This window comes from Aotus nancymaae, unplaced genomic scaffold (genome assembly GCF_030222135.1).
Source record: "Aotus nancymaae isolate 86718 unplaced genomic scaffold, 86718_ANA_hifiasm-v0.15.2.pri h1tg000057l, whole genome shotgun sequence".
NCBI classification, from domain to species: Eukaryota; Metazoa; Chordata; class Mammalia; order Primates; family Aotidae; genus Aotus; species Aotus nancymaae.
The window spans coordinates 23,286,584-23,523,038 of NW_026988471.1; the positions used below are offsets into that span (position 1 = coordinate 23,286,584).

Genomic DNA, 236,455 nt, shown 5'->3' on the forward strand with positions numbered 1-236,455 from the left:
TTCAGTTTAGTTGATTGCGGAGAGTATAAAGTGAGAGAAAGATGTCAGGAGAGAGGTCACTAGGTACAGTATCACACAGAACCTTGAAAGCAATGTTAGGGCAGTTGGACTTTATCCTGACAGGAATGGGAATCTATTGAAATATTTTAATAATGCAAAGTTATATGATCTGGTTTGTTTTTTTAGGAAGATTATTCAGGCTGTAGTGTGAATTTATTAGAGCCAGGTAAAATTAAAGTTAGATCAATTAGGAAGTTGTCTTGGGTAGTCATTTGTTCTAACAATTTTTCTAGATTGGAGGTAATGTTAGATTGGCTACAGTAGAATCATAAGGATGGAGATGGATTTGAGAAAGATTTAGGGTTTGGTGGTTGGATATTAGGAAGAGTAGAAAGAAGAGGACCAATCTAGTCTTAAATTTCTGGCTTATGCGGATAGGTAGATGTTGGTGTCATTCAGTAGATAAACCTTGGAGCAGAAGATTAGTGAAGGATGGTTGCGTTCAGTTTGAGGTGCCTATGGGACATCTAACTTGAGATCCAGTTCGTATTTGGATAAGTTGGTCTGAATTTTAGAAGAGAGATGTGGGTTGGAGATTCTGATTTGGAGAGTATCAGCATTTGTAAAATAAATAAAGTTGTGGATATGAAAGATCACCCAGGTAAAATGTGCAGAGATAGAAGAGGTGATCCAGATCAAGGATCTTAGGAACATGTGCTTCTAAAATGAGGGTTTTGACTGAGTGTGGTGGCTCATGTCTGTAACCCCAGCACTTTGGAAGGCCAAGGTGGTGGACTGCTTGAGTTCAGGAGTTTGAGACCAGCCTGGGCAACATAGCAAAACCACATCTCTACAAAAAATGCAAAAAACTAGCTGGGCATGGCAGTATGCAACTGTAGTCCCAGCCACTTGGGAGCTGAGGTGGGAGGAGCACCTGAGCCCAGGAAGTTGAGGCCGCAGTGAGCCATCATGATTGTGCTGCTGTACTCCTGCCTGGGTGACAGAATGAGACCCTATCTCAAAAAAAAAAAAAAAAAAAAAAGGATTAAGACTTTCAGAAGAAAAAAGGTAGGACAGAAATTCAGTATAGTGTGAGCTGACAATTCAAAAAACATTGTAAATGTATGTTGGGATTAAAAAAAATAAGTAAATGAATGGTGAATGATGGGAGCTAGTTTTCTCATATTTAGGGAGTGAGATAACCACAGGCAGGGGGAAGGCTAGAATGAATCATGTGGTACTGAATTAGAGTTTGAAACATAAGCATTGAACTCATGTTTACCTTAATATTGATACAGATTCAGAAATAAGTATAGATGTATATGTATACATAGCCTAGTATACATACATTTATTTCCTAGCTCTGTTTGCTGGGAGGGCCTAGGAGAAACGACAACCCAGTAGCACAAGCACACCCAGCATCAGATCTTGGTTTCTAATACCATTCTCAGGTAGAAAGAACTAAGGCTCCTTAGAAAATGACTGACTCGAGGGCTGGGGCAGGGAATTTGCAAGTTGAGCCTGGAACGTTGTAGAGTGCCAGAAAATAAGAAAATATGCAAAACGCAAAAGGACAGGGGCTTGGCAAAGGGATACAGGAACTGATTTAAAAAAGCACCCAATAACTGAAGCTGGAACAATTTGCACAATAAAATAAATAATATTGTATTACTGGGTTATGACTCAAAGCATAAAATAAGTATCCCTAAGTCCACACTGATTAAAATAAACAGTTAAATAAATAATTGTCCCCACTTACTTATTTATCTTGTACAGAAGAATTCCAAATAATTTGTGCAGACACTTCTCAAGGAAGTGGAACTTAATCCCCTACCCTCCCACCACCCCCTTGAGTATGGGCTGCACTTGGTGACTAAGAGGGAATAGTTAATTATATGGATTCTGTTTGAGATCAAGTAAGTCAAGAACCAAGGTATTTATGTAGGATATAGCATTAAAGAATGCTGGTCAATCCCATTACTGGGTATATATCCAAAGGATTATAAATCATTCTATTATAAAGACACATGCACACATATGTTCGTTGAGGCACTGTTTACAATAGCAGAGACCTTGAACCAACCCAAATGCCCATCGATGATAGACTGGACAGGGAAAATGTGGCACATATACACCATGGAATACTATGCAGCCATAAAAAATGATGAGTTTGTGACCTTTGTAGGGACATGGATGAATCTGGAAACCATTGTTCTCAGCAAACTGACACAAGAACGGAAAATCAAACACCGCATGTTCTCACTCATAGGCGGGTGAGCACACGCAGACACAGGGAGGGGAGCATCACACACTGGGGTCTGTTGGGGAGGTTGGAGAGAGATAACATGGGGAGAAGTGCCACATATAGGTGATGGGGGGATGGAGGCAGCAAACCACATTGCCATGTATGTACCTGTGCAACAATCCTGCATGATCTGCACATGTACCCCAGAACTTAAAGTATAAAAAAAAAATGCTGGTGATCTCAGAGGGGACAGTTTGTGGGGAGAGGTAGCTACTTGTGCTCTTAATGTATATAGCTCTAAATTTAACCAACCTTGTAGAATATTCTGTGCTTTTATTAGATTTTTTTTTTTTTTTGAAATGGAGATTCACTCTCTTGCCCAGGCTGGAATGCAGTGGTGTGATCTCAGCTCACTGCATCCTCTGCCTCCCAGGTTCAAGCAGTCCCCCTGCCTCAACCTCCCGAGTAGGTAGGATTTCAGGTGCCTGCCACCACACTCAGCTAATTTTTGTATTTTAGTAGAGATGGGGTTTCACCATGTTGGCCAGGCTGCTCTTGAACTCCTGACCTCAAGTGATCCCAAAGTGCTGGGATTACAGGCGTGAGCCACCACACCCGGCCTGTTTTTATTATATTTAATCACAAACTGACAGCTCTTTAATGTGTATCAAAACTTCACTGAAGCTATGATTGTACCACTGTACTCTGGCCTGGGCAACAGAGCAAGATCTTGTCTCTTAAAAACTTTACTTAATAGCAAAAAATCCACATCAGATATGAGACAGACTAATGAATATCTTAATTATGCATTCATGTAGTTTCTTGTATTAAGTCTTCAGAGAACAAAAGTATCAAGACCACATCATCTTAGTCTCCTGTGACATGAAAATGCCTGTGCTGAGTTCTGATTTAATGATATTATCTGTCTATATAGAATCAATCTGTAAGACACATCATTTGAATGATTTGCATTTTCTAAAATTATATTTGAAACTACAGTCCTAGGTTCATTGTTCTTTGTACAAGTGCATCTCGTTCAGATACAAAATTTACATGTTTTCTTTTTCTTCTTATTGCAAAATGAAAATTTATAACCTGGAAAACATGGACCCAGATTTAACACTTGGTGTTTTTAATTTGCTGATATCATGAGCTTGTTAGTATCTATTTGAATTGTCTATTGCCATGTAACAGATCACCCCAAAACCTTGTGACTACAGCAGTGATTTATAATTTTTACAATTCTGTGGATCAGGAGTTTGATCGGGGCTCGGATAGGGGATTCTTCTGCTCTATGTGGCATCAGCTGGGATCACTTAGTTGGTAGCTGGTATGGGTTGGATAATCTCAGGCTTTCTTCACATGTCTGACACTTTTGTATGCCTCCACATGGCGTCTCCACAGCATTGTGGTGTCAGGGTAGTTGGATTTCTTACATGGCCTCTGGCTTCCAAGAAGAGAGAAGAAGGGGAAGCTACCAGTCTTCCGGATTACTGCAGTTTCAGAACTTCACTTTGACCACATTCTTCCTGCTGGTCAAAGCAAGTCACAAGGCCAACCAGGATTCAAGGGACTAGGAAATAAAGCCTCATGTCTTCATAGGTGGAATGACATGTGCACATTAAGAAGAAAATAATCAGTGCCACCCACGTTTGGAAGATAGTATGTGGCCATACCATCTATTATGGTGTCTAATCTTTGAATTTTATTTACATGATTTTATTATGATTAATCCTATTTATCTTCTATTTTAACTTGTAACAATTTAAGTTCTTTTAGAAATTATGTTAAGAATCTCAAATTAAAATTATTACCTTAATTTAATAGAAAAGATTTTGAGATAATGGGAGGCCTGGATAAACCTCTTTTTTGTTGTCATTGACTATACATTTGTCTTGTCATTGACTATAAATTTAATAAGTATCTTGTATTATTTCATTGAAAATCTTCAAAACATCTTTGTTTAGTAAATGCAGCTATATTAGGAGAATTTGTTCTTTCATTTTAGTTTTCCCTGAACTGGAAGGCTTACTGACATGTGTCCATATTTTTTTAAGCCCTGATCAATTATGTAGAGCACCGTTTAGCACAGACTATCATAATTTCTCAGTAATTCTGCTTTATGAGTACAGAGATATAGCATTGTCTGTATGGCAAAATATTGGAAATGACATCATCAGTGAGAGACTGATTAAATTGTGATATATTCATATATCATGAAATTGTTAAAAAAAGGATGAGGGAATACTATAAGGAATGTCATGAAATGAGTGGTAAGCTACACTATGTTAAAAAGATACAAAACTCTATAGTATTGTATTAATCTGTTTTCGTGCTGCTGATAAAGACATACCTGAAACTGGGAAATTTACGAAAGAGAGAGGTTTAATGGACTTACAGTTCCACATGGCTGGGGAGGCTTCACAATCATGATGGAAGGGGAGGAGGAGCAAGTCACGTTGTAAATGAATGGCAGCAGGCAAAGAAAGAGGGCTTGTGCAGAGAAACTCCCGTTATGAAACCATCAGATCTTGTGAGATGTATTCACTACCACAAGAACAGCATGGGAAAAGACCTGCCCCATGATTCAGTTACCTCCCACCAGGTCCTTCCCACAACATGTGGGAATTCAGGATGAGATTTGGGCGGAGACACAGCCAAACCATATTTCACCCCTGCCTCCTCCCAAATCTCGTGTCCTCACAGTTCAAAACCAATCCTGCCTTCCCAACAGTCCCCCGACTCTTAGCTCATTTCAGCATCAACTCAGAAGTCCACAGTCCAAAGTTTCATCCAAGACAAGGCAAGGCAAGCTCCTTCTGCCTATGAGTCTGTAAAATCAAAAGCACGTTAGATACTTCCTAGATACAATGAGGATATAGGCATTGGGTAAATACAGCCATTCCAAATGAGAGAAATTGGCCAAAAGAAAGGGGCTACAGGTCCTAAGCAAGTCTGAAATCCAGCAGGGTAGTCAAATCTTAAAGCTCCAAAGTGATCTCCTTTGACTCCATATCTCACATCCAGACACGCTGATGCAAGGGGTGGGTTCCCGTGGTCTCAGGCAGCTCTGCCCCTGTGGCTTTGCAAGGTATATATAGCCTCCCTCCTGGCTGCTTTCATGGGCTGGTGTTGAGTGTCTGTGACTTTTCCAGGTGCACAGTGCAAGCTGTTGGTGGATCTACCATTCTGGGGTCTGGAGGATGGTGGCCCTCTTCTCACGGTATCACTAGGTGGTGCCCCAGTAGGAACTCTGTGTGGGGTCTCTGACTCCACATTTCCCTTCTGCACTGCCCTAGCAGCGGTTCTTCGTGAGGGCCCCACCCCTGCAACAAACTTTTGCCTGGGCATCCAGGTGTTTCCATACATCTTCTGAAATCTAGGTGGAGGTTCCCAAACCCCAGTTCTTGACTTCTGTGCACTCACAGGCTCAACACCATGTGGAAGCTGCCAGGGCTTGGGGCTTGCACCTTCTGAAATAATAGCCTGAGCTGTACCTTGGCCCCTTTTAGTCACAGCTGGAGTGGCTGGTACATAGGGCACTAAGTCCCTAGACTGCATACAGCAGAGGGACTGTGGGCCCAGCCCACAAAATCATTTTTTCCTCCTAAACCTCTGGGCCTATGGTGGGAGGGGCTGCCACAAAGGTCTCTGACATGCCCTGGAGATATTTTCCCCATGTCTTGGTGGTTAACATTGGGCTCCTCGTTACTTATGCAAATTTCTGCAACTGGCTTGAATTCTCCTCAGAAAATAGGATTTTCTTTTATATCACATTGTCAGGCTGCAAATTTTCCACATATTTTAATGCTCTGTTTCCCTTATAAAACGGAATGCCTTTAACAGCACCCAAGTCACCTCTTGAATGCTTTGCTGCTTGGAAATACCTTCCACCAGATACCCTCATTCATCTCTCTGAAGTTCAAATTTCTATAAATCTCTAGGGCAGGGGCAAAATGCCGACAGTCTCTTTTAAAACATAACAAGAGTCACCTTTGCTCCGGTTCCCAACAACTTCCTCATCTCCATTTGAGACCACCTCAGCCTGAATTTCATTGTCCATATCATTATTGGCCTTTTGGTCAAAGCCATACAACAAGTCTTACGGAATTTGAAACTTTCCCACATTTTCTTGTCTTCTTCTGAGCACTCCAGACTGTTCCAACCTCTGCCTGTTACCCATTTCCAAAGTAGCTTCCACATTTTTGGGTATCTTTTCATCTAACCTCTGCCTGTTACCCATTTCCAAAGTAGCCTCCACATTTTTGGATATCTTTTCAGCAGTGTCCCACTCCCAGTACCAACTTACTGTATTAGTCTATTTTCATGATGCTGATAAAGACATACCCAAAACAGGGCAATTTATAAAAGAAGGAGGTTTAATGGACTTACATTTCCATGTGGCTGGGGAGGCCTCACGATCATGGCAGAAGGGGAGGGGAAGCAAGTCACATCTTACATGGATAGCAACAGGCCAAGAGAGAGAGCTTGTGCAGGGAAACTCTTCCATATGAAACCATCAGATCTTGTGAGATTTATTCACTACCATGAGAATAGCATGGGAAAAGGCCTGCCCCGATGATTCAGTTACCTCCCACTGGGTCCTTCCCACAACACATGGGAATTCAAGATGAGATTTGGGTGGGGACATAGCCAAATCATATCAAATATGCTACCACTTTTGTTTAAAAAAGTGTATGCTTTGGGCTGGACATGGTGGCTCATGCTTGTAATCCCAGCACTTTGGGAGTCCAAGGTGGGTGGAAAACAAGGTCAGGAATTTGAGACCAGCCTGGCCAACACGGTGAAACCCCATCTCTACTAAAAATACAAAAATTAGCCAGGTGTGGTGGCAGACACCTGTAGTCCCAGCTACTTGGGAGGCTGAGGTGAGAGAATTGCTTGAACCCGGGGCTGGGGGACAGAGATTGCAGTGAGCTGAGATTGCGCCAATGCACTCCAGCCTGGGCAACAGAGCGAGACTCAGTCTTAAAAAAAAAAGTGTATGCTTTTATATGCATAGAATATCTATGAATACATTAAGTAAACAAGGGAAGGGAGCTGGATGATTGGAGGGAAATTTCTGTTCACCGTCACTTGTTTTGTACAGTTTTCTTTTTGTACCAACTACTTGTGTTACCCAACTTTTAAAATGCTCTGATGGGATTTCCTGTGCAGTGGTTCTTGCCTGAAATCCCACCACTTTGGGAGGCTGAGGAAGGTGGATCTCTTGAGGTCAGGAGTTCGAGACCAGCCCGACCAACATGGTGAAACCCTCTCTCTACTAAAAATACGAAAATTAGCTGGGCGTGTAATCCCAGCTACTCAGGAAGCTGAGACAGGAGAATTTCTTGAACCTGGGAGGTGAAGGTTGCAGTGAGCCAAGATTGTGCCACTGCACTCCAGCCTGGGTGACAGAGGAAGACTTTGTCTCAAAAAAAAAAAAAAAAAAAAAAAAAAGCTCTGAGAATTATCATTTGTAGGTTTCTTTTTGTGTAAGGCAGAACACTGTATGCTCTATCTAGGCAGCATTGGTCCTGTTTCAGATAGCAGAAAGACCAGTAGGAAAGATTAAACATATGTACCATGTCTCTAGACTGCTCGTTTGCTTGTTAAGAGTTGTCATTATTGCATTGTCCAAATATTCTGTCTGTTATTTTTATTTACTGTTTTTTTTTATTGTGTTGAAGAGTTCTTTATATTCTGAAAAGTTCTTCATCAGATACTTGTTTTGCAAATATTTTCTCCAAATTTGTGGCTCATCTTTATATAACTATCTTTTGAAGAGTAAAAGTTTAAAATTTTAATAAAGTGTTATTAATTTTTTTCTTTCATAGTTTGTGCTTTTAGCATTATATATAAAAACTCTGCTTCACACTGGAATAAGACCAACCTGCATATGAATCCTGGCTTACCAGCTGTGTAATATTGGGCAAATATAAGTTTTCTCATCTGCAATGACACTAATAATACCTTCCTTAGGAGAATATTGATGATTAAAGGAAATAAAATATATGTCATGCATTTGTTCATTCTTTTGTTTAGCAAATGTTTACTCTGTGCCATCTATATGCCAAGCATGATGTGAATGTTCATTATTCAGCAGGGCATAAAAAAACAAAAAACTCTGCTTTAGTGAGAGGCTGGCAAACTAATGACCTGATTTTCAGCGCACTACTTACTTTTGTAAATAAAATGTTATTTGAATGCAGCCATGAACATTTGTTTATGTATTGTCTATGGCTGCTTTCATGCTACAATGGCAGATAGTTTCAGCAGAGACTGTTTGGCCCTCTGCAGGATAAGTTTACCAAACCTTGGGCTAAGATTTTCTTCTATATTTTCCTAAGTTGTATAGTTTTGAATTTTTTATATTTAGGTCTGTTAATTTTTGTGTAAGACATGAGGTGTGGGTTGAGGATTTTGTTTTGTTTTGTTTTGTTTTAGCATATGGATTGCCAGTTGTTCCAGCAACATTTGTTGCAAGACAATTCTCTTTCCATTGAATTACCCTGGTACTTTTGTTTGAAATCAATTGACCATAAATATGTAGATTTATTTCTGGACTATCCCTTCTGTTCCATTGATCTTTGTGTTTATTGTTATGGCAGAATCACAATGTCTTAATTGCTGTAGCTTTATAGAAAGTCTTGAAATCAGTGAGTCTAAGTCTTCCAACTTTGTTCTTCTTTTTCAAAAGTGTTTTGACTATTCTAGTTTCTTTGCATTTTCATAAAATTTTGAATCAGCGTGTCAGTTTTTAGAAAAAGCCTGCTGGGATTTTAATTGGATTTACATTAATTTGGGGAGAATTGACATCTTAACAATATTAATTGATCTCATCTTTGAAAATAGTGTATCTCCAATTATTGAGGTTTTTGATTTTTCTCACTGTGCTTTGTGTGTGTGTGTGTGTGTATGTGTGTGTGTGTGTGTGTGTGTGTGTGTGTGTATATATATATATATATTTTTTTTTTTTTTTTTTTTTTTTGAGATGTAGTCTCACTCTGTCGCCCAGGCTGGAGTACAGTGGCGTGATCTCAGCTCACTGCAACCTCCACCTTCCGGGTTCTAGGGATTCTCCTGCCTCAGCCGCCCAAGTAGCTGGGACTGCAGGTGCATGCCACCACACCTGACTAAGTTTTTATATTTTTAGTAGAGATGGGGTTTGACCGTGTTAGCCAGGATGGTCTCAATCTCCTGACCTCATGATCTGCTTGCGTCGGCCTCCCAAAGTGTTGGGATTACAGGCAAGAGCCACCACACCCGGCCTGTGTGGTTTATATTTTTGAGCACACAAGTCTTTCATTTATTTTGTTATATTCTATTTCTTTTTAATGCTTATGTAATTGCTACTATTTTGTTAATTTATTTCTAATTATTCATTACTACCACTAGAAGTACAATTTAATTTTGTGTGTTGACCTTGTCTTCTGAAATTTTGCTCAATTCATTTACCAGTTTTAGTAGTAGAAATTTATTAGATAAATTTAGTAGATAAATCCTTTGGGATTTTCTATATAGACAATCTTGTTATTTGTGGAAAAAACTAGCATTGTTTCCACTTTTAAAACCCATCTTCTGGCTTTTATTCCTCCTTCTTGCATCACTGTATTGACAGTATAGTACAATACAGTACATTGTTGAATAGGAGTGGTGAGAGCAGATGTTCTTGCCTTGTTCATCGTCTTAATAGACAACGTTTAGTCTTTTGTGATTATCTATATAGTATTAGCTATAGATTTGTAGGCTGAGGATGTTCTCTTCTGTTTCTGAGAGTTTTGAATCATGAATGATTATGGAAGTTTTTCAAATGCCATTTTTGTTTTTTTGAGGCAGAATCTCACTCTGTCACGCAGGCTGGAGTGCAGTGGGGGGCAATCATCTTGACTTACTGCAGCCTCCGCCTTCCAGGTCCAAGCAATTCTTCTGCATCATCCTCCCCAGTAGCTGGGATTATAGGTGTGCGTCACCATGCCCAGCTAATTTTTGTATTTTTAGTAGAGACGGGGTTTCACCATGTTGGCCAGGCTGGTCCCAAACTCCTGACCTAAAGTGATCTGCCCACCTTGGCCTCCCAAAGTGCTGGGATTACAGGTGTGAGTCACTGTGCCTGGCCCAAATGCCCCCCCTTTTTTTTTGCATTAATTAAGATGATCATTTATTTTTCAGTGTGTTGATATGGTGGATTACATTGATGAATTTTTTTTTTCATGTTGAACCAGCATTGCATTTCTGGGATAAATAGTATTTGGCTATGATATATATTTCTTTTTATATATTGGCTAGATTCATTTGGTTAAGATATTTTCCATCTATGTTCATGAGAGGATGATGGTCTGTAGTTTGTCTGATTTTTGTATCAGGGTCAATGCTCTTTTCATAAAATGAATTGGGAAATGTTTTCTTCTTGTTTCTGGAAGAGTTTTTGTAATATTGGTATGATTTCTCATTAAATATTTAGTAGAATTCACCAAGGAAGCCATTTGTCATGGAACTGTTTTCATGGGAAGATTTTAAATTATGAGTTAAGGAATTGGTATGTTTTACCTAAGTTGTAGAATTTATTGCCATGAAATTGTTCAGAATATTCCCTAATTACTCTTTTAATAGCTATAAAGTCTCTAATGATGTCTTCTTTTCATTACCAGTGTAGGTAATTTATGGCTTCTCTTTCTCCTTTTTTTGATTCCTCTGGTCAGAAATTTAGTTTCACTGAACTTTTCAAAGAATTATATTTTTGTTTCATAGATATTCTCTATTTTTTGTTTTCAAATTTTTTCCTTCAAATTGCTTTGTGTTAAATTTAATCCTCTTTTTCTGCTTCCTTAAGGTAGAGGGTTAAATTATTGATTCAAGCTTGACCTTACTTGTTTTCTATTGTAAGTATTTCATGCTATAAGTTTCTAAAAACTACTTTAGTGGTATCCCTGTTTTTTTAGGAGCGGAGCTGTAATAGGCAAGAGAAAGAAAAAGAGAGAAAGGAAAACAGTCCTCTCTCTAGTGAGAGACAGCAGACTTTGGGGAGGGAAAGAGGACAGGAGATAATGGTGATCATGGACAGGAAAGGAGGAAATTACGATAGAAAATGTGGAGATCCTGTTGCTGACACCCCATTGGAAGGTTGAAGGCTGGAGTCAGTCCGGAAGCCTTTGGATAACAGCCAGAAATCCTCAGTTACTCCAGAACCTCTCCTAGCCCCATACCACAGCTGAGTCCTCCTTGAAAGGAAGCTGGTTCAAATGTGGCCAACATGCCCAGCAACCTGTGGGTGCTGGGGGATTCTCAGTGTTCTCCCTAGTAAGCCACACATCCTAGTCTTTAAGAATGGCAGCCACTCTAACCATGTTTTTAACTGGCTGATGGATGCCTGTTATTGATTTGATTTGGTTTTAATATGGAGGCTGAGAGCACCAAAATGAAAGGACAGAGTTGGAGTCCATTTCTCTGCTTACGTTTTGATGAATGTTGTACCTTGGTATCCCAGTTGAGGTTCCCAATATGAAGCAGCTCCGTTGTCTAGGGTAAGTACCTGGGGTCATCTCACACCAAGAAAATTTAGGACCTAGACACACACAAGAAGTTTAGGAGTGAAGGTTTAATAGGCAAGAGAAAGAGAAAGAAAGAGAAAGGAAAACTGCTCTCTCTCCAGTGAGAGAGGAAATTGCGATAGAAAATGTGGAGATCCTGTTGCTGACACCCCATTGGGAGGTTGAAGGCTCGAGTCAGTCCAGAAGCCTTTGGTTAACACCATGGGGTAGACCCAGCCAGAAATCCTCATTGTTCAGCTCCCAATTACAAGTGAGAATATGTGTTTGGTTTTCTTTCCTGTGCTAGTTTGCTGAGGATAATGGCTTCCAGCTCCATCCATGTACCTGTAAAAGACATGATCTCATTCTTTTATGGCTGTATAGTATTCAGTGGTGTATATGTACCACATTTTCTTTATCCAGTCTATCACTGATGGGCATTTGGGTTGATTCCATGTCTTTGCTATTGTGAATGGTGCTGCAGTGAACATATGCTTGGATGTACCTTTATGGTAGAATGATTTATATTATATTCCTTTGGGTATATACCCAGTAATGGCATTGCTGGGTCATGTTTACAGGAAGAAAACAAACAACCCTGTTAAAAAGTGGGCAAAGGACATAAACAGACACTTCTCAAAAGAAGACATTCATGTGGCCAACAAACATGGAAAAAAGCTCAACATCACTGATCATTAGAGAAATGCAAACAAAAATGACAATGAGATACCATTTCACACCATTCAGAATGGCTATTAAAAAGTCAAGAAACAACAGATGGTGGTGAGACTGTGGATTAATAGGAACACTTTTATGTTGTTGGTGGGAATGCACATTAGTTCAACCATTGTGGAAGACAGTGTGGCGATTCCTCAAAGACCTAGAACCATAATTTTTTCTTTTCTTGCCTTGTATTGAATTACTCATTTTCCATGATTTCATTTTATCTCTACTCTTAGCTATTTATTTACCTTGCTCTAGGTCATTGTTCCTAAACCTTGACACTACTGATATTTTGGGCCAGCTAATTCATTGTTGTTGGGTTGGGGGGTGACTATCCTGTATGTATTGTAGAATTTTTAGTAGCATCCTTGGCGTCTACCTACTAGATAAGAGTAGCAATCACTTCCCATTCCCAATTGTAACAACAAAAATGCCTTCAGACTTTGCTAAATGTTTTCATGGGGGTGGCAGTGGTGGGTCAGGGGTGGGAACTAACCTTGGCTGAGAACCGCTGCTCTAGAGTTTAAAAGATATGTCTTTAACTTATCGCATTCTTCCTTTAAATAATATTAATACCACTTTATATGTCATATAATACTTTACAGCACTGCACTTCAATTTTGTACCTCTCCTTTTTATGCTATTTGTGATATATTTTACTTCTATATGTTACTAACCCCACAATACTTTTTGCTTTAGTTGGTGAATAACCTTTTACAGGGAACAAAGAAGAAAAAGTAGTATTTTATATTTATCTTCTAATGCTCTTCGTCTTTGCCACCTCCTCCTCTCCTTCGCCCTCGTCCTCCCCCTATTCCTCTTCCTGTTCCTCCCCTCCCTGCCCCCTTTTTTGGTAGATCCAAATTTTTACCTGGTATTATACTTCTGCCTGAAGAACTACCTTGAACATATTTTGTGTCTGCAGGAAGTGAATTATCTCAGGTATTATTAATTCAAAAAAACCCTTTATTTTCTAAAAGTATTTTTGCTGGTTATAGAATTTTGTACATAGAACTGAATTCTATGTTCAGTTTTTTTTTTCTTTCAGTCCTTTTTCTTTCTTTCTCTTTTGGCTCGCATAATTTCCTGATAAGAAGTCTTCTGTAATTTTAATCTTTGTTTTTTTGTATGTAATATTTCTTTTTTTCTCTCTAACTTTGCAGTTTTTATCTTCGTTTTCAGCAGTTTGACTACGATATATCCATGTCTGTTTGTTTAGTGTATGTGCATTTGGTGTTTATTATGAAGGGTTTTTTGGGATATTTTGGATCTCTGGTATGTTTCCTTGGGTTCAACTGGGAAAATTCTTGGCCATGATCTCTTCCCATGTTTTTTGTGTTCATTTTTTTTTCTTCTCCTGGGGGTAATAGACATTTTGATATAATTCCACAGCTCTTGGATATGCTGAACTATATTTTTCCCCCTACTCTTTTTAACTTCGGTTTCATTCTGGGTTATTATTATCATTATTATTATTATTATTATTATTTGAGACGGAGTTTCGCTCTTGTTACCCAGGCTGGAGTGCAATGGCACGATCTTGGCTCACTGCAACCTCTGCCTTCTGGGTTCAGGCAATTCTCCTGCCTCAGCCTCCTGAGTAGCTGGGATTACAGGCACGCACCACCATGCCCAGCTAATTTTTTGTATTTTTTGTAGAGACGGGGTTTCACCATATTGACCAGGATGGTCTCGATCTCTTGACCTTGTGATCCACCCACCTTGTCCTCCCAAAGTGCTGGGATTACAGGCGTGAGCCACCGCACCCGGCTCTGGGTTATTTTTATTGCCCTGTCTACAAGTTCACTTATTCTTTCTTCATCCCTGTCCAGACTACTGTTGAGCCAGTCAAAGTGCTACTGAACCGAACGGGGTTTGTTTGCCTGTGTGCAATGGAAAGCTGTATTATTATCTTTTCACGCTGCTGATAAAGACATACCCGAGACTGGGAAGAAAAAGAGGTTTAATTGGACTTAATAGTTCCACATGGCTGGGAAGGCCCTAGAATCATGGTGGGAAGTAAAAGGCACTTCTGAAATGGCGGTGGCAAAAGAAAATAAGGAAGAAGCAAAAGTGGAAACCCCTGATAAAACTCATCAGATCTTGTGAGACTTATTCATTATCACAAGAGTAACACAGGAAACACTGACCCCCATGATTCAGTTACCTCCTCCTGGGTCCGTCCCACAACTTGGGAGAAGTCTGGGAGATACAATTCAAGTTGAAATTTGGGTGGGGACACAGCCAAACCATATCAGAAGCCCAACACTGAAGCACCAGGTTTTTGTAGAGAGACAAGTTTATTGTAAGGCTGCCGAGCTAGGAGACAGGAGAGTGGCTCAGATCTGTCTCCTGAGCCGAGGTTTGGGGCATGTTTTATAGTCAGAGGGTAATGAGGCATGATCTAATTGGATCTTGCAATGCGGTGATACCTAGAGGTGTGATCTGACTGGATCCTGTCTTGGGGTAATGCCAGGGCTTGATCTGATCGGATCCTGAATCCTGCCATATACTATCTGCTGCTTAATTCAGTCCCTGTTCCTTGGTCTGAACACTTAGCTTCTACTTGTGGTTGCATACTTGGTTTATCTGGGCATGCTCAGGTTATATGATATCCAACCTGGAGGGTCTATGGCAACTGAAAAACAACTCACAACTTTATTACATAAAAGTTGAATCAGACTGGGCTAGTGCCGTCAGAAAAGAATTTTTTCACCTCTGATATCTTTTTGTTTTTAGCTTTCGTATTTTACTTTTTGAACTTTCCATCTCTCTGCTCAAAGGACAAGAGAGACTAAGGTGATCCTCTTTTGCTGCTGCCTCTGTCAGGTTGTTTGTGCTGGAGGTTGAATCAGTGTACTCAAGAGTTGAACTGATTTTGGGTTTTGTCACCATCATTGCCCTCTCAGTGCACGACAGGCTTCGTATTTCTCCTGCAGTTGGCTGCTGGTCCCTTGTGTTTAGAGAATGGCATGTCACTCTGCAAGATTTCTCTCTGTGTTCCTGTATCATCCTCATCTTCCAACAGTTTTTGCACATCTGTGCAATACAAGTATCAGTATTTCTCCTTATGTTATTGACCTTCTCCCAGTAATTGCCTATTGTTGGTTATTTAGTGCCATGCTTGTGGTGCAGAGCAGGCTTCTCTTTTGTTCTGGTTCAGACTCAATTATATTCAGGCCATTTGTCCTAGGCATCAGTTGGGCTCTCTCAGCCTCAGCATTACTGCCCTCTCTTCCTTGTAGCCTGCCCTTTGTTCCATGTATTTGTGGTAGGTCATGGACAGGAATATCCTTCTTTCCCCTAGTAGTAGTAGAAGTCTCTTTGGTATTGGTGCAGGATTCTTTGCCTAACACTTTTTCCTGCTCTGTATTCTACCACCGTGGCAGAGGTTCTTTTGCCCCTACCCCTCTCCTAACAACATTATATCTTTCCCTGTCCCATAAGGGAGAGTGTTTGTCTACCTCTTCCCCAGAAGCAAAGGCATTTTGCTTCTATTCTGCCCTGAAGCAATGGATTTCTGCCAGGACCTTTGGTTAGAAGATTTTCTGTTCTTCTCCTAGTGGTTTGAGGCTTTTTTTCTCTATTAGAGAACAGTTGGGGAATCAGGCTTCAGCCTTGTCCTAGACACCTCCTGCACACTTCCCCTAATGATGAGGGCTGTCTCGGGTTTCCCATCCTAGTATTATACTAATCTTTCATGTGAACACCTGGTCAAGGCATGAGGAAAATCTTGCAACTGAGTGAGAAATTTCCTTGTCTGAGGTCTCCAGCTGTTCTAAACTGACATAGTAGGTTACACTTGGTCTTTAAGAATTTGTTAAAATTTCAGCTTTCTTCTTATACTGTTGTATAGTGGCCACTTCTTTTTCTGTGACCTGACAAAGGTCAGACAGTTTGTATATAGCCTTTCCTTGGAGGAGTTTATCCCTCCAAGGAGAGGAATAAAATTTACTTGGAGTTTTATTAAATTTACTGGTTGCCTTGTGACCTCCACTCTTTGTTAGACCAAGAGAAGTTTTGATTTTATAGATAGGACTTTTTTTTCTCATTAGAGTGGGAGCGACATTGTTTTGTGGCTTTCTGCATTTAAGCAGAAATGGGACTACTTAGAGTTCTTGACAGGTATGTTATTTAAAAATTATGTTTATGCTGATCCTCCTTTAATGTTTTCCCTTTTCCCTTATCCGCCTCTCAATCACTTCATCTTTTAGGATTCAACCCAAGCTATTTCCTCCATGAAACCTTTCCTGATTCCAATAAGTAGAATGGAACATTCTTGACTGTGTCTCTTGTAGAACGTGTTTCATTTTTTTGCAGGCCCATTGAAACCCTCAGTGAGATTGGGCATCTTTAAGATTTTGCAAGTTTATGAGCATAATAGTTCTTGGATTTTTAGATAGGATCATAGAGTAAACTTGAGATAAAAGATAAAATGATATACAAGGAAACTCATGATTATTAATAAAATACAATTTGTGAAATCATACCACACAGGTTTCTGTGCTGTTTGGTTCGTGTAGTTGTTGCTTTTTAACTAAATTATTGTCAGAAACAAGACTTAAATTTATAAAAAATCTAATATTTGAAAAATAAGGAATTGGTTACACAAACTAGTATATATTTACACAATGGAATATTGTAGAGCTGTAAAAGCTGCAAAGAAACATTTCTTAACTTGGAAAAATATCCAGGACATACTGGTGAATAAAAAGTAAGATGCAAAACTGAATATTTTGTGTCAGAAGGCAAGAGGAATAAGATTGTATTTATAGGTAAATGTCTTTGCGTAAAGAATTGCTGGAAGAATATACAAGAAACTAATAAAAGTGGTAACCTACAGTAAGCAAGGGCAAATTGAGCTGCATGTGGATGATGTGGGAATGAGACTTTTTAGATATAGCTTTCATTTTATATCATTTTGAATTTTAAATCATGAATATAGCATGTATTCAAAAAATGAAAACCAGTAGAAATAACTATGTAGACATTGAAAGATAAGAAGATCTGAAAAGTTCTTCAGAGCCAATAAAAAATGTTAGTCTATGAAACAAAACTTGGATGTGAGATGCTTTTATTTTAATAAGCCAGCTTTCACCAATGAGAGAGTGAATACAAAGTGAAGGACAAGGTTTTATGAATCTGGCTCCAGATAAAAAAATATGTAAAAAGGTAGCTTTCTAGCACAATTAGGAAGGTTTTGGTTTTAGATGCAGTAGTAGTTTGGATAATCACTCAAAGCAGAAAGGAGCACTTTGAATAGGTAAAAACTATGGCAGAAATACACAGTACTTGGAGTGAGCAAGACAGCCATTTCTTACTCATAAAATCACCAGGAATACCCTTAGAATCTGATAAGATGTATTTATTGTCAGAAAAAAATAGATAAAAATACCAAGAATATTCTTATCACAAATTAAAACCTACAAATAAACAATAATTATTTAAATAGATTATAGTTCAGACATCCACCTTACGGGCAAACAAATGAGATATGAAAGAAGAAACTTTGTAAACCAAGGGATGATGAGAATTCCTTAATGTTGCTAGGAAAAACTGGTTGGTAATTTGAAATGCAGATCAGTTTAGAGCCAAATCTTTCTATACATTATATGAAATGAAGTATTGAGAAGGTTAGTCCATAGAAAAATGAAAATCAGAGCATTATCTACTATCACTAAAGGGGCAGAAATTTCAAAATAGAGAAATAATAAAAGATATGAAAAAGGGAATGATGGACAAATCCATCCACCTGAAAATAAAAACTTCTGTATTAAAGGCCAATGTTAAGACTGAGAACATGTTAAAAGTAAGCAAGAGAAATAGTACAGGTTGAGCAACTCAAATTTGAAAACCTGAAATGCTTCACATTACAAAACTTTTTGAATGCTGACATGAGCTCAAAGGAAGTACTCATTGGAGCAGTTTGAATTTCAGATTTTCAGATTTCAGATTCTCAACTAGTAAGTGTCGTGCAAATACCCACAAATCCAAAAAAATCCACAATCTGAAACACCCAGGCATTTGGATAAGGGATACTCAACCTGTGTTTTCACAATATAAACAGTTTACACAAATGGGTAAGGAAAACATGAAGAAATCTCTATTCCATTCCATCCCTAGTAGGGGTGGAAGAGGTAGAGTGGCAGAAGTTTGAGAAAAAAGGCAGTGTGAATTATGGGAGAAGGATCTGATTAATGAACGGTGCATAAAGGGTTGCTGCACAGCATTCAGTGTCTAGCCTTGAATAGCAAAAGCCAGCAGGATCAATTCACATGGTTGTGTGATTTTTCTCTAGCAGGCAACTAGATGAAGGACTTCGAAGGTGATGAAGCTGAAGGAAGAAATAGCATACTAGATGAATTTATAGTTCAGGAGATCACCAATATTTTGAAACTGGAGATAAGAAGTAACTAGAATGGAGAAAGAACAGGTAGCATGCATCCAAGGTAATGAGTCTGGACCCAGGTTAGAAAAAATAGAGTGAGATATTGAGTCACAAATTGAAGAGGGTCATACAGCCAGATGTGACATCACAGGGAAGGAAGCGGATTGCTTGTGAGGGTATCGAAGTGTCACTCTGGAAAATTTTGTCTCTACTGCCTTACCCTACACTCTAGATAGAAGCATTATTTTCAAGAGCTAGATTTAGCCCAGTGGTTGAAGAGTTGGGCAGTGATGAAGTTGAGAATGTAGAGATGATTTGTTTTACTTACATAAGAGGGATTTCCAGAGGTCCTTGTGGAAAAGGTTGGAAGAAAGGGCAGCAGTGGGAGACCAAATGGAGTAGATGAGAAAGCATAACTGCATGCAAATAGGTCAGAGGGTAGTTGGCCAGAATGGTTTGTGTTTTGAATAAAGCCCAAGAGTTATAGGGGTAGTAGTCACAGGTAGAATTAACTAGTCGCACATTTCTGGCCTGTAGTATAATGACCGTCTCTGGAGCTGGCTGTCTTTGTGATTCTAAAGAGAATGTTAGTAAAAAGCTAACCATGGGTAGTAAAGCCTAAATTAATTTGGCCTTAAATAGCAAAAGCCAGTAAATCTTTCTCTCTCTCTTTTTTTAGACAGGATCTCACTCTTTCGCCCAGGTTGGAGTGCAGTGGCATGATCTTGGCTCACTGTAGCTTCAACCTCTTGGGCGCAAGCCATCCTCCTACCTTAGCCTCCTGAGCAGCTGGGACCACAGGTGCATGCCACCATGCCCAGCTAATTTTTTTATTTTTTTTGTTTAGAAACAGAGTTTTGACATGTTGCCCATGCCAGTCTTGAACTCCTCAGCTCAGGCAATCTGCCCACCTTGGCCAAGCAAAGTGCTGGGATTACAAGCATGATCTACTGTGCCATTAATTTAGTAAAATCTAGTCTGTAATATCTTACTTCCAGTGGCCTAGGACGGAATTATAGCCATGATATCAGGTGCTTCTTTATTACAGAGTGCTGCTGGGAACCCTGTTTCCTGTTACTATTCCACTTTACCTAAAACTGGATACTCAGGCTACTGCTGCTGGGGTGACTTCAGCAACTCCCCTGGGATACCAAGGCAAGCCCTAATTGATTGCATACCTTCTTTGGGGATCTGAGCTTTTAAAAAAGCCAGCAACTACCTTTTGTCAAGTTGATATATTTGTCTATTATACCTTTAATATTTAATTTTTTTAAACTTACTAGTGACAAGAATGATAATTGACATTTCTTGAATAACCCATCTGTATGCTTACAGGGTAACAGTGGTGTGTCACAGTACCTAAAATCTGTAATGTTTTCTATGGCCTAAATGTGTCTTCTCTCTCCTGCTTCAGATCTATCCATACTAATGGAAACGTAACTGGAACTGACTCCGATGATAAAATCAAGGACCATCAAGCAAGATCATGCAGTAGGCAACTTTGCTTCCAAATGAAGTTATCAACATTTAAAATTTCTACTTATTCTAAGGTATTTGAGGCACAATTTTATTTTAGTTTTAACTCCTTAGTAGTCATTTTGTAGTGTTGATTTCTATATATAGGTTTGGTAAGTTTAAAAGTACTTATGTTAGAATGCTTAGCTCTTAGAGAAAAGTTCACTTCCCTCCTTTCCCACTATACTCCCAAAGAAACCAACTGAGAAAAGATCCAGATTTTTTTTTTTCAAAAGCCTATATTACTTGGTATTCTCATGTGGTCTCACAACCAATACTAACCAGGCCCAACTGTTCTTAGCTTTTGAGACCAGGCATGTTCAGGGTGGTATGGCTGTAGACGAGATCCAGATTTTAAAGGGATATATTTATTAAAATTAGGAAAGCATGTCAATTATAATAAATACATTAAGTGTAGATTAAGTCTCAGTAACTATATTAGAAGAACTGTAATAAATGTCAGTTTAATAATTATTTTATTTACATATGACCCCTGAGATAAGCAACTGAATGCAGCACTCTGAGTCCACCTGCATGATGTCAGAGACCTTATTGATTGTCCTTTAGATGGTTTGAAAACTTGCTCACCTTTCCTCCTAAACTTATTGTTAAGAATTTTCTATTCACCAATGTGTGTCACTGTGACTCCTCGTAGGCTGTCCCTGTAGGACCTTTGGGATCTAATGAATTACTTGGACCAGAAAAGCAAGATATCTAATTAAAGAGTGAGGTGAGACTTCCAAAACATGGGGTGGATCCCCACTTGAAAGACTACATCAAACAAATAAAACAAAAAGGAAATATAATGTCAACAGAAAGCAAAAATAGTTCAATGTTTTTACACATAAATTCCAAACAGGGAGAATGAGTTAGGTTTTTATTTTAAAAACAAAATATTTTTGGCCAGGCATGGTGGCTCACACCTGTAATCCCAGCACTTTGGGAGGCCAAGGTGGGAGGATCACCTAAGGTGGGGAGTTCAAGACCAGCCTGACCAACATGGTGAAACCCCATCTCTACTAAAAGGTTAGATGGGCACGGTGGCACATGCCTGTAATCCCAGCTACTTGGTAGGCTGAGGCAGAAGAATTGCTTGAACCCAGGAGGTAGAGGTTGCGGTGAGCTGAGATTGTGTCATTACACTCCAGCCTGGGCAACAAGAGCGAAACTCAGTCTCAAAACAAAAACAAAAAACAATGTTTTTTTATTTTAACTATATTTTTCCAAATAGGCAGAAAGTGTGGAAAGTATTTTAGGGGACAGGTCAAAGTTCATTAATTTCTCTGAAAATATTACAGAGTTTTATAAATTAATATTTTGCTAGAATATAGAGAAGGTAAAAACCTGAGAAAAATATAAAAATGTATCACTTATTACTAAGATTCTTAACTTCTGTTTTAGAAGAAGACTATGTAAAGCATAAATTCCAAAATAATAAGAATTCGTGATATTAGAAATCCTAATGTCACAAGATCCTTGGAGTGTTATATCACCAGCCAGAAACCTCTGTGGCTGGTGGTGCCTTTGCCTGAGTTTTGCTTGGGTCCACTAGGCACAATCAGCCTGGCAGGCTGTGCACAGCTCATACTACTGGCCTGGATCCCACGCCTGCCAAGGGCGAGCAGAGTGATGAGGGGTGTGTGAGCGAGTGAGCATGGGCTCCGGCCACTGTGCACAGCCAGGCACGCTGGCTGTGGCGGGGCAGGCAACTCCAGGCACCAGCATGGGTGTTGGCTCCCTGCATGCTGTGTTTGGACCATGTTTACCACAGGCAGCTTCCCTGGCTGGCACCAGGAAACACAGTGGCACCTGGAAGCTTGGAGATGCCAGGAATCTCACAGCCCCAAAGAGGGTGTCATGGCCCTGGCTTGGGAAACTCCTAGGTCTGGGCTCCCTGAAGGGCTGCAGCTCTTCTCTCCTTCTTGTCCCCACAATGTGGCGAGCAAGGAGCGTGTTTCAGTCCTGTTTGTTACAGCTCTTTCAACCCCGCCATTTGACAGGTCCCTAGTTACTGTCCCACACCCAAGAAGAATAAGGTAACATGGATAAGTGGAGGGTGAGCAAGGTAAACAGGAGTTTTATTGAGTGATAGAATAGCTCAGAGGAGACTTGCAGTGGGTAGCTCCTTTCTGCAACCAGGGTGTCCTGATGAGCGCTCAGCTTTTGGCAGACAAGAGACCCTGGAGTTGAAGTGAGTAGCTCCTCTCTGTAGCTGGTCGTCCTCTCCTCTCCTTGAAGTTGGCTGAGTCTGGGATTTTTATGGGCTTTCGAGTGGTTGAGGTGCATGCTGCTTAGTTCATGGGCAGCTATGGGCAGGCCCAGAGAAAGTACCATAAGTTTTCATTCCGGTCCGCAGGACTGGCAGCCTGGCCCCCAGGCTTGAGGCCTTCCCCGGTTTGAAGGTGAGGCTTCACCAGGGATCTGCCCCTTTCTCCCCTCTCTGCCTCCTACAACTGTTCCTGGTGCCTAGGCTGTTCCTGCTGAGGGGCACCTGCAGGCCAGCATCGAGCCCCTCCTTGGCTTCTCTCTTGTGCTCATCTGTACCCACCCAGCTGGGTTGCAACAGTGGCTGGGCTTGGCCTCAACTTTGTTCCAAGATTGGAACAGGTGCTGGGAGCAGGAAGAGGCCAGGCAATGGGAGTAGGCACTTCTGAGCCTGCAGGGGAATGGGGGGCCTTCCTCAGTGCAGAGAAGCCTGGGTCCACAGTGGTGTCTGCAGCCACACCCAGGAGCATGGAGCTTCTGCCTGCTCCTAGACCCTGCCAGCTCAGTGGAGCACACAGCCCTGACCCCACTTACCCCACTGCAGCTGCTCTAGATGGGGCCACTGCTGCCATCACTAAGACTGCTCAACTACAATAAATGGATTACCTCCTGGAAGGGGTTAGTGTAATTGAGCAATTTTTGCTAAAGAAAAATTATCTCAGTTCAAGTAGCAGATGAAAAAGAGGTTACTTTGATGATAAGTTTTAACACTTCCCTGGCAACTTGTAGATGTTTTGTACTTTTGTTTTCTTGATGTCATTTGAACTCAAATAGTAATGATGACTAAATATGTAATTTGTCTTAGTACCAGAGCCATTTTACTTGTTTTTTTAAGGTATATCTTTTCTTCTTACTTTCACTTAGGAACATTAACGGACTGCCCAAGCTTTGCAAAGAATGATTCTAGATATGGGGAAGAATATATATGATTCTGTAACTTCATTATAAATGAAGTTGAAGGTATCTTTTATTCAGAATGCTTATTCTTGGGCTAGGAAGACTAAATACACCCATCTGAAGCCATTTATGTGTAGTCATAAGATGAACACATCAAATCACAATCTAGAATCCCTTTCTAAGTAATATACTTAAGTTCTACATTCAGACCTTAACAAAAGTAAAGATTAAGGAACAGGAAGTTCTCATCAATTGAATTTGCTAATTGGTTGTGTAAAAGTGCCACATAGCCTAAATTAGGTTGCTTACATTTTTAAATTACGAATTTATTACTTATCAGTTTCTTTTTTTAAGACAGTCTTACTCTGTTGCCCAGACTAGAGTGTATAGTGGCATGATCTTGACTCACTACAACCTCTGCCTTCTGGGTTCAAGCAATTCTCTTGCCTCAGCCTCCCCAGTAGCTGGGATTACAGGCGTGCATGACCACACCTGGCTAATTTTTGTATTTTTAGTAAAGACGGGGGTTTCACCATATTGGCCAGGCTGTTCTTGAACTCCTGACCTTAGGTGATCCACCTGCCATGGCCTCCCAAAGTGCTGGGATTACAGGCATGAGCCACTGCACCTGGCCATTTATCAATTTCTCGTATCTCCCCACTGATTTTCAAATGTTCACAGTATGATAGCCCCTATTCATAGTTGTCATTTTCCATTTTGAAAATGAAGAAAAGTGAAAATCTCACAAATTTGTGTTTGGAAGAGTTATATAATACTTTTGAACTTCAGACTTAAAGAATATGGGATTTTGTTGTTCTGGGGGATAAGAGCAAAACAAAGTCAGTACTTGAGACGGCAAGTTAAGGCCCCAGAACATTTGTAAGGTTATATGTCCTGGATTACAGTTTACATTAAGTTAAAATGGTACCTTTTAAAAACGTTTTGTCTGGACTCCGTAAAACATTTGAAAACAAATTTTGGCAAATTATATGAAGGGAATGGATATTCCCTGCTACAGGTTTTTCCATGCTATGATGGAAAGAGCAGAAGCTTTACTTTCATGCTACCTTGGGAGAATTAATATTTCTTAGTTTCCTTTTCTGTAATAATTAAGTTTTAGAGGTGATGAAGAATGAAATGTGTGTAAAATAATGAAAAATGCTGCTTTTTAGTGTGAAATTAATGAATGTTGTTGCTAAGACAGAGAGGACCACATTACTCTATCATTCAGAGGTATCCTTTTCATACAAAAAACAGGTCTGCTCACTACTATTGAGAAGCTTGTAAAACCAGTTTGAAAGTTAATAGCAAATATTATGCTTGGAGAGAAAGTAAAATGAGCTTTTGGCACAAATCCCTTATCAAAGACATACCATCTGGAAAAGCAATTACTGTCATGTGCACATGCCAGTGGATATTTTGTTTTTCAGCTAGATGAAAGCACTGATGTACAGAGGACATACTTGATACAGGTGTGTTGCTGTTTGTCACTGAAAAACCACTATAGCAGAAGAGTTTTATGTTTTATTGTTGGTAGGTTGTTTTTTTTAAGCCATTACAGCCTAGAAAAGTTGCATTGTTTCCTTCCGATCAAAGCATCAACAACTATAACTGCAGGAAATGGTCTACTTGCTTTTTAAGTAAAAGAAGTTGCAGCAGCGTATCAATTCATATACCGCTTTTTTCAGAGAGAAGAATTGGCATTTAGTAATGTGACTTTTTATCATGATTTAGTGTTGAATAGTAAAACTCGTGAATGTGAGCAGTTTTGGCCACTTAAGTCATCTCTTTTCAGAGTTTTATGACAAAATAGCAGCAATAGTATTTTGCTTTTTCAGAGTGATATGCTAGTTGTATAGGAGGAAAGGGATTACATGTTTGTTAATTAGCTTAGTAGAATGAGATAAATACTTGCCGCTATTGTCATTTCTATGATTTCAAGGGACATAACTTGCCTAATACCTGTGGTATTTCAAATAGTCTAAACTTACAACTTTGTATTCATGATATCATAAGTTTCAATGTTAAGGATGAAATATGAGGATTTTGCAAAATTCTGAATTATGGTGCAAAATAATTTAATCTCTGAGAGTTTGACCACATCCCTAAACTCGATGGTTTTATTAATTTTTTAAAAAAAGAATTTGTATTATACATGTCTAAAAACCACATCCAAATTTTGAAATAGAACATGAAAAAATACTTTCCAGAGTCAAAATGCAAGCAGAAAGTAGATTAGGAATCTTCTTTTCAATGTTTCAAGTTGAAGCACTTTTCCAGCTTTAAGTGATATATACTTAAAAAAATTTTTTTTAAATTTTTTTGCATTCAAAGGAATGCTCATATTAGAAATCAGTAAGAAATCTTACTGTATGATTTCTGGGTCCATGTTCAATTATATCATCTGTATAATGCCACTGATTTATTGTTTATTATTAGAGATTTTTAATTTAGTAAAAATAAAGAACAAGAGTTAGAGTGAACTGGCAACCAACAGAATGGGCAAAAATTTTTGCAATCTACCCATATGACAAAGGGCTAATATCCAGAACTACAAAGAACTAAAACAGGTTTACAAGAAAAAAACAAACCCATTCAAAAGTGGGCAAAGGATATGAACAGACACTTTACAAAAGAAGACATTTATGAAGCCAACAAACACATGAAAAAATGCTCATCATCACTGGTCATTAGAGAAATGAAAATCGAAACCACATTGAGATACCATCTCATACCAGTTAGAATGGTGATCATTAAAAAATCTGGAGACAACAGATGCTGGAGAGGATGTGGAGAAATAGGAACACTCTTACACAGTTGGTGGGAGTGTAAATTAGTTCAACCATTGTGGAAGACAGTGTGGCAATTCCTCAAGGACCTAGAAATAGAAATTCCATTTGACCCAGCAATCCCATTACTGGGTGTATATCCAAAGGATTATAATCGTTCTTTTATAAAGACACATGCACACGTATGTTCATTGCGGCACTGTTTACAATGGCAAAGACCTGGAGCCAACCCAAATGCCCATTGATGATAGACTGGACAAGGAAAATGTGGCACCTGTACACCATGGAATATTATGCAGCCATAAAAAATGATGAGTTTGTGTCCTTTGTAGGGACATGGATGAATCTGGAAACCATCATTCTCAGCAAACTGACACAAGAACAGAAAATCAAACACTGTATGTTCTCACTCATAGGCAGGTGTTGAATAATGAGAACACATGGACACAGGGAGGGGAGCATCACACACTGGGGTCTGTTGGGGATGCCTAGCAGAGGGACAGCATGGGGGTAGGGAGTTGGGGAGGGATGATATGGGGAGAAATGCCAAATATAGGTGATGGGGATGGAGGCAGCAAACCACATTGCCATGTATGTACCTGTGCAACAATCCTGCATGTTCTGCACATGTACTCTGGAACCTAAAATGCAATAAAATATATATTAAATAATTAAAAAATAAAAATACAAATATTTTTAAAAATTTAGTCAACACAGAAAAATGTTTTCTCAAGTGTAATGAAGGATTCAGTAAATTATATTTTTTGACTTTTCAAAAAAAATAATTAAAAATAAAGAACAGGAAAGAAACCAGCTGAATATGAAAATTGGTTTATGGTTCAATCTGATTCCAGATGTGGGGGTTTGAACATCTTGCAGTGAAGTTATCAAACACTAGCAGGGTTGTGACAGACAACTGAGGTGCATAATTGAATGGGCTCTGGTTGGCCAAAGAAAATGAGACAATTTGAGCATCAGTAAGCATTAACTGCAGTAAAATCACATCAAATATGTTTAAATCCATGAGTTTTTAGTGATACTTTAAAAACTCATTAGTTTTCTTCAGAGTATGCTAAGGAGCCAACTATACTTGAGAGCAACCAAATAGTTGCTGAGAGGAAGTTTCTTTTCTTAGATAGAATAAAACATCACCATTTTGTAATGAATTCCTGGACCTAAGCAAAGATCATGAGTGGCTGCTAACAACACAGGAAGAAACAGACATTAGCTTTCTCTTAATGAAAGTTCGCAGTGTTACCTGTGAAGTATTCTTGCCAAAAAAGTTGAACCCCAATCTGATCAAGTCTCTAGCTCTAACTACCAGTTTACAGGAAACATAGAAGACATAGAAACACATTAAATGATACCATGAGAATGCAGTTAGCCAAATATAGGTTATAGAGAACTCCTAGAGACATATGACTTGTTTTTTTCCAACAAGCAAATTGTAGAGACAAAAAAGAGAAATGGAGGAGGAAACTGTAGATTAACAGGAATGACTGGACTTTATTTGAGTCCAGATTTTAATAAACATTATGAAATAGGGAGATTTTAATACTGAAAAGATGTTTGATATTAAAGAATTATTGTTAATTTTTAGGTGAGATAATATAGTTATATATTTTTAAAAGCCCTTTTAGCGATACATAATGAAATATTGATGTAATGAAAGATATGCCTGGGCTCCCCATTCGTTACTGTCTGGAGTACAGGGTGGTTGTGGGTGAGGATTAAGTAAGATTGGCCATTAATTGATCATGCAGTTAGACACTTGTGATTTGGGGGACAGTACATGAGTGAGGGGGTGGGAGTTATTCATGATAATATTTGCTAAACTTTTTTGAAAAATTCCATAGGAAAAAGGTCAAAAAATACAATTGAATTATGTATATTTATCAACCTGCTGAATTCTTATTTCTAATAATTTCTTGAGTCTGTTGAGTGTACTATATAGAAAATCCTATTGCCTGCAAGGGACAGTTTTACTGTATAGTGCTTACTATGTACCAGGCTCTATTCTCAGCACTTTATACATATTAACGTATTAGATCCTCACAAGAACATCAATGAAGTAGACATTAACTTGTAAAGGTTACCCAGGTGGTATGTTTTAGAGCTAGGATTTGTATTCAGACATTCTAGCCCTAGAGTCTGTGCTTCTCTAGTTCTTCTATCTCTCTTTATAACTTTTTATTTTTAATCCCTCTACTCCAGTCCTTAAACCTTTTATTTCTTTTGTTTGTCTTAGTGTGCTGGGGGAGTTCAGCTTTTAAAGACCAGTTTATAATTTTGATTTTGGAAGTTTTCTTAATACTTAGGGAATCCAGAGTCCAGCTGACTTTGCTCCTTTGCAAATACAAGGTACTCACTAAGAGACTAAGAATTAGCTTCGTGTGTATCCAGAAGCCAAAGGATCAAGTGTATTATAACAGTGTTTAGTGTTTTTCTGTTTTATTTCTCTCCTGATCTGTAAGCAGCCCATTCATGGCTCATTTTACTTTCAATTACTTGATTTTATTGGTATTACTTGATGAATTTCTTTGTGATACTTAGATAAAATTAAGCCTTCCTCCCCTTAACTCCTACACGTGTTATGTAATAACCTCCTGCTTGATTTTACACAGATTACATGAGATAACCTTAGGCAAAGCACTTAGTACACGGTTTAGCACATAATATGTATCTAGTAAATATGCTTTTTGGTTTAAGAGACAACTACTTCACACTTTTGTTCAAATTGCTCTTTATTCTTTAGGTAACTTTTGAAATGGGGAGGGAAGAATATGGCTTAGTCACTTTAAGAAGTCCTAGGCCTGCGACAGGTGGGTAAAACTTGATAATGTGTTAGGTGGTTTAATGAGTAATCTCTGTGTTCTCTGCAAGGAATGATTTAATAATAGGCTCTAGGTTTCAGAAAGATTACTGACTGAGTTGGTTTCCAAAAGAATACTTGTTTATTAGAGGGTGAAGTGGGATCAATTTAGGGAAAATGTGACTTGTCCCAACTTCTTGAGTTTTTTGGTTCCTCTTTAGCCAACTGCAAAGGACATTATGACATAGTAAAATACTATATTTCATGAAAGGAGGCACATAGGCTCTAGTAAGAAAGAAAACTTTTGGTTTCATTCATATGAGAGAAGGGTCACAATTACAGATAACTTTTTCATGAAGGTTATAGAAAGTGACTCTCTGAAGTCCTGGGATAGCTAGTTAAAAGTTGTGGTATTTTTCTGTGCTCCATCACCACCCTCACTCCACCCAGATGCACCTATTCTTTTATACAGCAGTATACTGAAGCAACCTTCTAACATATCAATTATATTTTTGAAAATGATGTTAAAATATCTAGAAACCGAAGACCTTTCATTTTCCAAAGGCCAGTTATAATTATTCAGTGGCATAGCTATTGAAATTGCATCACCAATTACTTGACTGTGTTAAAGAAGAGGATTTGCTTTTGGGGGCCCATAGGTTCTTGATAAGAGATAAAACATTTTTTGAAGAATCAGTGTGTATGACAGCAACCCACTCTCCTATCTGAACATGAAAACTTTGAGAAATGAAATGTTCCTCAGTGAAATCTGGTTGCTCTGGAAGCCTATCTGCAAGAGGAAGAATAGTTGAGAAGTGCTCAGTTTAACTGTTGTTATCAGTTATTTGGTGAAGACATTGAAATGTTTATTGCTCTGAAGATGATCTTAAGTGAGGAGCCATAGTTAATGTGGTCTATACAGAATGTGAGATAAAATGAATTTAAGAGAAAGAAAGCTGATATGAGAAAAACAAAAATATAATAAGAAAATAGCTAGTATTTAATGATTGTTGTATATCAAGCACTGTGTTAGATGTTTTATATATATTTTCAGATACTGTCCCGATAACCATTTAGGTGGTTATTGAATAAGTTACTGAATGGCTATTAATGTTTTTGAGAATGTTTGACATTTCTTGAAATTAGAAATTTCTTACATTATTAAGAAACACTCTTTGCTTGACCTTTGCAAGCCTAGTAAACACAGAATTAGATTAGGTGCAAAATTGAGAATTTCTGTCCTTAATCTTCATAGCATATGGATGCATTTAATGCTAGTAAAAATTGTAAGCCTGAATAAATGTAGTGTAAAACCTGCATTAATGATCTGGGGTTTATTAAGTTACTTACGAAGCTTTTATTTAAATTTGGGATTAAGTTGATTTTTCCAGTTTTCCAATTAATGCAACATTTTAAAAAATCAATTTTAGATTAAACTACAAAGGTAAACCTCAGTAAGTTCCAGAAAAGCTGAAACTACATATGTCCATTCTCTGACTATAACAGAAGTTTAAAATGTACCACTTTAACCACTTGGAAAAATCAAACAGAAAATTTGCTTAAATAAATATAGGGTTAAACAGGAAATCAAATACACAATAACTGGTCATTTAGCGCCTGAAATGAGATTCAGGCCAAGATTCATACTGTGCTTAAAAGTAGATTAATAGTCTTCATTAAATTCACTGTTGATGAGTGAAATAAATGTACTAAGCACTAAACCTTAGAATTTAGTAAAACAAACAGACTCAACAAAATAAATGCCTAGGAGAAAGGGAAGATATTAATAAGATGAAAGCAGAAATCGGTGAATTAAAAACAGAAACCACAGAAATGAAAAATCTAAAAGCTATTTCTTAGGGTTGAAAGACAAAACAGAAAAATATCTGGTAAATCTTACCAAGGAAAAGATAGAAAACCAAAATTAAGTTTATAAAGGGGATATAAGAATAGAAAAGATATATTTAAAATTATAAGCAAATACTATTTATTAACTCTAAGCTGATTTATTTAAAATTAATTATGAGACACCCAAACTGATTTAAGAACAGTTGGTCTGGGGCTACATCCAACTAGTTCCAGAACCAACTTTTTCCAGTTAATTCTTTTTAGTTTTCAAGGAACATATAATTCTATGGTGAGAACTATTTTAGAGATTATAAAAAAGATGGAAATATGCCCAATTAATGTTATAAAATCAGTATGACTCTCTTAATGGTTCAGCGGAGTAAAACTCTTTGTGGGGGTTGGGGTTTTTTTTAGTTTCTATTTTAAGCACAGGTTTTTCTTAAAATTAATTGAGAAAAGAAAGAAACTCAGAAAGTTAAAACGTAAAGCTATCTTTTATATCTATGAACACATTTACCATTGCTGGCACTCTCCTTCGTGTAAATCAAAAATTTGATCTGATACTCTTTTTCTTCTGCCTAAAAATCATTTAAGTGCATAATCTGCTGGTAATGGATTTTTCTCAACCTTTGTCTAAAAACATTTCCACCTTCATTTTGAAATGTATTTTAACAGGGTACAGAATTTGCCGTTGACAGGCTTTTCACCCCTTCCAATCTTGCTCCATCGTTTTCTTATTTGTATAATTTCTGATGAGAAGCTTGTTGTCATGCATACCTTTGTTTTTCTGTACATGCTCTTTTTCCTCCTCTAAAAGTCTTTAACATTTTTCACCCCTAATCACTGGTTTTCAACAATTTGATTATGATAAATGTTGGTGTGGTTTTCTTTGTTTATCCTGCTTGGATTTTATTGAGCCTCTTATGGATCTGTAGGTTTCTGGTTTTGATAGCATTGAAAAAAAAAGGTTATTATTTCTTCAAATATGTTTTTTTTATCATTTTTTTCCTCTTTTTTGGACCTCAGTTACATTTATTTAGCTTGTTTGTATGTTGCTACAAATCAGTGATATTCACTTCCATTATTTTTGTATTTTTTTCCTTTGTGCTTCATTTTGGATATTTTCTATTGCTATATCTTCAAGTTAACTGTTAAATCTGCTGTCAGTCCTATGCGGTGTATTTTTCATTTCAGATACTGTTTTTCTTTTTTTCTGAGGATCTGGGCCTAAGAGGAGGCCATGCTGAGGCCAAGAGCTGGGCCTGGACAGATACTGTATTTTTAATTTCTAGAAGCTCCAATTGTGCCTAAAAAAAAATCTTGCACTTCTGTGTTCAATACTATCATGGCTTTCTCTGCTTTCTTGAGTGTATTGAGATTATGTATAATAGCTCTTTTAGCATCTCTGTTTGCCAGGCTCTCTGTCTCTGTCAGTTCTGTGTCTGTTTTTATTGATTTGTTATTCTGGTTGTAGGTCATATTTACATATCTGGTAAATTTTGATTGTCAGACATTGTGAATTTTATGTTATTAGATGCTTGATTTTGTTATAAAGAAGCCATTCCTTTAAGTAATGTTGGACTGAGTTTTGGCATGCAGCTAAATTTTTTTGATGCCCTTTGAGTCTTGCTTTGTTTCAAGGAAGCTTTCATAGGGTGAGTCTGGAGCAGTGAGTAGACTTTTCTCCTAGAGCTAATTTAGAAGCTGATTCCCTTCTGAGGATTTTACATGATGTTTCATGTATTAGGAGGTCTTTTCACGCTACTCTGTTGGAATACAAACTATTCATAGCCTTGTATGAGTTTCAGAAATTCTTTGGCCTTTTGTGGTTTTTTTTTTTTTTTTTTGGTTTGGTAGTCCTTTTTCCAACCTCAGGTGGTTTCCTTCCACAAAGGACATATCAGCACTCTACCAGCAGCTTGCAGGAACTCCTTTGCATGTCTCGAAGGCACTGTCTCTGTATGTAGTTTCTTTCTCTCTGTTAGACAAGTCCACAAATTCTGGCTTCCTTGGCCCCACTTAGTGTCAGTCTTTGTGACCTCAGCTCTTTGAGACTGTGAGGCTCTCTTTAAGCCCCATCTCCCTTCTGTACACTGCATCTTGTAAACTGCTTCAAGGGTGTGAGGTCGGGCAAATAGAGGACTCACATCATTTTTTCACCATTTCTCAGGGATCCCACTCTGCTCTGACTGTTGTCCAATATCTAAAAACCATTGTTTCATCTGTTTTATCCAGTTTTCTGGTAGTATAAGCTGGGAGAACAAATCTGTTACTCCATCATGGCTATTTGTAGAAATTCTTGATTAACTTCTCCTCCTTTTTCTGAGGATTAAGATGTGGGCCTAAGTTCATCTCACATTCTGTATAGACTGCATATATAGTTTGCTTGATCTCAGTGTTTCAGGTGTTTGGCTTACCAGTAACTATGGTCCAAACTCTTTGATGATGATAAACAGATGATTTCACCTCATGCATTCCCCTCTCACTTTCACTGTCTGGAACCTACTGCAGTAGTAGGGTGGATGATCAAGAATTATGGTATTCTGAGTCTTGGTCAACTACTACCTAGTTTAAATAAGTTCTTAGTATTTTTAACTAAAGTAAGACCCATACTTATTTGCTTTTTCTCAGCTCTTTCTGTTTGCTGGTATTTACTTTTAATTTTACCTGTTTTGTTTTTGTTTGTTTGTCTCTGTTAGTTGCTAGTTTGTCTAACTGGTTGTCATTTTTCAGCTGGATTATATTTTCCTTATCTGTTTTTCTGCATCATAGTAATGTTTAGGCTCTTGGAAGTATTTGATCTGCATGCATTATATCTTTAGTTTTGTTATCTGTTTTTCTAATTGCTTTTCTCTACTCAAATGAATGAGTGAATAAATTAGTAACCAAATAAATGTAGACACATATACACAAAGTGCATATTCTCAATTCGAACACTATTAATTGTGACATATACCACAGATTTAATATAGTTTCATGAAAAAAGAAACATTGAGTTTATTTTTAAAATCCTTAAAGGTTTACTGACAGAAATATACATTTATCCATATAACTTCTACCTCACCTTTTTGGGAAAAATAAGATTGAGTCTGATTGTCTTCTAAATTCTGATATGCCACTTTTCCTTACCTGTGCTTGCTTTCTTGGTCTCTTTACACATTATGATTGACAGTATAATTTTGAGTCATATGGGAAATGTGTAGAATTTAACTAGTTTTCATTTTGGCTAAACTCATGGTTTCAGTTTTTCTATAGATAAGCTGTGAATTAAATAACTTCCTTTTTGAGTCAGCTGGAAACTTTTGACAGATTGATCTCCAGCACTTGGGTGATAGTACTTTGTAATATGTAAATTGGCCACACCAGTGTCTTCCAGCTCTGATAATTCAATGATCTGTTTTGAGAGATTATGCAACTTTTACTGCCTTTAATTGCCCTTATTTGACTTGCAATAGACAACTTTTATATCACAATAGCTTTTTATTTCCGTGCTTTGTCATGGTTCATTCTTTCTGAAAACATTTTCAAGCAAGTTATCCCTTCAAATTTAAGTTAAAATTCAACTGCATCTGAGTTTATCTTTGAAATTAACTCAGCTATGGTCGTAGTTGGATAGACGGATACCTTCTATGGGGATGTATTTTCCATAGGTTTACATATGGGTAGGCAGTGACATACTTCACAACTTATTCTTTTGCCTGGCTACTGGCAAATTTTTAAAAATTCTAATTCTGGTACTTCTAGTTGCAGAAAGCTGAAAATATTATTTCAAGAAAAACAAATATCTTTAGTATTGAGAAAATCTAGTTTAGTAATTTAGTATACAATGAACAAGCATAAAATCTGTCAGTGGTAGAATTGTTTAATAAGTTTTGTGATGATCATATAGCAGTTAGGAAAGTTCCTGTAGAGCCTTTTCATATGCAAATGTTATGGTTGACCTTTTTAAAATGGAAAAACTAGTGAAACTGTGAAAAGAATAGTAATCTTCTAATGTAAGAAGACTGTGAAGAAGTGATTGTAAAAATTAAGCACATCTGTATGAACAAACCCAATACAATTAAAACTAAAAAGAAAAATAACAAAGTGAAAACACAAATATGACCTTACATGATTACTGTATTATGAAAATATTTATAACACTAAGATTTCAGTAACTACATTAATAAAGGACAGACATGCCCGTTAGCTCATAAAGAGTTATTACCTCATTAGTAATTAGAAACAATAGTGAATAACTTTTTTTTATACTTATTGAGTAACCATACTAAAGAATTCCATAGGGAATCAAGTGTTCATGCATTGCTTTTGGAATTGGAACAGCTCATTTGAAAGGTAGTATGGTAGTATATATCTTTTTTTTTTTTTTTTTGAGACAGTCTTGCTCTGTCATTCAGGCTTGAGTGCAGTGGCTCTATCTCAGCTCACTGCAACCTCTGCCTCCCTGGTTCAAGTGATCTTCCTGCCTCTGCCTCCCAAGCAGCTGGGACTACAGGTGTGTGCCACCATGCCTGGCTAAGTTTTTGTATTTTTAGTAGAGGTGGGGTTTCACTGTGTTAGCCAGGATGGTCTCGATCTCCTAATCTCGTGATCCACCCGCTTTGGCCTTCCAAAGTGCTGGGGTTACAGGCGTGAGCCACCATGCCAAGCCGGTAGTATATATCTTAAAGCCGTAAACATATCTAAGGCCATGGATTAATGATCTTACTCTTGGGAATTGACCCTAAGTAAATAAAATGAATTTCAAAAGTTATATTAGAGCTGCATTTACAATGCTATTACTTATCATAGTTAAAAACTGAAGACAACCTAATTGGTCTACAGCGAAATTTTTGATGCATTATGCTAAATTAATACCTGAATAGTTCATATCCGTTACATAAAAGTGTAAGCACTGTGACAACAGGGACTGTATCCTTTTTGTTCTCTGCTGTAAAACCAGTGTTTAGAAAAGCTTGGCATGTGGTGGGTACTGACAAATTATTAGTAGTACTTTTTTTAAATAAACAATAGAATAATTTTGAGTTAAAAAAGAATTTAAAACATACATATATAGAACCTGTTCTCAAATACTTGAATGAGTAAGGGAGATGGGGAACAAGTTGGTTGATGAGTTTTTAGAGGAATTTGAACTGGGGTTTGCAAGTTTAGTAGGATATGGATTCTCCTGGGAGCCAAAAGTTGGGAGTACTACTCTAGGAAGAGGAATTTGTCTGAGGAAAGACCTGACAGTAGGAATTGACTGGAGAATAAGGCAGGAGGTTAGGCATAGATAAGGATAGAATTCTGAGTGGACTTGCAGAGTTAGCTAACGAGGTGGGACTTTATTCTTCTATATGAGAAGTCACTGATGCTTTTTCAACAGAGTTTGACATAGGAAGAGCTATATAATTCAAGGAGTTAATCCACCTTTCCCATGTAAGACAGGTTTTCTCAGAGAGTTTAGTTAAACCAGGAGTCCCCAAACCCTGGTGAGAGACTGTTGGAATTCATGATTACCAAGGTAGCTAGAGCTTGAGTGGCTAAGACAGTCACAGAGAAGTGAGCCTAGAAGTCTGAGCCATGTTTCCCTTCAGAATTGTCACAGCTTAGTAAGCAACACAAACCAATAGGCAATAAAGTTAAGCAGAAAGTGGCTGCTAACAAACTGAGAAGCTCAGCAAAGTTTTCAGCAGTTTCATGGTGCTAGAGATAGAAGCGTCCTGGTAAACACCCTAGGTTGAACAACTGCATCCTAGCAGTAAGAGTGAAACAGAAGTAGACTAGGTCTTAATAAGATTGAAAACAAGCTTCAAGTTAGCTTGATCTCTGATTGGATTAGCTCCCACTGCCAACCAGAAAGTTAAAAAAACTCTTGAATTGAAGATAAAATTCACATCCTTTATAATTTTTAATGATACAGTGTTTGACATTGAGTCCCCAGATTCCAGGCATGCCAAGAGTTAGGAACAAGAGAACAAACAGATGCAAAAATAGACACAGATGATCAGGTATGGACTTCAGTACAAAATGTTGTGCCTCTTCTTTCATTGCTCCTTTGTTTCTGATGAGATGTCTGCTGTCATTTGAATTATTTTCCCTTATAGATAAATAAATTATCATTTTCTCTTTTACTGTTTTTATTACATTTTCTGTGTCTTTAGCTTTCAGAACTTTAACTATGATATGCCTTAATGTGGATTGCTTTGGGTTTATCCTGTTTATGGTTCACTTATCTTCTTGAATCTGTAAATTTATGTGTTTTGCCAAACTTGGAAAGTTACTTGGTTTTATTTCTTAGAGCACTTTTTTTAGCCCTGCCTACTTACTTCTCTCCTTGTTGGACTCTATGGCAGAAGATAGATCTTTTGTTACAGTCACACAGGTCTTGAGGCTCTATTTATTTGTTTTCAGGCTATTTTCTCTCTGTTGTTTAGACTGGATAGTATCTATTGTTCTGTCTTCTAGTTCAGTGATTCTTTTCTCTGTCTCTTCCATTCTACTATTACATCCATCCATTACATCTTTTGTTTCAGCTATCGTATCTTTCAGTTCTGAAATTTCCATTTGGTTCTTCTCTGTATCTTTTCTTTCTTTGCAGTATGTGCTTTGTATCTTTCTTTGTTTTTGAGACTCTCAATTATTTTGTTGTTTCAAGTATATCTGTAATGGCTCCTTGAGTCATTTTTGTGATGGCTGCTTAAAAATGCTTTTCAGATAATTTTAACACCTCCGTCATCTTGGTATTGGCATCTGTGGATTGTCATTTTTCATTCTATTTGAGATATTCCTGGCTCTTGGTATGACGAGTGATTTTTATTTTGATACCTGGACATTTTTGGTGTTAAGGGCTGACACTCTGGGTATTATTTAAATGTTCTGATTTAGTTGGCTTCCTCTGGCCCTGCCCCAGCATGAGAAGGAGGAAGTGCTGTGCCTCATTACTTTCCTGTGGGGATACAAGTCTAGGTTCTCTACTTTGCCTCCCTTGACACTCAATTTAGGTGGAGATTCTTTGTTACTGCTGGTCATGGATGGGAGTTCTGGCCCCCGTTGATTTCTCCCTGACCGGAAGGGGCAGGAATAAGTCATTATTCCCCACATATCCTCCACAGGGGGATAGTCTCTTTACTGTGTGATGGTGAAAGGCCTGACTTACTACTAGGCTTCTCTAAAAACAGCCTGTGGTAGACAGGGAGAAGGGTACCTTGTTACTACCGGGGGAAGGTCCAAACTCTCCATGTGGTCTTCACAGACACTATGGAAAAGGAGGTCTCATTATCACGTGGCAGGGACTGGCCTTCTCTGACATCACCGGTACAGGGAGACTTGAGTGCCTTATTATAGCCAAAGGATAGCAGACTTCTAGGCTCCCTACTTCACCTTTGCTGGTTGGGGTGGGACCTGCAGGCGCAGAGTTGTTTTTTTCTTTTGTTTTTTGGTGATGTTTGGCTAGGTATAATGGCCTTTGTGTGGATTGTGTCTTTCCTTATTCTTTGCCTAGAGAGAACAGAATTTTATTTTGTTTGACTGGTTGGTTTTAGGGGCAAACTGGGCCTATGAGGTTTTTTGGGCTGCCAGCTTCTTCACCTCCAAGGTCAGGATATATAACAAAGACAGAAAACTACAGGCCAATATATCTGATGAACACGGGTGCAAAAATCTTCAATGAAATACGAGCAAACTGAATCTAACAGCACATCAAAAAGATTATACACCATGATTACGTGGGATTTATCCTAGGGATGGTTCAACATATGCAAATCAATAAAAGTGATTCATCACATCAACAGAATGAAGTACAAAAACCATATGATCATCCCAATAGGTGCAGAAAAAATAATTTGATAAATTTTAGCAACCCTTCATACTAAATCTCTCAACAAGTTAGACATAGAAGGAATATATCTCAGTACAGTTAAAGGTCATATATGACAAACCCACAGCTAACATTATACTGAATGGGGAAAAGTTGAAAGTTTTTCCTGTAAGAAAAGGAATAAGACAAGGATGCCCACTTTCATCACTCTTATTCAACATAGTACTGGAAGTCTTAGCCAGAGCAAATAGGCAAGAGAGAGAAATGAGGACATCTAAATTGGAAAAGAGGAACTCAAATTGTCTCTGTTTGCAGATGACATGATTTTATATATAGGAAAACGTAGAAACTCCACTTATCAGTTTTAAAATTGATAAATGAATTCAATAAAGTTATAGGATACAAAATCAACATACAAAAATCAGTAGCATTTCTATACATTAATAATCAACTAGCTGGAAAAGAAAGCAATTCTATTTACAATAACTACAAAAAAAAGAAACCCCTACCTAGGCATAAATTTAAGGAGGTGAAAGATCTCTACAATAAAAACTACAAAACACTGATGAAATAAATTGAAGAGAACATACAAAAAAGGGAAACATATTTCATGTTCATGGATTAACAAAGAGATAATATTGTCAAAATGACCATACTACCCAAAGCAATGTACAAATTCAACACAAGCCCTATCAAAATACCAATGACATTCTTCACAGAAATAGAAAAAAAAATGATCCTAAAATGTGTATGAAACCACAGAAGACCCCACATAGGCAAAGAATTCCTGGGAGGTGGGAGAGGACCTTGGAGGCATCACATTATCTGACTTCAAAATATACTGCAAAGCAATAGTAACCCAAACAGCATGCACTGGTATAAAAACAGACACATAGACCAATGGAGCAAGAACCCAGAAATAAATCTGCCTATTTATAGCCAACTGATTTTTAACAAAGGCACCAAGAACATACATTGGGGAAAACACAAGCCTTTTCAATAAATAGTGCTGGGAAAACTGGATATCCGTATGCAGAAGAATGAAACTAGACCCTCATCTCTCATCATATACAAAAATCAGTTCCACATGTTTTAAAACTTAAATGTAAGATCTGAAACTGTAGAGCTACTAAAAGAAAACCTAAGCAGAATGCTTCAGGACATTGATCTGCGGAAAGATTTCATGGCTAAAACTTCAAAAGCACAGATCCAACAAAAGCAGCAATAGATAAATGGTATTATATCAAGCTAAAAAACTTCACAGCAGAAAGAAACAATCAACAGAGTAATGAGACAACCTGAAGAATGGGAGAAAATATTTGCAAACTATTCTTCTGATAAGAGATTAATATCCAAAATAAGTAAAAAGCTCCAATAGCAAAAAGCCAATAATTCAGTTAAGAAATAGGCTAATGATCTGACTACACATTTTTCAAAAGGAACATGCAAAAGGCCAACAAACATATGAAAAAATGTTAAACTTAAGTAATCATCAGGGAAATGCAAATCAAAACCATAATGAGGATTATTTCACCTCAGAATGGCTATTATCAAAAAGACAAAAAATAAATGCTGGCAAGAATTTGGAGAAAAGGGCACTCATACACTATTGATGGGAATGTAAATTAGAACCACCATTATGGAAAACAGTGTGGATACTCCTCAAAACTAGAAATAGAACTGCCATGTGTTTCAGCAATCCCACTTCTAGGTATTTATCCAAAGTAAAGGATAACAGTATGTCAAAGAGATAGCTATACTCCCATGTTTATTGTGGCATATCACAGTAACCAAGATAGGGAATCAACCTAAATGTGTATCAACAGATGAATGGATAAAGAAAATATAGTATATATACAGAATGGAATACTATTCAACCATAAAAAAGAATGAAATCCTGTCATTTGCAGCAACATGGATGAGCCTGGAGGACAGCATATTAAGTTAAATAAGTCAGGCTGGGCGCGGTGGCTCACACCTGTAATCCTCATGCTTTGGGAGGCCAAGGTGGGTGGATCACCAGGTTTAAAGATCAAGACCATCTTGGCCAACATGGTGAAACTCCATCTCTACTAAATATATAAAAATTAGCTGGATGTGGTGGCATGCACCTGTAGCCCCAGCTGCTCTGGAGGCTGAGGCAGGAGAATCACTTCAACTTGGGAGGTGGAGGTTGCAGTGAGCTGAGGTCTCGCCACTGCACTCTGGCCTGGCAACAAAGCGAGACTCCGTCTCAAAAAAAAAAGAAAGTTAAGTAAGTCAGACACAGAAGGACAAATACGGCATTCTCCCTCATATTGTGGGAGATAAAGTTGAGCGTGTAAAAGAAAAGAATATAATTGTGGTTACTAAAGGCAGGAAGAGTAATCGGGAGATGGGTATTGGGAGAGGTTGGATAACAGATACAAAATTATAGGTTAGATGAGAGGCATAAGTTCTGGTCTTCTGTAGCAATGTAGAGTGACTATCATTAACATAATTTAGTGTATATTTTTAAATAGCTAGAAGAGAGGATTTTGAATGCTCCTAACACAAAGAAATGATAAATGTTTAAGGTGATTGATATGCTAATTATCCTGATTTGATTATTACACATTACACGTTGTATATATGTATTGAAATATCACTGTACCCCATAAATATATAGTTATTAAATGCCAGTTATTAAAAAAGCCATTATTTTTCAAATGATAAAAATTATTTTGTAGAATGTTGATTTTCTATATTCCATTTTATTAAAATATATACAATTTTGTTTTTGTTTGCTTCAGGAGAAATGTCCCATTGTAGTTTATATATTCATTATGTGTATCTTGATGAATTCAGAATAGTACTTTAAATATATTAAATTTATTTACTGCTCCCCCCACCCATTTTCCAAAGTAGACTGCATTAATTTCATATGATTGATCCAATTAGATCCAATCGATTGACTCACTGTTTTCCTAATTTCAGGTTCCATTTACAGCTACATCAGAGAATGAATTAATCTCCTCAGAAATCACTAAATACTACTCTGAGGGACTTAGAAATTAACAGGGTAAGTTGAATATCATCTTAAATACTACCTGGATTTTCATAATGAATTCCTAATTTGGGCCTATAGTGTGTCAGGCAACAACACAGTTGTTGGACACTGGGAAGAAGATTCTTACCTTTATTTTCTATGCCTTTAGTGGTTTTCAGTTTTCTTTTGGATCAGGGCCCTTTTGAGAGTCTGCGTAGAGCTGCGTAGATTTTTCACAAACATTCACACATGTTCAGTCAGAGTTTAAAGGTCTTCTAAAATTTCCTAAAGTTCACAGACCCTTGGGCAACCCTGTGCTTTGCAGTTTTTCAGACATTTTTACATGTTTTTCTCTTTTAAATATTACAACTCTGTGAATTAGTGGCTGGAATTGATATTTTACATTGAAGAAACTGGTGCTCAAAATGATATGTGACTTTTTTTGTAATGCAGCTGTCAAATGTGAGGCTAGAATTGAAGACTTTCCCGAATTTTGATAATTCTGTCAGAGGGCATCTGCTTTTTTTTAAGGTTCTTTCTTCTTAATGTGTCAAATTGCTCCTTAGTAAGATTGTGTTAACTTTTCCTCATTGTCAGCAAGTGAGCATGCCTGCTTCACCACATTATCCCACTGGGTGTTCCCCCACCCCAGTGTTTGCTAAATTAGCATGTAGATTATTGCATTTCATTTTAATTTGTTTCTCTGTTGTATTTAGAGTTCTCTATCTACTTATCCATTGGAGTCTTACCAATTTTTATAGCATGATATATGAATTTTGAATATATTAAGAATATTAACTTTGTCAGGTTTTGTGCAAATACATTTACCCTTTCTATTTGCCTTTTTACTTTGTGATTTTTTTATGTATAGAAGTTTCGAAATGTTTAAGTCTTCAGATCTACTTTCTTCTCTACATTTTTTCTTTTTTTTTAGTGTAGGAATTTCCAAACATTTGACACATTCAGTGAATGCAGACAGACACTTACATTCACAGATTTTTTTTTTTTTAACATAATGGGAATCTAAAGGATTAAAAAAGCAATGTCACTTAAGTTATAGTTTTACTTTTTTTGTCATATGTTTATTGGCTATTGGTCTTTCATCTTCTTTGAATATTTTTAAGTATTTGATCTTTCGTAATTTTTATAAATGATATGTAGAAATCTAACTTTTTTATCCTAAAATAGATTATTAGTTCTGATAGCATTTAGTAAATGTTTCATTTTTACCCACAGACTTCAAAGTATACTTTATCTAATGTAAGATTTTCATATACACATAGATTTCTTTGTCTCTATTAATGTTTCTTTGATCTAATTCTCTGTCACAGCATAATTATGATGTATTTTTAATGTTATTGTAGCTTTAAAGTCTTCTTTTATTAGTCTTTCAAAAATGTTTTATACTTTGGTATTTTTTCCAAATTAATTTGAGAATATATTCATCAAATTAAAAAGTAAACATATGAAGGATTTTAATTACGATTGCATTGAGTTAAAGATTTATTTGGGGTTGGGTGTGGTAGTTCTCACCTGTAATCCCATTGCTTTGGGAGGCTGAGGCAGGTGGATCACCTGAGCTCAGGAGTTTGAGACCAGTCTGGGCAACGTGGAAAAACTCTGTCTCTATAAAAATACAAAAATTAGCCAGGCCAGTGGTGTCTGCCTGTAGTCTCAGCTACTCAGGTGGCTGAGGTGTGAGTATTGCTTAAGCCTGGGAGGCGGAGGTTGCAGTGAGCAGAGATCGTGCTGCTGTACTCCAGCCTGGGCGACAGAGCCAGACCTTGTCTCAGACAAACAAAAAACATTATTTGGGGGAGAACTGATATCTCTGAATTATTGCATCTTTCTGGGTGTTTTTTGTCTGTTTGTTTTTTTGAGATAGAGTCTTGCTCTTCTTGCCCAGGCTGGAGTTCAATGGCGCGTTCTCGGCTCACTGCAATCTCTGCCACCCAGTTTCAAGTTCAGCCTCCTGAGTAACTGAGATTACAGGCACCTGCCACCACACTCGGCTAATTTTTGTACTTTTAGTAGAGATGGGGTTTTGCCATATTGACCAGGCTGTTCTCCAACTCCTGACCTCAGGTGATCCTCCTGCCTCAGCCTCCCAATCTGCGTGTTTTTAATTGATGTTCACCTCCTCCAGCCTTTGCTATACTTTTTTTTTTTAAAGACAAAATATTCTTCTCTAACCCAGGCTGGTATACAGTGGCATGATCTGGACTCACTGCAGCATTGACCCATTGGGCTCAAGGGATTCTCCCAGCTCAGCCTTCCTAGCAGCTGGGACCACAGGTGCTTAGTGGTTCAATCTCAGCTTACTGCAACTTCTGCCTCCAGAGCTCAAGTGATACTTCTACCTCACCCCCAGAGTGGCTGGGACTCACGCCCAGCTAATTTTTGTTTTTGTTTTTGTTTTTGTAGAGACGAGGTTTCACCATGTTGCCAAGGCTGTGCTCAAACTCCAGGCTCAAGCAGGCTGCCTGCCTTGGCCTCCCAAAGTATTGGGATTACAGGCATGAGCCACCATGCCTGGGCAGCGTGCTATACTTCTTTATGCTTTTTCTACACATACACAACTTGGAATTAGATCTCTGTTCTCTTGGAGACTTTCCTTATGTGTCTGGCTCCCAGGAGCCTCTTTTCCTGGTCCTTTCACTATACCAGGAGTTTCTTTCTCTTAGAGTCTTAGTGTCCCCCTCCTCCACTGTTATGCCCCAGAGAAATACATAGTGAAGATTCTTCCCATATTCTTCCTATTCCCCTGGCCTCTTTCCCGTTTCTCAGGACAGAAGGACAGGTTTCTCTTAGGCTTTCAGATGTGCTGCCTCCATAGTGCTGCTTCATGACTTAGACTAGCTTTGAAGCAGAGTCAGCAGAGAAGAAAGAAAAAAAGAAAAGTAAAGAAACTGGGAACTCCCCTCTTACTGCTCCAAATCACACACTTTGTAGCCCACAGATGGTTGTTTTACACCCACTAGAAAGAGGTTTCTCCTGGAGTTTTGCTGTGTGAGTTGGCTGCTTAATTCTGGGACTCTGCCCACCCTCAGGTCAAAGTGGTAGATGAAGGAAGGTTTTTTAAAAAATAGTAAACTCACCATCATATTGGTTATTCTTCACATTTTGACTTCCTTCTCCAATGTACCTGACATTGTTACTTTTCAGTTTTCAGGAAATTACTCTTAGTATTCTGTACAGAGTTTTTAGTTGTAATCAGTAAGGGAGATAGGCTGTAAAGGGCTTATTGCATCTTGGCATTCACTGAAAGTCATATTATTTCATTTTGCAAATAATTTTTGTTTTTATTTTCTAAAAATAATTCCTCTTCCTTGATTATTTTAAGAACGTATTTTTTTGTTTGTTTGTTCTGTGGATTTATTGGCCTCCTGAATCTCTCTCAAGATACCAATAAAGGGACCAGGCATGGTGGCTCACGCCTGTGATCCCAGGGTTTGGGAGGCCAAGGTGGGTGAGGTCAAGAGATCGAGACCATCCTGGCCAACATGGTGAAACCCAGTCCCTACTAAAAATACAAAAATTAGCTAGGCATGGTGGTACGAACCTGTAATCCCAGTTACCCGGGAGGCTGAGGCAGAAGATTTGCTCGAATCTGGGAGAGGGAGGTTGCAGTGAGCCAAGATCGTGCCACTGCACTCTAGTCGCAACAGAGCAAGACTCTGTCTCAAAAAAAAAAAAAGAATGGATACCAATAAAGTTAGGGACATTTTATTTATTTTTGTTGCCTTACTGTATGTTCTTTGGGTCATTGTGTCTCTACTTCTTCACGTTAGTGCCTCTCTTGGTTTTTTTAAGTGGCCAGTGATTGTTAGCTTTCTTCTTTCCAGTATTTTCAAGTAAAGGTCACAGTGGTTGTCCAACTTGAATTATAAAACTATTGCTTGGCAGCCCAGTTAAAATGTAGATTCCTGGCCCCATGCACAAAAATCTGATTCAGAAGTCTAGAGTAGGGCACATAAATACCTTAAATTATTTTGATGCTGATAGTTTAATGATAGCCCTTGAAATCTTGGAAACTGGTGTAATTCTGTATAAATCATTATTCCTCTTTACAAAATACTGTCTTATCTACTGAGTATCATGGCCAACCATAGGACTCTGCAGTTGGTTTCCCACTTGCTGTGGTGAGTGAGAGGTGGGCTTTCCTTTTTCTTTTTTTTTCTGGAGATAGGATCTCATTCTGTCACCCAGGCTGGAGTGGCAGTGGTGTGATCACGGCTCACTGCATCCTTGACCTCCCAAAACCTAGGAATCTTTCAAGCTTAGCCTCCCAAGGAGGTGGGACTACTTGGGGTGTGCTCGCCACCATACCAGCTAATTTTTCTATTTTTTTTGGTGAGGTGGAGTCTCTGTATGTTGCCTAGGCTGGTGTGGAACTCCTGGCCTCAAGCTATCCTCCCACCTTGGTCTCATTGGGACTGCAGGTTCCCGGACTCATTTTTCTTATGCACTTGCAGAGACAAGGCTGATAGGAGGGTCCTGTCCCTTAGTTTCTGCTATAGGAAAGGAATTTTTTGCAGGGAGAGTTCTGCTTAGTTCTGAGTTGCCTTCCTTTGCCCCGCCCCCTCCATTGAGATTGTCTATAGCCTGTTATTATCTCCATTTCAAAGTTCACACTATAAGCCCTCAAAGACTTCAGACTCATGATAAATGCTGTGGCTGGCACTTACTTGTCATTAGAGTTGTACTGACCATCACTGGTGGTTTTTCACTCAGTTGTTTTGTGACCTGCCCACACCCCCAGACCCTTCTGAGATCTTTACTAAGAGAAGAGGTAGATGAATGGGCTCAGCATGCCATCTTGAACTGAATGTCCACCGTTACTCTTAAGGTGATACTGGTTTCTAATGTGCAAAGTATTTCTGTTGAATTCTCAGATAAAATAATCATCATGAAATTTCACAGCTTATTCATACTCAGGTGTGCAAAGAAAATATAACTTCTTTATTTTTCTGTAACTTACCTCTTGCTTTTGATGAATGCTGGTCACTGGATGGCTGGAAAAAGAGTATCAGACTCCCATCTGGTAAACTAGGTCTTATCCAATAATTTAAATTGTTCTGTTTGGATATTTTAGCTTCTGGATACTATTCATTCAGTTATTGTCTCTCCCCTCAGAACTGCCCACAACAGAATCTAGACTTATAGGTTGGTTTGTGTGACTTCGTAGTGGTGGAAGCTCACCAAGACCCTCGGTCTATGTACTATCTGGTTTCTCACTGGTCTCTCCCTAGAATTGTGGCCACTGAGGTACTACCAGAACTGTTGTTTGTTAGTTTGTAAACTAACAAACTTGTAAGCTAACAAACAATGTTACTTGAGACCTGTTCTTTTGGCTCCTGAGATTCACTGGCCATCTTCCCTGGTGTTACAGATAGCCTGAGGTCTGGCTTGGCCCCCTGAGCCAGGTATTCTCTCTTCCAGGCCTCTGCTATGGAATTACTTTGCCCCTCTGGCAAACTTGTCAATTTGTATCTTAACTTACCTTTTCCATACTACTTTAGAGCACACAGAAATTTCCTAGTACCTTCCATGGCACATGAGAAATAACGGAGATGCCAGAGCTGATCTCACATTCCTCCTCAATCTTACTGTGTTTCTGTGCATATATTTTGGTATGACTATCTCCAGCTTCTGTTGAGTAGGCATAGGGAGAGGAAAGAAGTTGGTGGTGTGAGAGAAAGAGAGAGTGTGTGTGTGTACATGCACGCGCACGGCAGGGATGTTCCTGGAAGGCAGTCATTTTGTACAGTCTTCGTGGGAAGTGGAGCTGACTGTTCCAGCTCCCAATTTTCCTTACTCCGTCAGACATTCTTTTCTTCTGCAGCCTCTGCCTGAAAGATGATGGGAGTATTGGTCACTTGCGTCTCCTGTCTCTGTCTTACCTCTTAATCCTACAACCTTTTGTCCATAATCAGGAGATTGGGGCTATAATTTATACTTTTTCCAATTTATATCATCCTTCTACCCTAAGTGGCAGGCCTCATGTTCTAACTGTCATGAGCAGAAGGGATATCTGCTCTGTACCGTGGAAGAAACTATAATCCTACTCTTTCAATCTTGGCCAGAAAATATTAGTGCCTAACAAATTCCTTCTATGGGAAAACCAGACTTTCAAAACTTTTATCTTACTTTAAAATTCTTTCTTTAATTCATAAGGTAAATATTAACTATTTATTTCTCTTTTCATTTTTAAACTTCACCAAAGTTATGGATGCTACTTATAGAATAGGAGGGAAGTCAGTGGAAGGAAAAGCAAATGAGAAAAGCCTATTAGTATCTTTTCATAATCATGAGAGTATATCAACTCTCAAGATTTCCTTGGGTTTTCTTACATTTACCCTTTTAATAGTAATAGAGATTCTTAGACGATTACTTTTCTAAAACATAGTTTTTAATTTTATTTGTATTAAGCTTGTAACGTTGATATTTTTAATTATAGTTTTCTCAAATAGGAAAATAGTATGTGTCTATATTTTTTCAAATCTTCTTAAAATATCCATAAGGTTTTATAAAATGTTGAAATGTGAATTTAATATATAGGTCTCATATTCTTTTTAGGAAATTTTTTTCTTTTCAGTTTTTTTTTGTTTTTAAGAGAGTAAAATCCAGGTTGTAACTCAATTTCTTCTGTCTTGTGGCTCTTCCCTTTGTAGACCCATGGCACTTTGTTTATTTGTCTTTTGTGGAATTCTTCGTATTTGTGTTTACCAAATTGTAGTCAGCTCAGTGCAGGGAATCAGACATTGCTTGTCTTTATTTGCCTTCGTGCCTAACAAATTCTTGCTGATGATAGGCATGGAGAAACCAGCAATTCCTGTGCTCCTTTCCTGATTATTTTTCTCCATAGGACTTACCATGTTCTAACATACTATATTGTTTATTTGTTTGTTTTATTTATTATCTGTCTCTTCCTGCTAAATTATAAATGCCATGAAGGCAGAGAATTTGAACGGTTTTGCTTACTACTGTATTCCTAACACCTAGTGGAGCACCTGTCATGAAGGTGATCAGTAAGTATTTGTTGAATTATTTAAAAATTATCAAAATTTAGTTAATTGCATAAATTATACCATATGATCTATAAAATACTGTAAGTATAAACTTCTGGTATGAAAAAAATAGTAATGTAATTGGAAAGGTACATTAAAAGCGAGGAAGACCTTGATATAATCTGCTACTCTCCAATTTTGTAAAATTAGCAAGAGATGAAATAATTTAAGCACAAAGTCCAAACTAATTGTGGAAATTGGACCAAGAATTTAGAACTCTTAAGTAAAACATAATAATAGTGTCATCTGGCATATGGTAAGTAGTATATATATATGATTGTAGTTAAGAAAAAGTACAGGTTCTTCAATCAGACATTTCTAAGCATGTTTCTTGATCTCTCTGTGCCTTAGTTTCCTCCTCTGCAAACTAGGAAAAATTACATCTTTTTTTATAGATTGTTCTAAGACATCTATGAAATAAAGTGTAGTAACTCTTAGCACACTGCCTGACATTTAGTGAAGGCTCAAAAAGTTAGCTTCCATTATTACTACTTGGAATATCTGCCACCTGTAGCTTGTGAAAGTTGAGAGTTTTTTAGTTTATGGTGGGGCTTTAAAAAAATAGTTTATAGGCTGGGCGTGGTGGCTCACACCTGTAATCCCCGCACTTTGGGAGACCGAGGCAGGTGGATTACAAGGTCAAGAGATCAAGACCATCATGGCCAACATGATGAAACCCTGTCTCTACTAAAAATACAAAAATTAGCTGGGCATGGTGGTGCATACCTATAGTCCCAGCTACTGGGGGACTGAGGCAGGAGAATCACTTGAACCTGGGAGGTGAAGGTTGCAGTGAGCTGAGATCATGCCACTGCACTCCAGCCTGGCGACAGAGCAAGACTCATCTCAAAAAAAAAAAAAAAGTTTATAGAGGCTAGGCTGTCTTTTTCTCTTTCCTTCAATTCCTCTAGTATGCCAGGCTCCCCAGTTCTCTGAATTGATGCATCTACTCTTCTCTTGGCTTAGACAACACTCTTCTCTGCCATGCTTTGCTTCTTTAACACCTACTTACCTTTCAGGTCTCTTCCTATTTCTTTCATTTTTAAATTTTTATTTTAAGAATTTCTAAATATATACAAAAGTAGAGAGTATGGTGAATCCATCATTATTTCTGTGTATCCATTACCCCCCATTAATAGCCGTAAGGATTTGATCTCTTGAAAAATCAAATAAAGTTTTCTTGAAATCCCAGTAAATACCTTTTATTGTTTTTCTTCATAGCACATTAACACAATTTGCAATTGTGTATTTAATGTCTCTCTTCTCCATTAGTTTATAAGTTTCATAAAAGCTTGAGTTTTGTCTGTTTTCTTTATTGTGATATATCCAGTGTCTCATACATTGCCTGAAACATGATAGATTCTCAAATATGAAAGGAATGAATTATTTAACAACTGAAGAGGTTGCTAAGGGGTTTGAAAAGATGAGCGTTTGATGAAAACTTTTTGAAAAAGATTGGTAAGAATGACTTAGGCAGCTTTATATTAAAAGGATAAGTACCGTTTTAGGCTCAGATTGATATGTTTATTAAGCAACTTTGTGCTTTTAATTTGTTTTTTCCAGGTAAGCTTCTGTATAAAGCAAATTCAGTGACCTCCTGATGAGAATATTTGTTGAGTTTATAAGATATTGTCCATAGTAAATAACTAAATTACCTTTGGGGAGATCACTCTTGCATAAGGTAAAATGATTCCTTGAAGTGCTGGGCCTTCTGGGCTGAGAGATCAAGCTCTCTGATGACTCTGTAGAAAACTTACATCTTGAAGCCTTTGCCCAGCCATCAGCCTACTCCTTGTTGCTATAGCTTCATTTGATGAAATTTAAGAAAACTGTTTTTCTCTTCAAATTGCTATCTCCTCCTAATTTTTTTTATACTGTTTTGAACCAGTAACCATGGTTACTTGTAGAGGCTCCTTGGGAGATTTAAAAACATCAGTCAGTTTCACAGCTGGAAGCAGAGTGATCTAGATAAAAGCGTAAGAAAAAAGCTTATTGAGGTTTTTTTTCCACCCTGTTATAACAATTCTTTCATTAGGGAGCACTTTGCATAAAGTGAAATGTTCTCTGTTCCCACTGAAGTAGATATTTTAATTTAAATTAACAGTAAGGTATCACCTGGTTCCCTTTTAAAGTCTTGAAAAGGGAGATAGTATACTAACACTCATCTGTCCTTCACTTGAATCTACTCTGTCTCTGTCCCCTTCTTTTTTGTTTCCATTTTCTTACCATCTTTCTGGGCCAGTGGTGAGTGATAGAAGATACTAACATTTGGCATTCAAGATGGATGAAGTCGTGAAGTTGTAGCTTTGAATTAATGAGGGAAAAAGGAGTTAAGTAGCAATAAAAACTTGATACAGTGGTACCAGGAGTTTATTTGCCAGAATCAAGAAGAGTCAAGGACTGGCTCTTGTCAGAGGGCCACAGTAAGTGATTTGTTAGAAGTCAAGCTTGGCAGCAAGCACTGTCTTGACGGATGGCACTGTTGAGAGGGGAAAGGAAACCTGTATCTATTAAACTCTTTACAGAAAAGCTTGCCAACCCTCGTCGAGATAGACGGGATCAGTCTACCTTGGACCGGATATAAGAATGGTTATATTGTGGAGAAAACATACTCTTAGGTTATACTGCTTGTGGATATTAGTATAGCAGTGGCATAAAAGGAGGGTGCTGGGGATTTGGATGACAGTAGTGGGTCTTCTAGGCCTTTCTTTATCAAAAGTCTAAACCCTGCCTGTGAAAGGAAACTCCAAAGGTAAACATTGAATATTTATTTTTTTTACGCATTTCTTTGTTATTTTCTATTCCTACATGTATACCTATGTCCATACTCTCACATGGATTTACTGTAATTCTGTTGCTCATTCATATACTTACATAAATGTGAGCTTACACAAGTATCTTAATTGGAAATGACCTTGAAGATCACATGTTTCAACATCCTTATTTTACAGGTGGCAAAAACTAAGTCCCTTACAAGTTATATGCCCAGTATCACAAAAGCAGGTTAGTGGCAAGTCTTGGGAGTAAAACCCTGGTTCTTTGAATTCCTGTTGTCATGCATACAGGTATTCACATATGAAGTCAGCCCTATAAGGCCTCACCCAATATATATCTTTAGCTTTAGCCTTTCTTAGAAAAATAAAACAGCTGAAGAGGAGAGAAACATTAAATCTAGATTCTTCTAACTTTGCTACTGATTATCTTTGCAATTTTTAGGAAGTGCATGCACCCTTCTTTGATAAACAGAAATAAAAATCTAGAAGATAAATTAGGATTGTAAAGACTACTGTGTACTAAGATCCCGATATTTGCCTCATTTCCTGATCCTTTTCCACAGTGTAATTTATATGAAGGAAATGTACAGTTATTTAAGTAAGCATAGTGCTAGATTCACAATTCCTAAGTATAATAATTTTTAAGTGAAACATTGAAGAATCCAGAATTCATGTTGTTGTAAATATGTTACATAAGCTTGTTTAAACGTTTTTCTTTTGTGAATTCAATAAATTGTAATCTGTAATTTATAATAACACATGCTTAATTTATGATTTCATAACTTAATGAAAAAACTTTAAGAAAATTAGATATCATTCAATTGAAAAGGCAAGAGGAATATTCCAGAAATTATAGCCATTTTGTTTTCATGTTCCTGACACGGGTATTGCTATCACAATTGGGGTAGAGTCATTATTTTTCTCAAATTCAGGATTTGAAAGGTCTTTGCCTTTATTGCATCGGAACATAATCACAGAATTTCTTCTCGCTGGTTCCCTGGGGACCCCCTTTAGACAAGAGAAATCCTAGGAGAAATTTGCACAAAAGGTGTACATTGGAAACTAAACTACAAGAGCAGATATTAGTATCCTTTTGGTTTGTTGTGCAGATGGTTTATAAAAACCTGAACATCAGTATTACTTGCCTGTTTTTAATTAACCTCTAAAGAATTGTGTAATTGTTACTTCTTTCCTCCTCTGTGATAAGTCAGACCTTTCAGCTTTCTTTCCTCTTGCGTTTGAAAAGCATTTTAAATTTTATCCTTAGAAATACAAATAATAAAGAAATTAGTGTTGTAGTTCAACATACTTAACCAATCTTAATTATAAATTGGGATGTGATGAGACTGTTTCCCTTTTAAAATAACATGATTGGTGTTTAATCTTTCAGAAATTTAAGCCATTATAGTAATGCAATTGCTTATACTTAGTTTTGTGTTTTTATTGAAGACTTACCTTTAAATGGATTGTCTCATTGAAGAAAATTAAATGGGCCAAATGTTTGTTTAACTTTGGAATTCTAAATAAATGTTTGCCTTATAGTTGTTTTATCAGAATTGGGATTGACATTTATGTAATAATAATGGTTTGGTTGTCACTTATCTGGAGCTCTGATTTACCAGAACAGTTTAATTATCTAAGAAAGTATTTTTCACTTCTTCAAAACCATGTTTCTATTTGATAGTTGTAAAATCACCTCTTCCTCTTTTCTATTGTTTGAAATTTAAAATAAATATACCGTAACTTTTTTTTTTCTTTTTTGAGATGGAGTCTCACTCTTTTGCCCAGACTGGAGTGCAGTGGAGTGATCTCAGCTCACTGCAGCCTCTGTCTCCTGCGTTCAAGCGATTCTTCTGCCTCAGCCTCCTGAGTAGCTGGGACTACTGGTGCGTACCACCATGCCTGGCTAATTTTTGTATTTTTAGTAGAGACAGGGTTTCACCATATTGGCCACACTGGTGTCTAACTCCTGAACTTGCGATCTGCCCGCCTCGCCTCCCAAATTGCTGGGATTATAGGCTGAGCCACAGCACCTGGCCAACATAACTTGTTTTTAAAAAATCAAAAGAATTAGGTACGAAGTACTGCTTTGTTTTCAAACTTAGCATACTTCCAATGTTTGAATTCTATTTAAATTTACAAAACAGAAGTGTCTTACATGAGTTTCATGGACCACTTCAGAGGCTCATTAAATTCTCCTGAAACTATATATAAAATTTTGTCCATGTGGGAATTCTTTTGAGATGAATTATCTGGAGCTTTATTGGAGTCTTGACGCTTTCCATCACCTAAACAAGGTTAAAAACTATTTTTATAGGATCTCTGAAGTATCATACTTTCCAAAAGAATATTTAAGATAAATTTGCTTTGCTTTCTAGAATCACTTAATCATAGAATCTTGTTGTAGCCAGCCTCCATTTTTACAGATGACACAAGCCATGATTTACCCAGTGATATTGTAGTTTAATCCCTGTCAAATTAGCAGGGAACCCAACGAGGCTCTTTTGGTGTCATAATTGATTTCTTAGGGCCTTTTTAGCTGTTCACCCTTTATACAGAGGTTATTGAGCTTTCAACTTGGCAAGCAGATATTAGTATTTGAATACAAAGCTTTTATGGGCACAATAGAAATCTCTGATAATTTGCCTCAATTATTTCATGAAGTGTTAATGTGATACTGTGTCATCTCTTTGCTGTATATGGTATATGTTCTTACACTGTATATGGAAGCCCCTGTATTTGAAGAGGAAAATCTATCTTTGACACCATCTATGTTGAGATAGACTTTTAGGAGTGAGATCATGAAATTTCAGACTATAGGAATCTCAGACCTGTGAGCATTTCATTTATTCATTTAACAAAGATTTATTGTGCGCCTGCTTATGGAGATGTGGGTTTTACTGGTTTGGAGATACCCAAAGAGCCCCATTGTGTCCCCTGCTAATTTGACAAAGATTAAACTACAATATCATTGGGTAAATCACAACTTGTGCCATCTGTAAAAATTGAGGCTGGCTCCACAAGATTCTATGATTAAGTGATTCTAGAAAGCAAAGCAAATTTATGTTATAGAATACTTGTGGAAAATACTGTGTTTATTTAATAATATTGGTTTAGTTAATATTGGGAAATGTTTTTCTTTCTTATTACTTAACCTAAGGAATACAATGACATACAGTAATACTGACGGTAGTTCTTATAAAATAGTCCTTAGCATAATAGTCTCACAGAGTTATGAAATTCTCAGACTACTAGGAATTAAAGAAATCTCCTAATTTAAATATAGAACCAAAGCTCCCCAAAAAAAACCCTTTGTTTTATTTACCATTTTGTACTATTTGATGAGATTTAACTATCTGGCTTAAGTTAGTGATTTTTAAAATGTTTTGATTTAGAAGTTATATTTCACATTGTAAACCTAGATCCTGAATTTTTGTATTTAGTAATATAAGATGGCATACTTACAAGTGCAAAGGCTACAGCAAATTAATTGAGAGTATTCTTAAATTTAAAATTTAGTCATTTTTGTGTATGCTTAAGATGATTTCAAAATAAGGATTTTATGATTCAATGTGCTATTACATTTCAAATAATTAAAGACTTACGCCATTCTACAATATTCATTTTAACTGGTATGCTTGAGGTTCATGAACTGTGAGGTTTTATGTGTGTCTTTCCAATCCCCGTTAATCCGTTTGACTTTTCAAACTGGAACAAGATCCTTCAGTATTCTAAGTCCTATTTTAAGATTCCTTAGCCAGTTCAGCTCATGTAAAGAAATTACCCAAAAGGAACATTAACACTATAATAGTTATATTGTGTTTGTTTTTACACACTGTGCTTTTGTGTTTTTACTTTATATGCTTAGGGTATGTAATTGATTTCCAAGGGTCAATATGTGATGAACAGTGTTTTACCTATGGGAAGTAGGATTCAGTTGGTATAGGACCTCAATTATACGTCCTTCCTCTTTGTTCCCATGAATAGTATCCTGAACTCATAACCTTACAATGTTTCCATGTTATTTCAATTTTTTCTTTTCTCAACTAAAGCACCCTCAAATCCTTGAGAACAGAGACATTGGCTAAATCAACTTTGAATCCTCAGAATGTAGCACACAGCAGACATGCAAATATTTTTTAAATGAATGAATCAGTTGTGAGATATGAGGGCTTATCTTTGATCCTCTATAGTCACTAAACAAGATTTTAAATTGGGGAGTACCGTATTGGCCAATGGTTATCTAGAAAACCATAATCAACAGGAGTATGTTCATGTTTGTGGCTGGGGCTGGGGAAGATTTTCAGGAAATGGCTCAGTGATCGTAGGTGCTAAAGAGTCTGAAATCTGTAGCAGGCTAGCAGGCTGGAGACCCAGGGAAGAGTTGATGTTACGGCTTGATTCTGAAGGCAGTCTTGAGGCGGAATTCCTTTTTCCTTGGGCCACCTCAGTCTTTTTCTCTTGAAAGCCTTCAACTGATTAGATAAGGCCCACTCATATTATAAGAGATAATTTGCTTTACTCACAGTTTACTGATTTAAATGTGAATCTCATCTAAAGAATACCTTCTCCCAGACATCTAAGTTGGTGTTTGACCAGATGTCTGGGTACAATGGCTTAGTTAAGTTGACACATAAAATTAACCAAGTAAGTGATTAATTTCAGTGGGAAAATTCAGCATTCTCATAAATGAAATTAGCTATAAAAAAATTGAAATTAATATAAAGAATACTAACAAGTTATAAAAGAAACATTCATGGCTATGGCCAGGAATATATTACTATATTGGAATCTTTAAGGGCAGAATGGAAAAAAATAAAAGCATATGACTATTATTATATAACATATGAATCAGGAAATTGTAAAGGAGAAATGATCAGAATGGGGTGAACTTACGAGAGTATTCTTAAAGGATATGAATTTTGATAAAAATTTGAAGAAAGTATACCTACTATGCATATATATGGAGTTGGCAGAGAAGCCTTATAAGTGGAGTACCACAGACCTTATGAGAGGCATGGGGAAGGAAGGACAGGGAGAACTTGATGGAGAGCATTGCATATACATTTTACATTTGTTTAGCTAGAGAATTAAAAAAAAAACTTCTAGAAGTTAATCAGGAAGGAAGAGATTAAATGAAAACATTTATTTTAAAATTTTATTTTTTAGTTAAAAAGATTGTTTTAGATTCAATGGGCACATGCGCAGTTTTGTTACATATATTGCGTAACTCTGGGGTTTGGGCTTCTATTGAACTCATCACCCAGATAGTCAAGATAGTACCCAATTGGTAGTTAAAAAATAAAAAACCTTTCTTAAAGATAATAGTTTTGCATGTACGATGGACTAGAGTGGTTGCTAAGTGCAAGCACAGGAGATGAGGACCTGGACAAAGATTTATAATAGAAACAAAATCCAAATAGACAATTCAAATTCTCAGAGATTGCTGAGAGACTTGACAGAACTTTGTGATTTAATGTTGGCGACTAACACGAGAGAGGATATATTAATTTTGTCTAAGTTGGCAGTCTAGTATTGTAAGCATGATGTTGTTAATTTTGACAGTGATATGGATTTATGAGAGTATCAGAGTTAGGTCCTTATAGATAGGATTTTTAAAAGCTTTGTTTACACAGTGGGGCAAATAGGGAAGCAGAAAGTCCCACAAGTTGTAGCTATGGCTTAAATATACTACATGTTTTTTTCCCTAAACTATTAATTTGGAGTATCTTATAACTTATATACAACCCTTTTACCTTTTTATTATGTATGTTTAATCTTTTTTATTTTTTTGAGACTGAGTCTTACTCAGTTGCCCAGGCTGGAGTGCAGTGGCGTGATCTTGGCTCACTGAAACTTCTGCCACCTGGTTCAAGCGATTCTCATGCCTCAGCCTCCCGAGTAGCTGGGATTACAGGCATGAGCCACCATGCCCGGCTGATTTTTTTGTATTTTTGTAGAGACGGGGTTTTACCATGTTGGCCAGGCTGGTCTCAAACTCCTGACCTCAGGTAATCCACCCACCTCAGCCTCCTAAAATGCTGGGATTACAGGTGTGAGCCCAGCTGATTAATCATTTTTATGTGTCTCGGCCTTAGTCCTGTTATATGAAGCAGAGCCCCAGTGATTTATATAATAGTCCTATTATATAAATCAGAGCCCTGTAGCATTAGTTTTATAATTTCCTTTTATCACTTATTCCCCATTTCCTTATTTAGTCTATCAGTCTCAAAAGTTCATCAAAGTATTGGGCACTTCTTAGATGCAGCATTGAGATTATGCTTTTTTTGTTGTTGTTTTTAAGACAGAGTCTGGCTCTGTTGCCTAGGCTGGAGCTCAGTGATGATGCGATCTTGGCTCACTGCAGCCTCTGTCTTCCTTGGCTCAAGCCATCCTATTGCCTCAGTCTCCTGAGTAGCGGGTACTACAGGCATGTGTCACCATGCCCTGCTAATTTTTTGCATTTTTTTATAGAGATAGGGTCTTGTCATGTTGTCCAGACTGATCTCAAACTCCTGAGCTCAAGTGATCTGCACACATCGGCCTTCCAAAGTGCTGGGATTACAGGCTTCAGCCATCCCACCTGTCTACATTGAAATGATTATACGTTTTTATTTCTCATTCATTGTTCTTTATTTTATTGTTATTTATACTCTGTATGCCTTTGTTTTCCTTACTTTATTTTCCCATAGTCCTTTTTTTTTTTTATTAAAGAGAAAGAGAGAGAGAGAATGGGGAGGAGGAAAAAGGAAGAGAAAGAGAGAGAGAGAATGGGGAGGAGGAAAAAGGAAAAGAAAGAGGGAGAGAGAATGGGAGTATTGCTTTCTTGCCCAGGCTAGAATGCAATTTAGTAATGGGTATTGAAAACCTCTTGTATACTGATAATTATACTTAATGATGTAGTCAGGAAGGAATAAGGGAAGAAGATAACAAACAAACAGCCAACCAATATTTAATTTAAACCTATGAAATGCTATGCGATTACTGAGGAGTGATTTACTTCCAATTATGTAGTCACTTTTGGAATAGGTGTGAGGTGGTAATGTATGTTTTGTGTATTTGAAGTGGAGAGTTCTATGTTTATTAAGTTTACTTGTTCCGGGTCTGAGTTCAAGTCCTGAATATCCTTGTTAATTTTCTATCTCGTTGATCTATAGAATCGTTAGCTATTCTTGTTACATTGATCCTTTTACCATTATGTAATGTCCTTCTTTGCCTCTTTTGCTCTTTGTTGCTTTAAAGTCTACTTTATCAGAGGCGAGAATGGCATCTCCTGCTTTTTGTTTATTTGTTTATTTTTACTCTCTGGTTGGTAAATCTTCCTCCTTCTCTTTGAGTCTTTGTGTATTGTTGCATGTAAGATGGGTCTGGATGCAGCATACCGATGGGTTTTGGCTTTTTATCCAATTGAAATATATATAAGTTTAATACTGGCGTTTGATGCTAGCTGGCTGTTTTACCCATTAGTTGATGTAAATTTTTCATTATATTAATGTTCTTTGCTTTTTAATATATTTTTGGAAAGGCTGATATTGGTTGTTCCTTTATATGTATAGTGCTTCTTTCAGAAGCTCTTGTAAAGCAGGCCTGGTGGTGGTGAACTCTCTAAGTACTTGTTTGTTCTCAAAAGATTTAATTTTTCCTTCGCTCATAAAGCTTAGTTTGGCTGGATAGGAAATTCTGGGTTGAAAGTTCTTTTCTTTAAGGATGTTAAATATTGGTCCCCACTCTTTTCTGGCTTGTAGGGTTTCTGCTGAGAGATCTGCTGTGAGTCTGATAGATTTCCCTTTGTGGGTAACCTGACCTTTCTCTCTGGCTGCCCTTAGTATTTTCTCCTTCATTTCAACCCTAATAAATCTGGCAATTATGTGCCTTGGGGTTGGTCTTCTTGAAGAATATCTTTGTGGTGTTCTCTGTATTACCTGGAGTTGAATATTACCTTGCCTTGCTAAGTTGGGAATGTTTTCCTGAATGATATCCTGAAGAGTATTTTCCAACTTGGATTCATTCTCTTCATCACATTCAGGTACACCTATCAAACGTAGATTAGGTCTTTTCACATAGTCCCATATTTCCTGGAGACTTTGCTCATTCCTTTTTATCCTTTTTTCTCCAATCTTGTCTTCTCGTTTCATTTCACTGAGCTGGTCCTCGACTTCTGATATCCTTTCTTCTGCTTGATCAATTCGACTGTTTAAGCTTGTGCATGCTTCGCGAAGTTCTCGTGTTGTGCTTTTCAGCTCCATCAATTCACTTACATTCCTCTCTAAATTGTCCATTCTCGTTAGCATTTCGTCAAACCTTTTTTTAAGGTTCTTAGTTTCTTTGCATTGGGTTAGAACAAGTTCTTTTAATTCACAGAAGTTTCTCATCACCCACATTTTGAAACCTGCTTCTGTTATTGGAACACACTCGTTCTCCATTAAGCCTTGTTCCGTTACTGATGAGGAATTGCGATCCCCTGTAGAGGGAGAGGCATTCTGATTTTGAGTATTCTCTGCCTTTTTAGGCTGGTTTCTTCCCTTCATTATATATGTATCCGTCTGTTGTCTTTGTAATTACCGACTTTCTAACTAGGTCTCAGAGCGGACGTCCAACTTTTTGATTCCCAGCGCCGAAATCTGAGCAATCCACTGCCCCGGCCAAGACAGCGGTGTTAAGATTGATGGTGCCTTTCTGCCCAGGAATCTCTGGACTCTGCACCAAGAACTGCCGCTTTAAGGCGCCAGCAAAACCGCCGCGCTGGCCACAAGAGTCGCTCTGGTGACCCGTGGAGCTCCTCCGCTGGGAATCTCCTGGTCCGTGAGCTACAAATATTCGTCTGAACGTGTGGCGTCCTCTCGTTCTCTGCGCTTTCACTGGGAGCTACGTGCCCGAGCTGCTAGTGGTCAGCCATCTTGGATCTCTCTCCTCCCATAGTCGTAACAGTGGCATTAGTTGGGATATTCCTTGGGCCAGAGACATACATTCTTACTGTTGTCACTGTGCTTGAGCCCACATCCTCTTGCTTTCTTTCCAGTTAGGAGTTTCAGTGATAGTATTTATTCCTGTGCTTGTTTCTTAAGCCCTATTCTAATTTTCATCCTCCAAACCTTATTGCCTCTTACTGTTATTACTCTCATAGTAATATCTTCTTTGGATTGCATTCATAGCAACTTATATGATATGTATAGAATGTGAATTACTCAAATAAAACTATTCTCTTTACCTCACAGTACTCTGTACCTCAGTTTTCATCAAGTCAAACTGATTTTCTCTTCAAGTGGTTTGTGTTTTCAAGGTTTCAGTACATTATTGTCTTACAGTATAGAAATATTATCTAGTAGTGTAAAGATTTGTCACTTACAAAATTACTAGAAAAATAGAATGTTTAAAATATGCATGCAGTTTACATGGGAAGCTTTACAGAATTCTATAGTTTTAGTTTTTTTAAAAAAAGCTGTTCACTTATAAGAGTTAATGAGTCAGTGAAACTACATTTTTAACGATACCAGGAGAAAAGGATTTAATAGATCTTTAACATCTTCTGTTTTGTTTTGTTTTTGTTTTTGTTTTTGAGATAGAGCATCACTCTGTTACCCAGGCTAGAGTGCAGTGGTGCAATCAAAGCCCACTGGAGCCTCCAATTCCTAGACTCAAGCAATCCTCCCACTTCAGCCTTCCAAATAGCTGGCACTACAAATGTGTACCACCATGCCCAGCTAATTTTTTAAAAAACTTTTTAGAGATGGGTTCTCACTATGTGGACCAGGCTGGTCTCGAACTCCTGGCTGCAAGCTGTCCTCCTACCTCAGCCTCCCCAAAATGCTGGGATTGTAGCCATGAGCCACTGCATCTGGTCAGATCCATAACATCTTAATGTCACATCTTTTTCTGACAGTTTTATTGATTGAGATTCCTCTAGAGATGGAAATCTCTAGAGGAATCCCAATCAATATAAAAAAGCTGTTTTCTTTGGAAAACAGCTTTTCCTCCCTTCTTTCTTTACCCGAGGTCAGAATACAAGAATTCCTTCCTTATCAGGCAGATTAATCTTGGTTAGAATTAGTATGCCTTCACCATTTAATTTTTTGTTACTTCTTAAAAAATACTCATTATAATTAAAATTCAGGAAGAACCCTGGAACTTAATGTAGCTGTCAGAGATATTAACTACAATTTGCTGAGAGATCATGTGATTGGGGAATAATAGCAACAAGTAATTGGATTGTTAAGCAGTAAAGTTTAACAAGTTTAAAGGCAGGGTCTCACTCTGACGCCCAGGTTGGAGCGCAGTGGCGCAATCTCAGGTCACTACAGCCTCGACTTCCCAGGCCCAAGCAGTTCTCCCACCTCAGCCTCCCCAGTAGCTAGGACTACAGGGGTGCGCTACCATACCTGGCTAACTTTTGTATTTTTTGTAGAGATAGGGTCTCACAAGGTAGCCCAGGCTGGTCTCAAACTCCTAAGTTCAAGCCGTCTGTCTGCCTCAGCCTGTCTAAGTGCTGGGATTACAGGCCTGTGCCACTGTGCCTGGCAACAGTAAAGTTTAAAAAAACAACTCTAAATTCTTTTCTAAATTATGTAGTAACTAGCACTTTCTTAAATAGTTCTTTTGGGCAAGACGATAAATGTATTTTGGTTACTAAATAAGTAGGGTTAAATCATAATTTTAAGTTATTTTTAAATAAAATATTTAAATACTATTTAAAACATTTTAAATAAAATATTCTCCCATATCTTTAATCATTTTATAAAAATTTGTTATCCTCCATATAAAAGTAGTTATTAAAACATTGTTTAGTATATTAATGTGAACTAAGAAGTGTCGTGTACACCAGCCTCAGAAATGGAATTTTACCAATGCTAGGGAAACTCCCTGTGTAAGCCTCTCTCAACTTATTCCTCTTCCTGGACTGTTCCCCAGCATGTGAACACTGTGCTGAATTTTGACTGTTAGGCTCTTGGTTTTAAAAAAGGTTTTACTGCATATGTATCTATGCCTAAATTATGTATTGATCCACTTATGTTATTGAACTTTATAAAAATGATAAGATGTACCTACAAGATATTGTGGGTTCAGTTCCAGACCACCACAATAAAGCAAATATTGCAATTAAGTGAATCCCACAAATTTTTTGCTTTCGCAGTGCTTATAAAAGTTACATTTATGCTATACCATAGTCTATTGTGTGTAATTGCGTTATGTCTAAAAAAATGTACATACCTTAATCAAAACATACTTGATTGCTGAAAATTACTAACGATTATGTGAGCCTTCAGTGAGTCATAATCTTTTTGCTTGTAGAGGGTCCTACCTCAGTGTTAATGGTTGCTGACTGATCAGGATGGTAGTTGCTGAAGATTGGAATCCCTGTGGCAATTTCCTAAAATAAGACAATGAAGCTTGCTGCATGGATTCACTCTTCCTTTCACAAAAGATTTCTCTGTAACATGTGATGCTATTTGATAGCATTTTTACCCACAGTATATCTTCTTTCAAAATTGGAGTCAGTCTTCTGTTTTTTCTACTTTGAACAATTGTACGATGAGTATGAGTATTCTTATACTTGTGGTATGCATGTACAAAATATCTCTTCCTAGAAGTAAAATTGGTAAATTATGGGGTATGTGCGTATTCAATTTCAGATAATGCCAAATTATTTTCCATTTTGGTTTGTGGCAGAGGGTGGCTAGATATACACTGAAAATTTCCTCTTCTTCCTGGGCACAGAGTTAGGTTGTATTTTCCACCTCTCGTTTCAGGAATGGCCGTGTAAGTGAATTCTAGCCAGTAGAATATGAGTAGAAGTAATCTGTGCCACTTTCAGGCCTGGCCCACAAAAATCTGCCATGCATCATCATTCAGTTTCCCTTCTCCCATCTTTTGGTCAAGTTTTGTTTCTTTCATACCACTTCCTTTACCTTTTTCTATCTGCTACTGTGCTGGCTAGACTTATACAGTGTTGAATGGAAGTGGGGATTAATGAATGTCCTTGTGTTATTTCTAATTTTAAAGAACATGCTTCATATATTTCACGGTTATCTGTAATATAGTCTGTGTTCTCTAGATAACCTTTATGAAGCAAGAAGGTTCTCTTTAAGATTTTTAAACAAAATTTTGTCAGGAATGCTGAATTTAATCTAATGTTTTACCAGTAACGATTGAGGGGAACATTTGGGGTTTCTCTTTTGTTCTCTTAATTTCGTGAATGATATTTATACCTTAATAATTTTTTTGGTGGGGGGAAGACAGTTTTGCTCTGTTGCCAAGGCTGGAGAGCAGTGGCACGATCTTGGCTCACTGCAACCTCTGCCTCCTGGGTTTGAGAGATTCTCCTGCCTCAACCTCGCAAGTAGCTGGGATTACAGGCACCTGCTACCATGCCTCGTTGATTTTTGTGTTTTTAGTGGAGATGGGATTTCGCCATGTTGGCCAGGCTGGTCTTGAATTCCTGACCTCAGGTGATCCATCCGCTTCAGCCTCCCAAAATGCTGGGATTACAGGCATGAGCCATCACACCTGGCCTTATACCTTCATAATGTTAAATTGCACTTGTATTTCTAGCATAAACTCAGCTTGGTCATGAGATGTATTAATGTTTTGTTCATCACTTTATTCAGTTTGAAGTATTTTTTGCTATCTACATTTTTTTCAGTCGTAGTTTTGATAGTGAGAAATACCATGTTATATGAGTATTTCAGATATTTCCAAACTTTCCAGTTCTTGTTGCCCTCAAGTCAAAGAAATACCTAACAGCCACATTCATTTATTTAGCTTCAAACAAGTTAATAAGTATTTATGTCCTTATAACTTACTAGCTATTTGAAAAAAACATACACATAAATTCAATATATTTTTATTTTAATTGTAAATGACCACAGTCACTTGCTGATGGGATATGTATGCACCTCAGAGCAGTGCATAACTTCTCAAACCTTGGAATCAGATAAGGCATTGCCATTGCCACCCTTACCTCTCGTTCCATGTTGATTTTCACTTGGGGATGCTCTTTTTCCCAGCGACTACCATTAACTTAGATTCATAAGGATAAGACATCATTGAAAGGAATGTGGTACTATTTAATTTTGAAATTATTTGGTGTCAGATGTTGTAAAACATAATTTGGGAAACCCTGAATTTTGGAGAGTGAATAGTTAGAATGTGAACAGTGAGGGTTACTGTGTTTTTTAAGTCTATTTGATATTTATATTTTATTAAGTAAGATAAGTTGGAATAACAGGATATCAGCTATATCTTTAATAAAATTTGCTATAGTCATTTTCTATGTTGAGTTTTGAATTATAAGGGATACTTGTGTTTTATGTATGGTTTTGCGTCTATGATCAAGAGTGAGATTGACTTACTTATTTTCCTTTCTTACACTATTTGATTTTGTTTTAAGGTTATACTGGTCTCATAAAATGAGTTGGGGAATGAACATTTTCTCTTTCTTGAGTTTATATAAGACTGAAATTGTTCTTTGAGTTTGATAAAACTCAGTTTTCTTTGTGAAATTAAAAAAAATTATTGTGATTGAATTTGATTTTCATTTTGCATACCTATATTTCTTATTTACTGTAATACCATACAATATACCTTTAAGACTGGATAATCTTATACCAAGAACGTAAAACAAAGCCTGTTTGGGGTTGATTCTAAGTAGGTTTATCTCTTAGTCACCAAATCTTACACTTTTAAGCAAAACTGACTCATAGTTTTAAAGAAGACTTTAAACTATTGATTTAGTTTCCTTCATGACTGTAGGATTACTTAGTCTTTTCTCTCTGTGTCAGTCATCTTTCAAAAAATAGCTTTTTTAGCAGTAAGTTTACATTTACAGAAGAGTTACAAGAATAGTACATTAAACTCCCATATATTCCTCACCCAGTACCCTTATTATTATTATTGTTGTTGTTGCTATTTTGAGTCAAAGTCTGCTGTGTCACCCAGGCTGGAGTGCAGTGGCTTGCTGCAACTTCCGCCTCCTGGGTTCAAGTGATTTCTCCTGCTTCAACCCCCTGAGTAGCTGAGACTACAGGCGCATGCCACCATGCCCAGCTAATTTTTTGTATTTTTAGTAGAGACAGGGTTTTACCTTGTTACCTAGGATGGCCTCAATCTCCTGACCTTGTGATTCGCCTGCCTTGGCCTCCCGAAGTGCTGAGGTTACAGGGGTGAGCCACCACGCCTGGCCAGTTCCCCCATTATTAACATTTTACACTACCATGGTACATTTGTCAAAACTAAGAAACTGACACTGGCTCACTGAACTTTAGACCTTATTTAGATTTCACCAGGTTTTTTGTTTTGTTTTGTTTTTTCATTTATATCCTCTTTCTGTCCAGGGTTTCCAGAGTATCACATTTTATTTAATTGTCATGTCTTCCCAGTCTCCTCTGGTCTATGACGCTTTCTGTTTTTCCTTGTTTTTGTGACCTTTACAGTCTTGAGGAGTACTGGCCAGAGATCCTCTCTGTCAGGGGGTTTGTCTGATGTTTTTCTTGTGGGATTGTGGGAAGACTATCATAGAGAGGAAAGGCCCTTCTTGTCATATCATTTTTGGGGGCACATAATGTCCATGACATCACTGATGGTATTAAATTAACCTTCATCACTTGGTAAAGTACTGATTGTCTTGTTATTCAGTATAAAGTCATTATTTTTTCTTTTCCCTACTTAATTGTTTGAAAGCAAGTTACTAAATCGCCTTCAAGGGGTGAGTACATGGGAATTAAGTTTCACCTCCTAGAGGGAGGAGTAGCTACATAAATTATTTGGAATTCTTCTATAAGAAAGATTTGTTTCTTGTTCCCCATTGAAAATATTTATTCAACCATATGTTTGTATCACTATGTCCTACGTTAGTTTTACTGGGTTATGTTTATTTTTAATTGAATTTACTGGTTACATTTGTTTTCAAATCTATTAAATGTTTTCAGCAAAAACATTGATCTTCGCTTTCTCAGTTGTTAAGTTCTCCCTTTCATTTATAATTACTTTGTATCGTTTTCCTTCTTGATCTCATTGGCAGTATTTTTAAAAGTCATTTCAAAAACCAGGCTGGGTGTAGTGGAGCAGCCCGTCCCAGCAACTCTGGAGGCTGAGATGGGAGGATTGCTGGAGGCCAGGAGTTAAAGACTACAGTGCGCTATGATCATGCCTGTAAATAGCCACTGCATCTCCAGCCTGGGTAACATAGCAAGACCTCATCTCTTAAAAAATAAAAAAGGACCAACTCTTGGTTTAATTATTCTCTTTATTCTGTGTTTGATTTCTGTTTCATCAGTTTGTGCTTTTATATTTGTGCTTTTATTTTCTTGGTGAGGAAGTTCTTGTAACTTCTTAGACATTTAGCTCTATTTTCAGTCTTTCTTTCCTAATGAAAGTATTGATGGGAATACATTCTCCCCTGAGTATTGCTTTTACTACAGTTTATGATTTTGAAATGTGGTATTTTCATTATTTTTTCGTTCTTAGTTTTAAAAATATTTATAATTTTTTCCTTGAGTCATATATTATTTAGTGGTATGGTTTTAAGTTTGAAATGTATGACAATTTTATGTTTTTCTTTTTGACTTTTATTTCATTGCATTGTGATCAGGGAATGTAGTCTTTCTGATAGTAAATGTTCCATTTTCTCTACCATGTCTCTTAATCTCTCTTTCATATTTTTCATTTCTTTGTGACTGTAGGCTGCAGTCTGAATAGTTTTGGCATTTCTGTGTAACAATTCACTGACTCTATTTACTTATTCCATTATTATTTTACTTGTGATGTTTTTCAATTCTAGTAGTTCTATTTGGTTATTTTTCAGATTTTCCTGTTCATTTTTTATATTCTCTCAAGCTTTACTGGTATTTTTGATTTGTTCATCTTTTTCTCTTAATATATTAAACATATCTAATATTCTATATCTAATATCTGAAATTTTACAATAAATTTTGTTGTTTTCTCTGGCTCTTTCTAATAGTGCCTTATTTAATTGTGTTTATTGTGATTTTTTTTAATCATGAATTTCTTTTTTCTTTTTTTTTTTTTTTTAGATTGGAAACCTGTATAACTATGATAACTCTTTAGACTTGGGTTCATAGTGCATTTCTCCAGGGAAGATTTTTTATTTCCTTCTATGTGCTTGGAGTTAAGGGTCTATGAACATAGGTTTTAACTTGAAATTCTCACCTCTTAAAAAAAATTTTAACTTTTATTTTAGATTCAGGGGGTACATGTGCAGGTTTGTTAGATGGGTATATTGTATGATGCTGAAGTTTGGGATATGAATGACCCTGTCACCCAAGTAGTGAGTATAGTACCCAACAGTTAATTTTTTAACTCCTGCTCCCGTCCCTCCCTCCCTGCTCTGTTAGTCCCAGTGTCTGTTGTTGCCATCTTTATGTCTATAAGTGCCCAGTGTTTAGTTCCCACTTATAAATGAGAACATACTGTATTTGGTTTTCTGTTCCTGTGTTAATTTGCTTAGAATAGTGGCCTCCAGTGGCATCCATGTTGTCACAAATGACATGATTTTATTCTCTTTTATGACTGCCTAATATTTTGTGGTGTACGTGTACCACATTTAATCTATCTACTATTGATGGGCATCTATCTAGGTTGACTCTATAGTTTTGCTATTGTAAATAGTGCTGCAGTGAACATAAGAGTGCATGTGTCTTTTTGGCATAACAATTTATATTCTTTTGGATATGTACCTAGTATTGGGTTTGCTGGGCCAAATGGTAGTTCCGTTGTATGTTCTTTGAGAAACCTCCATACTGCTTTCCACAGTGGGTGAAGTAATTTACATTCCCACTAACAGTGTGTAAGCCTTCCCTTTTTGTTTTGTGAAGTGATGCTCCTGTGTTGGGTGGGTTTATATTTAGGGTAGTTAAGTCTTGTTGAATGGAACCCTTTATTGTAATGTAATGTCCTTCTTTGTTCTTTTTTTTAACTGTTGTTTTGAAGTCTCTTTTATATAAGAATTGCCACCATGTTCCTTTTTGTTTTTCATTTGTGTGACAGATCTTTTTCCAACCCTTTACTTTGAGCCTGTGGGTATTGTTATATGCAAGATGGGTCTTGAAGGCAACAGATAGATGGGTCTTATTTTTTTTATCCAGTTCAGCTCTGTGCCTTTTAAGTGGGGCATTTAGACCATTTACATTCAGGGTTAATATTGATACATGAGGTTTTAATCCTATTGTGACGTTGTTAGCTAATCACTTTGTAGTTTCTATTGTGTGGTTGCTTTATAGGGTCTGTGGGCTGTGTGCTTAATTAAGTGTGTTTTTGTGGTAGGAGGTTATTGTTCTTTCATTTCCATATTTAGAATTCCCTTAAGGATCTCTTGTAAAGATAGTCTAGTGGTAATGAATTCTTTTAGTGCCTTTTTGTCTGGAAAATATTTTATTTCTTCTTTGCTTATGAAGCTTAGTTTGTCAGAATATTAAATTCTTGGTTGGAATTACTTTAAGAATGCTGAAAATAGGCCCACAATCTTACACAGTTTCTGCTGAGAAGTCCACTGCTAGCCTGATAGGGTTTCCTCTGACCTTTTTCTCTGACTGCCTTTATGATTTTTTTCATTAGCATTGACTTTGAATTGTTTTGTGATTATATGCCTTGGTGATGTTTCCTTTTTGTGTGTAGTATCTTACAGGTGTTCTCTGAATTTCTTGCATCTGAATGTCTACCTCTCTTGCAAGATTAGGGAAAGTTTCTTGAATTATTCTCTCAAATATGTTTTCCAGGTTGTTTGCGTTTTCTCCTCAGGAATGCCAGCAATTAGTAGGTTTGGTTGCTTTACATAACCCCGTATTTCTTAAAGACTTTATTTATTTTTTTTTAATTCTTTTTACTTTATTTTTGTCTGATTAGATTAGTTCAAAAGAGCAGTCTTCAAGCTCTGAAATTCTTTCTTCTGTTCGCTCCAGTCTATTGATAAAGCTTTCACTTGTATTTTGAAATACCTTAAGTGAGTTTTCAATTCTACAAGTTCTGATTGACTTCTTTTCAATTCCGGAAGTGCTGATTGACTTCTTTTTAAGGTGTTCATTGCTTCCTTCATTTCTTAGATTGATTTAGAAGTTTCTTTGTGTTGATTTTCAACCTCTTTTTGGATCCCAATGAACTTCCTTGTAATTCAGGCTTTGAATTTTTTATCTGTCATTTCAGAGTTTCCATTTTGGTTAGGGATCATTGCTGGAGAGCTAGTGTGATTATTGGGTGGTGTCACTACATTCAGATTTTTTTGTTTGGTTGAAATTCTTACACTGGTTCCTTCTCATCTGGAGACACTGGCACTCTTGATTTTTATAATTATTTTCACGCAGGTAGGAGTTTTTTTCTTTTTTTTTTTCCTGTCTTTATAATATTTTTTTCTTTCCCTTTCCTTTCCCCAACTAGCTAGGGCATATGATTATAGAGAATGCTGGGTAGGATCTTTTGGTTTTGCTTCTATAGCCTTTTTTATTTCTTTGGGCAGATTTTTTATTGGGCTACAGGGTTCGACCTACCATCCAGTAGATGGCACTTACTGGTAAGAGCCAGCTGTAGCCAATGTGGCTAGGTATACACTTGATCTTTGTTCACAGGAAGATGTTCTCTGTTGCCTCAGGCAATGGGTTCATGTGTGGAATGCACAGTTGTCTGAGCGCCCTGCTTAGCCCCAGGGGAGTGGGAAGCAAGATGGGCGGGGCCACACCAGGCAGGCCCACCTGCAGGTCTCCTGATGGCAGGCACAATCACTAACACTGAGGGAGAACCCAGTGGGCAGCCACCAAGCACCCAGAGGTGGTCCTAGGCATGGAGCTGGGAAACCTCCTTAGACCCAAGTTCGCTGCACAAGCAGGGGTGGAGGCCTGAACTCTTAATGCAGGAGAATGGGTGCTCCAGGTACCTGGAGATCTGCCTGACCTGAGTGCAGAGCGCCCCGCTGTACCACAATCTCTACACAGGAAGGATGAGGGGGCTCAGGCTGGTAATCCAGATGAATGAATGGGTGCCCTGACCGTCTGAAGCTATGGCTGGGAATGGGGCAGAGAGTACCCTTCTTTACCATGATGTTGGCTTGGGGAGAATGGGCTGGTTCAGCCTGCTGATCCAGTTAAATGGGTGCTCCAGTTGCCTGGAGATCTGCCTGGGCATTAAGCAGAGAAGGCCCTGCTGTACCCCAACTTTTGATTTTTAGGAATATCCACATAGTATAGATGATTCAGGCACGAAATCCTCATGATGTCTTTACTAAGGCCAAGAGGTTAATTTTTCTTGATGTTTGCATTGAAGTTGTTTTTAATGTTTGAATTCACCCTTTTCCTGGCATTATTGTCCTTCTTGGGCCCTGTCTTTGTCTGATGGTCTCTTACTGACTTTCAGAGGCCTAAACTTTTTTCTCAATCCTTTCCAACCCTAAGTTACTGGGATTTATATATGCCCCAGGAGTATCTAGAAGCTTTATTACTTGCTTTTCTGCCTATTGTCTCAATTCGTTTTCATTCTTTTTTTTTTTTTTTTTTTTAATGGGGTCTCATACTGTTGTCCAGGCTGGAGTGCAGTGGTGTGATCACAACGCACTGCATGCAGCCTCAACCACCTGCAGTCGGGGGATCCTCTCACCTCAACCTCCTGTGTAGCTGGGGCTATCGGTATGCACTACCACTGGCTACTTTTTTGTTTTTGTTTTGTTTTGTTTGGAGAGACAGGGTTTGTCATGTTGTTCAGAATACTCTTGAATTCTTGGGCTCCAGTGATCCACCTGCCTTGGCCTCCCAAAGTGCTGGAATGACAGGTATGAGCCATTGTGCTTAGTCCATTTTCATTCTTCACATCAGATGTTTAAAACAGAAATGTTTTAAGATTTCTAGCCCAGCATATTCTCATATCCCAGGGTGGGAATCCTCTTGGAAATTTTTCAGAAGAAGCATTTCTAAAGCCCAGCCCACACCCGCATGTCAGAACTTCTAGGGTGCAGGGCCTGTGGGTATTTTTAAAAGCCTCCTAGATAATTCTGATGCACTACAAGGTTTGAGAACCACTGACATAGAAAAAGTTAATTATTTCTTCATGTAAACTTAAATAATAATACCTAATGCTTATTGAAGATAAGGTATCATATATTGTAAGCATGCACTAATTCTAGCTGTTATTATTAATATTATTATGTGCTAAACTCCATTCTAAGTCCTTCATACCTTGTCATTTATTATTTACAAGAATCCTATAGCTACCACTAGTATTCCCATTTTAGAGATTAGCAAATCAAAGCACAGAGAAATTAAACTATTTAAGTTTACATGGCTAGTGAGTAGCAGAATTATTTGAATCCAAGTAGTCATTCTGATTCCAGAACATGTAATCTTAACCCACCATCTTTACAGTCTTCCAGGTAATTCACGGAGTTACTTTTATTGATTCCCAAAGGGGATGTAACATCGTAGAATGTAGCAAGAAAAATATATTTGAATAAATTTTGTATTTATGTTGACTTCGTATTGGTATTAAGGAAACAGAATAACAAAGTAGAAATGGCCTCAGTTTACAGTCAGATAGACTTAGGCATGAATCTCTCTTCAACTGCTTGTTACTATATAGCTGTGAGAAAGTAAATTATCACGGAGCTCATATTCTTTTATTGGTAAAGGAGGATAATTATTTTTACTTCATGGGGTTTTTGAAGAAATAACAAAATAGAACCTGTAATATATTGCTTGGCACACAGTAAATGATTAGTGTCAGGACTTAAGGAATTCTCTAAGAAAGTTACGTTGGCTTCTATACAGGAGATTGTTGTAAGCCTTAGTCTAGGACGTTGTTGATGGAGCAGTTGATGGGTACTGGTTGATGGTGCTGGTAGGGGCCAATCTGACTGTCAATGTTAAAAATCTACCAAGTGCCAAGCACTGTCCTAGGCTCTGGAGATAAAACAGTGAGTAAGATATAGTCTTACTGCTTTCAAGAAGCTTGCAGTTCACTTACCTATATAATCAGACAGAAACATACACAATTACTTTTTTTTTTTTTTTTTTTTTTTTTTTTTTTTTTTGAGACGGAGTTTCGCTCTTGATACCCAGGCTGGAGCGCAATGGCGCGATCTCGGCTCACCGCAATCTCCGCCTCCTGGGTTCAGGCAATTCTCCTGCCTCAGCCTCCTGAGTAGCTGGGATTACAGGCACGCGCCACCGTGCCCAGCTAATTTTTTGTATTAGTAGAGACGGGGTTTCACCATGTTGACCAGGATGGTCTCGATCTCTTGACCTCGTGATCCACCCGCCTCGGCCTCCCAAAGTGCTGGGATTACAGGCTTGAGCCACCGCGCCCGGCCACAATTACTTTTTTTGCTAGATGCTAGGGCGCATAGGAGGGTTACTGAACTAAACCATTGCAGATGAGGAATGGCTTTCTGGAGGGAAGAGGATGAGAATGTGAGGAATTAGACTAGTAAGTCCAGATAGGAGGAAAAGTGAAGGCTGATAGAAATTTGTCATTACTACAAAGGTGTTCCATTCATCCAACAGTTATGAAAATATCAGGGATCTTAGGAAACTTTTATCAGGTCAGTGTTAGAATATTAAGAGCCTACTTTTAGGTTTAGTCTTTACTAAAGCAGACAATTTTTTCAAAGTAAAAAATGGCACTATTTATATGTAATATTGAATTGTCTATCAAATAACACTTTTGGAGTCTACATACTTATTATTTGCTAGTATTGTCACATTAGGTTATACATCAGAGGAAGAGAGAAGAAGAGAAACAAAGGAACAGTAACCTTCAGAAGATGGAAATGATGATTTGTACATGAGGTGAATTTCATCATGAGCTATGTCTGCTGTTTGCACATTTCCCTTTTCCTATCATCCTTTTTCACATCTGATGAAAAATAACTTGTTGAGTGGCTCATCCATAGTACATGGTTTTAATCTGATACCATTTGTTGCTTTTGTATAGATTTGATAGTTGTTGTAAGATTGTATGTATAGGAGTTGAGATTTCTTTCCATCTTTCTCTAATGCTCCCAATAAAATAACATATTAAAAATGCAAGAGAAAGACCATTTGTTTTGGCGAAACTGGGAAAAGTAAAAGAGAATGAGTAAAGAATCTCTTGGAAAGGGGGGAATGTGAGTCTAGGGGAAGGAAGATGATGTTGTAATGGATAAAATGATAATGGGGATTATAGGAAAATTAATGAAGTTGGTCTTTAAAAATATCCCCAAAGCAGAGGCAGTAGTGCTGCATGTTTTGGCAACCTAATGAATGTGACTTGATATAAGAGTACACTTTTGATCTCCTACTTGTATATCTATATGACACCTACCTATGAGTACTGTAGTTTTTTGCATGAGCAGTCCCTAACTAGAACTGGGGAAAGTGGAGCAGTTGGTGTGGGTATTTGGAAACATTGGAAAACAGTTGTTAGGGGACTTAAGCTCTTAATCCCTGAAGATTTAGCAGAGGATAAAAAGAGGAAGGAAAAAATGAAATCAAGTTTGTAAAAAATTGATTCTGAAAAAGATACTTTGGAAAGTACAAAACAAGTTGAAATTGTGAATATGGACATGTTTACTATGATGACAAATCTTAATATACTAGGAGTAGCCAAAACCTTGGAAGGAGAGAGATAGTTTTAGACACCATCTCCTCAAAAAGAGGCTTTGTAATGCTGTCTTACAAACTTACTATCAAATACTTGTTTGTGTCTTTATGGTATGAAGTTGGGGAGGATGGTAGAAACATTGATTATGAAAGCATGTTGCCCCAATGACTGTGGTGTTGTTGGGGTATGTTGAATTTCAGGGCCCTTTGGGGGAAGAGTATTCATGCTTCATTCATTTAAAATTCTTTAAATTTTAGCAGACTCTTGACTACCTTTGGGCACTTTTCTAAGAGTTTGTTGTGATTATTTTGGAAGGTAAAAAAATACTTTTTGAAACGGGATGTTATGATCTCTCCACCTCAACTTCTGCTGGTTTTCCTTTTAGCGTTATCCATTTTCTCTCTTTTTTATTTGTTCTTCCAGCTGTAACAGTCTCCCTTTTTAAGTATTGCAGTGCTTCTGTAGTAATCCGTTCTCCTCTCTTTCTGCACATGTTCTGTTGGTCATCTCATACACTCCACTATCAATGTGATAGTGATTCCAGAAACCTTTATATTCCACTTCTTTGCAAGTCATCTGAACATGTCTTCTTGGATGTCCTGTTGCCATCTCATGATTAATGTGTACATAACTGAGTTCATACACCTTTCCCTCAGACATCTGTTATCGCCCATAAACTCAGACCTGGCTAAATGGCATTAATGAGTCCCCCATGCTAGGAACCTTGGTGTTCATAGGAGCTTATTCAGAAAATATAAAAAAAGTTTTAGCCAGAAGATGTCTCATCACAGTACCTGTATTGTATTTAACACACACAAAAAATGGAGCCAATCTGAAGTCCTAACCACTGCATTTCTTAAAAACTGTGATACACACACGTGTGCACATGCGCACGCACACACACACACACAGAAATATTTTACAGACAATAAAAACTGTGGAATATTTAATGACATGAGAAGGGACATACGTAAACTTAGTGAAAAAAAAGATGCTCTTAAGCAATATATGCACTTTGATTCCACAATTACTAAAATAAAACTATATTTCTATATAGATATTTATACAAGAATGCATCTGCAAATATTCACTTTAATTCTAGATAGTACAGCTATGGGTGATTTTAATTTTATTTTTATTTACCTGCATTTTCCAAAGTTGTATAGTAAAAATGAATTACTTTTGTAATTCACACATGCAGACAATTTGATTTCCCTTTTTCACTCCCAACACTTGTTGAATTAGTTTAATGTCTTCTTCACTACAACTATTGCTTAGTTCAGCTGCATATTATATCTGGATGAGACTGTCTCAGCAGCCCTCTCGACTTTGCTGCTCAGCTGCCGAGTTACCTTCCTAAAAATCCTAGCAGATGCAGTTCTTCACTTGTGTAACTGTTCCAATTAAGTGGCTGTATATTAAATCTCAAAAACCATCAAGAGCAGAGTAAATTGTGAATGTTATTCCTTATACCTAGTTTACCATCTGGTCTGAAGACCTTCAGCCAGCCAGAATTCAAGATTTAATTTAATATATTTGCCTAACCTTAACCAAGTCATTTTTAACCAGAGCATGGATAGTTATGCAGATTTGGGGCAAGGAGGGGTGAAGGAAGGAAGGGAGGGAGAGAAAATGTGATTTGAACTCAGGCCTTTACAAATCTATGCTCATTCTATCTATTCTACCTCTATAAACTGCCAGACTTTGCCCTTGCTGGGTATATTTCCTCCCTCCTCTATTCAATAGACAGTTCACTGGTGTTTTTGAGCATTTAGTCAGTAAGAGCAAATAAGCAGATAATGAAAATCCATCCCTTTTAGTGCCAGTTATTTTATCAGCAGATCCTATTAGGAGTATTTATTGAAGGATGTCATGCTAATAGTCCCAGAGTGTAATTATACTTGCAGATTTTTCTTGCTTTCAGGGTGTTTGTAATATGTTCCAGATGGTTAAATAGGAAAGAGTAGACAATTTATACTGTCTTTTCAGTTATGATTAAAAATTTGATGTTACTTACTACTTATGTTACCATTATTGCTTTGTTGGATTTTTACATGAGAGGAATTTAAACAAAATGTGTGATTTTAAAAACTCTTCTGCTATAGTCAACAATCCTTTCATAGATTCTTTCACCCTGTTAGTTGTTTAATTGCTTCTATTTAGGCATCATTAAAATGATATAATTGTGTCTTAAGTAATAATTCTTTTATGAATGTAACTTTTATTCTTGGAAATTATTCACTTGACTTTGTTTTAGACTTAAATAGTGAACCTTCTTGTGAAAGCTTACATGAAACTGAAGAATTTTCTAAACGGTTGAAGATTCTTTGACCTTTTCCTACAAACTATTAATAATAGGGCCTTAGATTCAAAATTAATTAATCTACTACCTATAGTAGGAGTGATGACTTCTCATTGATTCATTCATACTCTCTTGACTACCCTTATCTAACTAATCAACTGCTTCATTTGAAAGGCAGCTTACCAAACATTGGGAATATAGCCTGTGAACTCAGTTTAGAACAATTAATGGATCAAAGGGGTCCAGACCCAGAGCCCTTGGCTTCATTATGACATTGAGTTAACCAATAAAGGTACTGCTTGGTTAACTTGGAAAAATATGTTGTTTTTCAGTAAGATATAATACTCATGGTGTAATTATTTGGCAGGGGCAGAGGGACAGATTGGTTTTGATCCTTAGACTACCATTCTCTGTCCTTGAAGTTTTCTCCAAGACCTCTTTACAAACAAGAAAACAAGTAAAACATTTAAAAAATAATTATGGTTATATAATTACATATATAATTATAAAATTATATTTTTGGTGATAAATAATAGAGACTATTCCTAAAGGGTTTTTTGGAGGTAAAAAGGGAGTAGTTTGATCTAGCAAGAGTTACTTCCTGTAAACTGCCTTTAAATATCTTTGTTCTTTCTCAGATCTTCCTGTTCTTCTTTAACCTGACACATCCTACCTCTTCCTGACCTTCTCCCCCCAAAATAGCCCACCCGCTCAGCCTTTTCAGACTACTCAGTCCTTCCTAATACCTGCTGTACAGAATTATTTCCAGTTTTTCCAGGTAAAATTCTTACCCTTTTTACAAAACTTAAATTCCTTCTCAGCAAGATCAAATCCCAAACTAAGACTAAGAAAAAGGCATGCCTTTCTTAGATTCAGTTCATCTTGTAATAATAAGATTCAGTTCATAATAAGATTCTAAGATTCAGTTCATCCTGTAATAATAAACTGGCAATAATTTGAGATTTCTATTTTCATCACTATTGCCAAATTTTATATAATTTGGTTTGTGTAGCCCTCTTTTTTTTTTTTTTTTTTTTTTTTGAGACAGAGTCTTGCCCTGTCTCCTGACTGGAATGCAATGGTGTGATCTCAGCTCACTGCAACGTCCACCTCCCGGGTTCAAACGATTCCCCTGCCTCAACTTCCCAAGTAGCTGGTACTGCAGGTGCATGCCACCACACTGGGCTAACTTTTTGTATTTTAGTAGAGACGGGTTTCACCATGTTGGCCAGAATGGTCTCGATCTCCTGACAGCAAATATCATGTTCAGGTTGTTATTAACTATTCAATATTATGAATCTTTCTGGGAATATGGAAAACAACATAGGCGAATTTAATTCTGATTTTTATTGTGTGTTTTAAAGTGTTTTGTACGTTACTTGCTTCACAGGTATACAAATTTGATTTTTTACAAATGTGTTAAGATGGGATTAATGTTTTAAAGAATGATTCACGGTAGGATTTCATTGAATGGAATATTGTAGTTTTATATATAAAGAATGAGATGTGATTTATAAAAATTTAGAATATGCATAACCTTTCTACACTATTTATGTAAGAATTGTATGTATGTGATGAAATTTTAGGCTAATTAGGGAAAATATCTTTCAGGGTTAGTGGTAAGAAATAATAACAGGAAATTTGAAAATAAATGCTGCTTTGAATTCATGATACCATGTTACTTCTTGTTAACTAAGCTAGAAATTTTTCCTTATTCCTTTTTTGGAGTATCCCAGCCCTTTTATCTGCCCTACTTTCATCATGGGAAGAGTTTTTACTATGATTCTCATAATCTTGTGTGGAATGTGGGGGTGGGGAGGAGTTCCTTTATTCACCTGGCCCCTTTCCTGGAATATGGCATGTGAAATGCCTTGTCTTGTCTAAACATTTAGAAAATTGCAGTAATGGCACTTCAGTCCTCATCTTTCCTGAGGCTTCCTTCCTCTCCTTAATATATATCTGGTGTATTTAAAATCTCTTGATTTTTTTTTTCTCTTCAAACATGAGACTTGAGTATTTAATTGAACATTGATATTGTCTAGAAATTCAGATTTCATTTTTTGTGTATGTGTGTGTTCAGGCAGCTTTCTTTTTTCTTTTTCCTTTTTCTTTTTTTTTTTTTTGAGATGGAGTTTTGCTCTTGTTGCCCAGGCTGGAGTGCAATGGCATGATCTCGGCTCACTGCAACCTCCGCCTCCCAGATTCAAGCGATTCTTCTGCCTCAGCCTCCCAAGTAGCTGGGATTACGGGTGCCCACCACCATGCCCGGCTAATTTTTTGTATTTTTAGTAGAAATGGGTTCACCATGTTGACCAGGCTGGTCTCAAACTCTAGACCTCAGGTGATCCACCCACCTCAGCTTCCCAAGGTACTGGGATTACAAGTGTGATCCTCCACACGCTTTCACTCAGGCAGCTTTCTAAGCAGAACTCATGAATTTGAATCCACTGTAGGTCTAATATGTTGCTAATCTCCATCTTTCTGTATCCTAGGAGGCTATGATAGGAACTGGTACATGCCTTTGTCTCATTTCCCCAAACCTAATGTTTGACCTTATACTGTTAGCTGACTGTCAGGTTCTGTTCACAGAGTGACACCTCTAATCCCCATGTGTTAACTGTGTGAGAGGAAAATGCTTAGCCACTCCTGGGAAATCATCAGGCTACAGCCAATCCAGCAAAATAGATGATGAGCATAGGAGAAGGAGAACCATACAGCAGTCTGATCTTTTAATGGACACTGATCCCCAACATAGCCAATTAGTACACAGGAATTTGACTTAAATAAGAACTGATTTCTTCCCCTTTTCTGAGGAGAAGCAATTGTAGCCACAATGGTAAAAACAATTTATCCTCCTATACCACTGTTTCTCAACCACAGCACTGTTGACTTTTGGGTCAGACAGTTCTTTGTTCTGGGGACCGTACTATGCATTGTAATATGTTCAGCAGCATCTAATATCTACCTAGTAGGCATCTGTAATACTCTCCACCCCGAGTTGTGATAACCAAAAATGCCTCCAAACATTACTAGTGTTTCCTGGGGGGGTAATATAGTCCCAGTTAATAACTGCTGCCCTATATTTATGATTATATCTTTGTACTTTTGAATATATGGTGAAGATAAATTCTTAGAAGATAGATTGTGCACTGTAATTATTTTGTTAACTCCAGAAGGATATACCAATTTCTATTCCTAACAACAGTATTTCCCTAGACCTTTATCAATGTTGGATTTTGTCATTTTTTAAAGTCTTTGGCCATTTTGATGGATGAGTAATTACATTGCCATAATTTTAATTCAAACACTTATTAATAAGGTTGGATATATTTGAATTTTTTTGTTCATTTGCAGATCATCTTTTGTGCATTGCTTGCTTTTGTTTGCTCATTTTTCTGGGGATATTAATTTGGTCATTTGTGGTTTCCCCTAGTAGGCTGAATTTATTGAGATGTCACATATAAGATACTCAATAGATTTTAAAGTTGAATGTAGAAGAACATGGTACTTCTCTAAGGAAAGAGAGTATGTATGTGTTGCATGTGTTTGTGTGTGCATGTGTGTCATGTGCATTTATATACACATAGGTTCGTGTGTATTTACATTTATGAGCACAGAAGAGCAGAGGGCTAAAGACTGAGCTGTATGTCCTCATTTACCAGGCATTACAAGGATACTGAAAAGAAGCTGAGGACAACCAGTATACTTTCTTAGAATATAACTTAAAGGTCAAAGAGAAAAGTGACTTTATTTTGATAGGAAGTTCACCTCAAATCTCCCTAGCCAAATTCCGTAAAGTCAAACGATGAATATTCAAAGGACTAAAAGAAGTTAGAGGTAGAAAACTTAGAAAAGTGATATAGTAAGGGTATGAGAATGGGAGGCTTAAATTTCATAGCATTGTCTAAGTAATGTGGTATTTGGGAGATCTACGTATAGATTGGTGAGAGAGCCCAGCTTATATGGATTACCTATGGAATTTTTTTACTTTCTCATTTTTATCAGGGGATTTATCTTCTTCACTGTTCTTAGATATCATCTAATTTTCTTTTTCTGGGCTCCAGAGCTCTGTCTTTGTCTTTGAAAGGGTCTTTGCCCTCTTCCTTTAGAGCATCTAAAAATTTAATAAGAAATATATATCTAGGGCATCGCTTCTCAGCTTTTTGGCTAAGATCAAGTGTAACATATATCTAGGGCGAAAGTTCTCATCATATGGTCTGCACACCCCTCAGAGGGTCTGTATTAGTCTTCTTGGGCTGCCATAGCAGAATACCACAGACTGGGTGGCTTAAATAACAGAAATTAATTTTCTCACAGTTCTGGAAACTGAAAGACCAAGATCAAGATACCATCAGGGTTGATTTCTGGTAAGGCCTCTCTGTATTTGGCTGCCATCTTCCTGTGTCCTCACATGACCTTTCCTCTTTGCCTGTGCACTCCTCCTTTTCTTATAAGGACACCAGACTTATTGGACTGGGTGTAATTACCTCCTTATTGACCCTGTCTCCAAATACAGTCACATTGGGGGTTAGGACTTCAACATATGAACTTTAGAGGGGGACGCAATTCAGTCTATAGCAGAGGCCCTAAGACCTTTTCATGGAGTCCACAACATCAGAATTGTTTTATTAATAATATTAAGATGTTCCTTTTCTATTGTGTGTAAACATTTTCACCGATAGTACAAAAATAATGGAGGGTAAAATTGGTGCCTTCTCATAAACTGAGGCTGTAGTACCCAGTTGCATTCTTGGTTATCTTCTTTGTTACTACATAGTTGCAGTAAAGGAAAAAAAATGGGTTATTAAAGGGCCGTTCTCAGTTTTAGTTTAAGTACATTACATGTTGGTAACCCATATTAAATAAACTTCTTTGGGTCCTTGGTAAGTTTTGTTTTTGTTTTTGTTTTTGTTTTTTGAGATGGAGTCTCACTCTGTCACTCAGGCTGAAGTGCAGTAGCATGATCTCGGCTCACTGCAACCTCCGCCTCCCATGTTCAAGCGATTCTCCCGCCTCAACCTCCTGAGTAGCTGGAACTACAGTTGCATGCCACCACGCTCAGCCAGTTTTTTTTGTATTTTTAGTAGAGACAGGGTTTCACCATGTTAGCTAGGATGATCTCAATCTCCTAACCTCGTGATCCACCTGCCTCAGCGTCCCAAAGTGCTGGGATTACAGGTGTGAGCCACCACTCCCAGCTGATAATTTTTAAAAGTATAAAGGGATCCTTAAACTAAAAAAATTTAAGAACTGATGATCTATGGGAAAAAAGGGGCTATAAAACAACTATTTTTTCTATTTTCTATTCTTGATTCATAAGGTAAATAGTTCTGTCATAAGCAGAGAAAATAAGGCTTTATTTTCAGAAAGCAGACAGGTTTCATTTCTGTATTTATCTTTAATAAAAACATAAAGTTTTGAATGTATGCATATTCATTTTTCAATAGATTCTCTGCCCTTGTTCTCCCTGCCTACCAACCCCACTTCCCTCACTGGCTTTGGTCTTCGCTTCAGGTGAGAAGAAGCAAGGGTAATTTTCTAAACTCTGGTCCATTTAGTGGACCAGATGTTCAAATGCTACTGAGTGTTTTGTTGCTGAATGGCAGATAGAAATCCTTTCTTAGGGAAGTTGCTGCTAAATGATGAAACAATATATACATATAGAAGATGCTACTCTATATATCAATATAGAATATTTTCAACAGAATATTTTCCAGGAAGTAAAAATGACATTTTTCATAAGTAGATTTTGAGCTGACTCTTGGGATAGATGCATGAATTGACAGAGAACGGAGAGGAGGAGAAAGAGTAAGAGGAGGAGAAAGGACCAGATAGTAAATACTGTAAAGGACCAGATAGTAAATACTGTAGGCATTGCCAACCATACAGGAGCTACTGGACTCAGCTGGTGTAGTGTGAAAGCAACCATAGACAATAAGTCGTAAACAAATGAGTGTGAGTGTATTCCAGCAGAACTTTGTTTATGGACAGTGAAACTGAGTTTCATATAATTTTCAAATGAGTCTGTATTCCAACAAACTTTTTTTATGGACATTGAAATTGAATTTCATATAATTTTGTTGTGTCATGAAATATTATTCTTCTTTTGACTTTTTTCAACCATTTAAAAGTGTAAAAACTGGCCAGTTGTGGTACACACCTGTAATCCCAGCTACTTTGGAGGCTGAGGCACGAGAATCCCTTGAACCCAGGAGGTGGGAGTTGCAGTGAGCTGAGATCACACCACTGCACTCCAGTCTGGGTGACAGAGCGAGACTCCATCTCAAAAAAAAAGCAAAAACCATTCTTAGCACACAGGCTATACAAAAACAGGTGGTGGACCTGATTTAGCCTGGGAACCATAGTTTGCTGACCCCTGATGTAGAAGATTGGAAAGATTAGCAATTCTAAGAACCAAGAACTAAATGAGAGATGAGTACCGTTTGTGGCTGAAGGCTAGAAGATGCCTCCGTATTGATTTCAGGCAAGGTTGAAGGAAAGGTGAGAATGTGTTCATGGCCACATGAACTGGGATTTAAAACTTTTGTTGATCTTTTCAAGGAACTAACTTTTGCTTTGTTAATTTTTTCTACTGTTTTATTTCTTTCATTGATTTCTGCATTGTTTTCTTTCTTTTACTTCCTTTGGGTTTACTTTGCTCTTTTCTTCCTAGCTTCTTAAATAGAATCTTAGGAAATCTACTTCCCCCTAAAGGAAACATTTAAAGCTAAAAAATCCTCTCCCCTCTAAACACTGCTTTTGCTGTTATCCAGATGTTTATATGTTTTTGTTTTTGTTTTTGTTTTTGAGATGGAATCTTGCTCTACCACCAGGCTGGAGTGCAGTGGCACGATCTTGGCTCACTGCAACCTCTGCCTCCTGGGTTCAAGCAATTCTCTTGCCTCAGCCTCCCGAGTAGCTGGGACTACAAGTGTGCACCACCACGCCCAGCTAATTTTTGTATTTTTAGTAGAGACGAGGTTTCACCATGTTGGCCAGGATGGTCTCAAACTGCAGACCTCATGATCTACCTGCCTGGGCCTCCCAAAGTGCTGGGATTACAGGCATGAGCCACTGTGCCCAGCCTATATGTATTTTTATTTGCACTTTTCATTACATACCATTTGAAATAATTCAATGTTTTTTTTTCTCCATGGCTTATTTAAAAGTGTGTTAGTTTTAAACATTTGAAGTTTTAGAGTTTTTCTAAATGTCTTACTGTTACTGGTTTTTAATTTGTAAAAGTTAAACTCTGAAAAGTTTAATCCTCTTAAATTTATTTTGACTTATCAATATAAGTCATATCAATCTTGGTGAAATTACATGTACTCAAAAAGAATGTATTCTATAGTTGTTGGGTATAGTGTTCTAAAAATGTCACTTAGGTCAAGGTGACTGATCAGTTCTACCAAGTCTTTATTGATTTTTGTTTTAGAGGGGTCTGGTTCTTCTATCAAATGCTGAGAGAGGGGCATTAAAATCTTTATGGCAGAGTGTATGTTTTTCTCTATTTAATTTAGTCCCTTTTTCTTTATGTATATTTAAGCTCTGTCATTGCCAACTGTGATAATGGGAGACTTTGAATGCTAGGTAGCAAGAGCGTGAATTCTGTATGGAAAGGCACTGTTGAGTGGTACTAGGGGTGTGACATTGTGAACATGGGATGTAGGGACTTGTTCAGCAGGATATACTGTATAGGCAGACCAGGACAGGGGTTAGACATGCTGCTAAAGTGCTTCAGACTTGGATTGCTAACAGTATGGATTATAATGATGATTTGAAAATAATGAATGTGATGCTGTTCTGATAAACACTAGAGGGAAAGAATTAGCAGGAGATTTCAATCGATTCAATAAAGGAAAAGCAAGGAGAGCTGACTGAAGCAGTTCTAAGAATCAAGAGAGCTGGGGAAGTGGTAGTATGGTTGCTGGGGATAGCAATGTATTTAGTAGTGACTTTAAGTGGTAGAGATGAGGATTTTCTTTTTGACCTATTAAATTTTGGGTGTTACCTGGATATCTGAATATCGGCATCATTTTGTTAACAGTGAGGAGTTCAAGATTAGTAAAAGAGGATAAGAGTTTCTACTGGGTTTTTATTGTGTGCATACTATGAAATTATTGATTTCTGAATAATTATGGGATTAAGATTTTACATGTGGTCTCAGCTCAGATATTCCCCTCGTGTATAAACTCTCCTTAATCACTCTTCTAAAATATCTCTGCTAGTCACTCTCTACCGCATTATTCTGTTTCCTTTTCTTCCTGCTAGAATGTAAGCTAAAGGAGAGTAGGGCCTTCATCTCTCTTGTTCACTGCTGTATCCCCAGCACCTGGTACAATACCTATCACATATTAGGATTTTAAGTATTTGAGGATTGAATGAGTGCCTATTAGAAAAAAGATGTATAGTGAGTAAAAGAAACAAAAAACAAGTGTTTCATAATTTGATTTTAAATCGCCTTATTATTGTTTCATACTTGTTTTTTTTTTTAAGTTAAGGCTAGGTTTCTGTTTATCATTTCTCACCTCCTACCCCACCACTGTGCATGTCACCATATGGAAAGTAATGGTTAAGTGTGATATAAATTAGCACACTTAGTTATATAATTAAACTTTGCATCCCCCTCAAAATGGAATTACTTATTAAAATCTCTAAGCACATATGGTGGTCACTATTTTAAAAGGTAATATGTCATTTAGATATATGATAAAAATAAATCTCAATATTTAGGAACAAATGTTAGCTTTAGTAGCTGTTCTTTGCTATCCTTAAGGGGTACAAAGAACTGGTAAGACTCTTTGTCAGTTAATAGTGTGGTGGAGTAGATAGAACTGCACATAGAAAAAATTAGTAATGCAAACAGTTATCAGATAAAATATATGCCAGTTTTAACTATTACCTAAAGAGATTTAATATTTGCTTTGTCTTGGGCCTTAGTAGAATGCCATTTTCTAGCACATATAAAACCAATATTGGAAATTAAAATCCTATCTGAGTATCCTGCCTTAATGTTTTGGAGATCTAGAACAACTTGGTTTTGATGGTCCTCAGTAGAAGCTTTTTGATTAAATAGAGTTTTTCTTTAGGAAGAACTAAACACCTGCAGTTTAGGTGTTAGGTTTAATTTTTAGCTTTTCGAATGAGGATTTTCTCTAACACCTTTCTCTCTTCTTATGGCAAATACGGAGAGAAATTGTATTGCAGAATAATGATTAAAGAAAAAAACTCTTCCTCCAAGTAGTAGAGGCTAATCTAGCAGTTTTACTAATTATGTTGTAGGTTTCCTTCCTCCCTCTGTTCTTCAAATCTGTGCCTAATTCCTTATATTAATAATCTGATACGTACCCCACCCCATGCCATTATTCTGCTCATGGGTATAAAAATTTGTAATGTTCTTTGATCAGTTTAATGATTAGAGCTAATTTTCTTTGAGCTTTTAACTATATTAAGATTGTTGAATTAGAGCAGGTTCATTAATTCCATACATTAATTTTTTTAATGTTGTGTATCTACTCTGCTCCAGATTAAAAATACCTACATGGAGCTTACAGTTTAGTGAGAGAGATTTGCACTAAACATATAATCGCCCAACTAAAATGTAAATCAAAATAGTGGAAAAAATGCTGTGAAGAAAAAGTTAGAAAATGACATGAAAGTGTAATGGAAGCCTGATTTTGATTATTGCATTAAGAGAAGTCAAATTCTAACTGAAGTTTGAACAATGAATAGGAATTGGATTAGATGAAGAAGGTATGAGGGATTATTCATAGCAGATAATATATTGTAGGGAAGGCCTTAGAGTGTGGAAGAAAGATTGGGGAATAGGAGAAACTTAAGAAAGGCCAGTGTAGCTAAAGTATAGTATGCTTTGGGGAGAATGGCTATGCTGTGAGTTTTGGATTTTATCATAAGTGAGATATGACCCTGTGGAAGGGGTATTTGAGCAGGAATAGGATACTGGATTTGTGTGTGTTCAGGGTAGGTGGTGCTTGGTTTGAATATATAAGGTGAATAAGCTTGATTGAATGTATAAGGTGTGATACAGTAAAAATTTCAAGGGTGGTGATATCTAGGTTTTGGATAGCAGTAATTGAATGAGTATGAAGGTACCTTTTTGTGGATGGGAAAAAGTAAAGTAAAGGAGAATGAAGGAATTTAGTTTGGAACTTAATAAATAGGCAAATGCATGCAGACACTTAGAACAGAGCATTTAAAAAAATGTAGCAACACTCTTTTGAGAATAATTTGTCTTCAAAATAGATTTCCAGAATTAGTAATATTGAAATCTACTAGTTTAGGCTTTTCAGTGCTTATCTCTTTAACATAAATACAACGGTGTATTTAAGAGTCATGAATATTTTAGATTTAGTAGTTAATATACAGACTGTCAAACACGTTTTATAAATGTTTATAACCTGCCTTTTTTCAAAGGCAAGACATAAAAATTAAGATATAACAAAATACTCTGGGTTGACTTCGTACTGTACTTTTTAAAAAACTTTATCTTTAAACTTAGAATGTAAACATTAATATCTTCTAGGAACAATGAAATTTAAAAACAAAACAAAGCAAAAAGATACATAAAATCTCCTAAATATATGTTACTGAAATAGGAGGATATAATGCATAATTAAAGGAATGTGTGACACCCAAGTCAGGCAGAAACTAAGGGAAAACATAATGCCGCCATCGTTTATTAGAAAGGTGGAGGCCAAGTAGAAGACAAATTAAATTTAGCTGGCTATGGTCTGGCTATTAATCAAACACTTCCACAGTGTTTATCATGTGCCAGACACTGTTTTAAGTAACTTAAAAATATTAAATGTTTACTCTCTGAACAATTCTTGACTAGGTGCAAGTATTATCCCACTTTTTGTAGATGAGGAAATAGAGGCATGGAAAGATTAAGATCAAAAAGCTACTAATGGAGTTGGACTCCAGAATCTTTACTTTTGATCTTAATGCTATACTGTCTCAGTTGTAAGAAGAGAATGTGGTTACCTGTAGGCAGATGTGGATAACTGAAGCTGTTAATTTATTTCACTTGTGTGAAGTTTTATTGTATCAACATACCAGATTCTATTATTGATGGACATTTGAGTTGTTCCTGTTTTTTGCTCTTATAAACACTGCTAGCATAAACATTCTTCTTCATATGTCTTGTTGCACATATCCAAGAGACTTTCTCTGAGGTCATGGTTCTGTTTATTACTGGTCCACTGGTTGAATTCTTGCCACTTACTAATGGTGCTCAGATAGATTACCCAGTGAGATTCCCCTTGGAATCTTGCTCTGGCCACAGAGCAACAATTTTCATATCTTTCCAACATAATGTAATTATGTCTTCTAACAGCACTCATGAATTCCTAGATTTTTAGTCACCTAAAGAATTATGTGAAGAAATAAGTTCTTTTCTGAAGAGAGACTGCAAATTTTTCATAAAAGCATTTTGTAATCATAAAAACAATGAAATCGCTTTTTTAAAGTGAAAGATTAACAAAGGAAAGTAAGTAAGTATTGCTATTCTTTTACAAAAAGCAAACAACTTTAAAGTCTATAGAGAAGTCAGACTTTATACATGTATCGAATATTTTATAATGTTTTAAATGTTTACAATGTTTTTAACATTATGAATGGTTTGATTTCAAATTTTATTTAAATCTTTTTCATTTGCAATTTAGAGAGCGTGACTTGTGTCATCATTAATAGGAAAGTTAGTAATATTCTTTCTTCATTCTTTTATTAATCTTGCATTCTTTCAACCAAAAAACTGATCTATTCAAACCTTTTTCAGGTATCTTCTTTTTAAATTTATTTGAGGTATAATTACAAGTATACATAAGTTACTATGGAATCATAACTCCATGCTACAAAAATAGTTTATAATTGCCATTAGTGTTAATGGTTTATTTATAATGACTCACTACTGGATGGCAGTGTAGCTGATGTAAACTATGAGTCCCAGAACACTGGGAATTTTGACTAACTTTATTCATTTCTCTCCCCATCAAAAGGTATATCCTAAAGAAGATAAGTTAAAGTCATATTATAATAATCTTGAATCTACTCTAATTTTAGTAAATAATGTGTAAATCATTGGTATTTTAATTTTAGTTATAGTTAACAAACTTTCATCACACCTTAGTTAGTATACCAGGGTGAGAGAATTTACTGTCCTTTGAGGTGTATAAATACTGTACTCTAGTTGGTAAGTTTGTTTTTTTACTTCCTTACAAGAGAGAACATTAAGCGATACTTAGATAAAATAGACTTAAGAACAGTGATTTAAAAAGAGAGGGAACATTAAACCATAATTTCTTTTGACAGGCATGTCATAGGCAATATTTGGGAATGAAAGATGGATTTTTCTTTTTTTTTTATGCCTTGTAAAAGTCACAATCCAAGGTGTCAGCTTGTGTGTACAGAGGGGCATTCTCTTGGTCGAAAGCTGGTTCTTTTCCCAAACCTTTCCAATGAACTGTTGCATAGGCCTTGCTGCCTATTGTTAATTCTATTTCTGTCATATAATTCTTTATGTTATTGAGTAATTTCAGTTGTTTACTGGTTCTCAAGAATGTCCAGCCTGGCGACAGCAAGACTCCATCTCAGAAAGAAAAAAAAAAAAAGAAAGGATAGTGGATTTTTAAATTCTCAAAAAGATTAAGGTGATAATACATACGTGAACTAAAAATTTTGAATAATTCTAAAATCACAGAAAGATTAGAATAAGTAAAATTTTAGAAATAATAGTATATAGTCTTTGATTCCAGGTAGAAGTGGTAGACTGAGCACATACTAAGTATTGTTCCCTCTCAAAACCAGTTTAGTTAAACAAAAAAAAAAAGAAAAAAGAAAGAAGTATTTTTAAAAGTCATAAATCCAGGGCGACTAGGAGAATGGGAGGGAATATGACAAAATTTTTGAAGAGGTAAAACAGCTACAATAGTAGTAGCAATCTCTCTAAACTTGAGAAAGCCCAGTTTTAAGGGAAGAAAGCTAATGATCAATTAAACTGATACTGGTGAATCTTCAAAAGGCTCGATAGTAGTATTATGTAACTCTGGAAGTTAAGAAGGGAAGCAGACTAAAATAAGGAATATGTTTTAAAAGCTATTTAAAAAGCCATTAGATGCCCTGGTCTCCTTCTTCACTCTTTTTCACTGTGTTTATGCACTTCTCTCATCCTGACAGGTGCAAGACTTGAGGTCCCTCTTCTAGGTTAAAACAGAGAGTCTCTGTAATCCCAGCACTTTGGGAGGCCGAGGCGGGTGGATCACGAGGTCAAGAGATCGAGACCATCCTGGTCAACATGATGAAACCCCGTCTCTACTAATACAAAAAAATTAGCTGGGCACGGTGGCGCGTGCCTGTAATCCCAGCTACTCAGGAGGCTGAGGCAGGAGAATTGCCTGAACCCAGGAGGCGGAGGTTGCGGTGAGCCGAGATCGCGCCATTGCACTCCAGCCTGGGTATCAAGAGCGAAACTCCGCCTCAAAAAAAAAAAAAAAAAAAAAAAAAAAAAAAAAAAACAGAGAGTCTCTTGGCTAGTGGACACCAGTCATATTGAAGGTGGAGAGGAATTAAATGAGTACTGGCATTTCAAATGCTGAGAACCCCTGGCCCCCTTCTCCATTATTGGCTCCCAAATGGAAAACTAGGCCTTTAGCGTCCAGGGAGGAAATAGGAGGAATCTTTTTGGGAATCTCAACAACTCAAGGAGAAAATCTAAAGACAAAAAGAACTATACATAAATACTGTACTCTACTTGGTAAGGTTTCTTATAGGGGTATAGGTTAACAATGTGAAACTACTTTACATATATACAGGTGTTTGAAAAATAAGCTAAGCATTAGAAAATGGGAGCCAGGTTTCTCGCATAAATAGTTGTGCCCTCACAAAGAGCCTGTACATATTGCCCTGTTGTAGAGAAGGTCACAGTCAGTAAACCCCATGTAGTATATAACTAGAGCTTTCAATCAACTTTGTGTACGCAAACAACTAAATACCACTGGGCATCTGAGGAAAGCTTCTAATATGAATAACAGAAGCCAAAATAAGCAAATAGGAAAAAATAACTGGAGAAAATAGACCATGCAGCCCAGAAAACTTTATGTATGGATATACATACATACATACATACACATACGTACACATATAGCCGTATATAGATATATATGCATACACACATATATATACAAATACCCATGTATGTTCATGTACAAAATACCTGCAGAAAGACTGGATACTGCATCCATAAAGCAAGAGTGGGATATTTTAAAAAGAACATTGAGAGAACAAAAAAGAATTTTTACCAATTAAGAACATATAGTAGAAAAGAAAAAATCAAAGAAATATCGGACAATAAGTTGAGGAAAATTTTCTAGAAAGTAGAGCAAAACAGCAAAGAAATAATAAGCAGAAGATAAAGAGTCTAGTCCAGGAGGGCCAACTTTGTATTATCAAACATTCCAAAAAAGGGAAAATAGAATAAATGAAAATAAAGAAATAATGAATAGTATAATTCAAGAAAATTTCTCACAATTGAAGACAAAGTGCTTATTGAGTGCCTAGAGTAATAGATGAAAAGAGACCAATACTCATTTAAAGAAAAGGAAATCTAAAAAGCAAACTTAGATGCCTAGGCTCCATAATATTCAGGGAAATGCAAATTGAAATGAGATACCATTTTTCATCCATTTGAAAGAGTAAAAAAATAAAGTCTAATGATATCAAGCATTGGGAAGGATATGGGGAAAATGATTCTCTCAAATTACACACTCTGGTGGAAGTGTGAAACAATTATTTTGGTAAGCAGTTTGCTCTATGGCAAGTGAGGTTAGACAGACATATGCATGTATTACAGTCTAGAAATTCTACTTCTGGATATTGCCATTAGAAATTCTTGTACTTGTTGTGCATATGAAGATCTGGACAAGCTGCTGTGTAGAAGAACATTCATTGAGCCATTATTTGTAATAATGAAAATGTATGGACAACCTAAATACAAAAAAGGCTAAGATGTGGTAGTATATTTACATACACATATGAAAGAACACACGCACACTTCAACATGGATAGAACTCCAAAACATATAATGTCTGAAGTCAGCAAAATGCAGAATATGTATGGTATATATAAATTTTAAGTGTATATTTCAAAATGTAAAACATATTGTTTATGGATATATGTATGTCTAAAAATGATATAAAAAACTGACCAGGAGGATATGTACCAAATTCATGATAATGGTTACCTCTGTGAAGGGGAGGGGGAAGAAACAGGGTGGGCTGTGAGTATGGGGACTTTAGCTTTGTCGGCAATATTTCATTTCTTTAAAAAGAAAATAAATATATCACAATGTTTCCTATTGTTAATTCTGAGTGATAGATGTATAGCTATTTAGTCGTTGTGTTTTTCTTCTTATCTTTAAATTCTGGCCCTTTGCCTAACTCCAAAATAACAAAGCAAGAGTGTTTTCTAGATATCCTTTCTACGCCTTCTATGCGTTAGGTGCATTATAGGTAGTCTTTTATCACCTTGCTTTCTTACCTGATTCTTAAATGGGAGTTGAGGTACTGCATTAGCCAATACATATGCCAAAATCCAGAATCAGAAGCAAATAATGAAGATAGAAGGACCTTTACCCATGAGGGACAAATTAAAACTAGGAATTGGAAGCTTCTAAGCATGTCCAATCTCTGTGAGGGTTTATTAGGGGTTTGCTCCATCCATATCAGGTGTCTTACCCTGGATTCCTAGGGGAGAAAACCCCTTTTTTTTTTTTTTTTTAACCTAGGGACAAGATCACACTCTTTCACCCAGTTTGGAGTGTAGTGGCTCGATCATAGCTCACAGCAGCCTTCAACTCCTGGGCACAAGCGATCCTCCCATTTTAGCCCCCTAACTGAGTAGCTGGGACTACAGGCACACACCACCTTGCCTGGCTTATTTTTAATTTTTTTTTAGCGACCCGGCCTCACTTTTTTTGTTGCCCAGGCTATTCTCAAACTCCTGGCCTCAAATGATCTTCCTGCCTGGACCTCCCAAAGTGTTGAGATTACAGGTGTGAGCCACCCTATACCGGCCCTAGAAAACACTTTTAAAATATTGAACTCTGGATAACACAGGTGATCATGTAATAATCATGTAATAATTACTAAATAATTAATATTTAGAAGAATAAGCTTACTGATTCCATAATAACAAACATCAGATTATCTGGATCATTCTTTCTCCCCTATTCCTTCATATTTCCCCTGTCTCTTTTAGTCTTTGTGTGTCACCTATCTCTTGCTTTTCATATTTTTCACTTCTCGCCATCTGCATATCTTTTTCAAATATGGATTCATCATATGCTTTCTGCCTTCGTGCAGTCCCTAAGTGACTATGCTCAGCCTCCCCGTCAGCATGGTTTTCCTTTTCCCTTGCATGATTCCATTCTGGGGACCCTGACTCATTTGTAGGTTTCCATCTGGCTTTAGTTACTGCTTCAGGTTTTATAAAAGACAGTGGCATTATTTGGCAAACATTGTATATACAGGGTAAAGTACACAAATGATTTTTGGGAGTGCCTTTTCTTGGAAGTCAAATAGTAAGACAGAACCTGGGTTTGTGGATGACTATCTTTCTCATATATGTAATGATTACTTACCATTTACAAAGTAGTAATCAAAAGGAATCTCATCTCCTATGAAATGTTTTAGGGCACTAAGTTTATTCCAAATACAGGTAAACTAGACATACACAATGGGAACTATGGGCTCATCTAACTACAAATCCCTTTCTTTAATAGTTTGACTATAAGCCAATATGAAAAGCTGGAAGTTTAAGTTTCTTTGAGTTTTTGAAGTTTGAGTTTAAGTCAAGGAAAGAAAAGAAATTGAAAATATAAAAAGCACTTAATTTGGAGGGGCAGTAAGAGGTCAGGATCCAGTTGATAGGGACAATTCAATTTGCTAACATTAAACATTCTACCTTAAAATGGAATTCACCATTGGGGAAATCATCATGATTTAGAGAAAATATAGTTTTTATATAAAAGGCAAAAACCCCAAACACACATTAAAAAACTTTACAAATATATTGTTTAAAATAGGTTTGTATTTATTGACAATAAAATACACTAGATATGCGTAAAGGAAGCCACTCATTTTTTGAATATATGAATTAATCTGGGAGTGAACTGACATCTTAATACTATTCAGTCTTTAAACCCATAAACATGCGAAATCACTTTGTGTCTTTCAGCAAAGTTTTAAGTCTTGCCATATGGTTTATTAAATTAATTCCTAAGTATTTTGTTTTTGATGCTATTATAAATAAAATTTTTTAAATGTTATTTTCCAATTGTTTGCTACGTTTGTATAGAAACAACTTTTGTATATTCACCTTGTGAATTCACCTTACTAAATTAACTTATTCACCTTTGTATCGTATATTCACCTTGCCAAATTCACTTAATTCTAATAATTGGTTTTCATATTCCTTAAAATTATTGACAAAAAAATCATTTTTGAATAAATAAAGACAATTGTAGTTCTTTCTTTCCTAAATTTTTTTTTTCTGGCCTTTTTGCCGTGAGTAGGAACTCCACTATATTCAATGATAAATAGAAGTGGTGAGAATGAATATTCTTGACTTGAATACAATATTATGAGAACTTGCAATATTTTACCATTATATAAAATACTAGCTGTAGGTTTTTCATTTATCCCCCTTATCAGATTGAAGGAGTAACTTAGAGTTTTATCGTGAATGGGTGCTCATTTTTCTCAGATGCTTTTTCTACATCCATTGGGATTTTTTTAAAGATTCTGTTAATATGGTAAACTACATAGATTTAAATTTTTATGTTAATTATTAAATCGACAAATAATAATTGTACATATTTATGGGATACATAGCGATGTCTGATACATCATATATGGTGATCAGCTCAGGGTAATTATTAATAGCATATCCATCATCTCACACATTTATCATTTCTTTGCGTTGGCACATTCATTACCCTTCTTCTAGATGTTTGAAACTACACAATATATTGTTTACTATAGTTATCCAACAGTGGTATAGAACACAAGAACTTATTCCTCCTATCTAACTATAATTTTGTATCCTTCAACAAATTTCTCTCTATCCCTATCTCTCTTCCCCCTACTCTTCCCAGCCTCTAGTATCTTATGTTCTATTTTTATTTCTATGAGGTCAATTTTTTTTAGCTTCCACATAGGAGTGAGAACATGTGATGTTTAATTTTCTGTTCCTGACTTATTTCACCTAACATTATGTCTTCCAGTTCCAGTCACATTGCCATGAATAGTAGGATTTCATTCTTTTTTTTAAAATGTCTGAATAATACTCTGTTGTGTATCTATGCCATATTTTCTTTATCCATTTATCTGTTGTTGGACACCCAGGTTGATTCCATATCTTAGCTATTGTAAATAGTGTTGCAATCAACATGGTAGTGCAGATGTCTCTTGGATATACTGAGTTCCTTTCCTTTGGCTAAATGCCAAGTACTGGGATTGCTGGATTATATGGTAGTTCTATTTATAGTTTTTTTTCTTTTGAGGAACCTCCATACTGTTCTCCATAGTGGCTGTACTGATTTACATTCCCACCAATAGTGTTTAAAAGTTCTCTTTTCTCCACATCCTCACTAGCATTTGTTATTTTTTGTCTTTTTGATAATAGCTATCATCCTAACTGGGGTGAGATGTTTACTTCATTGTGGTTTTGATTTGTACCTTCCTGATGATTAATGATGTTGAGCATGTTTTCATGTGACTTCATGTTTTTATATGACTTCTTTTGGCCACTTGTATGTCTTCTTTCGAGAAATGCCTGTACAGATTATTTGCGCATTTTTAAATCAGTTTTTGTTTTGCTTTGTTTTGCTGTTGAGATGTTTGAGTTCCTTGTATATTCTGGATATTCATCTCCTGTCAGAAGATTGGTTTTTGAATTTTAAATCAGCCTTACATTCCTTGGATATAACACTTGATAGTAGTTTATTCTTATATATGTCTGGATTCAATTTGATTTTTTATAAATCTGTACTCATGAGGCTGATTTTCTTTTCTGTTAATATCTTTGCCAGGTTTTAGTATTAGGATTCTGCTTGCCTAATAAATCATATTGGAAAATATTTCTCTTCTGTTTTCCTGAAAGTGTGAAAGATTGCCATTATTACTTCCTTAAATGTTGGAGAGAATTTACCTGTGATGCCATTTGGACCTGGAGTTGTTTTTTTTTTAATTACAAATTTATTTAATATATATATATATAGTCTGTTTCTTTCTTTGGTGATTTTAATAAAAATTAAAATAAAAAAATTTAAAATTTCAGATTTTTAAATTTTATCTCAGTTACTGAATTGATTTGTTTAATGTTCAGAACACTCTATTTGTAGGATCTGTGGTGACATCCCTGACATTTCTTTTTTTTTTTTTTTTGAAGACGGGGTTTCACCATGTTGGTCAGGCTGGCCTTGAACTCCCGACCTCAGGTGATCCGCCCGCCTTGGCCTCCAAAGTGCTTGGATTACAGGCATGAGCCACCACACCCGGCCTATCCCTGACATTTCTAATATTAGTAATTTGTGTTTTTAAGTTTTTCTTGATCAGTCTTGCTACAGTTTTAATCAATTTTTTACCTTTTCAAAAAACCAACTTTTAGCTTTATTTTTTTCAGTTATCCATATTTATTCCATTGATTATAATATTAAATGTATTATTTTTAGTTTGTATCTATGATTTTAAACTTTTGTTTTAAAATATAAGCAGTGTATAAATGCAGCTTTAGAGTCATTCAGCAGATTTTGATGTCATATGTTTACTTTATTTCAGTTTCACTTATTTTCTAATTTCCATTGCCTTTTCTTCTTTCACTGTAGGTCACTAACAGGCATGCTGTCAAATTCTGGATAAACCGATGGTTTCTAATTTAATTCCATAGTAGTGAAAGAACATACCCTTTAAGATTTCAGTCTTTAGAAATGTGTTATGTAAAAACTGGTTCACCGTTTATTTCATCTTGAATAATATTTCATGTATATTTGAAAATAAATGTACATTTGCCAATTGTTGGTTGTACTGTTCTATGAATGTCCATTTAGGACAAGCTAGTTATCACTGTTTTTCTTTCTTTCTTTTTTTTTTCTTTTTGCTAGGGAATCCAGAAGCATATCACTGTTTTTCAAATCTTCTATTTCCTTATTGATTTTTAAAAATCTAGTTGTTCCATCTGTTATTGAGAGAGGAATGTTAAAATCTTCAATGATATGTACATATTTTTCTATTTCTCTTTTTAAGTTATGTTAGGTTTTGCTTCATTTATTTTGAAGCTCTGTTATTATTTGCATAACATGTATGATTCTGGCTAGGCATGGTGGCTCACACCTATAGTCCTAGCACTTTGAGAGACCACAGAAGGAGGATCACTTAAGCCTGGGAACACAAGACCAGCCTGGGCAAGCTAGCAAAACCCCATCTGTAAAACAATTAAATTTTTTTTTTAAATTATGATTCTGTCTTCCCAATGCATTGGCTCTTTTATGAAACTTCCCTTTTTATCTTTAGTTACATTCCTAGTCCTGAATTCTACTATTGCTAATATTTATATTGATTTCTTACATAAACTTTATCTCTTATTGACAGCATATAGTGTGGGTTTGCTTTTTATCTAGTTTCCATCTTTTAATTGTAATGTTTAGTTATTTTATGTTTAATGTAATTAATATGGTTGGGTTTAAGATCCCATTTGTTATGTGTTCTTCTTTTCCTACTTTCTTGCCTTCTTTTGGGTTAACCAAATATTTTTTAGTAGGGTGCTGACAATTCCTGTTAACTTTTTAACTATACTCTTTTATATTTTCAAATACCTTTATGACCTTTTGAACACTACCCTTTTATAATTTTTAAGTGGCTGCTCTAAGAATTAAAATATGTATCCTTAATTTATAAATGTATTTATAGTTAATGTTATAATACTTTATGTAAAATTTAAGAGCCTTGCAACAGTATAATTCCATTTATACCTTCCTATCCTTTGTGCTATTGTTGTAATATAATTAACATTTAATGTGTTGCAAATGCTATAATATTTTATATATTTTAATATATTTTATATAGTCAGTTATGTCTTAAGAGAATAAAAAATACATAGTCCTTTTTATTTACCCTCATATTTATGATTTCTGATACTTTTGCTTCTGTTTTATAGATCTGACTTTATCTAGCATCATTTCCCTTTAGCCTGAAAAATTTTCTTTAGCATTTCTTATATATTAATCTTATAACAGATTGTGTTTGGTGATGTTAAAGTGTTTTTAATTTTGCCTTCAGTTTTTTGAAGGATATTTTTGCTGGATGTAGAATTGGGGGTTGATAGGTTTTTTTTCCTCCTTGCAGCATTTTAGTGGAAGAAATTATTTCATTATCTTTGTTTGTTTGTTTGTTTGTAGAAAGTGATTTATTTAAAGAGAGAGAGAAACAGGAGAAGGAGAGAGAAAGAAACAGCTAACTCTCACACTGAGTGAGAGAATCCAGAAAGATGGAATCCAGGAGAGGAAAGCAGCTTCCACGAGAGTGTTAGGGAGTATTTCATTATCTTCTTGCCTCTGCTGTTACCAATGAGAAATTGGTTACCATTTATATCTTTGTTTTCCTGTATGTGATGTGCTACCTTGCCCAGGCTAGTTTAAAATTTTTCTCTTAATTTTTTTTTTAAGCAGTTTGACTCTACTTTGCCAGAGTTAGTTTCTCTGTATTTATTCTGAGTGGGATTTATTGAGACACTGGATCTGACAGTTTTTTTGTTTTTCCACCAGATTTTGGAAATTTTCAATCATTATTTTCCATAATACTATTTCTGCCCCAGTGTCTTTCTCCTGTCATTCTGGGAATCCAGTTACATGCTTGGTATTGCCAACAGATTACAGAAGGGTGTGTGTGTGTGTGTGTGTGTGTGTGTGTGTGTGTGTGTGTGTGTGTGTGTGTGTATTACATGCTTGGTATTGCCAACAGATTACAGAAGGGGTGTGTGTGTGTGTGTGTGTGTGTGTGTGTGGTTTCCCCAGATTACAGAAGGGATGTGTGTGGTTGTATGGTTTCTTTTCTCTCTGTTCTTCAGACTGGGTACTATTTTCATTTCAAGTTCACTGACTTGTTTTTCTGCTGTCACAAATCTACTGTTAAGTCTGGCCAGTGAATCTTAAAATTTGTATTGAACTATCTAGCTCTTGAATTTCCATTTATTTATCAGTCTCCATTTGCTGTAATCATTTCTCATGTGTTTACCCATAATCATATATATATATATATATATATATATATATATATATATATATTTTTAATCTTTAAACATGTTTATAATAACTACTTTCACATCTTTGTTAGGTAATTCCAGCACCTAAATCATCTTCTGTTGTGTTTCTATTGACCACCTTTTCTCCTGATCTGGAGTTACATTTTCTACCTTCTTTGCATGTTTAGTATTTTTTGTTGTATACTGGATGTTGTGGATTGTTATCTCTTTTTGAAGAGTGTTGATTTATCTTCTAGCAGACAGCTAAATTACTGGCTGGCAAAAATACACTTAACTATACAATCAGCAATTACAGTCCTAGGCATTGAAATGAAAACGAACATTTTTACAAAAGCCTGTACACAAATATTCATAGCAGCTCTATTTGTAATAGCCAAAAACCAAATAACCCAAATGCACTTTAAAGGACAAATGGTGAAAAAAACTGTGGTACCACTGTACCACGGAGCAATAAAAAGGAATGAACTGTTGATACATGCACCAAACTGGATGGATCTCAAGGGCATTATGCCGAGTGAAAAAAAGTCAACTTGAAAAGATCTTATGATGTATGATTCAATTTATGTAGTATTCTCAAAGTGACAAATTATAGAAATAGGGAACAGATTGCAGTTGTCAAGAGTTAAGGAAAGGGGAAGGTGGATATGATTATAAACAGCAAGACAGAATTCATTTACCTGTGGTGATGGAGCAGTGAATCTCAATTGTGGTATAGTTATATGAATCTGCACATGTGCTAAAAGGTCATGGAATTGTAAATGAAGACATATAAAAAATGAGTGTGTGCAAAAACTGGCAAAATTCAAGTGAAGTCTGTAATCTAGTCTAGTTAATTTTCAGCTTTCATTTAGCTCTGATCTACATTCTCTAATGCCTCAAGCCAATAAGACTGTGGTTTTCTCCTTTAAGGCTAGCCTCTCTGCACTTTAGTGGGAGTACTGGGAAGAGTTCCTTTACTGGGGAGTCTTGTAAGTGTGTATCTCACCCAATATAGTTCCTTTCTTTCAATGATCAGAACCTCTACAATTTCTGTCTGCCTGGGTCACTTTGCAATTTCTTCAAACAGTTGTTTTTTATATTTTGTCCAGAGTGTATAACTGTTACCTGTGGGCAAGTTCATTTAATATAAGATAATTCATCATTATTAGAACCAGAGCTTAACTACCATCATTTTGAAGTATTACAAATATAAAATGTTTGTAAACTTTTTCAATTAAAAATTTGAAGGTAAAATATGATAGGAGTATTACATAAGTAAAGAATTATGTGATAATTGAAAATATGAAAAAAATCTGAATTTATAAGCGGGAAGAAGGATATATATACAAATGCAGCCAGAAACAACTTTTAAAAGACATATAAATGAATCTTTCAGAAGTTTAAGGATAGAATGCAATTAAGCAACATTCGCAAATAGGAATATATACTTAATCACCAGAAAGGACTTAAGCTGTAAAATCAGATATTTATCCATTGTCTTTTGAAAATATTTTTCCATTTAACTCTAAAATTTGCATTTCTTTTCTTTTTCTAGCATATCTGATCTTTATTATTTCTTGGGGAATAAAATGGCAGTTTGACTTCCCTTCTGCTTTTATTTTTGTCTTTTTATTCTAGTTTGTATAATTGACCTTAAATGAGGTGAAAGTGAAGAGACTAGAGCCACCTCTGGAAAACATCATTATCCCATTCCCCGGGAAGCTACGCTCTGGAACACAAGATTTGACCATATCTGTTTTGAGGATTCATTATGAACAAAGAAGTCTCCCAGGTAGGAATTGTAGTTTATTTTTAAAGAGCTTTGTCTCTGTAAAAATATGGAGGAAAAATGATTACCTGTTGGCTATTATCTTTTATGGAAATATGTATTAGATCTGGGATGCTTCAATGTTAGTGTAAAACGGGTGCTGACATTCCTAAGTGAAAGTGATAGAAAAGTTCTAGTATACACTTTATGAGCCATTTTAGTGTATGTTGAAATCACTGTAGGCTTCAGATCTTACATCTTATGATGAGACCCTCAAAGTCCTTGCTGAATTGAAAATGGCAGCAGAAAAACTGGAGTAAATCATCCCCAAATTTGCTTCATATATATTTAACATATATCCAGTCTTTAATTTTATTGATATATGCATAAAATTACATAATATATACCTATATAATTATAGATATACCTGTATAATGTATAGGTAATTATAACCTGTGTAATTTATGCATATATAATGTCTATATGGGCATTTTTACATTGTTGCTGTTTTAGTGTTTGTGAACTAGCTGGGAATAAAACCAGTGTATCCATGAACATACTAATAGGAGCAGTAGAAAAATAAACATGCACCAAGCCAGGACAATAGATAAAGAGATGAAGAGTATCAGAAACTGATAAATCAGTAAGGGAAAACTTCCAGGAGAAAATTTGTTACTTAATAGACTTTTAATTGAATTATACATAGATAAAAATTAAAAATTAGGAGGGGTGCCAAGATGGCCGAGAGGAGACAACACTGGAATGCAGCTCCCAGCAAATGAGATGCAGAGGGCTAGAAGACTTCACAATTCCAAGTGAGGTGCCAGGTTCATTTTGCGGGGACTGGAAGGACTCTGAAAGTAGCCCAGGGAGGGAACCAAAGCAGGATGAGAGCCGCCCAGGCAGAATGAACCAAGATAGGGTGGGGCGAGTCCTCACCTGGAACATGCAGCCGGCTGGGAGGGTTGGGGGACTTAACCCCCTCGGTGTTCTGATTTGGATCCTCTGCTTATGTCATCCCTCCTGCGGCCCACGAGAGCCCCGCCAGACTGAGGGGCGCTGTGGGTTGTTGATGCAAATTTGAGCCACCACTCCCACCTGGTGCTGTAAGTTGTCAGCCGGACCAGGGCGGAAGTTTGGACTAACACCAGCAGGACAGAACAACATATCCCACAGAAAGAGGCAGAATTGAAAGCAAGGAAACAGGTCATAAGGCCTGGCAAGCCCCACCCCCAACAACTCAAACTGAAGCCCGAGTGCCGGAGAGCTTGGTAACGAATACAGCTGTTTGACTCCAACCAGATCATGCTCAGGGAAGGAGAGACGCCACTGGGAAGGTGGGGCTAATTTCACCTGCAAACAAACCCCAGGGGAAGACCACCCACCCAATCAACCTGACTGAATCCGAGGCAGCCTAGCAGCGCCTCTACAGGCCAAAAAAGATATAGCTCCAACCGCAAAAGAAAGGACATCCACCCAGAGATATCTCCCGAAATCACCAAATTCAAAAATCAAAGGGAGATTAATCCACGAAGATGGGAAAAAACCAGCGCAAAAAGGATGAAACCTTCAAAGATCAGAACACCTCCTCCCCTCACAACTCCTCACCATCAAGGGAACAAAACAAGACAGAAAATGAGTGTGATGAATTGACAGAAGCAGGCTTCAGAAGCTGGATAATGACAAACTTCTCTGAGTTAAAAGACCGTGTTCTAACCCAATGCAAAGAAACTAAGAACCTTGAAAAAAGATTGGACGAAATGCTAACTTAGAGAATGCAGCTTAGAGAAGAACATAAATGACTTGATGAAGCTGAAAAACACAGCATGAGAACTTCATGAGGCATGCACAAGTTTCACCAGCCGAATCAATCAAGCAGAAGAAAGGATATCAGAGATAGAAGAGCAAATCAATGAAATAAAATGAGAAAATAAAAGCAAGATTAGAGAAAAAAGAGTGAAAATAAATGAGCAAAACCTCCAAGAACTATGGTATTATGTGAAAAGACCTAATCTACACTTGACCGGCATACCTGAATATGATGGGGAGAATGAGTCCAAGTTGGAAAACACTCTTCAGGACATTATCCAAGAGAACTTCCCACCCTAACAAGACAGGCCAACATTCAAATCCAGGAAATACAGAGAACACCACAAAGATATTCCTCAAGAAGAGCAACCCCAAGGCACATAATAGTCAGATTCACCAGGGTTGAAATGAAGGAAAAATCCTAAGGGCAGCCAGAGAGAAAGATCGAGTCACCAACAAAGGAAAGACCATCAGACTCACAGCGGATCTCTCGGCAGAACCTCTACAAGCTAGAAATGAGTAGGGGCCAATATTCAACATCCTTAAAAGAAAAGAACTTTCAACCCAGAATTTCATATTTGGCCAAATTAAGCTTCATAAGTGAAGGAGAAATAAAATCCTTTACGGACAAGCAATTGCTCAGAGATTTCGTCACTACAAGACCTACCTTACAAGAACTCCTGAAGAAGTACTAAACATGGACAGGAACAACCAGTACCAGCTACTACAAAAACGTACCAAATAGTAACAACATAGAAAGGAAGAACCAGTACCAGCCGCTCCAAAAACGTACCAAATGCTAAAGAGCATTGACACAATGAAGAAACTGCACCAACTAATGGGCAAAACAACCAGCTAGCATCAAAATGGCAGGATCAGATTCACACATAACAATATTAACCTTAAATGTAAATGGGCTAAATGGCCCAATCAAAAGACACAGACTGGCAAATTGGATAAAAAGTCAAAACTCATTGGTGTGCTGTATCCAGGAAACCCATCTTACATGCGAGGATACACATAGGCTCAAAATAAAGGGATGGAGGAAGATTTACCAAGCAAATAGAGAGCAAAAAAAAGGAAGAGTTGCAATCCTAGTAGAAGGGCATTACATAATGGTAAAAGGATCAATGCAACAAGAAGAGCTAATCATCCTAAATATATATGCACCCAATACAGGAGCACCCAGATACATAAAGCAAGTTCTTAACAACCTACAAAGAGACTTAGACTCCCACACAATAATAGTGAGAGACTTTAACACTCCACTGTCAGTATTAGATCAATGAGACAGAAAATAAACAAGGATATCCAGGACTTGAACTCAGATCTGGACCAAGCAAACCTAATAGACATCTACAGAACTCTCCACCCCAAATCCACAGAATATGCATTCTTCTCAGCACCACATCACACCTACTCTAAAATTGACCACATAATTGGAAGTAAATCACTCCTCAGCAAGTGCAAAAGAACAGAAATCATAACAAACAGTCTCTCAGACCACAGTACAATCAAATTAGAACTCAGGATTAAGAAACTCACTCAGAACCACACAACTTCATGGAAGCTGAACAACTGGCTCTTGAATGCTGACTGGATAAACAATGAAATGAAGGCAGAAATAAAGATGTTCTTCAAAACCAACGAGAACGAAGACACAATATACCAGAATCTCTGGGACACATTTAAAACGGTGTCTAGAGGAAAACTTATAGCAATAAATGCACACATGAGAAGCAAGGAAAGATCTAAAATCGACACCTTATCATCAAAATTGAAAGAGCTAAAGGAGCAAGATCAAAAAAACTCAAAAGCTAGCAGAAGACAAGAAGTAACTAAGATCCGAGCAGAACTGAAGGAGATAGAGACACAAAAAACCCTTCAAAAAATCAATAAATCCAGGAGCTGGTTTTTTGAAAAGATCAACGAAATAGACAGACCACTAGCCAGATTAATAAAAAAGAAAAGAGAGAAGAATCAAATAGATGCAATAAAAAACAATGAAGGGAATATCACCACCAATTCCACAGAAATACAAACTACCATCAGAGATTACTACGAACAACTTTATGCACATAAAGCAGTAAACCTGGAAGAAATGCATAAATTCCTGGACACTTGCACCCTCCCAAGCGTAAACCAGGAAGAAGTTGAAACCCTGAATAGACCAGTAACAAGGGCTGAAATTAAGACAGCAATTAATAGTCTACCAACTAAAAACAGCCCAGGTCCAGATGGATTCATAGCCGAATTCTACCAGACATACAAAGAGGAGCTGGCACCACTCCTTCTGAAACTATTCCAAACAATACAAAAAGAGAATCCTTCCCAAATCATTTTATGAGACCAACATCATCCTGATACCAAAGCCTGGCAGAGACTCAACAAAAAAAGAAAACTTCAGGCCAGTATCCATGATAAACATAGATGCAAAAATCTTCAAGAAAATACTGGTAAACCGATTGCAACAGCACATCAAAAAACTTTTCCATCATGATCAAGTAGGCTTCATTCCAGGGATGCAAGGCTGGTTCAACATACGCAGGTCTATAAACATAATCCACCACATAAACAGAACCAAAGACAAAAACCACATGATTATCTCAATAGATGCAGAGAAGGCCTTTGACAAAATTCAACAGCCCTTTATGCTAAAAACTCTCAATAAACTAGGTATCAACGGAACATATCTCAAAATAATAAAAGCTATTTAAGACAAACCCACAGTCAGTATCATACTGAATGGGCAAAAACTGGAAGTATTCCCTTTGAAATCTGGCACTAGACAAGGATACCCTCTCTCACCACTTCTATTTAGTATAGTATTGGAAGTTCTAGCCACAGCAGTCAGGCAAGAAAAAGGAATAAAGGGTATTCATTTAGGAAAGGAGGAAGTCAAATTGTCTCTATTCGCAGACGACATGATTGTATATTTATAAGACCCTATCGTCTCAGCCCAAAATCTCCTGAAACTGATAAGCAACTTCAGCAGAGTCTCAGGATACAAAATCAATGTGCAAAAATCACATGCATTGCTATACACCAATAACAGATGTAAAGAGAGCCAAATCAAGAACGAACTGCCATTCACAATTGCTTCAAAGAGAATAAAATACCTAGGAATACAACTAACAAAGGATGTAAAGGACCTCTTCAAGGAGAGCTACAAACCACTGCTCAAAGAAATAAGAGAGGACACAAACAAATGGAGAAACATTTCATGCTCATGATTAGGAAAAATCAATATTGTGAAAATGACGATACTCCCCAAAGTAATTTATAGATTCAATGCTGTCCCCATCAAGCTACCTATGATCCTCTTCACAGAACTGGAAAAAAAACACCTTAAACTTCATATGGAACCAAAAGAGAGCCCATATAGCCAAGACAATTCTAAGCAAAAAGAACAAAGCTGGAGGCATTATGCTACCTGACTTCAAACTATACTACAAGGCTACAGTAATCAAAACCGCACAGTACTGGTACCAAAACTGCGATATAGACCAATGGAACAGAACACAGGCCTTGGAGGCAATGCCACACATCTACAACAATCTAATCTTTGACAGACCTGATAAAAACAAGCAATGGGGAAAGGATTCCCTGTTTAATAAATGGTGTTGGGAAAACTGGCTAGCCATGTGCAGAAAGCAGAAACTAGAGCCGTTCTCTGACACCTTACACTAAAATTAACTCCAGATGGATTAAAGACTTAAACATAAGACCTAATAGCATAAAAACCCTAGAAGAAAACCTAGGCAAAACCATTCAGGACATAGGCATAGGCAAGGACTTCATGACTAAAGCACCAAAAGCATTGGCAACAAAAGCCAGAATAGACAAATGGGATCTAATTAAACTCCAGAGCTTTTGTACAGCAAAAGAAACAATCATTAGAGTGAACCGGCAACCAACAGAATGGGAAAAAATTTTTGCAATCTACCCATCAGACAAAGGGCTAATATCCAGAATCTACAAAGAACTGAAACAAATTTACAAGAAAAAAACAAACACATTCAAAAGTGGGCAAAGGATATGAACAGACACTTTACAAAAGAATACATTTATAAGGCCAAAAAACATGGAAAAATGCTCATCATCACTGGTCATTAGAGAAATGAAAATCAAAACCACATTAGGATACCATCTCAAGCCAGTTAGAATGGTGATCATTAAAAAATCTGGAGACAACAGATGCTGGAGAGGATGTGGAGAAATAGGAACACTTTTACACTGTTGGTGGGAGTGTAAATTAGTTCAACCATTGTGGAAGACAGTGTGGCGATTCCTCAAGGACTTAGAAATAGAAATTCCATTTGACCCAGCAATCCCATTACTGGGTATATATCCAAAGGATTATAAATCATTCTGTTATAAAGACACATGCACACATATGTTCATTGCAGCACAGTTTACAATAGCAAAGACCTGGAACCAACCCAAATGCCCATCAATGATAGACTGGACAAGGAAAGTGTGGCATATATACACCATGGAATACTATGCAGCCATAAAAAATGATGAGTTTGTGTCCTTTGTAGGAACATGGATGAACCTGGAAACCATCATTCTCAGCAAACTGATACAAGAACAGAAAATCAAATACCACATGTTCTCACTCATAGGCGAGTGTTGAACAATGAGAACACATGGACACAGAGAGGCGAGCATCACACATGGGTCTATTGGGGTAGAATAGGGGAGGGACAGCGGCAGGTAGGGAGGTTGGGGAGGGATAACGTGGGGAGAAATGCCAGATATAGGTGATGGGGGATGGAGGCAGCAAACCACATTGTCATGTATGTACCTATGCAATAATCCTGCATGTTCTGCACATGTACCCCACAACCTAAAGTACAATAAAATAAATAAATATAAACAAACATATAACTTTTTATTTATTATGTACTGAACATATTTGTGTAAATATTGCCTGGGTTAAGAAGTAGAACAATACCACCGTCCCAGAAGACCTCTTCATCCTTGTGCCCCGACTGTGCGCCCATTCACTTTTAAAAGTAGAGACACTTGTCACCATGGAGAATGATAGCTGTCAACCTAGAGTGTGAGGTTTTGTAGATGATAGAAGTAAAAGGCAGTAAAATTTAGTTGGCTGACAATGCCTGTGTTTAGAAAAAACAGTAAGTTTGGAAATTTGAGTCAAGACTCTCAGTTGGCAGAGACATTTAATGCAGGGACGGGAGGTACAAAATTATGTAAGAAGGTATTCATCTAATCTTACTGTCTCTGCCTCTTTAAAATTTCATGAGTTTCTGGAACAAACACAACTCTCGGTTTCTGACTTTTATTAACTGATGATACATTTGTATTTACAGGTTGAGTGCCCCTTACCTGAAATGCTTGGGACTAGAAGTATTCCATTTTTTGAATTTTAAAATATTTGCAGTATGCTTATCAGCCGAGCATCCAAAATCCAACATGCTCCCATGAGCATTTCCTTGGAATATCATATTGTGGAGCATATCAGAATTTGGATTTGGGATGCTCAGCCTGTATTAATTTATGTTTTCTGTTGTTTCTAATCAGACTGTTGATTCTCCACAAGGGGAGATAAATGAATTAACCTTTCTGATTAAAAAAGGAAGTTTTGCAGAGCAGGATGTATTATAATAAAGAGAAATTTTAATTTAGTGAGAGAACCATCTCTTTAAGAGTTTTCAGGAAAGGAATGTTAGTACCTTGACTTTATGGAAGAGAAAGGAGGAGAAAATAGAATAATGTAGTGATTGAACATTATCTTAGTGTCTGTCTTTCCTCATTGTTCACTGAGTGACTCTAAGAAAATCATGTTTTCCTGATTATGACATTTTTTCATCTTTTCTATTTCTTCTTAACTCTAAAAACAATTTCAAATGTACTGAATAGTTACAAAATTGCTAGACTGAACACCTGCATGCCCATTGCCCAGTTTCACCAATTATAAACATTTTGTGGCTTTTGCTTTATCTCTCTCTGTATTTACTTTTACCCTTCCCCCTCTACCATTATGATGATTATAATGAACCATTTGAGAAAAAGTTGTAGACAATCATGATCCTTCACTCTAAAATATTTCCTACTTAACCACAACGTAATAATCAACTCAGGAAACTTAACATTTTTTATTGCTGTTATCTAATATATAGTCCACATTAAAATTTTACCATTTGTCTGATTCACAATCATAGATTGCATAGTTACCACTTTTGTTTGGTTTCCTTTTTTTTTTTTTTTTGAGACAGAGTCTCACTCTGTCGCCAGGCACCAGGCTGGAGTGCAGTGGCACAATCTCGGCTCACTGCAACCTCCGCCTCCCGGGTTCACACAATTCTCCTGCCTCAGCCTCCTGAGTAACTGGGACTACAGGCACGTGCCACCACGCCCAGCTAATTTTTGTGTTTTTAGTAGAGACAGGGTTTCACCATGTTGGTCAGGATGGCCTCGATCTCTTGACCTCATGATCAAGAGATCTTGATCTCTTGACCTCATGACCTCCTGATCGCCTTGGCCTCCCAAAGTGCTGGGATTACAGGCTTGAGCCACTGCGTCTGGCCTTGTTTGGTTTCCTTTAACCTGGAATAGTTTATCAGCTTTTCTTTGTTTTCATAATAGGGCCTTCCATGATAAGGACATTGGGGAAGAATACAGGCCAGCTATTTTGTACAGTGATTATCTGTTTCCACCTATCTCCTTCCTAAAAAGACTGTGATATGGGACTTTTTTTTTCTGAGAACATTGTCTTAAATAACAAAGCCTACAAAGAGTTTTCAAGATGAAGTCTATTAGAACAAAGGAAGAGCCCAAAATCCTAGAAAGTAGAATCACTAAGATAATTTAGGTGTTATTGAAAGGAATTACGTACATACATACACACACACACATACACTCTCTCTCTCACTTACACAAATGTGTGTGTGTGTGTGTGTGTGCATATGTATATATATATAATTTTAGAATCCAAGATTTATAAACTTTGGAACAAAAATTAGGGTTTGTAAAAGCAGAACTTTTGATTTCGATGGAACAGTGCATTTATATTTTAAAGTACTTGACATCTTATAGGAAATAATTTGTTTTATATTATAATGTACCATAGAAGGTAAGTCATGATTAGCTATATGAATAACTTTATTTTCATATGATGTTTCGACTAAGAATAGAAAAGATTTTTTGTCTGTATGTTTGAGTACCTTGTATACTACCTATTTTTTAGATGTGGTATATTTTAATGTCACCTTTTCTGTAAGTCTCTTACTGGATATATTAGGGAAATGTTTTGATATGGAGACCAAAGCAAAAGATAGGGACTATATTGATGGCTTTTCTATTGACCTGTTATGTGACTGTGGGCTAGTTATATAACTTAAGGCATATGCAAATTTTGGAATCAGGCTACCTAAGACCAGTTTCTTCCTTTGCCACTTAAGTTGTTGGGCAGATTAAGTAACTTGTCCATGCCTTGGTTTTCTTATTACTGAAATGGATTATAATATTACCTACCCGATGTTTTATGAGTGAATGAGTTAGTAAGGTTTATGAGGGAATGAATTAACATAGGTTAGTAATTAATTAACATAGAATAGTGATTTGCACATAGTAAATCTTAAATAAGTGTTAGTATTCATTATCGTCATCATCATCATCAAGCATAGTTTATTTATTGGTATGATAAAACTGTCAAAATGGAGATAATAATATACTTCTTAGGGTAATTGTAAGGAATAAGTGAATTAATGCATATAAAACATATAGTACATATTTAATTTGTATAATGTCACATCCTTTAGTTAAATGCATATTAATGGGCTTATATTTTAACTTCTAAGTTTTTATTATTTTGTTTCTCTCAAATTCTTTGTTACTATTGACTTTCTAATGTGAAAGTGGCAACTGGAAAGGTAAGCATGCTTATACCACTGAAGTGGCCTATAGTCAGAATATTTGAGAAGTACTGTACTGGGTAACAATTGCAGGGGTTCTTATTCTAAAAATTTAAAAGTCTGCATCTCCAGTTTAAAATGTATGAGCATTCCTTTTATTGTTATTATTCTGTTTTTGTAATTATCCTGTTGAGAACACTGGAAAATGGAATTTGAGTTTCACTTGTCCCAAGTTAGTCTTTAGCTGGTCATTGCAGTGGAAGGAATATAGCTAGCTGTATTTAGTATGAGCATTAAGAGGATATTGATGCTATTTAACCAGCTGTTTACATGAAATGCTTGGGAATTTTTTTTTTATTTTTCAATGGATATCAATAAAGTATTGCAGAATGTAAATGAATCAAGTAAGATGACTTAGGTTTTAAGCTGGACTTTAAAAAATGCTTACCTTTTCTATAAATGTGGTCAACGAAGATTGGCTCATATTGTGATTTTATCTGTGCCCTTTCCCTTTCAGGTTGGGAGGGTGACCCTGAAATTAACTGGAGATTTTCCTGACTTGATCATTTTATAACACCCTCAAAATAAATTCCATTGTTTTGGTAAATTATTTTGACCCATTTGACTCTATGACTTTGGTACTTCTACCATGTATCATTAAAGAATAGATTTTAGTGTATTTATTTTTCTTTTATTGCTGTAGATATGTATATTTAACTATACTGTATTCTGAAGTGGGTTTCTAAAATAGTTGATGAAAATTGAACAGCTCCTGATCTGGGGCTGAATTCTTTATTTTAGATATTAGAGTAATTTTATGTGATAAATGTGATTATTTAGTGTGATTATTTATTCACTTTTTTGTATTTAATTTTTTTTTTTTAAAGAGACAGAGTCTAGCTATTTAGCCCAGATCAGACTTGAATTCCTGACTCAAATGATTCTCCCACCTCAGCCTTCTGAGTAGTTAGGATTATAGACACATACTCCTGCACCCAGCAACACTGAAATTTTTATCACTCAGTTTTGTCTGTGTAAATGACAAAGCAAAATGATTATCATTTTTTGTTTTAAGGCTGCTTCTGCAAAACTCTTATAAAACTCTTCTCCTATACACCTTCATGTAAATATCAAATACTTACATTGTTGTTTATACCCGCCAAACATAGCTGTAGTTGGAAGGAATTATTTTTCTTCAAGAAATACCAACACAAATTAGAGTGGATTTTGGAAGTCATGTGCAGTATACCTGCAGTAACTCTATGTCACTCTAAGATAACTGGACTCATAGTTTCATAAGGAAATGTTGAGTTATTTTTGCTAATTTATTCTAATAAGATAGCTGCCACAAATATGTGTTGCAATGCTATTTTTCCTAAGTCATGAATTAATATACTAGGAATATTTTAATAAGGCAAATACATGTTTATTCTTTATCTTAAAATTAAATTTTAAATGAAGCCAATATGAGGAAAATATTGAGTTTTAAAACTAATTTCGTTTTCCTTTTTCTATGTATGTTAATAGAAAACAAAAATGAACTTTTATTCTTTTTTCAAACTTATGTGTATTTAGAAAAAATTAATGCAAATAAAAAAAGCATTATCTCAATCTGTGGAATAAGCTTTTAGTGGTAAACACAAATGTATTAAACATATTGTTTCAAACATTAGATACATTTAGAGGTTAAGTTACCAAATCCTTGATAATGTCCTTATTATTAGCATAATAAATTTAAAAGACTGCACAGAATCCTCTTTTACCAAAAGCACTTTAAGAAAAATCTAGTATTTTATATAATCAGTAAAATAAGATTAAATGGTGTTTTGATTTTTAAAAATTCATTGATTGCTTTGAATCCATTTATTTGCTTTTGCTTTTTATTCTTGGCCATAATGGTTAAGACGCTGACAAGTCATTTATGGTAGAAGCTTATCAGAGCAGGGTCTCTTCTCTGGGCCAAGGATAACTACCATCTGAATTTGGGCCCCTGGCTTTGTGGATTTTGAGAGAATTTTTGTTTCCAGACATTTCAGAAAATCCCTGCCCATTCATTAGCTTAAAAATATCTAGTATTCAACAAAAGTTAGGAGGCATGCAAGGAAACAAAAAAATATGGCCCATTTACAGAAAAAATAACAATTAGTAGTATCTGTCCTTAGGGGGCCAGACATTGGACCTATTAAACAAAAAAGAAAATGTAGATAAGTCGAACTTCACTAAAATTAAAAACTTTTGTTTATCAAAGAATACTATAAAGAAAATGAAAAGATAAACCACAGGATTGGAGAAAATCATCTGCAAGTCTTATATCTGATAGGCTTCTAGTATCCCGAATGTAAAGCACTCTTATGACTTAATAAAAAGACAAGTTAACCAACCCCAAATCCTACAACTCAATAGCAAGAAAACATATAAGCCAGATATCAAAGGACCTGAAAAGACTTTTCTTCAAGGACGACATAAAAATAGCCAACAGGTATATGAAAGGTTCTCAGCATCATAAAATAATCAAGAAAATGCAAGTAAAAGCTGCTATATCACCTCACATCTATCAACTACTAGGATAGATGTTACAAGTTGAATATCACTTATCCAAAATGCTTGAGGGACCAGGATTGTTTCATATTTTGGACTTTGTGGATTTTGGAATATTTGCATTATACTTTTCAGTTGAGCATTCAAAATCTGAAATGCAAAATGCTCCAATGAGCATTTCCTTTTAGTGTTATGTTTGCATTCAAAAATTTTTGGATTTTGGAGCATTTTGGGTTTGGGATTTTTAGATTTGGGATGCTCAACCTATATCAAAAAGACAAAAGATAACAAGTGTTGGCAAGGGTGTTAAGAAAAAGAAACACATGTACACTTTTTGAGGGAACTTAGAATGGAGCAGCCATTATGAAAAACAGTGTAGATACTCCTAAGGAAACTAAAACTAGAATTACTATATGACCCAGCAATCCCTTTTCTGGGTATATACTCAAAAGTGATGACATAAGCTCATAAAACTATCTGCACTCCCATGTTGATTGCAGCATTATTCACAAGAGCTGAGATGTGGAAACAACCTAGGGGTTTGTCAGTGGACAAATAGATAAAGAAGCTGTAGTGTATATGTACAATGAAATATTACTCAGCCGTTAAAAGGGAGGAGATCCTGCCATTTGCCAAATAAGTCAGACACAGAAAGAAGAATATTACACAATCTGATTTACATGAGGCATCTTTAAAAACAAAGTGAAATATACAGAGATAGAGAATAAAACATTGCCATAGTGGGAAAAAAATGGGTAGCTATGGGAGACGATGGATATGTTCATTTGTTTCATAATAATAACCATTTTACTACATATCCATATCTCATTACATCATGTTGTATATCTTAAATATACACAGTAAAATTTAGTTTTTAAAAAACAGGCAAAGGACCTGAATACACACGTCTCCAAATAAGATATACAAAAGGCCAGTGGTGCAAGAAAAGATGTTTGGTGTCATTAGCGATTAGGGAAATATAAATCAAAACCATATTGAGATACCATTTCACACCCTCTAGGATGGCTATAATTTTTTTAAAGGCAGGAAATTGTTTGGCAAGGTTGTGGGAAACTGGAACCTTTGCATATTACTGGTGGGAATTTTAGATGATGTAGTACTGTGGAAAACTGGTTTTGACAGTTCCTCAGAAAGTTAAGAGTTACTGTATGGCCCAGCAGTTCCACTCCTAGTTAAATGCTCAAGAGAATTAAAAACATGCCCACATAACAGTTTGTACATAAATGTTCACAGGAACATTATTGGTAATATTCAAAAAATGAAAACAACCTAAATATCTATCAACTGGTGAATGGATAAACAAAATATGGCCTCTCCAAACAATGGAATATTACTCAATTATTAAAAAGACAGTGAAAATCTTAAAGTCTCTATCCTTCCTTAACACATGAGAAAGATTTTGGTTGCCATTGAAATGAAAAACTAAAATGAAAACTTGTTTCAAAGACCCTTATGTGTCTGAGGACTCCAGTTTGAGAAACATTTTTTATGGAAATTAGCTAGTTCAGATCTTTATTTATCATGTTTTTCCTGTGTGATGCCCTTCATACAACTGTTAACTTGGGGAGGTTAATATGTGTATATGAGCTCTTAGAGTGTCCCTCATATAGACACACACACACACACACACACACACACACACACACACACACACTTCTTTGTGCTCATTGACTGCTAAGCATTTTAAAGTATATTATTAGAAATGTTTATTAACTAATTGGTGGGGTTGTTTTAATTACACAGTTCTCAGCTAAATCCAAGAAATGTATGACAGATTTCTTATGTAGAAATTTTAAAATCAGCTGAATTATAAGGCACTGTTCTGTTTCTTTAGCCTTCACCTATTTAGTTTAGTCTGGTACATTTGAAAAGAAATAGAGTTTCTAGTTCCTAAAACTACTCTAGAGATTGCATAAGATTGGGTATAATTTAGCAACTCTTTTTAAATCAACAGGGTACTTTTACTTAGAAACTTTACCTCTTTTTAAAGAGCGATATGCAAATTGGTTTCCTAAAACCAACTTTTCTTTTCTTAATGGTCCTTATTTAAGTATCCTAACTGCCAAATATAGAGCCATTCCACATAAATACAACTGTAATAGTTTTTCCTCATCAGAAGTTTTACCTTGCTCTGTGTATTGTGTTTTGTAAACAGAAAGCAGTTAATTCCAGAATCATGCTATCAGCAAATTGTGGGTGACTATCTCATAGCTCTTCAGCTCTTGACTCTTATTTCAGTAGGCCAGCCTGCCTGGCTGCTGGAGTTGTTTGTTGTTGTCTCTCCCTAGCCCCAGAATCTCAGATGTAGCAGTTGTGAATCTCCAGCCTTAGTCCAAAGGTAGCACAGTATGGGAATATTGCTTTAGATCCAGATTTATTTATTACTGCAAATTATTCAATCTATGAGATTATATTATTCAGATCATATAACTGCAGCATGGCTTGGGTCTGCAGTACTGTGAAATATCACAGGTTTTTGTTTTTTTTTATACAAACTAATAGATCTTTACTTTTTCAAAATTAGAAGAAACATTTCCTAATTTCTAGGCCAAGAAGGCAGTTTGCTGTTTTTTTCCCCATTGAAAGTAAGACAATAAGGATTTCGAGAAAGTTCATGTTTCTCAATTATAAGAAAAATTTCAAAGATTTTAAAAATATTTTGGGAAATATTTAACCATAAAAAGTATCTTTGTTTTAGAAATCTTAACTGTCATATTAGTAAGATAGGTTAATTTTTTTTTAATTCATCACCTATTTATTTAGCTTCTCTATCTTTTAGGTATTTTGTTAAATATTAAATATACAATAAAAATTTCTTTAACTGGCTTTGAGTTCACAATCCCAAAAGGGAGACAAAAGAATTATATCTTATAGCACATTATAATAAAAAACATATGCTCAGGATTATTTTGAGAACAAGTAGAATTTCAGATGGATAAATTTTTAGATGGACGTAACCTAATTTCATCAGAGGCAGAAAAGATGGCCAACTAAGGAAACAAAAAGTGGCACCTGAACATGAAATAAGTACTAGCTAACTCTTTTCTTTTGAATTTGGGCAAATCCTAAAGTCTTTTTTTCAACTTCCTTGTTCAGCATTTTCTTCTGTCTTTTGTTTCTACTTTTGTAGAAGAGTTTAGAATTGATGCTTCATTATTATAAATTTATTGCATTATTTCATTTTTATATTACTGAAATTAAATGACTTCTTTACTTCTATGATATTTGATTAATCTTATTTATGCTCTGTGAATCTCCACAGGAAAAGAAGGTATATATTTTGTTCCAGTAATACGGTGAACCAATTATTTTTATTTTGTGTTTGAGTTTTAGAGTGGATGGGAACAAAACCATTGTTGGTCTCTTGACTTTCTTGTTGCAAGTCTGGTGTATTTGCCTTGCATTGGGGTTGTTCACCTTAAATTGTAAATTTTGCAAAAGCTAACTAGGTGTCTATATTTTCCTTACTGTGTATTCCTTCCTCTCCAGTCACCCCCATAGGTTTAATAAATTGTTTTAAAATACATTAATGTGTAATGTAGCTCATCTCATTTATCATTAATAGAAATCTGAAATTTAAAAGTGTGTCATATTTTATACATGTTTAATTTGAGGTGACAGTGGGATATCCAAATGGAAATGTCCAATTAACATTTGGACATTCAGATACCAAATTACTGAGATGAGAAAGATTGTATTTATCCTTCAGAGGAAGTCTTAGAATAAAAGTCAAATCCTGTCATCCTTCTGTTGTTAATCCTCCAGTGACTGCCTCAGTCACTGGGACTTAAAGTCCTTACAATGACTTTTGAGGCCTTACATGGTATAGCCTTCTATTATCTCTCTGACCTCATTGCCTACTCCCCTATTCCCCAGTTCTAGCCATGCTCACCTCTTTCATGTTTCTCAAAAAGCAGTTATGCTCCTGCCTTAAGGCCCTTCTACCTCCCCCTGCTAGAAGCACAATTCCTCCATATATCATTCTCTTGGCTCTCTCCCTTACCTCCTTCTTGCCTTTGCTCCTATCTCTCACTTTTTCAGTGAGTCCTTTCCTATCTATCTTACTTGCTTCCCTTCCACTTCCACATAATTAAGCCTCTATTTTTGTCTTAGTTTTCTCCATAGCTCTTATCACCTTCTAATATTAAGATTTCCTTTTTTGTTTTATGTATTGTCATCTTCCTCACAATAGAATGAAACTTTATTAGGACTGATTTTGTAAATTTTACTCATGACTGTATCCCTAGTGCCTAGAACAGAGGTTGGCATATGGTAAGAGCTCAGTAAACATTTGTGGCTAATTTAAATTGGTCTGCTCCCACACTGAGATCAATTTAAAGTTTTTTGGCTAATATTTACCTTTTTGTCTAATATTTACCTTTACTGAGAACATGAGATATTACCAAGGTTTTTAAAGTCTTTTCTTGAGATTGAAGCTAAAGTTAACATATATAATCTATATGCTTATATATATACACAAATGATATATATAACATTATATGTAGATTACATTGTAATACATAATACATGGCATATATAATCTATGAACACTTGATTGGACAGTCATTTAGTAACTCATTCACCAGATTCTGTAATAGACTCACACAATAAGTGAGAGCTGATGCAAACTTTATATGTTATGTTTAGGAGGTTGGATATTGTCCTATGGGTAATGAGGATTTAATAGACATACACTTGGTAGCCTACTCTTGTGGGTCTACAGAGGATAAACTTTAGGAGAACAAGACTGGAAACAGGGAGAAGCTATATTAGTAGTCCAGTAAGAGTTAAATGAAAACCTGAATTGAAATATTGGTAAAGGAGAATATGAAAAAGGGATGGATTTTGGAAATACTTGAGAAGTAAAAACTGACAAACCTTGGTGTTTGCTTGCATGCAAGATGTGAGAGAAGAGGCTAGAATGACTGCAGTGTACCAACTGAGACAAGAAATACAGGAGTAGAAAATAGGTTTAGAGAGAGACTTTGCCCAAGGTCAGACAAGTAGTGTTTAATCCACGACTTGAACAAGGTTTTTCTGGCCCCAAAGCCCTGGGGTTTTTGTTTGTTTTTACTTTTATTACCATTTTTAATTGATGCATAATAATTGAACATATTTATGGGGTACAGTGTGATATTTTGATACATGTATACAATATGTAATGATCATAGCAGAGTAATTAGCATGTCCATCACCTCAATCATTTTTCATTTCTTCATGTTGGGAACATTCAAAATCTACTCTTTTAGCTATTTGAAAATAAATTGTTGTTAATTATATTTACCTACAATGCTATAGAACACTAGAACTGATTCCTCATATTTAGCTGTACTTTTGGATCTGTTAAACAACCTCTGGCTATGCTCTCCTCCCTGCATCCTTCCCAGCCTCTAGTAACCACTATTCTATTGTCTACTTCCATGAGATTAACTTCTTGAGTTTACATGTGAGTGAGAGTATGCAGTAAATTTGTTCCTCTATGCCTGGCTTATTTCACTTAGCATAATGCCCTCCAAGTTTGTCCATGTTTCCATGAATGACAAGATTTCATTCTTTTTTGTGACTGTATGGTATTCCATTGTGTATATATACACCACATTTTCTTTATCCATATATCCATTGATGGACACTTAGGTTGATTTCATATCTTGGCTTATTGTGAATACTACCATGTAAATATTGGAGTGCACATATCTTTCCAACATACTGATTTCATTTCCTTTGGATATTTACATATTTTTAGGATTGCTGTATCAGATATATAGTAGTGCTATTTTTAGTTTTTTGAAGAACCTCCATGCTGTTTTCCAAATGGCTACACTAATTTACATTCCTACTAAAAATGCGTAAGATTTCCCTTTTCTCCTCATTTCTTCCCAGCATGGCAGTCCATCCTTTTAACTACCATGTTGCAGTAGGCAAATCTAGTTGATTCCTTATCAGGGAAATGAGACCTTGAAAATGACATTTAAGCAGGGATGCTTTTGCTGCTGTTTATAGGACAGATTAGAAGTGAGAATGACAGGAATTGAGAAGCAAGATTAAATGATCTTGCACTAATCTAGAATTAGGTATTTGGTTCCAAACAAGGATTATAACTGTATCTGGGAATGAAGAAGGAGGAGACAATCTTGTCAAGGAAAAATCAGCAGGATTTGGATTCCAGTTAGAAATGAGTAAAAAAGAAGAATAAAAAATGGTAAGATTGTAATCGTAGAAGCTGGAATTTTTCATAAATAACACTTCTAATATGGAGAAATTGAAAATGTGCCATTTTTGGTTGCATGAAATAATAAGTTTTTGATTAAAATTTTAGGGATTATTTGTGCACCAAAAAGATATGACAGTCATTGGCCTTCAGAAAAGGGCTAGAAGCAGAGTCAGTTTTAGAGAAAAGGGTTTACTTAGACATACCAATTAAAGCCATGTGACAGATTCTCAACATTCTTTATAATAAAGTTTCTCAGTATGGCTGCTATCATAAAGTGCTGTAGTTTAATAATTTAGAATGTTAGGAAAAGCTAAAGTTTCGCCCATTTAACAAGAATTGTCTTTCCTTTTATGAGGATAGATGGAGTAAAAGAGAACGGTGAAGTATGTTGTTTGGCACTAATAAAATCCAAAATGTAGTGATGATTGTAAGACCAAGGATAGGGTTCTGAGTTTCATTAGGGATTATATGGAGAATAATGGTTGATGAGGGACAGATCAGCAGGGATCTTTAAGTGCAGTCGCTAACTAGTGCAACATGTGAGAAACCTGGCTGGCATGCTAGGGGGAATGACTTTGTGTTCTCTGGCATCTATACCAAGATCCTAACATAGACTAAACATTTGATCTTTGTTGCCTGACTACGTAAACAAACGGTTAGGAGTATAGAACTCAAAGCGTAAAGTACAATTCAAAATCTAAATCTAGTTTATCACTTTAACTTAATTCTATATGTATTATTTATCTATCAATATAAAATCCCGAACCGTATGAGTGAAAGTTATTTTAAATTCTTTTTAAAGGCAGGTTCTAAATAATAAATGCAAAGAATAATTTATCTGACTCCAGTTCAACATTCAGCTTTTACATTTACACATGAAAATGATTTTTTTCTCTTTGGAAAAAAAATCTCAGTATCTGTTTAATTATTCTAACCACGTTTTCATCCTAATTGGTTCTAACAATTTCACAAAGGATTATTAATTTTATTTTACAGATATAGAAAAGGAAATATAGAAACACTATCTGATGACCTCTGTACTTTTATATAGATACTAATGTTTTTATGATGGCTGTAATTATCTATTCATTAAAATAGCACAATTTTTAGAAATTTTCTAACATAGGGGAGCTTCCCTACCTTTATTTGGTTGGAGAGGTCATAAGGGTAGATTTCTTACTGTTGTTCTTCCTGTTTAGGTGTGAAGTTTTTCAACATGAGTGGCCTCGGGGACAGTTCATCCGACCCTGCTAACCCAGACTCACATAAGAGGAAAGGATCGCCATGTGACACACTGGCATCAAGGTAGGAACACTCCTCTTAGTCTATTTTCGGCAGAGCTGCTTTATTACTTTCACTGCCACTTCACAGCTTTTGTTTAATCTACCCTAAGTTTAGTGTCTTTCTTTGAGTACTTCATACTCACCATGTTCTCTTCCTTCCCCCAGGGTCTTTGCACATGCTTCTCCCTCTATCCAGTATCCAGCCCACTTCCTCTTGATTTCCTTTAGTTAACACCTACTCATCCTTCAGATGCCAGCTTAGTCATTACATCCTTAAAGGGAGCCTTCTCTTCCTTCCATAACTGTTAGATCAACTTCCTTCATTCATGTATCTGTCTCAGGTGTTTTCATAGCCATGATCCATAATTGAAGATTTTTACTAGTTTGTGTGATTATTTCATGAATTCCTCCTAACTTCTCCGCTAGACTCTGAGCTGCCATTTGGTAAGGGACCTTGTCCATTCTTGCTCATCATTGTATCCTTAGTTCCTAGCACAGTGTGTGGCTTATATGTAGTAAGGACACAGTAAAGATTTGTCAAATGAATACATAAATCTATTATACATCTTTCGTTGCTATCATAGAACATTGTGGCATTAGTGGAACTAAGAAATACCGGGATTTTAAAAAATGATTATTGTGTAGTTAAATATTTGGTTTATTATAAGGAATATAACCACCTTAAACGGGCTAAAAGAGACCTAATGCTAAGGAGACCCTCACAAAGGCCAGATAGAGAAGAAACCTCAAATGCCATATAGATTTAAATATGCATAATTATATTCAGTCCTATTAACTTTTGATTAGTATTGCATTAACATGAATATACTACATTTGAAAAATTAATTTTTTACAAATATATTCCCTAGCTGCTCATTTAATATTCGATTAAAAAAGAGCAGCTAGCTTCCTACCTGAGAGCAACTTCCTACAATGAGTGGAGATTTTACTCCACTTATCTTCCAGAATTTAGAGGAAAGTGTTTCAGACTCCACACTGTTGACATTTTGAGTCAGATAATTTTTTTCTTATAGGGGAGCTGTCCTGTATTTTGCAGGATGTTTAGCAGTAGCCCTGCTTCTACACACCACATGTCAGTAGCATCTTAGTTGTAACAACCAAAAATGTCTACAGACATTGCCAAATGTCCCCTGGGGCCAGGGAAACAAAATCACCTCTAGTTGATAATCACTCATCTAGAGAGTAAAGCTACAGAAGACTCTCTATCCTTGGATTATATGCTTCTTTCTCATGGGAGGGAAGAAGAGAGGATTTTAACAGGACAATGCCAGGGCTCCAGGCTCGAGAAAGTAAAGTGACTCAGTTCAGAGAGCTGTTATAGAGAGACAATAATCTGAGTACTCATAATCACAAATAAGTGTCCAGATGCAGGGAGGAATGTTGAGATCAAGATACAATCTAGAAGTGTGCTGTCAAAAATTAATGCTCTTGTTTATATCTGCATATAAAGTCAGTCCTTAAAAGAAAAGTTAAGAATAAACAAATTAAACTATCTTTTACATTTTTTTTTTTTGGGAGACAAAGTCTCGCTCCATCTCCAGGCTGGAGTGCAGTTGCGTGATCGATCTCGGCTTACTGCAATCTCTGCCTTCCGGGTTCAAGCAATTCTCCCGTCTCAGCCTCTCGAGTAGCTGGGATATAGGCATGTGCCACCGCACCCAGCTAATTTTTTGTATTTTTAGTAGAGATGGGGTTTCATCATGTTAGGCAGGATGGTCTCAATCTCCTGACCTTGTGATCTGCCCGCCTCTGCCTCTTAAAGTGCTGGGATTACAGGTTTGAGCCACTGTACCTGGCCGCATTTAATTTTTTATTTGGGGAAATTTTTTAAATATATAAAAGAATATAGACTGAGAAACTATAGATATCCAACACAATGTAATTGATACTGTTTTATCATATCACTGTATTTTGTTAATATTTTAATCATATTTGCATAATCCTGTTTAAATAACAGTAATATATTACTTAACAATTGAATTAACAATTGAATTGATTTGTTTGTAGTAAATTTCTCCAATCTGTTTTTAATAATTATATATACACACACACATATCTTTGAGCCATATAGAGTATTTATTAAATTTACATAATTTATATAATACTATATATTTTCTATACTATACTTTTTTCAACATGGATTTTGAGAGTTAAATATGCATAGATGTATTCAGTCCTATTATTAACTTTTGATTAGTATTGGATTACATGAATATATCACTTTTGAAAAATGTGTTTTTCTACAAATACATTCCCTAGAGATAAACAGCCTGTTATAAATTTTCAGTGTCACAGCTAGCCCTGCAGCAAACATCCTCACACGTATCTCCTATTTTTATACATAAGAGTTTCTTTGGCTAGGCACAGCGGTTCACTCCTGTAATCCCAGCACTTTGGGAGGCCGAGGCAGGTGGATCACCTTAGGTCAGGAGTTTGAGACCAGCCTGGCTGTCTCTATTTAAAAAAAAAAAAAAAGCCAGATGTCATGATAGGCACCTATAATCCCAGCTATTCAGGATGCTGAGGCAGGAGAATTACTTGAAACCTGGACGTGGAGGTTGCAATGAGCCAAGATTGCACCACTGCACTCTAGCCTGGCCAACAAGAGCAAAACTCTGTCTCAAAAAAACACAAAGTTTCTTTAATATCTATGTAAATTTTTATGTTTACTAGGTAAGTACCACATTGTTTTTCAAATAACAGGCATTGAGAATTCCTCTTTTCCCACATTCTTACTAATACTGTTCTCTTCTCATTTTAACACTTTGCCAATCTAATGGGTGTGGGGTTATAGTTTTAAGGGCATTTCCATGATAATTAGATAAATTGATCATCTCTTTTTGGTCTTTTACTCATTTATATTTTTCTCCTTTGTGAATTTCTTGGTTGTATCTTTTGCCTATGTTCCTGCTGGGTTGTTTGTTCTTTTCTTTTTAATTTCTAAGACTTATTTAAAATTTTCTACTTACTAACCTTTTCTTGCTTATAATTGATACAAGTATCTTCTTCCAACCTTTTGGTTAACATTAGTTATGATTTCTCTTGACATACAAAGCCTTAGGTTTTCATGCGTCGAGCTTTTTAGGGTCTTGTTTAATAATTTTTCTTCTACTCTAAGGCTTTAAATACATTTTTGTATGTTTTCTTCTAATACACATTTAGGGTTTTGATTAATCTGTAATTTATTTTTGTGCATGGTGTAATGTAGGGACCTAATTTATTTATTCTGTTTCCAGTTATCAGTAATAACATTACCCTTGACTGGTTTTGCTGTTACCTTTATTATAAATCAAGTTCCTGTATATATAGAGATCTGGTTCTGAGCTTTCTTATGATACTTGCCTTGATATGTGATGGAACAAGTCATTCTTCTTTGTTATTCTTCAAATTCATATGCTGAATCTTCTTATGTGTTTTATTGGTTTATCTGTAGATGCTCTTTGATGTTTTTGTGTACATAACATCATTGAAAATATAAAAGTTTCACATCTTTTTCTCTTCTTTAGATATCTTAAAGATAATAATCTTCATATTTGCTTTAAAAATATTTGAAAGTACCATCTCCTTGAGGTTTATAAGTGAAATATAGGCTTCAGCTTTAACAAAATGATGTATTTGACATGGTAAACTGAAAATGTATAATTTTAAAACTGAGTTTATGTGTGATACCACCTTGTAATGTTTCTGTTCTCACAAGCATATGTGAATTCATTAATCATAAAGACCGTCTGTTAGACATCAGGGTATTGCCAGTATTGTACACAGATCCTTGGATAGGAGAGTTTCTCAGCAACTGTTTGGTGGGGTGAGATACCTCATATCTCCCTCCGGCTACCTCTTCTCCATTCATTCATTTTCCTAGGAGAAGGAGGATTAAAACGTTAATCTCAAAATTATAGGTAGCTGTCTTTATACTTGTTTAACATTTTCAGTTCAACTCAAGTACAGATTAAGTGCCTACTCTTCAGCCAGCACCATTTGCTTGATGTTTTAAGGATACAAGAGAGGCTGGGTGCGGTGGCTCACGCCTGTAATCCCAGCACTTTAGGAGGCTGAGGCAGGTGGATCACAAGGTCAGGAGTTGAGACCAGCCTGGCCAACATGGTAAAACCCCATCTCTACTAAAAAAATACAAAAATTAGCCGAGCATTGTAGCATGCACCTATAATCACAGCTATATGGGAGGCTGAGGCAGGAAAATTGCTTGAACCGAGAGGTGGAGGTTGCAGTGAGCCAAGATCACACCACTGCACTCCAGCCTGGGCGACAGAGTGAGACTCCATTTCTGTCTTTAGGGAGCTTACAAATCTGGTCATGCCACTCATTCTTCTTAAGCCCTTCTGGGCTCCTCATTTCCCTAAAAATAAATAATCATAATAAAAATGATGATAATAGATAACATTTACTGAGCTAAAAGTATATGCCAGGAACTCTACCAAGCGTTTTATATGTATCCTCTTTTTTAATACAAAACCCTGGTAAGTAATGTCATTATCCCAGTTTTACAGATAAGGAAATTGAAGCTTAGAAAAGTTAACTTGCCACTAAGTGCTAGTAAATGACAGGAAGCTTGGGCCTGTGCCTTTTTGTTGTTATTAAGAAACAGGGTCTCATTCTATTCCCCAGGCTAGAGTAGAGCAGCACAGTCATAGCTCACTACAACTTCCAACTCCTGGGCTCAAGCAATCCTCCCACCTCAGCCTCTGTAGTAGCTGGAACTACAGGCTCACAACATCACTCCTGGCTAATTTTTTTTTTTTCTTAGAGACAGGGTCTTGTTGTGTTATCCAGGCTGGTCTTGAACTCCTAGCCTCAAGCTATCCTCCTGCCTCTGTCTCCCAAAGTTCTGGGATTACAGGTGTGAGCTGCTGTACCCAGCTGAACCTGTGCTTTTAAGCAGTATGCCATGCTTTTTATCATGGCATGCAAGATCCCTTGTGATCTGATCTTGACCACATCACTTGCCCTTTTGTTTCTTATCATCTGTAGTTTAGCTATACTGAACCATTTGTAGATTCTTTATCTTGATATTTTCACTCTTACGTTATACCTTTGAAAAAGTTGTTTTTTCTTTCCTTTCAGAAAACCAGCCTCTCCCTACCACTAAGTTCATGCATCTCGTTTTCTAGGTCTAGATGTATACTTTTGTAGTGTTCTAGTCTTGTTGCATAGTATTATAATGGCCTGTTTTCTTTGTTTTCCAAATAATTGGGAGCTACATCTTATTTATTTATTTATAATGATTTTTATTGCTGCTTATAAAACAAAGAGATATTTGTGACCAATTTTTCCTATTATATTAGATTGATAATAACAAAGTTTCAAAGGCATGCTTCACTGTCTTTATATGTGTCACAAAACAAATTGCCTGATGACTTGGCTAAATAAACCAGGGCTAATGACTGGAAAGCAAAAATGAATCATAGTCATTCAATACATATGGTATACTATTTTTTAAAAAGTGCTACCTGTACTGTATGCACTGTTATTCCTTGTTCTCATTATTTTTCTTTAAAATAAATTGTTTGATTTTGTTTATTGCATTTATGGGAACTTATAGTAGATTTTTTAAATATTTCTTTTAGGACACAGCTGTACACAGAATACATTGTTCACTATACCTTCATTTCTTATTATTATTAACCTTCTTATTTTGCTTTTGAATGAATACTTTTTTGATGAGGATCAACTAATGGTTTAATCATTATAAGAAATAAGAGTTTATCAGATTTCTGATTATAACTTATTTGAATTCTAGTATTGTCTTCCCTGCTTAATTTATAACCATTATTTGTAAATTTAGATTTTTCTATTTCAAGAAGTTATTTGTAATATAAAGTAGTTCCAAATCCAACTAGTGTATTTATTATGTTTACTTTTAATATCTAGTGATTGTTATTTGAAAATATTCAAGGTATATATATGATTGGAGAAATACATCTGTTATAACAGTCAATTTACTTTATATATTTTAGCCAGAATTGTTTTCTAAACTTTGGTATTTTGTGGTATCTGCTTTTTAGATGTGAATTTATGTCACTTTCTAAATCTGGTTTTATATTTTCAATAAAAATAAAGATCTTACTAAATGTGTAAGCATTAGATACTTGATCAGAGAAGGAAATATGGTGATACAAATGTACACTAACTGGATTTTCTTTGTGTAACAGCACTGAAAAGAGGCGCAGGGAGCAAGAAAATAAATATTTAGAAGAACTAGCTGAGTTACTGTCTGCCAACATTAGTGATATTGACAGCTTGAGTGTAAAACCAGACAAATGCAAGATTTTGAAGAAAACAGTAGATCAGATACAGCTAATGAAGAGAATGGAACAAGGTAAAAAAAAAAAAAAAAAAAAAAAACCATGGCTGTGTGCTTTGTTATTAAGACATTTATAATACATGATTTTACTTTTTTATTATTAAGAAATTACATTGAACATTATAATTTTATATAGAAGTATCTTTAAGATCCTTTTTATTTTAGAGAGTGAACCTGAGAATCTTCTTGTTAAAATGTCTTAATAAGTTAACTCAAAACCTGGTTGTTTTAGGAGATTATGGGACTCAATATCATAGGGGATTTAGTCAGAAGACACAAGTTGTGGAGTTTGGCCTGAGGCCCTGGCATAGAGTTCTTTAGGACAGTGAGAGTTCTTTTTTTTTTTTTTCTGAGACAGAATCTGTCGCCCAGATTGGAGTCCAGTGGTACCATCTCGGCTCACTGCAACCTCCACCTCCCAGGTTAATTGAGTCTCCTGCCTCAACCTCCCTAGTAGCTGGGATTACAGGCATCCACCACCATGGCCGGCTAATTTTTGTATTTTTAGTAGAGATGGGGTTTCACCATCTTGGCAAGGCTGGTCTTGAACTCTTGACCTTGTGATCCACCCACCTCGGCCTCCCAAAGCGCTGGGATTACAGACGTGAGCCACTATGCCTGGCCAATAGGAGTTCTTTTGGATAGTAACTCTATGAAGGGAAAAATCTCTCCACTTCTCTGAGGAAGTTTATTCTACCTGGGCTCCTTTCTGGAAAAAAAAAACAATTTTTTTTTTTTTTTTTTTTTTTTGAGACAGAGTTTCACTCTGTCACCCAGGCTAGAGGGCAGTGGCGTGCAATCTCAGCTCACTGCAACTTCTGCCTCCTGGGTTCAAGCGATTCTCCTGCCTCAGCCTCCCGAGTAGCTGGGGTTACAGGTGTGCACCATCATGCCCAGCTAATTTTTGTGTTTTTAGTAGAGACGGGGTTTCACCATGTTGGCCAGGCTGGTATATTTTTAAGGTTCATATTTGTACTACCTACATTTACTGGGAACCCTATACCATCAAAGTTTTTGGTTGCCTACCATAAACAAAGGCAAAGCACTTTGAAGAAACAATCTCACAAGCTGGCCCCATGGAAGTGCCACAGAAAAAGTACTTCTGAGGGTGATTTTACACTGCAAAGTAACTTAACATATGAAGAAATAATCTAGAGTAACAGCACAAATAACAGAATGACTGACCCCAGAGAACTTCAGATTATTAGCATTAAAGTTTTATAATTTTAAGATCTTAGAAGCTGGAAAACAGTGTAGTGACCACTGATTTAGCTAACAGGAGAAACTGTACTGTAAAACTGCAGAGGGGAGCACCAGCAAGAGGCTCTATGCCACCCTTCCTTGCTTGGTCTCAAAACACTAACAGCCTAGCTCATACTCCCTAAATTGAGGGTGGCAGGATTCCTCTGCGTATACTGAGCAGTCGGAGGACAGTCATGTGGGGAGGATCCTCAAATGAAAAAATTACCTCCTTATCTTGCCTCCACTTCTCACATAACTTCCAGCCAACTATTTAATGTGAACAAAAAGCCAGGTATTGGAGGAAAGTCTGTAATATGAAAGAGAGCAAACCAATCAAACAAACAGGAAAAAGGGAACTTGGTAAGCAGAGACAAGGCAGGGAGCTGAAGAAAACTTAAAAAGGTACCAGTCCTTCAGAGACATAAGGGATGGTATTTCATTATAAAATGAGAATAATTGCAACAAAACAAAACATTCAAAACCAGAAATAGCTTTTGGAACTTAAAAACAGGATAGTTGGAAGAAATTTTACCTCTTTACCTTGTTTCTACTCTGCCTCCTCACACTCTCTGCACACACCAGTTGCAGGCACACTCTGCCCCTGATATTTAGACTTTGCCGTTCCCTTTGTCTGGAATACTCTCTCTCTAGATATACACATGCTTTATTCACCCCTTTCATGTCCTTGCTCAGATATGTCTTTCGAGTGAAGTTGTTCCTAACTCACCTATTTGAAATATTTTAAAAACCAGGAAACAAAATCTGTGCATCTTTTTTTTACACCTTCCTTATTTTCCCTACAGTACTTTTTACATCTGACATATTACATATTTTATATATTATTTGCCTGCCCACACTAGAGTTCCACGAGGGCAAGGGTTTTTGTTTGTTCATGACTATAACCTCAGTGCCTAAAATAGCCCTTGGCTACATAGTAGGCTTTCAATGCATACTTGTTGAATGAAGGGATGAGATTTGAAAATAAGCAATGGAAAATGAGAGAAAAAATAAGACACTTAAAGGATTAGTTCAGGAAGTCTAACATATGATTAGTCCCAGAAAAAGAGAATAAAACAAATAGAAAGGAAGAATTGATAAGAGAAATAATGCCAAAATAATGTTCTCAGAACTAGAAGAATATTGGTTTCCAGATTGAAAGCCCTCATGTAGTGCCCAGTGCAGTTGTTGAAAAAGGAAGATAAAGAAACTCATACTAATACACAATTTAGTGACATTTCGGAACACCAGGGAGAAAAGAGAGAAGAAAAAGCAGGTCTCACACACACTAGATTGCTTTCAGAATAGGTTCACATTTCTCAATAACAACATTGAAAACTAGGATTCTAGGCCCAGAATTCTGTGTTCATCCAGTTGAAGTTGTGAGTGCCAGATAAGCATGTTCAGACATTCAAAGTCTCAAAGGTATTACCTCCTATTATACCTGTTTCAGAAACCTCTGTCTTATCCAAGATAGTAAAGCTAGAAAGAAGCACAGGATCTTAACTCAGGGAAACTATGGAATCTTTCTTAATCTTAAGAAAGGTAAAAGGAGCCCCATAATTACAGTTGTGCAGCAGCCTAGAAAATAGCCAGTCACAGTTTGAGCAGGTGGATAGAGGACTCTAGGGAATATTTCCATGGGGTGGGAGGTGGGTGGGGGAAAGGAACACATAAGAGTATCTGCCAGTTGACTGAATCGAGTTGAATTTTTCAGCTCTGGAGGGGAGTTTAGGGTTGAATTAAACTACACAAAATCTGAAACAATAAAAGAAATGTAAATTATAACACACACACCTTGGCTGCCTTATAAAGTATGTGGCCATAGTAACATATATATTAAATATTGGTTACTCAAAAAAATTGTTAATACTATACCAAAAGTATGAGAGGAGGGGTAATTTGTGTAGCAAGTTGGTGTAATATGTTAAATTCTTATCTTTCATGATAGCATGATAGTTATGCCTAACATGGACAAAATCAGGTTATAGCAAATTCACATGTTACTAAGAAGTATGAAACATATTAATTAGGATATAGGCTAGGCAAGTAGAACAACACACCCAAAATACAGTGGTTTTAAACAGATAGTCTAGAAAAGTGTCAGGGATTGACTCCTTCCATCCTTTTTGCTCTGCCATTCCTAGGGTATTACCATTATCCATGTGGTTAGACATGGCTCCCTTGTCTATGTCCCAGCTGACAAGAAGAAGAAAGAAACAAACAAGAAGGCATGGTTCTTTCTCTTTATGGATAAGACCCAGAAATTGCATGTGACTTCTGTTCACATTCCCTTAGGCCAGAAACTAGCCACATAGCCATTCCTACCTTAGGTTTTCCCTAAAATGTTAAATGTTTTGCACTTCACACAAAAATTATTTAATCTACTTGAACTTGATAGTTTACGTTTGTTAGAACTTGCTTAAAAACAAAAGCCTTCCTTACCTTCATGTAATAAAACACATGAAATGATGAAGGAAATGTATTTTAAAATAAGAAACTCCTGCACCATAATAATAAGATAACCTAATTAAAAAATAAGCAAAGACCCTGAATAGACATTTCTCCAAAGAAAATGTACAAATGGCCAAAAAGCACATGAAAAAGATGCCCTATATCATTAGCCATTAGGGAAATGCAAACTAAAATCATAGTGAGATACCATTTCACACTCACTAAGATGGCTGTAATCAGAAAGACAGATAAGGCTGGGTGCTGTGGCTCATGCCTATAATTCCAGCATTTTGGGAGGCCAGGGTGAGAAAATTGCTTGAGCCCAGGAGTTTGAGACCAGCCTAGGCAACATAGCGAGGACCCTGTCTCTCTCTACAAACAAATAAAAAATTAGTCAGGCACAGTGGTGCATGCCTATAGTTCCAACTGTTCAGGAGGCTGAGGTGGGAGGATTGCTTCAGCCCAGGAGTCTGAGGTTGCAGTGAACTATGATTGTGTCACTGTACTCCATCCTGAGCAACAAAGTGAGGAGTGTCTTAGGGAAAAAAAAAAAAAGGGTAATAACAAGTGTGGGTGAGAAATTGAAAGCTTCACATACTTCTGATGGGAATGGAAGATGAAGGAACCACGTTGGAAAACAGTCCAACAGTTTCTCAATTAGAGGAGAGTTTAGGGTTGAACATAGAGCTAGCTATCATATCCAACAATTCCACTTCTAGGTGTATTCCCGAGGGAAATGAAAACACGTCCATAAAAAAATTTGTGCATGAATATTCACAACATTATCACAAATGGCTAAAAAGTGGAAACTACCCATATGTCCATCAGCTGATGAACAGATATATAAAAGGTCATATACTCCTATAATGGACTATTATTAGGCAATAAAAAGGAATAAGGTACTGACCAATATTTCAACATGGTTGAACCCTGAGAACATTATGCTAAGCCAAAGAAGAAGCCCAATCACATGCAACCACATATTGCATGATTCCATTAATAGGAAATGTCCAAAAAAGGCAAATTCATTGAGATAAAAAATAAGTTGGTCGTTGCCTCAGGCTAGGGGTATTGGAAAAATGGGGAGTAACTGGTAATGAGAATGGAGTTTTTTGGTGGGTGATGAAAATATTCTAAAATTGATTCTGATGGTAGTTGCACAACTGTGAATATACTAAAAATCATTGAATCGTGTGCTTTAAATAAGTTAATTGTATGTCATATAAATTATAGCTCATGAAAGCCATTATTATAAATATTAAGTGAGATAATATTTTACACCATAGATCTGCAAAACTTAAAAACTATGATATTGTTTTTCAGCGAGGATGCAGAAAAGCAAAACCAATGTTATAACCTCTTTGGAGAGCAGTTTGTCTTATATTAATACCTAGTAATATAAATTATGGAGACATTACGATCCTACAATTTCACTTCTAGTATTTATCCTGAAGAAACTGTGACACATCTACAAAAAAGGAAATACCGAAAATAGTTTATTATAGCACTGTAGTTATCAAAAGACCTACCAGTAGGGGAGTAGAAATCAACTGTAGATTACTTACGTAATACTCTAACAGCAGTTAAAATGAGTGAATCAAATGTACATGTATCAATGTGGTTAAATCTCAAACATGATATTAAGTGAAAAGAGTAAGCTGAAAATGTCTGTACAATTGTCCCTTGGTATCTGTGGGGGGTTGGTTCCATGACCTCCCACTGATACTAAAATCTGAGTATGCTCAAATCTCTGATACAAAATGGTGTAGTAGCCAGGGGGAGTGGTGCATGCCTATAATCTCAGCTACTTGGAAGGCTGAGGCTAGAGGATTGCTTGAGCTTAGGAGTTTGGGGATAGCCTGGGCGACATAGCAAGATCCCTCTCTCTTAAAAGAAAACAAAGCAAAATAAAAAATAAAATAAAATGACATCATATTTGCATATAATTGACGCACATCCTCCCATGTACTTTTTATTTATTTATTTTGAGACAGGATCTCACTCTGTCGCCCAGGCTGGAGTGCAGTGGTGTGATCTTGGCTCACTGCAACCTCCGCCTCCCAGGTCCAAGCGATTATCATGCCTCAGCCTCCTGAGTAGCTGAGATTACGGACATGTGCTACCACGCCCGGCTCATTTTTGTATTTTTAGTAGAGACAGGATTTCACCATGTTGGCCAGGCTGGTCTTGAACTCCTGACCTCAAATGATCTGCCCGCCTTGGCCTCCCAAAGTGGTGGGATTACAGACATGAGCCACCTCACCCGGCCCATGTACTTTAAATAATCTCTAGATTGTCTATTATAATACCTCCTACAATGTAAAGGTTATGTAAATAGTTGTTGTACTGTATTGTTTAGGGAATAATGATAAAAGAAATATATGTGTTCAGTACAGACACAATTTTTTTTCAAATATTTTTGATCTGTGGTCAGTAGAATCCATGGATGTGAAACCCATTAATTTGGAGGCCTAATGGTATACATAACTATACATTTATATAAACTTTAAAACATGAAACAATCATATATTGTTTATGAAATAATACATATGTAGTAAAAGTATAAAAACATGCTTAGAATGATTATGACAACCTCAGAATAATGGTTATTTCTGAAAAAAGAGAGGAGGGAGGGCAGGGCTTTCGCTGTATTTGCAACATGCGTTTATTTAAAAAGAAAAGATCTGGAGCAAATGACGTTAAATCTTTGAAAACCGAATGGTGGCTATATTAATATGTGCTGTTATTTTCTGTGTGTTTTGGAATACTTGAAATCCTTCTTTTTTTGAGACATGGTCTTGTTCTGACACCCAGTCTAGAGTGCAGTGGCACAATTATAGCCCACTGCTGCCTCAAACTCTTGGACTCAAGCAGTCCTCCTACCTCAGCCTCCTGAGTAGCTAGTATTACAGGCATGTACCACCATGCTTAGCTAATTTTTAAAATTTTTGGTAGAGATAAGGGTCTTGCTATGCTGCTCAGGCTGTTCTCAAACTCCTGGCCTCAAGCAGTGCTCCCACCTCTGCCTCCCAGAGTGCTGAGATTATAGGCTTGGGCCACTGCACCCAACCCTGATGAAATACTTCCTGTTTTAAAGTGAAAATATGAATTTCTGTGCTCAATAATACCATATTTGGCTTTTGGTTAACTAGTCTGACAGATAAGAAACTTTTATTATTTAAGTATAATGCTGCTTTAAGATGATGGGATATGGCCGGGCGCGGTGGCTCAAGCCTGTAATCCCAGCACTTTGGGAGGCCGAGGCGGGTGGATCACGAGGTCAAGAGATCGAGACCATCCTGGTCAACATTGTGAAACCCTGTCTCTACTAATACAAAAAAATTAGCTGGGTATGGTGGCGCGTGCCTGTAATCCCAGCTACTCAGGAGGCTGAGGCAGGAGAATTGCCTGAACCCAGGAGGCGGAGGTTGCGGTGAGCCGAGATCGCGCCATTGCACTCCAGCCTGGGTAACGAGAGCGAAACTCCGTCTCAAAAAAAAAAAAAAAAAAAAAAAAAGATGATGGGATATGCAGTATCACCTCACAAAAGAACTCCAAATTACTTAGCAGTTGCAGTTTTGTCAATCAGAGCATTATAGTATGAATATGAAATGTTAGTGAGTTCATGCAGGCTCTCAAAAGGAAAAATTGTATTTTCATTCTCTCTTCAATGGTACTTGATCAAATCAGAAAAAGAAATAGAAAAATTGAGGAAATAATTATTCTTTTACAACTTACCCATTTCTTAAAACTTTTGTCATGGACTTTTTAAAAAGGCTACATATTCATAGCATTTTTCTCATTGGTGAAACACTGGATGTAGTATTCAAATCTTCATGCTACTATGTATTAGTTATATAATTTTCAGATACATTACTTAACATTTGTGATGTTCCATTTTATAATCCATAACATGAGTATAATTAAGGTTAATGTGAAAGTACCTAGATACTGACTAAATGTCATTTGAATTTGAAATTTGGTGAATCTATGTCTTCATAAACTTACCTTTATGGAAATGAGCCCTTTTCAGATATGTGATTTTTTGTTTCTTTATTACAGAGAAATCAACAACTGATGACGACGTACAGAAATCAGACATCTCATCAAGTAGTCAAGGAGTGATAGAAAAGGAATCCTTGGGACCTCTTCTTTTGGAGGTAGGTGCCTTCATTGACTCAGAAAGTGATTAAAATCTTTGTTGTAGCCCATTTGGTTTTTTCTTTTGTTTTGTTTTTTTTGAGGCAGGATCTCACTCTGTCGCCCAGGCTGGAGTGCAGCGGTGTTATCTCAGCTCACTGCAATCTCTGCTTCCCAGGATGCCTTACATATAAGGCATTTAAATTTTTTTAAATGCCTTATATCCAGTTAATTATAAAACAAATTAAAGAACTTTTTATAATTATTTTATCATGAAAACTATTTGACAGTTGTTACTGTTTCAGAATCAGAAGTGAATAATGACCATAAGAAATTTTCATGAAGGCATTCTAAGCAGTGAGATGGAAAACTGAAGCTTATTGTATGGCTTTGCCTTTTATTTCTGCAGTGGTTAGGCCTATTTGGGAAAATAAAATACTAGAATTACTTAGCTAACAAGTGTTATCTATATGTATATCGTAGAATTTTACTTTTGAGTGAAGGATCCCTCATTTTATTGCAGTACATGATTTTCTGCAAAGTTTTCTGAATAAAAATGTTTAAATTGTTTATATAAATACTCTAAGAGAATTGCTATTTTAACTGTCAAACTTTGTAATATGAAGAACTTAAATTTGAATGGCTTTGTAATTACTGTGTAATTTTCACCTCTGCATTTTCTAATCTTTACTCCTTGCATTCTCAATACAGATGTCTTATTTTCAAGCATCCTCATTATTTTAAGTGCTTTCTCTACTATGTGAATGTTTAAAGACATGTATATGTATATATACACTCACCCCTCACAGTGTACAATTTCTATCTCTAGGTCTAATTATATATATTTATTTATGTAAGGATATATATAAAACAAAAATTACCCTTTCCTTATCTTTCCTCAAGGCCGTCCTCTCTGGTGAAATATTCTTTACTCAGACTTGCATAGGTCTCTTTATTTTCTAACTCCTTTATATGTTTTGTGGTAATACCCTACCTTGTCCCGTCTTTGTATTAACCATAATTCCCTCTACCTACTGCTAATGTAAGAATAGTCTCAAAATTCAATTCTTGCTTTTACAGCCCCAGAAATATGTATTCTCATTGCTTCACTTTTTACCTCTATAGAGATGATACTCAAATATGTATTTTTTGCTTTTACCTCTTCTCATACTTCATTCCTGTAATAAATAAATACTACTAATAATAAATAAATGCTAAATATTTTCAAGCCTCTTGTTAGCAACTTCTCCCTCCGAATCCAAATTTTTTATTTCCCTGCCACATTATGCAGCCACTTTATTGCTTCAGACTCTTGGTTTTAATGACTTATTAGGGGAACAAGCACATATTTTTGTAGAATTATAACATAAAAGACATTGGCCATTGAAACTAGGATGGAAACTACTCTCTGAGCAAGTACATGCACATATAACTGGTGAGGGGAGCTAGTATGTGTGATGGATGTGGATTTCTTATTGTCGTTACATTCTTTTCACAACCTATCAAACTGATTATATGACATATGACTGCATGTTGGAAAACAGTGTTGTAACAAGTATAGTAAAAATGTTAATGGTAGAATCTAGGCAGTGGATATACAGGTGTTCACTAAGAAATTCTTTAAACTTTGCTGTATTTTGAAAAATTTTAATATAAATTGCTGGAGGAAAATAAATAGGTATCTTATGCTCATTTCCCATTTCCATCTTTATCTCTGCCCCTGCTTACCACCTGCCACCATCCTATTACTTGGTGATCACACAATGTTTGGCTGTGTGAACATTGATATGAAAATCCCCGCCAGGCACGGTGGCTCAAGCCTGTAATCCCAGCACTTTGGGAGGCCGAGGCGGGTGGATCACGAGGTCAAGAGATCGAGACCATCCTGGTCAACATGGTGAAACCCCGTCTCTACTAAAATACAAAAAATTAGCTGGGCATGGTGGCGCGTGCCTGTAATCCCAGCTACTCGGGAGGCTGAGGCAGGAGAATTCCTGAACCCAGGAGGCGGAGGTTGCAGTGAGCCGAGATCGCGCCATTGCACTCCAGCCTGGGTAACAAGAGCGAAACTCCGTCTCAAAAAAAAAAAAAGAAAATCCTCAATAAAATACTGGCAAACTGAATCCAACAGCAAATATGAATTTATTGGAATGCTATTTGGATATCGCAGAACCATGCTTGGAAACAAAATGAAATCAAGGTATCTTAAGGAGGCTAGAAAGCAAAAGCTTTGTTAATGGTCTCTTAGAAAGAACCATCCGGGCAGTGCCCTGCTGCTAGAATGAATATACTTTTGCTATGTTTAGCTTTTTGTAATTCTTCTCAAGATTCACATTTTTTTTTTTTTTTGAGACGGAGTTTCGCTCTTGTTACCCAGGCTGGAGCGCAATGGCGCGATCTCGGCTCACCACAACCTCCGCCTCCTGGGTTCAGGCAATTCTCCTGCCTCAGCCTCCTGAGTAGCTGGGATTACAGGCACGCGCCACCATGCCCAGCTAATTTTTTTGTATTAGTAGAGACGGGGTTTCACCATGTTGACCAGGATGGTCTCGATCTCTTGACCTCGTGATCCACCCGCCTCGGCCTCCCAAAGTGCTGGGATTACAGGCTTGAGCCACTGCGCCTGGCAAGATTCACATTTAAGGAGGAAGTCTCCCAATGGCCTGATTAAGAGTCCCATAAGATTTTATGTAGTGGAGATGAAAATTTCCCAGAGGAAATCAGAATATTCTTTACTAGGCGAAAAGATGATTGTAGTTAAAAACAAATAAACAGGCTGGGCGAGGTGGCTTATGCCTGTAATCCCAGCACTTTGGGAGGCTGAGGCAGATGGATCCCTTGAGGTCAAGAGTTCAAGATCAGCCTGGCCAACATGGCAAAACCCCATCTCTACTAAAAATACAAAAATTAGCCGTATGTGGTAGTGAGCACCTGCAATCCCAGAATCTGGATGGCAATTCAGAATCTGGATGGCAACAAAGATCACTGAAATTCAGAATGTTGAAACCCAATCTAAGGAATCCAATAAAATGATAGAAGAGATTAAAGATAAAATAGCCATTTTAAGAAAGAACCAAACTCATCTGATAGAGCTGAAAAACTCACTACAAGAAAAATTTCATAATATAATTGGTAATATTAATGGCAGAATCAACCAAGCTGAGGAAAGAATCTTAGAAATCAAAGACCAGTTCTTGTCAACTTAGATGGAAATAAATAAAAAAGAATAAAAAAGAATGAATAAAACTTCTGAGAAATATGGGATTATGTAAAGAGACTCAACCTACAGCTGATTGGTATCCCTGACAAAGAGGGAGAGTTTTTTTTTTTTTTTTTTTTTTTTTAATTTGCTTGAGAGAATTCTTTATATGCCCCTCACAGCCTGGTCCAGGCAGCAGCCACCCCTACCTCCATGTAGACTGCATGGAGGTGGACTTGGCAAGGTTTATATGGATGGGCACAGAGTCCATCCCCCGCCAGGTCCTGAGAGTGACTGAGGGAAAGGGGTGGATTTCAGTGGGCTTTCTTGCTGTGTTGGGTGCTCTTGGAGAAAGGCTGCGGGCCCAGCCAGAGCTGCAGCAGGATGACAGCATGGCACACATGCAGGGCCGCAGAGCTGCAGGATGTGGAAGGGTATGTGTTCCAGGAGAGCTCAGTGAGCCCCAGCACCAACAACCTGAGCAGGTGTGTGAGCCAACATGCAGGCGTGGCCCACAGGAGGCAGAGCAGTGTGTGGAAATACCAGATGTAGAACTGGTAGTGGAGGAAGCGGCTGAAGCAGATGCCAATGAAGTTGGAGGTGAAGAGGGTAGAAATAATCTGGTTGGGTGTAAGGGACTGGGGTGGAACCTTCCTTTTGGAGGGATCCCTCAGCAGTGGCAAGGTACTTTCTCCTGTCCTGTGCCACCTACAGAGAGCAAACAGCAGGAGCAGGGTGAGGTGGGCAGCCAACAGTCAGTTTTCACACTGCTATAAAGAATACCCGATACTGGGCCGGGCGTGGTGGCTCACGCCTGTAATCCCAGCACTTTGGCAAGCCACAGCGGGTGGATCACTTGAGGTCAGGAGTTCGAGACCAACCTGGCCAACATGGTGAAACCCTCTCTCTACTAAAAATAAAAAAATTAGCCTGGAGTGGTAGCACATGACTGGAATCCCAGCTACTCGGGAGACTGAGGCAGGAGAATCACTTGAACCTGGGAGACGGAGGTTGCAGTGAGCCAAGATCACACCACTGCACTCCAGCCTGGGTGACAGAGCAAGACCCTGTCTCAAAAAAAAGAAAAAAAACCTGAGACTGGGTAATTTATAAAGGAAAGAGGGGTGTTTTTGTTTGTTTTGTTTTGTTTTTTGAGACAAAGTCTTGTTTGTTCTGTCACCCAGGCTGGAATGCAGTAGTACAATCTTGGTTTACTGCAACCTCCCCATCCTGGGTTTAAGCAATTGTCATGCCTCACCCTCCTGAGTACCTGGAACTACAGGCATGTACCAACATGCCCGGCTAATTTTTGTATTTTTACTAGAAACAGTGTTTCACCATGTTGGCGAGTCTGGTCTCAAACTCCTGGCCTCATGTGATCGACCCGCATTGGCTTCCCAAAGTGCTGGGTTTACAGGCATGAGCTACTGTGCCTGGCTAGAAAGAGGTTTAATTGACTTATAATTCCACATGACTATGGAGGCCTTGGGAAATTTACAATTACAGCAGAAGGCAAAGGAGAAGCAAGTACTTTCTTCACCAAGCAGCAGGAGAAAGAAAGAGTGAGAGAGCGAGGATGTGCCACACTTTTTTTTCCTTCTACTTTTAAGTTCCAGGGTACGTGTGCAGGATATGCAGGTTTGTTACATAGCTAAATGTACACCGTGGTAGTTTGCTGCACAGATCAAATCATCACCTAGGTGTTAAGCCCAGCATCCATTAGCTATTCTTCCTCATACTCTCCCTCTTGCCACCCTTGCCTCCGACAAGCCTCAGTGTGTGTTGTTGTTCCCACATATGTCCATATGTTCTCATTGTTCAGCTCCCACTTGTAAGTGAGAACATGCAGCATTTGGTTTGATGTTCCTGGATTAATTTGCTTAGGATAACAGCTTTCAACTCCATCCATGTCCCTGCAAAGGACCATGATCTTATTTCTTTTTATGGCTACATAGTATTCGAATCATGGTGTATATGTACCACATTTTCTTTATCCAGTCTATCATTGATGGGCATTTAGGTTGATTCCAGGTCTTTGCTATTGTGAATAGTGCTGTGATGAACATACACATGCATGTATCTTTATAATAAATTATTTATATTCCTTTGGATATGTACTCAGTAATGAGATTGCTGGGTCAAATGGTATTCCTGCCTCCAGATCTTTGAGTAATTGCTACACTGCCTGCCGTGATGGTTGAACTAATTTACACTCCCACCTCAGTGTAAAGGCATTCCCATTTCTCCACAACCTCACCAGCATCTATTGTTCTTTGATTTTTTAATAATCACCATTCTGACTGTTGTGAAATGGTATCTCATTGTGGTTTTCATTGTCATCTCTCTAATGATCAGTGATGTTGAGCTTCTTTTCATATGTTTGTTGGCCGCATGAATGTCTTCTTTTGAGAAGTGTCTGCTTATGTTCTTTGCCCCCTTTTTATGTGGTTGTTTGGTTTTTTTCTTGTAAATTTGTTTAAGTTCCTTGTAGACGCTAGATATTAGACCTTTGTCAGATAGATAGATTGCAAAAATTTTCTCCCATTCTGTAGGTTGTTCACTCTGATGAGAGTTTCTTTTGCTGTGCAGAAGCTCTTTAGTTTAATTAGATCCCATTTGTTAATTTTTGCTTTTGTTGCAGTTGCTTGTGGTGTTTTCATCATGAAATCTTTGCTTGTGCCTATGTACTAAATGGTATTGCCTAGATATTCTTCTAGGGTTTGTATAGTTTTGGGTTATGTCTTTTATTCCCAGAACTTTGTCCAGTCACAGTCACTTGGATAGTTTCATTTAAAGCCAAGGCCCTGGTGAGAAGCCTTGGCTAATATGAATGCTTCCATGAGACACAAGGTGGTCTTCTTCAAAGGATGACATCCTGGGCAGTGTTTGGAAAAGCTCTCAGATTGATTACTGAATGCATAGGCATTTGTTGTCTTCTCTGTATGCAGTACAACATAAAACCAGCTGTCAGGACTTGGAGGAATAGGAAGATTCCTTCCCAGGAGCACACTTTGAAGTTAATTAGATAAATAACATATGAGGGAAACTTGTAGAACAAGAACAAGTAATAACAGATTATATTAACCAGATACACTTTTAGAAAATAGAGATGCTTCTAATATTCGTAGGAATAGTCTCAAAAATTATTCCCTGAAATGTTACCAGTCTCTTGAGGGTGGAATTCTGGCAGATCTTCTGCTATCAACCTCATTTTTATATTTTAATATTTTATAACTATATCTTTATAATAAAATTAAGCAAGTTAAATTGTATTTACACTGATGCAAAGAACATTTTTAAAGACTTTTCAGGTCTATCTTTGAAAAATAAATGTTTTTAAATTATTTCTATTTGTATATAAACTTCAAGGCAAGTAAATATACATTGATCACCTATTATCAGACTTATAGCTAATCTGAGGGGTTTTATAAACCCAATTTAGACATGAGGGTACTTTCCTATGCTCATCTAAACCCAAAATATTTTAACGAAGAGTTTATTTAGTGTTGAGATTTTAAAGATTATTACATCCCTGTCTCCTTTGCATTATGGACTAAGTAAGTCACAGCAATTAAGTAGAACAAAAATAGCTTCATTCCTTTCTGTTCTTGCTAAAGAAAATATTAGCAATATTTTAAATGAGGACAATGGATTGTGCTTCACTCTTGTTTTAAATCTTGGTTATATACTTTGTGATGGAGTGATAATGGAGATGTATTTCTAAATTTAATTTATTTTAATACTTGGTTTTAATTATCCATTTGTCTGTTGACACTTAGCTCGATTCTCATGTCTTGGCTATTGTGAATAATGCTGCATTGAACATGGGAGTGCAGACATCTTTTTGACATACTGATTTCATTTCCTTTGGGTATATACCCACTACTGGGATTACTGGATCATATGGTAGTTCTCTTTTTAATTTTTTGAGGAACCTCCCTACTGTTTTCCATAATAGATGTTCTCTTTTCTTCACATCCTCACCTACACTTAATAGATTGAAGTGATATCTCATTACGGTTTTAATTTGCATCAACCTAAGTGTCCAAAAATGGATGAGTGGATAAAGAAAATGCAATATATACACAAAGCAGAATACTATTCAGCCTTTAAAAAGAAAAGAAATCCTGTCATCTGCAACAACATGTATGAACCTAGAAGACGTTATGCTAATTAAAAGCCAGACTCAGAAAGACAGATACCACATGATCTCACTTATATGTGGGATCTAAAGAGTCAAACTCATAGAAGGAGAGAGTAGAATGGTGGTTACCAGGGCCTGCATGAAGGGTGGAGGGATTGGAGGGATGTTGGTCAAAAGATAAAAACTTTTCAATTAGGCAGGAAGATTAAGTTCAAGAGCTCTATTATACAGTATAGTGACCATAGTTAATAACAATTATTTTATACTTGAAATTGCAAAGATAGTACCTTTTAAGTGTTTTCACCACAAAAGATGATAAGTGCATGAGGTAATGCTTATGTTCATCAGCTTGATTTGGCCATTCTACAATGTATACATATTTCAAAACATGTACACCATAAATATATATTAATTTTTCTCAATTAAAAAATAATCATCTTAGCTGAAAAAGGCACCTCATAAAAATAAGGTAGAAGCAAACGGAAAAGTATGTCATTGGATATGTTTGCTAAATTATGATAGTCATCTTTAAATCCTACCCACCAACTGTGGAAAGGTTTTTATTGACATTCCATTTTCCTTGATCTTAGAAAAAAAAAAAGATTCTTTCAAACATCAGAAGATGTTGCATTTTCACATTAAAAAAAAAATAGGGCCAGGTGCAATGGCTTATGCCTGTAATCCCAGCACTTTGGGAGGTGTAGGCGGGTGGATAGCCTTGAGGTCAGGAGTTCAAGACCAACCTGGCCAACATGACGAAACCCCATCTCTACTAAAAATACAAAGATCAGCTGGGCATGGCGGCGCATGCCTGTAATCCCAGCTACTTGGGAGGCTGAGGCAGGAGAAACACTTGAATCCGGGAGGCAGAGGTTGCAGTGAGCCAAGATGGCGCCACTGCACTATCTCAAATAAAAGAAAAAAAAAGACCGGGCGCGGTGGCTCACGCCTATAATCCCAGCACTTTGGGAGGCCAAGGTGGGTGGATCACGAGGTCAAGAGATCGAGACCATCCTGGTCAACATGGTGAAACCCCGTCTCTACTAAAAATACAAAAAATTAGCTGGGCATGGTGGCGCATGCCTGTAATCCCAGCTACTCAGGAGGCTGAGGCAGGAGAATTGCCTGAACCCAGGAGGCGGAGGTTGCAGTGAGCCGAGATCGTGCCATTGCACTCCAGCCTGGGTAACAAGAGCGAAACTCCGTCTCAAAAAAAAAAAAAAAAAAAAAATAGGACCAAAGCCCACTGAGACTCTAATTGGAAGATTTTTCAACAGATAAAATGCTCTAAGTTTTTAAACTGATGATATAAGATAAATTGTCCAAGCTATTCATGTCATTTTCAGGAAAAAAAATTGTAATCATGTCATTTTCAGGAAAAAAATTTTAACAGTGGTAACATTTCCAAGCATCCATTTTCCCATGCTGTCTCTATAGCATTAGTGTCTTTTTAAAAAGCAGTTTACTTTTTATTCATTCTTAAAATTTCATCTTAATCCCGAAGGAAAAAATTGTGTTTGTTTTTTAGAGAATATCTGCTAGACAGCAAATTTGGTACCCTGGCCTTTTTTTTTAAAAGAAAAATGAGTAGCCCGTCAACATTGTTAGACAGGTCTTCTAAGCAATTTGCCATAGATAACCAGCAGACCCCTGTATGATCCAAAGGATTTTTATGGTCATTTTACATTTTATTGCAAAATTCTGTAAATGTTCTATTTTTTCAGGGTTTTAATTTTATTGCTCATATACATTCTGCAGCAAGTAAGCTGCAACATATTGCAATAAGTGGAAAGATTACAAATAAGTAAGGTGCCACAGTCAACCTCTGCATTCTGGCTCTTCCTCAGGATTCCAGGGTTTGTGTGATATGTGACTGTCTGGACTGAGTCAAGCACCAGAGTGTTACTATGCTTAAGCTTAATTTCTTTATTATGTTTTAGATTATAATAAAAATAGAGGTTCTAACTTTTTCCCTGCACCCTTGTGGATATTATATGCCCCTTAGGATGCATGTGTCTCCTTTTGGAGACCCCTGGCTCCATCTCAATGCATAGGAAGCCCCTGTGATTTGACTCCTGTCCACCTCTGCTGACTCACCTTATACCATATAGTCCAGCAACTCCAAACTGCCGATTTGTTTTCTTTTTGCGCCATGCTCTCTCCACTTCCTAGAATGTTCTTCCCTCAATCCTCTTCCTCCTCCACTATGTCTTTTATATGTTAGATAGAGGTCTGTACCTTTCTTTGACTCCCACCCTGATCCCAAATTAGGCATTCTTTTATGTGTTCATAGACTATTTTGTGTATGTCTCTGATCTGCATTTTATCACTGATATTTTATTATGTTTATGTCTCTCTCTCCTACAGTATCACAGTTTCCTTGAGGACAGAGAGCAGGTCTTGACATATATTTCTGATCTCTTGTTTAATAAAAAATATATGGTTTTATTTTTCTTTTATCTTTCAACCTCCAAACCATTTTTTTCTTTTGGTTTTGCAGGCTTTAGATGGATTTTTCTTTGTTGTGAACTGTGAAGGGAGAATTGTATTTGTGTCAGAGAATGTAACCAGCTACTTAGGTTACAATCAGGAGGAATTAATGAATACCAGCGTCTACAGCATACTGCACGTGGGGGATCATGCAGAATTTGTGAAGAATCTGCTACCAAAATCACTAGGTAAAGAGAAATGTGTTTTTAAAAAGAATATTAGTTCTCTGTAGCTTCTCCTTATATGATATGTATAATCCATAATAATATGTGATTATTTATAATATATAGTATTATATATGTTATAATATGTATTTTAAATATTTTTTGAATGTAGTTTCAGTCTCAAATATAAATATGAAGGGGAGTCTCATCAAATATCTGATGAAGAGCATTCCTTTCAGCTTCTTCCCTTATACTGTGTTGTGCCACAGTCATGCCACAGTAGTTGGAGAGAATTGTTTTCAATTTTGATTACATTCAAGAAAGAGACAAATGTGTATCCTTTCCATTACCCTGCTCACAGAGAAAGTAATAGAAAGAAGAAAGGGAGGTACTGAGAGGGAGGGAAGAAGGAAAGAATATATGTCAGATACCTACTAAAATTAATGTTTTTAGACTTAAGTGCTTTAACTGAGGAGTTCCATGTATGGTTGGATGGGCTATTCACTGCTGAGGAGCCTAGCTGAGAGGATGGATGGAGTCTGATTTCCAGTCTGTGTTCTATTCACTGAACCCTGTGCTTGGGGCAAGGCTGGGACCTTAGGAGTTAGGGGACTTTTTACTAATTCTTGTAAAGGCATGGATGGACTAACAGCAACCCTTGGTTAACTTCTTGAATTTTCAGGCTCCTCTGAAGTTTTTAAGTGCTCAAGTTCCAATTACTCCTAGTGATTGCATTGCTACGTTTACATCTGAGTGGGTGTGTTTTTCAATAGTCAGTGTACGTTTTGTAGATAAATAGGAAATTTTTCATATTACATTTCACATTCCATTCTGTTTCAGATTTTTTTTCCTATAGTTTACTTGTTCAGTGAGCTCTGAAATAAAAGCAATTTATCACAGAGATAAATTTACCACACATCAGCTTTTCAGACAGATACTATGTGATAAAGTATCTTAGTTGTAGAGTTAGAATTCTACTGTACCATTTAGTATGGGGACTGAGACATGTGGTCAGGGAAGTCAGACAATATAAGATTCCCCTGATGTCACTATAGGTAATACTTAAGATTTCTTTCCCTGTCCATGGACTCTAGATTCTTTTGTTCTACTGTTCCACAATTTTTTTTTTTTGTTTTTTGAGACGGAGTCCTGCCCTGTCACCCAGGTTGGAGTGCAATGGTGAGATCTCAGCTCACTGCAACCTCTGCCTCCTGAGTTCAAATGATTCTCCTGCCTCAGCCTCCCAAGTAGCTGGGATTACAGGCACCCGCCACCATGCCCAGCTAATTTTTGTATTTTTAGTAGAGATGAGGTTTCACCATGTTGGCCAGGCTGGTCTCGAACTCCTGAACTTGTGATCTGCCCACCTCAGCTTCCCAAAGCGCTGGGATTATAGGCGTGAGCCACCATGCCCGGCCCGTTCCACAAGGACTACTAGTATATGGATTTAACAAGGACTACTGGTGTATGGATTTAACTGAGCTATTACATTTTATTTTTGTATCAAAAAAAAACTAATTTAATTTTAGTCTCATATTGGGTTTAGCAGCCTTCCTGATTGGAAAGAGGCCTAGAGTCACAGAAAACAAGAATGAGCTGTTTTCTGACTCCTGAAGAAGGGACTTACTGTTTGTGGAAGTGCCACATTACCTGTTCTGCCTGGTTCTCGGGATGCTGTAGATCTATGACTATTCAGGTCCTCTCAAATCACTACCAGTAGGTAAATTTACTGGGAGTGTCATCTACTAGCTGATGTGCTGGTGGTGCTGCTCCCGGCTACTTACAAGACAGCAATCCTCAGCTGGCCTGACAATTCATTGTTGCCCCTCTGAGCAACCTTTCACAATAGGGAGGAATATGAAGTTTTTGCTGTAGAGATATTTTTCTCTCATTCCCCCCATAATGGAAGAACATTGAAAAAATAATACTGCTTTTTATTTTTTTGAAACGGAGTCTCACTCTGTTGCCCAGGCTGGAGGGCAATGGTGCCATCTCAGCTCACTGCAACCTCTGCCTCCTGGGTTCAAACTATTCTCCTGCCTCAGCCTCCTGAGTAGCTGAGATTACAGGCACACACCACCACCACACCTGGCTAATTTTTGTATTTTTTTTAGTAGAGATGGGGTTTCACCATGTTGGTCAGGCTGGTCTCAAATGCCTGACCTCATGATCCTCTCGCCTCAGCCTCCCAAAGTGCTGGGATTCAGGTGCATGCCACCATGCCCAGCTTATTTATTTATTTATTTATTTATTTTGTAGAGATAGGGTTTCACCATGTTGGTCAGACTGGTCTCAAACTCCTGAAACGTGATCTGCCTGCCTTGACCTTCCAAAGTGCTGGGATTACAGTCATGAGCTACCACGCCTAGCCAGAAAAGAAAAATACTACTTTCTTATACAATAGTGTAGACAAGCAAAGATAGGGCAAGCTCTAGTAATAATAGAATAGATCACCTAATCTTACAGTGTTAGTTGATCATCCATTAGAAACCAATAAGATGGTCCCTCCAAAAGAATAAAACCCAACTACACTAACTTAGAAAAGCCAGTAGCTTCTTTCGAGGTATTTCCAAGAAGCATTTAGGAGAAAATAAATTATAGTACCTATATTTAAACCTTTATTATTAGAATAATCAAATTTTTAGAAAATTAAGGAATTAGACCAAGTAGAATCATTTCATATGTGTTCCATTTTCAAACACTGGAAAAAAATCAAGATTCAGAACCTATCAAGGAAGAAATTTGAAGAAAAATTTAGGATCATTATTTATATATGTACTCACTTTATATGCATATATCACCACACATACATGATTCAAGACACTTCTTATTTTTGATTTGTTATTTTCAAGGAGAAATTTTGAAGAAAAAAGTTAAAAGTCAAATTTTTAAAATTGCTTTTGAATTTACAGATTTAGAAGATTTCAGTGTCTAAAATCTGTACTTTTTAAGCATAACATTTTATTTATAAGAAACAAAATCTGAATGCTGGGAAGCTGGTATGGTGAGAAATTTTGTCCAAAAGAACAAGTATACATGGATATACTTATACTTGCACAGATGGTTATAAAAAGATTATATTGTGAAAGGCTAGCATTACAAACAATGAGATGTTAGTGAACATAGACTTATTTGTGAAATTCTAATAAATTGGAATTTGAAATTTGAAAAAAATTTTTAAAAGCAGGTCTTTTTATAAATTCATACCATTTATATCTCAAATGAAGGAGACACCGTAGTGCTTAAGAGCATAGCCTTTCTGGTATAAAACAGAAATGGGCGGTGCATTCTGGCTCTACTACTTAATTAGCAGTGTGACCTTGGACAAGACAAGGCTTGACCCGTCTAGCCTCATCCTTGATAGGCAGGTTAAGGGGTAAGTGTTGCTTAACATATTTCCTGGCTGGTATTAAATTCTTTCTGTTTTAGCTATTATTATTATTCCTGTTATTGGCTTTATCTAAATGTTTTGGAGCTTTTAATTTCTGAATGATAGATCTACAATTATTATTAATAACTACTAGCTGGTTTTGATTATGCTTTTAGCTTAGAAATTGATGTAAAAGAAGGACAATCTTGTCCTTTCACAATATGCTCCTTAGAACCACATAGAAATTATTCTGTAGAAATTACTGAGGCAAATTTTTTTATAGTTTGCATTCAGTAGGATAGTTCTGTTCTTATTTATTTATTTATTTATTTAGAAACAGAGTTTTGTTCTTTTCATCCAGGCTGGAGTGCAGTGGCACGATCTCAGCTCACTGCAACCTCCGCCTCCAGAGTTCAAGTGATTCTCCTGCCTCAGCCTCTTGAGTAGCTAGGTTTACAGATACCCACCACCACACCCAGCCAATTTTTATATTTTTAGTAGAGACAGGATTTCACCATGTTGGCCAGGCTGATCTCGAACTCCTGATCTCAGGTGATCTGCCTGCCTTGGCCTCCCAAAGTGCTGGGATTACAGGCATGAGCCACCACTCCTGGCCCTATTCTTTTTTAAATTGTAGCTAAACTGCTACTTCCACCCAAAAAGGGGGCTTTTGTTATTTGTTTTTTAATACTTTGGGTTTGTTTTACCGGGTTATTTTAAACATTATCAGTGACATTTATCCTTTCAAAGAGGAATCATATGGTGAGTTAAGAAAGCAATTGCATAAAGATTAGGCATGCTGCTTTCTAGCTAGTCTAAACTGCTCCCTCCCACACACAAAATACTGAATTTTGTCTGAAGCTTTGTACCTCTAGTATAGATCTATCCTCTTGTTTCCATTCCACAGAGAATACAGGACGTTATGTGTGTGATGCTGTTGTATTTTTGCATTTTGTAGTTGCATTTTGTTGTATTTTTGTAGTTCATTGCTTACTGTTTAAAAGAAGATTTAGTTTCAAAAAAGTTTTGTCATGGTAAACTATTAATAGTTTGGTTAACTTAAAAAAGTCTAATTAATCTTGTGAAATACAGGGTATCCAGAAAGATCACCTAAAATATTTAGCAGCTTATATTTGAGGGGCCTATAAGTTTCGAATTGATCTTGCTGTCAATTATTGTTGTTTTAAAAAGATATGATAGTTGACATGTAAATTATCACCAAAATGACTTTAGTTTCTTTAGTTGTGGTGATTATTTTTCAACTTTTTTTTTAACATCTCAAAAAGTGTTTTGTACAATTTAGGTATAATGACCACCATAATGGGTCATGAAATTAAACTTTAAGGAAGTGCCTTTCTCCTTTTTATCACTGCTCTTCTCTTGGCTCCTTATGCCTACCATGCCTACCTTGATCCCTAACCATTCCTCCACCTCTTTTCCTTTTCTCTACCTTCTTTCCTTTTACCTGAACTGAGTGTGATTAGATATTTAGCTCTTCTTCTAGTAACATTCCACAAGTAGCTTTCTTTGTAGATACCTTTAGAAAGTTGAAACTGTCCCTGATAACCAAATAGATCAGGGTAAACCTTATCCAAGCCAAGCCATAAAAAAACGTAAAGCCTTTTTTTTAAACTTTGATTTTAGATTCAGTGGTACATGTGCAAGGTTTGTTATATAGGTAAACTCATGTTATGGGGGTTTGTTGTACAGATTATTTTGTCACCCAGTGTATTAGTCCATTTTCATACTGCTATAAAGAACTTCCCTGAGACTGGGTAATTTATAAAGGAAAGAGGTTTAATTGACTCATAGTTCCACATGGCCAGGGAGGCCTCAGAAAACTTACAATCCTGGCAGAAGGGGATATAGGCACCTTCTTCACAAGGAGGCAGGAGAGAGAGAAGAGCAAAGGAAGAACTTCCAGATGCTTATAAAACCATCAGATCTCATGAGAACTCCCTATCATGAGAACAGCATGGGGGAAACTACCCCCATGATCTAGTCACCTCCCTCCCTCAACACATGTGGATTACAGGTCTCTCCCTCAACACGTGGGGATTACAATTTGAGATGAGATATGGGTGTCGACACCAAGCCAAACCATATCAACCAAGGTACTAAGCCTAGCACCCAATAGTTATTTTTTTTGATCCTTTTACTCCTCCCAGCCTCCACCCTCCACCCTCAAGTAGGCTCCAGTGTCTGTTGTTCCCCTCTTTGTGTCTATGAGTTCCTGTCCTTTAGGTCCCACTTATAAGTGAGAACATGCAGTATTTGGTTTTCTGTTCCTGTGTTAGTTTGCTAAGGATAATGGCATTCAGTTCCATCCATGTTCCTGCAAAGGACATGGTCTCGTTCTTTTTATGGCTGTATAGTATTCCATGGTGTATATGTACCACATTTTCTTTATCCAGTCTGCCATTGATGGTCATTTAGGTTGACTCCATGTCTTTGCTATTGTGAATACCATGGCAATGAACATACACTTGTATGTGTCTTTATGGTAGAATGATTTATATTCCTTTGGGTATATAACCCAGTAATGAGATTGCTGGGTTAAATGGTAGTTCTGTTTAGCTCTTTGAGGAATCACCACACTGCTTTCCACAATGGTTGAACTAACTTACACTCCCACCAACAGTGTATAAGCATTCCCTTTTCTCCACAATTTTGCCAGCATCTGTTATCTTTTGATGTTTTAATGATAGCCATTCTGACTGGTGTGAGATGGTATTTCATTGTGGTTTTGATTTGCATTTTTCTAATGATCAGTGATAATTGAGCTTTTTTTCACATGCTTGTGGGCCATATAGTGTCTTCTTTTGTAAAGTGTCTGTTGATGTCCTTTGCCCACTTTTTAATGGGGTTGTTTTTTCTTTATAAATTTGTTTAAGCTCCTTATAAATACTGGATATTAGACCTTTGTCAGATGCGGGTTTGCAAATATTTTCTCCCATTCTCTAGGTTGTCTTTACTTTCTTGACAGTTTCCTTTGCTGTGCAGAAGCTCTTACATTTAATTAGGTCCCAGTTGTCAATTTTTGCTTTTGTTTTGATCGTTTTTGGCATCTTTATTATAGAATCTTTGCCTGTTCCTGTGTCCAGAATGGTATTGCCTAAGTTGTCTTCCAAAGTTTTTTATAGTTTTGGATTTTACATTTAAGTCTTTAATCCATCTTGAATTGATTTTTGTATATGGTATAAGGAAGAGATTCAGTTTTAATTTTCTGCATATGGCTATCCAGTTATCCCAGCACCATTTATTGAATAGGGAGTCCTTTCCTCATTGCTTGTTTTTGTCAGCTTTGTCAAAAATCAGATGGCTGTAGGGTGTGGCCTTATTTCTAGGCTCTCTATTCTGTTTCATTGGTCTATGCATCTATTTCTGTACCAGTACCATGCTGTTTTGATTACTGTATCCCTGTAATATAGTTTGAAGTCAGATAACATGATGCCTCCAGCTTTGTTCTTTTTGCTTAGGATTGCCTTGGCTATTTGGGCTCTTTTTTTGGTTCCCTATGAATTTTAAAATAAGTGTTTTCTAGTTCTGTGAAGAATGTTATTGGTAGTTTGATAGGAATAGCATTGAATCTGTAAATTGCTTTGGGCAGTATGGCCATTTTAATGGTATTGATTCTTACTATTCATGAGCATGGGATATTTTTCCATGTGTTTGTGCCATCTCTGATTTATTCGAGTAGCGTATTTATTTGGGATAACAAATCCATTTTTTATTATAAGGTCTATTTACTTTAGTTGGAGGGTTTTCCTAAGAATTAGACAACTTAATCCATTTATTCAGTACATGAGAAGAGAGCTCTAAAAAATGAATATATATGCTAATTTTTACATTCATTTTCTTTTTTTCCTCCCTTTCCTTCTACTTTTTAGCCTGTATATGCTCCAGTGGAGTGGAGGACCTTAGACAGAAATCCTGTATCACTAAACCAGACATGCATATAAAAATGTTATTCATAGCTCTTTATTTTCCACATTGTTCCCCCAACAGAAGAGAAACTTCGTTTCCTTTTGAAAATAGTAATATATGTTTGTTGTAACTGGTGACCTGAAATGATTGTTTGTATTAAAATCACTACTGATATTTAAATTATAGTATCAAAGGATCTTATATACTTTATTATGAAATTTTAGAACATAAATAACTTTAGAGATAATGTAGTGGATTCTTTTATTTTAAAAAATAAGACAATGAGCATCAAAGATTAATTAACCCAAACCTTAGAACTTGCTAATAGCAGCACCGAGACTCCTTTCTCCAGTATGGGTTTGTTTCCATGATTTCTTCTAACACTTAATAAAGGATGAGATGGAAAAAGGAAGGAGGGTCATTGGAGAGTTTAAGGTAGGAAAATGTTTGGGAACAGTAAAAAAAAAAAAAAAAAAACAGTCTTGGCCAGGCACAGTGGCTCATGCCTGTAATCCCAGCACTTTGGGAGGCTGAGATGGGCGGATCATGAGGTCAGGAGTTTGAGACCAGCCTGACCAACATAGTGAAAGCCCATCTCTACTAAAAATACAAAAATTAGCCAGACATGGTAGCGTGCCTGTAATCCCAGCTACTCAGGAGACTGAGGCAGGAGAATCGCTTTAACCTGGGAGGTGGAGGTTGCGTTAAACCAAGATCGTGCCATTGCACTCCAGCCTCAGTGACAGAGCTAGACTCCATCTCAAAAATACAAAAAAAGCTAATTTTTGTATTTTTAGTAGAGACGGGGTTTCACCATGTTGAAAATAAAAGAAAAAAAAAAGCATCCTTAAAAACCCTTTGATCATCTCATGACCACATGATTTAAACATGACACTATGACTGGGAAATTATGGCCCTCCACACAGTGGTTCTTCCTTGAAATAGATACCTGTTCTACAATTGGATTCATTTTTCCTATACTGGATCAGGTACCATTTCTTTTTTTAGCAATCTTTTTTTATATAATAATATTGATTATCCACTATATCCAAGGCATTGTAGCATATGAACTGTGCTAGTTAAGTAAAATAAATTAAAGCACAAGGAAAAAATGGTTTTGAAAAATTGAGATTGCTTTATATTCTAAATATTTTTCTTTTTTTTTTTTTTTTTTCTTTTTGAGATAGAGTCTTGCTCTGTTGCCACGCTGGAGTGCAGTGGCACAATCTGTAACCTGTGCCTCCGGGGTTCCAGTGATTCTCCTGCCTCAGCCTCTCAAGTAGCTGGGACTACAGGTGCACACCACCACGCCCAGCTAATTTTTGTATTTTTAGTAGGGATGGGGTTTCCCCATGTTGGCCAGGATGGTCTCAATATCTCTTGACCTTGTGATCCACCCACCTCAGCCTCCCAAAGTGCTGGGATTACAGGCGTGAGCCACCACACCTGGCCCATTCTAAATATTTTTTTGAGTCAGACTCTGAGAAAATTGAAATCTTCTCCCCAAGAAAGGTGCACATCCACACAAAAGCGAACCTTAGGAATCCATGATTGACAAGTTAAAACCCCCACTTATCAATGCACCTGTGGTTTTAAATCATTTTTTCATTGCCAAAGTATAACTGGAAACCAACTGAAAAACTCATTAATTGTTACAAAATTCAGAGCAAAATGGCAAATAAGTTTTAATTTTTGTCTTTGATTATAGTATTTGAGGGGAAGATCATATGTATTTTCTTGGAAATGTTACCGTTTTCTAATTGCTAAACATTTAGATTGGCTAGGGAGATAAATATCCTACTGCCTTAGGATAATGTTAGATCTGAAGAGGTCAGTCTGTTTTTTCATCTGAGGATCTAATTAAGCAGATGGCTTTAAGTATATCTTTTGTATCTTCAGAGTTTGTGCTTTATCACCTTATTCACAGACACATAATCAATTTTTCTTCCTCAGTAAATGGAGTTCCTTGGCCTCAAGAGGCCACACGACGAAATAGCCATACCTTTAACTGCAGGATGCTAATTCACCCTCCAGATGAGCCAGGCACTGAGAACCAAGAAGCTTGCCAGCGTTACGAAGTAATGCAGTGTTTCACTGTATCACAGCCAAAGTCAATTCAAGAGGATGGAGAAGGTAATGCCAAACGTCTTTTTAAAGTGTTTATTTCTTCTGTGACTTTAAGGAAAAGAGAGGAAATTAATTATAAACTGCCTTTTTCAGATAGTATTTTTGGTTACTATAATATGTATCAGAGTAGCTATTCCATTTGCTATATATTCTTAATACTTAAAAAACAACAATTACTAACATCTAGAATCATTCCTTTAATATGCCCCCCAGATTCTCAGTTTTAAGCTGGCATTCCCGCTAAAATGTCAAATAATTCAAACCAACTTGCTGTCTAGAAATAAGTGATGTGCCGGGCGCGGTGGCTCAAGCCTGTAATCCCAGCACTTTGGGAGGCCGAGACGGGTGGATCACGAGGTCAAGAGATCGAGACCGTTCTGGTCAACATGGTGAAACCCCGTCTCTACTAATACAAAAAATTAGCTGGGCATGGTGGCGCGTGCCTGTAATCCCAGCTACTCAGGAGGCTGAGGCAGGAGAATTGCCTGAACCCAGGAGGCGGAGGTTGCGGTGAGCCGAGATCGCGCCATTGCACTCCAGCCTGGGTAACGAGCGAAACTCCGCCCCCCAAAAAAAAAAAAAAAAAAAAAAAAAAAAAAAAAAAAGAAATAAGTGATGTAACTAACTGCTGCCAGTTGGAAATGTACCAGATGCAGCAGACTGTTGAACAGCTCTGATTTTTAGAAAGTTTCAAGTTTAGAGTGTAGGGAACATTGGAGAATAGAGTTGGCATTTTTCAGGCTATACAAGGTAATTTATAAGGAGAAAACTTATGAACAGATGGAAACATACTGAAGCTCTAATATGAACATGGTGTCAACATGGAATTAGTTAAATATGTGACAGTGGATGAGTTTTCTATGTAAACTTAGACTGAGCTAAGTTTAGAAAATCACAAATTGAGAACTGGAGTAAGCACAAGGGAAGGTAGTAGAGAAGAAGTCAGATACAAAAAAGCTGTGTACGTTGCAGGTCTCACCAGGAAACAGAGGTGACAATCTACTGGAGACTTTTTACAAAATACACATGCCAAGTCTTATTTGATTCAAGTTCATTTTTAGCTGTGTGATAATGTGTATAACATCCTCAAAACAAAATTTGAGAATGGGACTTTGAAAAAATTATATATCCTGAAAACATGAAGTCATCTGTTAAGAGCAAAATAGTGCTTCAAAATTAAAGGTTGTTTTTCTCATACAATTGTCTGCACTGTGGTTATAAGAATAATCTTTGTAGTCATTAAGTACTGATGAGTATAGGAAATTGACTACAAAACTGTATTTTAAAAAACACTGTGCCACTTATATCTAACCAAAACTACTTTTAGTTGTTATCATCCAAGTACATGAGATGCATCAGTCTCCTCTAGTATGTATTAAGAGCATTCAATAGGAAGGAATGGTTTATGCCAACTAACTCTCTACCTGGAGCTGTCAGTTTTTGGTTACCAGCAATTTTATTTCTAATATACTATTAGATAAGAATGATTCTTGACATTTGGGGCTGGGTGATTTAAAAAAAAAAAAAGAAAAAAGAGTGATTCCAATATTATGTCAGGTCCTGTAACATGTATTGTCTTTATGAAAATCATTAATGCCAAGTGATAGATGTAAACCATTTTCTACTCTTTCCTTCAATTTCCCTTCTTGTTTTGGGCAGATTTCCAGTCATGTCTGATTTGTATTGCACGACGATTACCTCGGCCTCCAGCTATTACGGGTGTAGAATCTTTTATGACCAAGCAAGATACCACAGGTACTAATTGTAAAGTTCAGAATGTTCCATAGGTATTAATAATGCGACTGTGTCATTAAAACTAATTCTATCCAGAATGTCTTTCTGTTCTATGACATTTAGGCTTTGCTCCCTAGTCTTATAAAGAAAACATTTTAAATGGTGCTCTTGATATTACATAGTTTAGATACTATAATCATTATTATGATCAGGGTGCTGGGAAGAACACTTTTTATAACTATTTATATATCCACATTTGATTATAAATTATTTTTCATAATCATGGAATAAAATGTTTAAAGAAATTTAGAAGATATAGATATGTAAATATGTAACTATACATACATTTATTTAAAATAGATATGAATATGGTGGTTTTACTATTATGCTTAAATGTATCTGGCTATTTCTGTTTTTTTAAATTCTTTTTCTTTAAATTTATTTAGCACATGCTGATTGAGTCCCTAGAAGTGCCTGTCACTGGGTTATTTCTCAAGGTGTATATGGTTGAACAAAAATGATTTAATGAAAAATGTGTTATTTTTTATTATGGAAAAGTTATGAGATGGCGTAAGGGAGGTTATATGAAATTAGCTGGTCAGCAAAGACCTGTCTGAGGAGCTGATACTGAGTTCTTGGCCCCAAAGGTTGAAGTGGTGCCCACTATTTAAAGTATGGGTCTTGGAAGGGGGGCAGCAAGGAAGGGTCTTGATGCAGAATGAGTACACCTAATTGAGGAACCCGAGCTGCAGAAGCTTAAAGATAAGTAAGACTGAGAGGTTAAGTTAGAAGTACTGAGAGCCTCAAAGTGAGTAACAGTGAGACTGCCTAAAAATAAGGCCTTCTATTTAAAGGCCTACTTCAGATTTGATTTTCAGCAAGAACAAATTGTTATTGTTCTTTATAGTTTATAAAGTATTTTTCTTATATCATTTGATTTTATCTTTACATAAACACATCATGTGTTCATGCTTTTACAACAACCAGAGTTACATATATATCACTTACCTCTCTAATTTTAAAATAGAGATAAATACTAGAGGTATATTTTCTAGCAGACTAGGATTTTAAAAATCATTTATTCTGAATTTTATGCTTTGTGAAAGTTTAGTTTTAATGTGCAGTTTGACTTTTACCAGCTTTTATAAGATCTTATTTCATTATGTATTAATTTTTTAGTCCAAATAATCTAAATATTCCAATGTTGTATGCTTTGTGCTTGTGTTTTTAATGATAAACTCCTAACTGCTCTTACTGAAGAACTAGTATGGATAAATTAGCACAGATAATAGAAAATGGTAAAGAGAATGTCTATGAGCACAGAGAGATGGCATCTAAGGATAGTAATTATCAGTTACCATACCTTTCTTCATTCCCTTTCTGAATCTACCACGTATTATGTTCCTTTCCAGTCGCTACCATGAACAATGCTGGAAAAATTTAATAAACCTACTATAGATGTGTGGATTTGTGCAAAAAAAATTTTTTAATTTTTTAAAAAAATTATTGAAAATTGAAAGTATTTTGCGTGAAGGAAAAATAGATTCCATTGAAAAGGAAAATTGGTCTTTTCTGTCAGTAACTGGTTAACATAAAAAGAAACCAAATAAGGGCTTTGTGAGATAGTAGAATGAAAACCTCTTGAAAAGGGTTATTGTCAGGTCACAGAAAAAATGTCAGAGATGAGGGAGGCCTAAAAGTTATAAGGCTAATTTAGGAACAATATGTTTCAGCTTTTCCTCATATTGCATTTCTCTAAATTGAATTCTAAATTGGATTGTTTTAAGGACTATATTTCCCCATAGGAACATTATCCCTGGTAGTTTTGTTTCTAAGAACCCAGGTGTTAAAATTTTAGATATTCCTGATAATATGTATAAATATATAAAAATAACCATAATCATGTAAAATAAAAAATTAGCCTCTGGGCAATAAAATAACTCTATATATATATGTGTATACACACACACACACACACACACACACACACACACACAGAGAGAGAGAGAGAGAGAGAGAGAGAGAGAGAGAGAGAGAGAGAATGGGAACCTCAAAGATCACAGAATCCAGCTTAGATTTTACAAATGAGGGTCTGGTGATTTGTAAAACCATACAGCCCTTTGCTGAGAATGGGCATCTTTAAGCCCTAATGTAGAGCTCCTTCTTGATATTATATTACTTTATACCTAAGCACTACTAAAAGGTTATCACTATACTGTATACATTTATTGTATGAAGAAACCAAGGAAATATAAAATATACTTAAAATGTAAAACAGTTTATTCTATCAACCATAGAATTGACTTAGCTAAAAAGAATAGGTCTAATAAGTGTTAAACATTTAATTTCTTAAATTTTTGTATTACTTTTTAACTCTACATGGGATGATCCATATCTCTTAAGAAAAAAAAAAGTCTTTTTTCTTTTTTTGAGACAGAGTCTCGTTCTGTCACCCAGGCTGGAGTGCAATGGCGTGATCTTAGCTTACTGCAACCTCTGCCTCCTGGGTTCAAGCAATTCTCTGCTTCAGCCTCCCGAGTAACTGGGATTACAGGCACCCGCCACCATGCCCGGCTAATTTTTTGTATTTTTAGTAGAGATGGGGTTTCACCATCTTGGCCAGGCTGGTCTTGAACTCCTCACCTCATGATCCACCCGCCTTGGCCTCCCAAAGTGCTGGGATTACAGGTGTAAGCCACCACGCCTGGCCAAAAGAAGTCTTTTACTAGTAAATGTTGAACAGTGGGGTTTTTTATTGTTCTTTGGTTGGTTGGTGGTTGGTTGGTTAAACTCTCCTGTAGTAGGCAAGATATTCTAACTCAAGCTATTCATAATTCTTCACTAAGAGAGTCATTGCATTACTCATCTGGTACCATTGCTGATAACTCAATCACTTTCTCTCCAGTCCCCAAACTCTAAACTCACTTGCTCTCTCGTGGGGCTAACCCTGACATGAACACACACACACAAACACACACAAGGCATGCGCACGCACATCTCCCTTAGTCACTGCCTGTGAGGAACATTATTGTATAGGAAGATTATGTAGCAGTGGAATCCCTGCTATAACCAACTTTTTATCTCTGACATGATAAGAAACAAGGGTTGAACAATTAAAATTCTTAAAAATCTAAAATATTTTATAGTTTCAGTTACAGTGTTCACCAGGCTCTCCCCAGACTGTTCTTAAATGACAAAATTCCCTTATTTGAGTTTCAGTTTATTTTCTTTCCACTATCTACATTTATGCCAAGACTTAGGTGATAGAGTGATAACCTGATGAAGTAGGACTGGGCACATCAGATTCAAGACCCTAAGTTAAAGAGGTCTAATGAATATTTTATTTCTAAGCAAACCAAATGAAATATATAAAGAGGGGATTAGTTCAGGAAGGAGGCACAAACAATATGATAGATTTGAGTTGATTGTGTGAAGAAGAGGAAGATGGGGAAAATATTTAATGAGGCATTCATAGAAGAGAAAACATTAATGGTGAACTCTAATAATTGGGGAAATAAAAATTTAGACCACAATGAGATACCATTTTCCACCTACTAATTTGAAAAAGTAAAGAATCCTGACAACATAAGTGATGGAAAGGATGTTAGATTAACACTAACTCTTATACATTGCTGGTGGAAGCATAAAGTGGTACAAGTTTCAGGAAAACAGTTTAAAATTAATATTATAAATTTGAACATTCCATAACCTACAATCTAACAATTCTGTTCCTACATATATACCCTAGAGAAGTTCTTACATCCATGTACTGTGCAACATGTGAAAGATGTTCATAGCAGTGCTGACTGTAATGGCAAAAAACTGTAACAGTCTAGATGCCCATTCACAGGAGAATTTAAAGATGGGGATGGTGACAAGGGAGGAGTGCACATGTGATGGAGCAATATGGGTAACGCCAAGTTCTGAAGCTGAGTGGTGGGTTTGCAGATTTTTATCTCATTAATATAATTCTTTATATATAGATCTATATTATAAATACATACCATTTATTATTTTGTGTGACTATAAGATTGCATAAATGGAATAAAACAGGTCTGAATATTCACGCACTGGATTAATTGGCCCTCTGCTAACTGAGAAGTAACTGACCTGAATTCTCTCATAGCCATTTAGGAAATTTGTTCAAATGTGGTAACAAAGGCAAATCACTAAATTTTATAAAGCGTATGTTCCATGTGCATACTGCCTAGCAAATCTTAATGTTCTCACTTATCATTTTCTGATTTAACTTTTTTTGCCTTCAGTCTTTGTTTAATCTTAAATACAGTATTGCCTACTAAATACAGCCCAGCAAAGGGTAGAAAGGAAAAGGCTTGCTGCTTTTCTCATATTTTCTTTACTTAGTAATTGGAAATTAATTTAAACCAAATTAATTTCTCATATTTTCTTTACTTAGTAATTGGAAATTAAATTAAACCAAACAGTATACTTCATCTTTGTCTCTTCTTTCCAATCAGTCATCAGTATACGGAGAACAGAATCCAAAGACCAAGCCAGAGGAGTTTGAACTGCATTAGTAGTGTCAGGTCATTATGATATGACCTTAATCCTTGACTAGAATTGAATTTTAGAATATGACATACTAGGACGTAACACATTCCAAGACCAAAACAATTTTTTATGTCAATAACATACTTCATAACTATATGTAATAAAAATTAATGATGCTTTTTAATACTTTTGTTTATTGAATATTTGGAAAGAAAGAATATTTCTCAGATGCAGTTGTTAGTTTTGAAACATGGATGATTTACATAAAGAGAGTGTTATAAATATAAACTTATTTTTTGTACAGGTAAAATCATCTCTATTGATACTAGTTCCCTGAGAGCTGCTGGCAGAACTGGCTGGGAAGATTTAGTGAGGAAGTGCATTTACGCTTTTTTCCAACCTCAGGGCAGAGAGCCATCTTATGCCAGACAACTGTTCCAAGAAGGTATAGTTTTCTCTCTCAATTATTTTCATTAACCTTTATCTTTACTGATATTTGAATAGTTTATATAGAACTTATGGCTTGATAAGTATTTTCTCCAAATTATAGTTTTTGTAATAATCAGTTTTAGGAAAGGAAGAAATGGGTAAGCAAAGTAATTCATGAGTGGATCCTGAAATTTGGGATACACGTTCTAAAGAACAGGATGTTGTGTGGTGGTCACTCATTCATTCATTCATTCATTCAGCAGGCATATATCAAGTTCCCAACATACAGAACACTATATAAGGTGCCAGGGATACAGTGATGACTAAGAAACAAGGTTTTGCCCTTAAAGAGCTTATAACACAGTAGGAAGATATATGACAACCCTAAAGATCAGTGTGATGTGGGATATGATAGAACCATAATCAAAGAAGAAAAAAATTAATTCTGACTTGAAGAATTAAGGATGAATTCAAAGAAGAAGTAATATTTTGTTTGGCTCTTAAAGATCATTCCCAGAAGAACAAGTATGTCAGAGGTCTTCTGGATAACACAGAGATCAGTATCATGCATGTTTACTTCATGACTGTTGGCAGCACCTGTATCTCCTGACTCAGGTTGAAATTTCAAGTCAAAAAATATATCCTATGAAATTATTAATTATTGCATAGCTGCTGGGTCTTAGAATCATGGGGGTATAAGATATGTATATTCCCTGCCCTCAAGAAACTTAACAGTACTACAAGAAAGGTAGGAAAAGTTATTTGAGACTTAAGGCCAGAAAGTTTACAGAAGTTCAGAATTAAAGGGTTTTGATACACTTTAAAAACATTGTCATTTAATTATGGTAGCCTAACATTCTCTTTCCAGTGAAATTTAATCTCTAATTTCTAGATAGTTTCTTTTGTAAGAATCTCTTTGTATGGCTATTCCTGAAAAATAATTTAAAAATATTTTTCATTATTTCATTGTTCTTAATTTTAATATTTTTCCCGTAACGTTAGATTTCCTAAGTTTACAGATGATTTTCCATTCGTTACATTTTAGACCAGCTGCTTCCTAGTGATATGTGGAGGAAGTAGTTTGATTTTTTTCTTTTTCCGGGAAGCCATCTATATAAATATCACAATGTGGGTATTGCTGGAACAGCTTCGTACGTACTAGTGGTTCTCTAGTGGCCTCTTTACTAGACCTATACCACCCTCTAAGATTGCATCTCACTGGGTAGAGCCCAGAATATTTAAAAAACTTTCCCAGGCACTCCGAAAGGGCAGCCAGGTTTGGAAAACCATTACAATAAGTTACTAATGCCATCCACTGGATGTGAACTTTGTGACTTCCTCTACCAAGAGTGACGCTTGACTTTTGCATAGGTTTGGGACTCAGAGCACTGTCTCCACTCATTGCCTAAAGTTCTCAAATATATGGTACTTTTGATTTTTGCCTTAACTTTCAGTTGAGCCTTCCAAGGCTTCACTTAAAAGATTTATTTGCCTATAACTTATGTATGTTTTCACCAAGGCAAAGCAGATCTATCTTACTGTCTCATTATCCAAACGACTAGTCTCCCCATAGATGTGACTAGGCCACAATTGAAGATTTCTAAACCTTCAACAGTATTCCCCATAAAATAGATTGATTAAAGTATAACAGGTAATTAGTTTGTCATTAATATATAAACTGAAATAATTTAGAGTAAAATTTAAAGAATTACAAGTGTAATCCAATACCTCTTCCCTATTAGTCATTTTTTAATGTTCCCTCATTCTGCTTTTTTTCGGGGAAAAAAAAATCCTCAATAGAAATAACTTGTATTGTTCTTGTATTACCCAGAGTTCACATGACTGAATCCAGTGTTTTGGAGATTCTAAACAACCTGACAAACAGGTTTCATGGATTGAGCACAGCTTTCTCTGATATTTTCTGTTCAGCAGTATCTAGCCAGATATGAGAAATGTGGTCAATGAAGCACTTTCATGAGAATCACGTGTTAAAGATACTGACCTGCTGAATTAAAATATCAGATGAACACCCTCCCAGATATCTTAACAAACCTTAAAGATAATGCTTAAGTTTGACAACCATTGGTCCGTCAAGATTGGAGAGGGGTGTAATTTGCATTTGCAGTTTTCTTGCTGCCTTTTCACTTAGGGACAGCATAAAAAGAGTGAGACAAATTATGCACCATATTCTTGATTTTGTGTAGAACTTTACAGTGATTGATAGTTAGGCAGGAAAAGTTTGTCCTCCATCTGTTGTCTTTTTTCCTGCCCATTAACTTACTCTTTGAAGGCAGCAACTAGTCTAAAATCCTAATATGCATTAAAATTTCTAGTTTCAGTTTGGTTTGTTAGCTGATTTTGACAGAGTCAACTCATAGACTGCTGTCAAAGGGAGTTTGCCATTTTCCAGAATCAAGTTTGAAAACACATTTTGGTCAAAGAATATTTGAGAACTATCCAGCATGAATTAGATTAAAGCCATGGTTTTATATTGAGATTGGAGGGAAATATGGGTATCAGGTTCACTTGAGGAACTTTTTAAACTAGGAGAAGATCCCATGCAAGTGTGCATAGTTTAGAAAAAGTTCTCAGGTTCTGTTCAATTCAAAACTATTACTTTAAAGAAATATCTAGGTTATAGTGCTTCCCAAGGTCCCTGATAAGATAGATTCATCTGGGGCAGTTGTTAAACTAGATTTCTGGACCCCACCCCAGACTACTGAATCAGAGTCTGTAGTGTAGGATGTTTACTTACGGAGAAGTTTGTAAAATATGAACCTGGATTCCACAAACTATTAATAACTATGACTAGGAAATTATGTTTTATGCTTAATCCCACTTTAGGGGATTTATAAGATATATGTAAGGTATCTAAGTTTCTGAGAAGTTCCACAATAAAACATTTTGTTACTGAGACTTTTTTTTTTCCACAGAATACTTTTTTCTGGAGCACATATATCAGCAGTTAGGTGTGCTATACAGTGGGAAATGTCGGGTTATACAACCTAGAAACTAGTTGTATGAAAGTTCTGTTTACATATATATAATGATATAATAGATCATCTTTTCTTGTCTTTGAGATATCCCTGACATATTGTTATATTAAAAAAGTAGGTAGCCAGGCACGGTAGCCTGGAATCTCAGCCCGTGGGAGGCCAAGACAGGCGGATTACTTGAGCCCAGAAGTTCAAGACCAGTCTGGGCAACATGACAAAACCTCATCTCTACAAAAAATAAAAATACAAAAATTAGCCAGTCTTGGTGGCATACAGCTATGGTTCCAGCTAGTCAGGAGGCTGAGGCGGGAGCATTGCTTGAGCCCAGGAAGTCAAGACTTGAGTTAGCCTAGATCGTGCTACTGCACTCCAGGCTGGGTGACACAGTGAGACACTGCCCCCGCCCCCAAAAAAAAGTAGACCAAGAGAGCACAGCATATATAATATGATCGTTTAGATATCTTTCTATTTATCCAATTCTAGAAAATTAACAAAATTTTAACAGTTGTCTCTGCATGGTAGAATTACAAATGACTTTACTTATTCTTTGTTCACCTCTCTATTAACTTCATATTAAAATAAAGCTGTTTTCATCTTTTAAAAAATATAGTTAAGGCCAGGCATGGTGGCTCATGCCTGTAATCCCAGCATTTTGAGAGGCTGAGGTGGGAGGATCATTGAGCACAGGAGTTCGAGACCAGCCTGGCCAACATGGCAAAACCCTGTCTCTACTAAAAATATAAAAATTAGCCGAACATGGTGGCACACGCCTATAATCCAAGCTACTCAGGAGTCTGAGGCAGGAGAATCACTTGAACCCAGGAGGTGGAGATTGCAGTTAGCTGAGATGGCGCCACTACACTCTAACCTGGGTGACAGAGTGAGACCCTGTCTCAAAAAAACTGGAAGGGGTTTATGGTAAATACGTTTGGAAGCAGTGCTATAAAACATAAAGTGCCCATATTAATGATTAATTAGAATGTTCTTTGAGACTTGTGTAATGTGGTTAAGTCCACGGTCCATGTAACAATTAACTGAAAATCTTTTTATGTCAAACTTTGTTAAAAAATATTTAAAATATGAATTTACTGTCCTCTTGTAGTGATTTTGATATAATAAATAGAGTTTACTCATTGGTGATTAAAATTTTTAAAATATTTAAAATATCTAGGGGTAATTATTTTTTCTGTACCTAATAACAATTTTTTAATTCTTTTTTTTTTTTTGCATATATTTAGGTGACTACCACAAAGAAAAATAAATTTCTACCAGCATTGACCCATAGTACCCTGCCACACATTTTATACCTGCCTATTTTGTTAATATCAGTAAGGCATGCTTGTTTGAGGTTATCTCAGCACCAAATTGGGAGGGATCAAAAACCCAAAAAGCTTTGCTTCTACAGCTGCTGTAACCAGGGAAAATTTAACGATTCCTTTGCTTCGTAGCTCTGTTGAGGGCTATTCTAGGGAAAAAAAAAAAACAACAAAAAGCAAAAACAGCTGTCACGTTAAAGGTTCTTTGGAAGAATTCTGAGATATCAATAACAGCCCTTCAATAATATCTGTCCCCACTAAGTGTTCCAAAAAGTTTAGAAATGGACACAGGAATCAGAGATTAAAATACTAGCTATAAAGATGACAAAATTAGGTCAGAAAACTAGGCCAAGACCTATAATCAAAATGAGATTCTAAAACTAAACCTTGAAACCCACTTAAAGGAAAATTTGTTGTGTAGAGCAAATGTTTATTGAACTATCTCTGTGAAGAGCTGTGGCTACCTTACTCATCTCTTAATTCAAAGTATTAGTGATTGTTATACAGGGTTAGCTGTTGCCATAAAAGGTGTCTAGGGATTAACTGTGTGTATGACTCAGAACATAAGTACTTTGGAAGCTGCATATTTCTTGTTTTTTTTTTCCCCTTTGATGTTTATTGAGGAAATATTCATTATAATACCTGCTGTGTACTCCATGCTAGGCTTCATGCTAGATATTATCTTACATTGTTATTGGCTCAATTTTAGTAATGAGTAGAGTGAGATGGGTGAAGGTTAATTTGCATGAAGTCTTAAACTTGTAAATGACAGTGAAAGGTCAAGCCTGAATGTGACTCCTACGCTCTTAGTCTTTTCGTTGATTTATGCTGCCTTCCTTTTACCTCTTCATCTGAACAGTTAAGCACCAGAATTTTAGTTAACTGGAGAGTCTTGCTGAATTCTAATTAATTGAAATTTTACCATATTAAATATTGCCTTTTTCTCATTTCTAAGAATGGCTGAATGAATTATAAAATGCTGAATCTTACTCCACACATTCTCATCCAAAACAAATAATCCGATTTCAAAACATAAAACGTGGTAATTTTCTTGTATTAAATTAATAGGATTCCCCAAATTCAGGAACTTCTCCTAGTTTAGATACGTTATATTAAGTAACTGTGCCGGTGATTTAGCTGAAATTGCCAGATGGGTAAAGAATGTGACTGTCAGATGTAAGTCTTATCCTTTAAATTAAGTTTATATTCTGGTTTTGGTACTTAGATATTATGGTATAGATTTACAACAAACTGTACCTTTTTCAGTTGGTACTGAACACAGGACAATAAGAACATGTTTTGTTTACTTCAAGTAACATGTAACTTCAAAAATTATTTATTAATTGGTAATTTTAAGCTTCTTTCACATGTCCTTTAAAATGTAATCAAAGCCCCTTCTAAAATGTTTTTGAAAAATTGGACTAACGTTTATCACAGGCTAAATTATAACAGTCATTTGTGGTAGTACTCACTCTTTCTTAAAATAGAATTGTATGGTGTTATTAAAACAGCAGTGATGTTTTATTACATAATAGTCTGGCATAGCCTTTACATATTTAATAAATACCTATATGGTTACAATTTTTTCTGCTGTTAGTAAAGCTTTAAGACAAAAGTAAATTATGCTGCTTATAGAGTGACTTGAATGCTTTAACTTAGTTTTTGTTCCTTATACTAATAACCATTGGCTTTATCTTAATTTGCTTACTAAACTTTAAAAATTCAGACATTAAAAATAGTATACAGATTTTACACATATTTATAAATCTAATAATTTATCAAATGGGGCCTTAATGATTCACATTCCTGAGTGAAAAAATTAAATTTGAATATTAGTTAAGGAAATCTGTAAGCTGATTAAAACTTAGTAAATTTTATGGTATGTGAGTTACATCTTAGTAGAGCTGTTATTTAAAAATCATCCAGCAAAAGAGAAAACAAAACTTGTTAAAGATAATATTGAGAGTAAGAGGGGAGAAACATATTTTTGGTATTTTTAATGGAGACTTCATAAATTTGAAGAGCTGCCCCCAGTATAGAGAAAGATTAAGGTTGGGCCGGGCGCGGTGGCTCATGCCTGTAATCACAACACTTTGGGAGGCCAAGGTGGATGGATCGTTTGAGGTCAGGAGTTTGAGACCAGCCAGGCCAACATGGTGAAACCCTGCCTCTACTAAAAATACAAAAATTAGCCATGGTGGTGGGCGCCTGTAGTCCCAGCTACTTGGAAGGCAGAGGCAGGAGAATTGCTTGAACCTGGGAGGCAGAGGTTGCAGTGAGCTGAGATCACACCACTACACTGCAGCATGGTGACAGAGTGAGACTCTGTGTCAGAAGGAAAAAAAAAGACGATATTTCCCAGATTTGGGATTTCCTCATAATCATAACTTCTGTGAGGAGACACCCATTCAAGTATGACTAAATTAAAACCTGTCATCAAGTGGTATATTTCAACTGGAATCATCTTTCCTCCTCATATCTACTTTGTCTGAACTACTTTTTATTCTGAGTCTAAGCAGGCAGCAGTTGGGAGGGCATTTAAAGTCAGGTTCTAAGTAGAAATAAATAAAGCCTGGTGACTTTAAAGCCAGGGTATAAGTATCAGAATTTTAACTAGGTTTCTCTTTTGTTTGAAACAGTGATGACCCGTGGCACTGCCTCCAGCCCCTCCTATAGATTCATATTGAATGATGGGACAATGCTTAGCGCCCACACCAAGTGTAAACTTTGCTACCCTCAAAGTCCAGATATGCAACCTTTCATCATGGGAATTCATATCATCGACAGGTACTACTTGTTTGGAGAGCTTCATATGAAATAAGCCAGTTCACATATCTCTTCTTAAGGAAATTTTTTTATATTCTTGATTACTAGAAAGCAGAAATTCTAAATTAGGCACAAAACTAGTGTGATGAGTACATATAATTAATATATCCATATTGAGTTTTATAGTTTTATCATGTAATAGCTTTGTTGTTCATAAAGGGAGGTAGGAAAACTGAGTCTGAAAATATGCTTTTTAGAGGGTAAAACCAAAAAGATGGCTAAAAATTTACAACAATTCCATATGTGAATCTTATAAGAGATTTCAAAGTTGGTTAACATTGTTATTGTTATTTTTATTTTTGAAAGTGCTTTATTTTCATTAGGGCATACTTGGTGGCTCCTGAGTTCAAGTTGGCAATTTCTCACAGAAATTACAAATCATTAAACCATCAACTTGAGATTTTTGAATGCCATTGCCTCTAATTTGTTCCCCCATCTAAGTATGTTTTACACTGATATATGGTAAATTCATGAAACTGTTCTTTTATCCTGTGATTTATTCAAAATCCTACCTTTACAATGGCTAAAATGTAGCATTAAAAGCAAGACATTTCCCCTCACTTCATCTTTTTCTCATCTAATGTATTTGCTTATTGGAACATGGTAATGCCAGTCACAAATCTGTTGTCATAATTATGAATTTGAGTAAAGAACTCACTGAAAATCTGAATTCAGTATTCTAGTTTTTCTCTACTTTTAGTTTAAATTATGCTTGTGAGTGGAATTAGCACAGTTCTTTTTTCCATATTGTGATTTCTCTTTCAAAACATCTGCTATGTCTGCATATCACCCTTTTTAATTTTACATCAGTGACACAGTATTTTCCTTACCCAGTCTTCCTCTTTGGAGTTGAAATACTTAAAAGCTGTAACAGGAGTCATAAATAAGTACTTTATAAACAGAGGTGTGGGAAATTTCTTTTTCAACCAAAAATATTATTATAATGTTAATTGTGTATATTAAGTTTAGAAGTGTTTAAAATAACATATATTGGATTTTTTTCAAAACCAAGAAAAATTTATTTTACATGTAACTGAGACCATTATCAAGTGTAAGAGTTGATAAGCCTTATTTCTTATTAAGTGGTGCTAATATTTTGCAGTAGTTTTTCTTAATTTAAGAAACTATCTTTTTCTTAATTTAAGATGATGCAGAAGCTCTTTACTTGATAGCTTGCATAGTATGAAATCAATGGTCTTGTTTTAGAATATGCATCATAAAAATATTTTAATAGAAACAAATGAAGATGTTTGAATAATAATTTCTTTTTCTCCCCAGGGAACACAGTGGGCTTTCTCCTCAAGATGACACTAATTCTGGAATGTCAATTCCCCGAGTAAACCCCTCGGTCAATCCTAATATCTCTCCAGCTCATGGTGTGGCTCGTTCATCCACATTGCCACCATCCAACAGCAACATGGTATCCACCAGAATAAACCGTCAGCAGAGTTCAGACCTTCATAGCAGCAGTCATAGTAATTCTAGCAACAGCCAAGGAAGTTTTGGATGCTCACCTGGAAGTCAGATTGTAGCCAATGTTGCCTTAAACCAAGGACAGGCCAGTTCACAGAGCAGTAATCCCTCTTTAAACCTCAATAATTCTCCTATGGAAGGTACAGGAATATCCCTAGCACAGTTCATATCTCCAAGGAGACAGGTTCCTTCTGGATTGGCAACAAGGCCCAGGATGCCAAACAATTCCTTTCCTCCTAATATTTCAACATTAAGCTCTCCCGTTGGCATGACAAGTAGTGCCTGTAATAATAATAACCGATCTTATTCAAATATCCCAGTAACATCTTTACAGGGTATGAATGAAGGACCCAATAACTCCGTTGGCTTCTCTGCCAGTTCTCCAGTCCTCAGGCAGATGAGCTCACAGAATTCACCTAGCAGATTAAATATACAGCCAGCGAAAGCTGAGTCCAAAGATAACAAAGAGATTGCATCCATTTTAAATGAAATGATTCAATCTGACAACAGCTCTAGTGATGGCAAACCTCTGGATTCAGGGCTTCTGCATAATAGTGACAGACTCTCAGACGGAGACAGTAAGTACTCTCAAACCAGTCACAAACTAGTGCAGCTTTTGACAACAACTGCCGAACAGCAGTTACGGCATGCTGATATAGACACAAGCTGCAAAGATGTCCTGTCTTGCACAGGCACTTCCAATTCTGCCTCTGCTAATTCTTCAGGAGGTTCTTGCCCCTCCTCTCATAGCTCATTGACAGAGCGGCATAAAATTCTGCACCGGCTCTTACAGGAGGGTAGCCCCTCAGATATCACCACTTTGTCTGTCGAGCCTGATAAAAAGGACAGTGCATCTACTTCTGTGTCAGTGACTGGACAGGTACAAGGGAACTCCAGTGTCAAACTAGAACTGGATGCTTCAAAGAAAAAAGAATCAAAAGACCATCAGCTCCTACGCTATCTTTTAGATAAAGATGAGAAAGATTTAAGATCAACTCCAAACCTGAGCCTGGATGATGTAAAGGTGAAAGTGGAAAAGAAAGAACAGATGGATCCTTGTAATACAAACCCAACCCCAATGACCAAACCTGCTCCCGAGGAAATAAAACTGGAGGCCCAGAGCCAGGTGGGTAACTGCTTGTTTCATAGAATGGTCATTCCTAGTAATTATTTTTTATTGATTCTATTCCATCCATAGACCAGATACGAATTCATGTTATGTTCTATCCATTGGGCTTATATTAAGAGGTTAATATGAATAATTGATCACAGGATGCCCTCAAAATTTTTCTTTAGAACTTCAGAAGGCTACAGTTTTAATGCAGAATTCTAAAAAAGTAGATTCTTCTTTCTCTATAAAATCAGAGTTCACATCTTTAGACATTTAAAAAAATACCTTCCCCACCCCTTTCTCCCAGCCCTACCTATTGAATCTAACTCTCTAGGAATAAAACCTAGGTACCAAACCTAAGTTTGGGAACCTCTTATGTAAATGAAGTGGGAGAGAAATGTAAGGAGGTGGACAAGGTTACCTAGTCTGGCTTGTTTTTTATTTCCTTTGAAGCATTTCCTAAGGCTGTTTTCCTTTTCATCTGATTCTGACCACCCTCAGCCATCAGAGAATGGGGACTCAAATATTCTGGGTAATAGAATATTGCCCTTATGTAACATGCCCTGAAGCAGAAAGACAGACCTTTCCATAAGTTGTTATGCATTAGAAACGTCTATGTTTAGAATGGGGCGAAAGTGGTGTAAAAGTAAACAGGTACCTTCATTTATTGTATAATTGCTTATGGACTCTGAAGGAATATAGAAGAAAAGTATATATATATGGCTCTTCCTAGGAGCTTTCACATTATTTAGAGAAAGAATACAGACATTCATTAATCAGTTAACAATGTATATACAAAGCAGTTTATCCATAAGACTCCATTCTAAAGCACGAATCACACTTAGTATGCATGGGTCCTTTGGTTTCTTGAATCAGCTTAGTTTTCTGTTCTCATCTCACAAAAATTACTCTCTTCCCTCAGGCATACTGCATTCTAGGCAGATGGAAGTCCTTGTCATTCCTAGAATAAGCCATGTCTCTTCTAAGCATCTTCTGCCTTGTTCTTTCTGTACCCACTGAACTTCTACTTATCCTTCACAAACCAATTCAAATAACATCTGTATAAAGCCTTCCCCAAGTATCCCTAATTAGGCATTTCCTGCCTCTGTCCTCTTGTAGTGCTTTGTATGGTCTCTATTTACTATTTGTAGCAACACTATTTTGACTGGTTTTTTACGTGTGTGTTCTTTGAGGATAAGGCTATCTCATGTTTCTTGGTACAGTGAAACTAATGTTTTTTTAAGCAGAAAACAGCATTAAATAATAAGTATATTAAAACTCTCACTCTTTAAAAGGAAAAGGTTTATAGGATAATGCCGTTGTGTACAGTTCGTGCATCTGTTTTGTGCACATTTGCATATATTTCTATTGAGTTGATTCCTAGGAGTAGAACTACAGGATCATAAGATATGCATATGTTCTTTTTCAGTAGATAATGCCAGTTTTCCTAGTATATGAATATTTTTTCTAGTTGCTCCAAGTCCTTATTAACACATGGTATTATCAATGTTTTAGATTTTTAGATATTTTTGGGTATTTTAATTTGCATTTTCTTGATAAATATTCATTGGTCAGTTGGATATCTTCTTTTGTAAATTGTGTAGTCTAGTCTCTTGACCATTTTTTAGTGTGTTTTTATTTTGCGTATTGACTTGTAAGAGTTCTTTACGTAGGAATCTTTTATTAGACATATATTTACAGATATCTTTTCAATGCTAAGGTTTACCTTTTCTTTCTCTTACTGGTACTTTTTGATGAAGTTCTTCACTTTAATATAGTTCAATTTGTCAGTCTTTTCCTTTATGGTTAATGCTTTTTGCACATGTGTAACAAAAGATGTGTTCACAAATGTTCATAACAGCTTTATTCATATCAACCAAAAACTGGAAGCAACTCAAAAATCCATCACAATAGAATGGATAATTATGTTGTGACATATTCATACAGTGGGACACTGTTCAGTGATAAAAATGAATGAACTACTGCTAAATGTGGCAGTGTCTGAACCTCAGAAATATAACTTTGAAAGAAGTCATATTTAAGAAGTACACACATTTAATTCTATTTATATACTCTAGAAACAAAAATTTTAGTTGCACCAGATAGTGAAACCCAAAGAGAAATCATAGTATAGCAATATTGTGAAATAAAGGCCAGTTTTCTTCTCGACATAACCTAAGACAGATGTAGGAACTCCCTGTCTATTCTAAAAGATCTGTTTCTTATACTGTTGAGTCCTTAAGTGGGAAGTAACCTTTCCGAAATCTTTAAATTTATGGAAAAGTTTCCAAACTTTTCTAAATTATAAAAAAAGTTGTATCAGTATAAGTTTAAAGTAGGTCATTTTATGAAATTTTGAAAAATATGACAGGAAAAAATCACCCATAATGCCATTATCATAACACAGTACTACTACTGACACTTTTTTCCAGTCTAATCATTTTTATACATAGATTTTTACACCAAGATAGAAAAATATTATATGTATATTATTATTAGAAATATATTATATGTATATTATTTATATCCTGCAATATATGAATATCAGAAGCATCCAAATATTTTCCCCCATGGAATAGTTAGCTCGTGTAATTTCCAGTAGCCCCAGTCATTCTAATTATTTCTTCTTTCTTTATTCTCTCAAAGAGACACTGAATTCGTAGAGTTTAAAGAAGCAGCCTTTTTTTGTACATTGTTTCAGGTGAAAGTGTAGAATATATTTCCTCTAACTTTGGTTTCCATTCTTAGTTTACAGCTGACCTTGACCAGTTTGATCAGTTACTGCCCACGCTGGAGAAGGCAGCACAGTTGCCAGGCCTGTGTGAGACAGACAGGATGGATGGTGCGGTCACCAGTGTAACCATCAAATCGGAGATCCTGCCAGCTTCCCTTCAGTCTGCCACTGCCAGACCCACTTCCAGGCTAAATAGTATGTTTTGAGGACAACACCTCATTTTAAACATTTAGTGATCATGTGGATTAACACTTTGTCTCTCACCAGTATTACACAGATCATTTGCTTAAGAGTGAAATATCTTTTTATTAATGCCACTATAAATAATAAAGCAGTTATATTTAGACATGTGAACTTCATTCATCATGTGTATTTTAAATTATAACCTCTACCCTTTTGTAATTAATGTTGAGGTGAGCAGTTGATGTTAAGGAGAATAATTTTGTCATCCTATCCAGAACATCCCATAACAGGACTTTCAGAAATACAATATTGGGTCAGATTGTTTCCCAAATATCTTCCTTGAAAACTAATCCTGTGAGTTGCAGAAAGAAAAGATTCTGTACTAAAATACACTGGGAAAGTGCTACATGTTCCATACATTTCATATTGATGTGTTAATGCCTATTGGCAGTTTTGAGAAGTCCTGTATTGAAGAAAATAGTTTAGATTTCTTTTGCCCAACATTTCTCAAACTTTCCTGATAAAGGAATTTCTTTTCTCAAGTAATACATGTTATACCACAGAATGAGTTTTCCATGAAATTGCTTAGGAGACAGCTGTGTTAAAATATGTTATTGTTCTAAGCCAAGTTAGCATTTTCCTAATTGAGAGACACTTTGATAGTTTAATACATTAAATTTATGAAGATAAGGCTGTCAGATTTTTTTAGCCATCACATTTTGATGTTGAAAAAACCAGTAGTAAGAATTCCATTGTATGACCTTGAAACTAAAGGAAACTAATCAACTTGCTTTCAAAATTAGTCTGGATTTCTGACCTTAGTCCTATCCCACTTCTGATGATATCAGATGTGGGATTTCATTTATTTCACTCCTACTGGAACTTTTAGCTGTCATGACCCAATTACTGATGGTTTACCAAGATTTCAGACAGCTGCCAAGAATAATCTTGAATCATCTGTGACATTTTTGGAGGCAGTATTTTAGCTGACCAGAGTACTAGAGGAAGAGTCAGAAGACTAGATTCAAATCTCACATTCTCCGGTCATTAACAGTCTTACCTCAAGGAAGAGCATTTTTTGAACCTTATTCTCTTTATCTGCAATATAAGAAGTAGAGGAAATTATTTTGAAAGTTTATTCTAATTGAAGCAGTGAGGCTCTAGACTGTAATATCAGTCACGTTTAAGGAAACAGTAAGATGCAGGGCTGAAAAGAGGTAAAATGAAAGTCTGCATATCAATTGGGTTGGGGGTCCTTATCTCCTTCCCCATCCAATATAGGAGACTGGAAGAATTTTCTCAGGGGACATTGAATGGGCAGAAAGATGTCTGGATGTGAGTATGTAAGTACAAAAGCCATTCTGCTATCTCATCATGCAACAATGAAGGCTACCAGAAGAGACAAGCCTAGCATTCAGCCCTCCCAGTTCATATTTTAGAACATTGACTGAACAGACACACTTGGCTGAACAGTCAAGAATTATCAGTACTTTGAGGAAACTCTGAAACTTGAAAGGGAGCAAAAGAAATAAACAGAAAAAGTATGCAGTGGAAATACATAATGAATACATAGACCAAAAAAGAAAAAAACGACTAGAAATTTTAGAAAGATAAAAATATATTACCCCTGAAAATATGGAAAGGAAAAAAAAGGGGCAAAGAACAGAAAAAACTCTTGGAAATTAGGTATCCAACATTTTTTTTTAAATGAGAGAAATGTAAGATGATACAGCTGAGAAAATCTCCCAGAAAGAACAAAAAGATCCTCCCAGAAAGACAAATGGGAAGTAGGGAAGAAAAAGTTAAGGAAATTACAAGGTCCACCTCAGAGAGCCAATAATGATTAAGAATTACACAAACAGGCGGGGCACAGTGGCTCACACCTGTAATCCCAGCACTTGGGAGGCCGAGGCAGGTGGATCACCTGAGGTCAGGAGTTCAAGACCAGCCTCACCAACATGGTGAAACCCCATCTCTACTAAAAATACAAAAATTTAGCCAGGCGTGGTGGCAGGCACCTGTAATCCCAGCAGCTACTTGGGAGGCTGAGGCAGGAGAATCACTTGAATCCAGGAGGCAGAAGTTGCAGTGAGCTGAGATCGCACCATTGCACTCCAGCCTGGGCGACAAGAACAAAACTCCATCTCAAAAAATAAATAGATAAATAAATAAATACACAAACAAACAATCGGGGGGAAAGTTATCAAAAAATGTAAGAGAATTTTCTGCAACTAACTAAAGGACTTGATTCTCCAGATTACAATGTTTCAACAAGTACCCAACACAAATGGAAAAAAGAATTGCTTGTACCAAAGCTTGTCATCATATCATTCTGGAACATGAGAGATAAAGAAAAGATTCTAAAACCTTTCAAAGAGAAGTTGTTAATTACATATAGTGAATCCGGAATTTCTTAAAGGTAATGTTGGAACTAGAAGACATTTATAATTTGAGAAAGAGGACTTCTACTTTCAACTATGACAACAATAATTGGCACTGGACTAGTCCTCCCACTGTAAATAACAGGAAAAAGAGCAAATACATTAAACAGTTCTTGTAAAACAATAGATAATAGGCAGTGTGAGACTGTGATCTCTCTGAAAAGGGAAGCAAGCCAAGTAAGGTCTACAGTCATCTCAGCTTTTTTCTTGAAGACATTTACCAAACCAAGTATAGGTAGGAGGAACCCAAAATAAGCATGGATATTTTACTAAACTCAGAAAATAGTGATAGGAGTTCAATGAGACGAGGGCAGCTAGAACTTGCTGAACAAAGTACCCGAGAGGAGAAGGATAAAGAGCAACAGAAATCTGAATCAGGGTTCTTTTAAATCTTTGGCTGAATACTACACTGTGCATGTGTTCAACGATATTTCATCAGGTGAAGCAAAGAACAGTTTGTCAAGGAAGAAAAACTATCAAGAAGGAGTAAGCTGAATGACCATGAGAACTCACACAAGACTGGAAGATATTCAACTCCTGACCAATCAGAGTTGGTAGACCATCTTGAACATCTGGGACGTTTAATAGAAAATTGGCCTCACTTTAAGAGTGATTTAATAGAAAATTGGCCTCACTTTAAGAGTGGATTTACACTAGACTTGCTTTGACATCTTAAAAACAAACAAACCTCAAAAGGATCAAGCTGATGTACAAGTAAATTAACTGTCTGAAAGAACAGTATTCAGTTGTTTTTAAAGAAGACACCAAAATTCAGACACTCAACAATGTTATATTCATAATCTCCAACATATAATAAAAAAACTGGTAGATGCATGATGTAGCAAGAAACCGTGACCCATACCCAGACAAAATCGGCTAATAGAAACAGATCTACAAATGACAGAGATGTTAGAATTAATGGAAAGACTTGAAAATGGCTATTCTAAATATGTTTAAGAACTTAAATGAAAACATGAACATAATGAGAGAAGAAATGTAAACTACAAACAAAAGAGCCAAAAGGAGCTGGTAGAGCTGAAAAATACAACATTTAAAATGAAAAAATTGTGGGAAGGGCCTCCTAGTAGATTAGACACTGCAGAAAAAAAAGAGCAATAAACATGACATAGTATTAGAAACTATTCAAATTAAAGGAGAAAAAAAGTATCACAAAAGTATCGAAGATCTCACTCACCTGTGAAATAATACAAAGCAGTCTAATGTACACATAATATACAAACAATACATAATTATGGAAGAAGGGGAGCAAATGAAAATTTTGAAAAAATAATGGCCAAAATATTTACAAATTTGTGGAAATTTATAAACCTACAAATCCAAGAGTTTAATGAATCCCAAGCAAAATAAACACAAATAAAACTACTGTAAGCCATATCATAATCAAATTGCTGAAACAAAAATTGTAAAACCAATCAGAAAAATGACACATTATTTCAGAGATGAAAAAAGATAGAAAATGATATAAAATACACAAAGATAAGAAAACAATTGACTTTCTATATCCAGTATCATTCAGAAATGCAGGTAAAATAAAGATATTTTCAAACAAACCACACTGAGAAAATTTGTCACCAGCAGATTACACTATTGTTCAAGCTAAAATAAAATGAATCCAGATGGAAACTCTAACCTATGGAAAGTAATAAGAGAGCCAGATAAGTAAAGATGTGAATAAATGGAAAATTCTTTTTTCTTGTTTTTTAATTTCTTTAAATGAGAAATAACTGTTTAAGGCAAAAAGAATAACAATTATATATTTAATATGTAGAAGAAAAATGTATGACAGTAATAGTACAACAGGTGGGGTAGAATAAATGAAACAATACTGTTTTATATTAAATTGTATATTATTTGAGGCTAGAGGCTAAAGTTAAAAGTGTATTTGTTAATAGAAAAATATTCTGTAAATGTCCTGTATGTAGAAAATCCTAAAGGAGAGGAAAAGCTACTTTTCTAATGAACTAAATGAACTTAGCAAAGTCACAATATGTGTACTCAGTATTTTAAAAAATCAATTGTATTTCTATATACCAGTCACATACAATTGGATAATAATATAGAAAAAGCAATTTTAAAAATACATAAAATGTTAAGACATAAATTTTAGATGGAATAATATGTGCAACACTCTACACTGAAAACTACTTTGCTGAGAGAAATTAGAGGGGCCAAATAAATGGAGAGATGTACCATTTTCATGGATTATAAAACATAATTTTGTCAAGATGTCAATTATTCCAAAATCGACCCATGTAAATTTAATGTAATCCCAATAAAAATCCCAGCTGGCATTTTTAGTAAAATTTGACAAGCTTTTTCTAAAATGTATATGAGAATGCAAAGTTCCAGGAATAACCAAAACCACTTCAAAAAAAAGAAAAGAAAGAAAACTTGCGAGTATTTATATTACTTGATTTTAAGACTTCTATAAAGCAGCAATCATCAAGATGGTGTGGTTTTGTAATAAAAACAAATATATAGATCAATGCAGAAGAATGGAGAGTCCAGAAACAGACCCACATTTATATGGGAAATTGATTTTAACAAAGACACCAAAGTAATTAAACAAAGAATAGTCATTTCAATACATGGTGATATAACAACTGAACAACCATGTAGAAAAAAATGAACCTCAACCCTTCTCCTCATTCCATCCACACACAAAAAAGTGAACTTATTTTGAGTTGATCATAGGCCTAAATATAAAAGTTAAAACTATAAAGCTTTCCAACAAAAAAATATGTCATTGACATAGACAAATGTTTTTGGTAGGACACAAAAAGTACTAATTATGAAAGAAAAAATTGCTACATTAGACTTCATTAAATGTTAAATCTTCTGCTCTTTAAAGACCACCTCTTGAAAGAAAATGAATCAATAATTAATAACCTTTCAAAACAAATCACTAGACTAAACCTAGATGGGTTCACTGGTAATTCTACCAAACATTTAAGGAAGAAATTATATTCTCTATAATCTCTTCCAAAAAATAGAAGCAAAGAAAGTATTTCCTAACTCACATTGTAAAACACATATCTGATATAAAGGAGTGGTACCCGAAATAAACAAAGAACTCTTCAAATGAAACAATAAGAAAACAAGCAACTCAATTTAAAAATGGGCAAAAGATCTGAACAGACACCTAACCAAAGAAGATATACAGATGGTAAATAAGCATATGAAAAGATGCCAAACTCGTGTGTCATTAGAAAATTGCAAATTCAAACAACAGTATGCTGGCGAGGATGTAGAGCAACAGGAACTCTCGTTGCTGGTGAGAATGCAAAATGGTACAGCCACTTTGGAAGACATTTTGGCAGTTTCTTACAAAACTAAACATACTCTTACCATATGATCCAGCAATCACACTCCTTGATATTTACCCAAATGAACTGAAAACTTATGTTCACACAAAAACCTGCACATGAATGTTTATGGCAGCTTCATCCATAATTGCCAAAACTTGGAAGCTATCAAGCCATGAAAAGGCATTGCTGAGAAGAAGCCAATCTGAAAAGGCTACATCCTGTATAATTCCAACTGTATTCTGGAAAAAGCAAAACTGTGGAGATAGTCAAAAGATCAGCATTTGCCAGGGGTTTGTTGTCAGTGGTTGCCAAAGGCAAGGATTTGCCAAAAAGGAGAACACGGGATTTTACATAAGTATCATACCTAAAAATCCCCTGTGTTCATATCATGTATATATAAATGAATGTATATAGACATATAAATTTATATATATATATATATATAAATCATGTATACGCAATGACATGTATTTATTCTGTCATTATATATTGGTCAAAATATCAAAAGCCACAGAATGAACAACACAAAGTCATTAATAATAATGTGTTCATATTGGCTTATCAGTTCTAACAAATGTACCACACTAATGCAATAGTAGGAAAAACTGTCCAATTTAAACAGTGGGCAAAGGATTTTAAATGACATTTCACAAAGGAAGATGTGAAAATGGGAAATCAGCACATGAGAAGATGGTTAATATCTTTTTTTTTTTTTTGAGTCTTCTGGTGCCCAGGCTTGAGTGCAGTGGCACAATCTCCACTCACTGCAACCTCCACCTCCACCTCTCGAGTTCAAGCAATTCTTGTGCCTCAACTTCCTGCGTAGCTGGGATTACAGGTGTGTGCCACCATGCCCAGATAATTTTTTTGTATGTTCAGTAAAGACAGGGTTTCTCCATGTTGGCCAGGCTGGTCTAGAACTCCTGGCCTCAAGTGATTTCACCCGCCTCAGCCTCCCAAAGTGCTGGGATTACAGGCGTGAGCCAGCATTCACGGCCAAGATAATTAACATCTTTAATCATCAAGGAAATGCAAACTAAAACTGCAGTGCGGTACCACTGCACACCTATTAGAATGCCCAAAATTTTAAAAACTGACAATACCAAATAATGGCAAGGATGTGGAACAATTTGAACTTTTACATTGCTAATGGAATGTAAAATGGTGTAGCAGATTTGGAAAATTGTTCAGCAGTTTCTCATAAAATTAATCATACATTTACTATATGACCCAGCAATCCAACTTTTAGATATTTAACAATAGCTGGATGTGGTGGCGGGCACCTGTAATCACAGCTTCTAGGGAGGCTGAGGCACGAAAATCACTTGAACCTGGGAGGTGGAGGTTGCAGTGAGCCAAGATCGTGCCACTGCACTCAACCCTGGACTACAAAGTGAGACTCTGTCAAAAAAAATTAGCCCCAAACTGGAACAAACTAAATGTCTATCAACAAGTAAATGGTGTATTCATAAAATGAAACACTGCTCAGCAATGAAAAGGAAGGAACTATAATACTATTACATGGGATGAATTATTCTTGGAAACACGCTAAGTGAAAACAGTCATATATATTCAGATTTTTTTAAGCTCTCGAATAGGCAAATCTAATCTGTAGTAATAGAAGTCTGATCATTGTTTGCCTGAGTTAGGGAAAATTGACAGCCAAGGCACATGAAGGAAATTTTAGAGGTGATAGAAATATTCTGTTTTCTTGATTTGAATGGAAGGTCCTGGGTTTATACCTTTCTTAAAATTTGTTGAACTTATTATAATGGGTGCATTTTATTGTGTGTAAATTATACATTAATAAAGTTTAGTTTAGAAATACCTGAGATTAGAATTATTTCTAGCCAATAATTAGGTTTCACATTTCCGGTAGTTATAAAGATAGAATAAAGGCATTTTCAGATATAAAAGTCCTCAAATATTTGCTTGATATATTCACCTGTTCTAGCAAAAGTCCTGGAGGGTGTACTTAAACAAACAGAAGAAAACCAAAAGAGGCAAAACCAAAAGAGACAGAGGAAGCAAAGGATCTGAAAGGAAGCCCAGGAATGACAGCTGATCAACAAGATTAGGGAACCAGGGGCCTGGCAAGTCCTCTAGAAAAGAGACCTTCAGGGAAGAAATGAATTGATCTCCTTGAGTTTATAGAAAATATTATTGATAGATTTACTTCAAAATGTTGATACGCAATAAATTCTACTAGAACAGCAGACAAATGAAAAAATAAGAAAATTATTAACTCCAGGAAAAAGAAAGAATGGCCACAAGAAAGGAGGTTTGAATAAAGTACACGATTTGACTTAGCAGTGAGTAATATTTGCATAATCATAAGAATCAAAGTATTAATTTTTGATTTTAGAAAAAACTATGACCTGTTAGGGAATTGGGAGCCAGGATGATAGTAAGAGAAGTACATATGGAAAAGTTAAGACCTCATCTATAATAATGGGAAGTTAGTAAATCTAAAATTGAGATATCAAGAAATAGCAGTATATGCGTATTTAGAAATAAATAGGCAGATGCCAAAGAAAACAGTTTTAAGAGTTGCAAATGGTTGCCTCTATTGAAGAGGGAATTAAGTAACTGGAAGGGGTGAGGCAAGAAACTGCTATTATTCATTATGGGCCCTTTGGTTCTGACTTATAAAATTATGTATGTGTGTTAACTTGATAAAAACTTGAGTTAATAGAAATAGAAAGTATCAGCTAGCATTGCAAGTTGTGAAAATGGGGTGTTTTCCTTCATAGTCTGTATTGAGCAAATAGTCTGTATTGAAAATGGGGTGTTTTCCTTCATAGTCTGTATTGAGGCAAATAGCTTTTTTCTCCCTTGAGTACAGCTCCATAAGTAAAAGTATGTAAATAGGCCAGAATCTGTTTCACCTTGTGCTGATACGTTTGCAAAGGCCAAGAGCATGGAGGGGAAGATGCCAAGGTAGATATGGGGGAGGTCAATAGATGGAGACAACCAGTCTACAATGTGTAGTTACAGACAGGAAAGATAAGAGAAGTCAGAGGCCATAAGGCTAAGGAAACAAGTTGGGTATGAGAAAGGAAAAAATTAAGAATTGCACAAGGAAAAAGAAAGAAAAAGAAGATGGGAACAAAAATATGATAGCATATAAAGAGAAGAAGAAAAGAATCACTTCTAATTCTCTACCTCACTTTTACCTCTAAATTGTCTATCACTATTTCTTACTAGAGAACCAGAGTCTATTATGGCCCACATCTTAAGCTTGTGCCCACCCAGGAAAATCAAGCACCTTTCCTTACTTTAGTCTTCAATCTTAGCTGAACTGTATCAAGTACAAATAACTTGCATAGGATAGTTTAATTATCCTGCTCCTTCACCACCTGAGATACACAGTTAGAACTAATGGCTCTATCCCCCATGATACTTATCTTTTCTGTTATACTTTTCTTTTCCTTGCCATTTTGCACTGTATTCTGAGAGGATCTCTGAGCTCAGTTATCCAGATCAAAACTAAATCTTCAACTATGTCCACTGTGCTCTTCAGTCCATCTATTGAAATCATTTCATCATAGCTATAATTTTACGATTTTTAAACATTCTTTTTCTTAGGAGTCTATTACTTTTTTATGAATGCAATAGACTTTTTAATCCGTATGATGATATTTATTGTACTCATTTTCTATACTAATCCTTTTTTCTTCAACATTACTTTCTTCATTAAAGTTGCTTTCTTCCTACTGTTGACATTTCTTGAATGTTTGGTGAATTTTGACTGTCTCTCCATATATATTGAAAAATATCTAGAACTTAAAAATATTGATAGCTAGTGTATTTCTTTAGCTAAAATGAGAAGCCCTTTTCCCCTGACAGTGTATGTAGGTTCTGATTGTAGGAGTCCTACTTTTCAGTTGTTGTGAGGGAATAGGCCTTGGAGGTGGGGAAACCCCTTGTGGCAGCCCTAGCACCCCCTTTGGGAGATTCCCTGGGCAGAACTCCCATTTTGAGTCATATGTTCACATTTGTAATCCCATGGACAGATGCCAGAGTCAGCTGCACTCAGAGCAATGGCCTGGCAGCAGCTGTTCAGTCATCCATAATTATCCTAGCAATTGCCCATGGCCTGTTCCTTTATTTGCTCAAATGACCACTGAGCCTGGAGTTGTTCTGGTTTTCTTCTGGGAATATTCCCCTCTGTAGAAAATCTCTTTCTTCTGTTGCAAGTGTTTTAGTTTAGTTGAAGTTTCACAATCGATTTGTTTCCATCTGTGTTTTATCTTTCAGAAATTCTTTGTTGTTTAGTCTGCTGCCACGAAAATTTCTTCTGCCTTTCCTTCAAAAGGCAGAATTTGTTACCCTCTTTTCTTTCTTCAGTTATTTCAGTGATGTTTTTGAAGAGAGAATAAAACATAAATGATAAATGTCCCACATTGAATCATAAATCTCCTTAGGTCTGTTTACAAATGAGAAAACAAAGGTCCAGAGAAAAGGGAAACACATATACACATAAACACACCCAAAAACTTGCCCAAATTAATATTGCTAATATTTGCAGAATAACCAGGATTTAAATCTCAATCCACCTGGTTTCAAAACATGCTATTTATATGCACATATCCACACCCAGGCAGTGTGGCCAAGTGATTTAAATAATTTTGTTAGAAATGTTCTACCAGAGCACATCCAGGTAAATACTGCTTTTTCAATGGAGACAGCTGTTGTGAGGGTGTTGTTGATCAGAATGTATGCAGCATCCCTCTTTGGCAGTACCTTCAAAACCTTTGCTGTATTCTTTTGACTGCCTTCAAATCCCTATTATTTAAAAGTGGATTTTGCTTTTGAAAATTTCCAGTTACTTGTAACCAAATATGTTGATCTAAAAAGAATAATGCTCTTTTCTTAAAAATGAAAATTAAGTGTACCTATGAGGAAATTTAATTTCTTGAAGGGCACTGGACTGGTCGAGATAGATCCTGAAGAATTCCAAAAATATTTAAGCTTTGACATCACTGGAATAAGTGAATGACCGTGTGAGGCAGTCGTTTTTGTGTTCTGTGAACATATACATTCCGGGATTTTTTTTAAATCTTATTTATTTGTAGTACATAAAAAATATTGTGTAATTATAAAAATCATGATTTTCACATTCAACATTTTCAGTACTTAAAAAGATCCACTTTTTAACCTGGGCAACATGGTAAAACCCTTTCTCTACAAAAAATACAAAAATTGGCCAGGCATGGTGGTACGAGACTGTAGTCCCAGCTACTTGGGGAGCTGAGGCAGGAGGATCACTTGAGCCCCAGGAGGTGGAGGTTACAGTGAGCCAAGATCATGCCACTGTACTCCAGCCTGGGTGACAGTGAGACCCTGTCTCAAAAAAAAAAAAAATTCTTCGAGGTTACATATCATGGCTTTTTGTTTTGTTTTTTTAGTAATTATGATATTCACATGATTCAACATTCAAAAATGTTTTTTAAATATATAATGAAAAATCTCTTTCCTAGCAGTATTGTTTTTTCTGTACCTTCAAAAATTACATATGTAAACTTCCTTTTTTAAAATACAAATAGTGTCATACTATCCACATTAACTGTTCAGTATCTTAGTCCTTTTTTCACTTAATGTTCTATAGATGTCATTCTATATCAGTGCATATAGAGCGTCTTTATTCTTTTTTATAGCTGTACAGCTTTTTACAGTTGTGCCAGAATTAACCAGTTGCCTGATAGGCATCTTTTGCTATCACAAAACTGTAATGAATAATCTTATGTAGAGATAATTTACCACATGTGAGAGTATATCTGAAATATAAGTTCTGAATAGAATTACTGGGTCAAAAGATAGATATTACCAAGTAGTCCTTTCCAGCAATTATATCAGCTTACACCCTAACTGATGATGTTTCCATTTCTGCATACCCTTGGCAATACATGAATTATGTACTTTCTCTTTTTTGCCAATCTGATGGTTTTATTTTTTTAGGTATCTCAATGTCATTTTAATCTATATTTCTTTTATTGTGGATTAGATCATGTTTTAATGATTTTATATATTCATTTATGTTCATATTCTCTACCTGTTGTTTTATTGGGTTTTTATCCTGTTGAATTATAGAATTTTTTATATAGAAAAATCAGTTCTTTGTCTACATCATATTTTGAAAAAACTAAAACACTGTAACTGCTGTGCAGTTACTGCCAAATGTAACATAAAACTAAACCAGAAACTTCCTTAGCAACAGCTGAAGAAAATTAACTGTGAATATCAGAGTCAGTAGATACTAAATCAACTGTTAGAAAAGTAAAATGTGCAAAAGCCACCCTCGTGGTTAACAAAATGCTCTCTACTTGATGTACAGAATTTTTTTTCTATAGCCTAATTTTGGAAGTGACAGAAATTTTTTAATTATCTCATAATGTAGAGTTTTTTTCGGGGGGGGGTGTTGGGTTCAGTGTCCCTTTTAGCCATATTTTAAATGGAGAAAGTATGATGTTGAATCCTTTGCAAAGATGATAACAAATGTTAATAGCTTGATCAGGGGATCCCTAGGGATTGTTTTCTACCCCTACTTCAGCTGCCTATTTCCAGCAGAAATGACTGTATTGTCTTGTATTACATGTATACTTACTCATGTTTGTATCACAAACATAACCAAAAATATTACATTTATTCTTTGGCCAAAGAGAGAGAGCCTGTGTATTTCCTAAAAGAAATAACGTGAAGCAAACCTTCGCATTTTTACAGAAGGCAGTTTCTAAAGGAAGTCACAAAAGGCTGAAATAACTTTCAGAATAAAAACCATCTTCTTTTAAGCATACCATCTATCCAAACAAAACTTTTTATTGAATCAACATTTTATTTTTGTATAGGTTTTTTTTTGTTTGTTTTTGTTTGCTTAGTCACCAAACTCAACATATGAATCTTATTTTGAAAATATTTTATCCACTTATTTTCTTAACATTTTTTCATGAAGACCAGTAAAATGAGATACTGGTCCTATTATTGAGTCAAATAGTCTATCTTGTAAAACTTAACATTGATAGTGTACAGCCATGTAAATTTTCTTAGACTTTTAAATATAATTAATTTTGGTTATAATAAGACTAGATTTCTTGAAGGAAATAAGATTGAGGAATTAACGTGTAGAGCAGAGCAATAGGACAGCTTTAGATAATCTTTGACCAACTTTCTGATTTAAATAATGACAGGAACTAAGTGATTATTTCCCATTTTGTTGTTGCTGTTTTAGTTTGGTTGTTTTTGTTTGTTGTGTTTTTCAGAATCCTACAGAATTTTAATTCTCTATCATTTGTCATGATAGAGATGAGGTTAATTGAAAGCTATAATTATATACATTTAAAAGTAAACATGTTTATATAACTTCTATTTCTCCTTATATTAAATATTGAATATATTTCACTTAAAAGTGTGCCTTGCATGTATTATGTAGTTAATAATGTTCAGTAACTAGCATTAAGTACATTTTGGGAGGCATCCTTAGATCTACTTATTCTTCATTCATTCGAATGAGGAATTCTACCTCAATAAGCTTTCCCTTTAAACTCCAAACCTATTTTAGTTTTTTAAAAAAAGATTTTATTTGGGCTACTCTAACAAAATACCACAGACTAGGTGGCTTAAACAATAGAAATTTATTTTCTCACAATTCTGGAGGCCTGAAGTAGTTTTGGTTTCTTCTAAGGTGTCTTTTCTTCGCTTAGAGATGGCCCTCTTCTCTCTGTGTCAGGTTATCCCTCTGTCTGTATTATCTTTCTCCTAATGTCCTCTTAGTGTAAAGACACTAGTCATAGTGGATTAGCGCCCACTGTAAAGACCCATTTGACTTAGTTACCTTTTTAAAGGCCCTGTCTCCAAATATAATCACATTCTGAGATACCAGGGGTTAGGTCTTCAGCATATTAATTTGTTGGGGGTGGGTACAATTCAGCCCATAACAATGATGAATTAATATATATTCATTTTAGAAATTACAAATAGCCATCATAGAAAGAAAAGTAGCCTTTAATCTCACTACCTAAAGTGGACCTAAAGTGTGTGTATGTGTGTGTGTATATATATCCTCCCAGAATTTTTTGTATTAATATATATGAAATGGTTTATAAAAACAGAGTCATCCTGAAAATAATGTTTTGGAATATGCTTTCTTTTTTTCATTCAACAGCACATTGTCAAGATCTATGCCATAATTCATTAATCAGTCCCTAAATTTCTGGAATTTAGGTTATTTATAAATTTTTTCTAGTATAAATAGTATAGAGATGATCATAAAGCTTTCCAAAAAAGCCTTACAAAAAAACTTTCTAAAATGAATATACTATTTTCTTCAACTACAAAACATAAGTCAACTTCTTTTTTCATTGAGGCATCATTATAAGTCTCAGTTCTTATACTGTTATTGTACACGTATATTCTAAGATTAGCAACTGTAGAGCTGTGTTCATTTGCTACATGGCCTCAAATTCTAGTTTCTGTTCCTGCCTCTTATAGAATGTATTTTATCTTTTGCTCACCACTCTCATTTCATGGTGATGACACTACACTACTTATAGCATATTCTAATACACTGACTGAAAAGCAGTTAGCCAAAATTGTTAAATTTATCTTTAAAACAAATAATTTCTGACAATGTCCTGAGTGATTCTGGATAACATTAACCTATGTACAAACTTTAATATCAGATTTTCCTTAATTCAGGAATCTTTTTTCACTTTCTCATTTATTTTGTATTATGTGGTCACACTAGATAGTTTAAATTGCTGAATAAGTGAACTTTGTATCATTGAAGTAATGTTTTAAAGAGGAAAGCTCACTCTACAATCTATTATTTTTGAAAAATACTATCATTTTATCTTCCACTGAGATAATGACTTCTTACCTTTTTTCTTCAATCAGGATTACCTGAGCTGGAATTGGAAGCAATTGATAACCAATTTGGACAACCAGGAACAGGCGATCAGATTCCATGGACAAATAATACAGTGACAGCTGTAAATCAGAATAAATCAGAAGAGTAAGTAATACATTTTTTATTTTGTAAGGTATCAGATACCGACTTCTAAACAGAAAACCATTTTTTCCAAACTAGATTTCAGTCTACAGTGGTATTTTTTGAGATATTAATAGATGTAAATGTTTAATAAACAAAAAAGTGTGCCTGGCGAGGTGGCTCAAGCCAGTAATCCCAACACTTTGGAAGGCCAACGCAGGTGGATCACCTGAGGTCAGGAGTTTGAGACTAGCCCGGCGAACGTAGTGAAACTCCATCTCTACTAAAAATACAAAAAAATTGTCAGGCGTGGTGTTGCACACCTGTAATCTCAGCTACTCAGGAGGCTGAGGCAGGAGAATTGCTTGAACCCAGGAGGCAAATGTTGCAGTGAGCCAAGATTGCTCCATTGCATTCCAGCCTGGGCAACAAGAGAGAAACTCCATCTCAAAAAAAAAAAAAAAAAGTTGGGGGAGGGAAAGACACTGAATTAAACAGATTTATTGACTACATGACTACAAGGATACTTTGTAATCACCAAGAGATTAATATAATATGTAGCTATTGTTTTATATTTCATGTATTACTTTAATTGATTACCATAATGTATCTGGGACCTGTGGATGAATTGGCCTCAGTACAATAATTATATTGCTCTTGAACTTTTACTTGTATCATTATTTTGTCCAGCATTTCTCTTTGTTTGGTGAAAGAAGGTAAAAGAAAGGAAAGTATACTTTTTACATCTACTCAGTGTCATGTCTTGATTAGAATTGAATTTCTTACTCCCCACAGGCAACCATATTCCATAACACAGAGCACATCTCATACCTGTCAACCACAGGATGTCTAGAAAGTGTTGATTGTGGTTTAGCGCCTTAAATATGAACTGTATTCCCACTTACCTTCCCAGAGGAAGAGTGCTTATAATTGTATTATTACATTAGTGTTATTAGGATTAGTATTATTTTGTATATATTTCTGTTTTATCTATCAGTTAGTATCAGTTTAGATTAGGCTATATGTTTCCTACATGTAATCAATGAATAATTTGTTTTATAGCTTAACACCTGCCATATTTAATTTTTCCAGTTTTATTTCTTTTGTAAATGGTAATAATGTCAGGTTAACAATCAAGATGATTTGATCATCTTTGAAAGTTAAGTAATATAATATGTACTGTTTTGATTGTGGTTCAGTTATCAACAATGGCATTCATAAAATAGATAAATGATTAAGTAGAATAAATCTGAGTATGAGCTAAATGATTCTTAGTTTTGGCTGATTTTCTTTTTTTTTAACTTTTATTATAAGTTATTTCCCCTTTCTTAACTATGTTTGGTTAATTTTTCAGGCATTTCTGTAACATGAAGAATATGGAAACAGTTCAGTGATTAACAAAAGAATGAAAAATATATTCAAGCTATATACCAAATACTCATTTAATTTCTGCACATTAAACATAGAACATTCCATTACATTAGAATTGCCAAGCATCTCAACAGAGAATTTTCTAAAACCAAATTTGCACATATATATGTATAGAAAGATTAAATAAATTATTTGCTATGTCAGTCTGAAACTTTCCTGTTTTTTAATCCTGCAGCCAGTGTATTAGCTCACAATTAGATGAGCTTCTCTGTCCACCCACAACAGTGGAAGGGAGAAATGATGAGAAGGCTCTTCTTGAACAGCTGGTATCCTTCCTTAGTGGCAAAGATGAAACTGAGCTAGCTGAACTAGACAGAGCTCTGGGAATTGACAAACTTGTTCAGGTATTTATTAAAGTCAACATAATTTAACTGATGCAGCCCTAGGAAACTAGAAAATTATTTTAAGCAAGATTTTAAAATACTCTGCCCACTGTGCTTTAGCTATTTTATAATTTACCCCTTCTGAAACTTATCAAAATATGTAGTAGTGTTTTTTAAAGAAAAGATATTACAATAATTAGAATTAGAAATAAGTCTTAGCTTTTCACCGTGAAACAGAATATTGCAAGCTCCAGCTAGAATAAACTCCAGATTTATAGCATCACTTCTCATTTTAAAGCTTAATTTATCCTTCATTCACGCTTGTCTTCTGCCTGTATATTCCATGATATCCCAACTTCCAGGTTATCCTTTTTTAGACTATAGGATGATAAAATAATTTTAGTGCATCTTCACCAGCATTTTTAAATGGAGTAGAATAGTGTAGAATACTAAGTATAAGAGTGCATAGCCCATTAAAAGGAGTCATGTTTTATGAAACTCCTTTCAGCTCCATACAGACACACACACACATGAATAGGTCACAATTTATATTTCTTACAGTGGGTAATAGTGAAAACATTTGGAAACCATAACTCTACAGCTTTCTGTTATATCAGCTGTGGATTTTTTTTTTAAGTAAAGGCATGAATTTTATATCTGAGATAGAAAAATGCCTGCTTTATCCCTCCTTTAAGAATCTACTTCTTATAGTAAGCTATTAAATGTAAAGTTTATTGATTCTTAGGCTTTGCAATGAAGTTTTTTTTCAAACCTTTTAGTTTTATTTCATTGATTTGGAGCCTTTATTTTAACCATATTGTCATCTCTTCTACGATTTTAAATATCTCAGCTAATCTGTTATTCCATTTCAAAAGTAGCTTTTATAAATGATTTCTCTAGGTAGTAAACTTCTGGAGAGCATGAATTCAGAATGAATATATGATGATACTTTCTAGAAATACAGAAGCATGTCACTTATTGGCAAAAATTTATTTGTAAAATATTCTGGCTTCTTTTCTAACAGGGGGGTGGATTAGATGTATTATCAGAGAGATTTCCACCACAACAAGCAACACCACCTTTAATGATGGAAGAAAGACCCAGCCTTTATTCCCAGCCTTACTCTTCTCCTTCTCCTACTGCCAATCTCCCTAGCCCTTTCCAAGGCATGGTCAGGCAAAAACCTTCACTGGGGACTATGCCTGTTCAAGTAACACCTCCCCGAGGTGCTTTTTCACCTGGCATGGGCATGCAACCCAGGCAAACTCTAAACAGACCTCCGGCTGCACCTAACCAGCTTCGACTTCAACTACAACAACGATTACAGGGACAGCAACAGGTGAGCACTCTTGTTTAGCAGTGGATACTTTCTAAAGGTATGTACCAAATTTCTCTGCAAGACAGCCCCATTGCTACAATAAAAGTCTCAAGTCCACTCCTAGAACCTTCATGAAAGACTTAAAGAGCCATCCTTGGTCTCTTAGGAAAGGGATAAGGGACCTTTCATTCAATTAAAGACAGTAGGCTCTTAGGCCAGGCGCGGTGGCTCACGCCTGTAATCCCAGCACTTTGGGAGGCCGAGGTGGGCAGATCACCTGAGGTTGGGAGTTCAAGACCAGACTGACCAACATGGAGAAACCCCGTCTCTACTAAAAATACAAAATTAGCCGGGCGTGGTGGTACATGCCTATAATCCCAGCTACTCAGGAGGCTGAGGCAGGAGAATCACTTGAAACTAGGAGGTGGAGGTTGCAGTGAGCCGAGATTGTGCCATTGCACTTCAGTCTGGGCAACATGAGTGAAACTGCATCTCAAAAAAATAAAAAGACAGTAGGCGCCTAATAAAGCACTCTGAGATCTACAACTTAAAGACAATTTAATTTTTTGAGATACAAACTATTTAAGGGGAACCTCATACAAGTTTTAAATTAATCAAGAGAAACATAGCTTAATTTACAAAGTAGAGTATCAAGAGATAGTGTTTATGATTGTTGGAACAGAAAATAAAGTGTTGTTTAAGGTTGGAGATATTGATACCTAGTGATGTTATTTGAAGAAAAGGATAGTTTGGGGTCTGGGAGTTGTGAGTGAGTTAAATCTTACTTCTCATGACAGGAAATGAGGAGACATAGTGGCATAAATATTTAAGATTGTATAAGCAACAGATACGGAGATAATCATTAAGGACCACAAGCACAAACACTTAAAAATGTGTGCTGTGGGCCAAGCGTGGTGACTCACGCCTGTAATCCCAGCACTTTGGGAGGCCAAGGTGGGTGGATCACTTGAAGTCAGGAGTTCGAGACCAGCTTGGCCAACATGATGAAACCCTGTTTCTACTAAAAGTACAAACAAACAAAAAAAATTAACTGGACATGGTGGCACGTGTCTGTAATCTCAGCTACTTGAGAGGCTGAGGCAGGAGAATCGCTTGAACCCGGAAGGTGGAGGTTGCAGCAAGCCACGATCGCTCCCATTGCAATCCAGCCTGGGTGACAAAGTGAGACTCTGTCTCAAAAAAAAAAAAAAAAAAAGTCTGCTGTGGGAAGGGGGACCAGTGTTGTAGATTGTTGCTTCTTGTTATGAATACTGTAGTTTCTAAACCCATATTTGTATATTGCTTTTAATTTTTATAAAAGTATTTAAAGAGGTTCCCTGGAGACTAATTCAGGAAGGAAGAGAAAGAAGGAGATAAATTATACTGGAAAGGCAGTGTGATATAATGGTTTTAAGAGTTAGTTCCAGTTTCAAGTCCCAGTTCTAAACTTAGGTGGATTGCCTTAATCAAATGGTTTCCCTTTTAAAGCTTCTAATTCCTCATCTATAAAAGGAGTCTAATGAAGAATTCCTTTCCCTCACTGGTGATTGTGTGGAATAAATGAGATAAAACACGTAAAGTTTGTAGCACAATGCCTGGCATATTGTAGCAGTTGATAAATACTAGCTATTGTTATAAAGTTAAATTTAATAAACATAATATGTGATATAAAATGTGCTTCCATTCTGCTTTAAAAAAGGAAGATGATGAAAGAGAGGAAGAGAAAGGGAGGGCTGAGAAAGGGAAAAATTTTTAAATGATAGAATAAAAATAAAAGGAATAATTTTTTAAATGCTAGGGTGGAATAAAGGATTCAAAGAAGAATTGAAGAGAGAGGAAAAGAGAAACAAAAAGAAGGAATCATAAATGTTCTGAGATATTAATTGAAGATAAACTACTTCTTGTAGCTTTCCATTCATCTTAAGATAGAGGGCACCAGAATAAAAAATGCTTAATATTTTCCCCGTGTTTAACTTTTCACAGAACATTATTTAAGGGGACTATACTAGATACTATAAGCAATACAAGGAATTAAAGAAACAGGGAACTGCTTGGCTATTTTGACTACATACCTGAAATGTTAAATGACACTCCAAGCAGTATGTGATTAAGGGCTAAACCAAAAAAGTAAATGGAAAGTGTAGATGTTCTAGTTTCTCATTTTACAATGTAAAGTTCTGTAAATACTGCCTAATATTGAAGGGTCAGTTAGCAAGGCCAGACCAAGGGTCTACGTTAGGTTCATGAATGAATGGAAGGATGATTCATGCTTGGTTCAGAAAAAAAGTTGTTTTGGCTTCCATTTGTTCCTAAAATAGCTGATAAGCAGAGAAGCCCTGCAAAGGTATGAGAATAAGATGCAAATAGGTGAAAGTTGCTGCTCTTTGCTTCCTTTAAATCTCATGGATGCCTATCCAGAGTTTGATGGTCTTGGTAGCCCAATAAAGTATCCACCAAGCTGAAAAAACACAGAATTTGGGGCTCACTATGTTATAAGCCTCAGATATGTCTATACAGAAAAACAACTTCTACTGCCACCTAAGACAGTAACTCTGCTACCTAATGAGCCACATATCCAGGTCTGCTCTTTGTATCCTAAGCCATGACTTCTGTTTCAGCAGTAGGTCACTCAGCTTTAGTTACACTGCAAGTGCTAGGCGTTTTCTGTGTGTCCACTTAAGGGCTTTCTGTGAGCTGGTCTGGCCAAGACTCTCAGTCAGTGTCTTAGTTAAGATGCTTTCAGCCACAAGGAAAGAAAAAAAGATCAACTCAGCATAGTAAAACAATAAAGAAAATATTTTGACCCAAATATTGACAGTCCAAACTGGAGGCAGGCTGAGGTGTGGTTACTTCAGAGATTCAGGGACGTCATCAAGGACCCAGGTTCTTTCTCTTTTTGCTCTGCAGTCCTTGGCATGCCATGATTACAGATATCACAGCCAAACAAAACTATAACTAGCAGAAGATAAGGGACTGTTTCTTTCCTATGTACCTCTTTCCAAAAGCCAGGAAACTTTTTCCTGAAGGCTCTTTTCCCACCCCACCCACCCCCTCAAAAAACAAAAAAAGGACCAAAAAAGAAAAAGGAGGGAAAAAAATACTTCACATGCCTAACTAGTCAGAACTGAGGCACATGTACACCCTTAACCAATGGCTCACAAAGACTGACTCATAGTACTCCTGGATTACCCCTGGAGTCGTGTGATTTGGGATGGTCAGCTGAAAAAATTCTGTTCTATCTTGAGGGAAGAAAGGGAGAGTAAATGACTATGAGTTGGCAATAACAATGCCTGATAAAATCAGTAAATTGAGGTTTAAAAGTATTGTTTAAAGTTATATAATTAAATTCACAGTTGGGATCAAATAGTAAACTGAGGTAGTATTAATATATCTTCCCCTTTCTCCTGCTTTAAATCCTATTAAATGACAGGTTGTATTTTTTTTTTAGTGACTAAATTCATGTCACTGTAGACAAAAAAAAAGAGTACCATTAGCACACTAAAAATTAAGTCATTTTGAAATATAAAAAGCAACATGAGAAAGAAACAAAATTATCATATGCAAATAATACAACTGTTTATATAGAGAATCCAAAAGAATCTGTAGGGAACATAGAACAAATAGAGTAGTTCAGCAAGGATTTTAGATAAAAGAACAAGAAACAAAAATTAATGGTAATTCTTTTTACTAGAAATTTAAATTAGAAAATTCCAGCAGTTAGGTAGGCCAAGGCAGGTGGATCACCTGAGGTCAGGAGTTCGAGACCAGCCTGGCCAACATGGCAAAACCCGTCTCTACTAAAAGTACAAAAATTAGCCAGGCGCAGTGACGTGTGCCTGTAATCCCAGCTACTCTGGAGGCTGAGGCAGAAGAATCGTTTGAACCCAGGAGGCAGAGGTTGCAGTGAGCCAAGATCATGCCTCTGCACTCTAGCCTGGGCAACAAGAGCGAGACTCTGTCTCAAAAAGAAAAAAAAAATACATTCACACTGTTCAAAACTTAGAAGATTTAAAATCATAATTGAAAGGCAAAAAGAATATCCAAATAAAAAATACTCATGAAAGAAATTATATCTTCTAATTGGTTGTTGCTAGTGAAAAGATGACAGTTGTTCCAGATTTAAACAGTAAATTCAGTGGAATTCCAACAAAATCTCAACATGGAATTTGACAAACAGATGCTAAATTTGTTTTAGAAGCATCAATACAATCTCGAAGTATTAATAAAATGAGGGTGTACTTGATCTACAGATATCAAGATTTAAAACAAAGCTTTAAAAATTAAAACAGGCTGGATGTGATGGCTTATACCTATAATCCCCCCATTTTGAGAGGCTTAGGAAGGAAGATTGCTTGAGGCCAGGAGTTTGAGACCAGCCTGGGCAACATAGCAAGAGTCTCTACCAAAAAAAAAAAAAAAAAAGCCAGGCATGGTGATGTGCAACTGTAGTCCCAACTACTCAGGAGGCTAAGTTGGGAGGATCGCTTGAGGCAGGAATTCAAGGCTGCAGTGAGCTATGATTGTGCTACTCACTCCAGCCTGGGTGACAGAGTGAGACTATCTCTTAAAAAAAAAAAAAAAAATTAAAACAATGTGGAACTGGGTTTTAGAGCAAGACCTTGTCTCTAAAAAAATAAAAAATAAAAAAATTTAAAACAGTGTGGAACTAGCATGAGGATAAATAGTTCTACCATAATAGAGTTCTATATAATAGAGAGCTCAGAAACACACCCAGACATATTGAGAGACTTAATAAGAGGCAGAGGTGACAATAGAGAAAGAATGGCCTGCATCATAGATTGGTACATTTGGCTATCCATGAGGAGAAATAAATTAAATTAGATCCTCATCTCATACAATACACGAAAATAAACTCTAGGTGTTTTGATGACCTAAATGTGAATACAAAAACATCTCTATAGCCTCTTTAAAATGACATAAAGGAAAAAGTTAATGTTTGCATTAAAATTTAAAACTTGTAAGACAAAAGACAACATCTGCAAGGTTAAAAGGCAAAACAAAGACTCAAAGAAGATATTTGCAACCTCATATGACTGGCAAAGGACTAGTATCCAGAATATACCTAGTTCATAATCTGGTATTCCTAATATATTTACCTCATTGGATTGATACCCATCTGTTCACTTAGTGGTCATATCCTCTCCTTCCCTCTTCTCAAATACAGGAGACTGTTAACAAGAATTTAGTGCCATGCCTAATGATTTGAGAAAAGAAAACAGGAGTGTACTCAGATGTACATTATAGTTTGCTTCTTTTTAATGAATTTTAAGATCAGTTTAAAAATAGATGTTGAAAAAAGTAAAATATATAAATAGATATCATTTCTTGGCCCTAAGTATATCTCACTGGCTGATATATACTTTTTACTCCTTGTGTAAAGGAGTAAAAAGATTCTAACATTTTAAATTCAATTATACAGTTATGAATAAATCTCCAGTTGGGAGGAGAGAGATGAAAAACATCCTAAGAAACTAGTATATCTGTACTGGTTGAGACTTTTGGAAAACAACAAAAAGAAAGGAGCTGGTAATCAAAAAGTAATACAAAGTTACAACCCTTTAGGTGTAATACTGGCTTACTCCTCAAATAAGCAAAGACCCAAGAAATATGTCTACAATATCAATATATTTTGGGAAAAATAACACCACCAAAGATGGGTAGACCTGTTACTTTTAGAAAATGATATCATAGGCTGGGTGCAGTGGCTGAGCGCCTGTAATCTAGCACTTTGGGAGGCCAAGGTAGGCGGATCACCTGGGGTCGGTAGTTGGAGACAAGCCTGACCAACATGGAGAAACCCTGTCTCTACTAAAAATACAAAATTAGCCAGGTGTGGGGACGCATGCCTCTAATCCCAGCTACTCAGAAGGCTGAGGCAGGAGAATCACTTGAACCCAGGAGGCGGAGGTTGTGGTGAGCTGAGATCGCAGCATTGCACTCTAGCCTGGGCAACAAGGGCGAAACTCCGTCTCAAAGAAAAAAAGAAAGAAAGAAAATGGTATCATATTAGCTGAGAAAAGATACAATTTTTCTACTCCAGTTTTGTTTTCTTCTTCCTCAGCAAGGACCATGATCTTCATAACTATCAAGAGGAGAATAATATAAAGAAAGTGACAGTGAGACACATAAACAAATATGATATACTTAGTAATCTTAAAACAAGTCAAATCTAGATATGTATGTATTGGGGTACTGAAGAAATGTATCTGTCTGGCATTATAAGAACCACCATTGATAATCTTTTATATATTATAGAGAATGGAAGTGACCAGAAAACAGAATTAGGATCAAAGGACAGGAAAAAAGAGAAACCTTTTACCTCCAGGTTTCTGACAGTGAAAATGCCTGATAAGACAATAAACTTCTTTAAAGAATATTTTTTTCTTGGCAATAATTCATGCAGTAGTTAGATCAGAGTTTCTCAACCTTGGCTCTTTAACATTTGGGGCTGGGTAATTCTTATTATGGGGGAGATGTTGTGTGCATTAAGAATGTTTAGCAGCACTCCTGGCTTCTGCCCACTAGACATCAGCAGTACTCCTCCCCAAGTTGTGACAGCAAAAAGGTCTTCAGATACTGCCAAATGTCCCTTGTTTGGCAGAACCACCCCTAGCTGAGAACCTCTAGGCTAGACAGTCATCTTTTAGGTTTCCTATAGAAGGACGTCTTGGTAAAACATTGGAAAGAAAATCCATTCCGGCAGACAAAGTGACAGCCAGCCTGAACTGCGTATGTACTTAGGAATGGGTTTGCACTCTTCCACTGGCCACAGCCCCACATTTCCTTTTGTTCTACAACAAGGCTTTTAACCTGTCCTTTATAGGCTCTTGTGTTTGTGTCTAAGCACTGGCAACTAAGGACTAACAACGAATCCCCTCCCACTCACCACCTCTCTGAAAGTTCAGATTTCCAAGAGCCAAGGAATGTAGTGATTCTTTTGGGAAGGCTTTGTTGGAAGAAGTGGAACTTGACCTGCTTGTTGAAAAACAGCATTTTAATAATTGGAGAGAAGAGGCAGGTCAAAGTAGGACAAATATACACAGGACTAGTCAGGTTGCACACACGGTCAAGGGGAGGAAAAAATGAACAAGGGTTAATTCAAGGGCAGAAATAGACGAGGCTTCCTATAACAGAAAGTACCTTAGATTTATGCTATTTAGAATAATTCCTTCTACTTCTAAAGAAGGGCTTATTACTACTTCTCAAGCATCTTTCCTCCATCCCTACCCATTTTGTTCGCACACTGTCTCACAATTCAAAGGATATATAAAGCTAAATGTTCGGAATGTATTTTAACCTGTCCTCATTGCCTCCTCTCCTGTTTTTATACTTGCTGTTCCCTCTGCCTCAAGTTAACTCTGTCCTCCTCCTTGCCACCTCACATTCTCATCCTTCAAGGCTCTGCTGAGTTCACTCATGCTTCTTGGTCCCTGTCTTCATCCCTAGGCTGTATTAGCTGCTCCCTCTGTGCTGCCGTAGATGTGTCTGTCTGTGCAGAGTACCTGTGCATTGCACTGTTGTGTGTTGGCTTCTGCCATTCAATAGGGAACTCCCAGAAGGACAGGAATTTGCTCACCTTTGTAGCCTCCAGATTTTTTACAATATCTTGAATGTATTGAGTTTTTAAATAAATCTTTATAAAAATTAACTTGATTTATTTAAATTTATGTTCATGGTCTTTCAAGTTTAAGAAATGTATCAGTTTTGATATTTAAGAGTCTCTTTGACTTTTTTTTTTTTTTTTTGAGACAGTCTCACTCTGTCGCCAGGCGCCAAGCTGGAATGCAGTGGCACAATCTCGGCTCACGGCAACCTCTGCCTCCCAGGTTGAAGCAATTCTCCTGCCTCAGCCTCCCGAGTAGCTGGGACTACAGGCGCACGCCACCACACCCAGCTAATTTTTGTATTTTTAGTAGAGACAGGGTTTCACCATATTGGCCAGGATGGTCTCGATCTCTTGACCTCGTGATCCACCCACCTCGGCCTCCCAAAGTGCTGGGGTTACAGGCTTGGGCCACCGCGCCCAGCCTCTTTGACTTTTAAAACTATAATGTTAGTATCTTTCTTTTTGAAGTGACTCAGAATGTTTTAACTTATTCCACAATGACTTAGAGTTTTCATTTTAACATTTATCTTATGCTGACTTTTCTCCAGAATTGGTTTGTTTTCTGATCTAATGGGAGTCAGAAAATGACTGAAGCTAGAATTAAGAGTTGAGCTATTTGGTGGCAAGATATTTAATCACTGTTCGTAGCTCTTTGGATTCTTGTATAAAACTTTTATAGGCTTGCTAGTGTATGTATAATATATTAAAATATATTAATGTGTGATATATAAATATATAATTTGTGTTATATAAAGTACCATATAAACATAAAATAGTATTAATATTATTGTTAGTTATCTTTCTGAATACTTTATTTATATCAAATTATTGAGGAAGAAATTTTTTAAGCTATAGACTGTTTATAAGAAAATCTAATTTCCAAGAACACTTCTTTTGTTACCAGATAAAGTTAAGGCATGCCTATGATCTGGAACCCTAATCCTGGTCTAGACTGATCTTCCAAACCAGTGTTCATAGAAAATTGTTCTGGGAGATGAATGTTAATGGTTATATGTCAGAATTTATTTATCATTTAACCTAATGATAAATAAATTGCATAGTATATCCCCCTCTTGGATATCCACAATGTGCTTTTGGCCAATTAAAGGCTCATAAAATTACTGCGGTAAATAAATCTGTTTTACCTTGTGTAACCCATCATTTCCAATACTTAATACAGAACAGCATGCTGTTTTCCCAGCACATCTATTAATATCCTGCTGAACAATGTTCTTTAGCATACCAATTTGGGAAATGCTGGTCTAAAGTAATTACTTTTTCTAGTTAAATAACTAATCCATTTTTTTCAGACCATTTGTTTCTTACATAATACTCTCTAGCTGATGAAATCATACTGGATTTTTCCCAAGTATGTATCCACCAGACATAGTACCCCCAAGTGAGAATACCCTCTAGCTTGCTCAACTTTCCCTTCATCTTCCAGACCTTTGTAAAATGTGCCCTTATTGTATACCTACTTTTACATTTATAACATTCAAGACCTAGGGCTGATATTTCTTCTTCTCCATTACAGCCTTATCTAAAATAACTACTAACTTGTTTTTAAAAGTACAATAAACAGGTTTATACACATGTACATACATGTGTGTGTATCCTACTTTTAAATGCTTTGCCACAGTGTTTTGGAGGCAATAAGTGTTTTATAAATGTTGGGAATTGCCAGCCTTTTGGAAAATAAACATAGGAAATAATCTTACCAAACCTGCAACACTAAAACTTTTTAGTAATCAGTAGAAAGTTTGTGTTACTTTATAAGGCCAGTGTTATGCTTGTGTGTAGAAATATGATGCCTTATTGTCTCCAATTTTCTCTAGTTGATACACCAAAATCGGCAAGCTATCTTAAACCAATTTGCAGCAACTGCTCCTGTTGGCATCAATATGAGATCGGGCATGCAACAGCAAATTACACCTCAGGTAATGTGAGAAAACCAGACATCATTAGTACTTCTTTAACCCACACAGTGTTTCTTAAAGTGTTGACTTGAGTGTCTTTGAAATGGTCTGTGAGCTGATCTTTTAATGATGTTTGTAGTGCAGTTTTCTTCTAGGGTGAATTAATAATCTACTTGTGATACCTCTTACTGATATTTGATCTAAAGCAAAAGGTGCTTTGTTTTGTTTTATTGTTATTATTGTCATTGTCATTGGATACCAGATGACTAAGTAGACAAAACTTTTATTGCTGTAGTGAATAGCACCAGTAACAGGAAGCCTCTGATATGAAACTGTGAATGGTACCTGAAACCTGATCAAAACCCAGTCACATTGCTAAGCTGTTTTAACTGTCTTGTGTACTGTGCTCAGTATGAACCTCAGCATTTTCTAGCTTTTATTTATTTTTAAAATCCCTTTTTTTAAAGAAACTCAGAGCCATTAGAACTTTAAACATAAAAAGAACTAGGTGGACTTCTAAATGTTATCTAATTACTCCCTACTTTACCTCCACACATACTTAAAATATTTTTGTTTCAACTACTTACTTATATTTCATAACAAAGTTGATGTGAAAATCTGGGAGATAAGGAATTTTAGAGAGGATTCAAACAAAACTCTTTTCCTGTCCACAATATGGAACTAAATGGACTGGGGACAAATACAGGAAGCCAGCCAGCACCTATATTATTAAAGGGATAAATACAGCCATGCATTGCTTAAAGACAGGGATATGTTCTGAAAAATATGTCATTAGGCAACTTCATAATTGTGCAAAGGTCATAGAGTGTATTTACACAAACCTAGATGGTATAGCCTACTATACATCCTGGCTATATGGTGTAACCTATTGATCCTAGGCTACAAACCTGTACAGCATGTCACTTTACTGAATACTGTAGGCAATTGTTATGATATTTGTATATCAAAACATATCTAAACATGGAAGAGGTACAGTAAAATACTGTAGTACTATAATCTTGTGGGACCACTGAATGTGGTCCATCATATGCAACTGAAATGTCTTACTGCTGAAATGTTTTTGTGCAACACATGACTCTATCGACTGAAGCTGTTGATAAGCAGCAGACAGTGACATCTTCATGGATCCAGATTTTAGTTTATCTGTCTTACAAATTATAAATCTTAGTGCTAGCTAATTCAGGGGTAATTAAGTTGTAAAGAAACAAGACCCCACTTTTGGATTCACATAAAGGTAATTCCTATCAGAAAGTCTTATTTCATAGTTTCTTCTAGATTAGACTGTATCTAGTTGGCAAGAGCTGTATGCTTTAACCAGATTCTCAATCTGAATCAACATTTTCTGAAGAAGGCTTTATTGATATGCCATGTGATACTGAAAAAGTGATTGTAACCTAATTTTACCACTTCTTTCCTCATCCATAATATTGTAACTATTAAACCACTTACACTAATGCCTGGAATAGTCTTAAACTTCAGTAATAGTATAAAATAGCTGTTTCCATTTATTTCTTTTTACTATTTTATTTCTACTTATTTTCTTTTTAACTGATAATTTCATAGGCATTGGATCCTAGATTTCTGAGTCTTCCTTTTGTAATGGTATTTGTAGGTTTTTTCTAATTGTAAAGGTAATACATGTTCATTATAGATAGTTTGGTAAATACAGAAAAGTAGAATGAAGAAAATTAAAATCACCTATAATCACATTTTATTCATTTAAATAAAGTGGGATAATGATCTCAGTGAAAAAAGAGGAAAACTGAGTTTCTTCCTACCAGAAACATGGTAAAATTTTTGGAATTGAAAAAGTCTCCTAATTATTTAATGAAGGATAGGATCAAAGTCATCAAGCACATTTTCTTTCACTTCTTTATAGTCTTTGTGTTTCTCTTAACAATTTTCATGGCCAATATTATAATACTAATCAATATATACTTTCTTTGAACTTTCTCAGTTCTGTGTGACTTTTAATTGAGAATTTATTTCTCGTTTATAATTGTCAGATATTGTTTTAGCACTTCTTGAGTACTTTTAATCTGTAAAATGTACTTAATTCATTTTTTTCTTCTGTGATTATTAAGAGGTTTTTGTTCCTTTTCTGTTTTAGCTTCTCTTGTTCAGTGTATTATATAACCCCAAACAACTAGGCTTTATCCAATAAACTTTTCAGGATAAATAGTGATTATAATAATTTTAATAAGTGATTTTTTTCCTCCTTTTCAGCCACCCCTGAATGCTCAAATGTTGGCACAGCGTCAGCGGGAATTGTACAGTCAACAGCACCGACAGAGGCAGCTAATACAGCAGCAAAGAGCTATGCTTATGAGGCAACAAAGCTTTGGAAACAACCTCCCTCCCTCATCTGGACTACCAGTTCAAATGGGGAACCCCCGTCTTCCTCAGGGAGCTCCACAGCAATTCCCCTATCCACCAAACTATGGTACAAATCCAGGAACCCCACCTGCTTCTACCAGCCCATTTTCACAATTAGCAGCAAATCCTGAAGCATCCTTGGCCAACCGCAGCAGCATGGTGAGCAGAGGCATGACAGGAAACATGGGAGGACAATTTGGCACTGGAATCAATCCTCAGATGCAGCAGAATGTCTTCCAGTATCCAGGAGCAGGTAGGAGGGTCACAACTTTATGTTGTTCTAAGTAATCCTTACAGGTTTAGGTCTCTCTCCATCTTCATATCCATGTGCGGACATTGAGATAGTGCCAAAGAGGAAAGACATGGAAGTTGGGAGACCCAGGATTCAGACACAGCTTTTGACACTAAATGGTTTCGGGCTTACCTCCCTTTTATAGCTGAGATGATGAATTAGAGGATCCGTAAGGAGCTGTCTGACTAAAATTTTGAGCATTTTGTATGCAAAGTACGTTTTTTTTTTTTTGTTTTTTTGTTTTTTTTTTTGAGACGGAGTGTTGCTCTGTCACCCAGGCTGGAGTGCAATGATGCAATCTCAACTCACTGCAATATCTGCCTCCCGGGCTCAAGCAATTCTCCTGCCTCAGCCTCCTGAGCAACTGGGATTACAGGCACATGCCACCACGCCCAGCTAATTTTTGTGTTTTTAATAGAGACGGAGTTTCACCATGTTGCCCAGGCTGGTCTTGAACTCCTGACCTCAAGTGATCCACCCTCCTTGGCCTCCCAAAATGCTGGGATTACAGGCATGAGCCACCACACCCAGCCCATTCGCTTATTTTTTAATTTCTCTCCTGGATCTCCATGAAAATTAAATGAAAGTATTTCCCACACAATGAGTTTTAGTACATTAATTCAAAATTTGCATGTAGTTCTTTCATTGTATGGGAGATTCCCAGTTTGCATAGTATCTCAGACTACTCATTGGTGTCATCACTCTAAGCTGCTGCAGTTGCAGCTTCCTTTCCAGTATCAGTCAACTTTCTGGCTTCCAAAAGCTTTTTTCTTTTTTAATCTTTCCTTTGGCACTGTCCTCCATTCTCTTTGTCCTGGCTGATAATATCTTATTTCTTTTCTGTCACTTTGAGATTCTAATAGGTAGTGGCAATGATGCATATCTGATTAGTCTACTATGTTTAATCAAACTTTTATGCAAAATTAATTGTCAATTCCTGAAAAAAAGAGGAAATAAATCCCTTGATTATATAAATGAAAGAAAAGAGGTAAATTTTAAGGTTTCTTAAAAATGTATTTAAAGGAGAAGGCTGCTCTTTGACTTGAATAAAATGTCGAAGTTATACAGAGATTTTTGACATGGCAGTATACTTTTCTGTTTTGACAACCAAATCAGTTTAGAGTTTCCATTCTGATGGTAGCAAGTACTAAAATCTTTTGACTATCAAATTAAGCATCTAAAGACTCGTTCCAGAGAGCACCATAACTCTCAAAGACATTTTAATCAAAATTATGCCACATCAGTTTCTTTGTCGTCAAGACAATGAAGTCATCTTTGTCTGGTTTATATCACTGACACTAACTGCTTGGGCAAGGAAAGGATTATAAATCCATATTTTAATGATATGGTTTTCTGAACAGGAGTGGCCTTCAAAAGAGTTTTGTTTCCATTTGTCTTACAATTTCTTTATGCAAAGAATTTGACGAGGCTTTTTCACTTTAGCCTGGGGAGATACTTCCTCAACATTAAAAGTCTTGGGTGGTTATCTGCATCCCCATTCCTCTTCCAAAATGACAATCTGGCTAAAACAGCAAATGGTTTTTTTTATTGTTGTTTGTTTGTTTTTGAGACAGAGTCTTCCTCTGTTGCCCCGGCTGGATTGCAGTGGCACGATCTCAGCTCACTGCAACCTCCACCTCCCAGGTTCAAACAATTCTCATGCTTCAGCCTCCCAAGCAGCTGGGATTACAGGTGTGCACCACCACGTCCAGCTAATTTTTGTATCTTTAGTAGAGACGGGGTTTTGCCAGGCTAGTCTCAAACTCCTGACCTCAGAGGTCCACCCGCCTTGGCCTCCGAAACTGCGGGGATTACAGGTGTGAGCCACCGCACCTGGCCAGCAAATGGGTTTTTAACAGCATTCATGATATTGATTGCAGATCCTTAAATCAAAAGATTTATTTCATGCATTAGGGGAAAAAAGATTTATCTAACAAAAGATAAAAACTAACAAAAGATTTATCTCATGCATTAGGGGAAAAAAGCCAAACATTAATAAATTCCTCATCTAATTATTCTAAGGATTTTTTTCTATTTAAAAAAAATAGAAATAGTACTTCTGTCAGTTTTCAGGTATGCACTTTAAAATTTCCTCTGGAAAGTCAAGAAAGGAGAACTTTATATCCTGCTTTCCTTAACAAAGCCACCTAGAAAGGTGGTGCTTCAATGCCCCAGTTCTCATGAAATTGACAAGTTTCTTTCACAGTTGTGGGTCTCCTCTTTCATCTGTCTTCTGTCAGCATAGAAAACAGTGAGCTGAAATAGTGGAGTGGGTGGAGCTTCCTCTTTCCCAGGTAGCATGATGGGAAACATGTGTTGCCCCTATCATGAGTATTCTATCTGGTGCCTGTATTTTTCTTCCAGACCAATTCTGATTGACAAAAATATTTTCACAAAATAAGAATTTGTTTTTTATGAAGTCAGCATTCATACTACAGACAAAACCCAGAAGCTGCGTGCAGTGAAGAGAACAGTGGTCTCATCCAGTTGCAAACTGAAATGAAGTGGCAGGACTATCAGTTCTTCCGTGGACTGCTTCAAAATAATACTGGAAAAACTTTTAGCTTTTCTGGAAAAAATAAGAACATTTAAAGATGCAATGTTTTTAATTTCTGTCACCACTCTTAATTATAAACTTGCTCTAAATTGATCAGCAATTTGGTAGAGGACCAGGTTTTGTGTTGGCACAAAATCATGTTCTGGAAAAGTTCTGGCCTTTTCAAAAACAGTTTTTTGTGGCTTTAGGAATTCCAGATAGAAGGGCTCTTTGGCCTTTGTTTTATGCTTCTATTCCTAATAAATCAGTCACACAAAAGAACCAAAATATATGTGTCCCAGAATGTTTCCAGGTTTGACCAATTAAGGTCCATGATCCAGCCCACCTGTTTTGGTAAGTAAAGTTATACTGGAACTCAGCCATACTTACTAGTTTATATATTATCTGTGGCTGGTTTCACACAGCAGAGTTGAGTAGTTGTTAAAGAAACTTTATGGCCTGCAAAACTGAAAATATATATTATCTTGCCTTTATCACAGAAAAAGCTTGCTGATTTCTGTGTTAAGTGATGACAGTAAAACCAAAGGATAACTGCATTAGCTTTGCTTTATAACCTTTGCTTTAGCCTCTTTCAGCTTAATATAGGCCCAAAGTAAATGAAGGAACGTGTAAGTCATAGTAATGGCAGAGTAACTTTTCTTATATTTCTGAAAACAAGAAACTTTTCCAGACTCTCATGCTATGATGATGAGTGCACAAGAACAGAATCAGACATTTAAAAATTGTTTTCCATGAAGGCAGTATTCAAAGTAAATATGAGAAATTGGTTACTGTATCTGCCCACTTCATGGATTCCTTGAAGCCCATTTAGAGACCTCTTTTCTGTGAACTACAATAAAATTCTCTTCCACCTACTCCTCCTCAGGATCTCATCTCCTTTTGGGGCTTCAGGGACCTTTACATGCTAGTGAGTTTATTCTCTATCTCTAAATGATATCTCTCAGCTCATATGTACAGCGGCCTACTGGATACACATACTTGTATTTTCCACCAACACCCCAAACTTAACTTGTCCAAACCTAGACTCATCAACTCCACGTCCCCTTTTATAGTTCAGTGTTACAGCTACAATAAACTTTCTGAGTTCCAAGAAACAGCACATATCTTGTTGTCTTTTACTTCCAGGGGCTTTGTACATTCTCTATACTCTATCTAAAGTATTCTTCCGTTACTTCTCATTCCTATTCTTCCCTCCTCTCAGATAAATCTCCTCTGGAGAGTCCTCCTGGACACTGCCAATCATAAAGCATTCACCATCCTGTCTTAAAACCACTTGTTAATCTCTAGCTGCTTTTCTTTTTAAATAGCAGTTTCCTTGCACGAACAAAGCTTGACCTTTTTAACCATTGTTTCTCCAGTGCTTAGGACAGTGGTCTCACAGTGAATAAATGCTTAATTAATCTTTGAAGAAATAAATGAATGAAAGTATGAATTCTAATTCTAGTTGCCACTGTCACATGGCTGCGGTGCTAGTTATGGTCATTCCAGCAGGGAGACTTAACATAGTCTAGGCCAGCTGGGCACAGTGGCTCACACCTGTAATCCCAGCACTTCGGGAGGCTGAGGCAGGCGGATGGATCATCTGAGGTCAGGAGTTTGAGACCAGCCTGGCGACATGGCAAAACCCTGTCTCTATTAAAAATAAAAAAATTAGCAGGGTGTAATGGCATGCACCTGTAGTCCCAGCTACTCAGGAGGCTGAGGCAGGACAATCACTTGAACCTGGGTGGCAGAGGTTACAGTGAGCTGAGATCACACTACTGTACTCTAGTCTGGGAAATAGAGCAAGACTCTGTCTAAAAAAAAAAAAAAAAAAAAGATAGTCTAGAGAAAGACAGAACTGTAGAATTTTTCATCTAGAAGAACTAGATTATCCTATTGATGCAAGTTATCCAAGGCCCAGTATAGTAGCAGAACTGGGACAAGAACTCTATTCCTCTAATTCATTATCCACAGGCTAGTTCTTTTTACTAAAACTGGGTCATTTCACAGAGGATTTTTAGAGAAATGAAACCACTCTTGTAAGGGTGGGTACATATCATTACACGTTGGTCCAAACCCACAGAATGTACAATACCAAGAGTGAACCCTAATGTAACCTATAGAACCTGGGGGATGTTGATAATGAGGACAGCTGTACATGTGAGTGAGTGGAGGAAGGGGTATATAGGAAATCTCTGTACTATCCACTCAATTTTGCTTCGAACCTAAAACTTCTCTAAAAAATAGTCCTTTTTAAAATAATAAAATTAAAAGACCAACACTAAAACCAACAGCAGCAACAACAACAAAATAAACAACAAAAAAGTCATCTTATAAAGGAAACTGTTCATTCCAGTAGGACAGTTAGAATGTGAGATGAGGCCAGAAAGAAATCTCAAAAAGCTTGCTCTACTTGGAGTCTCTTATTTATTGTTTACTGTTGACCCACAAAATAATATTTAGAATATGATAAGCATCTTTTTCCCCTCACATACATATTTTTCTTTCTCTCTCTCTCTCTTTTTTTTTTTTTTATACAGGGTCTTGCTCTGTTGCCCAGGAGTGGCATAATCATGGCTCACAGCAGTGTCTAACTCCTGGTCTCAAGTGATCCTCCAGTTTCAGCCTCCTGAGTAGCTAGAACTACAGGCGTGTACCACTGTGCCCAGCTAACTTTTTTATTTTTTATAGAGACAGTTCTCGTTACATTGCCCAGGCTGGTCTCAAACTCCTGGCCTCAAGCCATCCTCCCACCTTAGCCTTTCAAAGCACTGGGATTACAGGCGTGAGTCACCAAACCAAGGCTGTGTTTTTCTGAAAAAATTAATATCCGCATAAATGAGGTTAAAAACACATTAATACAAGCAAGTGTTTTTCTTTTAAGGATCACAACCAAAATAGTTAAAATTTAAAATGGAGAGTTAGTGCAAAGACATTAGAATTGAAGATGGTGGCAAAACAAAAACAAAAAACCCACCCTCTAGAGTCATAAATGAAAAAAATAGAGGTTGGGCATGGTGGCTCATGCCCGTAATCCCAGCACTTGGGAGGCCGAGGCAGGCGAATTACCTGAGGTCAGGAGTTCGAGATCAGCCTGACCAATATGGAAAAACCCCGTCTCTACTAAAAATACAAAATTAGCTGGGTTTGGTGGCTCATGCCTGTAATCCCAGCTACTTGGGAGCCTGAAGCAGGGGAATCACTTGAACCTAGGAGGCAGAGGTTGTAGTGAGCTGAGTTCACACTATTGCACTCCAGCCTGGGCAACCAGAGCGAAACTCCGTCTAAAAAAAAAAAAAAAATGGAGACTCATATAGTCTAAATCAAAATTATTTACCAGAGATTAAATTACATTTAGAGGAAGCAGCAAGGAGAAAATATGTAACTTCATTATATAATCTTTACCAAAAATAAACAAACCTCTAGTGAAAGAAAAACTATAAAGTCTAAAGTTAGGTCAACTTTCACAGAAAATTTAAAATAGTTTTAAAATTGTAGCCTATAATAAAAAATCAGTAAATTAGCTACATCTCTGGTAAATATAATGATTTTCTCTTTTTATTTAACCAAATAAACCAAGTAAAAAGAGAAAAAAAAATCATTATATTAACAATGACAGAACACAGTAGATACACAGGCATATATGTATGTGTTCACAAAGAGACATAAAGAACATAGGAACCTGTTTGTGATGTAATGTTGAGGGAAAGAAGCAGGTCACAGAATTATACAGGATTTTATAAAGATATAAAGGAATTATATTAAATTATGGGCAATCATACAATGGCATCCTTTTTTCTGCACCTTTATAACTTTCTCTGCCTTAAAAGTATTTGACTGTGAGATGTATTTTGTCAGGAAAAAAAAAGGAAAATGAACAGAGTGCTAGTATAAGACGTATTTTTTAAAAAACATTTTTACTCTTTAAATTCTTATGAATTTCTACTTTTGGCCAATAGAGTAACAGGGACCAGACTTACTTTTCCATCTGAAACAAATAAACAAAAAACAGACAAAGTACATTCAACAGTAGTTCTTGAGCTTGTCTAGACTGCACTGCAGGGAGGGGGAATCCAGCAAGAGCCAGGCCGTTTCCCTGAGCTGAGGAGGTGGAGCTGGGAGTCTGGGAAAGCCCTGGCATCTAGAGGTAGCAGGGCACAATACCAGAGAGGACAGCAAATTGTGAGATATGCAGAGGGTCCCATTCAAGTCTTCAGCCGAGAACTGCTGTGTGCACACAGGCATGCAGGTACATGTGTACAAATCAAGGCCAGAGAAAACCACCTAAAAATAAGAGGGCTTTGGGAGGCCGAGGCGGGTGGATCACAAGGTCAAGAGATCGAGACCATCCCGGTCAACATGGTGGAACCCCGTCTCTACTAAAAATACAAAAAAATAGCTGGGCATGGTGGTGCGTGCCTGTAATTCCAGCTACTCAGGAGGCTGAGGCAGGAGAATTGCCTGAACCCAGGAGGCGGAGGTTGCGGTGAGCCGAGATCGCGCCATTGCACTCCAGCCTGGGTAACAAGAGTGAAACTCTGTCTCAAAAAAAAAAAAAAAAAAAAAAGATAAGAGGGAACAGTCTTCAAAGTTCACACGGGACCAGTTCCTCTTCCTACCAGCCGAAGTAGAAAACCTCATAATTCAGAGGGTATCAAGTAGAATATTCAGAGATGGTTTACCTCAGTAGTGGGGCAAAATAAACTAAACTCTGCTCTTGTCTGATTAGGCACAAGACCTAAAAGAATTAAACTGTTTCTGTGTAACCTAACCACAGCCCAGACAAAGGTCAAAAATATTTAAAAGAACAGAAAAAAATCCAACGCCTAACAAGGTAAAATTCACAAAGTCTGGAATCTGATTTTTAAAACTACCAGATATGCAAAGAAGTAGGAAAATACAGTCTGTAATGAGGAGAAAAATCAGTCAATCAAAAATTCAGAAATTACACAGATAGAGTTAGTAGAGAGAGACATTAAAGCAATTATAAATTATAAATTCTGTATGTTCAAGAAGCAAGAGGAAGCTTGAACATGTTAAGTAGAGCCATGGAAGATATAGATAAAACCCAAGTCAAACTTCTATAGATGAAAACTACAGTGTCTTGAGATTTAAAAAAAAAAAAAAAATACTAGATGGGATAAACAGCAGATTAGAAATTACAGAAGAAAAAATTATTAAACTTAAAGATATAACAATGAAAACTATCCAAAATGAAATCAGAGAAAAAAGACGGAACAAAAACTGGTAATTTACTGGAAAATTGATCTCATAATTTAGTACAGTTGCCATCAGAATTTCAGCATGCTTTTTGGAGAAATTAACAAACTTATCCTAAAATGTATATGGAAATGCCCAGGATTTAGAATAGCCAAAACAATTTTTAAAAAGAAGAACAAAGTTGGATATCTACCTAATTTCAAAAATTGCCATAAAGTCACAGCAATCAAGACAATGTGGTACTGGTACAAGTGTCAACATAGAGATCACTGAAACAGAATAAAAAGTTCAGAAATAAACGCTTACTTTTATGGTCAGTTGAGTTTTGACATTTAGGTCAGATGGCTGCTAATAAGCATCATCCTAAATAAAAAGGAACAGCCTACTGCAAGTGCTCCAAAATGGCAGACCCTCCAAAACATACTAGTGATGAAGACCAGACACAGAAGACCATGTATGGCTACACTTACGTGAAGTTTCTCCAAAAAAGCACATCTTTTAGAGACAGAAAGCAGATCAGAGGTTACCTGGGACAAGGGTGGGAGCAAGGATTGACTACAAATAGGTACAAGGGAATTGGGAGAATGATTAGCTGTCTAAAATGGATTGTGGTAATGGCTGCACAACTCTATACATTTACTAAAAATCATTGCATCATGCAGTCAACAGTGGGTCAATTTCTTGTTGTGTAGATTATGTCTGAATAAAGCTTAAAAGGGGGAAAGAAGAGGGGAAGAGTGGCCCACAAAACTTTCTCATTATTTTTTATTTCACACTTGGCTTTTTTTTTTTTTTTTGAGACAGACCCTCGCTCTGTCACCCAGGCTGGGATGCAGTGGCGCAGTGTCATCTCACTGCAACCTCTGCCTCCCAGGTTCAAGCCATTCTCATGCCTCAGCCTCCCAAGTAGCCGGGATTATAGGCGTTTTTGTATTTTTAGTAGAGGTGAGGTTTCTCATGTTGACCACACTGGTCTCGAGCTCCTCATCTCAGGTGATCCACCCACCTTGGCCTCCCAAAGTGGTGGGATTACAGACATGAGCCACCTCACCCAGCTACACATGGCTTTTTCTTAACTATTTTTTCCCCTATTCAAGTTTAATTTATGGCCAGGAGGCCACAGCAGGCAGATCATGAGGTCAAGAGTTCAATACCAGCCTGGCCAACATGGTGAAACCCCATCTCTACTAAAAATACAAAAATTAGCCGGGTGCAGTGGCGGGTTCCTGTAGTCCCAGCTACTTGGGAGGCTGATGCAGGAGAATTGCTTAAACCCAGGAAGCAGAGGTTGCAGTGAGCTGAGATTGAGCCACTGCACTCCAGCCTGGGTGACAGAGCAATACTCCATCTTGAAAAAAAAAAGAAAAAGTTTAATTTACTACGCAAGTAATTTATCATGTATGTTCATACATATTTTTACACTTAGAAATTCATATTAGTAAAAAAGAACAGAAACAGATCATACACAATTCTGCTGCCTAAATCAACTTCTTGGGGGAATGGAAAGCATTATTCCAAGCTTACATTTATTTATCTATTGGTTTTTGCTGAGATTTCTTTCCTTCGTTTAAGATACTAAATTTTTTCCATGCTCTGTTGAATACAATATTTGTAAATATATTGCCTGACACATGACAAGGCAAATTAAAAAGTTATTTGTAAATATATTGTGACAGATCCTTTTGGGTTTTTTCATTTATGCAGTTAATAAATTTATAGTATATCAACATAAATTAATCTGTGTCAATTTGCAGGAATGGTTCCCCAAGGTGAGGCCAACTTTGCTCCATCTCTAAGCCCTGGGAGCTCCATGGTGCCGATGCCAATCCCTCCTCCTCAAAGCTCTCTGCTCCAGCAAACTCCGCCTGCTTCCGGGTATCAGTCACCAGACATGAAGGCCTGGCAGCAAGGAGCAATAGGAAACAACAAGTAAGGAGGCAGTTTGTATATATGAGCATCCTTGATAACTGTGATAAATCCCTGATACTAATAAATGCTTCAGTGGTTGAACCTCAGAAACATTATGCAAAGTGAAAGAAGGCCAGCTACATTTATGTGACGTTTCCCCAAAGAGACAAATCTGTAGAGACAGAAAGCAGCACATAAGAACGGCTGTGCTTTCATGGGCTGATTGTATTCACAGTCTAAGTAGAAGATTATTGGCCACTTCCATTTGCATTATGGAAAGAACTACATTTTATATTATCAGCAAAGAAAAATGATTATTAAATCTTCTAAGTATCAAGTCACTTTTAAGGCAGATTTATGTGCTGACAGTACAGAAAAGTGATCTAGTGGCCCCAACCTTTCCATTCTAACCTGAGCACACCTGCAGAATATGATGAGCTCACATCAGTAGCAGAGCTTCCCTGGGACAGATGTAGAAATGGGTACTTTTTTAAAAGTTTTCTTTATAAGTACACTTTAAAATCTTGTAACTCTAAAACCAAGAATGGCAAGGTGTCAGAATTCAATAGAGCTAAGTAGTGGGCACACAAGTTTCACTTTTCTCGGTGTGTTTAAAGACTTTATAACAATAACCAAAAGTTTTTAAGGCTTACTCCTTTTGAATCTCTAGATTTTTAGTGACCTTGACTTACCCATCTTACTTAGAATTATCTCACTAAAGTCTTTTTTTTTTTTTTCCAAATCCTGGCTGCTGAACTTTTCACACATCACTCTGAGTTTTATAAGAATTTTAATGTGGTTGTGTCTTAGTTCTAATGACAGGGAAGCTGTCTGATCTGACAACATAATAAGTAAGGCAGTTAAAGTTGAAAACACAAGACTGTATTCTTTTGAAGTTCATTGAAAGGTGAGAGAAAATCTTCATGTTAGAGAACTGTATAACTCTCAATGAGGACTGTGTATAAATTAGGTAGAAATGGAACCATATCTGTAATACAAGAGGAATTTAGTCTCCTAATGTATTCTAATCCCAACTTCCTAAACTCACTTTGGATTTTGTGGCCCATTATTATAATCACTCCCTTACAGGCACTCTTAACTCCTTTGCCCAGCTCTCCCTCTGTTGCACTTGTGCCTGGCAAATTTCTCCCTAATGAAATCCAACTAAACTCTTACTTCATACCTCCACCTGAGCACTGAAACATGGCTTGGGAAAAAAAAGAAAGTCATGCTGACATGTCTCAATAACGTATTTCTCTGCTCCCCTTTACAGTTAAATTCCTTAAAAGATTATACTGTATCTACTTCCTCTACTCCCACTGTTAGTTGAACTAATCAGGCTTTCATTTCTATCATTTCACAAAAAGTATCCTTGTCAAGATGGTTCAATGTCCTCTTCAGTGCCAAAAGCAATGCTCATCAGTAGCATTTGACATATTTGAGTGTTTATCCTTTCTTGAAGCTCTTCATTTGGTTTCTAGAACAACTCTCTCTTGAGAAAAGTGACTCTCCTCCTATCACTTAGTCTTCTTGAGGATCTTCCTCATCTCCGTGACCTCCATTTGAGGGCCCAGAGTTTATTCTAGGACCTCTTCCCCATACCCACTCCCTCTTTTGGTTACATTACCCATCTTACTATTGTCAATGCCTGTTTCTATGCTTATGACTCCCAGATTTAAACCTCCAGCACAAATGGCACCATACTGTATATCCAGCTGCCCAACCAATATCTCCACTTACAAGTCTAATAGGCATCTCAAACTTAACATGATGAAAACTAAAATGATATTTTCACAAGACCTGCTCCTCTAGGTTACTTTTTCCCATTTCAGTAAATGACAACTCCATTTTCCACTTTCTTTTTCAGAAGAAAAATCTTTCTCTTTCTCACATCCCACATCCAGCACATCAGCAAATCATGTCAGCTTGCTAGCACCTCTCTCTTCTTACCTATTCCACTTACGCACCTTAGTGCAAGCCACCATCATCTTTTTCCTGGGCCATTGCTGTAGGTTCCTCTCCTGTTTCTACCCTTGCTCCACCATCATTTAATCTCCACATGGTAGCCAGAGCCATGCTTTTAAAACATGAGGCAGTCCTTTATGCACAACTCATTGAGTAGCTCCCCACCTTACTCAAAATACAAAATAGGTCCCATAAAACCTCACATCATCTTGTTCCTGGATACCTCTCTGATCCCATCTGCTATTCTCATCGCTCACTCTGCCACACTGGCTTCCTTTTATCCGTCTGTTCCTCAAATGTGCTAAGTACACTGCAAACTCAGGATGTTTGCATTTTTTTAATCTCTCTGCTGGAATGTTCTTCCCTCAGTGGCCACATGGTTTGTCTCACACTTTAAGTCTTTCCTTAAATATCACTTTATTAGACGCAGACATTAAATGTCATCTTACTACACTTCCCTGACCATCATTTCTGAAATAATACCACTTTCTACCCCTAGGGCCTCCTTTCCATTCTTTATTTTTCTTCATAGTGATTAATACTTGACATATTGTGTGATAGTCTATTTATTTGTGATTTGTCTCTTCCATCTAGAATATAAGCATCATAAGAGCAAGGACTTTGTTTTTTATTACCTCTTTGTCTCCATCCTCTGTAAGAGGGAGGCCTGTTCCAGAGTGCAAATACTCCCTAAGTCAACATCTCGAATTCAGATTTAAATATGGATACAGGTTTTTGTTGTATTTTAGTAGTTTCTGCGAACTTTGGCTTTCCAAATTGTTTGGGAAAGAAAACAGTTACCACCAACTCTTGAAACACTCACACTTGCTCATTTGGTTCATGTGCAGAAGCTTATTAGTCAACTTAAGTATTGTATATTAGCATATATCACCTGAAGACAGTGACCACTCACTATCTCTGTCACACAACACAAGATACCATGAGGAACACTGAAAAACAACTCCTGCTGCCAGATAATGAAGAGTCTAGTTGGTGAGGGGGCAGGTTAGAGAGAATTAAAACATGAATCATTAAGTAGAATGATGTAATAGAGTTCAGAGATAGTGTAATGTGATTCGTTGTCATTATCTTTCTGGTGGCAAGAGAAAGAAATGGTTAAACAAACCTGTGTGTCCTGAAACTGGGTAGTGCTTCTGTGTGAGACTTGTTGGTGGGAGAATCCCATTGCTTATTAGCATTTTAAAGGATAAGAAGTCCTGTTGCTGGGCGCAGTGGCTCACGCCTGTAATCCCAGCACTTTGGGAGGCCAAGGCGGGCAGATCACCTGAGATCAGGAGTTCAAGACCAGCCTGACCAACGTGGAGAAACCCTGTCTCTACAAAAAATACAAAATTAGCCAGGCCCGTGGTGGCACATGCTTGTAATCCCAGCTACTTGGGAGGCCAAGGCAGGAGAATCGTTTGAACCCAGGAGGCGGAGGTTGCAGTGAGCCGAGATTGTGCTATTGCACTCCAGCCTGGGGAACAAGAGCAAAACTCCATCTCAAAAAAAAAAAAAAAGAAGTCCTATCGTTTAACCTTTTGTTTCTCAGACTTATTTGACCAGGGACTTCCCTGCTTGTTAATACCTGTAATATCTGTGGAACCCACTCTGGGCCAGAGTATTCATCCTTCTCTTTTTTTCCATCATTTAGTGGCTACCAAATACCTAGTGCTACCCTGAGAAAACTGTGATAGCTGCCACAAAGCAGGCAGGAAAACAGAGTGGGAAAGAGGGCCTGTGAATGTTGGATGTTAGGTGCCAGTGAACCCAGATGACTTTCTAGGACCTAGGAGAGTGATTGCAGCTGCGGAAGAGCTTGGTCTTCCTTTGATGGAAGATGCTAAAAAGGATCTATTGGCAGGATCAGTTTGAAAGAACTTAAACTAATATATAGTCCCAAATATTAATTTGAAAGGAAATTAAGCTCTAAATTTTTTTCAATAAGTATGACATCATTGCAGTCCTTGAAGCTTCTACATTCATTAACTTACATAGCCTTACTCCTCCACAGTGATATTTATCAATTGACAAACGAGCACTGTCTAAGGCAGAAATGTTCTCATTAGAAAATAGGCATTGAGTCCGGGCCCAGTGGCTCATGCCTGTAATCCCAGCACTTTGGGAGGCCAGGGCGGGTGGATCACCTGAGGTCAGGAGTTTGAGACCAGCTTGACCAACATGGTGGAAACCCATCTCTACTAAAATAAATTTTTTAAAAAATTAGCTAGACGTGGTGGTGCATGCCTGTAAAGGAGGTTGAGGCAAGAGAATCGCTTGAACCTTAAGGCGGAGGTTGCAGTGAGCCAAGATCGTGCCATTATACTCCAGCCTGGGCAACAAGAGCAAAACTCCATCTCCAGAAAAAAAGAAAAAGAAAATAGGCATAGATTAGTAGGCTTTTCTCTCACCTTTAGTTGTGGGAACACTGCCCCACAAGCATGCACACTGTGCTTGTAGGGACACAGTGCAGGCATTTGTATTTTCTGTAGGCATTTGTATTTTGTAATTACTTAGGGGAGAATTTTGTACTTTTCTTCAGACATGATAAATAGGCTGTTTCTTGACCTGTCAATTCAGTATGATTACCTTAGTCTACTTGAAACTATAAATGTCAGTATATTCTTTTTAACACTAAGAGCTAGCAAGGAAAAGATAAACTATTGATGGGAAAATTATTTTTAGAATCAAATTCTATAGAATTAACATTAAAATAGATGGAATTTTACCAGCAGTTTATTGTTAACAATTAATATATCATCATAAAATATTTGGTGTTTATAGAAACTTACAAAAGACAGAATTCGTATCATTATCCTTTAGATATGTATATCTGTATCACTGAAAATTTTCAGGTTTCAAATAAAAAGAGTCAAGTTGAATTTACTTGGAGTTTATTGCTTACTGTTCTTCTTACTAATAGAGACTGATTTGACATTTGAGATCTTTGGCATAACAACAATCCAGAACTTGGCTATGAAGAAGGAAGTCAGTAAAACAGGCTCTCTGAAAAACAATTGCTTATGTATTTTGCTTCCTAGAAAATACACGAAGCTATGTTCAGTCCTGAGAAGACCTTGGAAGTCTTTAAAAGGATTAAATTTGCTACCTAAAAACATTTGGTTATATACATCTGGTTTCCTCTTAATTTATAGAATATTGAAAGCGACCAGAAGCTAAAACCTTGAGAAGTGACAACAAGCTATAGGACATTGAATAAAGGCTTTCAGATTTTAGCGTGCATGAATACTTAAAGATGCACCTTTCTATACCCATCCCTACAAAATGTGATTCACCAGGGCTTGAATAAAACCTAGGAGTCTTAATTATCAACAAGTCCCAGGGTATTCTCTTGTAGATGGTCTCTGCACTACACTTCCAAAAATCTATGCCACTTCACTGGCATAGATACAGTACAACCAATAATAAAATAAAAAGCAATCTGAACTGTACCATTTGACAGCACTGAATAATAACCCATACCATAATTCATTTATTCATCAAGTATTTACTGAGTGCCTGCTATATGTCACATGTTAATAGAAATAGATGGAACAAGATACCATCATTCCCCTGAAGTATTAAGTCTAAGAGGCTATACAAGCAAACACAATTTAAATATGCTGTCTTTGAATCATTCATTCCTGTGTTAATTCATTCAGTGAACATTTATTGAAGATATGTATATATATGCCAGACAATTTGCTTAAATAGGACATTCTCTGGTTAGATAGGTAAATGTCAGTTACCTAGAAGATTTTACTTACATGGAAAACTTCCTTTCTTAATTATTTAGATAAATGTATCCTAGCATCTCCGATATTGTGCCAGATAATTGTTACTTAAAATGAGCTCTTTCCCGTTATTTAACCCCTTATGTAGAGTTCAGAATATATCTGAATTATGTTCAATTTTTATATATTTTAAGAAGATACAGTCATGCATGCAATTTAAGGAAGTAAAATATTTTATTTGGAAACAGAATCTAGTCACATTATCCCCTTGTTCATGATCAGTGGATGTAATCTGGATTGTTTTTGAGTTTACAGTGTGTTCAGTCAAGCTGTCCAGAACCAGCCCACGCCTGCACAGCCAGGAGTATACAACAACATGAGCATCACCGTGTCCATGGCAGGTGGAAATACGAATGTTCAGAACATGAACCCAATAATGGGCCAGATGCAAATGAGCTCTTTGCAGATGCCAGGAATGAACACTGTGTGCCCTGAGCAGGTAAGTGGCACAGCTGGCACACTTGCCACACACATGCCACACCCCATCACAGTTCATTATGCTGAGGAAAATCAGGTATGTTGACAGTTACTCATCAGAAATAGCCACACTTCTTTATTCTTTTCTATTAACTTTTAATAATTACTGGCCCTTAAGATACACAATGAAAAATTTTGACAAGTTCTTTTTTTTTTAGATGGAGTCTCACTTTGTCACTCAAGCTGGAGTACAGTGGTCAATGGTGCAATTACAGCTCACTGCAGCCTTGACCGCTCAGGCTGAAGAGATGCTCCCACCTCAGACTCCTAAGTAGCTGGGACTACAGGCACATGCCACCTTGCCCAGCTAATTTTTTTACTATTTGCAGAAATAAGGTCTCACTATGTTGCCCAGGCTGGTCTTGATCTCCAGGACTCAAGTGATCCTCCTGTCCCAACCTCCCAAAGTGCTGGAATTACAGGTGTGAGGCACTACTCCTGGCCTTGATGGACTTTACAAATGAGATTTTAGTTTCATGAGATTTTAGTGTTTTAGACTTATCATAAAACAGTACATGGCCAGGCGTGGTGGCTCACGCCTATAATCCCACCACTTTGGGAGCCCGAACCAGGTGGATCACAAGGTCAAGAGTTCAAGACCAGTCTGGCCAACATGGTGAAACCCATCTCTACTAAAAAAAAAAAAATACAAAAATTAGCTGGGCATGGTGGTGTGCACCTTTAATCTCAGCTACACTGGAGACTGAGGCAGGAGAGTTGCTTGAACCCCAGAGGCAAAGGTTGCAATGAGCCAGGATTGCATCGCTGCAGTCCAGCCTGCACAACAGAGCAAGACTCTGTCTCAAAAAAAAAAAAAAAAATGCATATAATATATTGGTTTGGAATATTGCTTTATATTCTGAACCCATTTTCTTCATTTCTACCTTTTAATTCAATAAGCATTTATTCAGTAACTACTGTGTACAAAGATAGCCTTGTGGGACATGCATATGTACAAGTTGGAAAAGACACAACATGAACAAGGTCATTTTAATCATAGGACAAAAGAAATGTGTAAAAGATGGGCCATACATGTTTCTGTCAGATGAGGGGTATATGCACAATTGATGAGGGCTTAGAAGAAAAAAAAGGCCTGGTCAAAAAAGTCATTATGAAAAAGTTAACTAAACAGAATAGAAAAAGAACATTCAAGATTGGTTATCACAGCATGACCTAGGCAGGATAGAGGTTGAAAGCTAATTAATGTTAAGGGGACATTTATATTATATTTAGAGAAGAAGTTGTGTGGTAAGCCTTTTGGATATATTGCATGCCATCTAAGTGTTTGGAATTTATCCTGGAGCCTCTTACAGATTTTTAGAAGAGAATGACTAAATTCAAAACAATATTTAAGATTATTGGAGCAACTCCCAATAGTTGCTATTATAATTATTTGTATCAGCAACCACAAAGTACACTGTGTAACGAGGCTATTACCATGCAGCCATAATTTGTAGCAAATCATAAAAATATGTAAACACTGTGTACAAAGTGTTTATATATGTCCCTTGTGGGACATGCATATGTACAAGTTGGGAAAGACACAGCATAAACAAAGGATCATTTTAATCATAGGACAAAAGAAGTATGTAAAAGATGGGCCATACATGTTTCTGTCAAAAAATTGTGCATACTTTTTTATAGAATTCCTTTTTGGGGTGTTTTTTTTTTAATCCCCATTTCTGTCCTTAGTAAACCTAAGGAAGTTAGCAAAAGAAAAAAAACAACAACTGAGTGATCAGTGTCTGACAGCAAAGTAAAAGAACTAACTAGGATTGATTCTTTTTGTTATTCAGTTATTAGAATTATTATCTCCATTATATTAAAACAAAATAATTTTAAAGTATAATAAATTAGGTAAAAATAATATTTTAAATGGGTTTCTAATGTAGTTGGGTCTTACTTTTGTATTTTAACTCAGCAATTTTTTATTTTAACTCAGTTCTTTTAACTCAACAATCTTCATCTTTTAATTGGAGTTATTTGTCCATTTACATTTAATGTGGTTATTGATATGATTGGATTTAAATATCCCATCTTATTTGGGGTTTTCTGTCCCATTTTTTGCCTTTTTTTGTTTAATTGAATATTCGTTGTTGTTGCCATATTAGCTATATAAAACTGTTTTGCTATTTTAGTGGTTGCTTTAGAGTTTGTTGTGTATGTATTTTGCTTATCACAGTCTGTCTTCAAATGATATTATATCACCTCATGTATAAGAATCTCATTACAATTTATTTATATTTTGTCCCTCCTGTGCTGCTGTTGTCATACATATCATGTCTACATATGTTCTATTCCCTGTAATTTATTTTTTCTTTAGTCAATTATAAATTTGTAAATTCTACTTGTAAATTTTTTACTAAAGAAAACTGAAATTTAAAGAAAACTTTTAAAAAAGCTTTTTTATATCTTTTTTATCTTTACCCACATAGTCACCACTTTCAATTTTCTGCATTCCTTTTTGTAGTTCTAAATTTCTATTTGGTATTATTTTGCTTCTACCTGAGGTTCTTGCTTTAACATTTTTATTGTGCAGGTCTGCTGCTAATGATTCTTTTAGCTTTTCTGTGTCTGAAAAAGTCTTTCACATCTATCTTTGAATGTTCTTTCCCCTAAACTCCAGCTCGGCAGTTTCAGCTTTCAGTGCTTTAAAGATGTTGCTCCACTACAGTATTTCTGATGAGACGTCTGCTGTCATTTTATCTTTGTTCGGCCATGTATGATTGATGTTTTTCCCTCTCCGGCTGATTTTAAGATTTTTCTCTTCACCACTGGTTCTGAGTAATTTGATTATGATATGCTTTGGTGTGTTTTTTTAATATTTCTTTTTCTTGGGGTTCATTGAGCTTCTTGATTCATGACCATATAATCTTCATTAAATTCTTTTGTTGTCATTTTTTTTGTGTGTGGCGGGGGGGGGGTGGTATTTTTTTGAGACAGAGTCTCACTCTCTTGCCCAGGCTGGAGTGCAGTGGTACAATCTCCACTCACTGCAAACTCCACCTCCTGGGTTCAAGCAATTCTCCTGCCTCAGCCTCCTGAGTAGCTGGGACTATAAGGGTAGACCCTCATACCCAGCTAATTTTTGAATTTTTAGTAGAAACGGGGTTTGACCATATTGGTCAGGCTGGTCTTGAACTCCCAACTTCAGGTGATCTGCCCACCTCGGCCTCCTAAAGTTCCAGATTACAGGCGTGAGTCACCACGCCTGGCCAAATTTTGGAAAATATTGACCATTACTTCTTCAAATAATTTTTGCCACCATCCTCACTCTCCTTCACAGACTTCAATTGCCACTTGAAATTGGCAATTTCAATTACCACTTGAAAAATAATAGGCTACTTGAAATTGTCTCACATTCACTGATTCTCTGGGTTTGGGGGACTTTGGAGGCATGGGATAAGGCTCAATTATTTTTTCTTTGATTTTAGATCATTTATATTACTGTAGCCTCAGGTACACTGATTTTTTCTTTTGCAGTATCTGTTTATCTGGTGTATTTTTCATCTCAGATATAAGTTTTCATATCTAGCAGTCATATTTGGATCCTTTTTATATCTTCCATGTCTCCAACTTATCTTTCATATCTATTCAGTCTTTCCTCTTGTTTCTTGAACAAATGGAATATGATTATTATAATAATTGTCCTGATATTTCTCGCCTATCAGTTCTATTATCAGCATCATTTTTGAATTGATTTCAATTGACTTTCTTTTTCTTTTTTTTTTTTTTTTTTTTTTTTTTGAGACGGAGTCTCGCTCTTGTTACCCAGGCTGGAGTGCAATGGCGCGATCTCGGCTCACCGCAACCTCCGCCTCCTGGGTTCAGGCAATTCTCCTGCCTCAGCCTCCTGAGTAGCTGGGATTACAGGCACGCGCCACCGTGCCCAGCTAATTTTTTTGTATTAGTAGAGACGGGGTTTCACAATGTTGACCAGGATGGTCTCTATCTCTCGACCTCGTGATCCACCCGCCTCGGCCTCCCAAAGTGCTGGGATTACAGGCTTGAGCCACCGCGCCCGGCCTCTTTTTCTTTATGCATCATATTTTTCTGCCTCTTTGCATGCCTGGTAATTTTTTATTGGATACCAGACATGAATTTTACCTTGTTTATATTCCTACAAATATTCTTGAGCTTTGTTCTAGGAGATGGTTAGGTTACTTGGAAAGTTTGATCCTTGCTTTTTTGTTTAGTGCGACCAAAGCAGTATTTTTTCTTGGGCTAATTTTAACCTTATCACCAAGGTAAAACCATTCTATTATGCTACATGATACTACATGAATTATGATGTTTTCCACTCTGTAGGTGGGGGGCATGGGAGTCAGGACCTATTCCCAGCCCTGTGGGATCTTTGGGAATTGTTCCATTTCATCTATTCAGGTGATTCTTTCCCCTGCATCTATAAGCTGATGAGTACTGAGCTATAAACTTGAGGGCCACTGCAGATCTATTCCAGAACTCTCTCCAATATTCTGCTCTGAGGGTTCTAGCTGCATCTCCTTAACTCAGGGAGCCTGCCAGCTGCTGCCTGGGTTCTCTTTCTCCATGGTGTAACTGGAAATACACTCCAGGCAGTAGGCTGGGCAGTTGCCACAGTAGGGACTGTTGAATTGTTAGGGATCACTGTCCTTCATTACTTTTGTCTAATGTCTTAAGTGCCTTTGTTTCATGTCTGGTTGTTGGTTTTTGGGGAGTTTTGTTTGTTTGTTTGTTTGTTTTGAGACAAAGTTTTGCTGTTGTTGCCCAGGCTGGAGTGCAATGGCGTGATCTCAGCTCACTGCAACCTCTGCCTCCTGGTTCAAGCGATTCTCCTGCCTCAGCCTCTTGAGTAGCTGGGATTACAGGCGCATGCCACCATGCCCCACTAATTGGTTTTTTTTGTATTTTTAGTAGAAACAGGGTTTCGTCATGTTGACCAGACTGGTCTGGAACTCCTGACCTCAGGTGATTCGCTCGCCTCTGCCCCCTAAAGTGCTGGGATTACAGGCATGAGCCACCGTGCCTGGGCTGTTGTCTGTTTTTTAGCTGATTGAGGCAGGAGGATAAGTCTGATCCCTATTACTAAATCTTGACCAAAGTGGGAGTCTATCACTAATAAACATGTGTATGTGTGAATTAACTTTTTATTAAAGTATCTTATATAAGAATATAGAGAAAAGTGCACAACTCAATGGATTGTCACAAACTGAACACATCTGAAAACCACTCAGATCAGAAACAGAGTGTCATCAGTGCCCCAGAGGTTCTCCTTTTTCCTTACATACTCTCCACCTCCACAAGGGGAACTACCATCCTGGCTTGTAACAACACAGTTAATTGCTAAGCTTTTCATTTTTGCTGTGCTGCTGTTACTTTTCTGTCAGTGAGATTATTTTCCATTGAAGAATTTGGTTTTCAACTTAAACAACTAGCTTATAATTTGACCTTGTATTTACCTTTAATAGATAAATGATCCCGCACTGAGACACACAGGCCTCTACTGCAACCAGCTCTCATCCACTGACCTTCTCAAAACAGAAGCAGATGGAACCCAGGTCAGTAAGGCAATTCTAAGCCCAGAGCTGTCAGACGTACTCTGGATACACAGAGGTCATTGTGTAGCATCATTAAGAGCCTGACCTTGGGAGTCAGACCTGGGCGTGAGTCCTGCCTCTGCTCTTCTTAGCTGTGTCTTCCTGGGCATGTTATAGCGCTTTCCTGAGCTGCTGTATAACCACAGAACTAACATGATACCTGCTTATGGGATTGTTGAGAGGATTAAATGAGATAAGTTCAGATGATTTAACTCAGTGCTTAGATAAGATCAAGTGATCATAAATGGTGGCCACTAATTGTGATTCCGTAAATAAGCACAGTGCTAAAAACTCATCTGTAATCAAAATACCTCAGAAGATCTCAGTAACTTCAGGCAAAACAGAGTGCCTGCTATATACTTCACCTCCTGAGAAGTATGTTTCAAAACAGCACAAACAGCAAGCACTCTCTTATATTAACCTAATTTAGAAATTTTAGAGAAGGGCTTAATTCACTTTGGTAACTTCGGTTGAACTTTAGCCCAGGCTGGAGTGAAGTGGTATGATCTCTGCTCACCACAACCTCCATCCACCCCCTGGGTTCAAGAAATTCTCCTGCCTCAGTCTCCTGAGTAGCTGGGATTACAGGGGCCCACCACCATGCCTGGCGAATTTTTTTGTATTTTTAGTAGAGACAGGATTTCGCCATGTTGGCTAGGCTGGTCTTGAACTCCTGACCTAAGGTGATCCACCTGCCTCAGACTCCCAAAGAGCTGAGATAGGCATGAGCCACCACACCTGGCTGAAGTTTAGTCTCTTAAACATTTTTAACACAGGCAATATGCCACAGATGGCAATAGGAAGACACATAAGATATGTTCATCCCCTTCAGGTGAACTGTGGGGAGAAGTAAGAAAAGGAAGCATTTGTGAAATGCTTGTGGTTTGCCAGGCACTGTGCTATGCACTGTATGCATTATCTCATTTAAGCCTCACTGTAACCCTATGAAGGAGGTAGTATTCCTTTTCTTCACAGATGAAGAAACTGAACATGAAGAGGTTTAACTACATGTACCATTCACAGTACTAGAAAGAGGAAGAGCTGAGGTTCAAACCCAGGTCTTTCTACTGCCGAAGTCCACACTGTCTCTGCCATACCAGTTAGGGACTATTGAAAGATAAAACACATCAATATATGCACATAATCAAAGAAGGTAAATTATTAAATTTATGTTACAAGTAATGAACCATAAGCATTCAAAGAAAAGAGAAATTGCTAAGATGGTCAGAAGAGCATTTTTGCGAGAGACAGAACTGAACTGAGCCTTGAAGGATAGTTACCAAGGCAAAGGGAAGGAAAGGAGGATGGTAGTTGTTGGAGGCTGGTGCAGAGGTAGATCCAGAAGTAGAAAGAACTGGAAGTAGAGGCCACAGAAGCAGGGAAATAGTATCTTAGCATAGTCCTGGAAACCAAATCCACTGAAGGTAAAATGTTTGTAAGTAGTATTCATAGGAATTAAAATTGGTAAAGTGATGTGGGGCAAATTTCCAGAGGCCTTGAATGCTAAACTAAGGGATTTGAATTCAACCCTATGGACAGAAGAGTGAAAGGGCACATTGATAGAAGTGCTAGTTTAGGCTTCGTCTTGGGAAGGAGAAAGTGAAGGGAGATGTACTGGCCAGTTGAGAAGGACAAAGATTAGTGGGAAGACTGGGTTCATAGTCTAAGCATTAGGAAATAGGATCTGAGTCCTCTGAAGGTAAAGAGAAGGCATTTTGGCTGGGTGCGGTGGCTCACACCTGTAATCCCAGCACTTTGGGAGGCTGAGGCAGGTGGATCATTTGAGGTCAGGAGTTTGAGACCAACCTGGCCAACATGGAGAAACCCTATCTAAAAATACAAAAATTAGCCAGGCATGGTGGCAGGCACCTGTAGTCCCAGTTACTGAGGATGTTGAGGCAGGAGAATTGCTTGAACCCAGGAGGTGGAGGTTGCAGTGAGCCAAGATCACACCACTGCACTCCAGCCTGGGCGACAGAAGGAGACTTTGACTCAAAAAAAAAGAGACAGAGAGAGAGAAGGCATTTTAAGATGAGGGAAATGAAGACTCTTCATTCATCAGATGTTTTTGAAAGTCTCAAACCCACAGAAACATTACTGGGCAGCTTGACAAATTAGTTAGACCCAAACAACCATGTTTTAAAGTTCTAGAGCTCTGCCCTGAAACGGTATTTGAACTGAAGTAAAAACTACGCCAGAAAATCTCCAGAGGTTGTGACTCAGCTGTCACACCAGTCCTCTCACCTGGAAGACGTCAAGCTTTTTTTGTGTCACACTTTGCCTATCTGAGAAGTTGTGGTAATATATGAAGTCCTTTGTGGACTGGTCTAAGACACCCCCTGTTAAGTGATAGTTTAAAATGGCTGAAATGGGTTTTAGAGTTTGTTTAGTCTTCTCAATTTTCTCTATTTTCAATAATACACTTTATTAATTTATTTGAGACAGGGTCTTGATCTATTGCCCAGGCTGTAGTGCAGTGTTACCATCACAGCTCACTGCAGCCCCAACCTCCCGGGCTCAAGTGATCCTCCCACCTAGCATCCTCAGTAGCTGGGACTACAGGCACACACCACTACACCCAGCTAATTTTTTTATTTTTTGTAGAGACAGGTCTCGCTCTGTTGCCCAGACTGGTCTCAAACTTCTGGCCTCAAGTGATCCTCCTGCCTCAGCCTCCTAGAGTGCTAGAATTAGAGGCATGAGCCTCCATGCCCACCCTAGACTGTCTTTTAAAAAGTTTTAGTTTTAAAGAAGCAGAACTTTCTAGTTTGTTTTATCATGCCTTTACCAAGAACTTTTTAAGAATTTGTGGACAAAAACACTTTATGCTCTGCCCCAATATTTCATATGTAGAAACATAAACATGAAATTTTATATGTTGACTTGTTTTTTAATTATTGCCTAAAAACGAACTATAGTTTGTGCTCGTGTGAAGTTTCAGTGGTAGAATCTTCTTTCTGTCATGGCCAATTGTGAAATCTCTTTTTGCTCCAGTGTTTTTGTATTTAACCAGACAGCAGCTGGGGAGTGAGTTAGACAGAAATATAAAGACAGATGTACAGAAACGGAGAAGAAAAGATAAGAAGAGGACTGGGGGAGGAGTGGGACTAGCTGTATTGGGGAACGGAGATGGGATGGGGAGGAGGTAAGACAGGAGAGAACAGGAAGAGAACACAGAGAACAGAGGAGCAGGAAGAGGGATGGCAGGGGGATCATTGACCTAGGAAGAGAGGAAGGCCTGGTGAAGCTCTAGAAGGAAAGAGTCGGAATGCGACATTATAGAGCACAAAGGCGGGGCGAGGGCACAGAGGCAGCTGGAGAGCAGACTGGGCGCGTTGGTGTGTTACAGACACAGGAGAAAGAGCCCAGAGGAGGCGGTAACAAATGGGAGCAAGTAGGAGCTGGAAGCCACATTCGGGAAACTAGGGAAAGGGGAAGAGGAGGAGAAAAGCAGTGCTAATCTACTAGAGATTTATTTCTTAGGCACTAGGAAAGCTCAGCTCAGGGGCTGTCTGCCTTATCTGAGATGGAGGGAAGTGGAGATGTAAATGGATTAAGAGAATAGGAGACCGGGGCCAGACTGATGTCCACATTTGATGCATAGGACATTTGACATTTGACTAATGAAAGTTGGTGGAAAACACTTTTATTCCATTAGGATAGAAAAGTTTTCAGAAGAGCTGAGTGTAATTGGTATGAATTAGTGATAAATGATCAAAAAAAATACACCACTAATCTAAAATACTTTATGATCTATTAAACAGGAGACACAAGCTTGTCAAAAAGTTTGAGACAGTTAGATGCACTTAGATGGCTTATAAGGCATCTCCATTCCTGGTCTGGAACATTTACAAGTGCAGTATTGGCCTTAATCCATTCTACAAACAACTTTTTAATAAAGCTGGTTGGTAAAGACTAACTTATGGCTTTGTTTTCCCAATAGAATATGCTAGAACTGTACAACTTTAGACATTTTTAAGGAATAAGTATATTATTACTGAAAGTAGTGAAGGGAAAATTCACACTGTTCTCAAGGCTAGTAGACTTACTGTTATTTTTAGCTTATGTGTTTAAGTGGATTGTCTATCGGGAAAAAAAGTCAAATATAAAATTGTTCTAATGATAATTTGCTGTAATGCTAAAGCCAATATGTGAAAGAGCTATGTAATAATACATTTAAATACTACAAAAATCTTTTGGACATTAACCTTAGATGCTGATGTCCCATTATTGAGTTGTGGTTTTGTTTTGCTAATACTGGTTGAAAGCCCTTAATTTTTCATTGACATCATAGAGATTTTTTTATCCTACTGAAATCATCCATAGAATGGTTTTAAACCAGTTTTCTAAATACCATGTATTTTTTAAAACCTACCACTGGACACCCAGACTCTGAAACTGGGCTTCTCCCAATCTTGGCAACGTTAGGAATGATACTCACTTTCAATATTGATGGCAACCCTATAGGAGGCGTGACCATTCCAATTTTGATTTTATTTTTAAAGTGTGAACTTTCCAGAACCCTGAGCAAAATGAGTGCAGCGATTTTCTTTTTGTAGGACAAGAAGACAGAAGAGTTCTTCTCTGTGGTGACTACAGACTAGAGGAATGCTCTAGTGAGTTTCCACTTCAAGTAGTACCCACTCATAAGCCGGGGGGGCAGACCCTTCTGTCTAAACACATCTTTTATTTGTGTTCCAGCAGGTGCAACAGGTTCAGGTGTTTGCTGACGTCCAGTGTACAGTGAATCTGGTAGGCGGGGACCCTTACCTGAACCAGCCTGGTCCACTGGGAACTCAAAAGCCCACGTCAGGACCACAGACCCCCCAGGCCCAGCAGAAGAGCCTCCTTCAGCAGCTACTGACTGAATAACCACTTTTAAAGGAATGTGAAATTTAAATAATAGACATACAGAGATATACAAATATATTATATATTTTTCTGAGATTTTTGATATCTCAATCTGCAGCCATTCTTCAGGTCGTAGCATTTGGAGCAAAAAAAAAAAAAAGGAGTTTGCTTTTGTCGGGAGATTGAAAGATGCTTTGTTTCTTTCGTTGTAAAGGCCTTGGATATTGAAAAAATATCAGGCAGAACAGTTGGACAATCTATTTCTTGAGCCAAATTTAATTATTCTTATTTTTGTAATCAGTCATTGGCTTCTTATCTGGATGAAGGCTTTTGGAGGAGAACCAAAATGACAAGTTCCAAGAGGAAGATGAAGCTCCGCCTCCGCCGCTCAGTCCCAACCCTGCCCAGGAAGAAGGGCCCGTGGGGCTTTGCCTGCGCCCGTCCACCAAAGGCTCTCACGTGTCTCGAAATCAGCAGCCCTCCCCATCCCAATCCCAGGCAGCTTGTGTGTACAATCAGCTTCTCTAGCAACTCTGTATCTGTTGGCTTCAAGAGAATATTTTGCCTCCACATATGTACCCCTTCTCCTTTTTTTAAAGATGGATTTAAACCAAGATGCCTCCAGGAAAGAGGATGAAATGAGTATATTCACAGAAGAATCCAAAAAATACAGTTTGGGAGAAAATGCAATAATTTTTGATGAGATGGGTGAAGGACAAGAAGTGAGTTCTGTCAATTATTGTAGATACAGTTTTCTGATTAAATCTGGAAAAATAAAAGGCAGCCTGTTCTTTCTGCTTTTACTGTATTAACAGCTGAGGTAGCTAAAGTTATTTAAAATAAAATTAAATTTATGATCCAAGTAGCTTATTTTTCCCTTTAAATATCATTGTAAATATATTTGATTTCTTGTAGAAATTGATTTCCTTCTGTTTAATTTTATCCTTTTATTATACTCTTGATTTTTCTAAATTTGTGTGTGAAATATAACATTGATTGAATTGCAGTTACATTTGGCTAGTAATATTTCATTATTTTAGTAACTGTGATGCCATGTATGGATTTACTTTGGGGTTCAAATCAAAATGCCACTGCCAGAAAGAGCTGTTCCAGCTGATCTAGAGCATACTGCCCTAGAGTGCCCCTGGGATCATCTGAACAGAAGTGCACAGGCTACTTGTACAGAGAAAAAATTAATACTCAAAGGAAATCTTCATTTTTTAGATTGACTTTGGGAATTTGAATTTTCATCAGTGCAAATATAAATTTATCTATCCTGCTCTGAGGCTAATTGGTACCATATTTTCCCTTTGTGTCTTGTCACTCTGCCACATCCCATCTCATCCTGGCCTCTGAGTCAAGAACCCAGTGAACTGACTTTCTAGTTCTAGAAGTTCCGCCGCAAGGCCAGGAAAGCTTGAGAAAGGTATTGTGGAAGAAGCAAAGGTAGACTCCCATCACTCACCTTTGTCTGCATACTTGGGCCTGTGAATGATGACAGCATCTGACATTCTGCACCAGCTACCTCTGCCTCCATGGCAGAGAAAAGGCCATAAGAACAGTGGAAGAGGAGCATGGACTCAGACTTCAAGGAAGAAGCCATTTCCCCAGTTCCTTCCTTCCTGCATCTCACCACCCCTAGTTACAGATAACTCCATTGAACAGCATCTATTCAGAAACTATACCGAATAAAAAGATTGGTGGAAGGGCTCATGTGGTTAGCAACTATGAAACAGAAATAGGACACTCAGTTACAAACATTATCTCCTTTAGTTTTTCAGAAAATGCATCCCTGATTTCATTCACTTCCAGCTTGAAAGCCAGCCATATTACTCTAGTCCCTATCAAACTGCTCTAGAAGGTCATTTCCATTTTGTTTGTGATATTTAGTCACGCAGACTTCAGGAAGTTCACCTTTAACTTCAGCATTCCAGATGAAGTTTCCTGACTCAGTGCTTTTGCATAAGGAACTAGAAAAAAAAAAGTGATAAGGAAAATTGGAGATGCTAACATCCTCCCCCATCCCAACTGCACCTTAAAATATGCATGTCACCTTCAAGGTTTTATAATTGCACTGTTTGTTTTATGTATGTACAGATTAAAATTATTGCTACCTTTGAGGAAAATAAAATTGCTTGCTTCTATGTAATTCCTGTCATTCCACAGGAAATTCACTTTTCCAGCTACTGAATAGAATTTGTTTAACAACCTCATGGGTTGCCTCTTCATTTACAAGGACAAAATGAAATGTACATCGCTTCTCAGCCTTTTGGCTAAGATCAAGTGTAGAAATGAAATGTACATTCTGCAGAAATTGCCAAAGCCCAAATTAACAAGTATTATAAAAGGATAATAAAAGAAAGCATCCCTGAAGCCAAAGATCCTTAAAGTCATCCTAATTTGAGACAGATCGTTGAAATTTGAGGTCAAACTGAAGTCACGATAGTAGGCCTCGTGGGGTTTTAACTGTGCCGTTGTCTGATGATTAAAGATTTCTAGACCTACTGTTTCTTGACCCGGAAGATCTGGTTTAGGCAGCACTTCATGGCCATAGATGCCATGTCTCTCTCAATTATTTTTTTTTAAATATATCAACATTTATCAATAATAGGTATTGAGTCTTAACTTGAGGAGGCTCCTTCAATGTGACAGTGCATTTTATAGGATTTAGGCCCTGTTGCTTGTATGTTTTTAAAGCATCCTAAATCCACCAACTTGGCTAAGTAGGGCTAGGGTGTAAGAGTTAAAGAAAGAGGAAAGAAACACGAAATGAGGCTCAACAGTTGAAGACAGATTTATTTTGGAGAAAACAAACCTGAGAGGGGCTTCTGGCTGATTTTCATCAGGAGTGCTTTCTCTTACAGACTAAGAGTATACATTGGTTTTAGGGTGAGGAGGCTTATCACAAGCTTGGAATTTTTCTGTGAGAGAAGTTTTATGGCATGGTTGGAATGTCTTTGGGTGGAGGGGAGGTTGTCTTGAGCCTGACATCTTTTCAGCCACAGGGGGATTATCTTGAGCTAGTATGTCTTTGGTTGGAGAGGAGTTTGGAATGTTTCTGCTCGGAGATGTTATTTGTGGTTTATGGTCATGCTGACCTTAGCCATTAGGCTGACGCCCTTTGGATTTAGGCAGTTTTTGGTTAAGGTGAATTTTAGAATGAGGGGCTTGTCTAAGATGGTGATGCTCCTGCTCTGTCATAGGGTAAATGTGATTCCAGAGGGCTCAAGGAGGGTGTTCTTCCCACACACATTCCTAGACCTAAATGTACACAGATTTGGTAACTGTTTTCTAAAGTCCTGTTTATGAGGGACAAAACCTTTTTTTTCCATAGTTGAGATAAGATAAAAATGAAACTTCCCTTAAATGAGGCTGAACATTGATTTAAAGTTATCCCTAAGTGTAGGGGTAAGGAAAACAAAAACAATTGAGGAAAAAGTGTGATTGTTAGAAGGAAGTTTCACCTTTGTGGTTTCACCTAAGGAAGGTTCCATTCCTAAAGGAGACCTCAGAAATGGCCTCCTAAGCCCTGACAAAGAAAAAGCAGTTGCCTGCTTACAAAGGCAGTGGTACCAATTACCTAGTTGACAGTAACTGCTCTTCCCAGAAGGGCACCTCTACTTGAATAAAGTGAATAATAATTCAGAGCAAGCCTGAGCCTTGACCATTCCTGTGCCCCTGAAGATCTTGATGATTTAATTAAGCCATTAATTCTTTTTATTGGAGAAAACTGCCAAAAGAAGCATGCCTCTGTCCAGAACCCTTTCTGCCAGCACTAAATTAGTTTTCTTTCTATATTTTTCATTTCCCCCAGAACTCTTAACAAGATTGAAGAAACACAAAGTTCAGGCCTCATTCCCCCATTCAACACATTGTATTGGCTTTATCTGAGGAAGTAGGGATATGAAAGGCTCCCAACAGGCATGCGCCCTGCCCTAGTGGAGCTAATATTAACATCGGGATTTAGATCAAGATAATCACAACTGGATTAACTGGCACACAGAATTCCAAGTAGTTTTATAAGCAGGGCCTCGTCTAGAGGGTGAAGGCAGGTTCCCGTGAGGAGGCAGTGGCATTTGAAGTGAGGTTTGCTCAGTGGAGAGCCAAGTGAACAGAGTTGTGAGAAGCAGCACATGGGAAGGCCTGGAGACAGGGAGGAGCCCAAGAGCTGCTTGTTCAAGTTGTTAACTAGCGCTCTCCTGAGCTGTCATCTACATTAGAATTATGTCAGCCCATGGCTCCAGGAGGAACAGCACTAGGCATTGGGGTCCTCACTTGGAAGTTGTTTCAGCTCATAGCTAAAGTCTCTTCCACAACTACCCCTGTCCCGCCAGAAGTACAGGTTTCCATATCTTCACAGTACTCTGTAGCTGGTGACAACATTAAAAGTATTCAGAGAGAATAAATTGGTACTGTAACAATTTCTAAAATACTTCCCTGCACATTATCTCATTTAATCCTCTGCTGTCCTTGGAGAGAGTTGTTAGAAAACAAGCACGGGGTTCATGCCTGTAATCCCAGCACTTTGGGAGGCTGAGACAGGTGGATCACCTGAAGTCAGGAGTTCGAGACCAACCTGGCCAACGTGCTGATACCCCATAATTAACCAAGCGTGGTGGCGGCTGCCTGTAATCCCAGCTACTTGGGAGGCTGAAGCAGGAGAATCACTTGAACCCAGGAGGTGGAAGTTGCAGTGAGCCGAGATCATGCCATTGCACTCCAGCCTGGGCAACAAGAGTGAAACTCCATCTCAAAATAAAAAACAAAGTCCAGGCTCAGTGGCTCATACCTATAATCCCAGCACTTTGGGAGACCAAGGCGGTGGATCACGAGGTCAAGAGATCAAGACCATCCTGGCCAACATGGTGAAACCCCATCTCTACTAAAAATACAAAAATTAGCTGGGCATGGTGACACCCACCTGTAGTCCACCCTATTGGGGAGGCTAAGGTAGGAGAATCACTTGAACCTGGGGGGCAGAGGTTGCAGTGAGCCAAGATTATGCCACTGCACTTCAGCCTGGCAACAGAGCGAGACTGTCTCAAAAAAGAAAAAGAAAAAGCTCTGGAGGGTTATGACACAAACACTACCATTTATCAGTGGAAATTGGGAGTTGAAACCAAGTCTAATTCCAAATTCTGGATTCAGTGTCCTGGACTATATGACCTAGGATGGATTCTGAGTCTGTGGACTTTAATCTCATTGTGTGACCTTAGTCAGTGCTTTCATATGTGCAATAACTAAAACAGCTTTGAAAAGAGGAGCAAGAACTCCGGGGTTGAAAAGAGAGGACCTGGCTCCTCTGGAGGCAGTCAGAGCCTGCCCTTCGGAGGCCTCAACTAAATGGGGATTATCTTTGGCATATGGTCAGCAGGGTGTCCCACTACTGTTTGGGAGAAGCATTCTGTGCCTGCATATCTAAACAAGGAATGAAAAAGGAGCTCTATGAAACACAGTGTCATTCCCTTAGCTTAAAAGAATCCTGGAAAATGTGGGTTCCTTGTGGGGCAGGTATAAGAATGACTGACAGAGGATCCTTTTTGTGAAGCAGAGGAATTACAGGACCCTGCAGTTCATCCTAAGATAGCAGGTTTCTTGGATCAGACCTTGGAAGCCCTTGGCTTTCCCTGGCTCTTGATCCTACTGCGGACAAAGAATCGTTCTCTTATGCTGTGGAGTCTGGCTCTGGTCTAATTGTTTGTGCTTGTCTCTGAACTTTGGTAGTTTGTACAACCAGCAGAAGCAAGCAGTGCCCACAGGTGTCCATAACAAACTTGAGACATTAGCTTGAGAAAAGAAGAACTACTCTGAAAGGAGTAACTTCTGTTCCGCCGGGCACGGTGGCTTACGCCTGTAATCCCAGCACTTTGGGAGGCCGAGGCGGGTGGATCACGCGGTCAGGAGTTCAAGACCAGCCTGGCCAAGATGTTGAAACCCCGTCTCTACTAAAAATACAAAAATTAGCTGGGCGCAGTGGCACGTGCCTGTAATCCCAGCTACTAAGGAGGCTGAGGCAAGAGAATTGCTTGAACCTGGGAGGCGGAGGTTGCAGTGAGCCGAGATTGTGCCATTGCATTCCAGCCTGGGTGACAGAGTGAGACTCCGTCTCAAAAAAAAAAAAAAAAAAACAACTTCTGTTCCATCAGGTTTTCCCATTCCAGTGCCCAGGAGCCCTCAGGTAAAGCAAAACCCCAAGACCATGGTGTGGTATTTTCTCCTTTTTTCTTTTTAGAGTCAGGATTTCTCCCAGGCTGGAGTGCAATGGCACAATCATGGCTCACTGCAGCCTCAAACTCTTGGGCCCAAACCATATCCCTGCCTCTAGCTGGGACGACAAGTGCATGCCATCACACTCAGCTAATTTTTTTTTTTTTTTTTTTTTTTTTTTGGTAGAGGCGGGGTGTCGCTCTGTTGCCCAGGCTGATCTTCAGCTCCTGGCCTCAGGATGAACTCCTCTTCATCCTCCTGCCTTGACCTCCCAAGTGCAGGGATTACAGGCGTGAGCCACCGCGCCCAGCCTTTGTTCCATTTTTGATGACCTGTTGCTGTACTGGCACGGTACAGCAGTATGGGAAGTACAGAGATCCTGCTCTGAAGCTGCTGCTTTCCTAGCAGTGGAGAGTCTACATCAATTTATTTTTTATTTTATTTTTTTTTTTGAGACGGAGTTTCACTTTTGTTACCCAGGCTGGAGTGCAATGACGCGATCTCGGCTCACCGCAACCTCCGCCTCCTGGGTTCAGGCAATCCTCCTGCCTCAGCCTCCTGAGTAGCTGGGATTACAGGCACGCGCCACCAGGC

At 36.8% G+C, this 236,455-nt stretch overlaps 1 protein-coding gene across 6 annotated transcripts; it reads left to right on the forward strand.

The window, feature by feature from the left end:
• Positions 1-19,962: 19,962 nt before the first annotated feature.
• On the forward strand, positions 19,963-231,867 carry NCOA1 (nuclear receptor coactivator 1). 6 transcript variants are annotated; one of them, XM_021677062.2, is made up of 24 exons: positions 19,963-20,041; positions 20,301-20,436; positions 41,766-41,850; positions 100,479-100,632; positions 120,270-120,375; positions 126,545-126,711; positions 134,452-134,549; positions 144,373-144,550; positions 153,777-153,956; positions 155,610-155,705; positions 160,501-160,641; positions 167,577-167,724; positions 169,042-170,362; positions 173,096-173,276; positions 187,927-188,044; positions 189,627-189,795; positions 190,799-191,113; positions 200,555-200,656; positions 202,883-203,285; positions 212,838-213,012; positions 219,006-219,189; positions 224,675-224,764; positions 229,363-229,419; positions 229,505-229,649. In XM_021677062.2, the coding sequence occupies exons 5-23, from the start codon at positions 120,287-120,289 to the stop codon at positions 229,405-229,407; spliced, it is 4,200 nt and encodes a 1,399-aa protein (XP_021532737.1). In that variant the 5' UTR covers positions 19,963-20,041; positions 20,301-20,436; positions 41,766-41,850; positions 100,479-100,632; positions 120,270-120,286; the 3' UTR covers positions 229,408-229,419; positions 229,505-229,649. The 6 variants fall into 6 exon arrangements, with proteins under 6 accessions (XP_021532737.1, XP_012308742.1, XP_012308739.1 ...); XM_012453319.3 differs by having other exon boundaries at positions 229,508-229,649; XM_012453316.3 differs by lacking the exon at positions 229,363-229,419 and having other exon boundaries at positions 229,505-231,867.
• The last annotated feature ends 4,588 nt before the right edge of the window (positions 231,868-236,455 follow it).

Coding starts and splice junctions, on each gene's coding strand:
- NCOA1 (XM_012453316.3), top strand. CDS start 120,287: ATGAGTGGCCTCGGGGACAGTTCATCCGACCCTGCTAACCCAGACTCA. Junction 167,725..169,041: donor GGAATTCATATCATCGACAG/GTACTACTTGTT, acceptor TTTTCTCCCCAG/GGAACACAGTGGGCTTTCTC. Junction 203,286..212,837: donor CTTCCAGTATCCAGGAGCAG/GTAGGAGGGTCA, acceptor GTCAATTTGCAG/GAATGGTTCCCCAAGGTGAG.